We start from the raw sequence: 288,358 nt of genomic DNA, 5'->3' as shown, positions 1-288,358 counted from the left end.
ATGGCCCAGCACACAACCAATTCGCCGCCCAAAGGACATCCACCCATCCCCCTTACCCGGGGCCTTCACACACAACTCCATGCATTCATGCCACATGCATTGTGCCCACAGTGTACTCACCTGTTGGTCTGGAGGCCCATACAGCAGTCGGTACTGGGGTAGGACCCCACCACAAGTCTCTCCAACTCTACCAAAGTGAAGGCAGGGGCCCTTTCCCCAGTCACACTGGCCATGATAGGTTCCAGACGCAGATCACAGCAGCACATGCAGTGTAGTTCCTCTCTTGTGGATGATCAGGTAGCAAGTGAGGAATATGATAGAAATTGGCAGTCATGTCCGCGGCGGTGCATACTGTCACCGCCTGCATAGATCACCATTGGCCACTGTACCCCATAGGGCCCAAGGTTACCCAATGAGGAGTTGCACGGCGGTTCCCGACCGCCTCCCGCAACGACACACAACGTCAGTGGAATTACCACACTTCCACCTGTCCCCCCACACAGGACAGGCGGACGCCATTTCGGGGGGGTTGCAGGCCCTCGATATTTGCTGCGTCACTGGTGAAATTTGAACATACTTAACAAATCACATTTACCCATTACAAGTTAACAGCATGCAAAGTTCTGTTGTAGCCTAATTGTTCAGTTTGTGACCGGATCCTCACTCTTTTGTCCCATAGATTGCTACCGCTGCGGATGAATAGGAGATGGCAACATACCCCAGTGTACAGACCTCTGGTGGACTTGGCAACAATGGAGGACCAGCACATCATCTTCACCTATAGACTTGACAGGGCCACAATCACAGAGCTGTGTGCCCAATTGGAGCCTGACCTGATATCTGCTATCTGTCACTCCACTGGGATCCCCCCTCTGGTGCAAGCGCTATCAGTTCTCCATTTCCTGGCAAATGGTTCTTTCCAAGTGACAGTGGGCTTTGCAGCAGGATTGTCACAGCCAATGTTCTCAATAGTGCTGACCAGAGTGTTCTCTATCCTGATTAAACACATGTGCAGCTACATTGTTTTCCCCCAGGTTGAAGATTTGGCCACAGTGAAGGCCGAGTTCTATGCAATGGGACATATTCCCAACATATTTGGTACGATTGATGGAACACATTGCATTTGTCCTCCCTGTCAAAATGAACAGGTGTTCAGAAATCATAGGAGTTTCCACTCTATTAATGTACAGATGGTGTGCTTGGCAGACCAGTAAAACTCCCACGTCAATGCTAAGTATCCTGAGCCGGTGCATGATGCCTTTGTCCTTAGGAATAGCAGCATCCCAAATGTGATGGCCCAACTACAGAGGCACAGGGTGTGGCTAATAGGTGAGCCCTGGTCCCCACTCAGTATATGTTGGTGTATGAGTATGGTGTGGGCCATATAGGATAGTTTGTGGCTAAATGTTGTCCCTCAAATTGCAGGTGACTCTGGTTACCTAAACCTCTCATGGCTGCTGACCCCTGTGAGGAAGACCAAGACAAGGGCAGAAGAATGTTACAATGGTTCAGGTGCCTTTATCTAACAGGTGGATCGCTGTGCTACTCACCCAAGAAGGTCTGCCAGATAATAGTGACATGCTGCATATTGCACAACCTTGCCCTGAGATGCCATGTGCTTTTTCTGCAGGAGGAGGAGGCTGGAGCTGCCTGTGTGGTAGCAGTGGACCCTGTGGACAGTGAGGATGAGGAGGCAGAGGATGAGGACAACACAACATCCGTCATCAGACAATACTTCCAATGACACACAGGTAGGACAGTGTTACTTCACATTTCAATGACATTCGTTTGCATTTCTGTGGCACTGGCATGCTGATATGTCCCACTTCTATGCCCACTTAGTGTTTCCTCTGGCAAATCTTTTTGCAGATGTTGGTGACCTCACATACACTCCTGGTGTGATCACTGCAGCCAGCTGCAGGTCATTAATCTATGCTCATTTTTTATACAGTTGAATTGCAATGTTTTTACCTGTTTCAATGAATACATAATTGAAAAACATGACATTCTCCAAACTTTTTTTTCCAAGGGTGTTTATTGAAGTGCTAAAATATAGAGGGGCAAGTGCAATGGGCTGGGTGATGATGGAGAAAAGTCCAGGGTATTGTTCCAGCCTGTTAGTAGCACAGGTGCATTGTCCAAGGGGACATAAGAAGGGGAGCAATGGCAGTTGAAGGTGGACAGGATGACAGGGTGGGACACAAGGGTGACAATTAGGAGAGTCTCATTTCCTGACGGGATCTTGGAAAGTGTCTCTGGCTTCTGCCTGATTCGCAGGGAATGTTTGCGGGTGGTTCACCTTCTGCGGGGGGGGTGTTCTGGTGGCCTGTTGGTCCTGTGGTGGGGCCTCCTGGCCACTAGAGGCAGCGGAGGTGGAAGGCTGGTCATATGACTGGCTAGTGGCAGGGGCCCGCTGTTGTGTGATTGATTGCCTCCCTCATAATATTGGCCATATCTGCCAGCACCCCTGCTATGGAGATCAGGCTGTTGTCGATAGCCTGCAAGTCCTCCCGGATCCCCTGATCCCTCCTGCAGCCGCCTGTTCTCCTGCACATTGTCCAGAATCTGGCCCATCCTGTCCTGGGAATGCTGATATGCTCCCAGGATCTCTGCAAGTGCCTCCCGGAGAGTAGGTTCCATGGGCCTGTCGTCCCCCTGGCGCACAGCAGTCCTCCCAATGTCCCTGGGGGCCTGTGCCTCTGTCCCCTGAAACATGTGCCCACTGCCACTGACCCCAGGTCCCTGATTGTCTTGGGTATGAGGTGTGGGTATGCTGGATGGGTGCTACGGTGGTATTTCCTGATGGGGAGGCTCTGTGGTGGTGTGTGACTGTGCCTGGGTAACCGACTGTCCAGAGGTCCCTAATGGGCCAGGTTGGTCATCCAGATCCAGAAGACCAGAGTTGCTGTCATCACTGTGGGCCTCTTCTGTTGAGGGACTGGATAGTGCTGGCACCTCCTCTCCGGTGACATTGGCTGGGGTACCTGTGGGGATGTAAATGATGTGTTATTGTTTCTGTGTCTGACATATTGTGCATCCGTGGCATGCCCTCTTTGTATGTATTTGACCTGGCAGCTTTCACTTGTGTAAGTTGGTATATGGTGGGATAGCTGATTCTCTCTACTGTGCATGCTTTAGTGATATGTGTCCATGCAGGGCTGTGAGCGGTGTTCATGCACTGGTATGGCATGCAGGGCTTGGCATTGGGATAGGTGGGATGTGATGGTGGGGTGTGTTGGAGGTGGTGGAGTGATGGGAGTGAGGGTGTGGGTGGGGGTATGTGATGGTATGCAGGTAGGGCGGTGATAATAGTAGAGAGTTGACTTTCCAGAGTCCAGTCCTCCTCCTACTCTGGCCAGGCCCTCAGGATGCATGATTGCCAAGACTTGCTGCTCCCATGTTAGTTGTGGGGGACGAGGTAGGGTCCACTGCCAGTCCTCTGTACATGCGAGTTGGTGTCTTGCTGCAATGGAACGTACCTTCCCCGTAGGTCTTTCCACCTCTTCCTGATGTCAAACCTAGTTCTGGGGTGCTGTCCCACGGCATTTACCCTGTCCACGATTCTCTGCCATAGCTCCATCTTCCTTGCAATGGATACCTGCTGCACCATAGCTGTGGCTCTACCTTGATGATTTCCTCCACCATGACCCTTAGCTCCTCCTCTGTGAATCGGGGTGTCTTTGTGGAGCCATGGTTGTTGTGTGAGGTGTGTAGGTGAGGGTGTTTTGGGTAATGTGTTAGGGTGTGTGATGTGGGGTGCGTTGGTGGTGTATAGGTGTAAGTGGTGTGTGGCTCTGGTTTTGACTGTGGTCTTGGTGTCTGTCTCTTGGCTTTGTTTTGTGTTCGTAAAGGGTTGTGAGTACTGTGGGGGGGGTGTTTTATAGTGCTGTGGGTGTGTGGGTATGGTGTGTGTATGGCCGTCAGGTGTGTGTTTTTTAAATTGTGGTGTTGTTGTGTTTGTGTGTGTGTATTTTGAGCGCTTGGGTATGTACCGCCAATGGTTTTACCGCCGTTGAATGTCTGCCGTGGTGATTCATAATGTGGTGGGCTTTGTTCTGTTGGCATAATAGTGTGGGTTTTGATACCGCTATTTTATCACTGACCTATGGGCTGGTGGAATTGTGTTTGTTGCTTTATAGTGACGGATTGGTGTGTGTGTGTCATAATATGGTGAACGAATATCCGCCGCCGCCGCGGTAAGTTGGTGCAGTCAGTGTGGTGGTAAGTGGGATTTACCGCCAATGCCATAATGAGGGCCTTTGTCCCAATTTCTTTGGGGTGGGGGCATGTCAATGCCCATGGTGGGTGGCTTCCACTCTTCTTTTATTTAAAAAAATAATTCCCTGGTGTCTAGTGGGCTTTCTGCCCTGGGGGCAGATTGAGGGTGCTAGAGCAGGTGTCTAATAAAAATATGAATCAATATTCATGTATTATGAGTACTGGATTTGCGTAGAAAATGTATTAATATAGTGAAAAATAATCCACGCATTTCGAAATGTGTCCAAGTGAGTGGCTGCCAATGTTCACGAAGTGTACTTATTAATGGCTTATTAATATGAAATATGGAGCTTACGTTTGATTAATGTAGTAGTACATCATATTAAGGGTTATGCATTATGTAGTAGCTTTATTAGTGGTAGGTCTTAACTTAGCGGAGGTCTTGGCCTAGTTGCACAGCCTCATGTCAAGCTGTATTTCTAAACCGATTGATAAAATGTTTGCTTAAAGAATTACATTGTGATATTCCACTGTGCTGACCAAATATGCTTGGAGCTAAAAGTCTTTCTCATGAGAACCGCTTGCTAGAAGATGCTGTTCTTGTAAAATGTAACGTTGTAAAGTGTAATGTATGTATGACTGACTTTCTCATGAGGAGAACAATAACCACACTGACTGGAGTACAATCTGCAACAATATTGTTACCCGACTAACCGGATGATGAGAACGGAACAAAAGGAGCCAATCAGCGACAAGCAAACAGAGTACTAGTTAAAATTATAGATTTGATATTTTAGTTTTATTGGACAAAGTGCGAATATGTGATCCCTTGGCCAATAGGGACTTGGGAAGTAATTTTAGGAACTCTAACTTAGCCTGACTGCACTGATGGAAGACAACTCATTTGCCCACTTCCTTCTTGCCGAAAGGCCATTACTTTACTGAGGGTCTGGAGAGGTGCTTTACTTTAATGCTTAAAAAATTTGCGTTTTCCTGAACTTTGGTGCTGAATCCTGATGCCTTGTTGACCAAAGTGATGTCCTGATGACGAAGACTACCTTAGCTTGCTGATCCAATTGCGGAGAGGTATACTGTTACACATGTGTTTTTTATGCCTATTTGCTTTTTCTTTCTAGGTACCAACCGCACTATTTTGATAGAGCCATATTTAGATGTTTTCTAAATTTGTGTTGACTAAAATGTTTTGCATGAAGCCCAACATGCTAATGATAATTTGGTGTTAGATAAGGATCCTCACTAATGAAAGTCTGCTGTAGGGAGTAATAGTCAATGTCTTTCCTTTGCTGAGTATATTTGCTGAATATAAATGTATGTGATATTGTGTCGTGCAATTTTTCTTGTTATTAATTTGCACCGTAACCGTACAATGTGTAATTGTTCAAGCTTTGATTAGATTACGTTTCTTTCACAGATTTGGGCAGCCAGTGATGTTTCTGTATGTTTATCATTTGATTTTGAGATTATCTTATGTGACATTAGCATTGTCAATACAGGGAAATACATATTCTAACTTTTACTAAAAGATGTGGTTATTCATGACTGAAAGGTCATAATGTGTGATAATTACTGACTCCAATGGATTACTTATACTGTTGATTATTGATGTTATGGATTAATTATTGATTATTGATCTGCATGTACTGTATCTGTGGTGGGAACATCTTAAATGCGAGTCAAAAGGTCCATCGACCTTGTAAGTTTACTTATTAAGGTCTAATGCGCTAACAGACGTGGTAGCAGTCTGATGGTTTGTCTCCTTAAGAGCCCATCATAGATGCCCATTACAGGGCTTGGATTTATTTTTTCAATGGTACAAATTGAAGAGAAAATGTTCCCTTAAGTCCTGAAATGACTTTCCCAGAATCTCAGATCTTGCCAGTGGTTATTTGAGGATGTTCTCGGCGTTCTAGTGACAGTGTGAATGAAGTAGGTTTTGCGCTTGCACAGCCTATGCAAATCGCAGGTGAATTGTGAGGTTTGTGAGGGTTTAGGGAGTTTGTGTACTCCAAATGAAGTTGTAGAAGGAGTGTGCATACTCCACAGTGTAAGAGTGGGGAAGTCGTCAAACTTCACGTGTGTGGCACTTTGGTGGTCATTACAACCCTGGCGGTTGGTGTTAAAGCGGCGGTAAGACCGCCAACAGGTCGGCGGTAAAAAAATTGCAATTACGACCGTGGCACAAACCGCCAACAAAGACAGCCACTTTAACACTCCGACCGCCACGGCGGTACAAAAAAACAGCGCGGCGGTCACCGCCAACAGACAGGCGGGAGACAATGTACCGCCCACACTATTATGACAGGCCAATCCACCACCATTTCCGGGGCAGATTTACCGCGGATACAAAACACGGCAGAAACAGGAATCCCGAAGGAAAAACGCTCACCTCTACACACCCCACGAGGAACGAGGACACCATGGATCCGGAACTCCAAATTGTACCTGCAATGGTCTTCCTGCTCCTCTACCAGGAGCATGAACGCCGGCGGCGAAGACCACGGTGAGTACTGCACCTACGACACAGTGGAAGGGGAGGGAAAAAACAGGGACATACACACGCAACACTCCCACCCTCACCCATTACAAAACACACACTAATGCATATCAATACATCACAGTTACACCCCCCCAAACCCATCCGTAAGAATGCAAAGACAATAGAAAATGAGTGTAACCATTGTAATATATTAAAAGCAAGTAGGCAGAAATATATATATACACCATGTACTAAATATATACCAAGCATAGTAGTCCAGGTAGTGCTGTAAGAAAGTCCGTGGAACACTGGGCCCACACGGTATGGGCGAGGCCCACACAAGATCCCCGACCATGACGGAGAGAACACTGCAGGGGCATCAGAGAGCAACTAAACAGGCACCTCAGGGGGACGGAAAGGGGGTACCTCAGCCGCTTGAGTGCACGACGCCAAATCCACGAGGGGGCCACATGCCCACTGTTCCATCCTGGGGAGTGCAAAGCCACAGTCTCTCAAGTCTCTACAGTGGGTGGTTTGCCCACTGCCATATCCTGGGGAGTGCAAAGCCACAGTCTCTCAAGTCTCTACAGTGGGTGGTTTGTCCACTGTTCAATCCTGGGGAGTGCAAAGCCACAGTCTCACAAGTCTATACAGTGGGTGGTTTGCCCACTGTTCAATCCTGGGGAGTGCAAAGCCACAGTCTCTCAAGTCTCTACAGTGGGTGGTTTGCCCACTGTTCAATCCTGGGGAGTACAAAGCCACAGTCTCTCAAGTCTCTACAGTGGGTGGTTTGCCCACTGTTCAATCCTGGGGAGTGCAAAGCCACAGTCTCTCAAGTCTCTACAGTGGGTGGTTTGCCCACTGCCATATCCTGGGGAGTGCAAAGCCACAGTCTCTCAAGTCTCTACAGTGGGTGGTTTGCCCACTGCCATATCCTGGGGAGTGCAAAGCCACAGTCTCTCAAGTGGATAACAGTCTCCACTGGTTCTGGAGGGGGCATGGTGCCCAGAGTGCTTCATCCTGCTAAGGACAGAGGTAGTGGATGGATCTCTCCACTGGTTCTGGAGGGGGCATGGTGCCCAGAGTGCTTCATCCTGCTAAGAACAGAGGTAGTGGATGACAGTCTCTACTGGTTCTGGAGGAGGCATGGTGCCCAGAGTGCTTCAGCCTGCTAAGGACTGAGGTAGTGGATGACAGTCTCCACTGGTTCTGGAGGGGGCATGGTGCCCAGAGTGCTGTATCCTGCTAAGGACAGAGGTAGTGGATGACAGTCTCCACTGGTTCTGGAGGGGGCATGGTGCCCAGAGTGCTTCATGCTGCTAAGGACAGAGGTAGTGGATGGATCTCTGCACTGGTTCTGGAGGGGGCATGGTGCCCGGAGTGCTTCATCCTGCTAAGGACAGAGGTAGTGGATGACAGTCTCCACTGGTTCTGGAGGGGGCATGGTGCCCAGAGTGCTTCATCCTGCTAAGGACAGAGGTATGGATGACAGTCTCCACTGGTTCTGGAGGGGGCTTTGTGCCCAGAGTGCATTATTCACCCCGTGACGGACTCAGTTGCGTCAGTGCCCTTGCCGCTCATGGGCCAGCGGTGCTTGAGACAGCGGTGCCCTGTTTAGCGGTGCTTGAGATGGCTGTGCCCTGTTCAGCGGTGCTTGAGACGGCGGTGCCCTGTGCAGCGGTGCTTGAGATGGCGGTGCCCTGTTCAGCGGTGCTTGAGGGGGCTGTCTCCATTGCAGGGACTCAGCTGCTGGCGGTCCTTCGTGGCCTAGCGGGGCTTTTGCTGGCGGTCCTTCATGGCCCAGCGGGGCTTTTGCTGGCGGTCCTTCATGGCCTAGCGGGGCTTTTGCTGGCGGTCCTTCATGGCCCAGCTGGGCTTTTGCTGGCGGTCCTTCATGGCAAAGCAGGGCTTTTGCTGGTGGTCCTTCATGGCCCAGCGGGGCTTGTGCTGGCGGTTGCCTCCTGGGAAGGTGGGCTGGTGCTGGCGGGCCCCTCCTGGGCAGGTGGGCTTGTGCTGGCGGTCCTGTCCTGGGCAGCTGGGCTTGTGCTGGCGGTCCTGTCCTGGGCAGGTGGGCTGGTGCTGGCGGGCCCCTCCTGGGCAGGTGGGCTTGTGCTGGCGGTCCTGTCCTGGGCAGGTGGGCTTGTGCTGGCGGTCTTGTCCTGGGCAGGTGGGCTGGTGCTGGCGGTCCTGTCCTGGGCAGCTGGGCTTGTGCTGGCGGTCCTGTCCTGGGCAGCTGGGCTTGTGCTGGAGGTGGCCTCCTGGGCAGCGGGGAGACTTGCTGGGTTTCTTTTGGCCCTTCCCCATCTTGGAAGGTGTCACAGCTGACTTCACACTCCCACCGGGACCCCTGGGAGCGGCTTTGGTGGCTGGAGTCTTCCCCCTCTCCTGCCGGGCACTGGCCAACTTCTGATGTTTCACAGGTGGGGGACTGTCTGTGCTGTGGCTCCGTGCCACACTGGCTGCCCTGGTGGCGGGTGCACTCCAGATTCCAGTGACTACAGGAGATGTTGTGGCTGAGGTGCTAGTTCGGGACCTACGAGACGGACGGGGTGGGGGAGGTGTGGGAAAGAGGTCAAGGTTTGACAGGAAAAGTTTTTTAGACACACTGGGACGGGTAGCTGGAGGGGGTTTGGGAGTGGAGGAAGAGGTGGTGGTGGTAGGAGGTGTACATTTGCTGACTTTGGGTGAAGGTGCATACATTGAAGGCTGTCGTGAGGTGGATGGCTGTTGGGTGGGTGTGTGCCTGCGTTTGTGTATCTTGGGAGGGGGCGTCACAGACACACTGGGAGAGGACACAGGGGACGTGTGAATGGTAGTGGGGGTGGTGACTGCACGTGAGCGGGGTGTGATGGTGGGTGTGCTGGAGAGGGACGTAGTGGCTGTAGAGGTAGTGCATGCAGGTGTGAGTGTAGACGAGATTGGGAGGGAGGAGGGAGACGACGAGGAGGGGGACACAGTGGAGGCAGTGGATGTTGGTGTGTCTGCATGTGTGTGATGCTTGCATGAGTGCCTGTGGGATGTGTGGTGCTTATGTTTGCCTGAGCTTCCCTTGTGTGTTGAGGTGTGTGCATGCTTGGCTGTAGGTGTGCTTGGGATAGGCTGAGGTACAGGGGATTGGGTCGGGGTGGAGGAAGTTGGAGGGGGGAGGCTAGACACAGGGACAATGGCTGTCATCAGTGCTGAGGCCAGAGTCTGAAAAGGCTGCCTGACCAGAATGAATGCCCTCCAGGAATGCATTGGTTTGTTACAACTGCCTTTCCACACCCTGGATGGCATTCAAAATGGAAGACTGCCCAACAGTGAGGGACCTGAGGAGGTCAATGGCCTCCTCACTGAGGGCAGCAGGGGTGACTGGGGCAGGGCCTGAGGTGCCTGGGGCGAAGGTGATGCCCACCCTCCCGGGTGAGCGGGCACGGGGCGAAGGCTGAGGGGCTGCTGGGAGGGCGGTGCTGGAAGGGGGGGTGGTGGCTGTACCTGTAGATGGGGGTGGCACAGATGTTGCCGCCACCACAATGGAGCTCCCATCAGAGGATGAGTCCGTGTCAATGGTGTCAGCTCCTGTCCCTGCCGTGGAGCTCCCCTCGCCCTCCGTCCCACTGGTGAAGTCCGATTCCATAGTGTGGCCCTCCATGGCCATGTGGGATGCAGCCCCCTGGTGCTCCGGTGCCACTGCTCCTCCGCCTTATGATGCTAATGCACACAAGAACAGGGAGACCACAAAAATGGGGGGGACGACAGAAGAAAGACATGTTGAGTGCATGCATTACCACTACCGTTGGCGGACACGACAGACACAGAAGCCCCCTGCACTATGCCGCGCTCTTGGGCTCCACTGTTCAATTCCTGGGAAATGGCCTACAAGGCTATGGACGACATCTGCACACATAGATGACACAGGGGCATGACTAGGTGTAGTTGTCACTCTACAGAGGTGGGGTGGGGTGCCACATGGCCTGCCTTACGGAGGGGCCTTGCCTACGGAACTCGCCCTGGCCTAGGGAAACCCACAGCCCACCTCCCCCACCCAGACACCTCCACTACACGCAAAGTCAGCAGAATGAGAGTGTACTCACCCCATTGTGGCTGCTGTGATGCCCTCAAGCGCCCATCCAACTCCAGGTAGGCCACCGCCAAGATCCTGAACATCAGGGGGGTCATGGTGCGACGGGCACCCATCCCACGTTGGGAGGCCATCCCCAGCTGAGCCTCTGCCGTCTTCTTGCTCAGCGGCGGATGTCCTCCCATCTTTTCTGGCAGTGGGTGCTCCGTCTGTGGTAGACCCCCAGGGTGAAGTTATTACCAACTGCAAAGTCAAACTGATTGGCCCCCATCCCTACCCTTGCCATGTGGCACATGCATTCACCGTCTTTCATGCACGCAGCACTCTCCCCCCTTCCTTCTTACATCCAGCCCTCTCCACACAGGCATAGCCCATACAACATGCTCCCTGTGTACTTACCTGTTTGTCTGGAGGACCGTAGAGTAGCGTGTACTGGGGGAGGACCCCATCCACGAGTTTCTCCAACTCCTTCGATGTGAAGGCTGGAGCCCTTTCCCCAGACACTCGAGCCATTGTCTCTTCCAGACTAAGGTCACAGCAGCACTTGCAGTGTAGGTCCTCTCCTGTCGAAGATCAGGTATCGAGTGATTGAACAGATAGAAAATGGCGGTCACGTCCGCGGCGGTGCGTACCGTCACCGCCGGCGTACATCGTCATTGGTTCCTGGGACCCATAGGGTCCAATGCTAACCAATGCAGCATTGCGCCGCGGTCTTCGACCGCCTACCGCAGCGGTGTACAACGCCAGCGCAGTTACCTCACATCCCATTGTCCCACTTTAGAGGTCAGGCAGCTGCCATTTCAGGGGCCCACATGGCTTCATTTTCAACTGCGTCACACATACCTAGGCCTAGACTCAACACACATACAGGCCACCTTTTGTGTACGAATGGTGTTCTGTGTAAACTGTGGGTACGTACCTCTGAGTTGTTTGACTCTGTGCTTGCTGTTGTCCTTCATAGGCACCGTCCGCTGGGACATGTGAGGAGATGGCGGCATCCTCCGGTGTACCAACCATTGGTGGACCTGTCGACAATGGAGGAGCGACATGTGATTATCACATACAGGCTTGACCGTGCCACAATCCAGGAACTGTGTACCCAGTTGGAGCCAGACCTGATGTCAGCGATCCGCCATCCCACAGGAATCCCCCCTCAAGTGCAGGTGCTGTCAGTGCTCCATTTCCTTGCAAGTGTGTCTTTTCAAACAACAGTGGCCTTAGCATCAGGGATGTCCCAGCCTATGTTTTCCAACGTATTGTCCAGAGTGTTGTCTGCCCTTCTGATACACATGCGGAGCTACATCGTTTTTCCTCAGGTGGAGGATTTGCCTACAGTGAAATGTGATTTCTATGCCCTGGGACACATCCCCAACATCATAGGTGCCATTGATGGGATCCATGTGGCTTTGGTTCCCGCCCCACAGGAGTGAAAAGGTGTACAGAAACCGGAAGAGTTATCATTCGATGAATGTACAGATGGTATGTTTGGCAGACCAGTACATCTCCCATGTGAATGCCATGTTCCCTGGCTCAGTGCATGACTCCTACATCCTGCGGAATAGCAGCATCCCTTATGTGATGGGTCAACTCCAGAGGCACCGTGTGTGGCTATTAGGTGAGCACCTGGAAGCAAGACAGTGGGAATGGTTGTCTGGTCTGGGGATATCCCTCCAGGTTAGTGCGTGTCTAACAGTTGTCCCTCGACATTTGCAGGTGACTCTGGTTACCCCAACCTGTCATGGCTACTGACCCCAGTGAGGAATCCCAATACAAAGGCAGAGGAACGCTACAATGAGGCCCATGGGCGAACTAGGAGGGTGATCGAGCGGACCTTCGGCCTCCTGAAGGCCAGGTTCCGGTGCCTCCATATGACAGGTGGATCCCTATCTCACTCACCAAAGAAGGCGTTCCAGATCATCGTGGCCTGCTGTATGCTTCACAACTTGGCTTTGCGACGACAGGTGCCTTTTCTGCAAGAGGATGGTCCAGATGGCAGTGTTGTGGCAGCTGTGGAGCCTGTGGACAGTGAAGACGAGGAAGCAGAGGAAGAAGACATGAACAACAGGGACTCAGTGATCCAGCAATATTTCCAGTGAGACACAGGTAAAAGTACAGACCTGCCTACTACATGTACTTTAACACTGATACCTCTCTACTGTCTGTCGTTTTCACCCAGTGTATGGTCACTGAGTTGTCACTTTCCCTTACGATTTCACATATGTGGGTCCCACTGTGTGACAACTGCTTAGATTCCTCATGGACTAGAGCTGTGTGACATAGGTATGTTGACATTACAATTGAAAGAGCATTTTGTCACTGTAATTGCTAATACACTATTTCGAAATCACAGACAGACTCCAGATTGTTTTGTGCTTTAAGTGTGTTTATTTAAGTGCTCAATATTGGAGGGGGTAGTGAAATGGGTGTCCATGGCAGAGTCCAGTCTATTAGTCTCACAGGTGCATTGCCCATATGGGCATAGGAAGTGGAGCTGGGGCAGTTTAAGTATGAACAGGGTGACAAAGTGGGACAGTAGGATGACAATCAGGGTGGTCTCATTTCTTGGCGGGGGTCTTGGCGTCGTGCTCTGTCTTGTTCCTGGATCTCAGGGACCGTTTGTGGGGTGGTTCTCCCTCTGCAGGGGGTTGGGTGCTGGTGTGGTGGTCCTGTGGCAGGGCATCCTGTCTACTAGCGCCGGCGGAGGTGGTGGGCAGTTCATCGTCCATGCTAGTGTCAGGGGCCCCTTGTAGTGCCACAGTGTCCCTCCTGGTGTTCACAAGTTCCTTCAGCACCCTTACGATGGTGCCCAAGGTGGAGCTGATGGTTCTGAGTTCCTCCCTGAAGCCCATATACTGTTCCTTCGGCAGGCGCTGGGTCTCCTGAAACTTGGCCAGTACCGTTGCCATCGTCTCCTGGGATTGGTGGTAGGCTCCCATGATGGAGGAGAGGGCCTTGTGGAGAGTGGGTTCCCTTGGCCTGTCCGCCCCTTTGTCGCAGAGCAGCCCTCCCAGTTCCCCTGTGTTCCTGGGCCTCCGTCCCCTGGACCGTGTGCCCACTGCCACTGCCCCCACGTCCCTGTTGTTGTTGGGGTGGTGGGTTAGCCTGGGTTCCCTGTAGTGGTGGACACACAGCTGATTAACGTGTCCTGGGGACGGAGGTATGGGCCCGCTGGGTGGGTGCTGTGCTGGTGTTTCCAGAGGGGGGAAGGTCTGTGGTGGCCTGTGACTGGGTGAGGGGAACCGACTGTCCCGAGGTCCCCGATGGGCCGGGCTGGTCATCTAGATCCAGTTGGACAGAGCTGCTGTCATCACTGTGGGCCTCTTCTGTTGGTGGTGTGGACATGTGTGGACCCTCCTGTCCGGTGACGTTGGGTAGGGGTCCTGCAGGGGTATGAAAGGATGGTTATTACATCTGTGTGTGTCATGGTGTGCAATGGGTGGGTGACCGTGTACCCCAGTGCTTGCATTCCTGTGTGGGACCTTGTGTGATGATGGTTTAGGGTGTTGTATGGGTATGTGCAGTGGGCATGCTTTAGTGCTGGGTGTCCATGCTTTGTTGTTGCATGCAGGGCTTGGTGTTGGGATGGTTGGTTTGTGATGTTGGGACATATGTGCAGAGTTGGGGTGCTGGGGGTGAGGGTGATGGCATGCAGCTAGGGTGGAGGATGTAATAGTTAAGATTTGTCTTACCAGAGTCCATTCCTCCACCTACGCCTGCGAGGCCCTCAGGATGCAGAATCGCCAAGACCTGCTCCTCCCATGTTGTTAGTTGTGGGTAGAAGGTGGGGGTCCGCCGCCAGCCTGCTGAACCGCCAGGTGGTGTCTTGAGACCATGGAACGCACCTTCCCCCGTAGGTCGTTCCACCTCTTCCTGATATCCTCCCAATTTCTTGGGTGCTGTCCCACTGCGTTGACCTATTCTTCGCCATAGCTCCATCTTCCTTGTAATTGAGGTGTGCTGCACCTGTGATCCAAATAGCTGCGGCTCTACCCGCACGATTTCCCTTCACCATGACCCTGAGTTCCTCCTCCGAGAACCTGGGGTCTCTTTGCCGTGCCATGGGGTGGTGTAGGTGATGTGTGGGGTGGAGTGTGTGGTGATAAGTGTGCTGATATGTAGTGGTGTGTTGTGTGAGGTGCGTGGAAGTTCTGTGGGTGATGGTGTTGTGTGCCTGTGGATGCTGTTGTTCTTGCTGGTGCTGTCTCTCTCTGGCCTACTTTCTGAATTTTTGGTAGTAGGGGTTTGTGGGTGATGTGGGTGGGTGTTTTATATTGTAATGGGTGTGTGGGAGTGGTGTGTGTATTTGTATCAGGTGTGTGTATTTCGAATTGTCCAATGTGGCTGTGTTTTGTAAAAGTGTGTGTATTTTGAGCGCGGCGGTGTGTACCGCCAATGGAATACCGCGGTTGAAAGACCGCCGCGTGGATTCATGTGTTGTGATACTGTGGGCGTTTTTCAGTTGGCGTGACGGTGGAGGCTTTGTTTTCGCCAGTTTATCACTGACCTTTGGTGTGGTGGACTTGTGTGGGTGTCTGAATTTTGGCGGATTCCAAAATGTGGGTCATAATAGCTGTGGTGGAATTCCGCGGCCACGGCGGTGTGTTGGCGGTTTTCTGCACGGCGGTATGCGGCTTTTACCGCCAATGTTGTAATGAGGCTTTGTGCTAAAAAATTGTCCACGTGGTTGTTGATGTACGGACCCTGCGTGGACTAAAACTCCGGAGTATATTGAAAATTGAATGAGACACTTGGTTTTATGTTGTAATTTGTCTGGTTTAATAGGTTGATCAGGTGTGATCGACAAATCAGAGTGTGAGTCAAAGTGAGTAAAAGAGAATTTCAACTGAGATCTGGCGAGTCCTATGTGCACCAGGACAGACCCACTGATCAGTTGAGAGTAAAATCTTTGGGTCGAATTTTGCTGGGGAAGATGAGAAAGGAGTGGCTGTAAGAGCGGGAAAAGCCGTCAGTGAAAAATCTGTTAAGTTTCTGAAGCAAATGTGTTACCTTTCCTGTAGTAAACCAGCAGATTTGGTTTTTGATTTTGGGTTAGTGCTCGCAATCTTTGCATTAGTTTTATGTGAGTCAAAGTTTGGGAGGATAAGTTGCAATACGGGTGAGTGTGATGTCATTGGAGCCGCGCTGGGATAGGTTGGTTAGTAAGAAGGGTCACGCACGAATTGGCAGCCGTCCGTGAGGCTCAATTGGTTGAGAAGGTGGGTGAAGAGAATTCTGGGATTGAAGGTCACTTCCTGATTTGATTTTGAATAAAAAAAATGTTTAAAAGATTACATTTTTCAAAGCTTTAAAGAGTGCTTTAAGGGGAGATACATACATTACAACGAGTATAGGCAAGGCTACACCGCTAGAAGGTACAACAGCTGGCATTGTAATGAAAGACAAGGGTGTCACACCATGTTTTTGGCTAAAGCAATGGTGTAAAGTGACAGAGAAGGATGGCAACTTAGTATTTCCGACAAATGGAACATTCAACTTGAGGGTTTTAGAGCATTTAAGGATGGTGCTTTATGAATCGAAGCCCGTTCAGAGACCAGCACAGTTTAAGGCATTAGCGATCTGGGAGCTAGTAGCCAACCAACAACAGCAAAAGAAATTCGAGAGGAGAATGTGAAAGGCAGAAAAGACTTAAACAGAGGCTGGATGGGACAGTGTTCAGAGAATTTGGAGAAAAGAGACTTTGCATGGAATGAAGTTGTTTCCAGCGATTACGCAGGACAATGAGAAAGAAGGAAGGAAAGCTACTTGAAAGACTAATAGAAGCCTGTCCCAAAGTAGGGAAGCTAGAAAGTCTTCAACAGTGGAGGAAGAATCAGATGATGATTAATATATTTTACAGTTATTGAGAAATCGTCCACCACCATATGCAGCACATGTAAGTGGTCCGAGCACCGGTGCTGATCCTTCAGCTCCAACACCGGTTAATGGGACAGTGAGTCTGGTGCAGGTTAATACTAGCCTGACGCAGAGTACGATGCAGGGTAGTCTTAACGAGCCTACTACTCCAGTGGTACAAAATCAGGTGCAACCACCACAGGGCCAGAGAATTTACCCTGATGTGCCTATTGTGGAAATGGCTACAAACTTAACGGTGCCTACGGAACAGGTTTTTCTGAGACCGATGTTAGTTCAGACAGAACCAACTCCACTGTTAAAGCCCCAAGTGCAGCCACAAGTCATGCCGAGATTCATCCTGTAACCGGGACACAGTCAGATATGTCTTCAATGACGAATCAAAACGTGGGAGATACTCTCCCGCAGAACTTAAGTACCAGACCAAAACAGATGCTGTATCTCTACCTGTTACTGCTGGTCCAGCCGTACCCTTATTCGCACAAAAGAAACCTAGTATATGTGAACAGGGTGTCATGACACAGAATGCAACAGGGGGAAGACATAACGAGAACACTCGAGTAGTCTCTCCTGTGGGGCACACCTTTGACAGATCAAGATCACAGCTGTACCTTAGTCCATTCGGAGTACTTCCAGATTCTATGGTAGGGTCAGACATTAGTCAGAGCTTGAAATTACTGACACCGCAGACCTCAAATGCAGTTGCAGAGCAGGCATCATCTGTCCAAGCTAGCAACCTCTCGTTACAAGGTTTGACTGCTCAGCAATTGACTGAATGGTTAGACAAGCTGAATACCCTGCAGAGTGCTCCGAAGGGAGAGGAGTACTTGAATTATGCTAGGCTAAGCTCATTGAGGGAACTATGGATGTGAACAGGCTGGAATCCTACACAGAAGCAGAGTTGAGATATCTGTGCCTGAAGATTACAAGGGAAGTGAGCAATGTGCATCAGAAGCTAGCAGACCTGGCAGAAAAGTACGGCATAGAAATAGAGAAAACGAAGCATTTGAAAAGGAGTTACAGATTAGATTTTGAGACTAAAGATTTTGAACACATGAGATCTGCCGGAATGAAGGCACACCTTAGGGAATTATTTCAAAATGCCCAGGCTTGGGGAGCATTAGACAAATGGGAAGGCAGATGGGTAAACAAAAGAGACAAAAGGAAAAGTTGTTCTGTGGAGCTGACTGCCATTGTGCAGCAAGGCCAAAATCCAGTGAAGATTTTACCAATAAGAGAGATTCCAGAAGGGAATTTTGTTCATGTTCCTTGGAGCAGAAGTGATCTTCTGCCGTTTACAAATGATTATCCAAAATTGAGGGAGAAGCCAGTAGAATGGTACCAGCAGACAGATACTTGCAAAGTGCCTGTGGGAGGATTTGAACACCTTATCAGAGATAGTGGTCCCAACTGATCTGTGGATAGAGTGTAAGAGGAGTATAGATTGGCCAACAAGAGAACCAGAGAGAGATAAAATCACAGGTGCACCATCTCCCAAGGTAATGAAATATTACTATAAGGTGATTGAATTTTTTAAAACGAGAATTTCACCCCCAAGAACACTGATTAGCAGAGAATTGACAGGACAGCTGAGGAAGCAAAACATGCGTATTATGAGAGATTGTTACAGGCTTTCAAGTCTTACAGTGGTACAGGGACAATTGAGGCAAAGGACATGATTCATTTTGTGTTCAGATTTGTGGAAGGATTGAGACCTGAAATTAGCCACATAATTAAGAGTCATTTGATTTGCTGGCAAGCAAAACCGATTGATGCGGAATCGCAGTATGCAAAGTACTTTAGTGATGAAATTGAGTTGAAACAGACAAAGCTGAAAGAGAAGACCATGGTGATGCAGTGATACAGATTAAAGCTACTTAGACAGGCATACAAGGAAATTTCCACAACAGCAACCACAGCAGCAACAGGGAACCGTGGTGTTTCAGCCCCAGATGACGGGTAGAGGTCACAGAGGTAATGTGAATCGCATACATGACTTGGGTACTGTAGTGCTTCATAATGATGTGCAGGGAATGAAGAAATTGTTGCCTTGTCACGCTTGTCACGCTTGCCGAGCCGTCGGACATTGGAAATGGGAATGTCCAGTGTTGGTGCAGGAGGGTGTTGTTCAGCAAACTAATGACATACATTTGTTCCAGAACATGAGAGGACCGAAAATGAGAGGGTCTAATCCAAATTTTCAAAATAATGTGAATCAAATGCAGAATTTTCAACAAATGCAGCAAGTGCAAATGCCACATGTACAAATGACACAGTTGCACCCAATGCTGCAACAGGTTCCCATGGTACCTAGACATCAAATTCAAATACCTCAAGTCCCAATGGAACAGCAGAAAATTATGCTTTCTCAACAGGTCGCAGATCAGAAGTTTAACCAAAGTAATGACACAGTACACCAATTCCCGCTACACAGTAAGAATGGAATAACCAATGACTGGGTGAGCGAGAGTTCTGATGAGGAGCCATGTGTGCTTGCAACCTCCTTAGAAGTAGATCAGAGAGGTCCTTATGTGAAGGGATAATTCATGGGTCACAGAGTTTCATTCTTGGTTGACACGGGAGCTCCACGCTCCACAGTAAGAGCGGTTGAAGTTCCGAATTTGCCCCTTTCAGGTAAAACAGTTCAGATTGTAGGGGTAGCGGCTCAGTATTTGACCAACCCGATTACAGAACAGGTTCAGGTTAAAATTGGCAACTTCCAGGGATTGCACAAATTCTTAGTCTGTGATTCAAGTCCAGTAGCCCTATTGGGAAGAGACTTGCTGTGCAAAACGAGATGCTCGATTACTTGTTCAAATGATGGAATCGAGATTCAAACGAGTAGTGATGATGAAGATGACCAAGCCCCAGAGACAGATTGTGAGACAATAATTGAGGAATACTCTCTAATTGAATTGTTTCCAGTATTCACAGTAAAGTAGCTTCATCCTGATTTTCAGGGAATGGTTCAGGAGAAGGCGTGGGATCTGACAGGGAAACAGATAGGTCTGATAAAGGGAGTTGTGCCAGTTAAAGTTACTGTAAAGCCGAATTCTATTTTTCCTCAGATACCTCAGTACCACATGCCACAAAATGTGCTTATGAAGGTCGCCCAAATAATTGCAGACTTTGTGAAACAAAGGGTTATGAAAGAAGTATTGAGCAGCCCATGTAATTCACCGATAATAGATTTGAAAAAGCCCTGTGGGAAAGTTTGAATTGTCCAAGATTTGAGAAAAATAAATGACATTGTGGTCAAATGTTGTCCTGTGGTGCCCAATCCAGCTGTGATAATGTTTCAGATTCCATGTAATGCTGAGTGGTTCACTGTCATTGACTTGTCGCAAGCCTTTATTTCTGTACCTCTTCATGAGGACAGTTTACTGTTGGTGTCGAATTCCTCAAGGGTTTTCAGAGTCACCTTCCATATTTAATCAGATCTTGAAAAAGAGTTTGGAGTCGTTGGAATTGCCTTTCCAATCAACCCTATTACAGTACATTGATGACTTGCTGTTTGCGTCCAAAACAAGGGACAAGTGCAAGTATGACACGATTGCTTTGCTGAACCATTTGGGGAAGAATGGTCATAAAGTGTCCCCGCTTAAATTGCAATACTGTCGAAAAGAATTGAAATACTTAGGTCATCAGATTGAGAAGGGATCAATAAAGATATCCAGAGAAAGGGTTACAACCATATTGCAGATGAATCCCCCGACCACACAGAGAGATGTCAGGATGTCTCTTGGGATGGTAGGCTATTGTCGCAAATGGATTCCCAGTTTTTCAGTCATTTCAAGACCACTGCAGAAGCTGGCTCAGAAAGAAGTCACTGATCCCATAGTGTTAGACCAGGCTGGAATAAAAGCTTTTACTGAATTGAGAGAGAAGAGAGAGAATCTGTACAAGGCTCCAGCTTTGGGTATGCCTGACTACACGAAACCTTTCACATTGTTTTGTCATGAGCGTGATGCATGTTCTTTGTCTGTCTTGACACTGGTCCATGGAGGTGTAAACAACCCAGTAACAGATTTTTCAGCTACTCTGACTCAGTTGCAACAGCTTTACCAGGTTGTTTGCACGCAGTTGCAGTGGTTGGACAGAGCCTTACACAGTGTGAGGGCATTGTGATGGGATAGCTCTTGACTATAATCGTCCCTCACTCTATTGAGATCCTTCTTACATAGATGAAAACCCAATATTTGACAGTTGCAAGACTGACCAGATATGAAACGATTATTCTAGGGTCACCAAATGTGACATTGAAAAGATGTACTGTGCTGAACCCGGAAACCTTACTTCCAAATGAAAATGTTGAAATTGAAAATTTGGAAGATGTTGAGCGTGATTGTCTTGAAGTAACTGATTTGTGCACAAAACCAAGACCTGACATTAGAGGCACTCGACTGGAAGAGAATGACCAAATTATCTCTGTAGGTGGTTCTTGTATTAGAGACAATACGGGGACACTGAGAGCCTTGTGCACAATTACTGGTATCCTGGAAGCTTCTTTGCTTCAAGGTTATTCTTCCCAAGTAGTGGAACTGGGAGCCCTTACTAGAGAGTGCCCTGTTTCTGCTCAACTGAAGGTTACCATCTACATGGATAGCCAGTATGGATTTGGAATAGTCCATGATTTTGGCCAGTTGTGGTCACACAGAGGTTTCATGACCTCTTCTGGTTCACCAGTGAGAAAGAGAATTAGAGAACTGTTGCATGCTATTCAAATGCTCAAAAAGATTTCCGTGGTGAAATGCAGTGCACATCTGAAGTCTCACGACTTCGTGCCAATGGCAAATGGATGCGCGGATCAAGTCGCAAGGCTTTGTGCATTGAACTGTATATTGTTCAAAGGTAAGTGGAAACTGTTTCCTGAAGAAGATGAAACATGTCCAAATTTTGCGTTAAAAGTAACTGATACATTGGAGGAATTGAAAATGTTGCAGAATAATGTTGACAGGGAAGAGAAACGTTCATGGAGCAAAATCAATTGTGTGCAACGACAAGATGAATTTTGGGTTTCAGAAGAGGGTCAATTGGTTTTGCCTAATAGTTTGTTGTCTCAAATGACTAGGTATTATCTCGGCCAAGCACATGTTGAGAGGGTGCCATGATCTGGTTGGTCAAGCAAGATTGGTTTAACTCAAGGTTTTTACAGGTTGCTGAAGCAGTTTACCATTGTTGCGTCATTTGCCAACAAATGAACGCGGGGAAAGGGGCAGTAGTTAATTTGAGCCACATCGGAAGAGCAGTAGGTCCATTCAGGAGAATGCAGATGGATTTTATTGAGATGCCTGTGTGTGGAGGTTTGAGATATGTGTTGGTGATTGTTTGCATCTTTATTCACTGGATTGAAGCACGAAGAAATGACAGTCTCACAGTAGCGAAACTACTGCTTGGGGAACTGATACCACATTTCAGGTTTCCGATCTCTTTAGAATCAGGTAAGGGAAGTCACTTCAACAATGAAGTAATTAAATTTCTATGTGCAGCATTGAACATTAAGCAGAAGTTGCATTGCAGTTACCGCCCTGAAGCATCAGGACTAAGGGGGCAGATGAATGGTAGCTTAAGGTCAAGAGTTGCAAAGATGTGTGGCCCAATGCACTGCCTTTAGTTTTGATGACAATGAAAAACACACCCGACAGGAAGACAGGATTGTGGCCGCATGAGATCCTTAGGGGCTGAGCCATGAGGTTGCCAGCGGTGCCTGCGAATGCACTTGTCAACATTACAGATGATATGCTGCGATGGTCTGGCTGATGTGGTTCGCTCTTTCTCTCAGAAGGTGGAAGCCACGACACTGCCACTGATCCATGACCCAGGGCACAATCTGAGGGCCGGTGACAGGGTTGTGGTCCGGAAATACGTGAAGTAACATGTCTGGAAACTCGTTGGAAGGGTCCTTTTCAGGTAGTTCTGACAACTACTACAGCTGTGAAGTGCGCTGGAATTCCAAACTCGATCCATGCCAGTCACATGAAGAAAGCGATATGCCCAACTGATGACGAAGAAGAGTTCTTGAAAGTACCAACAACAGCAAAACAAGTCTCAGGGCTGGAAGGAGAACAAAGGGGACTGAGACCGGATCTGAGCCCGTTGAGGACGGTTCAGTCACTCCTGTGAGAGACGAAGGAGAAGACCTCCAGGAGGGTGACGGTGAGCCTATCTCAATTGAGACAGCAGGAAAGCCTAGTCAGAGGAGGGCTTTTCCAGAAGTAAATGATTTTGAGAGACAAACCGAGCAATTGCCAGACCCCGAGGGGGAAGGAGTTGAGGCAGATCAAAGTCACTGTGATCTGACTCCTCCTCAACCAGTTGCAGGTCCGTCAAGAGAAGACACCATAGAACAAGGAGATGTTTCAAGTTCAACACTGAAAAGAACATTGACCCAGGGTCCACTGAAAAGAGATAAGTGGCTGGAGTCACAAGCAAAGAGAAAGGAAGTAGTTGGTGAAACAACAATCAAAGAAGAGGTAGATACAACAAGGAGAGAAGATCTAAGTGAAGGAGAATCGAATGGTGAGCGAAAGATGAAAAGAAAGAGAAGAGCAAGTCGAAGATACGAAGGTCCTGAATGGGTGTATGCAACTACAAGTGAATGGCAGAAAGAATTTTTGTCTTTTTGTTTTGATCATGACATTCCAGGTCAATATTTTGGCACTTGAAGGAAGCTGATGGACTGAACTGCTGGAAAAACGTTTTAGAGAAAGAGACTGTTGAAAGTAACCAGAAAAGACTTTGATAATCTGATTTGACTTTTTGAAACCTGATTTGACAAGTTGCTTACCGATTTTTGACAAAGGATCCTGGAAGAAAGATTGAGAGCTGTACATAACTGCTGAAGGAGAGTTTTGTTTGTTTTGATTTTGCTGCAGTTTTTCTAAATTTCTCTTCTGCTCTCTGATTCTTTACGGATCATGAGTAACATTAGCCAGCAGGGTAGAAAAAATATATGCTGTAAATATATTAGTATTTGTTTGGCGCTTGTATGTGCGATTTTGTTTGTGGTATTGATTATGGGAATGACTGTTCTTGAAAAGAGCAAAGCCAACCATACTTCTGCTTTTGAAACACCTACTGCACTAACAGCAAAAGAGAAGTTTGGGTTGGATGAGAAGTATTTGCATGAGGGTACTAATGCCCAAGGGGAACTTTCTTCTGTTTTCTTTCGCTTTCTGAGTGAGTATGTTGATACAGTGGATGCGAGTAATTGTTATGTGTGTACGCAGATTCCTTCATCAGTTGAAGAAGGAATTACAGTTTGCCTCTCACTAATAGGATAAGTTGTAGCCTGTTACTAACAAGATTCTATAACCAAGAGTACATTCAGTACTTTTTCTCTAACCCTGATGTGGTGTTTTCGTTTGTCCCTATAATTATGTATTTGAGTAGAGTAGCTAAGGATAATGATATAGCATTAGTTAGAGGTTTCTTTGAACCTACATTAACATTTGGCAAACCTTATGCATACCACAACAACTTGACCTGCTTTACTTACACCTTTAGAGAAGGGCTTCTTAGATCATACAGATGACAAGAGAAAGACATTGAAGGAGAAGTTAGAAAAGGGTTCAGAAAAAAGGACTTACAAGAATGATTATGCTTATAGTGCAATTAAAGCACAAGGGAAATTAGCTCTCGATGCGCATATTGTGTATATATAGGCCTAAATCACGCTCTGATGCTTTATTTTTGGGAATGAGTGAATGCAGATATGTCTTATTGTTTTAGAGTAAATGGACATTTATGTTGAATGGACAGGATTCAGCGATTCCTGGTGTCCTAATGCTTATTACCGTCTTCCAAGAGGATGTTATGGGACATGTTATTTGGGAATAGAATTAGGTGCTGAAAGAGCTATGACTCTTCAAAATCACCTTGCTTTAGCCATTCTTTTAGCGATGGATGGCAGAGTTTGCAGAATGCTTAATTCTAGGCATTGTTGTTTGTTCATTCCTGATAACAGTAAATAAATTAGGCGCTTACTTACTAATCTGACTAATGAAAGTGCTGATTTGAAAGAATTGAAAGAACAAGGTGTTTTGGAGAAAGTTGGTAAAAGTGTTGCTACAGTGTGAAATTGGCTCAGCAACATTGGGAAAGGGATCTTAGTGAAAATTATACAGGGGGTGTTAATTATCATGGTTTGTCTAATTGGAATATGAGGAATATGAAAATTGTGTAAAAGAATACAATTGAAAAAGACAAATAATAATGCAGATATGTCTTTTTGTTTCAGAGTAAATGGACATTTATGTTGAATGGACAGGATTCAGCGATTCCTGGGGTCCTAATGCTTATTACCGTCTTCCAAGAGGATGTTATGGGACATGTTATTTGGGAATAGAATTAGGTGCTGAAAGAGCTATGACTCTTCAAAATCACCTTGCTTTAGACATTCTTTTAGCGATGGATGGCAGAGTTTGCAGAATGCTTAATTCTAGGCATTGTTGTTTGTTCATTCCTGATAACAGTAAATAAATTAGGAGCCTACTTACTAATCTGACTAATGAATGTGCTGATTTGAAAGAATTGAAAGAACAAGGTGTTTGGGAGAAAGTTGGTAAAAGTGTTGCTACAGTGTGAAATTGGCTCAGCGACATTGGGAAAGGGATCTTAGTGAAAATTATACAGGGGGTGTTAATTATCATGGTTTGTCTAATTGGAATATGAGGAATATGAAAATTGTGTAAAAAGAATACAATTGAAAAAGACAAAGAATAATCAGAGGAGGGAAGAAAAGAAAAGGGAAAATTGTTTAGGGAAAATTCAAAAAGGAAACAAAGATTTGAAGGGATTGAAATGACAGAATTTTAGCTGATGAAGAAAAAAAAATTTAGAGTGATAGTTTAGTGTGATGACACATTTAGTCATCAGAGGAGGAACTGCTAGAGCAGGTGTTCTAATAAAAATCTTAATGAACATTCATGTATTCTGAGTATTGGATTTGCGTAGAAAATGTATTAATATAGTGAAAAATAATGCACACGTTTGAAAATGTGTCCATGTGAGTGGCTGCCAATGTTCAGAAAGCGTACTTATTAATGGCTTATTAATATGAAATATGGAGCTTATGTTGGAATAATGTAGTAGTACATCATATTAAGGGTTATGCATTATGTAGCAGCTTTATGAATTGTAGGCCTGTACTTAGTGGAGGTCTTGGCCTAGTTGTACGGCCTCATGTCAAGCTGTATTTCTAAACCGATTGATAAAATGTTTGCTTAAAGAATTAAATTGTGATATTCCACTGTGCTGACCAAATGTCCTTGGAGCTAAAAGTCTTTCTCATGAGAACCGCTTGCTAGAAGATGCTGTTATTGTAAAATGTAACACTGTAAAGTGTAATGTGTGTAAGACTGACTTTCTCATGAGGAGAACAATAACCACAATGACTGGAGTACAAGCTGCAACAATATTGTTACTTGATGAGCCGGATGATGAGAACGGGACAAAAGAAGCCAATCAGCGACATGTGAACTGAGTACTAGTAGAAATTATAGATTTGATATTTTAGTTTTATTGGACAAAGTGCAAACATGCGATCCCTTGCCTAATAGGGACTTGGGAAGTAATTTTAGGAAATCTAACTTAGCCGGATTGCACTGATGGAAGACAGCTCATTTGCCCATTTCCTTCTTGCCGAAAGGCCATTACTTTACTGAGGGTTTGGAGACACCAGGGAGTTTTTTATTTTTAAAGTGACACGAGGGGAGCGGCTCCTTGGGCAAGGGTCGCGCACCAAGGACGGAATTTTTTATAAGGTCATTTCTGCCTCCCTTGGGTGCAGATTGGCCTATTTTAATTAGGCCGAAGCCACTAGGCACCAGGGATAACTTTTTTTTCTATTGTTTACAGAAGGGGAGTGCCCCCTTAGGCAAGGGTTGCTCCTCTGGAGGGCAATTTTAATTTAGCTAATTTCTGCTCACCTTGGAGGCAGATCGGTCTATTTTTATTAGGGCAATCTGTCCCCAAGGGGGGCAGAAACCACTAGACACCAGGGATTTTGTTTGCGCCAATTTCACGCAAGGGGAGCGACCCCCTAGGCAAGGGATACTCCCCATGGGAACAATTCTATTTGGGCCATTTCGGCCCCCCTTTGGAGCAGATTGGCCTACTTTTGTTAGGCCAATCTGCCCCCAAGGGAGGCAGAAACCACTAGACACCAGAGATTTGTTTTTCTTTACTATTTTACATAAGGGGAGCGGCCCCTTGGGCAAGGACCGTTCCCTATGGGGGCAAATTATTTTAGGTCATTTCTTCCCCCTTGGGGGGCAGATCAGCCTACTTCTATTAGGCTCATCTGCCTCCAAGGGTGGCAGGAAGCCCACTAGACAACAGGGAAGATTTTTTTTGTTTAAAGAGGGTGGGGGTATGGCTATACCCCCACCCCAAATAAATGGGGACAAAGTTGTTCTTCCCACTGGTGGGCAGATGGGGAAATTACCCTGATCCAGTCCCCGGGGGGGGGGGGCAGACAGCTTACTAGATGCCAGGGAACTAAAACAAAATAGTAGGATGGTGGACACTGAGGGGAACATTGGGTGGTACGAAATTGGTGCCGGTGTGGTGATCCCACACAGAAAAGTGGGGAAAATGTGAGTTTTTAGCTAAATATGAGGTTTGCTGAGAATTCTGGGTAAGAAAACACTGGGGGATCCATGCAAGTCACACCTTCTTGGACTCCCTAGGGTGTCTAGTTTTCAAAAATGCCTGGGTTTGGTAGGTTTTCCCCCCTGCAAATACAGGTAGTTTTGTAATTGATCATTTTGATGTGTCCACGTAGAGTTTTGGGGCATTTCCTGTCGGGGGCACTAGGCCTACCGACACAAATGAGGTACCATTTTTATCGGGAGATGGGGGGAATGCTGAGTAGAAGAAAGTTTGTGGTTTCACTCAGATTCCAGAACTTAGCAGCACCGAAATGTGAGGAAAAAGTATTTTTTTGCCAAATTTTGAGGTTTGAAAAGTATTTTGGGTAAAAGAACCTGGTGAGTTTGCTACAAGTTACTCCATCCTGGGTTCCCCTAAATATCTAGTTTTCAGAAATGCCAAGGCTTGCTAGGTTTCCCTAGGTCCCGGATGAGCTAGAGGCCAAAATCCACAGCTGTGCAATTTGCAAAAAACAGGTCATTCTTCATAAGAAAAATGTGATGTGTCCATGTTGTGTTTTGGACCCTTTCCTGTTGGGGGCACTAGGCCGGATGAGCTAGAGGGGAAAATCCACAGCTAGGCGCTTTCCAAAAAACACATCAGTTTTCAATGTAAAAATGTGATGTGCCCATGTTCCGTTTTGGGGCGTGTCCTGTCGTGGGCAATAAGGCCCACCCACACAAGTGAGGTAGCATTTTTTGGGGGAGACTTTGGGGAACACAGAATAGAAGAACAAGTGTTATTGCCCCTTGTCTTTCTCTACATTTGTTCCTTCCAAATGTAAGGCAATGTGTAAGAAAGAAGTGTATTTGAGAAATGCCCAGTAATTCACATGCTAGTATGGGGACTCCCGAATTCAGAGATGTGCAAATAACCACTGTTTCCCAACACCTTATCTTGTGCATATTTTGGATATACAAAGGTTTCCTTGATACCTATTTTTCACTCTTTATATTTTACAAAATGAATTGCTGGATATCCAGTATTCAATGAAAACCCATTGCAAGGTGCAGCTATTTATTAGCTCTGGGTACCTGGGGTTCTTGATGAACCTACAATCCCTAAATATCCCCACAACCAGAAGAGTCCAGCAGATGTAACGGTATATTGCTTTTAAAAATCTGCTGTAGCAGGAAAAGTTACAGAAGAAAACATGGACAGAAATGGCTGTTTTTTTCAGCTCAATTTCAATATTTGTTTATTTCAGCTGTTATTGTATGTAAGAAAACCTTGTAGGATCTACCTAAATAACCCGTTGCTGAATTCACAACTATGTCTAATTTTCAGAAATGTTTAGCTGTCTGGAATCCACCATTGGTTTCACACCCATTTCTGTCACTAACTGGAAGGAGGCTGAAAGCACAAAAAATAGTAAAAATGGGGTATGTCCCAGTAAAATGCCATAATTGTGTTGAAAAATATGGTTTTCTGATTAAAATCTGCCTGTTCCTGAAAGCTGGGAAGATGGTGATTGTAGCACTGCAAACCCTTTGTTGATGCCATTTATAGGGAAAAAAACACACACTTTATTCTGCAGCCCTTTTAACCAATTTTTCTGAAAAACAAAACAAATTTTAGCTGTATTTTGGCTGATTTCTTAGTCTCCTTCAGGGGAACCCGCAAACTCTGGATAACTTTAAATTCCCTAGGATGTTGGAATAAAGGATGCAAAAATAGCCAGAAAAGGCTCTGCACAGGAGGAGGAAAAGGCCTTGCAGTGAAGAGGTTAAAATAGTACCTCTCAGTGCAGGAGCAGCCATCCTGATGAAAACGGTGTGGCGTTGGTCTGTGCGAGTTTATCCTTGACAGACTTGCAGGTTCAGCCAGTTCACACTCCTCTGCAATGTGCAGTGCTTCCCCAACTGGCACGTTGACACAAGGAGACATGGTTGTTATGGCAATGCTGGGGTCGTGCTGGTAGGCTTCCCTCAGTCCGGCGGCATCGGCCCAGACCAAAGGCACTGATTTAAATCTCAATCAGCACGTGTCGCTCCTTGTCTGTAATGTAGAGTGAGTGCTGGTTTTGTTGGGAGTGCAGCACTCGATCCTTGCGGCCAAGTCCTTCCATGTGCAAGGTGATGTACTGGGGACAGGCTGGTGTTTGTAAAACGGCTCCTTCGGCAAAGTGACACAGTGGAGGGAACAAAGTCTCTGATGGCCCTGAGACTTTGAGATCATGGGGCAAGCCAACAGACACTTTGGGTTACTGGGGTTTTAAAGGTTGTAGAGTAGGTGCCAGTCCTTCTCACTAACAGAGGCAGTACAGAATGATTAGAGTAAGAAAATGCCAACTTTCTAAAAGTGGCATTTTCAGACCTACAATTTAAAATCCGACTTCACCTTAAATTGTGATTTTAAATTATGAGTCCAGAGACACCAAACTCCATATACTTAAAGGATGTTTCAAGATAATCTCACTGTTAACCTATGGGAGAGACAGGCTTTTCAGTATTGAAAAACTAATTTAACAGTTTTCACTACCAGGGCATGTTAATCCTAAAAGTGCATGTTCAACTTTTAAATTCACTGCACCCTGCACCTGGGGCTGACTAGGGCCTACTTTAGGGGTGACTTAAATTTAATAAAAAGAAAGGTTTGGTCCTGGCAAATGGGAGCACAGGTCAAAATGTCAGTTTAGAACTGCCCAAACAGGCTCTGAAATGGCAGGCTTGCGACATGTTTAAAAGGCTGCTGTACTGGGTGGCAGAATCAGTGCTGCGGGCCTACTAGTAGCATATAACTTACAGGCCCAAGGTAGCATATAGTGCTCTTGACTAGGGCTTAGACGTAACTCAAATAGGTCATTTGTGGATAAGCCAATGTCACCATGTTGTAGAGTACAGAGCATCTGCACTTCAGCAGTAGTCAGCAGCTGTAAAGTGCCCAGAATCCTAAAAGCTAGCAAAAATGATGTCAGAAACCAGGAGGTAGGAGGGCAAAAAGTTCCAGAATGCCAGGTCTAACACACTCCCTCTGGTGCCCAGCACCAGAAGGGCCTTTAAATCCCCACCTGTTGATGACCAATGGCCGTCAGAAGCACCAGGGACTGTGTGTGTGTGGGGCTCAGAGCAGGCGTTAAAAGATGGCACACCATGGTTTGCAATGGGCATTAATGGTCTTTGCTGGATTAGCGTCAACATTTTTGACACTATTCCTGCAAAGCTCTGAACGAACGTCAAAAATTCTGACGGCCATTCCCTAACTACCGCCATGGTGCGCCGTATCTTAGATATGGCACCCACATGGAGGCGTTAGGGGGGATGCTAAGGGGCGCAAGAAAAGTGGGGCTGCACCCGGTGCAGCACCACTTCTCATAAATCTAGCCCTAAGTGCCAGTGACTGAAAATAACCAGATGTCTGAAGAACAAAGAGTGCCAAACCAAAGGTATTGAGTTACTGAGTGGACTTACTTCACTAGAAGCAACCTTGGTTTGAGAATCTGAGATTCATCAAGGTGTTTTTAACACAAAAAAAAACATGAACGATGCTACTGCAGCTAAATAATTTAACAATACTTTTGATTAGTAAACTCAAGTGACACACATCATATTTTGCACCTTAGGTAGCCTCACAAAGAGATTAGGTTCATCAAGGTATCCAGTATTAGAGTAGACTTTCCTTTTACGTATCCAGTCAAAGACTGTAGGTTCTTTAATTTTAGACTGTAACACAAATTAACGTTTTTACAGTGAAAAAAATGAAAGTTTTGTTGATTTGCACAGTAGTGGTGAAAAGTAGATTTTTGATTTTTCTTATTGATCTGACTTGAGAGAAACCATGTCATTAACCTCACAGAAAGGTTGTAAAATGATATTAGTAGTTGTGGCATGAGTCATAGCCTTTAATTGTTGGCTTATTAGTGGGCCTTAACTCTTCTGTTGAGCATGCTTCAACTGAAACTAGATCTAATTAGACCTATTTAGATGAGAAGCATAGATTTAATATGTAAATGTTACACAATATTTGCTTTGAAGAAAGTTTTTCCCACAATGTTTTTGTAGATTGCCAAATGAGTGTTTAAAGTCATGGATCTCCATAACTTTTATAGTTCTATGTATTTGTCTGTGTTTATGGCAGCTGTTGTAACCATCACCAATTGCCCCTTACTTACTTCAGTATAATCATGAATTAGTTTCATCGTCAAAATAATTTTGAGTATTATTTTGCAACTTTTTATATACCTTTGGGTGATGTATTGAAGATTAAGGCGGTCATTCTGATCGCGGCGGGCGGCGGGCGCCGCCCGCCATGCAGTCACCGCCAAATGGCCGCTCCGCGGTCAGGAGACCGCGGATGCCATTCTGGCTTTCCCGCTGGGCCAGCGGGCGACCGCCAAAAGGGCGCCCGCCGGCCCAGCGGGAAAGGCCCTGCAACGAGGAAGCCGGCTCCGAATGGAGCCGGCGGAGTTGCAGGGGTGCGACGGGTGCAGTTGCACCCGTCGCGATTTTCACTGTCTGCAAAGCAGACAGTGAAAATCTTCATGGGGCCCTGTTAGGGGGCCCCTGCACTGCCCATGCCAGTGGCATGGGCAGTGCAGGGGCCCCCAGGGGCCCCACAACACCCGTTCCTGCCATCCTGTTCCTGGCAGTAAGAACCGCCAGAAACAGGGTGGCGGGAAGGGGGGCGGAATCCCCATGGCGGCATCTGAAAGCAGCGCCGCCATGGAGGATTCCCTGGGCCAGGGGAAAACCGGCGGGAAACCGCCGGTTCCCCTTTTCTGACCGTGGCGTCAGAATGGCCCTGGAAGCACCGCCAGCCTGTTGGCGGTGCTTCCGTGGTCCCCGGCCCTGGCGGTCATGGACTGCCAGGGTCGGAATGACCCCCTAAGTCTTTGAATCTGAACGCTGGGGGAAAGTCTGTAGGGAAACTTCTTCAGTATATGAAGCCTATCACACAAACTAATATGACTGACTTGTTTAATTTTAAGAAAGACTTTGTAGAAGAGTTGAACGAGAGAAAAAAAAAGACTGAGAAAAGAGCAAGGAAAGGATAAAGAAATGGTTGGGGGAAAGAAGAAGAAGCAGTTAGGGAATTAGGAATACATCCAAAACTTAGCCTGATTTTAAAGGAAGGAAATTCTGTGTGTGTGTGTAGTGAGAGCGAAAGATCAGGTTCAAAGAGCAGAAGTGGTGGAATAATTGTGTACAAGGGTTCAACTTATGTGTGATCATGTTCTGCCAGGGAAATAACCTGTTATTAGAAAAGTTTGTTATGTGTGCAATTAAATGCTTATTTTAAGTGACCATGAAATTGGGTAGAAAGCTATTTAGCATTAGTGGTTCCTAAGGTATATCATGTACATGACATAGATGTTAAGAGAGTAGTGGCTCCTGGAAAGGCTATGCATAGGCGTCACAAGTAGTAGGAGATATATTTCGAGCAATGGTACCTTCTGTGGGTATAGTTTTAAATGAGTTGAGGATCATAAAGTTGTCTACTTTAGTAGAATGTTTGGCTACTAACAAAGCTGGTGCTGTAACTTCAACAAACACATAGATCATGACCATAGGAGCTGTGATATAGCAGAATAGGCTTGATTAAGATATCTTATTAGCAAAACAGAGCAGAGTCTTCCACATGCTTCACATTCAGCAATGCTGTGTGTACATGCCTGATACAAGTGACCAGATTAACAAGTTCATAACTAACATGACAGATATCTCTCATAAGTTCAAGGAGTTAGAGGAGACTGGTGCCGGTGAAACAACAGAGAAAGGATGTGCATAGATTGTCAAGGGTTTCATGGAAATGGAGGAGAAATATGTAAGACTATATTAATTCGGATGCATTTTTGTTTACGCTAATTCAGTGCAAACGCAATGACATATTTATATTTTGACGCTAGACCTGTCTAACGTCAAAATATTGGTGTTAACGTCATTTTTGGGATGCGTGAAACCTCCTTGCATCAATGAGATGCAAGGTAGACATTCCCTTTAAAAAAATGACTCTAACCCTCTTGCGTCATATTTATCCACCTGGGCAAAAAAGATGCACGAGTGGGATGCGGTCCCAAAAAATGATGTTAATTCCGATTTGCATCAAATTTTAACGCCTGGGTCAGGGCAGGCATTAAAATGAGGCAAACTCATCACTACTTAAGGAAAACACACAGAAACAATGTTACCAACCAACAGGAGAAGATGGAGGTGCTACTGATCCAGCTTGCAAGACGACGCAGAGGACAGTAACAACTACAGTAATCACCACCATCACAACGCAGTCCACGAAGGGTCTTCAGAACCAGGATAACCCTCCTTGGCCTCAGGGACCAGGACATCATAATGATCTACCGACTAAACCGGCAAGCCATACTACACCTGCTGCATCACATTGAGCCACAAATCACAGCCAGCCTGCAGACCCCACACAACATACCATCTGTGACAAAGCTGCTATCTGGTGTCTCACAGCCGTCATTCTCTGTGTTCCTGCCAAAGGTGTTAGATGCTATAGTCTCCCTGACACCTCGCCACATCAGCTTCCCCAACACCCAGCTAAAGCAGCAGGAGACAAAACAGGGGATCTACCAAATCCATGGCTTCCCACATATGCTCGGTGCAACTGTTTGTACCCAAGTCCAGCTCGTACCACCTGCAGCAACAGAGCACTTATACCGGAATCACAAGCACACACATTCCATTAATGTGCAGGGCAAAGTGGACCACCAAGGACTATTCATAAACATTTTGGCCAAGTATCCTGGGAGTGTCCATGATGTCTTCATATTCCGGCACAGCAGGAGCAATGAACAATTCCAGGATGGACTATATGGAAATGGCCTACTTGTGGGTAAGTGAACAAACCTAGCAATATACACACAACACACCAACCCTGTAGGACACACTAGACATACACCACTACATTAACACATGGCCAGGATAACACACATGTGCAGGTAACAACACATATGCACCATGCTGTACTACAGCACAATCAGTGCACACCACAAACACATACACCCACATGTATGTAACACACCCACAACTTGACAGGCACATCACGTGAAGGACAGGTGCAGATATGTACCTTTTGCCAACAGAAGAACTACGCAGATCACTACAAGTGCCCACAGGTTGCCTACTGCGTACACTTCACACACAGTACACCAAACAAAGAATAGCACAGCCATGTCAATGGCATATACCATGCTCATGTTACGTAAGTCACATATAGGCACAGATCCCTCAAGTCATGCCGTGCAAGTCAATGCCAGAACAAACATCAAATGCCAGACAACTGCTGCCAATACCAACTACATCTCATCAACACATACCTGACTTACCTCTAGTGTGCATAGACATCTGCCTGATGCATTGGCTCATACACATAGGAATACAAAATCAATGTCCATCACATACCTTGTGCCTGATTTGTGAGAAGTGGCACCACACCTACTGTAGTGACGCCTCACATGCACCACTTACTGACCCACAACACGTCATGTCTGTGCCAAAAACAATAAATGGCCCACCATGATGCAGAGTCACTGTTAGACAGTGCAGATCATAGATGCCATAGTGGGACCCTGTAGAAGAAAACAGGACATCACTGACCTCACATGCACTGTGCCAAGGGACACATTTTCTAAGTAGCAGAGCTCCATTCCATAGCCTACACTCTGCATGTGTTGACAGTATAAATGCTGAATCATGTGTTGGAAGATAGGAGAGACACTGGTAGTTATGTTGATCATCCTGAAACAATGGGATACACACTCTTGGACACCTGATGGCTGCCACAAAACTTAGCTGCTACTCAGGGTCACCAAGGGGTCTATGTAAAAGACCACAGTGTCATTGTCATGGCCTGCACTGTATGTACAACTTGGCAGATTACCACTTTTTATGACTTGAAGCCATATTGTAAATCGGCCACCCTCCCACGCAGTATGTAGCATGGAAGGGGCATGAAATGTGTGTTGCTGCAGGTCAGTCACCACAAGATACATAGCATGATGATACTGACTCAGATGTAGGTGTCACCTAAAACCTGAGGAAGTGCCAACTTCAAACACCACCCCAGGGGTGACATTTGCAGGTTGCAATAAGGAAGTAGACTGTGCTTTGAACTCATATGAATGTGCCACCAATGCATGCTGCATACTGCTGCACACACAGAAAGAGCCAATTGTCCATCAAAACAGCTTATGTATAGGGTGGTGTCCCTTCCTGCACAGATACATCCACTTCCACAGGGCAGCTAGCCAAGTACCCTTGTGCAATGTTGGTAGTGTAGGTGCACGCCTGCATATGAGCTACTGGCGCAGAGGACAACAAAGGGTTGCCTAGTAACATGTCACACATGGGGCATTCTTGCATAGTCAAAATGTTTCAGGACAGTGCTGCCAATGTTGGAGACATGTTGTGCATTGTCACTTACTCATTTCAATGGGCCTAAGAGTTGCACATCGTCTGTAATTACACATGTCAACATGGATGGGATGTCCAGGCTCTGTAGTGCTACCATGTTGCCACCACATCCGACCCCATTGTGTTGTGAGGATGTGTCATGTACCCTCTAGTGATACAAAGGTGCACTACACAACACATAGTACATACATACTGACCATCAGTTGGGAATCCAAATCATATGTCCCAGGTCCTTGAGCCAAACTCAAGATTATCATGTCCAACAACCCAGTGCTGAGAAGACATTACACACGGCCAGGAACTTGCACCATACCACAAACACATATGAGTCACAACCAACTCAAAATATCAACTGCCATGCTACATGACAAACCTGTTGCAAGCCTTAACAACAACTTACTCCTTTGACCTTTTGGACCGAATCAGTGTTATGGCATACAGCCATGGTTTATGACCCCATTTGCCAATCTAAGCACAGCAGCAGTGCGTGCACATAATGAGGGACTTTGGAAGACATGAATATCGTGGAGAGGACATATGGCATCCTGAAGTCAAGATTCAGGTGTCTGGACATCACATGAGGCAGCCTTCTACATGCCCCACACATTGTCTGCAAGATCATAATGACATGTGCTATCCTGCACAACACATGTGGGCAGATGAACGTCCCCTTGTATGCGCAGTACATCTATGGTAATCAGTCCTGCCACTGCCATGGGGCCCAATACAGACACAGGGTACACATGACCTCACACTTTGCACGGACACGTCTGTGGAATGCATATCAGTATGGATGAGAACATATGCAGCTAGGGCTACAGGTCCACCACACAAAAACAACAACCATTGCCAAATGTAATGAGTTTAATCAAACATTTGTGGTCAAAACATAATCTGGGTGGAAAGTAGGCAGAGTGTGTCATACACAGTATGTACCAAATATGTACACATGTCAGACATATGTGTAGGCCACACACAAGTCACCATAAACTCCAAATGTACATACGGAGACAGTTGTCGGGTAACATTTCATAGGTAGCATTGTTCAGCCATCATCAACAATGCCTGAGCTGTGTATGTCATCTTAAATGTCATGCTCTGAAAGACAACTTCACACATCACATAAGTAAACACAATTCACAATCACAAACCAGAACTATTGCATTGTACTGACTGTCATACATATTTGGATACACTGTTGTCACACATGCATACATGTGCACGACGTGCAACTATTTGTATGTTATTGACTCTGTAACACACACATTGGTGTAACAGACCAATCACACCCTCATCACATTGTTGCATGGACTACCACATGTGACCATACACAATATGCCACACTGTGGCACAGCCCATGTCATTTGTAGTTGATACAGGGTGCAGCAAAAGACAATGGAACAAAATCACGCAATCAGGAATTGAGTCAAGAAAATTGACGCAAATGTGTCTAAAACATCTACAATCATAAAGTATATGACACATGGGCCCTTAGCATGAATTCCACCTTTGCACTCATCTCAATGCTGATTTCCAGTGAATTCGACGCATAAAGTTAATACATCAATAACAATGATGCACCTATGTCATGCACCTAAAATACCCACGCAAATATCACATGCGTCATATAAATACATGCATAACAGAAAACGTGACGCATGGGGACAGGAAGTGATGTGTTGGACCTGGCCCTTTTTGCAGGGTCATCCCAAACTTTTTGCCTCCTTCCTCCTATTTTTCCTGACCTGTTTTTGTTGACTTTTGAACTCTGAGCACTTAACCACTGCTAACCAGTGATAAAGTGCATATGCTCTCTGTGTAAATTGTACTGTTGATTGGTTTATCCATGATTGGCATATTTGATTTACTGGTAAGTCCCTAGTAAAGTGCACTAGAGGTGCCCAGGGCCTGTAAATCAAATGCTACTAGTGGGCCTGCAGCACTGATTGTGACACCTACATAAGTAGCACTGCAATCATGTCTCAGACCTGCCACTGCAGTGTCTGGGTGTGCAGTTCTAAACTGTAAATTCAACTTGGCAAATGTACCCACTTGCCAGGCCTAACCCTTCCCTTTTCCTACATATAAGACACCCCTAAGGTAGGCCCTAGGTAGCCCCTTGGGCAGGGTGCAGTGTGTGGTTAAGGTAGGGCATATACTAATGTGTTTTATATGTCCTGACAGTGAAATAGTGCCAAATTCGGTTTTCACTGTTTCAAGGCCTATCTCTCTCATAGGTTGACCTGGGGGCTGCCTTTAAACATGATTAAACAGTAGCTTCCCTTTGGGAGCAGATAGACATGTGGAGTATGTGACCTCTGAACTCACAATTTAAAAATACATCTTGTTTGAAAATGTCACTTTTAGAAAGTGGGCATTTTCTTGCTTGAACCATTTTTGTGACTCTGGCTGTTTGTGGATTCCCTGTCTGGGTTAGTTTGACAGTTGGGCTGTTTGCACCTCTCTCCAGACAGTGACACAAAGGGGGCTGGGGTGTAGCCTGCATATTCTGATGAGCCATCTGTGCTAGGAGGGAGGGGAGGAGTGGTCACTTGCAATCAATCAATCAATCAATCAATCATGAGATTTATAGAGCACACTACTCACCCGTTAGGGTCTCAGGGCGCTGGGGGGAAGCTACTGGTCGAAGAGCGAAGTCTTGAGGCGTTTCCTGAATGTCAGGAGGTCCTGGGTCTGCGTAGGTGGAGCAGTAGGAAGTTCCAGGTCATGGTGGCGAGGTGAGAAAAGGATCTTCCTCCGGCAGTGGTGCGGCGGATGCGGGGGACGGAGGCGAGGGCGAGGCTGGCGAAGCGAAGATGGCGAGTGGAGTGTGAAAGGTGAGTCTGTCGTTGAGGTAGGCTGGGCCTGTGTTGTGGAGGGCTTTGTGTGCATGGGTGAGGAGTTTGAAGGTGATCCTCTTCGATACTGGTAGCCAGTGTAGATCTCTGAGGTGGGGTGTGATGTGGTTGCGGCGTGGGACGTCCAGAATGAGGCGGGCGGATGCGTTCTGGATTAGTTGCAGCTTCGTCTGGAGTTTGGTCGTTGTTCCAGCATATAGTGCATTTCCGTAGTCCAAATGGCTGCTGACCAGGGTGTGGGTGACCATTTTCCTGGTTTCGACGGGAATCCACTTGAAGATCTTGCGGAGCATGCGAAGAGTGTTGTAGCAGGAGGAGGAGATTGCGTTGACCTGCTGAGTCATGCTGAGTGTAGAGTCCAGGATGAATCAAAGGTTGCGTGCGTGGGTGGTGGGCGAGGGTGCGGTTCCTAGGGAGGTGGGCCACCAGGAGTCGTTCCATGCTGAGGGGTTGGTGCCGAAGATGAGGATCTCTGTTTTATCTGTGTTTAACTTGAGGCGGCTTGATTCCATCCAGCTGGCGATGGCGTGAAGTCCATTATGGAGGTTGATTTTAGCAGTTGTAGGGTCTTTCGTGAGGGAGAGGATCAGCTGGGTGTCATCTGCGTAGGATACTATGTTGATGTGGTGGGTTCTTGCGATGTTGGCGAGTGGGGCAATGTAGACGTTGAACAGTGTTGGGCTGAGGGAGGATCCTTGGGGGACTCCACAGATGATCTTGAAGGCTTCGGACAAGAACGGTGGAAGGCGGATTCTCTGTGTTCTGCCGGTGAGAAATGACGAGATCCAGTTAAGAGCCTTGTCGCGGATTCCGGCGTTGTGGAGGCTGCAGAGAGGTCCAGGAGGATGAGTGACGGGGTTTCGCCTTCGTCGAGCGTGGTCCTGATGTCATCTGTGGCAGCGATGAGTGCGGTCTCTGTGCTGTGGTTTTGTGGAATCCAGATTGGGAAGTGTTGAGTGCCTTGCTGTCTTCCAGGAAGCGGGATAGTTGGCCGTTCACGGTTTTTTGATGACCTTGGCTGGGAAAGGGAGGAGGGAGATCAGCCGGTAGTTCTTGGGGTCATCTGGTTCCGCCTTGGGTTTCTTCAGCAGGGCGTTGACTTCTGCGTGTTTCCAGGTTTCCGGGAAGGTGGCAGACTCGAAGGAGCTGTTGATGATGTTGCAGAGGTGGGGAGCGAGGATGTTGCTTGCTTTATTGAAAATATGGTGTGGGCAAGTGTCTGATGGGGAGCCAGAGTGGATGGAGGCCATTGCGTTGGCGGTGTCTTCTTTGTTGACGAGGGTCCAGGTGTGAAGGAGGTTGGTGTTACTTGGGGCGTTGGGTTTGTGGGTGTCTGTAGTCTGTTGGTGGGTCTGGAGGTTGAAGCTGTTGTGGATTTCTTCTATCTTTCAACAGAAATGGGTGGCAAGGGAGTTGCAGAACTCCTGTGATGGAGGGGGTCCGTTGGAGCAGGGCCTTGGGTTGGAGAGCTCCTTGATAATGCTGAAGAGCTCTTTATTGTTGTGGGCGTTGGTGCCTATGTGGTTTTGAAGTGGGTCCTTTAGGTGGTGCGGATCAGCTGGTGATGCTTGTGGATGGTAGTCTTGAGTGCGATGTGGTTGGATTCGGTAGGTTCAAGGCGCCAGGTTTTCTCCATTCTGCGGCAGTTCCATTTGGAATCCTGTATGTCTGGGGTGAACCAGCTGGCCTTGGTGCTGTGGAGGGTGTTTGAGGGTTTTTTGAGTGGCGCGAGGGTGTTGGCGCAGTCTTATTGGCGGCTGTGTTGGGGTCCGGGGCCCCAAGGGGTTAGGCCTGGGCTAGGGTGGGGGATCAGATGCTCTGTTGAGATTTTGCTCCAGTTGCGTCGGGGGGTGTTGTGTGCGGTGGTGGTGAGTGACTGGTTTCTGGTAGGAGAAGTGGATGCAGCGATGGTCTGTCCATCTGAGTTCGGTGGTGTGGCTGAAGGAGACATAGCGGCTGGCTGAGAAGATGGGGTCGAGAGTGTGGCCTGCGGTGCGAGTGGGCAATGTGACGAGTTGTTGGAGGCCGAGGTTGGCGAGGTTGTCCAGCAGGTTGGTGGTGTTGATGTTGTTGTTGTTTTCTAGGTGGAAGTTCAGATCGCCAAGGAGGATGTAGTCAGTTGAGGCGAGGGCCTGGGTGCTGACGATGTCAGCGATGGCGTCGCAGAATTGAGGTCGGGGCCTGGGGGTCTGTAGATCAGAGTTCCTTTGAGGGTGGTGTTGGCGTTGACGTGAATGTTGAAGTGGAGGTGCTCGGCGAGGTTGAGGGTTTCGTGGGTGCTACTCGAGACTTTGATGGAGCTTTTGTGGACTATGACGATTCCTCCTCCTGGTTTGTTGGTGCGGTCTCTTCTGGTGATTTTGTAGCCTTCAGGGATGGGTATGGCTAAGTCGGGTTCCGAGGCTGAGTTTGGCCAGGTTTCAGTGAGGAAGGCGATGTCCGGTGATGTTGGGGTCAGTAGGTCCCAGAGTTCGGTTGCATGTTTGTGAACAGAGCGGGTGTTGAGTAGAATGCAGCTGAGGTGGTTGTCGGCAGGTCTGTCGTTGTGCGTTGGGGTGCAGGTGAAGTGGCAGGCTTGGCAGGAGAAGGGTCCCTTGGTGTTCTTCGGGGTGGACTGGAATCAGGCGGAGGAGCGTCCTTGATTGAGGCTGTGGGGGTCGCTGGCAGTGAAACGGCGTCGGTGGAGCAGGGTCCCCGCACGTCAGGGGGACTGGCTCTGGGTGCGGTACACGCGCGGTCGGGCGCAGGTGGGCTTGCCTCTGGCACGCCTCCGGTGCGACCGCCATTAAGAGGGGAGGAGGGAGGGAGGAGCAGCTGGGAGGTGGGAGGGGAAAGCAAATGGTGGCGCGAGGGGGGCGGGTCCGCAGGGTCGCAGCGGCAGGTAGTAGAACGGCTCGGGGGAGCCGAGAAAGGCAGCGAAGGGGCAGAGATCGCAATGGGGCAGAAAGCGGCACAAAAATGAAATTTAAGGCACAATAAAAGAAAATACAGCAAAATAAAAGAAAATAAAACTAAAATTACAGAACCAAGGCACAACACTAGGAATGCCTACCAATAGACACCAGACACTCGCATCTGAAAGGGCTGTGCCTGCCCTCACATAATGCAGACTCCAACCCCCTGGTGTGTGTCTGAGGCCTTGCCTGGCAAGCAGGATTTCACAATCAAGTGAGACTTTCCTTTGAAGTAAGCCTACTTCAAAGGCCAAAATGGGTATAAGAAGAGGACCCAAAACCACAGACTTTAGACACTTCTTGGGGTAGACACTCTACCTTACAGACACTTCTGGACAAGAAACCTGCTGGTGAAGAATCCCTGAACCAGACCTGCCAAGAGGAACTGCCTGGCTGCCCAAAGGACTCTCCTGGACTGCTTTTCTGAGACGGACTGCTGTCTTGCTGTTGCCCTGCTGCCTTGCTGCTCCCTGGCTGTGCTGAGCAGTACTCTCCAAGGGCTTGGATAGAGCTTGCCTCCTGTTCCCTGAAGTCTCAGGACCAAAAAGACTTCACCCCTACAACTGGACTCCTTGTGCAGTGAAAATTCGACACACAGCCTGCTAAAAACGACGCACAGCCTGCCCCGCGGTGAGAAATTCACATGCCGAACCAGAACGATGCAGCCCGACTTCGCAAGGAGAAGATCGACGCAGCACCTGCGTTGTGACCAGAACTTCGCCTCACGGCCCACCGGATCGACGCACAGCCGACCCGGGAAGATGCAGCCCGACTTCCAGAGAGGAATCTGCACAACGCCTGCCGGGTGAGAGAAACTTCCACACAACACCCACTAGATCGATGCAGCGCTTGTGACTTCGCTCCGCAAGACCAGGATTCCACGCACCGTCCCCGGGATGCCAGAAAACCCTGCACCCGAAAAGGAACCAAGTCCCTTGCAGAGATTTTGAATGCAAACCAGGTACTTTGTGCTTACAAGAGACCTTTATTGTTTTTAAGAGACATTTATTTGTTTTTCAAAGACTTAAGACACTTTATATCACTTTTACAGTAATATCTCAACATTTACTTATTGCATTTTAATTGTTTTGACCTGCATTTATCCAGATAAATATTATATATTTTTCTAAACACTGTGCGGTTTATTTTTGTGGTGCTATATGGTGGTATTGTATGATTTATTGCACAAATACTTTACACATTGCCTTCTAAGTTAATCCTGACTGCTCGGTGCCAAGTTAGCAGAGGGTGGGCACAGGATAATTTGGATTGTGTGTGACTTACCCTGACTAGAGTGAGGGTCCTTGCTTGGACAAGGGGTAACCTGAATGCCAACCAAAGACCCCATTTCTAACATGATGTGATAGGAAATCCCGTTTACAAGCATGGTACAGTGGGTGTACTTTCAAGTTCTCTTTACAGTCTGTGCCTTTTTTGACTGTATGGTTGTGTTCTGGAGTAGGTGGTGTGATTTTCCTGTGTTTTGCATGCAATGCTTGTGCACAGGTTGCATGCAACCAGAACAAAGTGTAACTGTGCCAGTCTAGACATGGAGTTCACATGTCCTACCATTATACCAATGCAGGTAAGATGTCTCGTGAGTCATGCACAACCATCACTAAGTAACACATTTCAGGGGCTATGGCGAAACCTGTGCCCCAGCATTGTGTCATGTATGATACGCCAAGACACTGCCAGCCTACTATATTTACCTGGATTGTGTCAACAAAGTAGGGCAATGCATGTATAGCGCTACATTGTCATCATTTCACATACATGATCCCTGCCATCATGTTAGCAAAGGGGGCTTACCCGCCTCAGGGGGCAATGTAAATGGGGCATTTGATGCCATCAGACAACTTTGCCACATCAGTCATGGATAACTCAACGCATGATCCTTGCAGACTAATAATTGAGCCGCATGTCTATCACAAAGTGCCACTGGGTGCCTTGCAGGACAAGCTTGAATACCTGAGTCAATTGTCTTGCAAAGCACCAGCGTAGTGTCATGTATTCGTCACACAACTCCCCCTCATACCATGGAGTTGAATCTTCTATAGATCGCCCACATATAGTTGTTGCAGGGTGTAGCACTACATGAGTCTCAGGCCCAGTGTAAGTGTGCAGATGTGTAGCTCTCACTCACCTTAGTCTCAGTGTCATCGTGAGTTTTTAGTGGTGTGTCTGTTTGTAGTGGTGTGTCTGTTGCACTGTTTTACACCAGGAAAACTCGCTCACTCCTCTAAAATAGTACACACTGTAATTTGTTGTCCACTAGTAATGACAGTGATTTGACACTAAGGCCCTCATTATGAACACGGCGGTCATTCAACTGACCAGCAGCCCCCCTGGGATTCTGCCGGGCATATAATGTACACTCTGCTGGAAACATTGTTTCTGCCCGCCGGCCCAGCAGGATGCATGCCTGGGACATTGCCGGCGGCTCCACATAGAGCCGCCGTCAATGCCTTAGTGCAGCGGGTGCAGCTGCACCCGTTGCGCAGATCACTGCCCGTAAATCGGGCAGTGACCTGCACGATGGGGCACTGCACAGGGGCCCCTGCACTGCCCATGCCAAGTGTATGGGCAGTGCTGGGGCCCTGGAGCACCCCTTCCGCCAGCCACCAGGGAAAGGCTGGTGGCAATAGGGATCATTATCCGAGGGGCAGCAGCGCTGCCCTATCAGGTAATGATTCCCTCCACTGTCAGGCTGCCTGTCGGAAGCAGCCTGGCGGGCCCTCCATGTTTCCTTTATATGGTGGTTCAGCCCGCCATGCTGGTGGCGGTCTTTTCACCCACCACCGGCATGGCGGGCTAAACCGCCGGGGTTCATAATGACCCCCTAAGCATGGTTTCCATTCATATCTTACAGGTGGACCTGCCCCCTACACCATCGGCGCAGTGGCAAGATTTGAGGATCCAGATGTATCCAGTAAGTGTGATAATGTGTGTCCTGTGAAGTAATCCAGGGTTTGGTGTGAGTGAGTCATGTGTGTTGCACACAATGCTAAATGTGATAAGCTGTCAGATTCTATATCAGATATCAAAGTAGGCTGGATGGTGACATTGTGTCCCATTTATATGTTCCCCATGCATGAGCAGAGGGCCATATCTTGTGAGGCTTGTGGTGCTCATTGGGCAGCATCATGTAAACAAGGTGATGACAAGCCACATCTAGGGCCACATGTGACTAAGAAGTGCAACACTGTGAGAATATTGACACTGGGGTACTCTGTCATTCTCACAACACTGTGATGCACCATTTTGAACCCAATTTGGTGCATCACTGTATTGTATATGGAGGACTGGGTGGGCAATTGTCCCCCAGCATGGGACTCCATATTTTGCACTCCATGTACGTAACACTTATGTGGAATGTAATAGGCGTGCATGCAGGTCAAGGCCAAACGTGTGCTGGCATGGATATGGGTGTGTAAGGAATTGGATTGGCAGATCAGGTATTGATGGGTGTCTACACCTAGACACATGAATGTAGATGTGATAGACCTATGGATACCGGCTTCCTAGATGGCAGCCCTCATAACATATCGTCCACTTTCTGACTCCATGTATGAGTGGGCATGCCTTGATGGATGACCAGGGCAGTTGAGATGATGGATTACATGGCCATCCCACTTAAGCACACGGGGAGAGGAATACAAAATTTGTAGCTAGATGTGATGCTCACAGTGTAGGTGACAGTCATATTGATCAGGGTTGCATGTGTACCTATCAGCACTGACCCCTTATGGTTACCAACTGCATCCCATACTCATGATAACATATTCAAGTTACTGGTGATGTATGGTTGAAAATTGACACAGATGATAAGGAAATCTGGGACTGATCTATGTGAAGTTTACGCTGCCTTTGCATTATTACATTTAGCACAAAATCAATGCACACATAGGGGGTCATTACAACCCTGGTGGTCAAAGACTATTGTGCAGGGAATGGAGCACTGAACTTCACATGCCCTCAGTGAGAGAGGGAATCTTGTTTTGCCGTTGTCATGCTTTATACTTTGTGGTGAGAACGGAAGGCTTGTTCCGCTTGGGGTTAAGTTTTAGCTTATGTGAGGGAAAGTAGCTTGCATTATGACAGCCCAACCTGCTATGCTTTTTCTGAGAAGGATGCTTTTACTGCTGTTGCATTGCTACTGCCATGATGCACCTGTTCTGTGAGGAGCAATGTCATAGCTTTGACAATAAAATTCAGTGGCATGAGTCTGAGGAGCCCCAACAAACCACAGATTGCACCCTGATACAAAAGTATGGGGTAGGCTGGACAGGCTGGCGGGAAAGGTAATGGACAAACTAATGAACGTTCTTGGTGCCATTTTTTGCATGTAGATCCATGGTCTGGTGAAAGTGAACCTTCTTAGGCCTCTTCCCAAGCACATGCCCTAAGGCCAAGTTGTATAAGAAATACATGTAATGAACCACGCATGTCTCACAGCACCACGTTTACTAAGTGCCACAATGCAATGACAAATTCACGCAATATACACTACTATCTATGCACACAATTATGGCACTGTGACAATTTGGCGCTGTGATGTGCGCTAGCCCAGGGCCACTGATCTGTGCATTTAAGTGCAGGTAATGACTAAAGAGCTCTGGAGGCACACTCTTTCTGGAGAATGTGCAACAGCAGGAGCTGATGGCCTTCAATGTGAGTACATTAGCAGAATAATCTGTGTATCGGGTGCTACAACGAGGGAGAAAGCTTGGAGTGCCACATTTAATGAGTGGTTGTACCTGCAGTATAGCATGTTTTATGTGGAGCACTGTTGGGCAGTACTCTGTTGTGGTGGGAGGGATATGTTACTGCAATGAACAGCAGGGTGTGCTGCGTGGCCGGGGTTGTGTTTGTGCAGCTGTGTGCCAGTCGGGAAATGGAGAGTGTCTGTGTGTGAGTGAGAGTGTGGTGTGTGAGTGAGAGTGTGTGTGAGAGAGTACGCCTCTGGATTCCATGACAGGAGTGTACAATTGTGTGACCTGTGACCTTCAAGAGGGGATTTCTTAAACTGGAAGCTACCTCAGGTGTCTGATACAACTCTGAACGTATTTGAGGGGTATTTTGTACACGCCCCAACCACGCGGACATAAGTCCCTGGTGAGGGATGGAAGGTTGTATTGTTGCTGCTCTGTTGTGTCTGTTTTATACCAGGGGAAGCTTTCGGTGGCGGCTGGTGAAGTTTGAGAGTGGTGGGGCTGGGCAAGGGTCACGTGAGCAATGTGCCACTGAAAAATGAAAAAGCAACCTTTGAGAAGTGCCCTCTGGTTACTTTTCACCTTTTGATCCGTTTGACCTTGAAACATTTTTTGTTAGCAGATAGGTGATTATGTAGCAGATATGGCAAATCAATTATGCAAAAAGACATCACAGCCATAAAGTCACATACTGCCAGTGGCCCTCCATAGTCATCTTAGCACCGCTCCTAAAATAAGACAGAGGTAAAAGAAGGTCCCTGTCTGCCCCAGACAGAGCAGCCCCCGTCTGCAGTATTGAGGCCTCTCCAATACCAAAGCCCATTTCGGAAAACAACTCTTTCTCATTTAATTGTTTTGAGCAATGTTGTTTCAACCATCAACAAGCCAGGTCACTGGTCCTTTGCAATCACTGGGCTTAGAAAAAATATATTTTAGCCGAGCCGATAGTGTAGTAACTGAGGCTAGCACAGTATGCATCAAGTGCATAGCGCTGCGACTTGAAAGAGACAACTTAAAGGCACTTAAACATTCATTTTTTACAGACCAGTAATTACCTACTTCTTAAAGATATCAGTGAGCACAGAAAGGGTGTTTTGCTGAGCCTCACACACAGTTTGGCCAACAGAACCCTGTGATATTTGAGGTTGTGGTGCATAGAAATGACAGATCCTTGAGGTGAAGATCTATATATTGATCTATCTCTCTCGCTCTCTCTCCACATACATATATATATATATATATATATATATATATTTACATACAAAACCATTAAAGTTCAGTGGATGTCTTGTGATTATTACCCTTGGTGCTTTGCCCGCTTGCCATCTAGATGGCAGAGAGTAGGAGGAAGCCCTGTATGGCCTCTCTGTTGCCAACCCCATGTGCATGTGATGTTGGCACCGCATACAAAGTGCCACCCTGAAGGGTGAGGCAGGGGCTGAAAAGCCTGGTATCTCACCTTGTACCAAGAAGGAAAGCAGGTGTAACGTGTACCTTCCCCCTCTAAATTCAGACTGTTATCTTTTCACAAGGACGAGGAAAGAGGCTGTGGTTCAAGCCTGTTGTAACCAGTTAACTACCCCTTTGTAAAGAGAAACCAGTCCCTGTCCCACACCCAAGCCCCTATAAACCCACTGTTCAGAGAACCATGTGGAAAGTGTTTGTGCACCCAAACTCAGCACAGTTCACTACAGCTGAGGTACACAAGGTGGTTGTGATTTGTGCACTCTCTCAAGAAGTGTTGGGTGTCACTAGGGTTAAAACTCAGGAATTTCTCAAGTGCTCATAACCTGCTGCACTCAGCATGGAGTTATGCTCTCACTCTACCAGCTCTACAGGAAAGCATCGACTATCAATGGAGTGTCCGGGTATAAATGTACCAAGGACCTTCACGATGGAGTGTTCAGTCATAATGTACTAAAGACTTTCATCACCAATCCCCTAAGGTATGGAAAATGAGTTGAAGAGCTTGACATATGTCAGACTCAATCATGCCATGCCACTAGTGACTGACTCGAACCCACCTCCACAAGCCTTTAGATTTCCTAGGTCTCTCATTGTGTGGATATCTCACATTTAAGCTGTAAGAGGTATATTAAAAAAAACTATAAACAAAACATCCACAAATACTGCCCGATCCAAAATACTACATGACAGGCGGCATACACCTGTCTCACTTCACCACATCCCCCAGTGACTGAAGACCATTGGAACACTGAGAAACTGGCTGCGGCTCACACAGACACATAGTAATCACATGCTTCAACAAACACACACAGAGGCGTTGAGGCACTCTGATATTATCACACCTTGATGACACGTAGGTATAGAGACATTCATATTCTTCTACAGACATATATGAATAACACATATGCATTCAGATATTAAAACATCTGTTTATAAATACGCATGTTTACTCAAGGTGATTTTCCCTTACTCTGTCTTCATTTTAGTTGTTGAGATAGCTCAGTGGGCTTGGTTCCTCTTGCTGCAAAACACTTTGTGTAATGTACGTTATAGTGTCCATTCATGTCCATGAGTCCAGAAGCAGAGTCTTCATTGGTTTCTTACCACAGGGTAAGGAAAGGACGAGGGACGCTGACTTTATTCAACACACCTCAGTTTGTGGATTCCGGTCCTCTAGCTTTCAAGCCTCCTTGCATGTCCATTTGGTGGCCGGTGAAATAGCTCAAATATAAAAAAAAAGAAAGGTCACCGTGCCCAGTAACCCTGGGGGTTTGAAGCCATTAGAGTTAAGTCTAGCCTTCTATTAATTAAGAGGCAGCTTCTATGCAAAGTTCGCTCCTTCAGACGAAAAAAGTACATTTTTTTCATTGACCGCTCCATTAAAAAAGTCACCTTCAGACACACTTCAGCAATGGCAAACATTCCACAACCAAAATTCAGCAGGTTAGCCTTAAATGGGCTGTGTGAGCACTCTCTTCCCCAGCTGATGGTGCTGTTTTTTCTCTTTGTGTAGTTACTTACTTTGTCCACACATATGTAATCTGGGCAGGGAGCTGCAGGGCACGATCTAGATGGAATGTAGGCCCCTTTCTGGAGTTGGACCCAAATGCAACCTGCAAAGCACACTTTGGCTCCACTAGAGCTGAAATGGTGCCCCTCGATCCTGTACTAAATGCCACACAGGAAGGAGACACCTCAAATCTGTGCAGAGTATCTTCAAAACTCCTGATGATGAACTGCGCAGACTCTGACCTGCAGCTTCTACCCCACCCTTTTCCAAATCGTCACAGCCTGGGGACACACCACACCCTGTGAAGAGTTGGGAAAGGGTGGGGACACTGCTCCCTTACTGACATGCAGCCTCAGTGATGAAGGGCTTCAACCTGAAACGCCCGGGGTTAAATGTATCTTCACGTTGCCAGAGGGTGGAGAGCACTCCTTCAAGCTATACCTTTGTCGAGATAATGCCGGCTCAAGCATCAGGGCTACGAGGTTGTTCAGCCCAGCAAATAGACACTTTAGACCAAGGGGAGGGGCAGGTGACAGGAATGCAGAGGCAGTCTGCAGTAGCCAGCAAGACTGACTGTGTGCACATTAATTTTTTTTTTCATTTATTAAGCACTGTTGTAGCTTCAAAAATGATTTTTATTTTGAGCTGCCCTAGTTGGGAGTAAGAAAGGGACATAAAGGGGGCAGAGCCCCAATGCCCTTAAACAGCAACTGCCCCGGGAAGCTTTCACAGAGAGTGTCAGTGAGGAAGAGAAGGTTGTTCTACTGATTGCTGTTCTGAGTGAATGAAGCTTAACTCTGTCTTTGTCTGTGTTGTTCCCATTATATGTGTAATGTGGAACTATACCCTGCTCCTGCAACTTCTGCCACCTGCCCTGTACCTTTTCTTGTGTAAGGGAAGCTTGCTCTACGGATTGCTGTCCTGATTGAGTGACGCTTACACTGTCTTTGTTGTTCCTATTCTTTGTCTGTGAGGTGGAACCATATACCATATAGCTTCTGCCATCTGCCCTGTACCCTTTCTTGTGTAAGGGAAGCTTGCGCCTCTGGTGCTGTACTGGATGATCAAAGCTTACGCTGTCTTTACCTGTGTTGTTCCTATTCTTTGTGTGAGGTGGGAACACACACTGCTCCTACAGCTTCTACCACCTCCCTGTACCTGCTCTTGTATCAGGGGGAAGCTTGCTCTACTGATGCTATTCTGGGGAGTGAAACTTACAATGTCTTTGCCTGTGTTGCTCCTACTCTTTGTGTAACTACCTGTTTTTGCGGAGGGGTCATCTGCAATTTTGGTCCTGGGCTCATGTGATGCTAGTAATTGTGTTTGACCAATGACTTTGTGTTTCACCACTGCGCATATTAGATGCTCAATGTTCACCAGTAGCACGTTATGGGGGTCATTCTGACCCTGGCGGTAAATACCGCCAGGGCGGAGGTTGGCGGTAGCACCGCCAACAGGCTGGCGGTGCTCCGCCGGGCATTCTGACCGCGGCGGTACAGCCGCGGCCAGAAGCGGAAAGCCGGCGGTGTACCGCCGACTTTCCGCTGCCCATGGGAATCCGCCATGGCGGCGCAGCTTGCTGCGCCGCCATGGGGATTCTGAAACCCCATACCGCCATCCTGTTCCTGGCGGTTCGCCCGCCAGGAACAGGATGGCGGTATGGGGTGTCGTGGGGCCCCTGGGGGCCCCTGCAGTGCCCATGCCAATGGCGTGGGCACTGCAGGGGCCCCCGTAAGAGGGCCCCACAAAGAATTTCAGTGTCTGCTTTGCAGACACTGAAATTCGCGACGGGTGCAACTGCACCCGTCGCACCTTCCCACTCCGCCGGCTCCATTCTGAGCCGGCTTCCTCGTGGGAAGAGTGTTTCCCGCTGGGCTGGCGGGCGGACTTTCGGCGGTCGCCCGCCAGCCCAGTGGGAAACCCAGAATGACCGCCACGGTCTTTTGACCGCGGTACGGTCTTCTGGCGGTTCCCGCTTGGCGGGCGGCTACCGCTGCCCGCCAAGCTTAGAATCAGGGCCTATATGTTTTATTCAGTTTAGCTGCCTATTGGCTTTAACATGGAGTTAGCCATTACTTTCTGTATTCAGTTTAGCCGCCTATTGGCTTTGACATGGCATTAGCCATTACATTTTGTATTCAGTTCAGCTGCCTATTGGCTTTGACATGACATTTGATATTTAGGTTAGCTGCCTATTGGCTTTGACATGACATTAGACATTACATTTGATATTCAGCTTAGCTGCCTATTGGCTTTGACATGACATTAGACATTACATTTGATATTTAGGTTAGCTGCCTATTGGCTTTAATGTGGGGCTAGACATTGCAGTTGAGACATTACAGATGTCTGTGTTTTTCCAAGCTGTGTTTTTCCACAAGATGGACCAAGCTGTTTTCTTCACACCAGACCTTATCTGATAAGAGCACGTAGATTTTGTGTTTACCTCGCAATCCAGTCTGAGCGCGAATTTGCTCAGGAGAACTGGCCCCTCTCCAAGGTTATTCGGCTCTCACACTGAGTTTGCTTTTAAGGATGACTCTGGGCTACATTGAGTTAGATTTGAATCTGCTTGACTTCAGGCTGGAGCTAGACGTCAGTTGCCAGTCTCCCATTTGGGTACAGAATCTCTTACTCGCAGTTGACCGGAGTCATCAAGTTGCAGACCCCAGAAAGATGAAGCTGAGTTTAGGCCCTACCGCTTTGCCCATACGGTGATGAATTTGACTTTTATGCTTTGCTTTGCAGTTATGTTATATATTTGCTGTGTACATTACAACTGAGAAGTACTGTGATATATTTTGCTTTCATTGCTGCGACTACTTTTGAATGTGTGCTTCCAATCTACTAATTTCGTCTCTCAGGAACTTGTGGGTGGGGAATTAATAACAATAAATGTCTTCTTTGAACTCAGAAGTGCATTCCAGAGAAGTTCTGTAAGCTCCGATAGGAGATAAGTGGGAAAGCAGAACAGCTCAGCAGCCATCTAGGGAAACCTACCAAACCCAAACATTTCGGAAAACCAGACACCCGAGGGAGTTCAGGGAGATGTGACTTGTGTGTATCCCCCAGTGTTTTCTTACCCAGAATCCTCAGAAAACCTCAAATTTAGCTAAAAAAATCTAATTTTCCCTACATTTCTGTGTGGGATCACCACACCGGCACTAAGGGGAACCAAAGTGGGTCCAAAAGGGTAGTTTGTAAAAAAACATTTAAGGCTGACAAGTGGGGCAGAATTGTTATCGTTATAGATGCAACAATGCTGGGTGGTAGGAACTTTGTGGGTTCCTGCAGATTCCAGAAGGTTCCATCACAAAAATGTGGGAAAAGTGTGTGATTTCCAGAAAGTTGGAGGTTTGCAGGGCATTGTGGGTAAGAAAATGGTGCGGGTGCATGTGAAGCACACCACCCTGGACTCACCCAGATGTTTAGTTTTCAGATGTGTCTAGGTCTCATAGAGTTTTCTAGATGGCAGTGTCCCAAAGTCCCAAAACTGCAGACCTCACCATTCCAAGAGGGATGATTTTGAGAGTTAGACAAGCTCTCATGGTCCAAATGTAAAACCAAAACCCAAAATAACTAACTGTCCTCTTGCTTGCTGTGGGATAAGATATTTTAGTGTGCAGGGGGAAAGTTGAAAGACTGTTACCCCCTTCAATTGCCCATACTGGTTGGTAGCCACCACCACACTGTTTTTTATTTTATTTTTATTCCCTGGCATCTAGTAGGCTTTCTGTCCCTCCCCGGGGAGTGGATCGGGGGTAATTGCCCAATCTGCCCACTGGTGGGCAGAACAACTTTGTCCCTATTTATTTGGGTGGGGGTATGGCCATACCCTCACCCTCTTATTTTGAAAACAAATCTTACCTGGTCTCTGGTGGGCTTTCTGCCCGCTTGAGGTCAGATGGGCCTTACAAAAATAGGCTCATCTGCCCCTGAGGGGGGCAGAAATGGCCAACAGTAATGTGCCCACATGGGGAGCAACCCTTGCCCAAGGGCCTGCCCCTGAAACAAAATGCACACACTCCAATGCCTGGTGCCTAGTAGTTTCTGCCCTCCTTCGGGGCAGATTGGCCTATTAAAATAGGCTGATCTGCCCCCAAGGAGAGCAGAAATGGCCTAAAATAAATTCCCCCCCCCAGGGGAGCGACCCTTGCCTAACGGGCGGGTTGCTCCCCATCTGTAAAAAACGAATTTAAAAAAAAGCCCTGGGGCCTACTGGTTTCTACCCCCCTTGGGGACAGATCGGCCCCCCAAGGGGGGCAGAAATGGCCTAAAAATAATTTGCCCCCCAGGGGGGCGACCCTCGCCTAAGGGGTCGATCCCCTCTGGGAAAAGAAAAGTAAGCAAGCCCTGGCGTCTAGAGGTTTCTGACCCCTCCCTACCCCCCACCCCCCCCCCGGGGGAAGATCGGCCTAAAAAAATTGCCCCCCTGGAAAAGTGGCCCTTGACAAAGGGGCCGCTTACTTTATATATAAATATAAGGAATAACAAACTCCCTGGTGTCTAGTGGGCATTTCTGTAGCCCGATCGTGAACGCTCTGAAATGCTCAGAGAGACATCACAGAAAAGGAAAGGCCTTTCCTTTCCTTTGATGCCTCTTCTGCCCCAGCCCATGATCGGAAGAGAAATGCTTTTGTATTTCTCTTCCGTTCCGCACTGGAGGCTCAACTTCCAGCACGGCGGGAGACGACCTCTCATGTGGTCAGCACGCCATTGCGCACTGACATCATCAGATGTCACGGGGAGTATCCGGGTGGAAGGGGAAGCAATTCCCCTGCCATCCCTGACAGGGAGTGTCAGTGGGAGGCCCACGGGGGAGCAGTAGCGTGCTGTGTTGTGAGGCTCATAAGTGGGCTGCAGTGCGCCTGTGGTGAGCTCCACTCCGCTGCCAGGGCTAGCGGAGTTTTTGGCCGAACTATGTGCTCCAAGCGGAACATGGAGTGCCAAAAACTCAGTTAACTCCGCAGTTGGAGCAGAGCTCACAGCCCACCGCTAGTTATTTTCCCACCACTGCCTGTAGTGTTTTTGTTACAAATGCATTTTTTTATTATTGATACAGCAAATTGTTATCACGCTTGTCTCTTATTGGAACGGTGAGGTGTTTGTCCACCACTGACCTCTGTTCGTGGCTATCTTCTGAGTTTGTTTCCGGCTGGATGGATACTCACAATTCCTCTCAAGAGTCTCTCCAGCACTTCACATGTGGGTTTCTGTTTCTGAAGGATGGCAGCGCAGCAGAACAAACCTGTGCCGGTGAACCGCTTTAACAGCCGTAAGATAGCCAGCGCCCACCCGGAGAGGTTCCTAAGGTAAGACCTAAATGCAGTACCTATAATTTATTTCTTGTTTACAGTTCCATCTATCAAAGTGCTAGTTAGGAGTCTGTGTAACCGAGCACCAAAAGATGAGGAGACATTTAATCAAGATCCAGCGACCAGTATCTACTCAACAGTGCCTTATCTGTAGGGCTGCCATATTGATCGGTATTAAGAGGATGTCACCCATGATTCCATGCTAAGACAGACCCATTCCAACCCAGGACTCAGTTCTCCAGTCCATTTGTTTCCGCTTAAAAACCTAATGCAGTTTTGGAAGTTTTAGTCTTGGGGCATGACATCTGATCCATCTGACCCACCCCAAATTAAACCAATGATCTGTAAAGGAAAAGTCCAGGACCTAAAGCTTTACGTCCTTAGATTGAAATCATCTGGTAACTTTAACTCATTATGTCATTGATTGCTTTCATTTAACAGGTTAGTGAATCTGGGACTTGTGGTATTTGAATGCTTGACTGAAATAACTGGCCATACCCAACACCAATGATTGTATTCTAATGCAAATTATTTGGTGGCATACGCATAGATCTCTGCTTTCTCGACAGCCTTTAATTAAAGGATTAGATTACAGGTATATGGCCTACCGCGATATTTGGGTAATCAATTCCATTAAATATCTTGTAATTACCTTTAACTGGGGAATTCGCTAAGGCCTGAATTACTTAGGTTTTAATGGAAGAGCACTCCAACCTCATCAGAGCAGCTTTACATTAAATAGGACAGTACCTCTTCTCAGTGATGCTGGGTGCATTTTAATGGCCCTATGCAGTAAGCCCAAAAAAAGCTATAATATTTATTGGGTGCAATAAAAAGCACCATATACTGCCCTTGAAAATGAGCTTAACATGCATATTATGTGCTTACTACACTACAATCCACATGCTCAATTGTCAGTTGGGCCTCTCCCACTCCCGCTTTTTTCCTGAAATGACTTCTGCCCATGTTTTTATTTCTTCTCCAGGCTTACTGCGAGGCTCCACAGTTGTATGGGACACCGGTGGGGCACTCAGTCGGTGTAGCTTGAATGTCATTTAAGAGATTTGCCTTGAAGTTTCCTTGCTTTCTTCCAGTAGCTACTTCTGCACACATGGGCCAATACTGATGTTCAAGTTCATAGGTTGTATAGGTTAATACACAGTCTTTTAGGGGCAGATTTAAGAGTCCCTAGCGCTACCTTAGCGCCATCATAGTGTCATTATTTTGACGCTAAGGCAGCGCTAAAGTGGCATTATCCCGTGTCATATTTACAAAGTGGTGTAAAGCATGCATTGCACCACTTTGTAAACCCTTGCGCCAAATTATGCCTGCACCAGGCATAACGTATGCAAGGGGGGGGGGGCATTCCCCAGTTAGGGGGGGCCAAGAAAATGGCGCAAGGAAATCTCAATCTCTTAGATTTCTTTGTGCCATTGTTTTGGCACATTTAACGGCTGCTCAGAGCAAGCACTAAAGGGGTCATCCATTATTGATAATGGGCCTCTATGTACTCTGCAGGAGTAGCACCAACATTTTGCACAGTGCATCAATAGCATAAACAAAAGTGATGCTATTGTCCCCTACCCTGTACCATGGTGCATAATATTTTAAATACAGCGCACACTTGGTGGCAGTAGGTGGGGCGCTAAGGGGCACAAGGAAAGTGGGGCTGCACTAGGTGCAGCGCCACTTTTCTTAAATCTGCCCCAAAGTTTATCATCCATTAACTTGAAAATGTTAACACCAGCTTGCTGAGAACTTTGGCTTTCAATGTGTCCAGTTTACTGAGTTCTCCAGCGCACATAAAAAGCAACTTAACTATCAGTCTCTGGGCTATCAGTAGCAGAATATTTCCTCCATGAACTCTCCACAGGGAGTTTTGCAGTTCGATGGGGATTGAGCAGTGCTCCTGCAAATATACAGAAACTTTGTGGCAAGGCTGAAATACTCTGACTGAACAGTACAAGACCTTCTCTGCAAGGCTGCTATACTTCAAATAGAACAGAAGCCACTGCCCACGGGAGACATTTTATTTTTTGCTTTTAATGGGAGAGCAGTGCATCTTCATCAGAGCAGCTTTGCATCAAGTAGATAGTACATCTCCTCAATGGTGCTGTTGGCGTTTTAATGGAACTTTGCAGTAAACCCGTTAAATGCTATGGTATTAATCAGGTGTGATAAAAAACACTATACACTGCCCTTGAAATGGAGCTTAAAATGCGGCCTTTGTTCTTACTACACTACAATCTGCATGTCCTGTTGAATGTCGGCACCTCCACCCCTGCCGTAAATTTCAGCAGGTTTTTCCTGAAAATGACTATTTTGCTCTGGTTTTTAGGTCAAGCGTAAGTGTACGAACTCTTGTATACTTTTAAGTACACTTCTTCTGTGGGCTTCCATCTATTTAATTTGTTAGTTTCAGTGTCATTTAAAAATCCTTTCTTGCTAGTGGTCATTCATGTCTCTTTGTCCCTCCTTCTTCTGTGTGGGAGCAGGGACCAACTACTGTATAATTACGCTTTGTCCTGCTTATCTGGTCTGTAGGGAACTTTTTTTTTACTTTGTTTCCTGCTCCGCTCCAGGGAAGCTTCCCTTTTGATTTACAGAACATTCTTCATCTGAGCTTAGCTGTAAACAAGGCTATAAATCAGGCTGTTATCTGGGTCACATTTGGTCTTTGTGGGTTCTCTGCACCCTCTCTCAGCTGCCTGGCTCCCACCCTTCCTTGGATTTTCTTTACCAAGTGTGCCTACCTGTGCTGAGAGCAAGGGCGGAGGATCGCATGTAATTGCTTACAGCCTAGGCACCCAGCTTTATCAGGGCTCTACAATCCTTAGAGACAGTGCACACTTCTGCTCCATACTGGGATCCCACTCGCAGCGCCATCACTGCACCTCAGTTCACACTTTCCAAGCCCTCAGCCGTGCCAGTACCAGGAACCCCACACACGCTGCCAGCACCTCAGTTCTTCTAGTCAGTACACTTTGCTGTTCCAGTACTGAGACCTCAGGTGCAGCTCCGACAGTGCACCGTAGTTCACACACTCCGAGCCCTCAGCTGTGCCATTGAGAGGAACCCCACAAACGCCGTCTGCCAGAGCACCTATGTTCTTGCAGTCAGTACATTCTGCTGCTCCAGAAGTGGGGGCTCTAGTGCAGCTCCATCAGTGCACCTCAGTTGACACACTCTGAGCCCTCAGACGTGCCAATGCCAGGAATCCCACACACACTGTCTGCCAGACCACCTCAGTGCTTGCACTCATATACTCTGCTGGACCAGTACTGGGAGCTCAGGCGCAGCTCCATCAGTGCCCCTCAGGTCACACACTCCAAGCCCACAGCCGTGCCAGTGCCAGGAACCCCACACATGCTGTCTACAAGAGCACCTCAGTTCTCCCAGTCAGTACAATCTGCTGCAGCTCCATCAGTGCACCTCAGTTCACACACTCCAAGCCCACAGCCGTGCCAGTGCCAGGAACCCCACACACGCTGTCTGCCAGAGCACCTCAGTTCTCGCAGTCAGTACAATCTGCTGCAGCTCCATCAGTGCACCTCAGTTCACACACTCCAAGCCCATAGCCGTGCTAGTGCCAGGAACCCCACACACGCTGTCTACAAGAGCACATCAATTCTTGCAGTCAGTACACTCTGCTGCTCCAGTACTGGGACTCTGGGCACAGCTCATCAGTGCACCGCAGTTCACACACTCCAATCCCTCAGCTGTGCCAATGCCAGGAACCCTACATGCGCTGTCTGCCAGAACACGTCAGTTCTCCCAGTCAGTACACTCTGCTGCTCCAGTAGTGGGGGCTCGAACGCAGCTCTTTCAGTGCACCTCAGTTCTACTCCAGCGAAGTCACTTCCCTTCCTATGCTGCGACCCCACTCACAAACAGTTCCATTACAGCAGCTCAATTCTAATATTCAGTCCCACTGCCAAGACAATACTGGACCTAAAGGAGGTAAAAAACAGATCAGCCAGTGCACCTCAGGTCTAAGATTCAACACCACTGTTGATGGGATCCACCACAGCTCCACCATAATCCATCAGTTCTAATATTTAGTGCACATTTCTTCTCAATACTAAGGCTCACACACACGCCCTTCAGTGCTCCTCGCTTCTGTGGTTCAGAGGCAATGCCACTCCCATACTGGGCCCCACTCACAGCTTCACCAGGTCACCACCATTCTAATACTCGGCAACACTGGCACACCAATACTAGGTTCCACACTAGTAACAGGCACACATAGCTCAACTAACACACCTCACTTCTGACCTTGTGTGCCTGTTACTATTCCAGTACTGTAGCCCACACACAACTCTGTCAGTGCACCTCAACCCTAGCATGCAGTGCACCATTAATCCAATGTCAGGAATTACACTGCACTCTGTTTCTTATTCCTCACCCGCTGCCTTTCTGTTATTCCAGCACTGGGCCGGGACACAGCTTTGTCTGTACCCCCAATCCTAATCTGAAACACCCCAGTATTGCTCTGGTAGGGTTCACATACAACTCTAATCCACCTCCTGCTGTACTGCAGTGCCCCTCCTGTTCCACACTCTGACTTCTGTTTGAGGACTTGAGGGAGCCAATTAAATCTATTCTTAGCTGCCATCTTTATTTGGGGGGGGTCTGTTTCACCTATCCTACTCCGTTCTTTCATTTACTGTGTTTACTCTCAATGTTTTCTTTCTATCCCACTTTTCACTTTTCACTTTCCAGCACTTACATTCCACACTTTAACAGTTTTGCTCTTTCTTTCACCTGCTCATTTCTACTCCTCTCCCTTTTTTTTATTTCCCTCTTCGTCTTGCTATCTCCTATTTCAAACTCACAAAAATGTAGTTGTCTTTCCTTGTTTTGTTCCTCCTTTTTCCTCATCAGGCGTTCTTTCTTTAACTCTTTCTTTTCTCTTCCCTTCATTCCTTCTTTGTCTTTTTAATTTTCTCATTCCTTTGAATCAGTATGTGTCCTTTCAGGTTTTTTTTAGATCTTTCTTCCTTCCTTTCTCTTGTGTTTTTCTTATCTTTTTATGGCAATTTACGTTTTAGTTTAAATCCCTCTTTTTCACATCTGTATATGGAAGCCACAAGTTACTTATGGGGACCTGAAGTGTCAAAGTGGTTTTCCCATTCTGTGTCTGTGGAAAATATGTCAGTACATACATGCCCTGGTTCTTTCGCTGCTTGTTTCTCTCACCCTCTCTCTTTTTTTCTCTAATGTTCATTTTTCTCTTTCTTTTTACACTTCATTCATTATTTTTTCCTCTTTTTCTTTCATTCACTAGCTCCCTCCCCTTTTTTTTTGCTCTATTTCTGCTCTTAGTTGTGTTGTAATGTTTCATTATTTCTTTCCCTTCTTTCTTTTATTTCTTTGCTACCCCATCTCTTTCTTCCTGTTTGTGTGTTATATTCCTTTCACTTTTCTTTTTGTGCTCCATCCACTTTCCCTCCTCAGGTATAGTTATCAGTGGAGCAACAGTTCTAGTGGCAGCAGAGGCCAGGGACCTATGGACCTCACTCAATTCTAATTTCTGCTGTATTTTCCTACCGAAATTGCAGTCAAACATTTTCCTTTCTTACTCCAGGGCCTGTGACACCGTTACTACTCCACTTGTCCTCTCTGTCTTCACTCCCTCTTTCCTTTCACCCTCCAAATAATATTTTTGTTATGGTGTTTTGTAGCCCTGGGCAGAGTGAATGGAGTCCGGATTTGATGAATTCCGTGGAGTTGAAAAACACTCAGTGGAATTTCGTGAAGCCAGAGTTCCTTGCCCTGAGGAGTCCTCCTGAATGCGCCCATCTCGGAATTGCTTAGCAAGGTCAGGCTGGTCAGCCAGGCCCAACCCTGCTTAGCGCTTCCAAGATGGGCGCATTCAGTAGGGCTGTAGGCAGTGAATGCTGTCGTTTCGTACTGCACACGGGACAGGCCGGTGCACAGGAGGCCTCAAACGGCAGCTTTCAGTGCCTTTGGCCCTGGCCTGAATTCAGTGTGCACAAATAATGACAAAACAAAGAAAGAGACGAGGACTTACCTGGGTCTTCCCGGAGGTCCTCCTCTCCTTGTCTGACGGAGATGCTGAGACCTCTCCAGCAGCTTCCTCCCTCCTCTGCTCTGATGCACGCTGCAGCCGAGTTATGGGATGCACAGGGCAAGCGCAGACTGTCTGCACCTGTGCTGTGCAGCCCATACTGGGCTGCAGCGTGCCCCGGGTGAGCTCCGCTCCGCTTGGCTTGGATAGTTCCCAAAACTTCATTAGCTTTGCCAGCCGAGTGGAGCTCCCCGCACAACCCTAGTGTATTTTGAGCGTTATACTATAATGCCAAAAGTTTAATTCTGATAAAGTTTTATATGATAATTATATATGTTTTAAGATAGAGGAAGAAGGTAAATGGAAGTGCTTTAGTTAAATGCTGGGCCACTGGGATAATATGGTTGGAAAATACGAAATTATGAGGCAGAGTTGACCAAATTCTGTGGCAAGAAAAGTCCAGTTATGAATTTACAATGCCATAGCTCAGGAAAATGCGAGACCTATTGCATTGCACATGCTTTTTCTTCTTGCCCAGGCTTTACTTTTGAACCCACGTGCTTCCTTCTTTAAAAGATTAGGGGTCAGATTTAAGAGCCCCAAGCGCTTCCTTGCACCACATTAGCATCATTTTGTTTTACGCTAATGCGGCCCAACAAGGCCAAAACTGCTGCGCCAAATTTACAAAGTGCCGCAATGCATGCATTGCACCACTTTGTAACCCTTCGCACTACATTACACCTGTGCCATGCATAATGTATGCGGAGGGGGCGTTCCCCTTTAGGGGGGCAAAAAAAATGACGCAAAGAAATCTAAGAGATTTCTTTGCGTAATTTTTTTCTGCACTTTTAACGCCTTCTCATAGCAGCGTTAAAATGTTCTGATGCTAGTCCCCTAACCACCACCATGGTGCACTGTATTTTAAATACAGCACAAACATGGTGGCATTAGGGGGGGCATTAAGGGGTGCAAGAAAAGTGGATCTGCACTGTGTGCAGCTCCACTTTTCTTAAATATTCCCCTTGGTATTCCAAAAAAAAGCATATCCAAACTCTACGAAATTATAGATTATAGTTTGCAAAGCCGGTCCTTGCTTTAAAATCTTAAGGTTCACTGTTTTATTCGAACCCTGCAGGGTACAGGCATATAGTATTCTTCCCTTTACATTATTCAGCCTTACTGATTGTGAGGAAGGACGATCCTTAGTCCTGAGATACAAAATGATTGAAATGGATTGAGCTGGCCATAAACATCAAACGCCTTTGTACTATGAATCTCGTTGCCATGGTTACAAAGTACACTCTACAGCAATATGTTAATATATCTTATTCTTTATACTTCATGATCGTGCGTGAAAGCTCTTTAAAATATCAATTCAAAATACAGCGCAGACTGGGTTATTACATGACTTTCACTCCTGTTGACCAGTGGTCGTGATGCTATTCAACATGGGTAAAAGACATTGACTGTGCCAATAGCTCTGGGATAGCCGAGACACATTGGCTTTGCCATTGCTTAGTTCTGTTGGCTTCTTTTATCCCAGCAAGGAAACTTTTCATACTGTCGTTGTACAGTGCCAATTATTACCACTAGATGGCAGGATTGCATTTACAATCCTATAATTGACTCTGTCACAAGGACTCAAGAACGTCGGGCTCCTTTGTTTGACTTAACTTCACACACAGTTCCTTCCTCGATAGCTGGAGCAACTCCATGAAAAGTTAATTCATACGCACATTTGCATTTATTTATGTATTTATTTAGTAGCTGCATAGACCGCATTGCTTTGCTTTGTCGTCACCCACTAAAGCTGTGGTTTCTGACAATTTCACCGTGGACGCAGGAAATCCTAGTGCAGAAGCACATGCTAGTTGGCCAAAGTATTTCTTAGCAGGCTGCCTAATCTCCTTCCTTCATGCCTCTCTCAGTAGCCTAGCAAGGATGCCATGGGAGCTGCTGCAAGCAAGGGAAAGTGTCACTTTGGCTGCTATTGGGATAGTAAAATACAGCAATTTACAGGGTGCAATCGGCCCTCTGGGCCTTGGTGCCACTGAACGTGCTAAATCACTGGTACGGTGCTTAACTTGAGCCGGTGGTTTCTGGTGCCGTGCACTGGCACTTATTTTTGAGGACTGGCACTTATTTTCTGCCTCAAGCATTTACTGCAAGCAAAACCCTCATATGGTAAATACGGAGGAAGAGGAAAACGAAAAAGCTTCACAAAGGGGGATAGCGGTAAGCTGCATGAGTGAACTGAAGGGGCAGGGACTGGCTGTAAATGGACTAAAGAGGCCTGAGATGGCTTCAGAATTATGCTGTCTCGGTATTCAGTGCTCGCACGTTTAATCGCAGCCGCTGCATGTTTCTGAAGAGAGCTTTGGGCACCAGCACGTTTTTAGTTACAAATTAAGCATTGCAATGGTAGCTATGCCCTGGCCTATGTCTTCTGCTAACTCCTCTCGCTTTATCTCAATCTTGCAGTTTTTGAACACTCTTTTCTATACATCCTTCAACGTTATAGTTAAGAAAATAAAAATGAAACCTTAAAAATTCACTGAAAAATTAGAAAAACAAAAGTTACAGGGACGTTATAGTTAGGTTCAGGTTTTACACACACACAGCCATAGAATCATAGTTAGATGAAAATGTCATGTAAAACATACCATTTAAAACTAAAAAAGCCACTGAAGTTCACCAGCTATAGTCATCTCAAGCAACTATAACTCTTACCCTAAAGTAACTATAACTTGCGCCATGTCCATGCTCTGCTGTTACCATCACATATTAAATCACTCATGACATATTCACTGAGTACTTTTAAATTATCCCTAATCACATCTGAAATACCATCATTGCTGATAATACTGTGCATGGAGGAGATGTGAGTTATAGTTACTTCAGGGAACAAGTTATATATACTTGAGACAAGTAAATTTGATGAGTTTCAGTAGTGTCGTTAGTTTCAAACGGTATGTTCTACGTGATAGTTTCATCAACAATAAGAGACATGAGCCCCTACACTGGGTTCCTAAATGTACTGTGATCTGGATCCCAAATGTTGATTTTTTTGTCGTAGGTCAACATGGATTATGTGTGTGCACCCTGACATAGGCCCGTCTCATGGATTACAGTCTTGTTGGACAAGGAGGGGTGCCCAAAGTGCTGGCCTCATAACGGTGGAAGGCCACTGCCTTTACCAGGATATAAGCTGCAGAAGCCAGGTTGTGGCAGCATACCGTGTAGTAATCAGTAATAATGAACGGGACCTTTTTACCATGTGTCACTGGAAATAGGACTATAGGCTCATTCCCCTTTTTAAAGGTGCAGCTGCTGTGTGCTAAACTCACACCTGGCCTACATCCGCTATTTGTAGAATGGCGTACATGATGGAAATATGCGCAACACGTACCCTAGAGTGGGGGTGAAGTGTGGTACAGTGCATAGATGGTACATGTGTGTATGTTGGCGGTGTGTATATTTAAAATACATCTGGTACAATACAAAAGGGCTGCAGTACAGAACATTGTGCGTAGAATGAATGCATTTGCTGCATGTGGTGGCAAGATACACGAGGATAATAGTGCTGTGCAGTAAGTGTGCTGTGTATGTACATTGAGCGCAAGCGTGCCAGCACTGGTACATTACATGGAGGACCTTGGGTTGCATTTTGGCAAAGCCCAGGCCTGCCTGATAGAAAATGTGGGGAATGGACAAATCCCCCAGACAGATTTCTGTATTGCTGCATTCCTTTAAGCTGGGAGGGACATACGCTGGAGGATGGGAGGGAAAGCCTTTGTCTGTGCATTACAATCGGCTATTTCATTCAATGTCAGATCTCAAGGAAGAGGCCTGGACACATCTCAGGAAGAGAAAGATGGGTCTGATGAAGGAATCAAAAGAGTTTGGATGGGAGCACATGGTTAACCTTTTGATGCACATATCACTGTGGCTGACATCCAGGTGTGAATTCTGGTTACTTCTATGAATTTCGTTGTGGGTTGGCTTTGGAGCCCTGCCTGCTGTGACAGACATCCTTCAGGAATTAAAAGAAAGGGGAAAGATGTCCATTTAAAAAAAGCAGAATGCCAACATAAAACTTCAAAGGCTCAGACACTAATGTATATTTTATGTCTGGAAAAGGACTATCAGTAGAGGAGTTTGAGACCCTAAACTTTGTCATCTGCTGAGCAGCCAGACGGGTTGTGTGAGGAGGAGAAGCTCAACAAGGTTTTTGACTGTGATCAGGACTCGGGCCCAGGTCTGCCCTAGCTGGAGCACCAGGGCCTGCCTGCTATCCAAGACCTGGGTGCCGTGTGAAGAAGAGAAGAGTATTGGAAGGAGCAAGGTCCAGGGGGGAAGCCCTATCATGAGGACTTCCTGTGCGAGGTGTGAGGAATCTGTAATTGCACGGATTGAGCCACAGCCTGGCTTCTACATTGATACAGTGACCCTCGTGTGCCAGGATTGGGTCCTGTGGACTGAGCCGAGGAGTGAGGGTTGTGTGGAGAGTGCTAGGCCTGCACGACCTTGTGGTGGGTGGCCTTGAGTGCCAGAGAGGGGTCCACCATGAACATCAACTCCAGGTCAGCATGACCAGACTTGTGAGTGCCAAGGCAGCGACCTTGTATGCCAGGAGGGGCCGCAGAGATGCTGAGGCCAAGAGTTCGGGATGTCACCCGGGACTGAGATACTGCTGCTGTGACCAAGACGGGTCGGGCCCTGTAGGAGGCTGGCCTGGCTTGTAGTGGGTACCAAGGGGTACTTACACTCTGTACCAGGTCCAGTTATCCCTTATTAGTGTAGAAGAGGTGTTTCTAGCAGCTTAGGCTGATAGAAGGTAGCTATAGCAGAGCAGCTTAGGCTGAACTAGGAGACATGCAAAGCTCCTACTATACCACTGGTGTCATATGCACAATATCATAAGAAAACACAATACACAGATATACTAAAAATAAAGGTACTTTATTTTTATGACAATATGCCAAAAGTATCTCAGTGAGTACCCTCAGTATGAGGATAGCAAATATACACAAGATATATGTACACAATACCAAAAATATGCAGTATAGTATTAGAAAACAGTGCAAACAATGTATAGTTACAATAGGATGCAATGGGGACACATAGGGATAGGGGCAACACAAACCATATACTCCAAAAGTGGAATGCGAACCACGAATGGACCCCAAACCTATGTGACCTTGTAGAGGGTCGCTGGGACTGTAAGAAAACAGTGAGGGTTAGAAAAATAGCCCACCCCAAGACCCTGAAAAGTAGGTGTAAAGTGCACCTATAATCCCCAGAGAACACAGAAGTCGTGATAGGGGAATTCTGCAAGGAAGACCAACACCAGCAAAGCAACCAAAGTGGATTTCCGGACGAGAGCACCTGTGGAACAAGGGGACCAAGTCCAAGAGTCGTGACAAAGTCGAGAGTGGGCAGATGCCCAGGAAATGCCAGCTGAGGGTGCAAAAGAGCTGCCACTGGATGGTAGAAGCTGTGGATTCTGCAAGAACGAAGAGGGCTAGAAACTTCCCCTTTGGAGGATGGATGTCCCACGTCGTGTAGAAGCTTGCAGAGGTGTTCGCACGCAGAAAGACCACAAACAAGCCTTGCTAGCTGCAAGGGTCGCGGTTAGGGTTTTTGGATGCTGCTGTGGCCCAGGAGGGACCAGGATGTCGCCACTTGGATGAGGAAACAGAGGGGGCGCCCAGCAAGTCAGGAAGCCCTCACAGAAGCAGGCAGCACCCGCAGAAGCACCGGAACAGGCACTTCGAAGAGGAGTGAACCGGAGCTCACCCGAAGACACAAAAGGGAGTCCCACGACGCCGGAGGACATCTCATGAGGTTGTGCACTGCAGGTTAGAGTGTCGGGGACCCAGGCTTGGCTGTGCATGAATGAAATCCTGGAAGAGTGCACAGGAGCCGGAGCAGCTGCAAATCACGCGGTAACCAGCAATGCAGTCTAGTGTGGGGAGGCAAGGACTTACCTCCACCAAACTTAGACTGAAGAGTCACTGTACTGTGGGAGTCACTTGGACAGAGTTGCTGAGTTCCAGGGACCACGCTTGTCGTGCTGAGAGGGGACCCAGAGGACCGGTGATGCAGTCTTTTGTTGCCTGCGGTTGCAGGGGGAGGATTCCGTTGTCCCACAGGAGATTTCTTCAGAGCTCCTAGTGCAGAGAGGAGGTAGGCTACCCCCAGAGCATGCACCATCAGGAAACAGTTGAGAAGGCGGCAGGATCAGCGATACAAGGTTGCAGAAGTCGTCTTTGCTACTTTGTTGCGGTTTTGCAGGTGTCCTGAGCAGTCAGCGGTCGATCCTTTGGCAGAAGGTGAAGAGAGAGATGCAGAGGAACTCTGATGAGCTCTTGCATTCGTTATCTACAGAATTCCCCAAAGCAGAGACCCTAAATAGCCAGAAAAGGAGGTTTGGCTACTTAGGAAGGAGGATAGGCTAGCAACACAGGTAAGAGCCTATCAGGAGGAGGCTCTGACGTCAACTGCTGGCACTGGCCACTCAGAGCAGTCCACCGTGCCAGCAGCACCTCTGTTTCCAAGATGGCAGAGGTCTGGAGCACACTGGAGGAGCTCTGGGCACCTCCCCTGGGAGGTGCAGGTCAGGGGAGTGGTCACTCCCCTTTCCTTTGTCCAGTTTCACGCCAGAGCAGGGCTGGGGGATCCCTGAACCAGTGTAGACTGGCTTATGCAGAGATGGGCACCATCTGTGCCCATCAAAGCATTTCCAGAGGCTGGGGGAGGCTACTCCTCCCCAGCCCTGACACCTTTTTCCAAAGGGAGAGGGTGTAAAACCCTCTCTCTGAGGAAGTCCTTTGTTCTGCCTTCCTGGGCCAGGCCTGGCTGGACCCCAGGAGGGCAGAAACCTGTCTGAAGGGTTGGCAGCAGCAGTAGCTGCAGTGAAACCCCGGGAAAGGTAGTTTGGCAGTACCCCGGTCTGTGCTAGAGACTCAGGGGATCATGGAATTGTCTCCCCAATGCCAGAATGGCATTGGGGTGACAATTCCATGATCTTAGACATGTTACATGGCCATGTTCGGAGTTACCATTGTGACGCTGTACATAGGTAGTGACCTATGTACAGTGCACGCGTGTAATGGTGTCCCCGCACTCACAAAGTCTGGGGTGCCCACACACTAAGTAACTTTGCACCCAACCTTCACCAGGTGAAGGTTAGACATATAGGTGACTTATAAGTTACTTAAGTGCAGTGGTAAATGGCTGTGAAATAACGTGGACGTTATTTCACTCAGGCTGCAGTGGCAGGCCTGTGTAAGAATTGTCAGAGCTCCCTATGGGTGGCAAAAGAAATGCTGCAGCCCATAGGGATCTCCTGGAACCCCAATACCCTGGGTACCTCAGTACCATATTCTAGGGAATTATAAGGGTGTCCAGTATGCCAATGTGAATTGGTGAAATTGGTCACTAGCCTGTTAGTGACAATTTAGAAAGCAGAGAGAGCATAACCACTGGGGTTCTGGTTAGCAGAGCCTCAGTGAGACAGTTAGTCATCACACAGGGAACACATACAGGGCACACTTATGAGCACTGGGGCCCTGGCTGGCAGGGTCCCAGTGACACATACACTAAAACAACATATATACAGTGAAATATGGGGGTAACATGCCAGGCAAGATGGTACTTTCCTACACAACCCCCCCCCCCCAAACGAAGGACAATAAGACTAGCCATGACCTGATGAGTCTTCATTGTCTAAGTGGAAATATCTGGAGAGCCCATCTGCATTGGAGTGGGTACTCCCAGGTCTATGTTCCACTGTATAGTCCATTCCCTGTAGAGATATGGACCACCTCAACAATTTAGGGTTTTCACCTTTCATTTGTTTTAGCCAAACTAGAGGTTTGTGGTCTGTCTGAACAATGAAGTGAGTGCCAAACAGGTATGGCCTCAACTTCTTCAGTGCCCAGACCACAGCAAAGGCCTCCCTCTCTATGGCAGACCAACGTTGTTCTCTAGGGGTCAACCTCCTGCTGATAAAAGCAACAGGTTGATCTGGCCCTCAGAATTGAGTTGTGATAAGACTGCCCCTACCCCTAATTCAGATGCATCAGTTTGAACAATGAATTTCTTGGAGTAACATGGGCTTTTTAGGACAGGTGCAGTGCACATGGCCTGTTTCAGCTCCTCAAAAGCTTTCTGACATCTAGCTGTCCACAATACCTTTTTAGGCATTTTCTTGGAGGTGAGGTCATTAAGTGGGGCTGCAATGGAGCCATAGTTCTTAATGAACCTCCTGTAATACCCAGTGAGGCCTAAGAAGACTCTCACCTGGGTCTGAGTTGTAGGGGGAACCCAATCTGTGATAGTTTGGATTTTCCCCTGAAGTGGTGCAATCTGTTCTCCACCTACCAGGTGTCCCAGATAAACCACTTTCCCCTGCCCTATCTGGCACTTTGAAGCCTTGATAGTGAGGCCTGCCTTTTGCAGGGCCGCCAAAACTGTCCACAGGTGGACCAGGTGATCATCCCAGGTTGAGCTAAAGACAGCTATATCGTCCAGATATGCTGCACTAAAAGACTCCAACCCCTGCAGGACTGTATTCATCAACCTCAGAAAAGTGGCAGGTGCATTTTTCAAACCAAAGGGCATTACTGTGAATTGGTAGTGCCCTCCAATAGTCGAAAATGCAGTTTTTGCTTTAGCATCCTCTGATAACTTGATCTGCCAATACCCTGCAGTCAAATCAAAGGTGCTTAGATACTTGGCAGATGCCAGTGTATCTATGAGCTCATCTGCCCTGGGTATAGGGTGAGCATCAGTTTTAGTTACCTGGTTGAGACCTCTGTAATCTACACAAAACCTCATCTCTCTTTTCCCATAGAGTGAGGCTTTGGTACAAGCACCACAGGAGAGGCCCATGGGCTTTCAGAGTGTTCAACCACTCCCAGTTCAAGCATTTTCTGAACCTCTTGTTTTATGCAGTCCCTGACATGGTCAGGCTGCCTATAGATCTTACTTTTGACAGGCATGCTGTCTCCAGTATCTATAGTGTGCTCACACCAAGAAGTGGTGCCTGGCACAGTAGAAAAGAGTTCAGAAAACTGACCTAGGAGATTTATGCAGTCGTGTTTCTGCTCAGCAGTAAGAGAGTCTGCCAAAACTACACCTTCCACTAGAGCATCTTGTTCTGTGGAAGAGAAGAGATCAGGGAGAGGGTCACTCTCTTCTTCCTGTCCTTCATCTGTTGCCATGAGCAGGGTGAGATCAGCCCTGTCATAGTAGGGTTTTAGGCGATTGACATGGAGCATCCTAAGGGGACTCCTGGCAGTGCCCAACTCAACCAAGTAGGTGACTTCTCCCTTCTTTTCAACAATGATGTGGGGTCCACTCCATTTGTCTTGGAGTGCTCTTGGGGCCACAGGCTCCAAGACCCACACCTTCAGGGTTGGTACTGAATCAGAACAGCCTTCTGGTCATGCCATTGCTTTTGGAGCTCTTGGCTGGACTGAAGGTTTTTACTGGCCTTTTTCATGTACTCAGCCATTCTGGATCTTAGGCCGAGTACATAGTCCACTATGTCTTGCTTAGGAGCTTTTAAAGGTTGTTCCCAACCCTCCTTTACAAGTGTTAGAGGACCTCTTACAGGGTGCCCAAATAGGAGTTCAAAGGGGCTGAAGCCCACTCCTTTCTGGGGTACCTCCCTGTAAGCAAAAAGGAGGCAAGGTAACAGGACATCCCATCTCCTCCTCAGTTTTTCAGGGAGTCCCATTATCATTCCTTTGAGAGTTTTATTAAACCTCTCTACCAGTCCATTTGTTTGTGGATGATAAGGTGTGGTGAATTTGTATGTTACACCACATTCCTTCCACATGGCCTTAAAGTATGCAGACATAAAGTTGCTACCCCTGTCTGATACAACCTCTTTTGGGAAACCCACCCTGGAAAAGATTCCCAGGAGGGCTTTTGCCACTGCAGGTGCTGTAGTGGTCCTTAGAGAAATTGCTTCAGGATATCTTGTGGCATGGTCCACTACCACCAAGATAAACCTATTGCCTGAAGCAGTAGGAGGGTCAAGGGGGCCAACTATGTCAACCCCTACCCTTTCAAAGGGGACCCCAACCACAGGCAGTGGAATAAGGGGAGCCTTTGGTGTGCCACCAGTCTTGCCACTGGCTTGGCAGGTCACACAGGACTTACAAAAGTATTTTGTGTCCTCTGACATCCTAGGCCAATGAAACAGGGGGACAAGCCTTTCCCATGTTTTAATTTGACCCAAATGTCCAGCCAAGGGAATGTCGTGTGCCAGAGTTAGGAGGAACTCTCTGTATTGCAGGGGAATGACCAATCTCCTGGCTGCTCCAGGTTTTGGGTCCCTTGCCTCTGTATACAAGAGGTTGTCCTCCCAGTAAACTCTATGTGAGTCACTGACATCCCCATTTTGCTGTTTGACAGCTTGCTGTCTTAGACCCTCTAATGTGGGACAGGATTGCTGTGCCACACTCAGCTCCTCCCTGGCAGGCCCCCCTCCACCCAAAAGTTCAGCAGTGTCTGCTTCCAGCTCCTCTGGTGAAGGTTCTGCACAGGGGGGACATTTTTCTTCCTCAGAAGTAGAATCATCTGTAGAGGGAGGGATAGTGGGTAGGGATTTACCCTTACTAACCCTAGCTTTAGGGAGCACTTGGTCCATTGTTCCAGGATCCAAGTCACCCTGTCCTTTTTGCTTTTTGGCCTGAGCCCTGGTTAAAACAAAAATATGCCCAGGAATGCCCAGCATTGCTGCATGAGCCTCCAACTCCACTTCTGCCCAAGCTGATGTCTCTAAATCATTCCCTAGTAGACAGTCTACAGGTAAATCTGAGGCAACCACAACTTTCTTTGGACCAGTAACCCCCCCCCCAGTTGAGATTCACAACATCCATGGGGTGGCTAAGAGTGTTGTTATGAGTGTCTGTCACTTGGTACTGGTGACCAAGTAGGTGTTGTTCAGGGTGTACCAGTTTCTCTATTACCATGGTAACACTGGCACCTGTGTCCCTGTAGGCCTGAACCTCAACACCATTTATTAGGGGAAGTTGCTTGTACTTATCCATATTAAGGGGACAAGCAACCAAGGTGGCCAAATCAATGGCACCTTCAGAGACTAGCACAGCCTCTGTGGTCTCCCTAACAAGACCAACCCCAACTAAATTACCAAAAGTGAGCCCAGCTACTCCCTTGGATTGGCTATTAGTACGTTTGCTCCCACCACCACTGGTATTACTAGGGGCACTAGGGGTTGCAGTAGGGGTTGTGGTAGTGAAAGGCTTGGTGCTTTTCTTTGGACAACTGGCATCAGTTGTCCAATGGCCTTTTACTTTACATAAATAGCACCATGGTTTCTTTACTTGATTAGAAGAGGATTTGGACCCACCACCCCCACCAGAGTGTTTTTGTGGGCCTGATGAAGACTCATTTTTAGATTTGTCCCCACCCTTGTCTGAAGACTTACCATCCTTCTTCTTGCCATCCTTGTCACCCCTGTATGAACTTTTCTGTTCACTCTTGTTCTGACCCATTTGTCTGCCTTCTTTCCCAATTCTTGGGGAGAGGTCAGATCTGAGTCCACTAGATATCGGTGTAACAAATCAGACACACAGTTATTCAGAATATACTCTCTCAGGATTAGATTATACAGGCTTTCATAGTCAGAAACTTTACTGCCATGTAACCACCCCTCCAAGGCCTTCACTGAATAGTCAACAAAGTCTACCCAGTCTTGTGAGGACTCTTTTCTGGTTTCTCTGAACTTAATCGTGTATTGTTCAGTGGTTAAGCCAAATCCATCCAAGAGTGCATTCTTCAAAACTGTAAAATTATTGGCATCACTTTCCTTAACAGTAAGGAGCCTATCCCTACCCTTTCCACTGAAAGATAGCCATAGGATAGCAGCCCACTGCCTTTGAGGGACCCCCTGTACCACACAGGCCCTCTCAAGTGCAGCAAACCACTTGTTAATGTCATTGCCCTCCTTGTAAGGGGGAACTATCTTATGCAGATTCCTAGAATCATGCTCTTTCACAGGATTACTATCTGGAATACTGCTGCTGCCACCATGGGGTCCTAACCCCAACCTCTGTCTTTCTTTTTCTAAGTCTAGAGATTCCCTGTCTAGAGCCAGCTGTTGCTGTTTAAGCTTCAGCCTGGACTCTTCCAATCTCAATCTATTGAGTTCCCTTTCTAACAGTCCCTCATCAGGGTGGGTGGGTTGGGAACGCTTTGACACAGAAGAATGATGTGAATGAACAGAGGGAGACCTTTCCCTAACAGTTGGCACTCTAGCAACCTGGCCTGCAGGAAAAAAACCATCCCTACTGTGATGTGAGCTTACATTACTACCAGCTATGCTAGGTGGTCTGCTAAGGGGCAGGTTAGGAAGTTCACCCTCTAACACTCTTACTGGGGGCTCCCCTGAGTCAGAGTGTGAGCTATCTCCTAACTTCTCAATTGAAGTGCCAGCTAAGGCCTTATCATTTTCAATAAGCATGTTAGACAATAAATCTCTAGAGGGGTTCTTTCCTACCACTAAACCTCTATCAATGCAGAGACTCCTCAAACTTTTCCAATTAAGATGGTCATAAGCTGAGCTGACCAGGTTAAGAGCAGTTCCTACATCAGACATGATAGAAAAGGTTTAGGGACAGATAAAAGAGAGAAAAAGTTTCTGGACTTTTTAAGGAAACAGAAAAAAAACTTTTCAAACTTTTTTGAAACTTTTAGAAAGTTTAGAAGTACTTTTCAGCACTTAGCAGATAGTGTAAGAGAAGAAAAGTAAAACTTTTTGGTTAGGTGTATATACACTGAACTTGTTTTGTATATTATTCTCTTATGAAAAGTACACAATGACAAAGTGGTAAGTAGTTGTAAGTACTTATCACACCTCTGCACAACCAATGTAGGAGGCTGGCCTGGCTTGTAGTGGGTACCAAGGGGTACTTACACTCTGTACCAGGTCCAGTTATCCCTTATTTGTGTAGACGAGGTGTTTCTAGCAGCTTAGGCTGATAGAAGGTAGCTATAGCAGAGCAGCTTAGGCTGAACTAGGAGACATGAAAAGCTCCTACTATACCACTGGTGTCATATGCACAATATCATAAGAAAACACAATACACAGATATACTAAAAATAAAGGTACTTTATTTTTATGACAATATGCCAAAAGTATCTCAGTGAGTACCCTCAGTATGAGGATGCCAAATATACACAAGATATATGTACACAATACCAATAATATGCAGTAATAGCAAAAGGAAGTAATGCAAGCAATGTAAAGTTACAGTAGATTGCAATAGGAGCACATAGGTATAGGGGCAACACAAACCATATGCTCCAAAAGTGGAATGCGAACCACGAATGGACCCCAAACCTATGTGAGCTTGTAGAGGGTCGCTGGGGCTGTAAGAAAACAGTGAGGGTTAGAAAAATAGCCCACCATAAGACCCTGCAAAGGAGGTGTAAAGTGCACCTATATTCCCCAGAGAACACAGAAGTCGTGATAGGGGAATTCTGCAAGGAAGACCAACACCAGCAAAGCAACCAAAGTGGATTTCCGGACGAGAGCACCTGTGGAACAAGGGGACCAAGTCCAAGAGTCGCGACAAAGTCGAGAGTGGGCAGATGCCCAGGAAATGCCAGCTGAGGGTGCAAAGGAGCTGCCACCGGATGGTAGAAGCTGTGGATTCTGCAAGAACGAAGAGGGCTAGAAACTTCCCCTTTGGAGGATGGATATCCGACATCGTGTAGAAGCTTGCAGAGGTGTTCCAATACAGAAAGACCGCAAACAAGCCTTGCTAGCTGCAAGGGTCACGGTTAGGGTTTTTGGATGCTGCTGTGGCCCAGGAGGGACCAGGATGTCGCCACTTGGATGACGAAACAGAGGGGGCGCCCAGCAAGTCAGAGAGCCCTCACAGAAGCAGGCAGCACCCGCAGAAGTACCGGAACAGGCACTTCAAAGAGGAGTGAACCGGAGCTCACCCGAAGACACAAAAGGGAGTCCCACGATGCCGGAGGACAACTCAGGAGGTTGTGCACTGCAGGTTAGAGTGTTGGGGACCCAGGCTTGGCTGTGCACGAAGGAAATCCTGGAAGAGTGCACAGGAGCCGGAGCAGCTGCAAATCACGCGCTACCCAGCAATGCAGTCTAGCGTGGGGAGGCATGGACTTACCTCCACCAAACTTGGACTGAAGAGTCACTGGACTGTGGGAGTCACTTGGACAGAGTTGCTGAGTTCCAGGGACCACACTCGTCATGCTGAGAGGGGACCCAGAGGACCAGTGATGCAGTCTTTTGTTGCCTGCGGTTGCAGGGGAAGGATTCCGTCGTCCCACTGGAGATTTCTTCAGAGCTCCTAGTGCAGAGAGGAGGCAGGCTACCCCCAGAGCATGCACCACCAGGAAACAGTTGAGAAGGCGGCAGGATCAGCGATACAAGGTTGCAGTAGTCGTCTTTGCTACTTTGTTGCGGTTTTGCAGGTGTCCTGAGCAGTCAGCGGTCGATCCTTTGGCAGAAGGTGAAGAGAGAGATGCAGAGGAACTCTGATGAGCTCTTGCATTCGTTATCTACAGAATTCACCAAAGCAGAGACCCTAAATAGCCAGAAAAGGAGGTTTGGCTACTTAGGAAGGAGGATAGGCTAGCAACACAGGTAAGAGCCTATCAGGAGGAGTCTCTGACGTCACCTGCTGGCACTGGCCACTCAGAGCAGTCCAGTGTGCCAGCAGCACCTCTGTTTCCAAGATGGCAGAGGTCTGGAGCACACTGGAGGAGCTCTGGGCACCTCCCCTGGGAGGGGCAGGTCAGGGGAGTGGTCACTCCCCTTTCCTTTGTCCAGTTTCGCGCCAGAGCAGGGCTGGGGGATCCCTGAACCGGTGTAGACTGGCTTATGCAGAGATGGGCACCATCTGTGCCCATCAAAGCATTTCCAGAGGCTGGGGGAGGCTACTCCTCCCCAGCCCTGACACCTTTTTCCAAAGGGAGAGGGTGTATCACCCTCTCTCTGAGGAAGTCCTTTGTTCTGCCTTCCTGGGCCAGCCCTGGCTGGAACCCAGGAGGGCAGAAACCTGTCTGAAGGGTTGGCAGCAGCTGCAGTGAAACCCCGGGAAAGGTAGTTTGGCAGTACCCGGGTCTGTGCTAGAGACTCGGGGGATCATGGAATTGTCCCCCAATACCAGAATGGTATTGGGGTGACAATTCCATGATCTTAGACATGTTACATGGCCAAGTTCGGAGTTACCATTGTGACGATGAACATAGGTAGTGACCTATGTACAGTGCACGCGTGTAATGGTGTCCCCGCACTCACAAAGTCCGGGGAATTTGCCCTGAACGATGTGGGGGCACCTTGGCTAGTGCCAGGGTGCCCACACACTAAGTAACTTCTCACCCAACCTTCACCAGGTGAAGGTTAGACATATAGGTGACTTATAAGTTACTTAAGTGCAGTGGTAAATGGCTGTGAAATAACGTGGATGTTATTTCACTCAGGCTGCAGTGGCAGGCCTGTGTAAGAATTGTCAGAGCTCCCTATGGGTGGCAAAAGAAATGCTGCAGCCCATAGGGATCTCCTGGAACCCCAATACCCTGGGTACCTCAGTACCATATACTAGGGAATCATAAGGGTGTTCCAGTATGCCAATGTGAATTGGTGAAATTGGTCAATAGCCTGTTAGTGACAATTTAGAAAGCAGAGAGAGCATAACCACTGAGGTTCTGGTTAGCAGAGCCTCAGTGAGACAGTCATCACAAAGGGAACACATACAGGGCACACTTATGAGCACTGGGGCCGTGGCTGGCAGGGTCCCAGTGACGCATACACTAAAACAACATATATACAGTGAAATATGGGGGTAACATGCCAGGCAAGATGGTACTTTCCTACAGGCCCGCATATTGCAAACTGCACCGAAGGAAGCCTGAGAATCAAAGGTCATCACTGGTGCCCCATCTGAGCAGGGATATCAACCTCCCTACCACCACCCGCCCCACACAGGGAAGTGTGATTTACCATGTGATCATCAGAGCATGAACAACCCCAGTCGCTAGAACCAGCAGGTACTGTGGCTCGGAGGAGAGAGGCTGTGCCATTGGGGTGCTGCCGCTTGTGACTGCACCTAGCCCAACTATGCTGATCTGAAGCAGGGCTTTACTAAGGGGCTCCATACCGCCAGAGTGGGTAAAGCATGAACTGGGCCTGTGGGACCCAGGGTACATACTACGATCGGTAATGTGACCCTATAGATTGTTGTGGCAGAACCTCTGAAAGGAGTCAGAGGGGAGAACTCTTGAGTGTGGCCTAACAGATTACATTTCCTGGATGTGGCCAGCAGTGAGTGAGCAATAACATTGAACCCGTTGCACTAAAGTGAATGGGGCAGGGAGTTGCCTGACAACTACTAGAGCCTCGACCACCAGGAAGATTTCAGGGGCTGGAGATGTGTAAATCTGTACTTTTGAGTAACTTTGCACTTGGAATTTGTGAATAGCTAAAATTAGTGAAGTTACTCAAAAGTGTTAGGGTAAAAACACATGTACATTGCACACAAGTGCAAGTTTCCTTTGTGAATAGTTCTGCTGGGGTGGCTTGTCACCGCCTGGCACAAGCAAGGAGAACAAAGCAGGCAGGCTTATTTTTCGGTGCAGGGCAGTGTCAAGAACAAGCTGTTGTTACACGCTCCTACTGCACACTTGGAGCAAGAGAGGGTGTAGGAGGCTGGACTGGCTTGTAGTGAGTACCAAGGGGTACTTGCACCTTGCACCAGGCCCAGTTATCCCTTATTAGTGTATAGGGTGTCTAGCAGCTTAGGCTGATAGATAATGGTAGCTTAGCAGAGCAGCTTAGGCTGAACTAGGAGACGTGTGAAGCTACTACAGTACCACTTAGTGTCATATGCACAATATCATAAGAAAACACAATACACAGTTATACTAAAAATAAAGGTACTTTATTTTTATGACAATATGCCAAAGTATCTTAGAGTGTACCCTCAGTGAGAGGATAGGAAATATACACAAGATATATATACACAATAGCAAAAATATGCAGTATAGTCTTAGAAAACAGTGCAAACAATGTATAGTTACAATAGGATGCAATGGGGACACATAGGGATAGGGGCAACACAAACCATATACTCCAAAAGTGGAATGCGAACCACGAATGGACCCCAAACCTATGTGACCTTGTAGAGGGTCGCTGGGACTATTAGAAAATAGTGAGGGTTAGAAAAATAGCCCACCCCAAGACCCTGAAAAGTGAGTGCAAAGTGCACTAAAGTTCCCCTAAAGACAAAGAAGTCGTGTTAGAGGAATAATGCAGGAAAGACACAAACCAACAATGCAACAACGCTGGATTTCCAATCTGGGGTACCTGTGGAACAAGGGGACCAAGTCCAAAAGTCACAAACAAGTCGGAGATGGGCAGATGCCCAGGAAATGCCAGCTGCGGGTGCAAAGAAGCTTCGACTGGACTGAAGAAGCTGCGGTTTCTGCAGGAACGCAAAGGGCTAGAGACTTCCCCTTTGGAGGACGGATCCCTCTTGCCTTGTAGAGTCGTGCAGAAGTGTTTTCCCGCCGAAAGAACGCCAACAAGCCTTGCTAGCTGCAAATCGTGCGGTTAGCATTTTTGGATGCTGCTGTGGCCCAGGAGGGACCAGGAGGTCGCAAATTGGACCAGGAGGTAGAGGGGACGTCGAGCAAGACAAGGAACCCTCTTAGCAGCAGGTAGCACCCGGAGAAGTGCCAGAAACAGGCACTACAAGGAGGCGTGAAACGGTGCTCACCCGAAGTCGCACAAAGGAGTCCCACGTCGCCGGAGACCAACTTAGAAAGTCGTGCAATGCAGGTTAGAGTGCCGTGGACCCAGGCTTGGCTGTGCATGAAGGATTTCCGCCGGAAGTGCACAGGGGCCGGAGTAGCTGCAAAAGTCGCGGTTCCCAGCAATGCAGTCTAGCGAGGTGAGGCAAGGACTTACCTCCACCAAACTTGGACTGAAGAGTCACTGGACTGTGGGGGCCACTTGGACAGAGTTGCTGGATTCGAGGGACCTCGCTCGTCGTGCTGAGAGGAGACCCAAGGGACCGGTAATGCAGCTTTTTGGTGCCTGCGGTTGCAGGGGGAAGATTCCGTCGACCCACGGGAGATTTCTTCGGAGCTTCTAGTGCAGAGAGGAGGCAGACTACCCACACAGCATGCACCACCAGGAAAACAGTCGAGAAGGCGGCAGGATCAGCGTTACAGAGTTGCAGTAGTCGTCTTTGCTACTATGTTGCAGGTTTGCAGGCTTCCAGCGCAGTCAGCAGTCGATTCCTTGGCAGAAGGTGAAGAGAGAGATGCAGAGGAACTCGGCTGAGCTCTTGCATTCGTTATCTAAAGAATCCCAAGAGACAGAGACCCTAAATAGCCAGAAAAGAGGGTTTGGCTACTTAGGAGAGAGGATAGGCTAGCAACACCTGAAGGAGCCTATCACAAGGAGTCTCTGACGTCACCTGGTGGCACTGGCCACTCAGAGCAGTCCAGTGTGCCAGCAGCACCTCTGTTTCTAAGATGGCAGAGGTCTGGAGCACACTGGAGGAGCTCTGGGCACCTCCCAGGGGAGGTACAGGTCAGGGGAGTGGTCACTCCCCTTTCCTTTGTCCAGTTTCGCGCCAGAGCAGGGCTAAGGGGTCCCTGAACCGGTGTAGACTGGCTTATGCAGAATTGGGCACATCTGTGCCCAAGAAAGCATTTCCAGAGGCTGGGGGAGGCTACTCCTCCCCTGCCTTCACACCATTTTCCAAAGGGAGAGGGTGTCACACCCTCTCTCAGAGGAAGTCCTTTGTTCTGCCATCCTGGGCCAGGCCTGGCTGGACCCCAGGAGGGCAGCTGCCTGTCTGAGGGGCTGGCAGCAGCTGCAGTGAAACCCCAGGAAGGGCAGTTTGGCAGTACCAGGGTCTGTGCTACAGACCACTGGGATCATGGGATTGTGCCAACTATGCCAGGATGGCATAGAGGGGGCAATTCCATGATCATAGACATGTTACATGGCCATATTCGGAGTTACCATTGTGAAGCTACATATAGGTAGTGACCTATATGTAGTGCACGCGTGTAATGGTGTCCCCGCACTCACAAAGTTCAGGGAATTGGCTCTGAACAATGTGGGGGCACCTTGGCTAGTGCCAGGGTACCCTCACACTAAGTAACTTAGCACCCAACCTTTACTAGGTAAAGGTTAGACATATAGGTGACTTATAAGTTACTTAAGTGCAGTGAAAAATGGCTGTGAAATAACGTGGACGTTATTTCACTCAGGCTGCAGTGGCAGGCCTGTGTAAGATTTGTCAGAGCTCCCTATGGGTGGCAAAAGAAATGCTGCAGCCCATAGGGATCTCCTGGAACCCCAATACCCTGGGTACCTCAGTACCATATACTAGGGAATTATAAGGGTGTTCCAGTAAGCCAATGTAAATTGGTAAAATTGGTCACTAGCCTGTTAGTGACAATTTGTAAAGAGAGAGCATAACCACTGAGGTTCTGGTTAGCAGAGCCTCAGTGAGACAGTTAGGCACCACACAGGGAACACATACATATAGGCCACAGACTTATGAGTACTGGGGTCCTGACTAGCAGGGTCCCAGTGACACATAACAAACATACTGAAAACATAGGGTTTTCACTATGAGCACTGGGCCCTGGCAAGCAGGATCCCAGTGAGACAGTGAAAACACCCTGACATACACTCACAAACAGGCCCAAAGTGGGGGTAACAAGGCTAGAAAGAGGCTACTTTCTCACAGAGGGCTATCGCAACTATGTAGCCCATGGGACCTAAGAAGCAGATGATACTGGAGGTCGAGTTGGCCAACCTGGACATGCCATAAATAATAGTCCCAGAGGGTACATGGGAAATTCCTGGGAGTTTTTGTCAGAGGTCGGGGTGTCGGTTGCATGATTAGTGAATGCTTGCTTCAAAGTTGCATGTGAGGCTGATGCTGCAACTTTGGGATCTAGTAGGCCCGAGGCAGTGGCCGACCCTGAGAGAGCTAGGGTCTGGAAGGAAGATGGATGGCAGCAGGGTCTATCATGACAAGCCACAGTGCTACAGCGAGGCCTGCAGGGATTCTGGGCCAGATCTATCATACAACCGATTTGCAATTCTCAAATAGCAATTTTTAGGAAATCGCTGTTTCAGAAATGCAAAAAGGTATGTATAATTTTTGCAATTCGGTAATAGCGATTTCTTAAAAATCGCAAATGCTATTACCGAATCGCAAATAGAGAATCTGACCCCATTCACACCTAAGGGCCTGTTGGCCCATAACTGCAAATTTTTTGCATTTCCAAAATTGTGATTTCTTAACCAGAAATCGCAATTTTGGAAATGCAAAACCCCAGGGTGCTGGGGGCCTAAGGCCCCCTCTACTGCACCCCAAAACATTTTTGGGGACATGTAAGGTGCACACATGCCAAAAGGGCATGTGTGCTTTACATATACATTTTAAAAATGCATTTTAAATGCATTTTTAAATTTAGCACATGGTTACCACCAGGTTCAACCTGGTGGTAAATAGCAATTCCTAAATGCCCAAATCGCATTTAGGAATGGGTTCATACATGCGCTAAGAAATCACAAATAAGGAATACTTATTTGCGATTTCTTATTTAGAGAGTCGCAATTTGCGACTCTCTAAACAGGGTTGCAATTTTAAGGAATCGCTATTTTTGCGATTCCTTAAAATTGCGTTCAGAATGTCTTTCATACATTCTGAACTGGCTTTTTGCATTCGCAAACGGGCATTCGCACCGTTTGCGAATGCAAAAAACTTTGATACATCTGGCCCTCTGTGCTTTGAGTAAGATGGAGAAATGGCCATTCCAGCATGGAGATTGAAAAGAATGGATCCAGAGACTGTTTCTCCAGCACAGGGTGGCCATCTAAGCCAGTCCATGTAGAAATCAGCACACGTGTTGTTTTCTGTGGTGGAGGAGGTCTGCATGAAGAGCAGCTGAGGGCCTTGGAGCAAATTTCCTGGTTTTATCCCAGGAAGCTGGAGATGCTTGGCAAAAGTAATTGGCCACATTATCACCGCCTCCTCCAGATCGGGTCCCCATTGTTGCAGTCAATCTTGCACTTTCATCTGAACTTCACTTTAGCGGACTACAGAGCGTGCAACTTTACTATTAGATTCTGCTTCATCTTTCCTAAATCCTGATTAATAATCTATGACTGAGACTTCAATCGAGGAGCCAGAACTGTTGACAGCCAACAGCCTTCAACCATCATTAGCCTCAGGCTCATACACTAGTTATCAGAACCTAGGAACCTTTATCCACAGCAAAAACTGGCGCCTGAACTGCAGAAAATGTTGTTATCACCCTCCCCTTCTTTCATCACCTGCACTTATTCCCTCAGTACCACTCCCAGATTTGAAATCACTGCCCTTGGATACTTCAGATCCTATATCTGGCCAAGCAGATTGCTCCATTGTACCTGTCCTCTAGTAGGGATTCAGACATTGAGACAGATCTGTCTGTCACTGGTCAGCATGGTTAATGCTGTGGTGCCCACATTGTTGCCATCATTTGGCCTTCATTGTACATTTCGCATGAAAACGCACTTGTTGGCTTATCTGGACATCTTTTCAAGCGCCCTCCCAACAGTTGGCACTTAATTATGAATCATTAACCTGGTCCTTCTTGGGTATATTGTCCATTCGTGGCAGGCTACGCAACGCCTGGCAATATAAAATCTATTATTTCATAAATGTTCACTGTTTTTCATTTTCAAATAACAAAATAAAGGTGTCTTTGGCATTGCTGCAGTTCCTAACAAAGTCCCCCAATTCACAATGAAGGTACAAGCCATGCTATTAATAATGTTCGTCTATAGATAACGGATTGGCTTAGTGAAGAATCCTGTGTCAATATGAGCTACTTCCAGTACAGGAATGTTCGAAACCGCAGGCCAAATAAAATGTTGCTGTTTGTTTACTCCCTTTCCCTAGCAACACGCCTTTTTAAGGCCATTTGTTCCGGTATAGTGCCCCCTACCAGCCCTGAAGGGGATTTAACTAAGCACTGGCTACAATATGAGCATAACAAAGGGCTAAATTACAGGGCCGAACAGACCCAGTTCAGGAAAGAATCACCGAGCAAACTGTTTAAAACTACCTTGTTTAGGAGTTTCTAAAAACTAACAAGCACTGGCAAAGCCAATAGGCCTTGCTTATACAAGAGCTACTGGCTTGTCAGTGTGTTTTGCCATGTTGTACACCAGTCTGGCTGCTCTTCAGTGTGGTTAAAAGTGTGCGGCGTGGAGTGTATTGGAGTGGAGTGGGGAAGTAGTGCTGTAGAGTGGATTTGTTGGAGTACAGTGTCTTATAGTGGTGTGGAGTGGGGTGGTATAGGGTGGAGTGGGTTGGAGTGGATTGAGATAGCCAGGTGGATTGGATAATAGTAGAGTGGAGTGGATTGGATTAGGGTAGAGTGGGTGGATTAGGTGGAGTTGGGTGGATTGGAGAGGGTGGACTGGATGGGGTGGATTAGAGTGGAGTAGGTTGAAATGGAGTGAGTTGCATTGGGGTGGATTGGATTCAGGTGGACTGGAATGGTGTAGATTAGATTGGATTGGAGTGGGTGTATTGAATTGTAGTGATAGGACTGGGTGGTGTGGATTGGATTGGGGTGGAATGGATTGGATTGGAGTGGGGTTGGCTGGATGGATTGGACTGGAGTGGAGTGGACTGACCTGGGGTAGGGTGGATTGGATTGGGGTAGAGTGTGGTGGATTGGAGTAGATTGGAATTCGTGGAGTGATTGGAGTGGAGTGAGATTAGGTGGATTGGAGTGAAGTGGGGTAGACTAGAGTGAAGTGGGTAGATTAGAGTGAAGTGGGGTCTCCTCCCACCCCATTTCAATCCACCCCACGCCAATCCACCGCACTCCAATCAATTAATCAAGGATTTGTAGAGCGCAGGTAATCACCCATAGGGTCTCAAGGCGCTGTGTATGGGTGTGAAGCTTAGTCAAAGAACCAGGTCTTGAGGTCCTTCCTGAACTGCTTCAATGATGCAGTCTGCTTGAGAGGTAGCGTGTACCATCTCTGTTCTGCCCAGCTCGCCCTTCCAGCCATCCCCAAGATACAGAAAAGCACAGCAGAAGGAAACTCCTTCTCCTACCTAGCAGCCCGGACACGCTGCCTCTCAAGCAGACTGCATCACTGAAGCAGTTCAGGAAGGACCTCAAGACCTGGCTCTTCGACTAAGCAGCACGCACATACACAACGCCTTGAGTCCCTATGGGTGATTAGCCATGCTCTACAAATCCTTGATTGATTGATTGGAGTGTGGTGTATTGGCATGGGGTGGGTTGAAATGTGGTGGGGTAGGGTGGATTGGATTGGGATGGGCGGATTGGATTGGAGTGGAGTCATTTGGAGTACCCCACCCCATTCAGTGGGGTGGATTGGATTGGGTTGGAGTGGGTGGATTGGATTGACGGGTGAATTGAATTGAGTGGGGGGAATTGGATTGAGTGTGGTGGATTAGATGGGGTGGGGTGGGCTGGAATGGGGTGGAGTGGAAACGAGTGTGGTGGTTGGCGTGGAGTGGATTGGAGTTGAGTGGATTTAATTGCAGTGGGGTGGATTGAATTGGAGTGAGGTGGATTGGATTGAGTGGGGTGGATTGAATTGGGATGGACTGTAGTGGATTGAGTGAGGCAGATGGGAGAGGGCAGATTGTTTTGTATTGGAGTGTAGCAGATTATTTTGGATTAGTGTGCAGCAGATTTTTTTTAGATTAGAATGATGCAGACTGGAGTGGGGCAGATTGTTTTAGATTGGAGTGGGCAGATTGTGTGAATTGGTGTGTTGAAGATTTGAGTGGGGCAGATTGTTTTGGATTGGAGTGTGGCAGATTGTTTGAGTTTGGAGTGGGGAGCAGATTGTTTAGGATTGAAGTGGGGCAGATTGTTTTAGATTGAAGTGGGAAAGATTTGAGTGGGGGCGTATTGTTTGGGATTGAAGTGAGGCATATTGTTTTAGACTGAAGTGGGCAGATTGTTTTGGATTGGGGTGGGGCAGACTGGAGTGGGGCAATTTGTTTTGGATTGGAGTAGGGCAGATTAGAGAATGGCAGATTGTTTGGGATTGGAGTGGGGAAGATTGGAGTGAGGCACATTGTTTTAGATAGGAGTAGGGCAGATTGGAGTGGGGAACACTGGAGTGGGGCAGATTGATTTGGGTTGGAGTGGGGGAGATTGGAGCATGGTAGATTGGAATGGTGCAGATTATTTAGGTTTGAAGTGGGGCATATTGTCTTGGGTTGGACTGAGCAGAGTTTTTTGGATTGGAGTGTGGAGGATTGGAATGGAGCAGATTGCTTTGGATTGGAGTGGTGCAAATTGTTTTGGATTGGACTGGGGCACATTGGAAGGGGCAAATTGTTTTGAATTGGAGTGGGGCAGATTGTTTTGGATTGGACTGGGGCAGATTGTTTTGGAATGGAGTGGGGTTGATGTGAGTGGGGCAGATTGTTTTGGATTGGAATGGGGCAAATGTGAGTGGGGCAGATTGTTTTGGATTGGTGTGAGGCGCATTGTTTTGGATTGGAGTGGGGCAGATTGTTTCAGATTGGAGTGGGGCAGATTGTTTTTTTATTGGAGTGGGTCAGATTTTTTTCGATTGGAGTGAGGCAGATTGGAGTGGGGCCAATAGGGCAAATTGGAGTGGGGTGGAGTGGGTTGGGAGAATTGGAGTCCGGTGATTGAAGTGGATTGGAATGAGCTGCTTGGTTTGGAGTGGGGTGCATTGGAGTGGTATGGGGTCAACTGAATTGAGTGGGTGGATTGGTGTTGGTTGAGATGGGATGGATTGGTGTGGATTGGAGTGGGGCAGATTGGATTGGAGTGGGGAGGATTGTGGGGTACTGCATGATTATGTGTTAAAGCATAATTTTGGAAATGCACATAGGAAAGAAACAGTATCGCTCTGCAACATTAAACAAAATACCCATCATTGTTTGAGAACAGCGCCCACAAAACAAAACATGAGTGCAAAGGGAGAAAATAAGACTTGGCACAATAAAAGAAAAGAGTTAACTATAGAAAATAAAACTGCAGGTTTTTTTGTGGACAATTTTTTTCCAGTCACACATTTTCTGTTGCAGGGCCCTGAAGTTAAAACGAAGTACCCCAATCACGTTGGGAGCAAGGGACAGGCACTGTTTAATTTGAATCAATCTGTGCTTGGTCCTTGCTCTACAGACAGGAATGGAAATTGTGTTGTGCTATGCTAGGCCTGCTGTGACCAATTACAAGGCAGTAAAGAAGAATGCTAGGCAAGCAAACAAATGGTAAGCAACAGGCCGGCTCCAAGCCCTTCTTAGTTAACAACAGCCTCGAAGTGAGATGCACAGATTCCAAGCTTGGATTTTACTAGTTCTGTTGCCGAATGAATTTCTAAGCTCTGACCAGAAGTAGGCAATCTTATTTCAAAACTGTGGTTAATAGATGTTCTTCACGTATTTCTGTCTTTGAAAATCCTTCAAATGGCAAACTAATACTGGAGAACAGTGGGTCCGAATATGAGTAGAACTGTGGAGGGGTAGAAAAGTACCAAGCAAGAATTACCGATTCTAGCAGGAAGTGTCTCCCCTGCGCGAGTCTACCTAGCTCGAAATAGGCATGACGGAGGACCCACCTCATGAGGCTCATTCATAATGTTTTGGCGAATATTATCGTGATTCCATGCACAGAGCCTACCTGCTTTCAGCACATTACTGAGAAACACCGAGGGAGACGCCGGGTGCAGAATCACATCCGGGGAACCCCAGAACTGGGAGGGGCGCTACCCACCGGGGATACAGCCCGGCCTGGCTCGAGGTTGCTGCTGTCGTATGTGTGCAAGGGATCTAACCCACTAATTTATTACCAAACTTTTCGCCTCATTAGTGTTAACAAAAAGTTGGCAGAAAGAAGGCCCTGGAAAGAATATTAGCATGTTTCTTAAACCCAGAATATTTATTTCAAAATGCCTATAAAACGGGCCTAGAAATGTGCTACTAAGCCACAAAATAGTAAATCTTAGATAAATACCATGATAGCCTCTGTCTCACCCAGAGCTGTGTCCTTTCCAAGAGAAAAACAAGCATTTGCGATGCAATGGGTCTCGCATTTGCTCGAGTTAGAGCTATTAGCGTTGTAAACTCCTAATCCGACTTTTCTTGCCAAATAAATTGAAAATGAAAAATAAAACAGTGTCACATCTGCGAGCCGATTCAAAGCGCCATGGCCTCAGCGTGAAGCAGCACACAAAAGGAAAAAGAAGTTTGCTTTCAGTCAAACAGATCTGCAAAAGTTCAATTAGCCTTGTAACAGGGGTGATGGCTAAGACGGTAACTAAACTGCCCCAAGGAGGGAGGGACATAAAGCATTTACCAACGAAAATTAAGGATTTTTGAAGGGCAAGCCCATGAACGAGTGATAGTGATGGGCGTGCAGTGGGCGTGGTTAAAAGCCCAGATGCATACCAACACGTCGGAAAAGCAGCGCTTGCACTTCTGTGCTCGGCCTAATAATGACCATTTGTTGCGTCATTAACAATCTACAAAGGCTCCGACGTGTTACTGAGTAGGACAAAATCAAAAATATTTATTTGTAACATGAATTATCTGCACTTGTTTAACTATTAGTTGGGGATAACTGACACAGCTCTAGAACATATTTAAAAGTGTTGCATTTATATTTGCTGTTTGAAGTATGAACAGATAACTGCTAAAAATACTGGTTTTAGGTGGCTTTGCTAATTTTTAACCAGCTTTAAAATACTGATGGTGCCTATAGAATACCGTCTGCGTGGCAACCCTATCCACAGCACACCTGCACCTTGTTGGAATTATGGCAAGATTTTTGTTTAATGAGTGATGTTGGATACTAGTGTGTGGTTTCTCACGCTAGGACATGCTGGGATGAGCACTACCAAAGCCACCTATATGGCATTATCGTTTAGGCGTCCATCAGTTACCTATAATGGCATTACTCCTAGTCCTACTCCCTCGCCTTCCTTTCCCAACCGATGAGAGGCTCCTTGCCTCCCCTAGACCCCTCTTTTCCCCTTTAAAAAGTTCCTCCCACCCCCAACACCTCCTGTATAGAAAAAAGCCCAAAGCAGCAACTCAGACGCCCTGTACCGGGAGGGCAGGAGGGAATGGAAAGGAAGGCGAGGGAGTAGGACTAGGAGTAATGCCATTACCGGTAAGTAATGGACGCATTACCTCCTGTCCCTCCCTAGCCTTCCTTTCCCAACCAATAAGATGTAGCAAGAGAAACACAGGAGATGGACACTGAGGCCCATATTTATACTTTTTTAGCGCCGCATGTGGGTCATTTTGTTGACGCAAAAGCGGTGCAAACTTACAAAATACAATTGTATTTTGTAAATTTGTGCAGTTTTTGCATCAAAAAGACCACAAATGCAACGCTAAAAAAGTATAAATATGGGCCTGAGTTGCAACAAATTTAATCACAACACATCAGGACATCAGAAAAGAACCCCCTAATTGCATCATAGAGGACAACACATGGTGTCCCAATACCGACTCCAAACACCCCAAGTCTGCAAGTCTGTAATGACGAACAAAAGTGGAAGGAGAGGTCCAAGTAGCCGCCCTGCAAATTTCCATCACAGAAGCACCCTTTAACTCAGCCACTGTAGCAGCCATACCCCAGGTAGAACTTCCCTGGCTCCCTGGAGGAGGCACAACCCCTTTCAAACAATAAGCCATCAAAATCATAGAGCGGACCCAACGACTCAAAGAAGCCGTGGACGGCTTCTCCCCCTTCCGACCCGGACCAAAATTGACAAATTATGAATCCCCTTTCTGGAAAGGCGCAACCACCCGCATGTATTCCAACAATGCCCTATGCACATCCAAAGAATGCAACTGAACCTCCTCAGCCGAGGAAGGGTCGAGACAAAAAGCAGGCAGAATAACCTCCTGCTGAGCATGGAAAGTGGAGTTCACCTTGGAAACAAAAGAGGGAACAGGCACAAGAACAACCCAATCCGGAAAAACCTTACAAAAGGGAAAAGTGCAGGCCAAAGCCCCCAACTCCGCCAAACGCCGGGCCAAAGTGATGGCCACCAGAAAAACGTTTTTCAATGTCAGATGATGCAAATCACAGGACTCCAAAGGCCTAAAAGGAGGACCAGCCAAGACCTCCAGCACCAATGAAAGATCCCATGACGGAAAGGAATGCACCGGATGAGGAAACAAGTTAAGTAGGCCTTGAAAAAATCTAGGCATTAAACGACCCTCATAAGAAAGATTATGCCATGGACACCGAAAAGCCTGAATAGCCGTCCACTGCACCCGCAGAGAAGCCACACACAAACCCAACTGAGACTCATCTTGCAAAAACTGCATCACCTCAAACAGAGAAGCCCCCATAGGATCCACCAGGTGACGCAAACACCAGACGGAAAACACTTTTCACTAACGATAATAGGACAGTAACGTGGAACGACGCCAGAGAGCCAGCAAAGTCGAAGTCAAAGGGACCGGAACCCCCAACCTCGTCAACCCCCGCAGTTCAAACTCCAAGCCGTCAAGTGCAACCGCTTCAACGACCCCAGAGGGAGGCAAGGACATGCCAGAGGAGAGGAACAGAGAGGGAGAGCCCACATCTGCCCGGAGGCCATCAACCGAAGCAACGGAAAACAACTCGCCCGCAACCAATGAGGCGCAATCAAGAGAACCCTCACCCTCAGTAGACACACCCTCACCAGAAAAGCCCAGAGCAACCCGAAGAGTGGGAACGAATACAGAAGACCCTGAGGCCAAGGACACAGCATCCCGTCCACCGCCCAAGCCTGAGGGCAACGAAACTGGGAGCAAAAGTGCCTCACCTTTTAATTTTCTGGGGCGGCAAAATGCGAACCAGACCATGGAACAGAGACAATCGGAGAGAAAAAATCTGAGAGGAGGGAATGACCCAGCTCAACTGGTCCGCTCAAACATTGACCACCCCCTGAATGTACGTGGCCCGAAGAGACAAAACCCACTCCTGAGCCAAATGAAAATGTCCCTCGCATGAAAAGGCCCTCTTCAGACCTGAATTCACCTTCCTGTCAGTGCCATCAGCAGGAACACAGTCCTCAAGATTGACTGCATTCTTGCCACTAAAAGTAGCCAAAATGGAATCCAGCTTAAGAAGGTAACACCCCCTCTCCCTCCAGCAAGTACAACTTCTTCAGAAAACGAGGAACCTGAGATTTGTCCACATCCTACCCCTCACGGAAAACCAAATCCTTAACCGAGCCCTGGAAAGGCATGGCAAACAGGGAAGGCGTAACATACTGTGGAAACAAGTGGGAATCTGCCCCAGAAGGCTTAAAAACAGGAAATCCCAAATTGTCCTGAAAATGTGCTAGAACATCCTACATCTCCTCCCTAGAGACATACTTCCCACCACAAGACGTAGAAGGAGCATCATCATCTGAGGAAAAGGACCCCTCTGCCACCCCCCAAGGGACGGGAAGCGGAAGAACGTGCAGAATAGGGTGCCCCAGCCTGATGGGTCTTAGACACAGCCACCTCAATCATGTCCTGAACCCCCTTCCTGGAAAATAGAGGAGCAGGACCCCCAGCGTAACCTGGCATCCAGCAGGCGTATGAATGGGAACCGCAACATCCTCCCCCTCAGAAGAAGAAGAAGACGCAATCTGGCGCCATTTAGAAGGACCCTGCATCGACATGCTTCAAGAAAAAATGCACACCAAAGAAGTCCCAACAGCAGCCAACTAAAATAGGGGAGCAACCTCCCCCCTACAAGCAGCAAATAAAAATGTCGACTAATTACACAAAATTAAGAAAAAAACACAGGCAGAATCGCCCGCCCTACTGTAGCTGCAGGAAGAGGACACTACCATAGAATCAGCCCCCCAAACGTGAGGCGAAGACCTGGAAGTGCATCCCTGGCCACCAGAGAGCCGCCCGACTCCGTCAGCTGACCTGGAAGCATTTCCCAAGTCAGCACAGCTGACCTCCAGGAAGACACCACCGCTGGGAACCCACCGCGGGGAGCACCGCACCCACCGAGAGTCAACATGAAGCTCCCCCAAGCCCTGCCGTGGAGGAGAAAGAGAAGGTAAGTCTAGCGGGCTAGACAAAAAAGAATAGGAGGTGTTGGGGGGGGTGCTTTTTAAAGGGGAAGGGAGGGGTTTAGGGGAGGCAAGGAACCTTTCATTGGTTGGGAAAGGAAGGCGAGGGGAGGACGGGAGGTAATGTTGGTTATATGCAACTGTATTGTCTTAGTATTTACTTTTGGAAACTTTGCGTGTCTGTTCTCAGCTGTGCCATTGCAATTATTACCATCTGGTAGCAGGCAAGGGGATTTCCTAGGCATGGAAGGTATGAAGCAATAACTTAGCCAGTGAGGCAGTGGAGTGATGTATGTGTTTACAACAAAATAGCTTAATCACAGTATGTCCAGAACTACAGATCGCGATGGCAGCAGAGGCCAGACAACGTTGAAAGCCAAGAATACTGACAAATAAAGAAAGTAACTATTGGAAGAACAGTCAAAATGTTTGGCAAGAGCAGACGCCGAGCAACCTTTCAAATGCCCAGACTTCACATGCTCCTGCAATTTTTAAGTTGAAATTCGCTCTCTAATCGCTGATCATGCTCCAAAAGACAATCTCCTTGTGGTCAACTCAAATGCTATTCAGACTGACACTGCACATTTCAGGGTGTAAGACCTGGCTTCTTTGGTCCCAGGGAAGTCAGGTTAAAGGACTGCAGTTTTGACAATTCAAGCGGGTGTGTTCCAGGGCCAAAGTACTGGATAACCAAGTATTTTCTTTTAGGAATGAGTATTTCAAGCTAGTGAGGCAGAAAGGATCAAATATTACTCAATTGGGCGGTGTAAGGCTGGGCAATCAGAACTCACAAAGCACTTAATCAGTGGTTCAAGTTTTAAAATGTACCCAGACATGCAGAAGTACCCTTCATGCATGTCCGACACATGATGAAGGTAAAGTACTCTGTTTAGTGGAGACCGAGTGGACTACTTACATGGAGGAGGCCGGTAGAGAGTCCTGAAAACTAGAGAGTAGCGGCAATGTTTAGTGCAGACTTTAGGAGCTATGAATGTGCTGTTTTATCAGTTTATGTATATTATGTATTCTTTCGTCGTATGGCCTCACCATGTGAGGCTTTGTTATCAGTATTGTGTAGTGGGCATACTTTAGGTATGTAGAGGATGTTGATATTGGCTAATGCCAAAAACTTGCAGATGCCTCCTACACCAAGTCTATGGTTGCCCAGCCTCATAGGGTTCCAACTGCAGTGGTTTAGCTGGCTTTACCTTCTAGAGCTGTAGCCATCCGCCACTCCAGCACAAGGGAGAGTGGCTTGAACACACTTAGGGCAGGTTTTCCAGCACAGATTTTTCTTGTTTACATCACTGGAACGCAAAGGTCAGCGGCGTTCCCACTCACAGGTCGTAAAACGGTCCGTGCTCCAGGGTCATGACCCCCCCCTCCACTTTGGAGCCTGGTTGTGGCACAGGGTGGTATTATCCGAAGGCTTCACGCTTACTCTGTGATATAGTTATTAAGGTGTTACTGTGTCTTGCAGGTTTTTGGTTTCTGCTGGAGGTTTCCTTTTAGATTGACCAGTTCGTAAACAAGATGGTCCATTTGTCACTGACTGGCGCCCTGGTCTCAAGGTGCATGAACAGGTATATTCTTCTTAGAGGTGTTTCTGCTCCTGGTTCATGGATACAGCACTGTCACTCTGGAGGTGAAATGGCTCTACGGCTGTCGGGGTGTTCCTATGCATGCTGGAGAGCTCTTGTGCTCCTAAAGTTGTCGGTTTGGACTTTCTTCCCTTCAGACCTTTGCGTTTTTTTAGTACAACAGCCCCCCTTAGGATGGATGGAATCATGACCTCATGGTTGGGTAACTGTGACAGACCCCGTTACCCGTTGCTTTATTAGCAAACGTTGCTCATTGGCTCCTTGAGCCAGTATCCCCTTTAGTGTGTTATTAATGGTCTTTCCCATCAAAACTAGCATCAGTACTACCATACAGTAGCAGTACCCTTCCTACTCAATTATGGATCAGCCATTGACATGATTCATTACCCTACAGCTTTAGAGACTTGAAGACAGGAGATAAATGGATTGACTCTAACCTCATAGGTAGACCTCTCATCATTGACTCCCTTCCCCTCAGACCCATTCAAATCCACAATTGGCATACCTCGAAGACTTGACTATTGTTCTGCTCTTATTCAATTTTTACCTTAGCCTGCTACCCACACCCATATCATTATTTAATCTGAAATGCTTCTATTTTGAAGATGATAATTAAATCATGTCAAAGCTTGAAAACCCATCCAATCTTTATTCCTAGATCATCAATGTCTACAAGCAATTGACTGCTGTATGTTAGTCAACTCCCTCAAGTTAAATACCACAAAAACTGGGATACTAGCATGTGACTAACGGCCCAACTATCACCAATAACCGTATGACATTAGGAACTAGAAACACTACCGTTTATTTCAGGCAAAGTGAGAAATCTATGAGTGTAAACCAAGTTTCCTAAAGAAGCTGGTGCATTATAAGATGCCCTTGGTGAAGTTTCCGAAACTGACTTCCCTCAAAATGTTCAGGGTATCGTTGCCTTAGTCTTTTCCCATCTTAATTACGCAAACAGAGTGTATCTTCAAGCACCTTCTAACATAACATAATATGTACATTTGTAAAGTGCACATTCACCTGTGGTTTTCCTGACATTGGAATTTGTTTACCAAATGTCATGGTGCTCACTTGGGCCTTATTGATACTTTTTGATGCAAACCTGCGTTAGCGCAGGTATGCGTCAAATAGTTTACCGCCGGCTAGCGCCAGCCACCCATCACAGTTAAGGAATGATGCTAGCCGGCATTAAGGCCCAGATAGCATCAAAAAAACCTCAGGTGGGAGAGGTGTAGGGGAAACAGGAGGTTCTGTGTCGAAGAATGGCGCTAGTCATTTCCCCTATGCCTTCCCCACCTGGTAGCATCATTTATTTTGGCGCTAACAAGGCCTTATCGCCTTCTAGCGTCATTTCTTAAATATGATGCCCGGCTGGCGTCCAGAAATGTCACTAGCTGGCAGTAAAGTATAAATCAGAGCCCATGTCCAAGAGCTTCCCATCCTACCATTGAGGACTAACAACACATTTAGATGCCCGTGAATTGAGAGTTCACATTCAAGGCAACATCTGTTGTTCATTAAGCAATCCACACAATTATGACACTCCCCTTCAAACAATAACGTTGCATCCTTAACTAAACAAGTAAATTTTTGTCCCAGGCTTGCATCTCTCCCAACTGTTACACCTTTCAAAATGGGCCAAAATTAGCTGATTTGGTGCTTTGGGGACAGCCTACAGGGTAGATTTGTCACCCCAGCATTTTTGGGCAATTGGTACGGGCCAGCCAAGTATTTATGATTTTGGGATATTTTCAGGGTAGCATGGGAGATTTACAAGATATTAGTTTAGGCTACCAGCCACCACTTTAAGATTTGGTGAGAAAGTGGCTGGTAGTGAGGTAGTGAAGGTTTTTTGTTTGGTGGAAGCATAGTACAAAGAATGCATAGGGGACAGTGTGGGAGTTTGCCAGAAAGGATTCACGTGTTATGGAAACCATCCACTTGTTGAAGGCTGCAGGTTGGTAGAGCCTGCTTATGGCCAAAGTGGGGATGTGCCACGCAAGTGGGGGCCAGATGAGGCCTCTAAGGAGGACCTCTGAAGGTGTAGAAGCAGCAGTAATAATCGCTGACCAGCGCGAAAAATCTGGAAGGATGGGGAGTCAACAGGCTCCCAGGCCCGAAAGGCAAGGGAGAACTAACAGTGTCAGGGGAGGGCAGGAAGGTGATTGCAGGACACAGGTCCCATCGACGCAGGTGGCAGCAAAGAAAATTAGTAGAGGGTAATGAGCGCTAAGACCTAAAATGCCATTATGCAATGGCAAAGCCCCGGTACAGAGTGAGTGTCAGGATGTGAGTGGAGTGATGGCCTCATTACATGAGTGTGGGGAAGGCTGGGAAAAAGTGGGCACTTTGGCTTGGTAGGATGTAGCTGGGAGAGAGGCTGGTAAGGCTGCTTTGTGGCTGGATAACAGCATGGATCACCCCCGTTATATGGGCAGCAAGAGGATTTGGCAGGTGCATTCGGCAGGATTAGTCAGGTACAGATCAGGGGAGCAGAAAGGGGGGACCAGGTGGATAGGAAGTGGGGTCAGCGAGAGGACCTCTGAGGTGGCCTGCAATTGCAATGCTGGATTGGAGTGATGAAGGAGGTTCATAAAAGGGGTAGGAGGAGAAAAGGGGGAAACATGGTTTTAATTACCTTTTTACACCACAAAAGGCATGGACTAAGCTTTTCAAAATATAAATGAGGAAAACCTGGGGCTCACATACATCAAGGGCATACATCAAGGGCAGTGGAGGCAAGGGATGGGAGGGAGATGAGGCAGGCAACCATGAGGTGAGCTGGAGGGAAGTCTGGGGTCGGGGAGGGTGGATTGGAAGGACATCAGAATGGATTAGAGAGGGGAGGGGTGAATCCTGTGATGAAGGAGGTAGATGGGTGTGGAGCGCCGAGGAGGTGTCAGAACAAGGTTTAGATAGGGCACTCTCCAGAAATGGATAGAGGTTGTGGAACATAGATGACTGTCAGGATGGCAAGCTTCAGTGTGGACACTGACCCTGAAGCAAAGTAAGCAGGTCACAGATATGGTGTGGCCTGTGATGGTGTCACAAAGTGTGGAAGCAGGCATGGGAGGGCTTAAGTGGGGGCAGACATCAGACTAAGGAAAGGAGCATACATAGACAAGGATTGACAAGGGTGTGGATATATACACAGTAAGGACACAAGAAGTGACAACTCAAGATGTAACAGCTGTAAAAGGTGTGGAGATAGGCGAAAAAGGGACAAAGTAGGACAAAAAAGTGACTGATACAGCAAGGGACAGTGCCAAGGATGGACAGAGGAGAACTACATGAATAAGAAGGAGAGTAAGGAGTCAAAGGTTTAATAAAACCACCTTACGTGGGCATCACCAAACTATTGGGGGCCCTTCTCATGCCTTCCATGAAGGAGAGCATTTGGAAGGTGATATATATGGAGTTGTTTAAGATGATGCACAGGGAGTTTAAGGCAAAAGAAGGAACCAAAGAAGAAGAGTATGAGTTGGCAAAACAGCCCAATGTGCTGATGGCCATCGAAGATTAAACAGCAGCTTTTCTAATAAATATGTTAGTGTACACTGAATGAAATTCCCAGAAAGGAGTGTGGCTTTGTTCAAGCATATGGATGTAATATGGAAAGCCCACATCACACTTGGAAGGTTACTTGGGTACGCTGTGATGAGGAGTTTAGGGCTTGCCTGGCAGGGGATGAGGATGGTAAGTGGGGGAAACTTGACAAAGACTTATGGCTCCATTCAATGGGACCTGCATGACTGGTAGAGACAGTCTTCACGGCGAGGGGGCTGCCATTGGTATATCAGTCCTTTCAAAGGTGTTCACTGAAGGGGCAGTGGGAGCAGCAGGCAGAGGGAAGTTATGGAGAGGGAGGATGCTGGGCCTTTAACAGGGGCTTTTGCAGCAGGTAATACTGTAAATGAAAGCATGAATACTCACAATGTGCATCGAGGCACCTACCTATACATTGCAGGGAGGGGATTACAAGTTTTTTTCAGGAGGACAATGGCAATAGCAGATTAGAGGGGGTTAGAGGGGCACAAGCACTTGCGGAGAAGAGCTCATACTCCAGTTAAATTGCACCACTTAGTCTCCTGGTTACAATGGCATGGGAAATTATAAGAGAGTTCCTTGATTTGGGAGGGGTTTCACTCCCCACTTAAAGTTTGTTTATAATACGTGAATTATTTTACTTTATACATAATTCACATTTTTTAATTAACAAAGATATTTTACCCATTGAAATATATGAACTTTAAATACTACAATGTATTATTACAAACATATAATATTTAAAACAATGTAAGCCAAATTATATGTTATTTTAAAAAATAACATTTAAAATTGGGAAAAAATTCAAGGACCTCAAGAACTTGCGACCTATCTCCCTGCTCCCCTTCCCAGGAAAAGTCATTGAGAAAGCTGTCAACAGACAACTAACCCGCCTCCTCGATGGAACAGCACCCTGGACCCTTCCCCATCCGGATTCTACAGCAACCACAGTACCGAAACTCATCGCCGCCACCTATGACATCAGAACCATACTGGACAACGGTGAAACCGCAGCCCTCATCCTCCTGGACCTCTCTGCTGCATTCAACACCATCTGCCACCACACCCTACGCACACGCCTCAGCAATGCAGGAATCCACAACAGAGCCCTGGACTGGGTCACCTCCTTTCTCACCGGCAGAATCCAGAGAGCCCGCCTCCCCCTATTCAGCTACGAAGCAACCAAAATCATCTGCGGCGTACACCAGGGCTCGTCCCTCAGCCCAACCCTCTTCAACGTCTACATGGCCCCGCTCGCTAACATCACCCGATCCCACAACCTCAACATCATCTCATATGCCGACGACACCCAGATGATCCTCTCCCTCACCAAGGACTCCGCCAAGACCAACCTCTACAAAGGAATGAAGGCCATCGCCAAATGGATGAAGAACAGCTGCCTCAAACTCAATTCCGACAAGACGGAAGTACTCATCTTTGGCTCCACACCCTCCGCATGGGATGACTCCTGGTGGCCTGCCACTCTCGGATTCGCTCCGACTCCCACGACCAAGCACGCAACCTAGGATTCATCTTGGACTCCTCGTTATCCATGACCCAGCAAGTCAACACCATCTCCTCCTCCTGCTTCATCACCCTACGCATGCTCCGAAAGATCTACAAATGGATCCCCACCAATCCCAGAACAGTCATGTAAGCCTTCGTAAGCAGCAAACTGGACTACGGCAATGCCCTCTATGCAGCAACCACAGCCAAACTCCAGACGAGGCTGCAAAACATCCAGAACGCCTCTGCACGCCTCATCCTGAACATCCCCCGCCACTGCAACATCACAGGCCATCTGAGAGACCTGCACTGGCTCCACGTAAACAAGAGAATCACCGTCAAACTCCTCACCCATGCTCAAAAAGCACTGCACTACAACGGACCAGAATACCTCAACAGACCGCTCTCCTTCTACACCCCGACCCGGCAACTCTGCTCCACCAACCTCGCACTTGCAACCGTCCCATGCATCCGCAGAACTGCAACCGACGTCAGATCATTCTCGCACCTTACCGCCAAGACGTGGAACACTCTTCCCACCCACCTGCGTCAGACCAAAGACCTCCTTACCTTCTCAAAACTTAGCTGTTCGAGCAGTAGCAGCACTTCCCCCCCATCTCCCCCCACCTCAGTGCCTTGAAACCATCAGGGGTGAGTATTGCACTTTACAAATTTCTTGATTGATTGATTGACCAGAGGGACATCAGAGGATGGGGTACCCCATCCCAGGTAAGTATAGGTAAATGTTTTGTCATTTTTTTAAAGTGCCATTGGGAGCCCTAAGATGGGCCCCCCTGCATAGCACTGGGTGCAACGGCTATGCCCAGGGGACACTGGTCCCCTGTGCTGACCATTGGGGTGGAGGGCATGACTCCTGGCTTTTCTAAGACAGGAGTCATGTTTTAGGATGGTTGTGTGCCTGGAAATGACTCAAGGCCGGTTAGCGGCATTATTTTTGCTGCTATTCAGCCTGTCATTTCTTGATGCACAACCTCCTATTCCCATACCGCCACCCCCACCCACACCAGGCTAGCGTAGTTTTTGTTAACGCTAGCCCAAGCATAGTGCCGGCTTGCACCATTCCATAAATATGGTGCCCGGCTGACACTCGGGAATGGCGGAAGCCAGCTGTAAGTTTTTGAGGCAAAACTGCATTAGGGCAGTTTTGCACCAAAAAGTTTAAATATGCTCTACAATTCGATTTTATATACCGATTTTTTTTTTACTTAAGCACTTGGCAGAGGGATTGAGAACCGGCATGATGGAATGTGAATAGTTAGTCTAATGTTTAGAACTTTTTGACTGGTTGTTGAAAGATATTTACGGCTAAGAATCTCTTACTTTCAGTAAAGTCAAACTGTTGCTTCATGTTATTCTTTCAGGACAAATGAGAGATCTGAGAAAGTGACGTCTAAGACATAAATCTATTGGTCTGTATATAATTGTACCCACCCTAAGAAGAGTTAGCCCATATCTCTCTGCTTGGTCTTTCATATATCCCTCTAAACACCATCTCAAGCTGTTTGATAGTCTCTTCATCTACGTATGTCACAGGGAGTATGGAGCACTACGGCCCATATTTATCCTTTTTTAGCGCCGCATTTGTGTCATTTCTTGACGCAAAAGCGGCGCAAAGTTTCAAAATACAACTGTATTTTGTAAGTTTGTGCCACTTTTGCGTCAAAAAGCGGCACAAATGCGTTGCTAGAGAAGTATAAATATGGGCCTAAATTTGGTGATTGTGCCGGATTATGCCTGGAAACAGAAATGCTCTGATTGACTTCCTTAATCTAGGTAAAACCATGGTGTGATAGCAGGCACAGGGAATGATGTCATCTCCATTCCAGCACCAAGACCATACCTGAATTGAAGGAAGGGAGTTCTGGGGTTGAGCAATCCATGTTCTACCAAAAACAAGCAAAAACGAATCTGGTTATATCCGCCAGCTCGTCCTTCATTGCTCTCTTGACCAGGGGGACACTGGAGCACATTAGCTTGCTGTGGTCACCTGCCTTCACATCTAGGATGCACTAAGGATGCATGCTGCACCGCATCCCCAGCCTGCCTACGGTGCTCGATAGGATTAGCCAGGACGGAGGGGGACATAATCTCTGCCAACCTGGGAGGAGGACCTCTAACCTAGGACCTACACCGGATCCTAGGGTCTCTGTGGAACTTTGACCTGCTAAGGGAACATTGCACCCTATTTGCCACTGCTATAGATCCCCCCTTTGGGCCTGTCTCCTTGCCACAATCTGTAGCCCTGAAAGCAGAATTTCAGCAGATAGCCTGTGTGATTGCCACTGCATCTACATTAATATTATTGGCCCTCCAGTCCTGCTTTCCTCAAGTTCTCCGAGGGATGGAATCTGGCTCTTGCAAGGCAACCACAGTGTGGACCCACCAGCCTAATGTGTTTCTTCACTACAGAGAGCCCATCCATAATATTACAATTCTACTTACTACATTCAGCATCCAACAGGATCTCACATCAACATCTCTGTACACTACCTCTGGGTGCCAATAGGTCTAATTTTGAGAGTAATTCTTACCTGTTGGGATAGAACTGAAAGGACCAATTTTGCTTGGTCTGTTTCTTCCACAGGACTAAACCCGTGTTCTTCAAGGTTTATTGTTCTTGGTAGTTGATCTTCACTGAGTATAGTATATTGTTATTGGCATTACGCTGAGTGTAGGTTGTGCTAACATTTGGCCCCAATGTGCGCCGGAGCACTTTAACCGAGGCTTGACAGCACAGGTAGGAGAGCTCAGCTCCCAAGCACCTGTGAAGCAAATGACTGTTGGTGCAGGGTGTGGTTTCACTTTCTGCAAAAATATAACTTTAAACATTCAAATAGAAAGATCAAACAAATGCAAGTGATTTTGTTTTGGGTTTTCTGACTGTAATTCCACTTCTTTTAATAAAAGACACTTTCACCAGGGAATGCTAAGGAAAAGGCTTTATGGAGAGGCAATACGCCGGACAATAATTCATTTCAGTTAACAAATTAAGTAAAATCCAGGTGTCAAAACATCAACTGCAGTGGTACTAAGTAAATTCCTTAATCCTTTCATATTTCATTGCTTGAGAAAGCTCACTGATCAAGGAAGCACTTACTAACCAGGTAAACAAAAACCCAAACACTGAGGTTCTTATAAGGGGTGGGTAGAACTCGCAGAATTTTGTTCTGCGGAATTGCACAGTTACTCAAAAACCCTGCACGATTCTGAGGAGTTTTGCCAACGAGTGGAAATAGGCTTGTTACGCTGCTCATGCTATGCTTTAGTGCCAGTAGCGCTTTCTGTGCTGAAAACCTAGCGCAAACTGCACCATGTGGTGCGGCAGAGGGCACAGCTCATTGAGTTGAGTTTGCTGCCTCTCACACAGATGTTCTACTCAAGCTGCAGCCTTCTGACCGCAAACAGTTGACTTCCTGCATCATCAAACTCTCACCAGATGTCCTTCTAGCGACTGTGTATCTCGTTAGAGGACGCTGAATCTCACTCACCCTGGCCAACTCACAGTTCTGGAACTGCTCATGAAACAAATCCTCCAAGCAGCAACTGGTGTAGTTTGACTGGAACTCTGCACTGCAAGAGTAACTCAAAGTCACCAAAACTCTGCCAATTCCGCCAGCGGAACAGAATATTTCACACACCCCTAGCTGTGAGGCAACCACTCTGCAAAACCCAATAAATACATAAAGGTTAGATTAACATTTCCTCTTTGGTGAAGTATTGAAAAAATCACCATTCTGGATTTGCCATTTGTCTTACAGAACCCGAATATAAATTGGGAATCACTTGCAAATAAAACATAATGGATTCTGAGGGATAACATTTGCATGACAGTCTAAGTAGGGAGGCTCTGTGTCCTATGATTAACATTATATACTTAAGAACTAGATGACCCTGGGCAGACGTTTCCTCAGTTGCTTACTTTCTAGGCCTCTCTTTTTGCAATCCTGGAAGAAGTGGCCTCTGTTTTTATTTTAGATATACAAATAATGAGGAAAGTGAGCACCCATAGTGGTGCTTCCTTAAACTAATTGGGGTCTGGCATTAGTAGTCAGCCTCTGAGCCCTGGTACCTCTACCACTGTTAGTCCTCCCTGGTTAGCTTTGACCTCTATCTCACTGCCCAGGATTCACAATCCCCCTGTGATCTCTAACACACTGTCATAATCCTTTGCATGTAACCAAGGGGGCCTTACCGCGACAGCACAAAACATTGAAGGGAAATGCTATATTTAACCTTAACCAGTGATAATTACTACAGGCACATTCCATTGCATCTCTCTAAGCTTTCCTATGCCATTATATTGTGGGCCCAAACATAAGCAAATATGGGTTGAACTCACCCACAAAATGACTGTGTAGCCTGTGATGCTAGGCTATAATTTTGTACTATGCCGTTTACACCAGGAGGACACCTTATCACCCTTTCCTGGCATTTACATTAACAACAGCCACTTATTTATATCCATTTTATTTCCAACAAGCTCCCTACAGACCCATTGCATTGTGTATTGTAATAAACAAGTTACTTGCTCAAAGCAATAGTTTTGCAGCTTGGGGCTATTCCAGAATCAAATGCTGTGTATTATTCCACCATCTAGAGGGAAGGTCCAGAAAATAATCTTGCCTGTTTAATATGTACCTATATTTTTTTAGTTTTACATTGACCTGAGAAGGGGTACAGCTCTTAAGGGTGGTGGGGTGGCCCACTACCGGATCAGGAGTGAAGTCTGAAGGTCACAGTTTTCAATCCCTGGGGGCTGACCCTTCTTTTCACATATGTTATCATGGTGTAACTAATGATTAAATTGGAAGAACACAGTCATTCTGTAAACCTATTAACTTATGAGGTCACTTTGATTAGTTCTTTAACTTGAACGAAGCCACCATGTAACAAAATTAAAATGTTTCATTTGAAAAGGCCCGAAGGCATGAAAACAATTGAACACTTTACCATTTATAAATGTCCACTCTTTAGAGTGGCATAATTCATATAATCCAACTTTATTCATTATAATGTCCAGAAAATATTAATTTAAAAAATACAACAATTAAAAAAGGGTGTGACCGAAATGATCACATGTACATATTAACTGCACTGATCTCCAACAAAATATAAGTTTGTATGTTAGAAAATACATATAAACATTACATACTCAGGCATAAAAGTGAAGACGGGACCCAAATGTGTCTGGTCTCAGGCCTCTAAGGCACTGATCTAATTTCCCCAAACTGATGATATTATGAAAATATGTTCTTCACCATTGGCTTTGTTAAGAGTAATTAATGAATTGCAGTTTCTTCCAAGGTGCTTGTCAGACCTTGTCCTATGAGGGAACCTGAGAGCTTGAGCGTTGTTGTAACACAACCAAATATGTGTACCATTTGACAAGATTACAAGGAAGGAAGTCTTTGTGTTGCTTATTTTACAAGATGATCAAAAGTCTGGATGGCTTACTTCCACCATAAAACAAGCAATGATGTTAGCCCCACCACAATTATTAGAGGAGAAGGTAGCATTGTTGGGTTCACGTGGTTGTGAGTTATTTCCAAACGATGGCTACTGATGTGCATGGCCTTCCCCCCAGTATCCATGGCACATTGCATGAGAGGGGACTGATAGGACGTTGCACGTTTCTCTGGTGTATCAGGACTTGTTCCATCTGTCGGCCTCTCACCGAGAAAGAGTAGGTTGCGTCCCTTGAAATCTTGCTCAATCTTTAAAAGTTCATATTCGGTGTGAGGCAGATGAATACCAAGAGAGGTGCATCCATTTGTGACAGTGATGTCCTGCTCCATGCCAAGTTTCCAGGATCCCAATTCCCCACATGTGCCGGGAGCTGAGGAGTTCAGCATCAAGACGGTTGCCGGCTCCATTGGAGTCACCCTAGCCATGGTAACTCTAAACACCAGCTCAGTACCACCTTTTACCTTGGAGGAAGGCCTGGCCTTGGTGTAGTAGCCAGAAGCGTAGATTTTGAAGGTGGGGTCTCTGCAGACAGGGTCAGAGAAGTGGTAATAGTAGCCTTCCCAGGTTTGGTTATTTTCATAAAATATTAAGTGGCGAGTGAGGAAGAGCACCGCGGGACGCAACTCACAGTGTGCACTGACCCACTTTCCACTCATGCGAAATGGCGTCTCAGGTGTGAAAGGCAAGATAGGCGGGTGGTGTTCATTCGATCGGTAGATTATGCCACAAGCTGGACAAGGGTGGATGTGATGCTGTAAAATAAGCAGACAAAAACAACAATGACCATCTGAAGTTAGATTGATTGCTAATAACACAGTATCCCCAGCCTTTAATGCTTAAGCCACCCATTTATACTCTGTAATGTTTCAGTTCCACAGAGTACCATGGAACCGGTCTCCAAACAAGCTTTGCCCTCATGAGGGGTATAAAAAGAAATTCTAATGCAATTATAATACAATAAAATACATCTATAACACAAACAACACAATTTGTCACATTAGGTAAATACCATAAGCAATTCAAATACTATTCCTGTCTACAATGACAATAACAACATTGCACATGGTGTATATCCAGTTCTTTCAGATACTTCTGAAACATTGTGGCAATACTGATACCTGTATGTTGGCAGTGAAATGAGTGAGTCATTACGTGCACAGCCACACTTCCTTCTTGAGGGTCTGTCTCCTTTATCTCCCTGGCACCCACCTCTCAGTCTTTTGTGCTGACTGTGCAAGACTAGATAGAAATTGTGCTGTGAGTCTCACTTAAAAACTACATCATAAGTGAGATGGTTTATCATATTGGTTTTGCAGTGCTAGTGTTTTTTCGGGTTGTGTTATCTAGCCACTCAATACCAGTAGTGTGGTTGTACTGCTCTATCGCGCAATAAGGCAGTGCCTAACGGTCTGGTCTGACATGTTGTGTACCTGTTTTTAGGTCTTCTGGGCCGGTTTATACAGTTGGTTTCCCTGATATTAAAACCATATCTGCCTGCAGCAGGCTCAAATCAATATAATCTTCTATAGTTTGCAAAACACTTATACACTGAGGCCCTCGTTACTTTTGCGGTCTTTTTCTAAGACCTCCAAAGCCGCCGCAGCCAGTAGACTGCCATATTCGGAGTCATTGGAGGACTTCCGTCCATTTATGGGCGTAAGTTCGACTCCTAAATAGACAACTGCATAGCTAGCACCGCCATGGCAGCAAGACCTGACCTGCCGTATTACGAGCCATAATACAGCTTGGCGGAGTCTTGCTTGCAAGACCGCCAGGACCCATGCCCTCCTGGACGACCTCCTCGACAGAGAAGGTAAGTGATCGTCCAAAAAGGGGGGAGGGTGTTGGGTGCATGTGTGTGGTGTGAGCATGTATGTGTGCAAATGTGGGTGCATGTGTGCAAGTCTGTGAGTGAGTGGGGGTGCATGTGTGCCTATGCGGAGGGGGGAGTGTGTGAATGTATGCGTGCATGGGTGGTGGAGGGGTGAATGATTGTGGATGGAGGGTGGTAGGGGTGTGTTTGTGGATGCATGTGTGCATGTGTTTGTGTGTGGGAACGCAGAGAGCGGGTGAGGGTATGAATGTTGTGCATGGCGGATGAAGGTGTGAATGTTAGCGTAGGGGGGTGCAAATGTGTGAGTGGGGGTGTGTGCATGTCAGTGTGTGTGCGGGTGTGAGTGTATGGATTGATGTGTACAGTTCGGGGGCGTTTGAACGTGTGTGGAGGGGTGGGGGGTTTGTAAGTGTGTGGATAGGTGGGGAGGGGTGCATGGATGTGTGGACATGTGTGCCGGCAACACGAATGGGGATTCCTGTCACCTGCTGCATTAATGCCAGGGTTTTAATGGTGGGATGACCGCCACGGAAAGCCTGGCGGTCTGCAGCCTCGTAATCCATCCGACAGGCTGAGGCCTGCCGCCGGGTTGGGGGTGCTCACCGACAGCCGAGTCGGTGCAACCGCACCGGCGAGCCAGACGGCATTGTGAAGGTTTGACTTCTGCCAAACCCCACAACTTGTGATGTGGCGGTCTTTACCGCCGGCTCCGGTGAGGCTGGTGGTCTGATGACCACCAGCATCGTAATGAGGGCCGGAGTCTTTACAAGTTCAGAACTGCCCCAATTCGCATACACTGGCCACTTTTTAAATTATCAAATGAAGGCTGCTTCCATTTTTGTGTTCGGCTCTATTTTCATTCCCAGTCCTACACAGCCAGTGACCTGGTAATTCTAATGGTAATGCTGCCTCCTTCAGAGTTATGGATAATGGGAATATCAGAGTTACTCCAGTGGGAGTTACTGGAGGATTACATGTGGCGCCCTTAGAGTCCCCTTAGAAACAAGAATATACAGTGGGAATCTGTAACTCTGGATTTGATTCCCTCGTAAACGTCCCTTTTCGCCCTGTAGAATTCAGCCTCTTTCACCAGATATCTCACTACTCCACATTCCGCAGGCATTTCAGAAGTTCTTCAGCAGTAGAGTCCTCAAATTGTGGCCTGGGCCTTAATAGGAGGGGGACCATATAAAAGTTTAAACAAGCATTTGCAATGCAATCGGTCTCACATTTGCTCGAGTTTGAGCTATTAGCATTGTAAATTCCTAACAGAACTTTTGACACATAAATTGATATGAAAAGTAAAACAGTTGATGTAAGCGAGCTGATTCAAAGTGTCAAAAGCATGAATGCGAAGGAGAGACACAAAAAGAAAAAGAAGTTCGCTCTCTGTCAAACCTATCGGCAATCGTGCATGTATCCATGTAACAGGGGCAATCTGCAAGGCGGTAGCAAAAACGCCTCAAGGTGGGACAAACGTAAAGCATTTTCCAATGATAACATAGGATTTTTAAAAAGCAAGCCCATGAGCAAGTGAACGTGATGGGTGTGGTTAAAAGCTCACAATACTTACAACAGGTCAAAATGCTTGTTGGCTTGACTTAAAAAATATGTCCTGTAGGGAAGAAAAAACACAGTAGAGCTGCATCTGGCACCCTCTAGTGGAATTTACAGCTTTGTTTCTATAGCCTTAAAGTAACAGTGCATGGCTCTCAGAAGGCACAGTGGCTGGGGAATAATGACCGCTTCACCCCATCCCTCTTATGAGGGGTCTGGCATTTCCTACAACTTGGGTGGCTAAGTCTTCCATTATTTTGTGCCTGACACTCTATCCAGTTCATAAAATTCTACCTGGATCTTAAAACACATTTCCACTGCCTTATTTTCTCTGTTTAATGGTTTGTAGCCCCATCGTGGCCCAGAGGTGGCCTTTGGACAGACAGCACCCAGGATGAAACTAATTTTATCACCCCTCCCACCTGTCATCGGTGTGTTGAACAAATGGTAGCATTAGGGGGAAAGGTGAGTGAGATAAGAGTAAGGAAGGCCATGAGAAAAACAAACAAAACAAGGACACTGGTGCCAGTGTGTAATTCACTTTTCATTTGCAGCCAGGGCAGAGGGAGACTGCTGTAGGCAGCTCCAATGTCCCTCTGAATGTTGGTGCCCTGCGCATGGGCCCAGCTTGCCCACACTAAAGGATGGCTCAGCCCTCACCCTCTTCTCCTCATTGGGCGTATAAAGATCTGTGAATCTCTTCTCACTTGAGATGTGCATGAGGGGTAGTCGAAGTGCATTAAAAAAGTATAGGAATTGAAATCCTGAGTCCGGGGGGGTGTCAATGAATGTGAGGGTGTTATGAAAGGCATGGCTAAAAAGAACAGAATATTCTGTACCTATTTTGTTCTTTTTCCTTCAAGTAACTGTATATAAAATACCACATCTTACATGAAACATAAATGCAAGTTAATCTAAATTGGGAGAGATGCACTAATTTACTATGTGAAACCTCAATTGGTTAATACGACTACTGCTCATATCTCTGTGTGTAAACAGAGAGCCACAGAATTGAACTCTGGTTGAGACAGTGGCAAAAAGTGACTTTTGTTTGTTTTACTGCCACGAGGTCCCAGCACTGTTAATATGCTTGTCAATACTTTAAACTTGCATCACACATAGTGTAACATAGGGTTCCAAAAAGTGCACAAAAAGATTTAGGTTTAAAAGTGCTTCCAGAATATAGATCTGAGTCATATGCAGATTGTACCTACTCTAAACATTTTTTATAACTGTTAAAAGCATGAGCTCCACAGCTCATTAGGTCACCTTACAATACACCTCCATCAATATAAGCCAACACCTGTTTCCAAGCAGCCTTAACATTTGCTGATTAACCAAAAGCACACATTTACATTTTTTTAGGGATCGGACACCCTGCCAAGCAGGGGCGGCTCCTCCGTTAGGGCGGAGGAGCGTCGCCCTCCGCCAGCAGCAGAAGGTGCAAAACTTTCACAACAAGGGGGTAATAAACTATGTTTATTATCCCCTCGTTGTGAAAGGGGTGGGCATCTGGGGTGAGGAGCTGTGAGGGGGAGTGCTCAACACTCCCCCTAACTGCGCATGCATGTTTGGCACATGCGCGGTAGGCTCTCTCCAGCCCATCAACACAGTTGCCGGGCTGGAGAGTACCTGCACAGGCTCCTAGGCTGCCTGGGAGCGCCGAGCGTGGGTGCTCTCAGCCAATCCTGATGCTGCTTTGAGCAGCGTCAGGATTGGCCACAGGGCAGGCTGGGAGCCTGTGCCTGTGTGCAGCAAGCAGGGAAGAGGAGCGCAGCGTGGGAGCGTGCCGAAAAGGTAAGTGTTTTTTTTATTTCATTTAATTACATTTTAAGCCACCCCCATGCGCCACACCCGTCCCGCTCCATTCTATCGAAGTGGGCCGTGACTGCTGCCAAGATGGCTTCTTTCTTGTTCAGCTGTCTGTCCCTCCCTCGGGTTCAAAGCACACAAGATCCTCTTGCCTTACAGTTCAACTGAGGCATCTCAAATGCCAGAATTAACCATCCCAGGACGGTTGTCTCTTAACATAAAGTTAGGCACCTGTTTTTGTCACATAAAAAAAGTATTAAAACATTGTGCACCTCAGATCCCTCCTACTTTGGCCACTATGCATGAGCTGTTCCTCCAGGTTGCTTAGATCTGGACAGTTATGATATATCTTTGACACTCTGTAGAGATTCGATCAATTCCATGCTACTTTTTTCCAAGAGTAAATGTGACCTACTCCTGGAAATGGTGTACAAATTCAGACATGATTCCCACCTATTCAAAGAACATTTTTTGGGCCTGATTTAAGAAAAGTGGTGCTGCAACTAGTGCAGCGCCACTTTTCTTGCACCCCTTAGGACCCCTTAATTCCACTATGTGTGTGACGTATCTAAGATATGGTGCACCATGATGGAAGTTAGGGAACTAAATTTTTGACACTAGTTCGAAGCTTTGCAGGACCAGCATAAAAAATGTTGAAGCTATTTCAGCAACCTGCTTCCAAGCCACCCCAAAGCTCACCCACACACCTTTCTCCTGCCAGTACTGCAGCTTCACCAGCCCCCGTGCTGCTGAGCAACCTGCCAGTACCAAACACAACCACCTCAGTTGCATCCTCCTCAACACCCACTCCGTCCACAAACACGCCATTGAACTTTGGGACCTAATCATCTCATCATCCCTGGATGTCGCCTTCCTAACCGAAACCTGGATGAACCCCTCCTTGGAACCAGACGTCGCCGTAGCCATCCCGGAAGGCTATAAGATCACCCGCACGGACCACACCAACCGACCGGGAGGAAGGATCGCCATAGTCCACAAGAACACCATCAGAATCTCGACCAGCCCTGAAGACTCCCTCTACGCTGCAGAACACTTACATTTCCAGATTCACATCAACGCCAACACCACTCTCAGAGGTACTCTCGTCTACAGACCTCCCAGCCGCAGTTCAGTGACTCCACTGCCGGGGTAATCAGCGCTCACGCCCTTGCTTCTACAGACTACATCCTCCTCAGCGACCTGAACTTTCACCTCGAGAATGCCAACGACAGCAACTCCACCGCCCTGCTCGCCAACCTCGGTCTCAAACAACTCGTCATGACACCCACCCACTCCACCGGCCACAAGCTCGACCGCATCTTCTCTGCCAGCAGCCACGTCACCTTCAGCCACACCACCGAACTCCACTGGACCGACCACCGTTAGGTCCACTTCACCTTCAAGAAACCCACCACTCACCACCACCCACAACAGATCCCCCACCGCAGCTGGAACAAGATCACTGAAGACCAACTGATCTCCACCCTCGCTCAAGCACCGCCACCCATCACCACCGACCCCAACACAGCCGCCCTCAACCTCAAACAATTGATAGACGACTGCGCTAACACCCTCACCCCATTCAAGAAACCCTCCAACAACTGCACCAGCACTAAGGCCATCTGGTTCACCACCGACCTTCACGTCTCCAAGCGGGAGTGCCGAAAACTCGAGAAGAAGTGGCGCCACGAACAAACAGAGAGTAACCACACTGCCCTCAAGAACGCCATCCGCAAGCACCACCAGCTCATCCGGACCATCAAGAGATCCTTCTACAAGGAACGCATTGACAACAACGCTCACGACAGCAAAGAGCTCTTCAAAATTGTTAAGGAACTCGCCAACCCCAGGTCCTGCTCTAACGACACCCCACCTTCGCAAGACCTCTGCGACTCCCTCTTCAACTTCTTTCACTGCAAGATCACGGACATCCATGACAGCTTCAACACCTCGACCCCCACGACAGCCGCTGTCACCCCGACACACCAGACCCCAGCCACACCCCCCTCCTGCTCATCTGGACCCACATCAACGACGAGGATACCATCAAAACCATGAGCACCATCCACTCCGGCTCACCCTCTGACCCCTGCCCTACCATGTCTTCAACAAAGCAAGCTCCATCATCGCCCCCAAACTCTGAATTATCGTCAACAGCTCCTTCGAGACTGCCCCCTTCCCGGAAAGCTGGAAGCAAGTCAACTCCCTGCCAAAGAAGCCCAAAGCAGACCCAAGAGAGCTCAAGAACTACCGGCCTATCTTCCTCCTCCCCTTCCCGGCGAAGGTCATCGAGAAGATCGTCAACTGCCAACAGACCCACTTCCTTGAAGACAACAAAACGCTGGACACTTCTCTGTTGGGCTTCCGTAGCAACCACAACACTGAGACCGCCCTCATCGCCGCGACCGACGACTTCAGGACCATGCTGGACAAAGGCAAAACTGCGGCCCTCATCCTCCTAGACCTTTCGGCTGCCTTCGACACAGTCTGCCAACACACCCTTCGCACACGCCTCCACAACGCAGGGATCTGCCACAAAGCCCTGAACTAGATCACCTCCTTCCTCTCCCGCAGAACCCAAAGAGTCCACCTCCCTCCCTTCCTTTCTGAAGCCACCGAGACCATCTGCGGCGTTCCCCAAAGATCCTCACTCAGCCCGACCTTTTTCAACATCTACATGAAACCGCTCACCAACATTGCCCGATCACACAACCTCAACATCATCTCCTACGCCGATGACACCCAGCTGATCCTCTCACTCACCAAGGACCCCGCCACCACCAAAATCAACCTCCACAACGGAATAAAGGCCATTGCCAACTGGATGGACAGCAGCCTCCTGAAACTGAACACAGACAAGACTCCCATCCTCATCCTCAGCTCCAGCCCCTCTGCCTAGGATGACTCCTGGTGGACAGCCACCCTAGGAACTGCACTGATGCCCACCGACCACGCACGCACCCTAGGTTTTATCCTGGACTCATCGCTCACCATGACCCAGCAAGTCAATGCTGTCTCATCTTCCTGCTTCAACTCCCTCCGCATGCTCTGCAAGATCTTCAGGTGGATCCCCACCAAAACCAGAAGGACGGTTACCCAGGCCATCGTTAGCAGCAGTCTGGACTACGGCAAAGCTCTCTACGTGGGAACCACGGCCAAGCTCCAGAAAAAACGGCAACGTATACAGAACGCCTCCGCAAGCATCATCCTCGACATCCCTTGCCGCAACCACATCTCAGCCCACCTGAGAGATCTATACTGGCTCCCCGTCAACAAGAGGATCACCTTCAACCTCCTCACTCACACTCACAAAGCACTCCACAACGCCGGCCCTGCTTACCGCAACGAGCGACTCACTTTCTATGCTCCCAACCGTCAACTCCGCTCCGCCAACATCACCCTCGTCACTGTTCCTCACATCCACCGAACTACAGCTGGCGGCAGATTGTTCTCCCACCTTGCCGCCAAGACCTGGAACTCCCTCCCCGTCTACCTACGACAGACCCAGGACTTGCTGACATTCAGGAAACGCCTAAAGACCTGGCTGTTCTAACAGTAGCGCCTCCCCCTTCCCCCTCCCCTCAGCCCCTTGAAACCCTAGCGGGTGAGTACCGCGCTCTACAAATGACTGATTGATTGATTAGTCCTGCAAAGCACACTGAGGTCCATTGTAAACAACTGTGTGCCTCCTTTTAACGCCTGCTCTGAGCAGCCGTTAAAAGTGCCAAAAGAAAATAAGGGGAACACCTTTGCATACATTATGCCTGGCACAGGCATAATGTAGCACAAAGCATTAGAAAGCGGCACAATGCATGAATTGCGCTACTTTTAGCGTAAAAAATGACCTAGTATGGAGCAAGGAGGTACTAGGGGTTCTTAAATCTGCCACTTTGTCTGTTGCGCCTTTTGACCTTAGTACTGGGCGCACTACTGCAGGTGAGGCTCTACAATGTTTCCTATAGTTGTCCCCGTCTATCGCGCTCTCTCCTACATCTGTCTCTCTTGCCACTACAGCTACTGTCTCTTCCACTTAAGCTCTAATTGTAGAGTGCACAAACCCCGAGGAGCTAGCCCTTACTGACAAAAAGCAGCCCTCTTTGAACTCTTGGGCCAGCCCTTCTAACATTTCCCGACTGCCCGACAGGCCAGTCCAAGTCTGGTTCAAGGTGTATTCAAGTATCGCAAAAGCAGACAATCAGCTTCGGTAACCACAGGCAGCGCAAAAAGACGAGGGGCTGTTTTTACGTCTTCCCTTTCTTCCGTCGCCAGCACGGGAGTGCGGTTCTAGGGGGCCTGTATAACACACTCTCGTGCTCTGCAGTCTGATGCTAAGCAGGGCCCATAGACCACCAGACTGTGACAAGACGGGCCTCGCAGGCCCGCCCCTTCTGCACGAGAAGGTGAAACACAATAGCCCTGTGATTACAGCATTGTACGTAATTTACACAAAAAGTCCGCGAGGCTATTCTGTAATTTTGTCATATTCCCTTTGCTTTATTGTTACTGTCGGGTTAATGAGTGCTGACAGCAAGCAGTTTTACGGCTAAATAATCCCTGAAGTTAGCAAAAATATTTTTCGTGGGCAGGAAATTCTTCGATGATGGAAGGTAATTCTGTGTTTTTTGGGTGGTTACGCGGTTCTGACCGAAAGTGTGGGTTTACTTGAGCACATATCAGGAGCTGCAGAGTTCGGGTAAATGTGGGCAGTGGGCCCCTGTTTGCTAATAGAAAAACATGATTTTTTGGGGGTTTTGGGAAGGAAAGTATCACGCAAAGTGATTTTTGTCTGCCCTGCTTCCTGGCTGTGGGGATTTAAGGGCAAAAGAATGATGTGGACTTTCCAGGAGCTTTACCTCGTACGAGTAGAGATCACAACCAGAATAACATTTTATTGAGAAATTTGGGGTAACAGAAAATCTCAAACGAATGGTATCCAATGTTATAAAGGAGAGTGCATTTCTGACAGCACCACAACAGCTTTGTAGCGCTTGCTGCAGCGCTGTGGAGGCAAGGCACGGAAACAGTGTGGCCGTAAACCCGTGGTCTAAGCCCGTGTGCTCAGGCTACCTTTATCCATAAGGAGGAATGCAGAAAAGTGGTGAGTGGAATGCTTGACTTAATCTCAGCCACTGGTAGTTTCTCAGGACACATTTTAATTTATCAGTTTTTTTGCCCACTATGCCACCTCAGACAGGAACCAGCCATATGCAAATCAGCCTTGGCTCTGCGCTCAAGTCGAAACAGTACAGCCTGAACTGCTGGCCAGGTTCCCACTGACCTAGAACACAAGCAATCCCTGACTGGGTTTGGTCTATTCGAGCCACGTCAGTAAGGTGCAGGTTGGATCCAGTGGCACTGTGAGCAGAGGGCTCACGTCTGGGAATACCCATCGCACTTAGGGTGTCACACTGCAGAACACAAAAACGGGGGCTGAGAACAATGGGCTGGAATGCTACTTTGAGCGACTGACATTAGTTAGACTAGTTACAACCATTTCCCCCTTCACCTTTTGTGTGCTGGTTGTAATGCCTTAAGTGGGAGAGGCCAAAACAGGTCTGGGTTTGCTCGTGGCCTCTTCTGGCGGGGTCTCACCTGGCAGTTATGGATTGACTGCTCCCATGAGAAGCAGTGTCAGTACTGATGTGCTTCAGGTGGGCCTCTGTCTATAATGGTGCAGTGGGAAAAAATGATGAGTTGGAATGCAACCTCAAGTGGCTGAAAGGGGTTAGACTATTTACAAGCAACCCTCTCATCGCCTAGTGTGTCTAATGTAAAACCTCTTTTTATAGCTTGATGCTGCACCTGACGTCGTGGTCACAAGAGAGTGGATAACAAACGACATCGCTCTACAATGTAATTTTAAAATAAGAATCAAGAGCATTCATAACTGTTATCATGTACAGTCTTTAGTGTGCTTGGGTCATTATGCAAAGTCCCTCAGTCATCTGGACAGGTTCAGGTTTCCTGAGATTGTACTTTCCCTCGTTGCAGCTTGATAGGGTCGCTCTGGTTTCTGGTGAAAGTATGATTTCCTTCAGAGCAGTCAACCCTTCACTGAACCGTCAGGAGGGTGACGATGGTGTGCCAGTTGGGTCAACTACTAATCCTTCTCGGCTGAGCGACTGAGCCTCATTACGTTTCCCTGGGAAGATTGTGCCTTGTCATTTTTTGATACGAGAAACGTTATAAGAAACTGCTTCTTATGTACTTTGTTGTAACCAATATGCCTTGTACTTCAACTCCTTCCCAGAATAGCCTCACAAATAGTAGTCTGAACTTGCGTCCTGGGTGTCAGTTTCATACGACAAAGGTATTGCCACTGGATTGCCTCAATTTAATTGATTGCATCATTACTTTTTTGTCTGCTATGTTGATTCAAACATTGGTTAGGTGCTTCAGGTGTCCATTTGGGTGACACAAGGACAGTGCCCTTGAGCGATCACCCAAATAGCAGTGGCACAGGAGCTCGCTGAGTCGTGCAGTGAGGACTGTCATGGTACATTAGGAGGAAATAGTGGACTGCCCACTCAAAGTTTTCATCTTGGCCAACTCACAATCTTCGTACATGTTGTAGTGTTCACATAAAACTTTCAACTTCATTGTTGGCTTGAGGGCGATACAGTGTAATCTTCCTATGGTTGATCCATAGTGAGCTAAAGAGCTCCTCAGACTCCATAGCAGTGGCTCCAGTGAAGGCAGAGATCTCCACAGGGCTGGCGTTGATCTCTAGGTATGGTGGACAGGGGTCGACTACGGAGACAGAGGAAAGGACATTGGCCACTCTAGTGGTTGATGGCCTGCTCTTCATGCCTTAATTCAGGCGCTTTGATTCCTGGTCCAATATTTTTTCTCTGTGCCTCTGTCCACTAATTGACAATATCTGCGCTGTAGACTGATGTAAAAAGTGAAACAATGGAGGTTCTGTAGAACAATGGGGCAGTGAAGAAATGCTAAGACTCTGGATAGATGGGGCTGTAGAGAGATCTGACAGCGAACAAATGCCACAGCGGCGGAGGAATTACAGAACTTGGAGCGACACATGAAGCTAGTTGCATAGTCCAGTTTTAGTCATTCATGGCAATTAGATTAAAACTAACATACAACCTTATGTTGTTAAATAAAAACCCAGGACTGCAGCATTTCGTGCTTGTCCACATGGAGTCAACTTGTCACTTTAAAAATGAGGGCCCGCCTGTGTTCCTCAGGTAATTCAAAATCATTTGCATGTTAGTTTACAACAGACACAACATTCAATATGTTTGTTCATATCTAGAAAATGATAAATCAATGGTTGCCAACAGAACCCATGGACGGAAGGGCACAAAAGCCAGGTCTGGTGTTTGTGTGCTGGGACTTCTGTTCCCCATTATTGTAATATTCCATTGAGTCTACATTTCCCAGGAGGCAGTCCCGACACACAGACCACTGTTTGTGTATGAGAGCACACGCATGCATAAACAGTTCACAATCTTGGATTGGAGGCATCACGACCAGTTGTATTTGTGGTCCTTTGTGTCCCTTGTCTAGAAATGCCACTGCTTAACACACATTGTCAATCGGAGCCCTCGCTGTTAGTATCTGGAGCGAAGGGTTCTCCAAAATCTTGTGGTTCAAAGCACTTCAGTGATTCTGCAATTTCAGTGAATAAGTCTCGCCTCACCAAACTTTAAACTGCCCCATCTCTGACGGGTTAGCCAGGTACCAGTTCCAAGGTTTTCCACCAACATGCTTGTCCTTTTAGAAGGGGGCACCGTGTCTTTCCCACCTCCCAGACTGGCTTTACCTCCTGTTTCTAGTAACTATCAGCCTCCAGAAACTAATTTATTCCACCAGCGGAAGGAAGGAGAGGAAATGACATCAGACCTGTTGGGCTGTTGCACAATGCAGTGCAGAACTCCCAGGTTTAGGAAACTATGCACTGCCACCTGGAGAGCGTGCAGAGCAGATCCGCAGGAAGCGATGGATTGTAAATCAAGAGAGGCAAGCTGTCGGCCAAGAGGAGACCCCAGTGTTGATATCAGCTTTACCTCATATACACTTCCATACTCCTTGATCCCCCTCCCCCTGAAAACAGCTGGTTTAAGAAACTTGGCATAGCAATTGCAAAAACAATGTATCAATGTCGAATACTGAAATGATATAGTCCGAGGACCACCAGCAAAACTGCATTTTGTCAGATTCTGTCAGCTGTCGCGGTGCAACAGCGCACCACAACTTCTGCACACGATTGACTTACAGTGTGGTCTATTTGTATCTCATCCCAGAAATTGACAAACATAATAGGTTCTGGTTAGGGCATCTCAACGCTCATCACAAGTGCCCCACACCCCATTCCATTGTGGTCAGAGACGCTGCCCGACTATGACAATGAATACAGCATGGGTTGCAATGATTAGTCAATAACACAAAGTTTGGGTCGACCCTAAAAAGACAGAACTGCAGTGAGAAACACTGTGCAACACGGTCTGACTTGAAGCAGCTTTGCCTCTTCTGCTAACATTTTGCAAGCAAATTTTAGTGAAGTTGGCGATTTGCAGTTATGAATGCTACTTTTACAAAATGTAGTCACCAGGAAACATTTGCCACCATTATTTCGCAAAACATTTTACAAAAACCTTGCTGCTAGACAATTTTTTTTGCAAAAAGTAGTTTTTTAGAGGTTTTCCTACAAAACCAATTTTTCTGGGATTTTGCACTATCTATCTTTTTTAAACTTCACCAACATGTTCTTGGTGAAATGTTGGATGGCAAACTTTGCACACAATTACAGTTATTGTGCAGTAACACCCCACTAGTAGCATGCAACTATGTGTTAACCCCCTAGAATGTGCATCAACTGTGCTGACACAGAAATACTGTGAGGTATTCTATTCTGTATTCACTTTTCCAAAGAGATTAACACACACAGTTGCTACTTGCTGTGAGCAGTATCTATGCAGGGGCTTCTGTGCGGAATGGAGATGGAGGGAGGGGGTAATGAAGGTAAAGGAGGGAAGGAGCAGATTAGTTCTTAGTGCTTCCCCCTTGCCAGAGAAACAAGCATTAGCAATGCCAATAGGTCTGGCTTTAAAGAAATATTGATACTAATGTGAAGCATTACAAGAAAATAGCATGGCAATAGATATGTATTTGTGTAGAAGCAAAGAACTGTTAAATATTTGTGGAGGTTAAAATGTCAGGTGAGCACTGTCAAGACAGACCTGAGCCCTCATAGGTTACTGCCTTTTTACCATCTGTGCTGCTGACGGAGAAAAACAATACACATTACCTAATTACCTGAAACACTCTAATACCAGTTTAATGTTATGCGTGTGTCCCTGAAAGTTCAAGCCTAGGCAGCTGGATAAATAAACACGTTTTCACAGCTGAATTTTTGTGAAAGCACACAACTTCTGCCTAATCAGAACATGTACTCCAGGCTTCCAACATGAGGGGTGTAGTCAAAGTTCCTCTCTAGTGGTCCTCACATAATTGTCTGCTGACAGCTGTACTCTCAAATCAGACCATAAAAAGTTTGGGTGGAGCTGGGGATAAGCCTGGCTTTTCTTGCAGCCAAAGCCTCATGCTACCTAACTGGCTGGAAACATTGGCTCCTAAAATCAGGTCAAGTGTTCTGCAGCTAGGAAAACTTGGTATGGGAACACGTTATTAGGTAAATTGGTACGCTTGGGTATCACCCTCATAATTAGGCCCTTAATATCAACAACCTAAAAAGCTTGTTTTTTTCATTTTTATTTAAATTACCACAATTTTTACTGCCTGAGTCCCATCGATCGTTCTTGCCTAATTCAGGTTTGGATGTTTTCTTAAACTCTTTCCGAAAGTGTGCCACCTGTCCTTGTGTAACCATCACAGTGGACAATATGGGAAAAAGAGACAGCTGTTTGGCCCCAATGGTATGTGATAGTCTTCCATCGTAATAGGACTGGAAGGCTCTTTTCCTTACATTTTATGATTTTATGCTGTAAAATAGACAAATAAATAATCCAGCTGTTTCAATGGTAATGCCAGAACTATTTATTTCTTTTAAAGTTTAATTCTTAGCCCAAGCCAAAAAATTTAAGAGAATCAAGGCAACCCGTTTTTTTCAAAATAGTAAGTCCCTTTGTGTGTGATTATCCCCATGAGATTGAATCTTTTTTGTTTGATCATAAAACTATGCTCGACAGCTTCGAGACTGTTAGACAATAACTCTTTGGTGGTCATGCTGGAATCCATGTTGACTATGGATCTACTCCAAACAGTGTGCAAACCCCCACCCACACGTGGTGGCAAGCTGCAGCATTGGGCTACTCTTGTCTAACCACATGCTCTTCTTTCTAAGGTTGGTTCCCCTTGAACGCTAGTAAGGGTGAATTAGTGGGAGAAGAATCATTGATGCAGGGTGCGCACTAGACTGTTAGACACTCTGTAGGGAATATAGATACTTTTATTGCTACTTCCATATTTTAGTGCAAAAAAAACCCAGTAGGGTTATTGAGAAAGCATCATGTCCTTGAGCTATCCAACACTTTCCGGGCCTCCTAAAAAGCCTAACTGATCTGGGTCAGTCTTCATGACGATGACCCCTAAGCCCCTTTCTTAGTGCCTACACTGTAGGTAATGTGTGTTTTCTGGAAAGAGAAGATTTCGAAATATAATGCACCTTACAACAACACAATTGGAAAGTGAAATGGATGTGTAATGTTTCCAACAATGTTATGCGACTACAATCAAAACACGCATGTTACAACCACAGCAGGAGCTATGCATCACTTACCTTAAATCTGGTTGCCTCTTTCACTATGCCACAGCCAAGGGTTATCAATGTAATCAGGATCCCCAGACCTCAATATCCACTGATGTTATGCCTTGAATGATGAATCCCCACTTCGTGGCAGGCTTCTCTGAAGCGCCTCGAAGCGACAGAGTTTTGCAGTGGATGGTATACAAACCAATAAACTTAAACAAGAAGTCATGACCAGGTTTGCTCTGGGCTTGAGACACTGAAGTGCTCCGAAAAGACTTTGGAATACAAGTAGGATCACTGCATGGGGGAGGAGAGGTACACACTGGAGGAAGACAAAGGATGCTAAATGCTGATTGGCTTGCCAACCCCTTCTAACAATAATACAGCTCCCTGATCTCACTGCTTCAGGGCCATCCAGAGACGTCAGATGACTCAAGAACAAGTAATGCAGAATTCCATGAGGAAATTCCAGGGGGCTGGAATTATCGATACAGAATGGATTTTCCTCATGGAGTTTGTGCAATTGTGAGTTATGCTCTATGGTGAATAACTGTGTGGATCAGGTTTTATTGGGCAGAATTCTATACAGGTATTCTCGGTTAAATGTGGATTCATGTTCAAGTTTACCAGATATGCTGAGCTGGTGGTAAATGTGAGATGGTTTTTTTTTGGGGGGAGTAATAAAAGGGGCTCTCAAAAGGATGAGGACGGGAAGGGGAGACTGTGCCACTGCGGAGAATTAGGGAATGGCTGGAAAAAGAGTTAGGCTGCAATGCAGACCTTTACTCACAGCAATTTTATTGGCTTGAGTTTTGAGACTGTAAAACTGGGTCTGGTGATCCCGCACCCAGTAAATCCAGGCGAGGGTACACCAGCCCACTTGTGATCAGAGGGAGTGGAATTTTACATGGGAATTCTGTTCAGTCCAACTAGTAATTGGAACACCAGCGATCAGTTGCTAGTGCATTGATTATCTTAGGTAGAGCCTCGACAGCGCTTGCACTGTCTCTCAATCTGTTGTAGACAGTTTGTGGGCTAACAGCCAGCCGGCCCACTGGCTTTTTATTAGTTATTATGCTTGTCCCTTAAAAAGCCTTGCCTGAAATTGGTTAATGTCCCTTCTTCATCCCTCCTTATCGTCCTTTGCTTTCTCCCACGGAGCAGCATTTAACTTCTCTATCATTCCGCTTTTGTTTTGATACGTTCGTTTTCAGAGACTTCCTTATTTTATTTTTCTGGATGCACAGGTTGTTTGCTGCTATTCCTTGTTTCTTTTAAGATCACATTATTTTTTGTTTTGATGCAACTTAGACCCCTGCTGCGCCCCTCTCCCAGAATGCCTGCTGAAGTACTTGGACCCATATTTATACTTTTTTAGCGCTGCATTTGCGTCATTTTTTGACGCAAAAGCGGCGCAAACTTGCAAAATACAATTGTATTTTGTAAGTTTGCACCGTTTTTGCGTCAAAACGCGCCGCAAATGCGGCGCTAAAAAAGTATAAATATGGGCCTTAATCTCCCAGTGTAGAGACCCTCCTTACCCGACCCTGTTTTTCACATTTTCTTAATAAATGTTTGTGTTTGCCGTGCCTTTAAATCGGAGCTGCACTGATCGGGGATGCTTTTTCGGTGAGTGCGGGAGTGTTTGTTGCGCCCCTCTCCCCCGCGTGCCTGCAGGGGTACATGGGCCCATATTTATACTTTTTTAGTGCTGCATTTGTGTCATTTTTTGACGCAAAATCGGCGCAAACTTACAAAATACAAATGTATTTTGTAAGTTTGCGCAGTTGGCGTCAAAAAATGACACAAATGCAGCACTAAAAAAGTATAAATATGAGCTATAATCTCCCTGGGGCAGTCCGTGAGAGCAATAGTTGGCCACCGCCCCAGCCGGTAGGGATTTACTTATGTTGTGTTTGTTTTAAACGCGCTCAGCTGACAGCATTTTCATTTTTGACCCCACGTGGTATTTACATTTGTGAGTTGTGTCCGGCATGTCACAGTGTTTGCACTCAGCTGGCAGCATGTTTTCCCCACTCACACACATTTTTTGGGGTCGTTGCTCTCTCCGACCCCTCCTCCAGGCCCTCTCCTCTTTTTCAACAGAGAGGATCTGTGCCACACAGCCTGCAGTTTTACCTTAAAGTGAGACCTTCAGCCTCCTCAGAATTATTTCAACACATTTTTAATCATATTTTTTTGGAATATTTTTATTCTCTATATCTAATCATAACGAGTTAAATGCTTCTTGTGCGTCTCTTGACATTAGTTTTGTTGATTTACAAGGGCTAAGCTCCCGTGAAAGTAAATCCCAGCAGCATTTGTCTCTGTTTTGCACAAACCAATATTTCTGCAGCAATGTGGCTGGTCTCACCTGACGCTACCTTTGGCTATCTAGGATGTAATTTAGCGAAGTTTCTAGTTACAGTTTTGGTGAATATTCACGTTAACGAGTCTGTTGTTAAGGCTGCTTACAGAGCTCCGTTGCTGTCTACTGGCTTACTCAAAATCACGTCTTAATTATTTCACGCCTTTAAAACTTCATGATATAATGAATTACTAAAATGCGCTTTTACACATTTAAAAAACAGTATTTTGAGCCACTTCTGGGATTATACCACTAAGAAATGTCGCAAATTACACAATGATTTTGCGCACGCTAGTTGTTACTTGACGTTCTGTAGCAAAAGCCTGTCCCTATCAATTCATTCTAATTTGAAACTGGCGTCCTTCATTTATGTGGGCATGCATTTGGCACTTTCCAAGCACTCACACGAGTGGAACGGATGAATGGATGTGGCTGACTTTGTACAATGCCTTCAGTCTTACGTAAGAGGTGGGTTTGGCGCTTGTTGTGGCGGCATGATTTGCTCCACAGGGGAGAGTGGATTCGCAACCCTGTTCTCTGTTGCCCTTGCTGTCTGTCGGAATCTTGGTTATGGGAGGTGACTGGTGAGAAAAGATTGTTTAGATGAGCTGTTTTCGCATCCTGCAAAGCAGATCACTCTGTTCCAAAGTGCTTGGGAAACAAGAGTGAATGATTGCTCTTCCTGGTAACTTATCATGAGTAGTCATTCTAGGAAACAACATTCAAAGGTATGTCACTGACATACCATATAGTTCCACTACACAACTTCACACCACACCACACAATTCCACAACAAACACCTGCAATGTAACACATCTCTCCCTTGAACCCCCAACAACCCTGTCAACTACTCCACACACCCATTGCCCCTCTCATCTCTCCCTCACACTGCCACTACCTCCTCATCTCTCCGTCCCACTGCCCCTCTCATCTTCCCTCACACTGCCACTACCCCCTCATCTCTCCGTCCCACTGCCCCTCTCATCTTCCCTCACACTGCCACTACCTCCTCATCTCTCCGTCCCACTGCCCCTCTCATCTTCCCTCACACTGCCACTACCTCCTCATCTCTCCGTCCCACTGCCCCTCTCATCTTCCCTCACACTGCCACTACCTCCTCATCTCTCCGTCCCACTGCCCCTCTCATCTCTCCCTCACACTGCCACTACCTCCTCATCTCTCCGTCCCACTGCCCCTCTCATCTTCCCTCACACTGCCACTACCTCCTCATCTCTCCGTCCCACTGCCCCTCTCATCTTCCCTCACACTGCCACTACCTCCTCATCTCTCCGTCCCACTGCCCCTCTCATCTTCCCTCACACTGCCACTACCTCCTCATCTCTCCGTCCCACTGCCCCTCTCATCTTCCCTCACACTGCCACTACCCCCTCATCTCTCCGTCCCACTGCCCCTCTCATCTTCCCTCACACTGCCACTACCCCCTCATCTCTCCGTCCCACTGCCCCTCTCATCTTCCATCACACTGCCACTACCTCCTCATCTCTCCGTCCCACTGCCCCTCTCATCTTCCCTCACACTGCCACTACCTCCTCATCTCTCCGTCCCACTGCCCCTCTCATCTCTCCCTCACACTGCCACTACCTCCTCATCTCTCCGTCCCATTGCCCCTCTCATCTCTCCCTCACACTGCCACTACCTCCTCATCTCTCCGTCCCACTGCCCCTCTCATCTTCCCTCACACTGCCACTACCCCCGCATCTCTCCATCCCACTGCCCCCCTCATCTCTCCCTCACACACCTATCTCCTCTCTAAACTGCTGCTCATACATACTAAGTACAATTTGTTTCCTGTACCTTTTCAAGGTTTTCATCCCTTAAACCCACACTCTCCTCTTCTTCCTAGTTTGCATCTGGGTACGCAGGTCCTCCCTCTTTATGCTTCTGTGGCCTGGTCTCTCCTTCTTTCTCTCTTTCTCACACTCTTTCTGCTCCTCTGTCTCAGGTTCATTCACCACTTCCTGCACAAAATACCTCTCCATCTCTATCTTCATTTCTGTCTATTTTGTGCAGCTCTCACCCCTATCTATTCACCATGCCACATAATTCCACTTAACAAATATTCTCCACACGGCACAATTCCACAATTACAAATTGCGATACAGCCAACATAATTCCACACCACATACATCCACTACACTCCAAACCAAAACACATTGGGGAAATAAATTTTTATTTACAACACCAACATATTTAACTCTCGCAAATACTAGACCTATTGCATTGGAAATCATTGCAAATGTTTGTTTTTAAATCCTGTGGCCCATTGTCATGGTGTCAAGGAGGTCACAGGAAAAGAACCCTGAACCCTTCACTGCGGAAAAATAATTTTCTTCAGCATTCTAATGCATGATTTTGGTGACAGAGAAAAAAGTAGCCGTTGCTGCTGCTGCATCACGCGCCTTAAAAGGGACAGTTGATCCATGAGCTTGAAATACTGAAGAAAGGGATGTCGCATGGGTGACAAGGACACAATTAAAATGTAGGTCCAGCTTTACAAAGGTTGCGCATTACGTTTGCATGACTTATTTAACTCAAACCCAACACAAAAACCTCTTTCTGATTTCCAAACCAATAAAATGGCAATTTGTGTTGGTTTATAACAAAAAGTAACAAAAAGCAGTTCAAAGCTCTGCCATGCACTACAATGAGTCAGGTAGGTGCTCCATCTATAGAATGTGATGAAAATCCATTTTTAACACAGACTTGTAGACATGGATTTCTGTCAAAGTCCTGGGCATTCCTACGGCTGGCATAACAAGGAAAAATATCTTTATTTCTCCTCGTTTTTTTCCTCTTTAGCCTTAAAGCATAGTTTTTTTTGCAGAAAAGAACCTGTTTCTGCACAAATCTATGCAGACACCTTTGCACCATGACCCAAGGGTGCCTGCATTGGATCATGGCTGCACAAACTGTGCCAGTGAGAGAGAGAGGCCAGATCTGTGCCATTTCTTTGCATATACAGCGCAGCTCTGCTCTTTCCTGCTCATGCCACACAGCATGGGGACTTGCTTGCTGTCCTACGCTGCATATACGCTTACTAAATCTGGTCTCTATTTCCCCAACAAACAAGTGCCTCTAATATCTGGCCAGGCTTAGACAGACTGTTAGGTGTCAGACAGTTTTGGCTGACTCTTCCCCAACCCAAAATAAAAGCTTTTCATAATGCAAAGGTCTGTCAGAAACATGACAAATTCCTTAACTCACTGACTACCTCAGGTGATGAGAAGCCATTGTGTTTTAACATCTAGCACAAGAGACATTTCTTCAAAGCATGGCCCGTAAGCCTGTGCTTAAATTTCTTACTGCTAGACATTAGAAGATTCTGAAAGCCAGGAGAATGGAGAAGCCTGACCTAAATGATACATTGCTACTAAAATTGCTGATGTATTACATTGCTTACCAAGGCGCTCTGCAGGGGACGTTGATAGCCTGTTGGACGGTAGTGGATCCTGTCACGCTTCTCCGTATGAATGTCCCCCAGAAACAGCTCTGCCACCATCATTCCCTGCTTCTGGTGGTATTGCTTCTCCAGTCGAACCAGGCTGAGCTCATGCATGGTGAAGCCTAAGGCGGCCGTGCAGTCCCGCTCTGCTTTGGCGCTGAGGAGTTCATAAACTGTTCCTGGGGTCCAGGGCCGGCCCCAGGGCACCGCCCCGGCACAAGTACCATTTAGCAAAGCCGCAGCCTCCTTCATTGCCTTCTGGCTGTGGAAGACAATGCCCACTTTCTGTAGGTGGTACTCTGCCTCTGTCGCTCCTCTTATAATCCAGGACGCTTGGCGCAGGCGGATCTTGCCCTTGATCACCAAGGAAAAGGAAGGGTCTCGACAGTGTCGGTCTGTGTAGTAGAACTGGTAGGCCTTAAAGAAGCGGTTGGGATAAAAAGTGTAAAATCTGGTGAGGAACTCCGGCCCAGGGCGGACTTCACACCTGCAACAGAGAAAAAAGCAGAGATCCATGAGTACCCCATTTGGTGTGGTTAGCTTAATAATAACTTTTTTGAGGGTTGAATTGCTTTAAAATTAAGTATGTTCCAGTCTGTCAATAATCAATCAATCAAAGATTCTTGGAGTAGAGCCACTTCGGATCAAGAGCGAGAATGAAATAAGGAATGATTGGTTGCTTTATTAGGGACACGCCCAGTTTTCTTTTAGCCAATTAGCTTTCCGAGAGGAGACAGCACCCTTTATCGGTCGGGCACAGGTCAGATCAGTGTGTCTCCGAAGGGGCTGGTACTGGCAATGGGCTAGTACTCTTGAAATCTCTCATGCAGAGCTTCAGTCAGACGTGCAAGGACAAAAGACAAAATACCACAAGTACTTGCCACAGTTTGGGAGGTGTGAAGTGGACTCAGGGCAGAAATCACAGGTTTCATCCCTCCTCGCAAGGGGTGGCTGCCAAATTCTAGATATTAGTTTAACCACATGTAATAGTGATGAAACTCAAAGAAAAGTAATGCAAATAGTTTATGCTGCACAAAGAGCTTTCAGATTTTTTACAGCGAGGCTTGGGTAGGACACAAACCTCCCCATTATAAGTGGCCTATTATGACCCCCACCAGTTTCCCCCTCAGAATTACCATTACAGTAGATCCCAGTAATTTCAAAAAGAGGGGAATAATTATATTTGTGTAAATATATTTTTGGGGAATAACATATGAGAATCGGGCTTAGTGTGCTAATTCCTACCTCCAGAGACTTGGCATGCTTGCAGGAGATGAACTCCTAACCTTTACATTGACCATCAGAATTAAAGGGACACTTGTGGTGAGGGCCTAAGAAGGGTCTCTGGTACTTAAAAAGATGCACATATTGTCAGACAACAAGGTCCTCACAGGCTTTCTCTGTTTCTGCGGTTCTGTGTGAGTCAGGGATGCCTTAGCGCACAGTTTGTTCTGGCACTATCACCTCATTGTCCTAAACTCACACCTCATTTACTAAAGATTTTTCCTGGTTGAAGACAGTCTTTTAATAGACTTTAGCCCAAGAAAGGCACCCAGATTAATAAAAGGATTTCCTTACTCTCTTGGGGAAATGTATTAACACTCTTACAAGAGTGGGGACACCCTTCTTACTGAGAACAGCGGGTCTTTCATGTGTTCTTCTGTTGCTTTTTGGTATCTCTTTTAGATTACAGTGTCTCAAAGGGCTTTGAAGCAGGTTAAAAGCAGCATGTTGGGGGTCACATGATGCACCTACACTAATAAAGACTTGGATGAATGGATAGATGGATGGATGGAGGGATGGGTGGATAGATAGATAGATAGATAGATAGATAGATAGATAGATAGATAGATAGATAGATAGATAGATAGATAGATAGATAGATTAGTATCTGAGTCCATGTCACCCTACAGACTAACTAATGTTTTGTAATGATGTAGCATAAAGTCATAACTACTATTACCGCAGGCATGACACCAGAGGGGTACTGTTGTCTATAACTGTACTGCTGTTTTATTACAACGCCCTTCCTGGTTAATCTTATTGAATCTGTTCAGAAATAGATAACACATTTGGGTAAAAAAACTAATAAAAAGAACTAGAGTATAACTAATGAAACACATGAACACAAAGGAAATGTAGAGAGTTAAAAATCATTAAGGAAGAAATAAAAGTCAATAAAATAAATAGCATGCTTTTCTAAATAGATCTGTGCTCATAAAATGTAACCCCTTTGTTGATTCCTTGCTCCAACACCCCAAATACCGGTTCTTTCTTACCCGTTCCCTCTCACTCTGGTCCCTTTAAATTTTAAGTATTTTTCCAAGGTGTGCAGGAAACTGTGCTATATCTGCCTGCCTACTCTCCTAACCTTCTACATCACTGCACCTCCACTCATGCTCCGCACAAAGAAAGTATTTAAATGTTTCATTACTTCCCAAAATGCAATGTGGACAATCATTTATTTACAATTTACTATGTTGACCCTTTTTCGTATTTTGTTTTGTTTTTCTTCTTACTTTTACTTTATGATATACTGCTCAATCTGGAGACTTCAGAGTAAAATTTTCATATTTTATGATGAATACAAAGTGTGGGAGGTTGTATTGATATTATCGTAGTTTTTTTTAATGTGAACATTAGAAGCATTTTTCAGACATTATATTTCTACTCATGCATGATGGAATATATAAAAGTAGACCCTTGCATTTTCTTATTTAACCATTTAGGGCCCAGCTGCCTGTCTCCAATACACTTCTGGGGTGGGGTGACAACTGGACTTGTGTATTCCCTCTAAACAGCCACACACAAAGGGAACTTAGGTGTGACTGATAGGCCATCAACTTCCTGATTGGCTATCCTGGACAGGGTGGGAGTGAGGGGCTGACACCTACAGCTGAATGGACAGTGTCATGCCACACTCAAAGGACTGCTTACGCCCCATATAGTGAGCCTGGAGCCACTTTTCTGTGCTACCTGCTGCCTACTACCCTCTTGCCTGGGAGAGAGAAGGACTGGACCTACATCTCTACAGCCCTGAACCAAAGTAACTCCAGTGGCTTGCTGGCTTGCCTCCTGTTTTTGGAAGTCTCAGGGACACAAAAGACTTCCAGCTCACCAGCTAGAGCTCTTGGACCTATCTTCAACCAGCTCCTGACCCAAAAGATGTGCCTCTCTCATCCTATACCCTTGTAAGTGGTGTTTGGCTCCTGAATTCAAGCTTTTGCGCTCTTCACGAACAGGCCTGCTCTTAATGGAGCTGTGCCACTAGCGAAGAATCAGCTCAAGACTGTGCAAGCTCGTCTCTTCGCACAGCAAGTATCGCCACTTGTGACCGCAAGACTGTAGCCTGCCCCATCCAGAACACCCGGCCAACTCTTCGCACTCAAGGACTACCGCCAGCAACACTCTCCTTGTACCCGGCAAACTTCTTCCCCGTGAACAGGACTCTTGGCTCAACTTCTATATACGCTTACATGCTTATTAGCTCAAGACATCTAAAATGGATTTAACATTTTGAATATTCAGATACAGTAGGTACAAATAGGCAGTGGACTGTTCCCACGTTCGTTAATAGCCTGGTTGTCATTTCAGGGGTATTTGACAAAAGGCCTGTCATTGGCGAAAATAAGTACTCCTGCAGTGCTGCCTCCTGCTGCCATCAATACTTTTGTTAATCAGTCCAATTATTTCTCTCTGCCTCATTCCTTTATATGAAGGATCAGGGTATGCAAATAAACAGGCAAACTCCACGTAGCACATGCATTTTCATCTACATTCACAGTGAGGGTTAAATTGTGGGCAATTCATACTCACCCAGTGGATATCCAGTGACCGTCCAGTCTGGGAGGGAGTGGTGCTGCAATCCGGGCCCCGTCCTGCAGATGGCGCAGTTGGTACTGACAACGAGGCTCCCAGTGAAGCTTTCCTGTGCTGTGATGCTTCCTCTGACGCACTGGGACTTCCCACAGTTTACTGCCAGATGCAAAGGCTTAAAAACAAAACAGATACGTTGGAACTCAAATATAATCTCTCTTGCATGTGCTGCCAAACGCATATACATACATTGATGTTTATTCCACGTTTAACACGTACACGCTCTGCATATAGTCAGTATAAGTGACAGAGATAGCAGTGACGCAGTGCAAAACGATGCCCCACGTGGGTTGTTTATTTACTCATACTGCATTATTTCTGTATGCTTCCTGTATTTTTTATTGCATCCCATCCGATTTCTGTATTCAAAATTTGATGACTATTTTGAAAAAGATTTTCCTTGTGCTCTTGCGTTCTCTCTTGTCAAGGAATGTCTCGCGCTTGACTAAATTGTACGTCACGCAGTTTCTCCTTTTAATTAATTCCTTCGCTTCGTATTTATCTCGTGTGATTTAGGAGAGTAATAATGGATCTCTGAGGCGCGCCAAAGATATCAAACAGTGAAATAAAAACCAGGGAACGCCACTTGGAACACAGTCTGAGATGCTGTGAAGGAGCCTCCAAGTCGTTTTCTGGTGGTGGGGAGGGTGGAGGGATCTGTGAGCGCTAACGATAGGCGCCAAGAAGCCCTTCAATTCAACACGTGTGATGGGTGTAGCACTGGTGTGTCTATCGCCGGAATATATTCTAATATAAATGTTGTGATCATTCCGTTGGGGTTCATAATAAAAAATCTAAGCCCAATGTAGCAATATTTTATTTAGAACATTGACCCAGATTTAAGCAAAGTGATGCTTCACATCGTAAAGCGCCACTTTTCCACCCCCCCCCCTAATGCCACCATGTATGTGCCATATTTAAGATATGGTGCACCATGGCGGTATTAGGAACAATAGCGTCAACATTTTTGACACTATTGTGGTGCTTTGATCCGCTAAAGTAAAAAATTCTAATGCTAGTAGAGCAAAGTGCAGGGAGGCCCATTGATTCCAATGGGTGCATCCTTTTAACGCCTGCTTTCAGATTTCATTGCGCCATTTTTGCAGGTCTCCTTGAGCCAGAATGCCCCCTTTGCATACATTATGCATGGCGCATGCATAATGTGGTGCAAAGGATTGCAACGTGGAGCAATGCATGCTTTGCGCCACTTTGTAGATAAAGCACAATGGTTTTGGCACTCTAACGCCACATTAGCATCAGACAAATGATGCTATTGTGGGGTTAGATGGCGCAAGGCCATCCTTAAATTTGAGCCATGGTATTTACGCCAGACACTATTTCTGTATGTGTTATTATTACATGCAACAGTGTGATGTGCAGTTCCATTGAATAAATGAAACAAAAAGACTAATAAAGAGGCTTTGTTCCAACTATTAGAAATGATAATGTTCCCATAACTGGTTCCAACATGAGGGCGTTTTTAATTGAACTAATATAAAACAGTGTGTCTGGACCGCAAACCATCCCACTCGGGCTCGATATCAAGTAACTTCTGAGTGATTTAAGTGTCATTCACTAAAGCCTTCTTGAACTCCAGCCTTGCTGTATTCACTCATCATCATATCAAATATATTTAAAAATTCCAGTTTTTAACTGTAAGAAGTTGGGCATGTATGTACTATCTCAAAGTGAGAGATAGTGTGCACAGAGTCCAAGGGATCCCCTTAGAGGTTGATAGTGGCAAAAGTAGATTATACGAATGCTCTATTTTGTGATAGTGTGGTTGAGCAGTAGGCTTATCAGAGGGTAGTGTTAAGCATTTGTTGTACACACACATGCAATAAATGAGGAACACACACTCAAAGACTTAACTCCAGGCCATTAGGTTTTATATAGAAAAATATATTTTCTTAATTTCTTTTAGAACCACAAGATTCAATATTTGAGGTAAGTACATAAAATGCAAGGTACTTCACACAGGTAAGTATAGAACATTGATTTTAAACAGTAGTACACACAGTTTTGGTTGAAATGGCAAAAAGCTATTTTAAAAGTGGACACAGTGCAACCATCAACAATTCCTGTGGGAGGTAAGTTTGGTTAGGTTTCTCAGTTAAGTAAAGCACTTACACAGTCAGTCTCCTGGGCATAGGCAGTCTACCGTTGGGGGTTCAAGGCAACCCCAAAGCCACAGCACCAGCAACACAGGGCTGGTCAGGTGCAGAGGTCAAAGGAGGGCCCAAAACACATAGGCGCCTATGAAGAACAGGGGTGCTCTGGTCCTAGTCTGCTTACAGGTAAAAGTACCTGCGTCCTCGAGGAGCAGACCAGGGGGTTTTGTAGAGCACTGGGGGGGACACACACACAAGCCCACAAAACACACCCTCAGTGGAACAAGGGCGACCGGGTGCAGTAGGCAAAGTAGGCTTCGGGTTTGCTATAGAAAGCAATGGAGGGACCCGGGGGTCACTTAGGCGGTGCTGGCAGGGCACAGGGGGGCTTCTCGGGCTAGCCACCGACTGGGCTAGGATGAGGGCCACCTGCTGGTCACTCCTGCACTGGTAGGTGGTTCCTTCTCGGTCCTGGGGGCTGCAGGTGCAGTGCTTGGTCTAGGCATCGGGTTCCTTTGTTACCAGGCAGTTGCGGTCGGGGGAGGCTGTGGATCCTCTCTGCAGGCGTCGCTGTGGGAGTGCAGGGGGTCGAATCAGGGTGTCCACGTCATTGGAATCGCCTGGGAGACCTCTCTGTGGTGTTTGCTGTCCTGAACTCGAGCCGGGGGCGTCGGGTGCAGAGTGTGAAGACTTACGCTTCTGGCAGGAAGTGAGAGTCTCTTTTAAAGTTGTTTCAAAGTTGCAAAGTTGTTGCTGTTTCTGAACACTGCTGCTGTTCTCGGGAGTATCTTGGTCCTTTAGGTGCAGGGCAGTCCTCTGAGTCCTTATAGGTCGCTGGTCCCGCTGGATGCGTCACTGTGCAGGTTCTTTGGGTCTGGAGACAGGCCGGTAGGGCTGGGGCCAAGTCAGTTGGTGTCTCCGTAGTCTCTGCGGGGCTTTCAGGTCAGCAGTCCTTTTTCTTTCTTCAGGTTGCAGGAATCTGATTTCCTGGGTTCAGAGTCTCCCCTAAATACTAAAGTTAGGGGTGTGTTTAGGTCTGGGGGGCAGTAGTCAATGGCTACTGTCCTTGAGGGTGGCTACACCCTCTTTGTGTCTCCTCCCTGAGGGGAGGGGGTCACATCCCTATTCATTTTGGGGATATCCTCCAAACTCAAAATGGAGTATTTCTAAAGGCAGGGGTCACCTCAGCTCAGGGCACCTTAGGGGCTGTCCTGACTGGTAGGTGACTCCTCCTTGTTTTTCTCATCATCTCCTCCGGACAAAAATGAGGGCTGTGTCTGGAGGGGTGGGCATCTCCACTAGCTGGGATGTCCTGGGGAGCTGTAACAACAGGCAGGAGCCTTTGAGGCTCACCGCCAGGTGTTACAGTTCCTGCAGGGGGAGGTGAGAAGCACCGCCACCCATTGCAAGCTTAGTTCCTGGCAACCGAGTGACAAAGGCACTCACCCCATGTGGCCAGAAACTCATCTGGTTGTGGCAGGCTGGCAGAAACTGGTCAGCCTGGCACTAGGAGTTGGACTGGTATTCAGAGGGCATTTTTAAGATGCCCTCTGGGTGTATTTTACAATAAATTCCACACTGGCATCAGAGTGCATTTATTTGTGCTGAGAAGTTTGATACCAAACTTCCCAGATTTTAGTGTAGCCATTATGGAACTGTGGAGTTCATAATTGACAGACTCCCAGACCATATACTCTTTATGGCTACCATGCACTTACAATGTCTAAGGTTTGGCTTAGACACTGTAGGGACATTGTGCTCATGCAACTAGGCCCTCACCTGTGGTATAGTGCACCCTGCCTTAGAGCTGTAAGGCCAGCTAGAGGGGAGTGCCATGTCGACTTAGTCTTTTTCTCCCCACCAGCACACACAAGCTGTGAGGCAGTGTGCATGTGCTGAGTGAGGGGTCCCCAGGGTGGCATAATACATGCTGCAGCCCTTAGAGACCTTCCCTGGCCACAGGGCCATTGGTACCAGAGGTACCATTTATAAGGGACTTATCTGTGTGCCAGGGCTGTGCCAATTGTGGGTAGAAAGGTACAGTTTAGAGAGCAACACTGGTGCTGGGGCCTGGTTAGATGGGTCCCAGCACACTTTCAATCATAACTGGCATCAACAAAAGGCAAAAAGTTTCGGGGTAATCATTCCAAGAAAGGCATTTCCTTACATTAACTCAGTAGCAAATTTGACTATGACATCACAAACACTTTAAGTGATCCGCCAATATTCTTCCATCCATTGAACACATGACTTAACTCCTAAAATTCTAACCAATTAAGCAACTCATATTTACATTAAAATACATACCGTTCTCTCAGATCACAGTTTATACATACGGTCAAACGAAAATACAAATATTTATTTATTTTCTCCATTGTCCGTTGAATTCAAAAAGCTCATATCATATGTCAAATAGGTTTGTTTCTCACTGCTGTCCTTATGTAAAGGTGACCGTGCACTTCGACAAAAGAAAACAATGCGGTGCATTCATCAGGACCAATTTCAAAAAGTACAAATGTTCTCTAGAAATCGTCAATCCAACTATTAGCAGGTTCTATTTCCGGTTTTATCCCTTGAACACTAGTGCAGAAATTGCACTCTGGATTGAGGCACACCATATATTCCTGGGCCTAGATTCAAAACACTTTGCTTCTGGCTTGTGTTACATTTTAAACATAACCTGACGTAAAGTGTTATGTTGGTAATTTACAATTTGTGTTGCATTGTAACTCAACGTAACTCAATATCCTTCTGTGCATTACTTTGAATAAAGGAGTTCCATGGTTGTGTATGGATGTTCCTGTGCACCCACTCAGAGATTCTGACACATATCCACATCTACAAAGACTTGTTAGTTGTTGATTTGCATAAAATCCTGCAACTACCTGTAGTTAGCGTATCAAGGACATTATAAGGGAGCCCTTCCTGAACAAAAAGCATGCTGACCACAACACAGAGACCTTTGCACTATTGCTCAAGGGTGTCTTCATTGACACATGGCAGTTTAAAGTGAACCAATGCAGGGAGAGAGCAAAACAGATTAGCTGTATTATGTTACAATCATTTTTATAGTACATTTCTACAAATTGTGTGACCAGCACAACTTTCGAATGTGGTTGCCCTTTACAGTTTTTGGATTACCACTGACTGATTTCAAATGTTTTGTTCTGCTGACATTGTATTTGATTGTTTGAGGGTACATGAGAGTGTTTATGGGTGTGCATCACATTGGATATCTCAGATCAGCATTTCTGTGTTCTAATGTAGAGTCCATCTGTTCCTTTTGTGTTGCCTTTTTTCTGTTTTTCTTTTATTGTTTGCATAGAATAGCCCAACATCTCATAACTTGCCTCATATCTTGCTTGTGGCATTAAGTATACACAAGTTCTTGTTACATTCTGTGATAGGGGTAAAGAATTTAGAGACAACTGGATTAACTGTCGTCAGGGCTTTAAGTGGGTCAGGTTGCTCCATGTCTCAGTCCCATTATTAATTAAAAACAGACATTGAAACAGGTCCCTTTCCAGTCATATTCATGCCCTTAACATTACCCGAAAATAACAGTGATCAATTTGTGAACTATTAATGTAAACAGCGTTAAAGTGTTCCACGTCACTGATTTAGTTCCTGGTTATATTTCATGTTTGACTTAATCCTGCACCAAATTACCAGTCTGGTGGCATAGAATATCACAAAAATGGAGTTTAAATGAAGGAGCGGTTTGCGGGTTGTGGAAGGGGAGGGGCAGCGTGAGGGGAAGGGGTGGAGGTGGGGGGGTAATAAACTTTTAAATAAATTACATTTTTTTAAAACACCACTTACCTTTCCCACACGGCCCCACGCTGCACTCCTCTTCCCTGCTGGCTGCACGCAGGCACAGGCTCCCAGCCTGCCCTGCTGCCATTCCTGATGCTGCTCAAAGCAGCGTCAGGATTGGCTGGGAGCGCCCAGCCAGGGCGCTCCCAGGCAGACTGGGAGCTTGTGCAGGCTCTCTGCAGCCCGGCAACTGTGTTGCTGGGCTGCAGAGAGCACACTGCGCATGTATGTTTGGCCAGCCTGTGACGGCTGGCCAAACATACATGCGCTCTGAGGGGGGAGTGCTGAGCACTCCCCTCAGTGCACGTCACAGCCTGTGACCCCGCCCCTTTAATAGAAAAGGATAATAAACTAAGTATATTATCCTTTTCTTTTAAAGGATTTGCAGCTGCTGGTGGGTGGGGGGGGGGAGAATGATGCTTCTCCGCCCTTAAGGAGGAGCCACCCTTGTTTAAATGTTTACACCATTCCTTCAGTTACATAGGCCATGCCCGTTTTATAGACCCTCAACTTTTTGCAAGCCCTGAGCGTACCCTTTTGTGAAAAAAGCTCTTTATCACTAGAAAGAAAAAATATTTAATTTAACACACAAAGGGGCAGGTACAGATGCCAAACCTATTTGTATCTCAAAAGGCAAAGACCAATGTTGTCTCAAACTTTTACCAGCATGCTTTTTAAATGGTGATGTCTTTTCAACAGGGTTTGGAATGTGAAATCTGTTAGAGGAACAAGGCTCTTCTCTTCACCTACCCCAGCTGAGTTAGCTTGATTCACAATTTATGGGTCATCTCTGATTATTATCTCTCTTTCAGAGATTACATTGATAAGCTGTCATAGGTCTGCTTTCATTTTCTTAGATTTCTTGGGAAAATAATGCCAGGTCTCATTGCTTCTTGCAGAAAAGTCCTGCCAGAGGGCACAATCATCTCTCCTCTGGACTAGTGAAACTCTCTGGTCCTTGTTCTCCTGTCTTATTTGCTGCCAGGAGACCAATGAATTCAGAATGCTTTAGCCTGGTTAATTCTGGGGTTTAAAACACAGGCTCATATCTCTACGCATCTTAGGTCTTTAGACAAATTTCCAATCTGGAACCGTTTATTTAAATCCGTTTTCATATATCATCGATCCATCTATCACTCAGTCCCACTCTTTCGTAAGGGACTATTTAGTTTCTATTCACCCAGCATAACTTTTGGCTCCTCTGCATCTCACCTGCAGAGGAGCTGACCATGATTGGCTTGAGTGTAAGGCCTCTTTGGTGGCTACAGCCAAGGAATGGAACAGACTCCCACTCCTCTGATGAACAACTAGGAAAATCACAACCTTTAGTATGCTAATGAAAGCACATCTTTTTTTCCTCAGCTGAGGATGTTTGCTTTGGTTCTTTCCCTTTTAGCGGCAGGAAACCTGGTCTCTGGGTCATAGGGCACTCTATAGCTCTCCAAATCAAAATCAATCAAATATTCCTCAATAGTTACAACATGGTGTGCAATTCCAATGGGTATGATCAGGGATTATCCTTAATAAAGACATACCAAAGGCTCTTAGTAATTCATTGAACATTTTTGGGATCTGGTGCCCTTTCTGAAATTAAGAGCCTATTAATTACCAAGTTATTGTAACACAGAATTGGAGATTTTTTTAGAACATGTCTGACTATTGCTTTGCATACTGATGGGATCATTGAGAGGCTTCTGCTTCATCATTTGCTTCATAGTAACTGATCCACTGATGAAGAACAAGTGCCGAGACACCATCTAAGTAGGTGCTTGGTAGCCGTGGTGCCAAAGCCTGTCTTGGTGTGCGCGAAGGATGACTACTGCTCAACTCAAGAGGTTAGTGGAAGAGACCTGTAGATGAGATCTAACAAACTCCGAGTCATTGCCTCTATGTGCTGTGTCTGAAATAAAGTGAGAGCTAGAAAATGGTGCCAATTACGTTATATTTGTACTTCAAGTTTTTGGCATTGTCCTATGCAAGATGATGCCCAAAAATATGCAAAGTACCTTGAATACAGTCTTTGCGCTCCATGAATAGCTCGGCTGCTGTAATAGCACTGCAAACACCACCCAAGAAAGGCTTCACATCAACCAATGTTTCTTACACCCTGAAATAGGATCTACAACACCTGCTCCGACTACGGGGATTTCCTTCATATTGAAAATTCTTAACCCTGATTGTCCACTATTACTATTATGATTGAGACATTTGGACTCTGAAGATAAATATCATGGCTTGGGTTTACTTGAGAGAACCAGGCAAAAGAAGTCTACTGCTTTCCTCCTGCCTCGGAGAACATCTTTTTCTGCATCAAGCTTTTTCATAATCCATAGGGGTGTAGCTTCAGGGGGGTGTATCAGGTGTTTCACCCCCCCCCCCCCACCAAAATGTATTCTGTAGTAAATGGTTGAGTACAAGTGGTTTCAGTGAGGTATAGTGAGACGTCTGTTTGATTTTACCTGCAATTTGTACATGCCACACTGACAAAACACACACACACATTCTCTCTCACTCTCATCTCTGTTTTGAAGGGCCTAAAAATGTTTGTTACTTTGAAATATATTGTTTTAGATTCCCCTAACAATCCCCCACTCCTCTCTCTCTCCATTGCCCCCCTCATGTCCTGCTTCTTATATAATATGCCAGCATAATAGTTGGAAAAACCTGAGGCTTACAAACCCCCACCCACGATTGCTTACCAAGTTAAGCCCCTGACACTGGTTCACTGAGATCTCCTGGTCTCAGCTGATCCCAGACCAGAAGACCCCCCCCCCCTTTTGATTCCATCAACTGTGACCAACTTCCCTTTAAGTAAAGATCCAAATGGGTAACGTATACAAGGTCAGTGCACTTCCTGCAGAGGCCGGAGTCAATTAAAGGACTTGTGATTATGGGAACATACTGGAAAGATTTGCATACAGGCCAGCAGACCCGATTCAAACGGTGACTCCCAATTTTCGAAACCAGTAATGGTTTTATTTTGGCTGACTCCCACAAGAAATTGCCTCTGCGTAAAAGACGTATGTGGGAAAATACATTCTCCCTCATATTTTTTTTTCCTTTTCATAAATGTTGGCATGGATTGATATAGTTAAAAAGTGCTGCAAAGGGATGCTGAGCCGAACCGAGTCGGAAATGCACGAACATCGAGCAGCCTTCTGCACGATGAGCGGAGCGTGCACTTGACGACAGCCGCGCCGCCGAAATAACAACTCCACAAGCGGTTGGATGCAGACGAATCTGCCGAGGAGGCCTCTCCACTTTTACAGCGCCTTCTTTATGAGCTACAAGCCCTGAAAGATGAGACGCTGGAGACGGATTGATTGAGTGTGTGTTTAATATGGCTCATTCGGGAGTACGTGGAACCGGCAAGAAGGGGATGAAAACATCGAGTTATTTAACCAAGCCATAATAAAAATAATATTAAAACAATATGAAATGTCATTTTTTTGCGTCTGCTACACTGTAGGTGGTCCTTCAGAAATCGGAGGTCTGCGGGTGGGGATTCCAGGAACTGTTCGTGTCGCCAAAAGACCCACAAAGGAGCGCCAAGGGAGGTTACAAACGTATCTATCATTAACTGATGTGCTATTAATTTGGAGGAGGAGTTGAGGGTAAACTGCAGTCAGTGAATGCTGCAAGGAGAATATAAGGGGGTTATTCTAACTTTGGAGGAGTGTTAATCCGTCCCAAAAGTGAAGGTAAAGTGACGGATATACCACCAGCCGTATTACGAGTTCCATAGGATATAATGGACTCGTAATACGGCTGGTGGTAAATCCGTCACTTTTCCGTCACTTTTGGGACGGATCACCACCTCCTCCAAAGTTAGAATAACCCCCATAGTTCCTAGTTGTAGCTGGTCACATATATGATCTAGTCTGCTGATCAGGGCTTTAATCAGCTCTCTCAGGCCCATATTTATACTTTTTTTGCGCCATATTTGCGTCATTTTTTATGCAAAAGCGGCGCACTCTTACAAAATTCAATGATATTTTGTATGTTTGCACCGCTTTTGCGTCACAAAATTATGCAAATGTGGCGCAAAAAAAGTATAAACCAGGACCTCAGTGATTAAGTGGTTTTGTGCCTCTCAGAGGCAATGTGGTACTTTTAAGCCTGCCCGGCACCATCAAAGTCCATGTGCAGTAGAATGCCAGATGCTCACATGACCCATAGAGCTTTAGGTGACTATTTACTAGGAGAGTGCAAAATCTGAGTCATTTCCTTAGGCATAATTACATTAAATTTTGGAAAAAATATGTGAAATTACATGTTACACAAAATGCAAAGCTGGCACGTAGCGCTATATTTTGGCATGAAATACATCCTTGCTTCCATGTTGCCACAAAAAAAGCCACTTGTGTCCTGTTTACTCATTCAGTTCACGTGGTTCTGTGACAGGATTTTTAGCTGAAAGGACTTAAAATTATACAATGTGGTTTCTTGAATGTTGTTTAAAAAGCGTCACATGAAACACAGGCTATTACACTAGATTGTGTTGCCTATTGAAAATTTCGTCTGAGGCCGTTATTTAAACATGTTAACTAGTCACAACCTGGAGTACATTTTCTTGGAGTTCCATTATTGATGAGGGGTGTGTCTTTAATGATCCTAACTCTTGAGTCCATTAACTCCAGGTAAGTAAATTCAAGTCTAAAATTCTTGAAAAATATCTGGCAAAATGATTGATGTTTGGGAGTCCTTCTGTGGCTTTCTATGTGGCACACTGAGCAGGTAAAAACAGCTTGCGTGGGAGCAGCTTAGAAGCAGTCACGCCACAGAGACGTACAAATGTAGAGGGGAGAGACACGTCAGGACAATCAGGGACAGATTCATCATACCTTCACGCAATGCAACGTAGCAGGACTGTGTGAAATGAAGCGGGCACAAATGTGCCACATTTACCTCACATAGTGCATTTCTGCTCTCTGCCTGTGCTGGTGTACAATGTGCTGCCTTGCACCAACACAGGCCCCCATGTGCCTTTGTTGTGGGCAGGATTGTTTGTCTTCATGCACAAAAAGAATTCTCAAAGGCATTTTCCTCTGTCTATGCGTGCTGCAGAATGCAGCACACACAGAAAGAGTAAACAACAAGGAGAGATTTAAATATTGTCCTTGTGGCACCTCTGGTGGGAAGGCATACCATTCTGATGCATTCCCAGGTCTACAATTCTTGGTAAATCCGGAAATTCATCAGAATTCATGGGTGGATGCATGGGAACACCCAAGCTCCTCCCATGTAACACCCTCACCATACAGCGTAACGCAAGGTAGCAACCTGCCCTGCCTTGGACTACACCAAATTTACCAAGGGCTGCCCAGGGTTGCTGTCTGTGGCTTGGTCTATCTCATTCTAGGTTTTGTGTCACCCTGGGATGCCTTGCGTGGCACAAGGGCGACGCAAACCCTTAATACATTCAGCTTTCAATACTAAATGCCAGAAAGTGAAAAAGCTCAAACACAAAATACTCAGACTACAATTCTGTGAGGTTAGTTCATCCCTACTTGTATGCTTTCGTCTTTCTTTTTGGGGTAGTGTTTTTCCAAGCATATTAAGGTTCCTGATGGATGATTCTAATTGTATTTAAATCTTTTTATTCCATCCCTTTTTGATTATGAAGCATCTCAGAATTGTTTCACCTCATTATATGCCTCCTGGCTAGTTCTACACCATGGATTCTGAAGCCAGTTGCTATTTAGAGCAAACACAGATGGCTTCAAGAGTGTACCAGATTGTAACGCATGGCTTTAGAAAAGTTTGCGTTGGTAAAGAAGAGGGGGTGCCCATGCAGTATAAGGTTACTATGCTTGAGTCTACTAAATTATTTACACTGAGCTGAATGCACCTCCTCACATCAAATCCAATGTAAGGACTGACTGATCTTCTGCGTACTTCTCTTCCACGTCACAAGCAGTATTCCCACCTTAAATATAAAAAAGCCCTGAAGATGAACCAAAGGTTTTTACAATTATCTCTTCCAGGAAGGCTTAAAAATTCTCTAGTACTGTTAAGATGTGCAACCTGGGGATTGTCGGGCCACAATACTCGCTTTGCCCTCCTCTTTGAAGGATTTCTAGCTCTGGAGACACACCAATCCTTCCCTGAGCAAGTTGATATTTTTGGTTGAGGCAGAGCTCAGGCCCTTGTTTGATTTGGACCCTGGACATTCTCTGGAAATAAACACTGGTTATTACATAGTACAAGAGAAAACAGAGAAATCCTGCTGGAAAGCCAGCGCACAGACCGCGCCATCACAAATACTAGGGAGTTGAGGTTTCACTTCGAATACCTCTCTTTATTGTTTAACCGCTTGAAAATCATCTGAAACAAATCAGTTTTGAGCGGATAATCCAGCTCTCAGCTAAATTTTCCAGTTGTTTAGCGGCTCACTTTCTCTGGTTCTTCCCCGCTCTTGAGGTGTGGCTGTGACCACGACAATGGCCAATTGAGCTGGAGTAATGCATGTGCGTCGGTTTGCAGACACAGATATGGTAAAAGGGATTGCTATTAGTTCTGTGACACGATCGTAAGAATGATAACACCTCCACATCTACTTACCTTGCGATACAGTGGTTGGGTTGAAGTAGTGCGTGCAGAATTATTGCTATGTGTACACATGCGATACGGTGGGGGTAAACCATACTATCCCACTAACATGGTCGAAAACAGAACAACTCGTGAGGTACATTGCAAGAGAGATGCTCTGCCACCTCACAAACCTGTGTCCTACACAAGGAATCTAACACAAGCCGTATTCTGAGTATGCTGTTAGACTTTACTTAGCATTACTAACAAATTATTTCTAATATAACCATTGATACCAAAGTTTGGTATTGTTATTTAGCTATTAAAAACAGCTGTTTTTGTAACTAAACACTAAGGTTTTATACACTAGGGTAGGAAGAAAACCTGGGGTGGGAATGTGAGAGCTTCCACAAAGGCCTGTGTACCAGCTGCACCAACTGTATGGTGTATCTTGTCCCAGAAGAGTACATAGCCTAGTGAATAAGGGCCTGGTTTAGAGTGTGGTGGGTAGGTTACTTCGTCACAGTGTGATGGATATGCTATCTGCCTTATTACAAGTACCATAGGATTTAGTCAGTGGCTGCCGGTAATTTTAGGAGGGAGGGGGGGAGGGTGGGTGGGAAGCATACTCACACTTATTCATTCGCACACGCACGCACATCCATTCACAACACTCATCAACATTCAAACATACACACATGCACCAAACATTCATTTTAAAAAAACACACACATACTTACCTTGAGCTCGGAGGTCCCAGGAGGGTTGGGACTGCTGCCTTCCCTCACTGGCTGACCTTAGGTCAGCCAATGAGAGAATGCAGCAGTCCCAACTTCATCACTGAGTGACGAGGTGTTACTGATTGACACTCGCCCTGGGCACTTCAGGGCTTAAACCTGAAGCGCCCAGGTCAGAGTCAATGGGTGACTCTTCCCTTTGTCACACAGGGGAGGGCCTCAAGGCACCTTTGCTGAGCCGAGGAGGTCACGCCCATAGGAGCTGTGACCTCTTCAGCCCAGCAAAGGTCAGCTCAGGGAGCCAGGAGTTTGCACAAATCGCGCACGTCTCACTCCTGGCTATCTGAGCTGAACACGAAGAGTGTATGTCAGGCTGACCTTTGCTCAGCCTGACAGACATTCTTCATGAGGGGGCAAAAGGTGGGGGGCGCGGCCCCTCCGCCCTAAAGGACGGCCCACGGCGGATTTAGTGCACTTGTATCAGGGCTCATGGCATATATGTCATGTTTATGATGTAGTAAACCCTCCGCCAAGCTCTAACTCAGGCCCAAAACTGGTAACTTTCATGTGGCCAGCTCACAGACGTCATCAAGGGCTAAACCTTTGCGACCCCTGGCCGCAGAGGTGGAAAATTCAGAGCCAGGTAAACAGTGGCAGCTCATTCTCATGGACGTCAGCTGGGCGCCACTCTCTTTGTTTTCTGTCATTTTCATCACATTAATAGTGAATAATAATACATTATTCACTATTAGTGTAATAGAAATTGAGTAAAGACAGCTGAAATATACCCTTGCACGGCAGTTGAGGTAAGTAAAAAATGCTTTTAAATAGATGTTGTGTGTGCTTTCTGGTGAAAGTTTGTTTATGTGAGAAAGAGTGTATTTCAATTTGTGCGTATGTGTAAGTAGGTGTGTGTGTGAGTGAAAGTGGAGGTCAAAGGGCGTGTGATGTCACTTCCGCTACGCCTAGCATTTCAGTGAATTGACCTCCATGGGCCAACTGACCAAATTCTGAATCTCAGTGTGGCTCATTTCCCTTATCCACCAACACCTTCAGCACTTACAACAGACTTCTTGCAGGATTACCTTCTGAAGTGGATGTTTATGCCTTACTGATTATAAAACCTCAGCACTAGAAGGCGCAGTATCTTACGTGTGTCAAACTGCAAAGAATCGTAAATGGTAACAAAATGTGTAAAGGCGGGGGGTGCTGTTTTCTCTTTTTCCCTGCATGAGTTAAATAAGGGATGTCCAATGATGGTCCCAGAGGTGTAGATGTATGTAGCATTTTCAGGCTAACCACTATGTGAATGGTTCCTATTTAATTAATTATACGTAAATGCATCTAATGTGAGTATTCTGCAAATCTCACATGGTCATCACAAATCAACGGGTGCAACTCTTATTTTAGTAAGTGCTAAAAAGTATAATAAAATAATAATAAAAAGTATGATAGGTGTAATAATTTTTCTGAGAACACATTTGCCCTAGCCGTTCGAGCAAGGACAAATAACTTCACAAGGTTTCTGACAGCAGTAATCAGCAAGTTGCAAATATATGAAAAAAACATATTGATCGAGATCTCAGATTCACTCTGTAAATCCAAGACAGCTGAAACAAAATGCTCCTTTTTGGAACACGCAGTACAACCTGGTGACGCCAGATCCAATCCAGTCGTTTGGTGTTCACTTCGAAATACATGCCAGGCATCCCTGGTCATTACTACAGAGGAGGGTGAAATCAACACAGTCCCTGATTGGTCGGCAATGCACAATGGTGAGTGACCCTGTCCTACCAGCCCCTAAAACGGTCAGGATTAGGGGACGGTGTCTACTACTCTGGAACTTTGACAGACCAAAAATCTGTTGAGAAGAAATCAAAAATCATAAAGTCCTTGGCGAGACAGATGCGATTAATGCGCCCTGGTATGTCCGTAAAAGGAATCTTTGATAATTTCATTTGAATAGTCTCCAATTGGAATTCTCCGCTGACAGCAAGAGCACGCATTCCACAGCAAGAGGGGTTTCCATTAAAAATAACTTTTTTACTCTTTGGAAGAACCAGAATGTTCTCTCCTATACATAGCAGATGTTTGAAAACTGCCCCCATGGCCTACATATTTCATATTGCAAACGTGCTTTATTTAAAATGTTTATAATTTAAGATCCGTGACCCATTCTATACTTTAAGAAATAGCATTCGCCTCAAGCCGATTTCTCTTTGTTCTTAAGTGATAAATGACGCCACGTCTGTGCTTATTTTATCGGACTCTCAAGGATAAAATGGTGATTAGGACTGGACATAAACTGAACCCGATGTAGAGAGCCACCCGGGCTCTCCTATACTTTGTTGCCCTCAATGTGACGATGTGTGGTTTCCGGATAGAAGGTTATAAAATAAAGTGGTGCCAGGCTCTCGTCGTTCTTCTGTATCGATAACCACTAACGACCTGTTTCAGTGTTTATTGTGCGCTAAGCGGGCCTGACTCGGGGCGCGACAATTACCCTGCCCGGGGCCCCTCTTCATTGGCGATGAGGTGTAGTGCCATCCGCACCAGCCTGTGCACAAAGGTACCACCTCTCTCCTGGGGGGCACATCGTTATGTCTCAGCTCCTCCGCAACACTGCTAGCTCCTTCTGACGGCCACCACGCGAGCATTGCTTCTATTGGCGGCTCGCAGGCACCGGGACTGCGTGATCTCACATTCGCGCAGAGAAGACGACCTGCACCGGCATGCAGACTCTGCGCCCTGCCCTGCGGCCGACATCAGTGCACAGGACCTGAGCCTCGCGCGCGCAGTGTTGCCAGATTGGGCTATTTCCCGCACAAATGGGTTACATTTTTCCCATTCGTGCGAAAAAACCCTCAATTGGCGGGTGAATATTTTTTGGGCGAATATAAGCTCGTTGTGCGCATTTTTCAAAGCTGGGGCGGCGCCTTACTGCTGCAGTTGATTTTACTTCAGCTTCCTGGCTCTTTATTTTTAAAGTGCCATTAGCAGCATTTATCATGTCAGCCTTACTCTGAGGCTGTGCACAAACATCACCTGATGCTGGGCAGGCAGCGTTCACAACCAGGAGGAGGACTCTAAACTGACAACTCGCCACATGCTTGCAGACAGCTAAGACCGCAGCTGGTGTTTTGGTCGAAGGGCCGTCAATTGGTAGCGTGAAAAAGCACTACCAATGACGGCCCCAACATAAATATATTGGCCAGTCCACCCGCCCCCTCCTCGGCCCGCGCTTTAGATCATCCTCTTCAAGCCTCCACTCCAGAGGCATGGGACACCTTCTCGTGGTACTGGCAGACAGAGTGCCATTGCCCTGCAGTGCCAGTAAGTGACTAATGACGATTAGTGAGTGCTGTGGCAGGCAGTGCCCAACAGCCACAGCCAGCCAAGCCTGGCCTTACCCTCATACACCCAGCCCAACCCCTGAGCCACTCTCTTGAGCCTGTCTCCCAAGCCCAGCAGCATTTCAACATCATTGTGCCGGATCCTGGGGCTCCAAAGGCTTCTCTTGAGATCGGAGTAGGGCTGGTAGCATCCAGAAGTGAAACCTTGAGGATCTGGGACACTTTCACTACAGGTAAGAGCGCACCCAGTCCCCGGTGAGTGTGTGCAGTAAGAATTACTCTGGTCCATGATTATAAAAACAAGGCCGTGACCCTGTGTAATGTAAGTGATGCACATATAAAGCACTGCACTATCTTTAGGTACAGTTTGCACTATATAAAAATTACAGAAAAATGCTCAGAGATAAAAAACAAAACCTTAGCATAAGGAAAGACAAATAGAAACACATTTACTGTCTGATTTGTACAAGGTGAAGCCAGAGATTCTGGATAAATCACGGCTTCCATGCTGAAACTGTGTGACCTTAGGCAAATATTTTATTTCACTGAAAAAAAAAATCTTGATAATCAGGAATGAAGGCACTTTCAAATGGGTGTGTTCAGAATACCAGCTGTACAAAAACCTGTTGTTTTTGACTTCCTAGACTACAATGTTGCTCTATAATAATTTGGGCCACATACAGGATTCACATGACAACTGCCTTGCCTCTTGGGTCACTAATGGCACTGTCACCAGTGTGGGGACAGGGGCAGGAATGGTTCTAGTTCATGTTTTAAAAACTATCACTTTCAGTATGTACTCCTATAATAAAATATATTAATGTCAAAGCATCTATATATTAAAGAAATGCACTTTAACATTTTTTAGAACACCTTATCATATTCTATCATGATTGTGGCATCACTTACCTGGCTTTTAATTTCAGGACTTAACTCATGACTGGGATCTTCAAGCGAGGGCCATCCTTGGCTTGAATCTCCCTGATAAATTGTCCACCTCTGTCGTACAATGCACATGCTTACGTATTTTAAGGCACTGTCATATGGGCTAGCCAGGTCATGAGAACATATGAGAGCCCCTTTGAAATGCATGTGATCAGTATATCTGCTATATAAAAAAGATTCACTTGCATTGTGCACAGATTGTATGCACACATTGTAAGGCATGCAAGGCATTAAAGGGAAATTTCACTTTTAAAACTGTATTACAGATTATCATGGATGAAGTGCATGGATTTACAAATTGCTTCAGGGGCAATGATTAATGGAGTAATTTTAAATGCATACTGTAACATAAAAAGGTTATTTGTAAAACAAGCATTCACACCTTTGGGCATCGTAGCTGTTAAATAAGATGTTTGATGCTTGTAAGCTATGTTGTTCCAAGCAAGACTCCCTTTTAGGCACACTAAGTTATACCACCTCCAACTCTGATCTGTTTTGAGGCACCATGTTTGATGAAGAGACTAAGCGTGATGGCACAGTGCACAGCAGGGTAGGACAGTGTCTTACAAAGGAGCAGGGCATAGAAAATGCACAGAGAAAGGTGTATATCATTTATTTTTAATAAAGGTATTAGTGTGTTACACACATGAAACCTAGAAGAGCGATGCTTAATGGAATAAGTGTGGACTAATATTTGGGGAGCTTGTAGCCAACTCCCTACATATTATAGCAACATGTTGTAGTCTCACTAAAAGGAATGTGTATCATGCAACAAAAGGGTGTAGAATTAGGCCCATATTTATACTTTTTTTGCACTGCATTTGCATAATTGTTTGACTCAAAAGCAGCGCAAACTTACAAAATATATCTGTATTTTATAAGTTTGCACCTCTTTTGCGTCAAAAAATGACGCAAATGTGGCACAAAAAAGTGTAAATATGGGCCTTAGTTTGAATAAAATTGTATTTCTTAGTGTTAATGGTTTAACAACTCTGAGTCCAAAAACCCTCCCACCTGTCTTATTTTGGTTGTAATGTCCATGCTTATTCCAGGCTTGATTTTGTGGTGTGGATTGAAACTAAAAAATGCCTTGATCAGGATCACTGCATCAGCAAAGGAGAAAAATGCAAAAAAGTATTTTCCTGTTAGATCCTGTTGACCCTCATAATCCAGGGCAGGCATAGCTCACTAATACATGAGTGGGGCAGTGCCTCAGTAGGTGTAGAGGAGGCAGCATGAGGTGACTGACAGACTGGCCTGATGCCCTTTTATCGTCAAGTCTTTAAAGTAGAAGAACATCAGAACAGGCTATAGATATGCACTGGACATGCTAGATGCTCGGTTGCGTTTCATACATGCCAACATTTTAGACAAAGAAAATAGCGGATTTGAAAAAAAATATTGTGAGAATGTATTTTCCCCATTGACTTCTACTGAAGCAGAGACATTTTCAGATGGGAGACAGCAACAATAAAGCAATTTCTGGCTTTAGAAATAGTCAGTCTCCTGCCGATGGGGTCCAATGATGTGTATGTGTTTCACCCGTATCTAGCATGCGCAGTGTGCATCTGAAAGGCAGTAAGAAAAGCAAGTTGTGCTTTGGATCCATTAGGTAGGGCTCTCGAAACTCACAGGTAAATGCTGTAGGTAACTAGCAAATGCTAGTCTGACATTTTGGCACTGACATTATATTGGGATTAACAGGACTACTAGTGTAAAACGTAAAAGGAAAAACACTGAATTCTACATATTTCTTTAAAAGAGAAATTAGACTTATGCTTTAAAATGTTAGATTTATGATCCAAAATGTTTCTTGCATCCTGTAATTGCATTTTTTGAGTGTTACAACTTTGGGCTTGTTTTGGGCTAGGGCTGGTTCATTTTGGGCTTGCTTTGGGCTGGTAGTTGAACAGCTTTGGGCTTTATAAGGCTTTGAAAATCTGGCAACACTGCGCGCACATCCTTGGCAGCTGACCTGCGGGCTGAGGTCAAGAGCGGAGGTGCGCTGCTCCCGTGAGATGGCGTTTGAACGCGAGGACCCCAGGGCTCCCCGGCCCACTGCCTGGGATAACATGCAGCTTCGATGGGGGAGCCCGGCCTTGGGCACAATGACCCGGTTGCAAGGCGGAAACCCCTCACAGGCCCGCACAAGTTTGGAGACACCTACTGGGCCCTGCATCGCGGGCACCCTCACGTGGCATCTGTACAGAATCAAGGTAACTGGGAATAATCACCCTCACTACAGAAAGTGGGCAAGGGAAATTCTGAGTGTGCAAGCTCGTCAGCGTGCCCACCTACACATGTGTGTAGGGGTCCGCCCTTCAAGACCCGTAGAGAAAAAAATAATAACTTAAAAGAGGAAAAGATAAAAGAATAAGAGGCGGCAAGTTGGCCCCAGCGTAGAACCATGAGCTCACCGCCCAACGCAGACCACCAGCACCCAGCAAACAACCCGGGGGCGCATTTGTCTGTTACTGTGCTACCCCCGTTAAGCCAGCTAGCAGATCCAGTGACAGCTGTGCCTCGGTGGCGCAACTGGCTCGGCAGGATGAGGCACTAATTCTGAGCTAAACGAGAGACTAATGGTGCTGTGCATAGGTCCCTCATGCTGCACTTTGGGGGCGATAAACTCTACGACTTATTTGAGACGTTGCCAGACACTGGTGGCGATGACAACTTCGACACAGCTGTTGACGCCCTAAACAGGTATTTCGACCCGCAGCTTAACCCGGACTATGAGAGGTAGGCCCAGCAAACTGACACAGAATTGGTGAACATCTTTTACGCGTGACTGCGCAAGCAGGTGAGCACCTGAACAGGCATCAACCAACATGAGGATGTAAGAGCACAGATAATACAGGGATGCCATTCCAAGGTACTACACAGCTGATCTTGTGCCAATACGGCATATGGCTCAATGAAATACTCATTCTTGCGCTGTCACACAAACTGTCCAATAGTTGTGCGGATGACATGGCAGCAGCCCTGGTGCTGTCCACTCTGGCACAGGGACCAATCAAACTGGGCCCAGTAAAAGAAGAACAAGTCGACGCCATACAAGGATGCCAAAACCCACTGTGACTGGCTCGACTCCCAAGAGTGGAGGAGAAAAGTTGTGGGAACTGCGGCCTCGATCACCGAACACCGGGAGTGTGCCTGGCGAAAGGAAAAAGCTGTTCCAAATGTGGTAAGCCGAACCATTTTGCCAAGGTCTGCTGGGGAGGGCGGCCCAGGCCAGGGACAACATCTGCAAGAATGCCGGCGATGTAGCAAGTAATTCCAGCCGAAGACACGGGGCAGTGGCAGTAAACACCTACCCAAGCGCTATCCCATACAAAGACTATGAGGACGAGGACATATTCATCGTCTCATTTGCTGACAAATCAGACCAGAGGCATTGACCGCCACCCATGTGTACCAAAAGTATTAACAGCACACTGGTGACCACGCTCATTGACACAGGGGCATCGGTAGACATCATGAACATAGAACAGTACAGCTAGATATCTCCCCCACCAGAACTCAGACCGTGCCGCACCAAAATATACACTTCTGGGGGCATAGACCCACTACCACTGCGAGGGGCAATCAAGGTTACCCTCGGCAGTGACCACCACTCGACATGCACCAAATTCCACGTGGCGGAAGGCAAGAAGGGAACCTTCCTAGGATGCCACACTGCAGAAGACCTGGAGCTAGTGTTCTTCGCTCACCAAGTCCACGGCTCCCACGCAAAATCAGTGTTGGCGGACTTCCCAGATCTCTTCCCAGGGCTAGGAAAGCTGAAGGGGAAACAATTGCACCTACACGTCGACCCAGCAGTAAGACCCACAGCTCTAGGGCATAGGCGTGTGCCTTTCCACCTGAGACCCCAGGTGGAGCAAGAGCTACAAACCCTTGAGGGGTGAGGGGTCATCGAGAAGGGTATCCCCTCTTGTCATCGCCCCCAAAGCCGAAGCAGCCTGACACCATCCGCCTGTGTGTGGACATGCGGCTGCCCAACGGCGCCATAAAGCGGGAACGCCACATCACACCCACCATGGATGACATTATTGCAGACCTCAACGGGCCCAATGGTTCTCCGAGTTGGAATTAAACTCTGGGTAACACCAGCTGGCGCTAACCCCCGAGAGCTGCAGTGTCACCACGTTCACGACCCATGTCGGACTGCAGCGCTACAAGCGACTCAGCTTCGGGGTCTCCTCAGCCGTGGAGATCTTCCAGAATGCCAAACGGGAGACACTTTTGGGGTTGATCGGTGTCATCAATCTGAGTGACGGCATACTAATATTCTCTGACATCTTAGAGGAGCACCACAAACTCCTGCGGGCCACATTTCAGCGACTATCAGAATCCGGACTGACTTTACACAAGAAAAAAATGTGCTTTTTATCACAACTCTATTGACTTCTTTGGCTGCATCTTTTCAAGGGAGGGGCTGAAGGTTGACCCCAAGAAAGTAGACGCCATCCAAGGGTCATCTGTACCTCGCAACGCCATCGAGGTCAGGAGTTTCCTTGGAATGGCGACGTACTGTGGGAGATTTATCCCCAATCTGGCCACCCTGGTCAAACCTCTTCGATACCTCACGAAAGTCAATACCCCATGGGAGTGGAGCCCAGAGACGGACAAGGCATTCCAAGCTGTTAAAAAGGCACTTCTGGACACAGTGACCTTGGCGTACTTCCACTCGCGTAAGATAACAGAGGTGGTGGTGGACACCAGCTCTGTCGGGTCGGGGGCCGTACCTCTACAGGAACAGGGTCACCCGCAGTGGATGCTGGTGGCCTACGCAAGCAGGGCTCACTCTGCAACAGAGGCCAGATATGCGCTGATTGAGCCGGAATGCTTGCCATCGGGTAGGCCTATCAGCATTTTCATTTATACTTATGTGGACACGAATTTAAGGTGGTCACCGACCACAAGCCACTGGTGTCCCTCTTGTCCAGCCAAGAATCGAACGGTGGGCAGTGCTCCTCCAGCCCTACCAATTCCAGGTCATCTACCGACCTGGAGTCAACAATCCTGCGGATTACTTGTCATGTCACCCTCCTCAGCCACGTTCGCAGAAAGAAGAAGAGAGAAGGATGGACGGATGGAGAGTTTCATGAGCATGATAGTAAACATTCCATGTCCCATGGCTCTGATTGTGCCGGAATCGCTGACGCTTTGTGCACGGATGCCATTGTCAACCGAGCCAAGGAGGCTTTGGCAAATCAGACATGGAAGTATTTTCTGGACAAGACAAAAACTTTTGACTTAGAAGAGTGCAGGGCTATGCAACATATCTGGAAGGTGAGGTCAGAGCTCCCAGTGAGTCCTGAAGGTCTCCTGCTCCGCGGACAGCTTTTGGTGATACCCCAGTATCTGCAGAGCCGAGTGGTGGAGTTGGAACACCAGGGACACCAAGGGACAGCGAAGACCAAAGCCCGCCTACGTGGCAAGGTATGGTTCCTTGGGATGGACGCTATGGTGGATGAACTAGTGAGAAGATGCCACCTGTGCACCATCACCGCCTGAGACTTTGCTCCTGCTCCTATGGTAACTGAGACTCCCAGCACTTAACCTTGGTCCCAGATAAGCCTGGATTTTGGTAGTTTTCCAGATGGCAGATTGACAGCCGTGATGATCCACTCATGGACCCAGTTCCCTGTGGTGGTGCTGGTGGTGTCCACGCATTTGAGAACATCCGTCCCGCACTGGAGAAGGTTTGCCTGATGAGATACGAACAGACAATGGTCCTCCATTCCACAGCCATGAGTTTCAGGACTATCTACGCTCCCTGGCAATATTGCATTGGCAAATCATTCCTCAATGGCCCCAGGCAAACGGGGAGGTCGAAAGATTCATGAGGACATTGAACTGCACCCTGTGAATTGGGGTAGATCAACAAGAGGACGCTGAGTGGTGCTTACACAAGTTCCTGAGGGCCTATCAGCAGATATCCCACAGCACCATGGGGTGCACCCCGGCAGCTTTATTGTTCAGGTTGCCTTCCCGGGACTGCATCCCGGCGGGTGCTCAGTGGCGACCCACTGCCCTGGACGTGTCCAAAATTCAGTAGAAGCGAGAACGGACGAATTCCAAAGCCAGTGAGAGGAGGAAGTCGAAACACCCCGACCTGCATGTGGGACAGTCGGTCATTCAGAAGGACCGTCATCAGGGGTGGAAATTCTGTACTCCGTATAAGCCTGAGGTCTGGAGGCTGGAGAAGATCGAAGGGACCATGGTTACTGCCAGCAGAGGGCGACAGCATGTGACCCAGAACATTTCGTAGTTCTGGAGGGTGGAGCCACGAGAGACGGACCCTGAAGTCAGACTTGAGGATGAGAGTGGTGAAGAACCGGGGCATCATTCGCAACCGAGGTCTCCCGACAAATGTCGACAGGGGGGCGAAGGTGTCTCTCCCGCGGAGACCCAGACAGGTCCTGTTCCCCGACCCTGAGACTGATAGGGGGCCAGGGCTGTCCAGGAGAAGCGAAAGATGCAACCTACGGCCCAATCCGAACCCCAGCCAAAAGCTGAAAGACATCATGTGTTGAAAGTGACAGGCGTTTTTGTGCGTCTGAGGGTTTCCTGTTTTCTCTCTCTGTCCCTCGCTCTCTCTCTCTCCCTCTCTTTTGTTCTTTTTCTCTTATTTCCTGTTTCTTTTCCCCTCCCTCCCCTCATATGTCATATTTACAATATGTTAAAGTAGTTTATTAAAGCAAGGGAGGGATGTAGAGAGCCACCCGGGCTCTCCTATACTTTGTTGCCCTCAATGTGACGATGTGTGGTTTCCGGATAGAAGGTTATAAAATAAAGTGGTGCCGGACATTCGTGGTTCTTCTGCACTGATAACCAATAACGACCTGTTGTAGTGTTTATTGTGCGCCAAGCAGGCCTGACTCGGGGGTGATAATGACCCCCTCCCCCCACACGCCCCTCTACACCTGTGACATCATGGCTACTGCAGCACATGCTCAGCTCACTGAGCAAACGTACTGACTTATAAAGAGACCATTGAGAGGATAGCGGTAATAGAACATCAGCCCAAAATTAGCAGAAGTCCATTCCACTAACCTCTGGGTTCCCCCGCTTCTCTCCACTGTTGGGAGACATTAGTTATGTTTTTATCCTGCAAAGAAACATCCCTCCCCCCTATTTTGGAAGGCTGTTTTTGGAGAATACATAAGTAGCGCAGGTCCGGCAAGCCACCTTGATGGATTGGTGAACCTGCTGTTACTGTATTTTTAGGGCTCGCATTGGCCAAGACATTACGGCTTTATTAAATTATGTGTATAGCATACAAACTTATAGGGGCTTTCAGTCAGCACTCCTCAAACGTGTGTTTGTTATTGTGTCATTTACATCTGCCTTCCACACACTACAGCTTACACCACGTGCCAATGGTTCAACACATTTCAGTCCTTAGCTTTTTTTCACTGGAAGTGATGTCATTCTGCCTCCCTTTTTCCCAATCTTCACAAAGAGCACATCTGCACCCAAATTAGTTCCACATAGCGGCATAGCAAAGGCCCCCGCAGCACCTGCCGTGTGGGGGGCCCTCAAGCTCCAGGGGGGCCCTCCGCACAGTACCTGGGCATGAGAGCTCCTGAGTCAGTCTGGAGGGTGGGGGCTTCCATGTACTTTGCAGGGGGGCACTCCAGTTTTGTTACGCAACTGGTTCCACGTCTGCACACTAAATAGTTGCCTTCCGTGCCATGGACTACTATACAATGTCTGTTTTTAAAGACCAAAATAATTTCTTTGCTTTTAGCCATTTTTTTAAATTGACCAGAGCCCGACTGCTTCACTATGACAAAAATAAACAAGCACCAACAACGTCAAAAGGCGGACATCCAATGTCAGCCTATTGGTTTTCCAAATGCTTGTTTTCCTCTGGTGCTGTAGCTGCCTTGATGGCTGGTGCTGTTTGGGGGAACGAAAGCCCCCAAGCTAGGGGTTAAAATCTAAATTTGGCCTGCCAAAATGTAAATATAAATAATCTTTTAGTCTGTACAGACAGTCTCTTGTTTCGTGTCCTGTTGCAAACAAATGCTGACTACGTCTATCATATCAGGTAGGTATGGTCGGAAAGGGGTATAGTAAAGGTGTGAGATTTACCACTGCCTGTTAAGATGTGGACTGATGTTTGTTGCTGCAGAGAAATGATGCTCTTAAATTCTGTAGCAGACCCTGAAGTTAAAAACAAAAAAATGCAACTTTTGGCCCCTCATTTTTTACAAAAATGTGCATTTAGGAGTAACTATTCATGTCTACACCCCAGAGGATTCCTTCACTTTGAACTTGCTTGATGCAAATCTACAAATACTGCATTTGCTGCTTCCAGTTTATGTCATGACATACTTAGTATGCTAATGTGATGCAAAAGTTCCCACTGTCTGCCTCTTTGGCTCCGTAAATTTACCACAGCAAACTCATACACCTTAGTTCTACCACTGACTCTCTCATACGAACAAATCAACTTACACTTGTTGTCCATGTCCCACTGGCCACATGATCACACAGACCTCTTCTCTTTCTCACACCTGACAGTGGCCCATTCGAGGCTTCACATCAGTGCTTAATTTGAGCTGGTTGTTTCCAGACACGCCACTGGCACTTAATTGGCAACACCGTCACTTGCTGCTGTCTGCCACATGGTGGCAATGTTTGTCTCATTTAGAGATGGGCACAACAACAGTTGTTTATTATTTCCGTATACATTAAAATGACCAATACCTTTTACCCAAGCCATTCTTATAGCTTAGGGTAGTGGTTCCCAAACTTTTGATGTCTATGGGCCCCCACTCAGTGCTTAATTTGTGCTTGTTGTTTCCGATGCTGAGCACTAGCACTTGTTTTTGAGGGCCGGCTCTTAGTCTTGTGCCTCAGGCATTTACTGCAAGCAAAAGACACATATGGGAAAGACGGAGGAAGACAAAAAGGAAGTCACTATGGGAGAAAGCAGAAAGCTGCAAGAGTGAACTGAAGGGGCAGGGAGTGGCTTCAAATGGATTGAAGAGGCCCGAGATGGCTTCAAGATTATGCTGCCTCAGTATTCCATGCTCGAACATTTAAATACAGCAGCCGCGTGCTTCAGAGGAGGGCTTTCGGCACCAGCATGTTGTTATTTACAAATTAAGCACTGCCCCCACTTTATCATTACTGGAACCCAAGGACCCCCACTGAATCATTATTGGAATCTAGGGACCCTCTACTGAGCCACTACTGGAAGTCTGTGACCCTGGCCTAAACATTGTTGATAATTTGAACTGCAAAATAATATACAGAAATACAGAAACCAGCATTTCATCAAACACATACACAAATGACAACACCGTTTATTTAATTTGCAAACAGATATAAATAAATATTTTTAAAATATTATAGGAAGATTGGAGCTTTTCTAAGTTCAATTGAAGCCACACATCGTCCATACTATATTCTGTTTGATGCACCAGCACTGCTCCCGTGAATCAATCTGAGGATCTTCATTTATTTTTTTGTCCTCAAATTTGAAATTACTTGACGTTTACAGTACGTTTTCACGTTTTCAATTGTACATTTAGCCACTTTATTTATATACACTTTATCAATCTGTTAATATTATTTAATTATCTAGTAGTCGCGGAGCCCCTGAGGAGACTTTGTGGATCGCCAGGGGTCCCTGGGCCACAGGTTGGGAACCACTGACTTAGGGGTCCTAGAGTGGTCTGAATTGTTTCGCATGATGGTTTGTAGGTGTGTTGTTAGTGTCATTGCCAGCACTGGCAGGGGCGATGCGTGGTGTAAGGTGTAGTGGGCTCCTGACTCAGGCCCTGGCACTCATTTTTTTTTTTTTACAGAGCAAGCACTGCCTCACATCCACCTTCTGGCATTTAACTTCACAGTCCCCGGCACAGAGCCACCCTATCTGTGCAAGGTCAGGACGGCCTCTTAGTTTCTCGATCTCACGTCAACCATCTTAAGCAATAAAATATATACATTGCCCTTACTGCATTTCACCCAACCCATCAGGCCCAAAGCTTCTGTAACAACCCGCAGTGAAGCTCTCTCGTGACTGCATGTTGTAGATTGCTTACCACCTGTAGTGCCGTGAACATACCCAGAGTTCATCACTTCCGAGCGAACTGACACCGCGAGCTACGCCCACCCCAAGTAAATGTATATAACTTTAGCACGTCTCTGTTTTTAAGGCAGGTCCACTAAACACAGTAAGCGTCAAATGGTCATGTTTATAAATGCAGGGTTAGTTAACTGACCTTATCAAATGTTAATCAACCGATCTTACTGTGCGCGAAAGCCGCTTATAACCTTCCCTTACTGCCTCGTTGTGTGACTTCTATTTGGGGGGGGGCTGTCAAGTAGCTTCGTACTACATCGTCGCTGAAAACGTGGAGCGCTGTTTCTATGTTTGTGGCACGTCCCAGTCATTGTTTTTTCAAAATGAGTCACCCTACCCCAAGAGAGTAATCACATCATACCTATTTCAAACAGGTGGGATAGACTGTGTGTGCTGTGTTAGCATAGGACTAGAGTCAGTGTCCAATGGCACACCAGGAGACATTTTCAGAACCTCGATGCAAGCTCTCCACCTGTTAGAACGGAGGGGCAGTCTCAGGGGTGCGATTGGTTTGCACGCAGTCTAACATACACCTGCTCCCTGACGGATTCTCACAACCGGAGAAGGTAGACACTACCCTGACTGGCTGGCTTAGAGGAACAGTTAAGTTCCTGTGGCCAAGAGATGCCAGTTAGAGGTATCTCTAGAAAATGCCAGGCGGCTGTCGCGCAGAAGAGTATGAGACCTTGAGGCATACTCTGACTAGTCCACAGAGCTTCAGATCACTTCAGTACAGTTCGAAGAACTGTGGAAAACTTTACTCCAGATGTAGGACTTGCCCTACGACTCATCACGAGGACTGAAACCGCAGACTTCAATTTGGAAGGACTACAAGCATGGACCTCATTTAGGGATTGCCAGGGATCGCACGTGCGACCCATGGCTTGCCCCTTGCGAACCCTGGCATCAGAAGGGGCAAAATGAGTGCCAGGAACGAGCAGCTCCTCCTTATGGACGTCGGTTGGGGCTCCATTTCCCTTGTTTTCTTTGAATGTTTTTATTACACTAATAGCGAATAATGTTATATTATTCCCTATTAGTGTAACTAGCTGTAGCTTAAATATTACTCTTGCGGCCCAGATAAGCAACAGGCTTTTAAATGTATGTTGTGCACGTGCTTCTGTGCTGTGCTTATCTGACAGAGAGCGTGTGTATGGGTGAATGCGTGTGTCTGTGTGTAAGCATGTGTGTGAGAGTCAAAGTATCTGTCAACTGGCCTGAGATGTCACTTCCGCTACCCTTCACCTTTAGGTGAACTAACGCCCATTAATATATGTACTGGCGGATTACAAAGATGTCTGCAGTACCATCCTCAATAACACCAGCGAAGTATCCTTGAAGCGAGTTAACTCTTAAGGTGCTGCCCCCTAACTGCCATTCTGAGTGTGCTGCTGCCCCCTAGTGGACACACTGGAAACAAAACGTTCCTTTTTACATGGATTAAAAGGAGAAAAATATATCTTGCTTCCATTTTCTTACGATAATGGCATTACTCCTAGTCCTACTTCCTCGCCTTCCTTTTAACCAATGAGGCCTCCCGCCTCCCCCCTAGACCCTCCCTTCCCCTTTCAAAAAACCCCCCCACCCTTATCCCCTCCTGTACAAAAACCAAGCCCAAGCTGCAACTCGGACAGTCCGTACCGGGAGGGTGGGAGGGAACGGAAAAGGAAGGCGAGGGAGTAGGACTAGGTGTAATGCCATTATCGTAAGAAAATGGAAGCATTACCTCCCGTCCCTCCCTCGCCTTCCTTTTAACCAATGAGACATAGCAAGAAAACACACAGGAGACGGACATCGAGTTGCAAGACCTTTATTTAATATCCTGCACCAAGAACATCCCCAAACATTATCTCATAGAGGATAAGACCCGGTGACCTAACACCGACTCCAAACTACCCAAGTCCGACAGCCTATAGGTTTCTCACCTTTGCGAGCCGGACCAAAATTAACAAACGATGAATCCCCTTTACGAAAAGGAGCCACCACCCGCAGATACTCCAACAAAACCCTACGTACATCCAACGAATGCAAACGGACCTCCTCCCTTGATGAGGGATTCGGACAAAATGAAGGAAGGATGACCTCCTGCCTGGAATGGAAGGAAGAATTGACTTTTGGAATAAAGGAAGGCACCGGAACCAGAACCACCCTATCAGGAAAAATCTTACAAAAAGGAAAGGAACACGCCAATGCCCCCAATTCCCCCAACTGACAAGCCGAAGTAATGGCTACCAAAAAGAACGTCTTCAAAGATAGATGTCGCAAATCACAGTCCCCCAATGGTTCAAAAGGGGTCTCCGTCAACACATCCAAAACCAAGGACAGATCCCATGAAGGAAAAGACCGTACCGGGCAAGGAAATAAATTAATAAGCCCTTGAAAAAATCTAGGCATCAATCGCCCTTCATCCTGAAGATTACGCCATGGTCCTCTGAATGCCTGAATAGCCGCCCACTGTACCCGAAGAGATGCCACTGACAACCCTAAATGAGCACCGTCCTGCAGGAACTGCATAACCTCAAAGATAGAAGCGCAGGTAGGATCCAACTCACGACTTAAGCACCAAGACGAAAACACCTTCCACTGTCTACCATAGGAAAGCAAAGTTGAACGTCTCCTTGAAGCCAGCAAGGTAGAACTCAAAGCCACCGGCACCCCTAGATCTGACAACCCCCTTCGTTCAACTTCCAAGCCGTCAAGTGTAACCTCCTCAACGACCCCAATGGGAGGCAGGGAAACTCCAGGGGAGACGGACAAAGAGGCAGAGGCCACATCCTCCCCTCCGCCATCAGCATCAACAATGGGAACCAATTCGCCCTCGGCCAAAGTGGCGCAATTAGGATAACCCTGGACCCCAGATCCCTCACTCGTAACAGAAACGCCCTGAGTAGTTGAAAAGGAGGGAACGCATACAAAAGGCCCTGCGGCCAAGGACATGACATCCCGTTCACCTCCCATGCTTGGGGACACCGAAACCGGGAGCAGAAGCGCTCCACTTTCGCATTCCCTACTGACGCAAACACATCCAGCACTGGAAGACCCCAAAGCCGAACCAGATGCTGAAACAGAGACTTCCGGAGAGAGAAAAGTTGAGAGGAAGGAATCACTCTGCTCAGTAGATCCGCCCGAACATTTACCACCCCCCGAATGTACGTAGCCCTGAGAGAGGGAACCCACTCCTGAGCCCACACAAAAATCTCCCTGACTAGATTGAACAGAGCCCTCGACCTGGTCCCCCCTTGTCGATTGACATAAGCCTTGGCCACTAAGTTGTCTGTGCGAACCAGAACCGCCGACCCCCTCAGGGAATCCTGGAAATGGACCAGAGCCAGGAATACTGCCCGCAATTCGCGCCAATTTGATGACCGACTCGCCTCCCGAGGGGACCAAAACCCCTGAATCTGAGCTGACCCCATCCATGCCCCCCAACCGGAGAGGCTGGCATCCGTCGTCACCACCACGGGTCTCAGAGGCGATAAAGAAACCCCTACCCTCAGGTGGTCTGCATCCAACCACCATTGCAACTCTCTGCGAATCAATCCGGACCCTGGAACCCTGTCCTTCAGAGAACCGGACCCTGGAGCCCACCTTCTCAAGAACCATGTCATCAAGCACAGGAGATGGAAACGTGCCCAAGGAACCAGAAATATCACCGACGCCAAAAGACCCTGCAGACGCAACCATAGAAGAGCTCGGGGAGCAGACAGTAACAATACCTTCTTTACCAAAGCCTGGAGTACACCCAACCTTTTTTCTGACACAGTCACCAACCCTAGAAGAGTCTGAAACCGAGCCCCTAGAAAAACCAGATCCTGGGACGGCACTAAGTCTGACTTCTCCCAATTGATTAAAAACCCGTGGTTTTGCAGGACCCCCAGAACTTGGGCCACCTGCCTCTGCAAAAGGTCTCGTGATTGGGCATGAATCAAAATGTCGTCTAGATAAGGATGCAGAAACACCCCTTCTGAATGAAGCAAAGCCACTAGAGGAGCCAGCACCTTTGTGAAAATTTGAGGAGAAGATTTTAGACCGAAAGGCAGAACGCAAAACTGAAAATGGTCCTGACCCACAGCAAACCTCAGGAACTTTTGAGAGGATCTTGCCACAGGCACGTGTAGGTAAGCATCCTGCAGATCCAGTGACACCAGAAAGTCCCCTTGCCTGACCAATGGAAAAATAGTCTGAATGGACAGCATGCGGAAATGCACTGTCCTGATCCAGGTATTCACCTCCTTTAGATTGAGCACAGGTCGAAATCCCCCTGAAACTTTCTGTACAAGAAACAAGACCGAATAAGTGCCCTGACCCCGTTCGTCTAGCGGAACGCGGGAAATGGCCCCTTTGACCAGTAAGTCTTGCACTCCGTCCAATAACGCTCTTCTCCGTGACCCCTCTGAAGGCAGAGGTGTGGGACGCACCCCTGAATCTGGAGGAACCACAACAAAATCTATGACATAACCATTGGTCACAATGTCTAGTACCCAATGATAATTTACACTGTCCTCCCAAGCTGAAAGAAAGTGACTCAGTCTTCCCCCAACCGGCCCTCTGCCAGGCCCACAGTGATTGTCAGGACCCCTTCTTGAAACCACCCCGGGTCGCAGGAGCAGACTTCTTAGGCGAAAAACGCGGCTGAAAACGCCGTTTCCTAAATGAAAAGGTTTTAGCATCCCTAGTAGGAGAAGATCTGGAATGCTTCTTCCACCCTTTACCCGAAGAAGAACCCCCTTTATAAGGTAAGGCATGCTTCCTCTCCTTAAATGCCTTGGAAAGCATGGACGGCAATTGTTCTCCAAACAGGTTACGGCCTTCAAACGGCAGTCTCAACAAGGCCGCCTTTTCCCCTGGATCAGCCTTCCAGGAACGCAACCAGAGGGACCTACGAGCCCCAATCAAAGACCCGGAAGCCAGAGCCGAAGTACGGACCACATCTGAAGACACATCAGCCAACAATCTGGCCTGCTGCTCCATACCAGCCAGGAGCTCTGAACATTCCGCCCCTTCCTGTACCGTTACCGCTAGTTTATCAAAGTCTTGAACCAATGACTGTGACGCATAAGCAGAATAAATCCCTGCCTTCAGCGCCAGATTCCCCGCAGCAAAAGCCCTCTTAAGACCCGAATCCACTTTACGGTCTGTGGCATCCGTAGGCACACAATCCTCCGGATTGACTGCCGTTTTGCCAATTAGAGTAGCCAAAATAGAGTCCAGGCGTATTGAAGGAGGCAAAACCTCCTCACCCTCAAGTAAGTAAAGTTTCTGAAGGAATCGTGGAACCTGAGCCTTCTCCACATCCTTCCACTCACGAAACACCATATCCTTCACAGGACCCTGGAAAGGCATGGCAAACTTCGAAGGTGTCTGATATTGAGGAAACAAATGAGAATCAGAGTTTGTAGGTTGAAACACTGGGAAACCCAAATTGTCCCGAACATGTGCCATCACTTCCCACATTTCTTCTCTGGAAACATATTTTCCCCCAGATGACGTTGATGGGGCCTTATCCTCACTCTCTGATGAGGATTTCCTTGCCGCTACCGATGAGTGCGCACGCTTAGACTGACCAGACCTGGCCACGCCTGCTTGCAGTGCCCTGGTAACAGCAACCTCAATCATATCCTGTACTTCCTCTCTAGACATGAGGGGAGTACCCCTGTCAGGTACCTGTGGGTTCTCAGGAAGAGCAATGCTATCCTCACCTCCCTCCTCCGAGGAGGAAGAGGAGACAATCCTACGTCTCTTTGCTGGAGCTTTAGGCATGGTAAAACACCAAATAACACTGACTTACATACCAAAAAACTACCCTATATATAGGTCCCTGGTCCTCCCCCAACAGGGCTCCACCAATCCCTAAAAAGGTCAACATCCTTGTAAAATTTCATAAAAACCACGGGCAGAACGCCCGTCCTACCTGAAAAGCATCACAAAATTGAAGTTCCTCGGTTCCTCGCGGCTCCGCGGCGCGGAAACCCGGAAACCAATGCCCCAGCCACAGAGGGCCGGCTGACCCCGTCAGCCGGCCCCCAGTACACGCCTCTCGAGCAGCCATGCTGCTCGTTCAAGACGCGACCCAGCCGTAGCACTCCTCGCGGAGCTCCGCGTCCCGAGGAGTGCCTCCTTCGACGACCTCCAGGCCCCGCCGTGCAGGTAAGAAAAGGGAAAGAGATTCGTCTAGCGTGGGCTAGACAAAAGAACAGGAGGGGATAAGGGTGGGGGGGGTTTTTGAAAGGGGAAGGGAGGGTCTAGGGGGGAGGCGGGAGGCCTCATTGGTTAAAAGGAAGGCGAGGGAGGGACGGGAGGTAATGACCTATCCGGTGGAATTTTCAACATCGCAAATTCCGGTCACCTGAATTAATCCTCGCATTTTAACTTTATATTAAGGATAACTTGTTTTGCTTTCAGATAACCATGGTGCACACATTCTAAGTTCTTAAGTTCAGGTTGTGTTATTGTTGTTTGTTGCCGTACACGCGCAATGCACGCTTTCCTACCTGCGAAAAGACTTCAACTCAAACTGTTATTGCCAAAGGAGAAGAACGTCTAAAAACTGTACATTCTAATAAAATGTTACATGTGGCAGCCACCCTTGCTGGAGGGACTTGGTTTCAACCTTGCCTCTGTTCGCCTAGAGTGGAAGTCCAGTTCGTAAAAGGGATTACCTGATGCAAGGAGCATTTGAACTTGCTCTGTCAGGTATAGGTCCAGGAAGGCCAAATCAGTGCCACCTGCTTCATAATGCACCGACATTACGGATTTACATATAATGATGTGTTTAAATGTTTTATTGAATGTCATTGTTACATAGCCTGTTGCATATCTCACATAGGGTCATAACATTGTCGCAATTATTAATCAGTGTGTATAATTCATCAGCAATAACAATAAACGAGAACTAATTGTCTTCAAATATACATATGGGGATTTAAATGGGCAGGAGGTGTCATGAGCGTGCTTCTCCCTCTAGCAACCTGTCGTAAGAGGGGGCGACCATGTTGTTTTAGTGCCCCGTGCTGTCACTGTATGTGGCGCCAGATCGAGCCGCAAAAGCTGACAGGTCTGCAGTCCTTTGGAAGCCTCCAGTTAAGTGACGCAGGGATGTGGCATAAACATGTGAAAATAACAGTTTGGTTCTACCTTGTAATTATTTTCCCAAACATCTGCCAGTGTCTCAGAACTTTCAGATGTGCCAAAACATACTTTGAAGACGCAACAGAGTTTTACGGCACGAGGCTGACACAATTAGCTGAGCGCTTGCCTAGTTCGCTTTATCGAATTGTCAACAAAACGTCGTCTCCAAGGTTAAGAGTTTTTTTTAACAGGCTTTTGTCGGTCGCACATTTCCTTTTAGATCAACCCTGCCAAGAAAAATTAGAAAGGCCCCGGAGTACATATTTTTCTTATACAATTGTTATCATTTGACGGTCATTTGAGGGTGGCTAACCACTTTATTCTGTTAAACGGAGGTTTACAATTATTTTATAACAGTAACTCCTTTATGTTTCGTGGTTTCTAAATGTGTACCTTTGTGTTTTATAGTTTCTCAACTTGTATGTGTTTGCTGATATGGGTTTTTACCTCACAGAATCCAAGACTGTTTAAATTGATACAACAGAGACAACCAAGAGAGAGGTTGTTGCGTTACGGCTGAGACGTAGGACCGGACTGGCCGTCGCGGTGTCGGGCGTTCCCCGGGAGGCTGGAGCGGTGGGGGCCGGTTTTGTTGCTGGGGGTCGGTTTTGCAATTGTGCAGCAATATAGGCCCAGTAACCAGTGCTTTAAATGGGCATGTATTGTCCGCTACTGAGTACCTGCACTTCTTTAATTTGAAGGGGGGGGCAGTACGTTAACTTCTCAGCACCGGTACAATGCATTTACTGGGAGAGTACCGGCACTTCTCAGAAGCAAGCGGGCACTCTACTCTAGCGAGTGAGTACCTGCACTTGTCAGCACTGGTACCATGCATTTAACTGGGAGAGTACCGGCACTTCTCAGAAGCAAGCGGGCACTCTACTCTAGCGAGTGAGTACCTGCACTTGTCAGCACTGGTACCATGCATTTAATTGGGAGAGTACCGGCACTTCTCAGAAGCAAGCGGGCACTCTACTCTAGCGAGTGAGTACCTGCACTTGTCAGCACTGGTACCATGCATTTAATTGGGAGAGTACCGGCACTTCTCAGAAGCAAGCGGGCACTCTACTCTAGCGAGTGAGTACCTGCACTTGTCAGCACTGGTACCATGCATTTAACTGGGAGAGTACCGGCACTTCTCAGAAGCAAGCGGGCACTCTACTCTAGCGAGTGAGTACCTGCACTTGTCAGCACTGGTACCATGCATTTAATTGGGAGAGTACCGGCACTTCTCAGAAGCAAGCGGGTACTCTAGCGAGTGAGTACCTGCACTTGTCAGCACTGGTACCATGCATTTAACTGGGAGAGTACCGGCACTTCTCAGAAGCAAGCGGGTACTCTAGCGAGTGAGTACCTGCACTTGTCAGCACTGGTACCATGCATTTAATTGGGAGAGTACCGGCACTTCTCAGAAGCAAGCGGGTACTCTACTCTAGCGAGTGAGTACCTGCACTTGTCAGCACTGGTACCATGCATTTAATTGGGAGAGTACCGGCACTTCTCAGAAGCAAGCGGGCACTCTACTCTAGCGAGTGAGTACCTGCACTTGTCAGCACTGGTACCATGCATTTAACTGGGAGAGTACCGGCACTTCTCAGAAGCAAGCGGGCACTCTACTCTAGCGAGTGAGTACCTGCACTTGTCAGCACTGGTACCATGCATTTAACTGGGAGAGTACCGGCACTTCTCAGAAGCAAGCGGGCACTCTACTCTAGCGAGTGAGTACCTGCACTTGTCAGCACTGGTACTATGCATTTAATTGGGAGAGTACCGGCACTTCTCAGAAGCAAGCGGGTACTCTAGCGAGTGAGTACCTGCACTTCTCTATTTAAAGCACTGCCAATAACAAAAGCAGCAATCCAGCATAGTCCACTCACTCTCGCTAGCAGCCTGCTTTGGATTCCCAGTCTGGTCCTGCTGAGATGCCGGCTTTGGACCTGGGTGCCAGGTTCTGTGACCTCGTGTAATGTGGTGCTTAAGTAAGGCCCGCCAACACCTTCAGGTCGAGTCCGCTCTGAACAAAACTGATAAAAATAAAAACTACAGCTCTATTTGATGCAAAGTTTTAATTCAGTCATCGGAAGTGGGTGGAATACATAACATTTACACCTCATGCGCTCTCAAAGTTTATCAAAAACGTTTCTGGAATAATAATTCTCCGCTAATGCCTTTTAAATTCCGCAAAATGCTTAAAGGTCACGATATGTACGAAAAAGTCTGTGAGGGTGAGTTACCACAACTTCACTAAAGCCGAACCATAGTTGCTAGCTACCACAAACTGGAGTTATTGGAGAGGTGATTGCAGTGAGCCACCTGGACTGTGCAAATGCCATGATGACCTGGACACCAATTGCATGCACCCTCTGACCAAGCGTGTCCAGAGGCTATAAATAAAGGGGTTGTAGACTGCATGTGGTTTTATGCCCGTACGTCACCTGGGTGTCTAGTGTCTTAATTATTGCCATGCATATTGCAACTTATAGGCCCGCTACATTTGGCGATGAGGTTGAGTACCCCATACATCCACCCCTCACTGAGTGCTTCGCAATGGCCTCAGGGCCGTGCCACTGCCACACACGCGCTCAGTCACAGCGGTATACCTCTCCGCCAGAGCTACCATTGAGCCAGGAGACCTGCACTGCCTGGCATCCACTCCGCCAGCTCTCCAGACTTCCTCTGTGCCTCCACCCGATCTGGCTGTCATCTCCGGTGAAGGCTGCCTGCTTCCAACGAGCCTTCCAGCAAGAGGCACGACCGGTCGCTGACACGCGGCCCCACCCAGCACCAACTGGATACCACTTCTGGCACAGGACACGGCCAGAGCACGGACGCAGGCCCCATACATACCAGCCACAAGCAAGTGAGGCAAGTGAGCAGGAGCGGTTCCTCTTTTAGGGCGCTGGGGCGTTGCCCCTCTTTTTTTGTACCCCATTCCCCAGCCCCCATTTGTGCCCCCCAACCCTTGTAAGAAATATAAACATTTAATAAACTGTAGTTCCTGACTGCAGCGGTGACCTTCTTTCAGCCACGGGCCAGTTGCTTTGTTTCTGAGGAGGGTGGATGGGGCTTAAAAATAACTGACAGAGTAGACGCACCCTAAACATGCTTAGGTTCACATAAGGCCACAGTAGTGACTCGCTCTTGAAAGTGCGCATGTCCGGTGGGACAGCTGCCTTTCAGCGGCCAGCCCCACATGAGCACTTGAGGCCTCTCGCAACCAGCTTAGTTAGTGAGCCGGGGGAATCACAGCTGCCGTCCCCCAGTTTCCTAATGAGCACTAACCTTGCCGGCCCAAGCCAATCCTGGTGCTGCTTTCATGCTGTGTTAGTAACATAACAGCAAGATAGCAGTGTCAGGACTGGCTCAAGAGACTCGGTTTCTAGGCCTCGCTCAGCATCACGGTCTAAAGTTCAGGACGCCAGAGCAAAATACCAATTATTTTGACAAACGGGCGACTCACTCCATTGGATTACTGAGCATTTTTTTGCTTAGGCGGGGGATCTAACGTTAAAAAACGACTCGTTTTAAACGCGTGGCTCCCACGACACGGAATTCCGGTGATTTGACCAGTGTGCTGAAGCCGAATTCAGGGAGGGAACTCGACTCTGCTGAATGCTCTGAACGTGCAGTAAATTAATACTTTCAGCCTATAATGTCGGTTGTAACTCCGAAATGATCCTTTGACTCAGATTAATTTTGTGCCCAGCTGCTTTGCAGACCATGGTCCTGTAATTATCAGAGTTTAAAATGAAACGATTTCATGAGATGGAAGTGTTCCTTGCAAACAACGTCCCCTAGCTGCGACGAGTTCTTAGAAGAACTAGCCCTGTTGGCACATGGGCAGCCTTTGAACTTCTCCCCTGTCTAGCGCCACAGTACCAGTGCTGTCAGCGGGTACATCGGATGTGTGCAAGAGAGACAGAGGGCCTGATTAGAAGTTTGGTGAATGGTTTGCACCGTCTGCCGAACTTCCAACGAGGAGGTTGCTGCCACACTGGTTACCTCCCTGCTGGACTCAGTAAGAGTTTCCCGCTAGGCTGACAGACGGAAACCTCAGTTTCTGCCCGCCGGCCTAGCACGAAACAGACTACAAGATTGTCTCCGGGTCATAATCGATCCGGCGTCAATGCTGTAGCCAGCAGAGTGCACCAGCACCCTCGCAATGTTCACTGTCTGCAGAGCGGACAGTGAACATTGCAATGTGCTAGGGGGCCCCCTGCACCTGTTTCCACCAGCCTTTTCATGGCAGTGTTACCGCCATGAAAAAGCTGCTGGAGAACGAGGTCGTAATCTGCAGGGCAGAGCTGCACGCAGTGCTGCCTTGACAGATTTGGATCTCCACCACCGCCGGGATTCAAGATCCTGGCAGAGCTGGCAGTTCCCTATGTGGCGGTCTGACCGCCACATAGGTGGTGGTCCAGACTGCCACCGCAAGTGTGGCGGTCATATGACCGCTACACTCGTAACGAGGCCTAGAGTTTGTTAATGCTGAAAGTTAGCTGCTGTGAAGAAGAGAGGTCCCACTCCCCTCCCCAGTATTTTATGTGTACATCCATACAAGGCAAGCACAAATTAACTCGACTTTATCAAACTGATTGTGGCATCCTGCATTAAATATGATTCATACCGTGATTGACACCCTGTATTTAGAGCTATATCTTTCTAACTCTACCTTTGAATCCTGCATCATTCACCCTTTGCTTTCCCTACTACTGAGGAGGACAGTTACAGCAGTCACGCTTTCTTGAAAAGTAACCACTATTAAACAATTCCAAACGCTGGTAATTAATTTCTTACAGATATGAGATAAGTATTAGTCAACTAAGGGGCATATTTATACTATGTTTGCGCTGAATTTGCATCATTTTTGTATGCAAATTTGGCACAAACTTAACTCCAAATTTATATTTGGATGCTAGACACGTCTAGCGTCAAAATATTGGAGTTAGCACCATTTTTTGGATGCGTGCACCTACCTTGCGTCAATAAGATGCAAGGTAGGCGTTCCCATCTACAAAATAGTGGTAGCCCGATATTTATCCCTAAGTGCTAAAATGATGTACCAGTGGGAGGAGGGGCTAGATCACTATTATTTAACGCCTGGGTCAGACCAGGCGTTGTGGGACCTGTGGACCCCATCCCAGGTAAATAGGATAAGTATAGGTAAGTATTAAAAAAAAAATTAAGAGCCATTTGGAGCCCTGAGATGGGCCCCCTGCATGGCACTGGGTGCAATGGCCACGCCCAGGGGATCCTTGTCCCCTGTGCTGGACAATGGGGTGGTGGGCATGACTCCTGTGTTTTATAAGACAGGACTTATGTAGTATGGATCGTTTTGCGTCAGGAAATGACACTAGGCTGGTCAATGGCATTTTTTATGCCTCTAACCAGCCTAGTGTCATTTTTTGAGGCAAAACCCCCTTCACCCGTTCCGCCACCCCCACCTGGCTAACGTAATTTTTTCTGACGCTAGCCCAACCTGAGCTCCAGCTTGTGGCATTCCATAAATTTGGGGCCTGGCTGGAGCTTTGGAATGACGTAAGCTGGCACTATACTTTTTGCCGCAAAACTGTGTTTGCACAGTTTTGTGGCAAAAAGTATAAATATGGCCTAATTCTGAAAAAAAATGAAATGTGAAAGTGAAAGAGTGATCCATGGGTCATGCATTTCGTTCATCGATACAATAGGAGTCCTTATTTTCAGAAAATACGACAGTTTTTAAAGCTCCCTTTAGTTAGGGCCACAAAGAAAAACCTCAGAACACAAGTGACTGTAGTCCACCTTCCACTCTTTTCCACTACAGTGTTAAAGCGCTTTTCGTATTTTAAGAGGCCTTCCTATTGAATGAAATCATTCCTGGGTCACTGCACAGAGGAGATGGGGAGGGAAGCCATTGCACTTATGAGTAAGTCCTCTGCAAACCATGTCCTACTGTTGTACTGAAATGCAGAAAATTGTGAGATTACATAGGCCTCTTCAGAGATTTGGCTTAAAGCAACGGCTTTGACAAAACCAATAAGTGCATGGGAGATTGATAAAGTGTGGTGCGTGAAAGGGTTCGAGGGAGTGTTTCCTATGCTTGTACTAGTTTTTTTAATATACCTTTGTAATTATAGGTTTCAATAGTGAACAGACAGCGATAAAGCACGAGAAAGGGTGAAAATACAACTTGTGAGCTTCTGATTTTTATGTTTTTGTGTTTACTAAACAACAGTGAAGTGTGCTAATGGTAGTGAAGGTCCAACCTGCCTGGTGCAAGTGCCCCACTTGCGACTGGCGAATGGGGAAAAAGCAATTTTCACACCATTTGATTTAAATTGAAAGTGGAGCAGCTGAGCCCGCATCGGAAGGAGTATTGTGCCCAGCGCTGCCCTAGGTGGAAATAGCTGGTTGGCCTGAACCCGGGCATGACCGTCCCTGTTTGACTTACTATGAGTCTCAGTCCCAATGTGACTGACTGGGCAGTCGGCTGGCCAGGGAGAGATAAAGGAAACAAAAACAGCCCAATCCACCCTCTTAATAATCATTGGTAATGTGAGCGATAAATTGATAACTGCCAAAGTAAAAAACGCCCACAAGCATCTATGTCCTTTTCACAAATATACCCACTTTAAAGTCTTAACTTTTTCACACACCTATGAAGTTTTTCATGCATGTGTATTGATTGAATTATTTATGCACTGATGTTGGTTGGATTTGTGTGGTCTGCTGCTTGCACATATGAATAGATAAAGGATACACGATTTACAATGGACTCACTCGCCTGTTGTCACTAACCACATGCAGTGCAGAGAAAACCAACCCGTGTGCAGGTAGGATAGTAGTAGCCTTACAATTTTCACACTACAGTAACTCTTGAATAATTTTAATTCAGTAAGATGTGGAAATTTTTTTCAAGTTCTTCAATATTTTAAGTCTACACTTTCACAATTGCTTTATAAACCTTCTTCCGTTCTCAGATTTGCTTTAAAAGGCACCATTTGCACACTCCTTTTTCAAAATGTTGATGGGAAGAGTCCCCCTCCCACCTCCGAACCTTGCTCATGACGGTCAGGCTTGCACGCTATGCGGGCTCGTCACAGAACTCTTAACCCAAACTTTTATGCCCCACCACTTTCAAATGCCACAGTTTGCCACTGCAAGTGAGCACGAAGTAGGGGGTGGAGAGTTAAAAGAAAATAAAGGAAATATACAATAATGAATAGAACAATACAGCACAAGGAGGAAGTGATAATAATTAAAGGAAAAAAAAAAAGAAAAAGAACAAACTATGATAATAAATAGACAAAAGCAAGTACATTGAGGGGCCAACACCATGCCACCCACAGAAGCCTACTATTAGGAACTAGTGAGATTGACACACTAAGAACTCCCCGTAAGGACACACGCACCGCAACCACTGATTCAGCTACAGTTCCCTAGTGCCAACACCATGGCCGATGACGCAAATGCACCACCACCACAAGCCCAACACGAAGGTCGAACCCTACACCAGCACATGCTTGTTGGAGTCATGCAACCGTTAAGTGAATTGGCAGACCCAGCCTATGTGCGTGATAGAAATAGATGTCTTTGAAATCAAAACTCTTGTCGATATGGGGGCGTGAGTCAATATGATGGGTATCCAGCAATGCCACGGCCTCAAACTAAGACCGATGTTATCACCTTTGCATACCAAGATATTCACATATGGCAGCCAGACGCCCCTGCAGCTAAAAGGTCGCATGAATGAATGCCTGAAATCCAATGACCAAGAGGTTCATACAACATTCCACGTATTTGAGAGGGAGGAAGAGAGCCTGGTAAGCAGCCATGCAGCTAAAGATCTTGGACTTGTCTCATTTGCAAATAATGTCAAATCCAGCCAAACAGACAAACTTTTACAGCATTTCCCTAGTCTCTTCGACTGCCTCGGGTGCCTCCAAGCTCCCCCAGTCAAGCTGCACGTAGATATGACCATCAAGCTGATAACCCTCCGACAACGGCGAGTACCATTCCATCTGCGGACGCTCTTTGAGGAAGAGTTCGAGTGACTGCAGGGCATGGTAGTGACAGAGAAGGTGTCGGGCCCACACCATGGGTATCCCCAATGGTTGTAGCGGACAAACCCAATCAGCCCGGCAAGGTGCACCTATGTATTGATATGCAGCTACCCAACAGAGCCTTCAGACGAGAGAGATACCCCACATTAACCTTAGAAGACATTATCACCGATCTAAACTGATGGCAGCGGTCCTCTAAATTAGACCTGAACTTAGGATACTATCAGCTGCTCCTGTCAGAAGAGAGCCGGTAAATAACAACATTATAAATTCATCAATGCTACACCGACACAAAAGACTAAGCTTCAGAATTTCCTTGGTTGCCGAAATATTTCAAAACACCATTAAACAAAACCTCTTGGGGCTCCATAGGGTTATGAACATCAGTGATAACATCCTGATCTCCTTGACGACAGCAGAAGAGCACCACAAGCATCTGTTAGCAGCTCTGAAATGCTTCTGGAAACATGACGTAACATTACTTAAGGACAAGTGCTTGTTCTTTCAAAACTCTTTCAAGTTCTTTGGTTATGTATTTAACCAGGATGGTGTGCGAGTGGACCTGGCTAAATCCCAAGCCATCAAACAAGCCCTGGTGCCTACTACCATATCGGAGGTCCACAGCTTTCAGGGAATAGCCACATACTGTGGCCGGTTCATCCCCAATCTAGCAACGATTGCTGAACCGCTGAGAGCCCTCACGAAAGCGGAGACTAGTTGGAAATGGGAAGAAGAAGAAGAACTCACCTTCCAAAGCAGCAAGGAGGCTCTTTTGAGCAAAGTGATTATGGCCTTCTTTTGATCACACCCGTCAAACTGAACTACTCATTGACGCCAGCCCTGTGAGGCCAGGTGCAGTACTGACACAAGAAGTAGAGCCTGCCAAATGGGCCCCACTGGCATTCACCATCCAAGCTCTCACACCAATGGCAATTAGATACTCTCAAATTGAGAGAGAGGCTCTGGCCATCAAGTGGGCATGTACCCATTTCCCCCTGCATCTCTGCGGGAGACCATTCATTGTCTTTACAGACGACCAGCCACTTGTATCACTGTTCAGAGGCACTTCTCCACAACCACCAATTCCCAAAGGAATACAGAGGGATTCCACACTGTACCACATACCAAACTCCAAGGCCCATGATGCTAAAAGGGAACGGGAGAGACATGTTCCCAACTCACCCTGGATGGAGGCCACTGAAGTATGATGAACAGCAGGCCCCAAAACAGGCACCCAAGGAACAACACACATGCAAGTGAGAAAAGACACATGGTCACCTGAAGAATTGTGTGTGGTGACATTGTAATAATTAAAGGCCGTAAACCGGGATGGAAATTCCAGACACCGTTTCAGCCTGGAGGGTGAAGAGTAGTCAAAACTGATGGGACTATGGTGACTACTTGCAAAGAGCAGCAAACGGTCATGAGGAATGTAACCTGGTTCCACAAGGTGATGACGCCCCACACCCTGGTGCCAGAGGAGTCAAAACAAGATGCAATGATGGGCAGTTTCTCTGAGGGAGGGGAGAACCACTGATCAATATCAGGAGAAAACATAACAGGGAAAGGTCAAGAGGATGAGCTCAGAGATAGAGACAGTCAGGAGGAGGTCTGCAGGGAGCGAGAAGTTGGCTGCTCAGTTCACCCTCGATACCATTTGAGGCCTAACCCTCCACCAAGCCAGCGACTCAGGGACTATGTTAGATTCAAGTTGAGAGTTAAATACCAGAGGAGAGGAGGGATGTACTGAGCCACCCAGACTTTGCGAATGCCCTGATGGCCTGGACACAACTTGCATGCGCCCTCTGGCCAGAAGTTATAAACAAGCATTTTCAATGCAACGGGTCTCGCATTTTTTCGAGTTAGAGCTACTAGCGTTGTAAAGCAAATAAAAACGCAGCGCGATCGAGCTATGTAAAATGCAGCGCGATCGCGCTGCGTGGAAAATAAACAGATAAAGTAGTCCAAACTCCAGGCTGAAAACATTGAGCCTCGTATGTTTTTGGTACTTTAGTGGTGCTGTGTAGGTGGGCTAAACACCGGAAAAGGCATGACATATGCATGCCTTTCACAAATGAAAGCAAGCGGATTTTAAAAGGCAAGCCCACCAACCAATGTAAGTGGCTGACGTGGCATGGGCGTGGTTTGAAGCCCGAAGAGAGATTACAGAATGGACGCAGCGCTTCGTGCTCGCCATTATAAAAGGGTCGTAGACTGCACGTGGTGTTAAGTCCTCTGCAGTCGTGTTCACCGTCTTAATTACTGTGCACATTGCAATTTACAAGCCCCACTACAGTGATGATGACAACTAAAAGCGTCCAACCAGAAATATAAGCTTTTCATATTAAATAACCAAAAAGTGACTCGCTCACAACTAAAGTTCATAATTAAATCCACAAAAGAGTACCTACTGTCTGCCAAATAAGTGCCACATAATTTGCGAGCAGCGTGCCACATAATTATATTCCCTCTGCGGCAGAAACCGACACCGCATGCCCCATAATTCCAGGCTCTGTCGGCAGTGAGTCATGCACGGAGCAGCACGCAGCAGCCCCATGTGTTTGGCCACTTCAGAAGATTTAGGGGCGATAGAAGGAGTCAGGAAAAGTTCTGTGCAAACAAGGAGACCCCTGGGAGCCCGGATTGATTTGCGCTGTCTATATTAACAGCTAGTTTACAACAGTTTGGCAACACCAGTGCCTACCCCAGCCAACATTCGAATTGAAACCCGAAAGAAACAGCCAGCTTTGGTCTTTAACGCTGGGATGAACGTTGCAATGTCTCCTACAACTTCGGTGTTACTGAGAGTTTAGATGGAAAAGGTTCAAGTGCAGAACATATGCTTCTGGGCATGGAAGCAGCAATTGCCTCTTAAGATTAGGAGGAAATATCACTTGCACTCAGAGAGCACAAATAACATGTCCATAAAGCAACACACTATATATTAAAGCTGACCAGCTTGGAATAAAACCAATGTCTTAAACATGCAATTTCTTCTTTGGGTTTTAACTTGAAAGGAAATCTGGATCCCAACCAGGATTTCAATTATGGATGCCAGAAGTCAGTGACCAGGATGACCAGTGGCATATTAGACGCATACTCACTCACACACACACATGCACACACACACAACTACAAACACCTGGACAGATCATATAGACATACAGGCACGTACACAAACACACAGGCGCACACCCATACATATACACACATACACTGTGACATAAACACACACCCGCACATATTAACACAAAGACATATACACATCTACTCAAACACACAGATACACACACACTCACATTAACACCCAGATGCTCACAAACTAGTACTGAGACATACCTATCTTCACTGAAACACGCGGCCACCCACACACAAAAAAACACGAAAGCACCAAGACAGAGACACACACACACACACAAACACCGAGACACACTCTCTCACACATGTGTATATATAGATAGAGAGAGAAAGAGAGAGAGAGAGAGAGAGAGGGTGGGGGAGAGAGGAACTCCAAGTTTTCATTGGAAATTAAGGTTATGGTGTGTTGTAGAAGACAAATACAGTGTACTATATGCGATAAGGTTTTTTTTAGTTAGAAATGTAAATAAAGTTGCAAATTTCGTAGAATACCCTCGTTAATGTCACAGATTAGCACTCTCACATGGCCACCAGGTTACAGATCTCAACAAACTCCAAAGCACAACAATAGAACCTCTCATTTTCTGTGTTACGCATTGATGTTGAATATTAATGGTGAGTAAAGGTGACATTTCTGTATTTTGTAGCTGGTACAAATATCTGCGAGCAAAAGTTAGGAGAGAAGAAAATAAATGATGGGTCACCATGCTTTACAAGCCTAGTGTATAACTGTCATCATGAGCTTCAAGCGAGATCAGAAATTCTTTAAGTGATTCTCACACTGTGTAAACCACATTCGTTGTTTGTGTTTGTGATGCATCGCGCAGTCAAATGAACACAACAGCATTGGGCCACAGCCATTGGCTCTCTTTATTGTAAGTGATGGTATTTGCTCCTTTACTTGTGCCCATCTGCCTAGAAAATAGTCCACGTCAGTGGTAGGAAAGCCTCTGCTTTGATATCTTTTTTTATTTATTTCTGTGATGGACCATTTTTTGCTTACTGTTTTTGGCAAACAGATTCACACCAGAGTGACATTTTTAACGTTCATTAATTTAAACTTTTAATATGTAGCAAAGGTTTGTGAAAAAATTGCAGTCTTGCCGAACCCAGACCTATATGATTTGCAAATGCTTGTTTTTTATGTGTGTCAAGTCTTGCTGTGGAGTGATGCACTGCCCTGAGAATGGTAAACTTGGATTGTGAGGCATCACTAGCAACCACATTACCTGCATCAACCCTTGAAATGACAAGAACTTGTTTAGCATGTTTTAGGTGTTTCACTTTTTGAAGTGAACAGAGGAAGAAGTTAGCGGATGTATCGATCTTATTAATAGGGGCGGCTCTTTCACTTGGGTGTCTGATGTTTGGGTCCGGACAAACACACATGCACACAGGGCTTTCTTAGTTGCTGGGCATAGTTGCTGGGCTGGAGAGAGCCTGCGCAGGCTCCCAGTCTGCCTGGGAGTGCCCTTACAGGGCGGCGCTCACACCCAGGATTGGCCGCAGGGCAGGCTGGGAGCTCGTGCCTGCCCGCAGCCTGCGACGGAGGAGCAGAGTGAATGGAGCGGCACAGAGCAGGAAAAAAGGTATGTTTAATTTTTATTAGTATTATTTCTTTTTGTGACCCTCCCCACCACGCACTGTGCCACCCTGCCCCTTTCCCCTCATGCGAGCTGCAACTGCTTATTAATATTTGAAACTAGAGTGAGCGTGGAATCCAGAGTAAAATTTCAAAAGGTACAAAACGATTACCTTTTTCAGAAGATAGGGAGTTCTGCAGCAGGCAAATTATTATTTGGATGGTGAGTGAAACACATCGGGAACCAGCAGCAGAATCTTCTAGTTACAGTTTAGCAAATCTTCATGCATTTAGTTTCCATATGAGCTTCTTAGATTTGCTTCAGTACAAAACCTTATCGATGCTTTAGTTCAGAGATGCCCCTGACATCAGTAAATTACAGAGGCTCGATCCCATACCTATTAATTAAAGATAGAAGGTAATCTAATTTGTACACCTTGTTGAGAGGCCTTGCACTCTCACACTGAAAAACCAAAGATGTTTGGGGACCTAATTTAAATGCAGGTCGGTGGCCCTTTTTTCCACCAGGGTATGGAGTAAATTACTTCATCAGCCTGCTGGAGGTGCTGCCGCCTAACTAAGAAATGACCGCGAAGTTGTAAATCATTAGCAGGATCTTCCATCACAGCTGTTCCTTTCAATGCTTTTCACAGTTTAGTGCAGGGATCCTCATAAACCCCATACACTGTTTGGACGTGCTATCGGCTTGCCAGTGATTCAAAGGACTTATTACGAGATAAACGGTATGGGTTTTATGAGGATCCCTGGGAGATGAGCGGTTTTGTGTAGAACTTTGTGTACTGGTATTTACATCAAGACCAACTTCTATAAACATATACTTTTGGGCACAGGATACAATCATGAATTTATGGAGAGATTTGTTGCTCAAGAGCCTTGGTAAAGTCCATTTTCTGGACAAAACACGTGTCGGCTGAAGGTTCGGTTGAAGGTTCAAATTAGACGGAATTTTATGATTATAAGTTGGCGGAAGGCTGAAGGATCAAATTAGGTTGAATTCCATGATTACAAGTAGGCTGAAGGTTTCAACTAGGCTGAATTCCTTGATTACAAGCAGCATTTTCCTTGGTGCAAATACATTATGGGATGGATCTTCCTATCTACAAGTAGGAGTATGATATTCACCTAATGGACTTACTATGGACTTTGGCTTTTGTCATTTTGGACTTATAGGTTTTTTCGTAGGTCTTTATATGTATGATGTATTTTGTATTAGAATTCTCAAACAATATGTTTGTTGTGTTGTTTCTATATATAGATGATTTATTTGTATATTTGATTGATTAAATATTTAGTTTGTATTTCTGCCACATATGATTCATTGCACACACTTTTCTCAACATTATGATGCTTTAAATTTATCTGGGTATATGTGTGAATCCATTATATTTTTAAACATATCATGTACAGTTCTTGAGTGATCCACAGGATGTTTCTTTTATGTTTTCCTGGTAGTGACAGGGAGAGAAAACTGACCTCTAGTTCCACCTTTAACAACACAGGGCCCTCGGAAAGATTTAATCATCGTAAAGTAGTCTTCATCGTGATTAAACTATGGTCTGCTTACATACACATTGGGTCGGGCGGACCACTGTGTTGCCTCTGATGGAACAATGCCACCATTGCGTTAGTGTTCCCTTTCTGGTAACATATAAATTAGGCTCTAACTTTTTTAAGAGTCATAAAGGAACTGTTACCGCATTGCAGAACCTGCCAGATATATAATTCAATGTTTGTTTGCTGCAAATTTAGGTAAAGTAGCAAAGCCAGGATTAATTGTTAAGTGTTGTGGTGGTGCCTATTCACTCCAGTTAATTGCCCAACTTGTCAAGCTTTCTGTCATGGTGTTTTCTATAACACCCAATTCCAGTATTTTGCCCGTCTCTAAGCTCCTCACCCCCAATAATTTCACATAATGAATAAAGGCAGAAGTAGATTGTCAGACCATTTATTTAGAACCTCTGGCAGTACGTGGTTACAAGACAGTGTCCATAGTGGATTCAGTTGTTTACCATTGGTGTTCCAGGTATTAAGACTATTTCATTCCTATAGGAAAATTTAGTTTTTCATTTCATAAAGTTGTCCCTCGAAAGATGCTAATAGCTATGAGTCAAGGCGTACTCAAGAAGGTGGTAAAGGGATTGAAACTCAAATATCGTATGATACAGCAATAAAATGCTGTCAGCTTAATATCCACATGAAGTACATCTTTTAAAAAGGACTAATTTGCAGGAGTGGGTTATGAATTGAATCTCCCAAAATGAACCTTCATCGCCCCTGCTTCCCACCAAATGTCTTCTGATGTTGGACAATGCAAAATGTCCGCACATTCAAGGAATCTCCTAACAGAGTACAGAGAGCTTACACTCGCGTAATGTGCCCTGCAAAGTAATAATGGAATATTGACCACCGTAGATGCATTTCATCTTGCATATCATTGGGGAGCAAACCTTCCATGGATCAGAGGCAGAAAGATGTAAAATGAAATTTACTGATGTAATTCACGACAATCTGGGAAAAAATGTTTGCTATCAAACTAAAGGATTATAGATAAAACAGATTAAAAACACAGTGATTGGAACGAAGGGGCATATTTATAGTTGTTTTGCGCCAAATTTGCGTCTTTCTTTACACAAATTCAGTGCAAAACTAACTTCATATTTATACTTTGGCTATGGAGTTTAAGTCTTTTTTGGACGTGGAAACCCGCTTTGCATCAATGAGATGCAAAGTAGGCGTTCCGTGCAAAAATTGACTCTATGGCCTTAGCACCATATTTATCCTCCCGTGCTAAAATCACGCACGGGAGGAAGGAGGGGTAAAAAAATGGTGCAAACCTTGCTTTGCACCTTTTTTTAACACCTGGGTCAGGGCAGGCGTTAGGGGACCTGTGGCCTATTTCCATGGTGGAACACCATGGAATAAGTCCACAGGTGCCCTCCCCAGGCCCCAGGGACACCCCCACCCACACCAGAGGGACAGCGGAGGATTGGGGACCCCATCCCAGGTAAGAATAGGTAAGTACAAGTAAGTATACATTTTTTTAAAAGTGCCACTGTGGGCCCAGAAATGGCCCCCCCAACATGGCACTTGGTGCAATGGCCATGCCCAGGAGACCCTGGTCCCCTGTGCTGGCCATTGGGGTGGTGGGCATGACTCCTGTCTTTTCTAAGACAGGAGTCATGTGGTATGGACGGTTTTGCCTCAGCAAATGACTCTAGGCAGGTTACAGTCATTTATTTTTTACTCTAACCTGCCTAACGTCATTTTTTGGTGCAAAAACCCCCTTCTTCCATACTGCCATACTGCCAGCCCCACCCGACTTATGTAATTTTTCTTTACACTAGCCTACCCTTTGCAGCGGCTTGCACCATTCCATAAATATGGTGCCCAGCTCGTGCACAGAATTGGTGCTAGACATTTTGGTGCAAAACTGCATTAGTGCAGTTTTGCACCAAAAAGTATAAATCAGGGCCTATGTGTTTTATGATTGCTCTTGCCACTTACTCACAACAATATAACTGTAACTTGTTTTTATTACTCCTTTGATTTTGAATTTAAGTTGTTCAAAGAAGGTAGCTGTTCGCAGAAGTGGCTCCCCAACTCCTACTTCCTGATTTTGGGATCTGCAAAGTTGAAAATGGGGATAGGTCACCACAACCATTGAGCCCTCTGATTTGGCTTGTAGAATCAGAGCTTTTGCAACTGGAGAGGCACGGCAACAACACAACATAACGTATGCGAAGTACACTTGCCCTTATACCATCAGGCCGAAGTAAAGGGAACAGAACCTCTTGTTGTTTTCGTGTACGTTTTTGAAGTAAGATCCTTACTGGTTACTTTGAATACATTTAGTTAGATGGCTAGTGTTAGGTGTTTTGGGCACCTTGCCCATCCATCACGGGATGGCGCCACGACTGCCCGCGCTCCTTCACTTTTGCACATCTGCCTAGAACGGAGTTTTATACATTTTATAACTTTATAACTTTAATAAGAAATCACAGAACTTTAATATTGAAGGGCCTCTAATCGTTAAGGCTGCATTGATTATAGAGCAATCCGTTTCACAGGGTGACCATGGTCTCGAGGAGATGTCCACATCACAAAACTTGATGTTGGGGCCTCACCCCCTGTTCTCAGTAAAACAAGTCCTTCAGAGATCCTTATTAGAAAATAAAGACATGTGGCCTACTATCAGTAAGAGCCTGGAGGTCACATTGGGTTTCAAGAATGTGAAGAGCCATGGTTTGCTCATAGCTAACAACATTTAATCAGTCCCTGGACTAAATTAACCTGAGATCAGCTATCAAGAGAAGTTGCTCCAAGTTAAGACCAGCCCATTGAATTTTCTAAACTATCAAAGTAGTTTACAGGAAAAGCAGCTCTCTTTAAGCATGACGATAACATCGCTGAAGGGTAGCTCCTAGGTGAAGATGTTCTCCACAGAAGTTAAAAGTGAAAAAATGGCCCCCTCAACAGAGGGCAGACTGGTGTGCTGTCATGCCTTCGGTTGCCTCATTGTGCAACTTGTAAAATATGAAAGTGAAGCAATTTAGTTGTGTATGAGGCAGATCAAAGATGACCTTTCACTGTCTAATAGTCAATGCAGTATTTTCTTCGAAAAGAAATAGAAAATGCGGATGATATTAAATGATTGTATTGTTGTGTTAATTATAATATTTATTTGCAAAGGACGCATTAAATTAATAATAAAAATAAAAATCTATATTAAAAACATTTATAGTAGCTAACTGAGCAGAAGATCCCAATAAGGCCCATTAAACCTAAAATACCTAATGGCAGGGCCAATGGAATTATGCAATTGTACTGCTGCAACATTTTTCGCATAGTTATGGATTTGCAACATTTTTCACACAATCCATCATCTGCTGCATAACATGCAGATTTTACAAAAAACAATTCTAGCTCAAACGGCTCAAACGTTGCTAAAAATGCAGCAACACATGCCGGGCAGTGGAACACCCTTTGCAAAGGTTGACTGGCCACCTTTCTGTTGCTTAATGATATTTGTGTGTTAATTGGTACTAATGAGGTGCAACCTATGTCCAGGCAGTATTAACCAGTGTAAAAATGAAAAAATAACAAAGTAATACTATAACAAAATGTGCCACATTATGCTACATAATTTGCCTTTTCTTGACAAACATTTAGCCATCGCCTGCTGTATAATTGCAGTGGCCCTGCCTAAAAGTTGGCATTGTGGCATAAGGTATTACTTTGTGGCACATATCTATTTCCCTGAACATGTAGGCACGAAGAAAAAATGCAATAACTAATTGTTACCATACAACGTCCATAAATAAATTATTTCAAAGTTTATATACAGATCTCAAAATATAAGGCAAACGTCATTTCAGGCATAGTAAAATAAGTCACAAAAGCTCGACACAACTGAATGGGCTATCTTGATCAACGCAGAACAACCAGTTTAAATCCACAATAATGACTCCCTTATAGGTCCACAAACAAACAAAAGTCCTCATTGTTCTTTCCGGGTAATGTAGTGTGTCCCACTAAAGCAATAAACGGCTGTAAGGTTCAGGGTATAAGTGGGTAATGAGTTCTCTGAAGCCTTTTAAGAATGTAACAAAGAATAGGAACATATTTAATGGTGTGTTGTCAAAGCCTTCTTTCCCTCTGTAACCAATAGCATAATTTGCTCCTCTTATTTTCACTACTTAGAAAAGTCAACGTCTTGAAGCAGAAAAACGGTTATGTATTGACAGTTGGGAAAATTGCACTTCTGAGTCTAGACTAGCCATCATGCCTCACCTCTCCAACACCAAATCATATACTCACATGGGCACGACATTGCCACCCAACCATCTAACATGACCCCAAACAATACTTTGTCATAAATCTCTAGTACCCAGCTTCCTACTATCAAAGATACAACCTATAGTCCTAAAGATCAACACAAAGCCTGAAGCATACGAGACTTTCGCCTCCCTTCATGAATAAGCACAGCTGTTAATCCGTGCAACCTGACCAGAGCCCCCCTTATCACCAGTACCATGACCCCCAATAACTTACCATACAGGTTACGTCATAAATAGACCCGGTTGAAATTTTGATATGTCGGCCTAATCTTTTGTAATTTCCATCATTTCACATTAATCTTGTTATGCAAAATGCTTGAAATTATGCCATTACATCCCCTAATTGAGCTCTAATGTGGGTAAAAACACTCATATTGTGAGCACAGGAACAACACAACGAACAGAACGCAAGCTTTGTTGGTTGCATTACGGGGACGTTGCACTCTTATTTAGCGCAAAATGTGTTTCAGGACAAAAATGTAATTCGGCAATGCCCCTAATAGGACCAGATAGGGCCAAAGTCTGGACTGGCATTTCATTTCATTTTGTGTTATTTTTGGGTGAATTCTCGCAAATGATAAAGCCCCACAATACCAACCAAGCCAATGAATGAAGTACCCTTTTACTCATACGCCCAAAGCATTCGGGACCTCTCCCGGAGAGTCGCTATACAAATGCTACAATGCAATGAGGCAGACTCCACTGTGCGGTAAGAATTGTATGGAAAGTCCCTTTCAAATAGTCAACAGCGCAATGGCACCACACTGACGTGAGAGTGTGGGCGGTATGTATACTTATAACCAAATATAAAGGTGTTGATTCCGAGTAGCCTGATTATGGGCCTGATTACAACTTTGGAGGAAGGTGTTAATCCGTCCCAAATGTGACGGATATACCACCAGCCATATTACGAGTCCATTATATCCTATGGAACTCGTAATACGGCTGGTGGTAAATCCGTCACATTTGGGACGGATTAACACCTCCTCCAAAGTTGTAATCAGGCCCAAAATTCCCAGTAACTCCATCCTCCAGAGTTACCGATCTCAGAAGGGGTACCACCGGTTCTGAGTGGGTATTGTTATGGGGGATTCTTTTTTGATAAACACATTTTTATTGATTAAGTAGGATGCAACAGGTCATAAGCACATCAAGCACAGTGTCACCACCACGGTTGTGGACATCTAACACTATATATACGGTATTGCACCCTGGGTGAGGCAACAGGACTCCTTACCAAACAACATACTAACAAAATGAATACGTCAAGTCCAGTCCGGAATCCCCCCAACATTTTTTTTCCTTAGGGGCTATTTAAACTGAGACCCTGAGGGTGACCTTAATCAATAGAATTGGTAATTTTGTGTCGAATTCTCTCTCCTCTGTGATTCCTTATTTTTTCCCCAGCGTCTCCAGGTGAAAATAATCATATTTATGGTTCATAAATCCAATGGACTGGTAACCATTGTTGTTTGTCACATGGAATTAAGAGGCCGATAGTAATGAGGGCCAGAGTCGGGTAGGTCTGGCAGACTGTGGCCTATGAGACGGGTCGATGTAAGTAAACCTTTATTGTAATGATTAACTAATTCCTTATACATATACAAAAGCAGTCAGTGCTTATGAAAGATGGATGTACATGAAGCAACAGGATTGGATGCATTCTGTGCATAGAGGCAATATGTACTATCTGAGCAGCACAAGACATTTGCAACTTGTCTTTCTCCTTTACATAAACTATAAATTATGGGCTGAATGCCCATATTAATCTCTGCCGCTGGTAATTGTTTGACCACTTTCCAGTCCACTGTGCTACTCCAGACTGAAATGCACCCCAAACTGGCATGTCAGATCCCTTTAACACAGGAGCACGTGACCCCGAGCAGGTTTCAGTCCACTTGGGCCTCATCATTGAAGTGCAGCTTTAAACCTGTAGCTCAGTGAGCAGAGGGCCAATGCCTAGGCTCATTTATTTCCACCACCCAGTATTTTATTGTCATATAACTTAAGCATTACTGCTGTCACATCTGAAAATCCATACCATGGAATACTTCAGACAGTTATTAATAACCATATATTAGGGTCCTTTTAGCAATGCTTTCACTGGTTAGGCAAGTTCAAAAGGATTATATATTGTTTCATTTTGCTTTTTTTTGTCCTGACTCCAAACCCATAATATTTCAGACTCCGTAATTGGCTCACTTGTAATCCTTTCTTAATTAAATTGGCTAGTACAGTTTTAGACTCACAAGGTTTTTAGATCAGGCTTGATAGCACCGCTCTGCATTCCTTTTGGTACAATATCTTTAAAATGTACATAGCGAGGGCATTGGTTTCAGCCAGCAGAGTATTTATCTCTCACACCTCGGGTTATTGGCTATTTCTGTTTCATTCTGCTTCCTATGGAGTGCTTACTTTGCAAAGTATGGCAGACTATTTTACATCTAAAAAGTACCCTGAATTTTCACACATAAAATCATTTAGTTCATAGAAGCATTCTATACAGAAATAAATAATTTTGGTGTGTTCTTTTTTTCCGTGCAGCATGTTTGTAAATTGTATTATTCGTGCTCGAAATGCAAGCCAGACCTATATGCTTTGTCAACGCTTGTTAGAGTAGATCTTATTCATTTAAATTAACTCTTGTTTTTGGAGGCTGTAAAGCCATGATTGTAATTCCTGCTTTACCTGCGGTACACTTTCTGTATGTTTAGCCCAGAATCGAGACCTGATCTGTAATTGCCCGTAAACTTTAACTAGGGTGTTAGTTTTGACGTGTTTTTGACAGTATTGGTGACATTACTTTTATAAGTAAACTCATACATTTCAGAGAGCATGAAAAGGAATTATGTAACTTTCACGCTTTTTAAATCAAAATATTAAACTGAGAAAAGGTAGAAGATGCAGGGAAATGTATGTTAGTGGGGGTGAGTTGTGTGAAGTCTGACAAACGCACAGGTCATTTCACTGATGCTGGGATGCTTGGCTGGCACCTCAGTAGGGCGAGGTGAGGACGCAAGACTGAATTAACACCCAGTGCCAGCATAAGACTAGGCAAAATCGTTAACCTGACACCTAGTGGCAGTGCTCACTCACTGCAAAAGTGCATTTGTTGGCCTGACTTGACAATGCAGCTTTCTGTTAGACCTCTTGGTACTGATTCTTTTAAACATGCACAGAATGAGCATTGGTTCACACTGCTGTTTGTTTCTCTCTCATGACACGCTATTGGCAGATTGGTAGCTCATTCCACCCTAACGGAATCTTGTATTGAAATGTACGAGGGACTGATTACTTTACTACTCCACATCTGTTAAATGATGTATCTCACAAATCCATTATATTCAGAAAGCATTTTTCTGTTATACTTTTTTCACTGCAATAACATTCTTTAAAATATTTTAGTCAGGATTCAAAATGGAAGCTAGGCCTCTAGGGTTTGCAGATGCATATTTAAGAGTATAGAAAGGGGCTTCAGTGGGTAAATTCCTATTGTGCCTGCAGTACTACAAATAGTCTAACCAGTTCTACTGGCATGTCAAAGGCTGTAGGTAATGAGGCGGTCTAGAGTTACCAACATTGCTGCAGCAGCACTAGGTCTCTCCTTCTCAAATGTCACACAATTCCAAACTAGATACTGTTTCACATCCACGATAGTTCAGATCTAACAAGATAATTTCAATAATTAATTTCCATGGCTTAAAATAATACACATAATGGCAAGCAGTTGCCTTATTTCCTCACGCCTCCCATAATCTGTATAATGTCGCTCAGCTTGTTTTACTTAATTTTACCTTTTTTACACAATGACAGTTTATGCCTCCTTTATTCCCCAACTCCACCTTTGTTACCCACTGATGACAATCAATCAATCAGAAGGTTTTTCTATAGCGTGAACTTGTCACCCGAAGGGTCTCCAGGTGCTGTAGTGGAGTTGCGTGTGTCGTCTTGCTGGCTGTGGTGGTCGAAGAGCCAGGGCTTGAGTTTTTTCAGACAGTGAGGGAGGGGGCGATGCGAAGGGGGAGGCTGTTCCAGGTCGTGGCAGCGAGGTTGGAGAAGGAGCATCCACCGGTAGGTTCGGGGCAGATGCGGGGGACATGTGCCTGAGTGAGGGTGGATGAGTGGAGCTCTCTCATTGGTTGGTGGAAGGATAGGCGACTATTGAGGTAGGCGGGTCTGGTGTTATGGAGTTCCATTTCCATATTTCCATCTGTGTGTCCACTAAAATGCCTTTAACTTCTCCCACCACTAGTTGCAATCTTCACTCGTGGAATTCAAGATCTTACTATATTTACAGTACCTAAATAATGTATTACTTCAATACTTATCTTTACCCTGAGCCCAACATGGTCTTTAACATATACAATCATTACACACCACGCCCCATTTTTATATCACTTAAGTGACTTAATTGCCAGAATTGTGTTACATTGTATTTAGCACTTATATGGTGTATTGCTGACAGCTCGTCTGGTTTGCAGCAAGCCTGCCTAATGTATAGACTTTGACCCAATGTAGGAGAGAGACAAGCAGAGAGGAGAGACAGAAGGAAGGAGAGAAAGGCAAGAAAACACTGAAAAAGGGAGAATGCAGGGATGAAAGCAATAACCTCCATGAATGAGATGAGAGACAGGAAGCGTAGGAAGGTGGCAGAGAGATGCATTAGTTGGAAGCAAGACTAGGCAGACTTCGGCATCTAGTGAGCCCCTAATGAGAACCTTGGACCGCTGTGCTTAATGCTTTTCTAATTAAGTTCTGGTTGCAGTGTGTCAATGCTTATTCTAGCACAGTCCTTCTGGCTCAGTGTACTTGAAGCTGACCCTGTCATGGTGTGGGCACGCAGATCTCAATTGTGCACAAGCTGTATGGAAGAAGGTGAACATTACAAGGTATGGCAGGTAAATAGGGAAAAGTGCTTAGTGTCAATGCCAGAGCAGGGATCCCTGGTTACCTCTTCTCAACACATGCAGCACACACCACAATGCTGGGCTTGGTAGGTGGACTTCATGGACCATCCCTGTGAACCTGTGCTAGTGAGACCTTAAACAGTCCCATGCATGTCCCTTTATGAATATCAGTGTAACCCCCCTGCTAAGGATCAGCCTTTAATTAAACAGCTCAACATACCTACAGCAAAGTGCCACAACAAGGCCTTAGAACTGGTGGGTGTGGAAGATTAACCTTAGTAAATCTTAGCATTTGTCTTTACGTCTTCCCAGCTCCCAGGTGTCCACCCAGGGTCCAACTATAAGTTTTACTACTCAATGTTATAGTGCTGGACTGGGAAACCAGAGTCACCCTGACCAGCCTGATTAAACCCCTAGCTCTAAATCATACTGAGCACCCTAGAGCCACAGTTATAGTGGCCACCTGGCACCTCCCTTCAGGAGGGAGACAATGAACTATTCCGTAGTGACACCTTCCTTTACACGCATCATAACTGTCACAGTTGACATACGTGCCAGATTTTGCATAAACATTGGCTCGGTAAATGTTCTGTATTTAAATGTTTTGCTTCTAAATGCATCTCATGAAGATATCCTAATCTGGCACGGTCCGTAGTGGACACTTATGGGATACCAATCCCATGCCCATGTCTTGGTACAAACTCCAACCTATCTTTACATATCGAAACACAAATGCATTTTTATTATATAACCATACAGTGGCATCTTGAGAAGTGAATTTTAAGGGAGGCACCGATTGGTCCACAGATAAAACCGCTGAGACCTCCTACAAAGGTTACACACACACATACACACACTCACACACACATATATATACAGCTGTGGTGGTCGGACCTAGAGGTGATGGGGGCCAGGATAAATAAATGGGGCACAGGTCGTGTCTGGTCCTCCTCTAGAGATGCCAGTGTTACCACATACACATAGGGTGTACAGTCAATATTTTAAAGACAGGGACCTTTTGGGGCTTATAGGGGTGTGCAACTGGGATCAGAGCTTTGCCCTTGTTTTAAGTTCAGGCACACATCAGATCACCACAAGTCAGGAAATCTTGGGGGCATATTTATACTCCGTTTGCGCCGAATTTGCGTCGTTTTTTTCGACGCAAATTCGACGCAAAACTAACTCCATATTTATACTTTGCCGTTAGACGCGTCTAGCGCCAAAGTTCATGGAGTTAGCGTCATTTTTTTCCGTGAACACCTTCCTTGCGTTAATGATATGCAAGGTAGGCGTTCCCGTCTTAAAAAACGACTCCGATGCTATTGCGTCGGATTTATACTCCCGGGCAAAAATGACGCCCGGGAGTGGGCAGGACTAAAAAACCCGCATTTGCGCTGGATTTTGCGCCTGGGTCAGGGCAGGCGTTAAGGGACCTGTGGGCTCAGAATGAGCCCAGAGGTGCCCTCCCAAGCCCCCAGGGACACCCCCTGCCACCCTTGCCCACCCCAGGAGGACACCCAAGGCTGGAGGGACCCATCCCAGGGAAGAAAAGGTAAGTTGTGGTAAGTTTAAAAAAAAAAAAATTGTGGCATAGGGGGGCCTGATTTGTGCCCCCCTACATGTCACTATGCCCAATGACCATGCCCAGGGGACAGAAGTCCCCTGGGCATGGCCATTGGGCAAGGGGGCATGACTCCTGTCTTTGCTAAGACAGGAGTCATGTTAATGGCGTCTGGGCCCCCCAAAAAAATGGCGCAAATCGGGTTAAGACGATTTTTTTGCCTCAGCCTGACTTGCCCCATTTTGGGACGCCCAAACGCCATTTTTCCCTACGCCGGCGCTGCCTGGTGTACGTGTTTTTTTTTCACGCACACCAGGCAGCGCCGGTCGACTAACGCTGGCTAACGTCATTCAATAAATACGGTGCCCGATTGGCGCTTCAGAATGGCGTTAGCCGGCGCTAATTTTTTTGGCGCAAAACTGCGTTAGCGCAGTTTTGCGTCACAAAGTATAAATATGGCCCTTGGTGTCTTGTACACAAACACAAAAAGTTGCTAATTTCTGGCAACAGAGAATCCGTCCAGGAATCCTGCCATTTCCATATCCCAGATACCCTCACAATTTTGCATTTCAGTTTTGTTTACATTAATCTTTCGGGGGCTGTCCATCAAGCACAGTTTGGGAAAGGTATCTTTTAACATAAACCATCAGTTTCAGGGTTGGAAAATGTCTAGGTTGAAGTTTCTCAGCGACCACCATCACTGCAAAGGAACTGACACCAAGAAACAGACAGTGACTAAGAGGAGAGATTGACTGCCCTTGATTGCAAATTTGCCTTCATGTGGAACTAAATGCATATGTGAGATTGAAACCTTGCTTTGGAAAGTGGCATGCGCAGTCTGAACAACCTCAAACCTGTCTCTTATGCTTGTGACGTCGCCTCCCTTTGGATCCAATAACTTGGCTGGAGGAGCCAGAGAACAAGCCAACATCTCACAGCTGTAGGACAGATCTAATCATACTTTGTGTCAACATTTCCAAAATTGAAGTGCAAGTCTAGGAGTTCTAATGTGCTCAGTGTCTAGTTTTTCAGTGCCTCAGGAGTTGCTAAGGTGAAAAGACGTCTAATTGTCATACAGCCTCTTCATCACTGTCTCCTCTTTATGCCAGAGGAGAAGGGATGCCACTGAGGTTGCAATGGCAAAATACCAGACGATACCAGGCACGGAGAAAATAGGACTCTCCTTTATTCCCTTACTCTTACACGTGCCGACTTCTGCTGAGATCTAGTCCCCAGGCATGCCCGGCCTCGTGAACTATATGGCTAGAGTCGCCTTGCTTCTCTTCCCTTCTTTGCATAGTTCTTTGACACAGAGGTTTGAGCTATGGGTCTTCCTTTTCCTAGTCTGTCAGTCCAGGCATCTGTAGGATTTGTGAATTCAGCTTTGACACATTCTGAACTGGTTTTTAGATCTTTGCAGCCAGCGTTGTAGCTTACAGAAGATGACAAAGTTCTTAAAAATTGTGATTTTAAAATCCATCGAAGAGAAGGTCTTGACAGAGAAAAACCCGCAAATCTAGAGTCATTCGCTAACATTTTGGGCATGAGTTGCATTTCTTTTTGGGCACAGCCCCAACTCTAAATGTAAGTTTAATGTACTAAGCTATGCAAAGCCTGGTTTGCATGGTTTTGCACGGCTTGTTTAAAAAAGTGGTAATGCATGGCAGCGAGTAGCCCAGCGGTGCCTTAGCTTTCGTCAGCGAGGCCGTCCATGAATGGAGAATTGGCAGTTCCATGCGTCTGCCTATGGATTTTAACACAAACTCAGCTTTACTAAAGTCTGTGAACCTGGGTGTGTGGTCGGCCGGCGCAATGATGAGAAATATTTTTATTTCCCCTTGTTACTTCCTCTTTCTCTGCATGAGGCGTTCCACATTACACACTAAAAAAGGAAATTTCTTCTTTGGAATATTATCCTGCAGGAAGGTGTTGCTTCCTGCACAACAATAATACTCCCCATAATACAGGCACCCAAGAAAAGTGGTGCAAGGGTGCCTGTGTTGGCGCTAGACTGCTCACAGTGCCCTAGTGTATGGAGGCAGCACCAGTGTGCCATATCTTAGAAGATGTGACACATCACTGCTCTCTCTCTTTTGCACAGCGAGTTCTGTTGCAGCATTGTGTTATGTGAAACTTTAGTAAATCCAGGCGCAGCCCCTCCATTAGGGTGGAGGGGCCACGCACCCCCACATTTTGCCCCTCATGAAGAGTGTCTGTCAGGATGAGCAAAGATCAGTCTGACAGACACTCCTCATGTTCAGATCAGGCAGCCAGGAGCAGACACGAGCGATTTGCGCAGACTCCTGGCTGCCTGAGCTGAACTTTGCTGGGCTGATGAGGTCACAGCTCCTATGGGCGTGATCTCCTCGGCTCAGCAAAGGTGCCTCAAGGCCCTCCCATGAGTGACGAGGAAAGCGTCACCCATCGACTCTGACCTGGGCACTTCAGGTTTAAGCCCTGAAGCGCCCAGAGCGAGTGTCAATCAGTGACACTTTGTCACAGAGTGGGGTGGGGTCAGCAGTCTCACTGACCCCATCTCACTCTGTGAGGAGGCTGGGACTGCTGCCTTCCCATTTTGGCTGACCTAAGGTCAGCCAGAGAGGGAAGGCAGCAGTCCCAATCTTCCTGGGACCTCCGAGCTGAAGGTAAGTGTGTGTGATCTTTTAAAATGAATGTTTGGTGCGTGCATGTTCGAATGTTGTGAGTGTCATTAATGGATGTGCATGTGTGTGTGTGTGAAAGAATGAGTGTGTGTGTGCTTCCCGCTCACCCCCCTCCCTCCTCAGGCTGCCGGCCACCACTGAGTAAATCTGGGCCTTACTTATTTGTGGGACAACTACTGCATGAAAGTTTTTTCGATTAAGACAGACTTCAGCTCACTGCTATTGTACTATTTGGCCAGCAGAATTACAATTACACGCACCCCTGATATTCATAAAGCACTTATTTTTAGGGCTCTTCCACAAAGTTATGACATCTGACACTGGAAAGGCAATATCCGGGAGATCGATGGATACTCTAACTCAGTGGTTTCTGTGTAAGGTATGGTGACACCGGAATTCGACCACTGAGGAGAACATTATTTCGAGGAGTTGTGCATCATTCTCAGTTCACATCTCGTGTCAGTGCATCGACTGACAGCCAAGAGGTGGACAGTAAATGGGAGGGAGTCTAGAGAGGAGACGATCAAGAGGCAGCCCAGTGACAGCCCTAGCCTTGATAAATGAAATTGCCAATACCAGGATCCGGTGCAGTGTTGTTGTTTATATTTGTGTAGTGATTTCGTACATCTGCAATTATTCTCCATACACAGTGCTTAATTTGTGCTCGTTGTTTCCGGTGCTGAGCACCGGCACTTATTTTTTAGGGCCGGGGCTTACTCTTCTGCCTCAAGCATTTGCTGTGAGCAAAAGACACATATGGAAAAGAGGGAGGAAGACAAAAACAAAAAAGCGTCACAAAGGGAGAAAGTAGAAAGCTGCCAGAGTGAGCTGAAGGTGCAGGGAGTGGCTGTAAATTGATTGATGGGGCCCGAGATGGCTTTAGGATTAAGCTACCTCAGTATTCCGTTTTCCCACATTTAATAATAGCAGCCGCGTGTTTAAGAGGAGCGCTTTGGGCACCGGCACCTTTTCATTTACAAATTAGGCACTGTCCATACATATTTTATCAGATAATAAATCACAAAATTGGCTGGAAGAATACTGTTTAGAGGGAATTTGAAAAGCCTTTCATTCATCATTATTCACCCGATGGTCCCTTTAATTTGGCCAATGGACGTGTGCAGCTGTAAAGCGACCCAACTCCTTTTTGTAGCCCAATCCGTACTAAACTTATTTTTGGCCATGCATGCTTTCCGTGCCCTGAATCTGGCCCTCTCAAAGGCCATGCTAAAATCTTGAAAATCCCTCTTAGGGAAGGGATTCAGGTTGTTTGTAGCAGACTTAGGAAGAGACACCCTAAGTGCAACCCAAAACTGCTAGATAAGCAATCTTAGCTGGAAAGCAAAGTGGACAAATGAAATAGCCAGGATTTTGAGGAATGTGCTAAGCAGCTTAGTTCAGTAAGTCTAATGAGCCTGGGGAATAATGTTTCAAAGTCTTACATCAGAGGCTGAAAATACCTGTCCCTTGTGTCTCACGGACCCCTGGCAATGGTTTCAGAGACGCTGCAGTGGATCAGTCTGGCGCAGGGCACCCCACTGGAAACAGATGGGCCTACGAGACTTTTAATAGAGCTTTAGAAAGTAACTCAAGACAGTCAAAGTCTGATTGGGCCCAAAGAGGAAATTCATGCCTGAGACCATTTGAAAGGTGTAAGAGATCACATGAAAACTCGAGGAAAGTGGTGAAGAGCAAAACTTCTAGATTTGATACGACAGACTCGAGAACAGAGCGCGCAAAGCTTTCACAGCAAGCATAAATCTAAGAGCATCCGAAAAGCTTTGTTCAAGAAACCTCATGGCTTGAACCAAGTGACACCTGAAAGAGGTTTTAATTATAATCAGAGTGGCCAGAAAATATAGACATGAGCCATGTAATTATAGACCTCTCATACCTCTATAGTGCCAACACAGCACTTCCAGGACATATGTGCGGGGTGGGGGGGGGGGGGGTGTGGGGGGGGTTGTATGTCACAATACCGAGTGACAAGCACTGTCCTGTCAGAATATTGGTGCCAAATCAGCTACCACAATATTATGTAGGTAGGTATTTATAGGTAAGTATAGTTATACTATTTTTTAACTCCAAATCTACACAGCTTGAAGATGTGTATATTGTTAATATACGTAGCTGTGGAGTTTAATATAGTAACTTCATGCTTGCATATAGGTGCTTAACTTTACAATACTGTGGTAGTTGATACTTACAGTAGTTCGCAATGTACTGGCAGGAAGGTATTTAAAAAAAACTTGTGGTACAGCGGGTACCTCCTTAGTTGTGCATAGCTGGTAAAGTGCAGGTTTATGTGAGGTAGTGTGGCCTTGATGGAGCAGTGGGTGTCATTCATAGGATTTTTACACATGTCAATCATTTCTTAGTGAACTCCTAGGATCACTTAGGCATGAGGTAGAGAAGAAAGGTGTGACACAACGATACGTTTTGAGATATATATATATATATATATATGACTGTGGCCAAAGTTTCTATGGACAAGCAGAATTAGCATTGTACAGTGTATAATTTACTCAATACTTGACTCAAACCAGGACGCTGTAAAGCAAAGTGTGGCTTAGTCATGTATAGAAAATACTGCTTTTTTCACAGTGAAATTAAAAACGAGGGTTCAGCATTCGATTGGTAATCCTTTAGTACAGATCACTGAAATGTATTTCTATCAAAATCAGCTTTGAGACGAGTTATCAAGTAAAGAAGGTGACTTCAATTGCTTTTTATCGAGATCAGGGATGTGGATTAGCAAATCAACACGTTAAAAGGACAAGTGGCATAACCCTCTTTCCGTGATGAATGACCAATCACATTTAACCCTCATGTAAGGTGATCTCAGCTGCGAGTAGTTTTGCATTTCCATTGAACATTTGTCATGTAATGGTTCATTATAAAATGTTTGTGTAAAATTCTAAGAAAAATCCTACATCCACCTGATATTGCTGTGAAGTTTGGAGATGCATTGCTAAATATTTTATACCAACAGCAAGTGTGTGCTTTGCTCACTTTCAAGAGGAAGCAGGAACGCAGCACAACAAATTAGCAGTAGAATTTTAGGGCACTCCTTTTTTGCTCAAACAATTGGAATTGCAAATCACACACAAGTGAGAGATTAAAAACACGTTCCTTGTAAACACCACTCCCTTTTGGGTGTTCTCTTTGAGGCACAGCCCAAGAAAATAAGAGGTGCAGAGCTAGGCCCTAGAAGAGCATGGATTACCCTCAAAAGGCACATTTGGCTGTTCTGGTGCTTCCACAATAGGAGTTTTACCCGACTGACCCTCAATTATTCTAAGTTGCATTATTTCAGAAATTTTCACTCATTTTGATAGAATTTCTCAGAATTTCACATAAAAGCGCAATGCAATATGTTAGAAATGACACAAATTACACTAGCATCATTCATATAGGAATCATTTGCATCATGATTACTGACTGTCAAGCTATCTGATAAACAACAGTTCTTATGCTAACTACAGAAGAAGGAGTTGAACTGAAGTGACCTAGCTCACATTTCTAAATGTTCCCTTTTATTGCCCCCTCCCAAAATGTCAACATTTCTTTTGAGAGCTCCGTTTCTTATAATAACAATGTTCATAACATACTTCAGCTTTGGTAACCATGCAAAAGTGGAGGAGGCCTAATTTGATCTTGTGGAACAATTAATTAGGAAATTAATTTGACAAAGAGCACTACATTTCTGGTGGAGAGGGTTATTTCCATTTACCACAGAATCCCAGGTTCATCATTCTAGCATAGGGCCTTACTTCTGAACCATTAAGTTAGCTTAACTTTCAGAACTAATAACTACTCATTCTAGTTTCGACTTACCCACAAAACTTAGTACCAACATCCCAGCGAGTGTTTACTGCTAACAAAGATTGGAGTAATTTTTAGAAAATTTACTAAGTCGCTTGCGTGTAGACACAGAGGCTTAGCACACACTGTAAATCAGGCAAATGGGGTTTTCCAATACAGATGCTTGAAGAAGAGTGGAAAGGCAACCAAGAGCGAGTAGTGACATCACTGGCAAAGTTTGCAAAGACTTGCGGAGCCGCCAGCCGTGAGCGGTCGCAGAGCCAGGGTACCAGAGCTCTTGAAAGTATACATTAAAAGTGGTTTCAAACATGTGTTTGGAGGGGGTCTGGGTGCGGTTTGAAACCTTAGTCTACTGTTTGAGACGGTTGACGTGAGCCAAGTTTGTGATCCTGTCCAGTTCTGTCAAATGCTGTTGAAAGATGCTGACACGAAGTTTGACATTCAGCCCCTTGCACGCATGCCCAGGGGGAAGATGGAGAGCAGTTAGCATGCATTAAATGAGTTTAAAGGGCCAGCCAGTGGAGAGACAGAGAGCAGTTCTCTTAGCCCAATCCTGCATCTTTAACATTCACCAACACTAGGCATTCTAGAAGGCTGCTCTGTTTGGTGACGTCTGCATGGGTTTAGAGATGCGCTGTGACCTCGTTCTCTAGATGGCCCCTTTAAGGTTCTGCAGGACTGTCCCATATGGGTTCTGATGTGCGCCTGCTGATCTCGTGTGATGGAGTAACTCACCAACCAGAATAGCATCTTTCCTCAGCCCTGCTAGTGACGTTTGATGCACTAAATTAAATTTAGATCTTTTCGAGGTTATATATGCCCAGCAAGTACACACAAAGAGATCATAAGGGCATGGGAACATGAGGTTTTTAAAGGATTTGATCAAGGAGCCATCTGGGGCAAAAGCTATCACCCCCAAACCTCCTACATCGCATCTCTCCTCCGTTCTCTCAAATGTATCGTTTGCCCCTGTGTCTAGATTGTACAGTTATTTTATATATTCGTCTTTTGCTTTCAAGGAGAATCACCTCGATATAAGCCACATTCATAGATAGCTAGGGATATACTTATTGGGTCACCGAAACAAATAAAAAACAGTTCAGATGACGCCAAAGCGGGTCTTTGAGTGGGGCAGGTCTTCCCAGGTCTCAAACCCGGCATCAGTTAAATCCAGACTTTTGAACCAGGTGCCTATCAAGCCCTGCATTCATGTCCTTAGCTATGCAGATAAAAACACTGATCGCTTTCCGAACACTGTCTGTAAAACCCGTTAAGGTAATCCATTTCAGCAATGTAGTTTCTGTTTATATTTAAAAAGTTTTTCTTAATGTCGCATTTGCTTTTTTCCAGGAATGTTGTGTTTCTGTCATTTCTTTTCCAGGCAGTGTATTTCTCTTACAAAGTGTGCACTGTGAACTGAACCGTGTAGAGGTGTCTGGGTAAGTTCGGCTTGTGGGTGTTTTTTTCTAATGGGCCACAACCTCTGGATCGAGGGTAAATGGAGTGCAAGTCTTCTCACTGGGCCTGTCAGCGGGTTATAAAGGCCCTCAGAACACATGCTCGTGCAGTCTTTTGGCCTCTGCGGCGGGCACAGAACAATAGACGTGTGCCAATTGTGATTGTGATTCTACGCAAAAGTGTGTAAAGGAGATACACAGTTACAAAAATATTGAATATGCTTATAGGCGAGCTGGTATGTTGGGTGGCTGTGAAGTGAAGGGGATGCAAGAAAGCACATATAAGAGGGAGTGAAAAAGAGAATGCGGAAGAGGAAAGAGATAAGGTAGGGGGTGAATGGCCATTATTGTGGCATGTCTGGATGCGCTAAAATACTGATCGTGTCACATGCTCTTTGAAAGTACAGGATTTATAGTTTACATACTTTAAAACATGTCCTTATTTAAATATACCTCTTGGAAAGGATTCCTAATTACAAGCTACAGCCCTTGCAGAGACCGCCCCCCACTTTTTTTAGCCCACCTTAACCCCTGCATCAAAGGTTTGTATGTTAACACAAACTGATTGTTTCTTGGGCCGGATTTAACACTCAAGTCGCAATGACCTTGGGTGTCCCTTCCAGCATGGACTGAGCTACACTGTACTTAGTTCATCCATTGCTGTTCTAACTCTCCCACGTCACCACTCCACCACAGACTATACATCCTGGCCAAGTGTCACTGCGTGCCCCCTCCCTGAGAACAAGCATCTGTGTAAAGCTAATAAACATGCATTTCAAAGATGTCTGAGCAAGAGGCGCTGCACGAGCCCCACACCCCTACTTTTTGAGCTCACACGTGACTGTGGAGCACCATCATGAATCAGTCACTGTTCCTGAGTGTGGGGCTGTGGTGAAAGAGCTGTGTGATGATAGGAATGAGTGATACAGCATTCCACATTTTTAATCGCTCCAATTGACCCAGAAATATAGGGGTGCATATGTGGTTTTTAGGGTGGTGCTCCCTCAGCATGATCAGACAGGAACATAAAATAGGACTGGCATAAAAATAATAGTAGCCCCCCTTTGCAATCCAGATAGCTAAAAAACTGGCACATGTTTCCAAATTGAAGCAGTGTTGAACTTGTAAAGACATGTTGCATAGGTGTTTTGCAAAATATCAGAGACCACATGCATTTTTGTTTTATTATCAGGGAAATCCAGTGCTTAATTTGTAAATAAAAATGTGCAGTGCTGGATTTGGGCTTGTTGGTTCCGGTGTGGAGCACCAGCACTTATTTTTCAGGGCCGACGCTTATTCTTCTGCCTCCAGCATTTGCTGCAAGCAAAAGACACATATGGGAAAGACAGAGGAAGAGAAAAACGAAAAAGCATAAAAATGGGAGAAAGCAGAAAGCTGCAGAAGTGACCTGAAGGGGCAAGGAGGGGCTTTAAATGGATTGAAGAGGCCTGAGATGGCTTCAGGATTACCTCAGTATTCTGTGTTCCCACATTTAATTCCAGCAGTCGCGTGTTTAAGAGGAGGGCTTTGACCACCAGCACATTTTAAATTAATTTCAATTGAACACTGCTGGTGCCCTAAGCTCTTCTCTGAAAGACGCGGCTGCTGCAATTAAATGTGCGAGCAAGGAATACTGAGGCAGCGTAATCCTGAAGCCACCCCGCACTGGAAACCACCGGCTCAAATCAGGCACTGGGAAAACCAGCAGTAAAAACGGTCCCACTAGGCCATACAACAGGACCTGGAATAGCTAAAACCCATCTCACACCCTGCTTCTTAGATCAGCCCTTCTGGCACAGACTGATTGCCCTATAGGCAGGAGCGGCTTGCAGGGCTTTGTTGGAATAGGGTGGCGCCGGGGTGAGGGAGGCATGGAGAGGGGTGCAGGAGTCGCAGGGGCAAATTCATAAAGCAAAACAAAAAATCACTTACCTGCTCTGCTCCCGTGCCGCTCCTCTCCCGTCGCTGCAGGCAGGCACAGGCTCCCAGCCTGCCCTGCAGCCAATCCTGACGCAGCTCAGAGCAGCATCAGGATTGGCTAGGAGTGCCCACCCAGAGCACCCTAGAGCTACCTGAGGGCTACACCCCCTTTGGAAAACTGATTTGGCCACTGTTCCCCCCTCTCTGTTGTCGACACAACCAGTCTACCAGAACAAAAGAATAATCTCTCTTGTGTGTGTCCACCAATTGCCCTTCAAAGGCAGCCTCCCCTTTGAATGTCACCTTTGGGCTCACACCTTGTTTGACCTTCCTGCAAGGAAGAGGTAATGCCTCTCCCAAAAGCAGGCTTTTTATTTTCCTTCCTTAGAGTCATAAAAAGGCTGACAGTGAACGAGGTCACTGCCCTGGCCGTCAACTCGTCGGGATCATCGATCCCAGTGGAGACGATAGTACCCTGGAGGTTTGACTGCCAGGATCCTTATCTGGCGGTCGAGTTGCCAAAGCAGAGGCAGTCCTGACTGCCTCCATGAGGCTGGCGGTCTTAAGAATTCCAGCCTCGTAATGAGGCCCTAAATTTGACTTGGGCATCAAGTCGAGTTTAATGTAACTACTCTTTTGATGCCATGAAGTACCAACTTTAGTCGTCCCATTCAGAAATTAGCACAGCTAAATTGTCAGTATGTAAACCTGTATCCGCCAATGGGGCTACTAGCCGTTCTACAGTAAAAATTACTTTGGGGGGTTTTACTGTAAGAACTTTATAACACATGGTACACTTTTTAATATATAGCACCATATTTTAGGGCTCAATAGGCCAGCCTTAGGGGGTGACATATATATTAAAAAGGAAGGTCTGGACTTTGTCATTATTATAAATATCAAATTCGAGTTAGCAGTTTGAGAACTGCCTTGCCAACCAACAATGGCAGTCTGGAAGTCTTGCTTTGCTTTGTCACACTTGTAGTGGCACAATAAGTGTGGCAGTCCATGAGGGACACTTTAAATTCTAAGCCTTGGGTATCCCTGATACTATATACTAGGGACTTATAAGTAAGTTGTCTTATGCCAATTGTGGGTAAGCCAATGGGATACAAGCCTTTTAAGGGTCACAGCACTGGAAATATAGTCTGTTTTGCATGCCTCAATGCATTGTCAGAGTTGAAACACCAGCAGCATAAGTCCAAAACCTTGGTGGTGATCATGCAAAAAAAATCATGTCCTTACAACCATAATTTACTGTCAGGAAAAAGTAGGACATTGCTTCTTTGCATTTGATCCTTAAATTACGAATATGAGTGTTAATACTTAAATAGAAACTCAAAACACAGGACATTTTATTTGCTATGCATGGCTCTTATAAAGAGCCATTAGCGTGAACGACTGGATGCTAATTCCAGTGAGTCATCGCTATGACCTAACAACAGTGGATAAAAGACCTGGTAACTCACTGTTTCTACATCACACAAGAATTCCAGACCAACCTGTCTGGGCTCTGTCAGAGCGCCACTGGAAAGATGGGAGCACACCTGATGCAGAAGAGAGAAGGGAAGACCAGAGAGTGGTGGGCTGTTTGGCAGGGACTCAAGTATTTTTGTTTTAGCTTTTACATTTGAGACAGAGAAAGGAGCTCATGTAGGGCCATATGTACCAACGAATTTTCCCATAGACACAGAATGGGTAAAACCCTTTGCTACATCTGGCCCGTAATGTCATGTAATGTATTGCTCGCCAATTAATTCTCTGCCCCTAAAAGGTAGTTGAAAGCAGGAACAGATGATTTTGGAAGCCTTATTTAATATAAAATTAAAGATGGGTAAAAAGGGATTTACAGGGATGTTTTCACTCGGGTTGTGAGTGACATCATCGATAGCTTAAACGTTGCCCTTGTCTATTTGATGTCACTCAGAATCCCTCTGTGAAAAACATCCCTGTAATGAACTGTTTCCTATCTATAATTCTCTATATTGTGTGTCATTGTAGCATTAACTTTAAGAGATAATTCTGACCAACCCACCCTTGGAGCGTAAGACTTGACTGTTGAGCTTTGTTACCTTCTGAGAACTCCTGAGTTTCACTAGCCCCTGGAAAAAATAATTCAGAGCCAATGGGTTTCACCTTTAGAATGTGATTTCTGGCTACTGTCATTGTTAATGGTTGTATGCAATGGCATTATGAAAACAATCTAGAATGGTCACTCGTGTAGTACAACGTACACTGACTAAGATGCGTGGATGGGCTGCCATCTTAGATTGTCAAGAGCAGCCATCTTGGAAGGTTTTTCTAATAAAGAAAAAGCATTAGAAGATTGCAGCATATACACACACTTGTGAGTGCTTACCTCGTGATGCCCAAAATGCAATTTTGGCAGGTTTTTGTAATCTTTTATTTACTGTTACCAGGTAGCTGATAGTTATATTTAAATGGTAAAAAAAAATGCATATTATACCAGGCATAGAAATGGGGCCTGATAGTAGTGTACAGTGTACTGTCATTGCCTATGCAACAGAGTTAAAAAAAAATACGCAGTGTGGGAGAATGGGGAAGCAATGAGCGAGTTTAGGGTTAAGACTGTAGAGATAGTACTGGGGGTAGGGATGTGGGCATGAATGAGTTGATGGAGAGAGCGAGGTAACCCATATGCTCCCATGGAACGCAACTTAAAAATGATAAAAGTAGTTCCCTCATGTCATCAGTGCGAAGATACAACTCGTCCAATCAAAAGGTTAGTAAACAAACATTTTGGCATCAGGGGTGATCAAAAACAAGAAGAATAGCCATCAAACTAAAAGCCAGGGGCTGACCCAAAGCCCATTCAGTGCATTGTATTTGTGATAGTAGCAGTCTATAGCCATAACATTATGAGGCCTATTTACAAACTGCATTTAGAGTACGTTTTGTAGTAGTACTACATTAGCACTATCAATGTACTAAAAGATACTATTCACAAACGTATATGTAGCGTTTCTGCCTACACCTCTTCCATCTTTGTCTGTGGGGAGATCGGCACCCTGACTGCCGAGTCTATGCACATGTTAGGCTACGTTTTAGTAATAAATGTGGGAAGGAAGGAAGAGAGTGCCGGGAAAATGGGGAACACTTATGACTAAAAGGGAGGGAATTATGGAGGGGTTAGTGAGGGCCAGGGAGAGGTTTATTGAGTGACGTACAATCACGCAATATGTACATGAGACCTAAAACAATATTAAATTACTTGAGCTCAGGTTTGAAGTTCGAACTTTTTACTATTTTTTTTAGCTAAATAATCTTTTTTACTTTTCCCGATAATCTACAATATGAAATTAGTACAAATACTTTTTGTGTTAAATAGTATTCTAAATTAATGGTATAAAAAGAATACATACCACAACACTATTAATAATTTTTAATTAAATCTTTAATTAATTTAAATTTATTAAAGTAATTTTTCTGAAATTTTAATTAAAAAAATAATTTGCCACCTAAAGTACATTTATTTCACTATGCAATGTTTTACATTATGCCCAGATAATAAATAAACGTGCTGAATGGAATTAATTAAAAATAATGAAATTATATTTTATTAACATTTAATGTTGCAGTTATTTGTAAATTTAAAATATTTTAGTATTAAACAATAAATATGTTTTAGTTTTATATATTTGTAGACATTAAATTATATATACAAATATGTATAAATAATGTAATTTAATTTAACATTATTTCCTATGGGTTTTTATTTTATGGCCAGGTCTCCTTTATTTTCTATGGGATGATGTTACAGGTTCAGTGGTTGGCTAGCTGTAGTGCTGCACTCAGTAACCTTTTGTTCTGGCAATAGTCACTTACGCTCAGTGCTTAATTTGTAAATAAAAACGTGCCGGTGCCCAGAGCCCTCCTCTTAAATATGCGGCTGCTGCAATTAAATGTGGGAACACGGAATATTGATGCAGATTAATCCTGAAGCCACCTCGGGCCTCTTCAATACATTTAAAGCCACTCCCTGCCCCTTCAGCTCACCCCTGCAGCTTTCTGCTTTCTCCCTTTGTGACATTTTTTCGTTTTTCTCGTCCTCCGTCTTTCCTAATTGTGTCTTTTGCTCGCAGCAAATGCTTGAGGAAGAAGAATAAGCACCGGCCCTCAAAAATAAGTGCTGGTGCTTAGCACCGGAAACAACAAGCACAAATTAAGCAATGCTTACACTAAAAAAATTGGTTCTGCCCTCTTTTTCAGAGGGTGGAGTGATGCAGGACTACACTTGTGATTAACTTTACACTCAGATTTTGTGAATAGTCAAAAGTAGTAAAGTTACTTGTAAGTGTAAACTGAACCGTGTAGGCATTCAGGGAGCTTGTAATAGTATCTGGTTACGGAAGTACAAGGGAGAACAGGTGAATACTTGTTACAAAAATGGCAACTTGTCCCCGAGTTACCTAGATTCTGAAAATTGTCCTACTAATGAGGTGAAATATATTCCCTGTGAAGATTTAGACTGCATTCCTAATGTTTTATGTACAGGAAACTTTAATCGTGCGTCAAGGACCCAGCCAAAACAGTGGGCGGCTACAGAAAATGAGGGTAAACAAACAGGAATCAGCCTCTTTTTTTCAAGAATCCTGTTCTAATCACTTAAGCATGCTCAGTAATCAGCTCTGAGAAAAACGAGAATAGCGAAAAATAAATAAATATTCAGATAAGATCTGGAATGTGTCACAATATTACAACTTGACAAGCTTTGCTCCAGGCATCTGGAAATCCATACCAACAGAGCGCCTATATGTGTCCAAAATACTTCCCCTTTATATTTTATTAAGTTGCTTTCATTATGAAATTTTGAGTTGGAAATAGACTTTTGCCACTTTTATTGTTCTTTTAACACCGTTTGCATTTGGTGGTGTTTTATAGCTGGTGTTTTGCTTGGCTGTTTATGGTGAGGAAAAGAAGAATGCAAAAACACACAGACCTCAGTAGTAATAGAGCTGGATGGTTTTTTTTTTGTCTCAGGCCCACATTTATTTATATACTCCTGCAGTGCATCTCAATAAAAAAAAAGCTTCCATTTATTTGCCATAATAGAAGCCTTTGTGTGCAGCGCTAAGATGTGTTGCATAATGCAAGCGTTCGCGCAAACTCAACACAAAAGATCACATCTATTTACCATTTACTCTAAAAGTGCTTCAACACCTCGACAGGCTAGTGAGCGCTACATAAAGGCAATCACAATTAAAATTACAATTTCCATTACAATTACCATTATAAAGGCCCGGGTGTGCAGCCTAAATTGTGTCGCGTCATGCAAGTGCTCGAACACACTTTAATAAATGGGGGTCACAGTGTGTAAACTACAAGTCGCAGGTTACCATTCGAGCACAGCCCCTTTAGCCTTCTCCACCGCCTTCCTCTATGAAAGGAGCAGTACTGATCAAGGAAAGCGGTATCTACAGGGGCTGGTGCTTCAATAAACAATACAAGGTAGCAGTCTCAGAACCACAGGAAAAGATGATGCCAAATTACAACAAAAGGACTGAAATGGCCTGAATATCACAGTACAGTGAGCACTCCAGAAGGCAAAATGCTATTTTCCCCAGGCACTGAAAATCCTTGCACCGATTTAGGCGGAAGCACTCGAGAAGGGCACACAATTACAAACAGCTATGGGTCCTTAGGTATACACTACGTAGAGGTGTATATAAGAGCTTGTGCCGTAGACATTGTGGAGAGGGGTAATTCACTCTCTTAGCTCCCTGAGAATCTTTGTGCACGGACCTGACTTCCAACAGTGTGCTCTGATTTCCCACTTTACTCATTCGCTGGTTCCTCTAATGCCACCCTTTCAGCCCCAGATCATTGTTGTTTACCGTCTGACCCCATCTTTCTTATCCTCCAAACCTTACTTACTCTCAGCTACCCACTGCGCGCAATGAGATGCAGGGATTTAGTAATCTATGGTGCAGCAGGTGCAGTGACACCTCGGCCCAGCGGCTTGAGGGGCTCCCTGAACCCTGATTATTGCTCTATTTGCTACCTAACCAGCTGTAAGGAGGCCTAGTTTACTTGCCTCGACTAGGACCCATGTTTTGCACCATTCCCCATCACTGCCTTGAAGCCAGGCTGTGTGCTTAGTTTTGATTGTGCGGGGGCACTTCACGTGTCAATACTCATTTTCTAGAAATTCGAAATAACAAAAGTGCCATCTCTTGTGCTATGCATCTCACCTTGGTATTTTGGGGGGAAATTTTAATTATGGTGGAGTAATCAGAGTAATTTCAGTATTTTTGCGTTACTCTTGTGACACCAAATTACCAAAAAGTACGTGCGTACACCTTTGTAATTTAAAGTAATTGAGGCAAACAAGAGCACAAGAATAGAGCGTGAGTGGCTGCTGCTGCCCGTGTTCTGTTGCATTTAGCTCTGTTTTATTAGCGCAAAATACATCCGTGGGTATATTTTGGATGCAAGAGTGCATGTTGCACTAAGAAAATAGCACGAAATACCAGGTTACGCTCCTCGTGCATTTCTGCATAATCTTGTGCACTTTTGCTGTAATTTCAGGTAATTATGCTATAGCAAATTATGCGAGTTACGCTCACTCCTAGTATTTTTTAGTCAAATGCACATTTTCAGTGCAGATTTGGAGAGCCAGTGGTGTATACAAAATTCTAGAATTGGTCAGAGGGGGCAAATGACATTAGGTTGTTGGCTGCAATGCAAGCTACGTCTCTGTAATTGTTTGCATAGACTCGCCTGTTGTCATCTTGCAAGGACCATTTTGTGATGCTGTGCACGAGTTGCTTTCAATAATCTTGTGTTTGCTAAAACTGCCTGTATAGAGTAGGCCAGGGCACAATTTCCTTTAAAGCAGCATATATATATATATATATACGTGTATGTTGGTCTGTGCTTGGCATGTTCGTGGGTCATTGCATGGCTCCTGGGTGGGTTGTTATACTAGATATCTATGAATCCCTGCTCTCATCTTATATCATACTTATCTACCCATCATCATATGTCATATCTATATCAAACTATCCTCCATTCCCACTCTGACTTATCCCAAATCCATTCTTCTACTTTTATCTCCTAAATAACTCTGCCTAAGCTCTTCCCTCCGCTTCCACATCTAACTCACCAAACCTCACTTTACTACCATGACCTCCCAAACAACCCTACTAAGTTCTCCCTCACTTATCTCACCCTGCTACTATGCTCTCCCTAACCCTTCCACATACTCTTCCCTCCTTCATCCCCCTTTACTCATCCCAAGCCTAAATCCTATTACCATATACTCCCAATTAACACTTCTGGATTCTTTCCTCCTCCACCCCTCCATTACTCCAGTCAATCTAACTAACAAACTCTCATATCCACAGCTCAAATTAACCTATAATAATACTAAAACTGTACTCATATTTCCCGTTACTAATCCATCACTAATTCTTGATGGGTTCCTGAGTAGCGTGCTATTCGCCGAAAAGCGCTTTGACGCCTCGTCAGGGGTAGTAAGCGCTATATAAATACTATTACAATTACAAGGATCTCAATTAATTTTGGTATCTGTGTTTTAAGCTTGTTACACAAAACGCCAGAAATTACTCTATTACACCCCAACGTGTGATTACGTTCATTGTGTGTAAAAAGTTAGCATGAGTGCATGGGAGCAAGGCTAATGGTCAGAACTGATAGCTACTGGTTATAACACTTGTGTTCTTATGCAGTATAATCGCTTGAAAATGCACCAACCCGTCCAAAATTTAACCGGAGGGCGCATTTGGTGTTAAAATATAGTCCCAAATGCCAATTTTGCATTTCACATAATAGTGTGCAATGTAACACAGTTTTTCCAAAATTTCACATTATTATGCAAAAGCAAATTACAAGAATTTCGCCTACCACTTAAACCAAGTTTCTGCCTTGTTTTTGCATTTGCATCTAATAGTCGATCATGAAAGTCTATTATTTACGCAAGAAGAAAAAAAGGGCAGCATGGAATGTAAAATTATAGGTTTTGTGATTTGTGCTTGGTGAGCTCAAACGAAAGGAATGGCATTTAGATGTTGAATCATTAGCAAAACAAGCTTTTTTCTGTACAGTCAACACAGCAAAAACAGCAAATGCTTGAATGATAAACCAAAGGAGGTCACTAGTATTTATTTTGCGGTAAAAACAAATTAGAAATAATTTTAATGTGATAGCAGACTAGAAACCAACAGTGTGAAAAATGTAATAATTGCAAAAAGCACCATTGATACAATCTCACGTTTAATTTTACTGTCAGTTTTTCCTAAAAAAACGTTAGTTTTTCAAACTAGCGGTTGTTTGTCTGCTCAAGGTTACAAGAAAAGCTGTGACAAAAATCAGCAAAGGAGATCCATTACATTCCTTAGAAGCAGCTAAACAAAAGGCAAGTCAATTTGCCAACTATATGAACATCATGTTGGTTGATGTTTTTATTTTTTATTTATCCTTCATCCTCCCATTCATTTTTGACATATATGAAGCTTCACTCATCTATCCACTCATTCACCCAACCTTTGTCTGTACATGTGCTACCTATCTCAATATGTGTGTTGCCTTTACAATTATGTGCACCTCTGTGTGTTGCTTTTCTAAATGAGATCAGGTATTTATCTTGCCTATATAACCGTGTTTATCCATTGGGCTGAATGAATCGGTGCCTGTGTGGTCCTGTCAGCACATTTTGGTCTGTGCGTGGATGAATGCCTTCAGGTATTCTGCTCTGTCTGTAGTGTGCACCCGGTATGTTTTGTGTCTATCCGTGCATGCTCTATAAAAAGGCGAACCTTTTGGCTTTGTCAGTGCTTGTTAGACATACTCCCTAGAATTTTCAGTATAAATATGTGTTCCTTCCGCACAAAGCTTTCTTTAAAGTTTTTACAGCTTTCCTAACACGCTTTTCATGTACCAGCCCTGGGTGTGTGGTAATCCGTCTGTTTTAAGGTAAACAGCCCCTGTTTGCCTTCCCATGTACCTTTTAAGCTCCAGATAGGATCAGCAGACGCATTCAGTGCAGGTCCTCGGGTGGGAGATTATGCTGGTCTGAGTCCTGCTAGATAGAGTTACCGACAGCTCGGGAAGGATCCAAACCTTATGGCAAACAGCTTTGCGTGGGTGCGGAGCTTGCTCTCATCCCAGCCCAGAATCGTTGAAAGCCAGTCTCAGCTTCCCTTCTCCAAGAAATCTGCCTATCTGTCCTCCAGCGGTGGATTGCAAGGAGCTGAGGTGGTAGCAAACCAAACTACTGTTCCACAATGCCAAACAATTCACTAAAACCAATCCTGAAACACCTGACACCTATCATGGGTCAATAAATCAGCATCAAGCGCTAGGTCCAACACTTAGGAGTGACCCACTACTCAAAAATACCTTCAAAGACCAGACTGGATGAGTCCACCCAACTATTATCTCTGCCTACTCTGGCAGATCCTCCTGTGAACGCCCCGGGTGACACTCTAGGACAGTAGGTCCCAACCTTTTGACTTCTGTGGGCCACACTTTATCATTACTGGAACCCAGGGACACCCACTGAATCATTACTGGAATCCGGGGATCCCCACTGAGTCATTACTGAAGCTGGGGACCTACTCTGTTACTATTATTTGATTTTCTCAGCAGTCGTGGACCAACTGAGGAGGCTTCACGGACCTCCAGGAGTCCCCACACCACAGGTTGGGAACCACTGCTCTAGGAGGTACTGGGGACTGCCATCAACCCCTGGCATGAACACACAAACTCACTTTTAATCAGCAACTAAAACACCAAACTTCCAGGCAACAAAACGCATCAGAGCAGGGTAGCAGGGGGATAGCAGGAAATAGCACCATTTCGAGGAGGCACCCCGGCCCACTCAACAAATACATTTCCCAAGTCCCTCCAGCTCAAAAGGGCAAAGGTCCCTCCCAGGTGAAGAACTCCTTGGAAACCTGCAATCAATCCAACCATCTCTCTTTCAGAAAAGAAACCTCAAAGCTCATTTTGACAAATCCTGTAAGTGCAAAAATATGCTAAACTATTTCATTCATTTCTTCATTTAATCAATCATTCATCTAGTCATTCATTTTGTTTTTTGGCACACTTTATGCATGCCGTCGATTTTAAGGCCATTTTGCTAAAATTCTTAAATCAATGATATCACACTCACAGCAATTGTCTTCTTTCTGATCTGGCTGCTAATAATCAGACCGCATTTCCCTTTTCTGGTGTCCAGGCAGTAGGATGTCTCGACATGTAAGCCGCTGCTCTAAAGGCATATGCCCTGCAAGGCACTGAAGCAGATCTCTGTAGGCCTGCAGGACATGGGGCCTACGCTGCAGAAGTGTTGAAAGAATGTGACTCTTAAACTCCACCATCGGTATGAGGCAATGAATTCTTACCTAGATATTCCCATCCAGTGGTGCTGACCCAGTGCCTTAAGTGAGATGTAGTGGGCGGTGGGGCTTAAGAACCCTTCGCACAAGGCCTCGCCGGTGTAATTAACCCATGTTAAATAGTATCCTGTGTTCGGCAAATTCAAAAACGTGGCTGACTTGATTTTATTAAACAATTTATATATCACCTTTATCCAGGGCCAAAAGCAATAAAAAACATGACAAGGTAAGCTTAAAAGTAAGTGGTGATACATTAGTTATTCAGTTAACATGAGCTAAGGCACCTGTCACTGAGTACCTGTATCACAAAAGGAACTTCTGATGACAATGTGTTGCTGCACTAGCACGTGACAGGAAGGGAGAAAGGGGTTTTTCTACTCCTGGAGGATCTCATAAATAGAGGAACCCCTAAGATCCTGGCTCAGTGTACACTGTGACTTTGCCAGTAGCTGGCCCTGTCCCACCTAAGCCATTAGGTTGGGTCATGGAAAGACCAGCTATGATGGTTTGACCAAGTCCTAATCGTTAGTTCTACAGAGGTGTCTGAAAGTGGGGATGAGGTCAGTTTTCTGCCTAAATAAATGGGACCTATGTTTTTACCCTTTCCGCTAATCATTCCGCCAGAGCTTTGACAATCCTTACTGTGAATATAGGTGAGGTACAGTGTGATACTCTACATTTTAATTCTGGTGTTTAACCAGGTACCGACTGAAAACCAAAACCAGCCCTGGTAAAAATGTTCAGTCACCCATCACTCTGCAGGAGCCAGCAACTGGAATGGAGCATTAAGTCATTGGGTCAATGCAAACCACCCTGCCCTGAAAGCTGCTCTTTTACCACCAACCCACCTGGAAAATACCAGAATGGCCAGCCCAACTCTGCATTCAGTTATCTACATGGGCTGGTTCTCTGATGTTTAGTAGCTAAAGTAAGTCTACTGTCTTTGTCAAAATCTAAAAACCCAATGTAATTTTTCTATTTCATACAATATTGTGCACCCACTAGGTGTACTTTAATGTATTTAAGGCATCTCAGACCTCAGACTGTATGCAGCATGCGGCTGAAATATTTTGTGATTTATCATACCATTGATTGCTCACATGGAGATATATATTAGCGGTGAGCGATAAACTCCGCTCCACCAGCGGAGTTTGCGGTGTTTTGGCCACTCTATGTTACGCTGTGTTCCAGCCAAATTTTGCAGAATGCCACGTGGCAGTTTTTTCTTAAGTGCACTTTGCCCACACTAAGGCGGTCATTCTGACCCTGGCGGTTGACTACCGCCAGGGCCGCGGACCGCGGATGCACCGCCAACAGGCTGGTGGTGCATCCATGGGCATGCTGACCGCGGCGGTACAGCCGCGGTCAGAAATGGGAAACCGGCGGTGTCCCGCCGGTTTCCCGCTGCCCTAGGGAATCCTCCATTGACCGCCAGAACCTGGCTGGTGGTAACGGGTGTCGTGGGGCCCCTGAGGGCCCCTGCAGTGCCCATGTGTAGGAGGCTGGACTGGCTTGTAGTGAGTACCAAGGGGTACTTACACCTTGCACCAGGCCCAGTTATCCCTTATTAGTGTATAGGGTGTCTAGCAGCTTAGGCTGATAGATAATGGTAGCTTAGCAGAGCAGCTTAGGCTGAGCTAGGAGACGTGTGAAGCTACTACAGTACCACTTAGTGTCATATGCACAATATCATAAGAAAACACAATACACAGTTATACTAAAAATAAAGGTACTTTATTTTTATGACAATATGCCAAAGTATCTTAGAGTGTACCCTCAGTGAGAGGATAGGAAATATACACAAGATATATATACACAATAGCAAAAATATGCAGTATAGTCTTAGAAAACAGTGCAAACAATGTATAGTTACAATAGGATGCAATGGGGAAACATAGGGATAGGGGCAACACAAACCATACAGTATACTCCAAAAGTGGAATGCGAACCACGAATGGACCCCAAACCTATGTGACCTTGTAGAGGGTCGCTGGGACTATTAGAAAATAGTGAGAGTTAGAAAAATAACCCTCCCCAAGACCCTGAAAAGTGAGTGCAAAGTGCACTAAAGTTCCCCTAAGGACAAACTAGTCGTGTTAGAGGAATAATGCAGGAAAGACACAAACCAGCAATGCAACAACTGTGGATTTCCAATCTAGGGTACCTGTGGAACAAGGGGACCAAGTTCAAAAGTCACAAGCAAGTCGGAGATGGGCAGATGCCCAGGAAATGCCAGCTGCGGGTGCAAAGAAGCTTCTACTGGACAGAAGAAGCTGAGGTTTCTGCAGGAACGAAAAGGGCTAGAGACTTCCCCTTTGGTGGACGGATCCCTCTCGCCGTGGAGAGTCGTGCAGAAGTGTTTTCCCGCCGAAAGAACGCCAACAAGCCTTGCTAGCTGCAAATCGTGCGTTTGGCGTTTTTGGACGCTGCTGGGGCCCAGGAGGGACCAGGAGGTCGCAAGTTGGACCTGAAGAGAGAGGGGACATCGAGCAAGACAAAGAGCCCTCACTGAAGCAGGTAGCACCCGGAGAAGTGCCATAAACAGGCACTAAGAGGATGCGTGAAACGGTGCTCGCCGAAGTTGCACAAAGGAGTCCCACGTCGCCGGAGACCAACTTAGAAAGTCGTGCAATGCAGGTTAGAGTGACGTGGACCCAGGCTTGGATGTGCACAAAGGATTTCCGCCGGAAGTGCACAGGGGCCGGAGTAGCTGCAAAGTCGCAGTTCCCAGCAATGCAGCCCAGCGAGGTGAGGCAAGGACTTACCTCCACCAAACTTGGGCTGAAGAGTCACTGGACTGTGGGGGTCACTTGGACAGAGTCGCTGGATTCGAGGGACCTCGCTCGTCGTGCTGAGAGGAGACCCAAGGGACCGGTAATGCAGCTTTTTAGTGCCTGCGGTTGCAGGGGGAAGATTCCGTCGACCCACGGGAGATTTCTTCGGAGCTTCTGGTGCAGAGAGGAGGCAGACTACCCCCACAGCATGCACAAGCAGGAAAACAGTCGAGAAGGCGGCAGGATCAGCGTTACAGAGTTGCAGTAGTCGTCTTTGCTACTATGTTGCAGGTTTGCAGGCTTCCAGCGCGGTCAGCAGTCGATTCCTTATCAGAAGGTGAAGAGAGAGATGCAGAGGAACTCGGATGAGCTCTTGCATTCGTTATCTGAAGTTTCCCCAGAGACAGAGACCCTAAATAGCCAGAAAAGAGGGTTTGGCTACCTAGAAGAGAGGATAGGCTACTAACACCTGAAGGAGCCTATCAGCAGGAGTCTCTGACGTCACCTGGTGGCACTGGCCACTCAGAGCAGTCCAGTGTGCCAGCAGCACCTCTGTTTCCAAGATGGCAGAGGTCTGGAGCACACTGGAGGAGCTCTGGACACCTCCCAGGGGAGGTGCAGGTCAGGGGAGTGGTCACTCCCCTTTCCTTTGTCCAGTTTCGCACCAGAGCAGGGGCTAAGAGGTCCCTGAACCGGTGTAGACTGGCTTATGCAGAATTGGGCACATCTGTGCCCAAGAAAGCATTTCCAGAGACTGGGGGAGGCTACTCCTCCCCTGCCTTCACACCATTTTCCAAAGGGAGAGGGTGTCACACCCTCTCTCAGAGGAAGTTCTTTGTTCTGCCATCCTGGGCCAGGCCTGGCTGGACCCCAGGAGGGCAGCTGCCTGTCTGAGGGGTTGGCAGCAGCAGCAGCTGCAGTGAAACCCCAGGAAGGGCAGTTTGGCAGTACCAGGGTCTGTGCTACAGACCACTGGGGTCATGGGATTGTGCCAACTATGCCAGGATGGCATAGAGGGGGCAATTCCATGATCATAGACATGTTACATGGCCATATTCGGAGTTACCATTGTGAAGCTACATATAGGTAGTGACCTATATGTAGTGCACGCGTGTAATGGTGTCCCCGCACTCACAAAGTTCAGGGAATTGGCTCTGAACAATGTGGGGGCACCTTGGCTAGTGCCAGGGTGCCCTCACACTAAGTAACTTTGCACCTAACCTTTACCAGGTAAAGGTTAGACATATAGGTGACTTATAAGTTACTTAAGTGCAGTGTAAAATGGCTGTGAAATAACGTGGACGTTATTTCACTCAGGCTGCAGTGGCAGGCCTGTGTAAGAATTGTCAGAGCTCCCTATGGGTGGCAAAAGAAATGCTGCAGCCCATAGGGATCTCCTGGAACCCCAATACCCTGGGTACCTCAGTACCATATACTAGGGAATTATAAGGGTGTTCCAGTAAGCCAATGTAAATTGGTAAAAATGGTCACTAGCCTGTCAGTGACAATTTGGAAAGAAATGAGAGAGCATAACCACTGAGGTTCTGGTTAGCAGAGCCTCAGTGAGACAGTTAGTCACTACACAGGTAACACATTCAGGCACACTTATGAGCACTGGGGCCCTGGGTTACCAGGGTCCCAGTGACACATACAACTAAAACAACATATATACAGTGAAAAATGGGGGTAACATGCCAGGCAAGATGGTACTTTCCTACACAACCCCCCCCCCAAATGAAGGACAATAAGACTAGCCATGACCTGATGAGTCTTCATTGTCTAAGTGGAAATATCTGGAGAGTCCATCTGCATTGGAGTGGCTACTCCCAGGTCTATGTTCTACTGTATAGTCCATTCCCTGTAGGGATATGGACCACCTCAACAATTTAGGATTTTCACCTTTCATTTGTTTTAGCCAAAGTAGAGGTTTGTGGTCTGTCTGAACAATGAAGTGAGTGCCAAACAGGTATGGCCTCAACTTCTTCAGAGCCCAGACCACAGCAAAGGCCTCCCTCTCAATGGCAGACCAACGCTTTTCTCTAGGGGTCAACCTTCTACTAATAAAAGCAACAGGTTGATCCTGGCCCTCAGAATTAAGTTGTGATAGGACTGCCCCTACTCCTAATTCAGATGCATCAGTTTGGACATATAATTTTTTAGAGTAACAAGGGCTTTTCAGGACAGGTGCAGAGCACATGGCCTGCTTCAGCTCCTCAAAAGCTTTCTGACAGTTTGCTGTCCATAATACCTTTTTAGGCATTTTCTTGGATGTGAGGTCATTAAGAGGGGCTGCAATGGAGCCATAGTTCTTAATGAACCTCCTGTAATACCCAGTGAGGCCTAGGAAGGCTCTTACCTGAGTCTGAGTGGTAGGGGGAACCCAATCAATAATTGTTTGGATTTTCCCCTGAAGTGGTGCAATCTGTTCCCCACCAACAAGGTGTCCCAGATAAACCACCTTACCCTGCCCTATCTGGCACTTTGAAGCCTTGATAGTGAGGCCTGCCTTTTGCAGGGCCTCCAAAACTTTCCATAGGTGGACCAGGTGATCATCCCAGTTGGAGCTAAAGACAGCTATATCGTCCAAATATGCTGCACTGAAAGCTTCCAGCCCTTGCAGGACTGTGTTCACCAACCTCTGAAAAGTGGCAGGTGCATTTTTCAAACCAAAAGGCATTACAGTAAACTGGTAATGTCCTCCAATGGTAGAAAATGCAGTCTTAGGTTTAGCATCTTCTGATAATTTGATCTGCCAATACCCTGCAGTCAAATCAAAAGTGCTTAGATACTTGGCAGATGCCAGTGTATCTATAAGCTCATCTGCCCTGGGTATAGGGTGAGCATCAGTTTTGGTTACCAAGTTGAGACCTCTGTAGTCTACACAAAACCGCATTTCCTTCTTTCCATCTTTAGAATTGGGTTTTGGTACCAGTACCACAGGAGAAGCCCATGGACTGTCAGAGTGCTCAACCACTCCTAGTTCCAACATTTTCTGAACTTCATGCTTTATGCAGTCCCTGACATGGTCAGGCTGCCTATAGATCTTACTTTTGACAGGTAAACTGTCTCCAGTATCTATAGTGTGCTCACACCAAGAAGTGGTGCCTGGCACAGTAGAGAAGAGTTCTGAAAATTGTCCTAGGAGATTTATGCAATGGTCTTTCTGCTCAGCAGTAAGACAATCTGCCAAAACTACACCTTCCACAAGAGCATCTTGTTCTGTGGAAGAGAAGAGATCAGGTAGAGGATCACTGTCTTCTTCCTGTCCCTCATCAGTTGCCATGAGCAGGGTGAGATCAGCCCTGTCATAGTAGGGTTTCAGGCGGTTGACATGGAGCACCCTAAGGGGACTCCTGGCAGTGCCTAAGTCAACTAAATAGGTGACTTCTCCCTTCTTTTCAACAATTGTGTGGGGACCACTCCATTTATCTTGGAGTGCTCTTGGGGCCACAGGCTCCAAGACCCACACTTTCTGCACTGGTTGGTACTGAACCAAAACAGCCTTCTGATCGTGCCATTGCTTCTGGAGCTCTTGGCTGGCCTGAAGGTTTTTACTGGCCTTTTTCATGTACTCAGCCATCCTTGATCTGAGGCCAAGTACATAATCCACAATATCCTGCTTAGGAGCTTTTAAAGGTTGTTCCCAACCCTCCTTTACAAGTGTGAGTGGACCCCTAACAGGGTGTCCAAAAAGAAGTTCAAAGGGGCTGAAGCCCACTCCTTTCTGGGGTACCTCCCTGTAGGCAAAAAGGAGGCATGGTAGAAGGATATCCCATCTCCTGCGGAGTTTTTCAGGGAGACCCATAATCATGCCTTTGAGAGTTTTATTAAATCTCTCCACCAGTCCATTTGTTTGTGGATGATAGGGTGTTGTGAACTTGTACGTTACACCACACTCCTTCCACATGGCCTTTAAGTATGCAGACATGAAATTGCTTCCCCTGTCTGATACTACTTCCTTTGGGAAGCCCACCCTGGAAAATATTCCCAGGAGGGCCTTTGCCACTGCAGGAGCTGTAGTGGTCCTTAAAGGAATAGCTTCAGGATATCTTGTGGCATGGTCCACTACCACCAAGATAAACCTATTGCCTGAAGCAGTAGGAGGGTCAAGGGGGCCAACTATGTCAACCCCTACCCTTTCAAAGGGAACCCCAACCACAGGCAGTGGGATAAGGGGTGCCTTTGGGGTGCCACCTGTCTTGCCACTGGCTTGACAGGTTTCACAGGACTTACAAAATTCCTTTGTGTCCTCAGACATCATAGGCCAATGAAACAGGGGAACAAGCCTGTCCCAAGTTTTCATTTGTCCTAGGTGCCCAGCTAAGGGAATGTCATGTGCCAGTGTTAGGAGGAACTTTCTGTACTCCTGAGGAATCACTAATCTCCTGGCAGCTCCAGGTTTAGGATCCCTATGCTCAGTGTACAAGAGGTTGTCCTCCACGTAAACTCTGTGAGAGTCACTGACATCCCCATTAGCCTGTTTGACAGCTTGCTGTCTGAGACCCTCTAATGTGGGACAGGTTTGCTGTGCCACACTCAGCTCCTCTCTGGCAGGCCCCCCTTCACCCAAAAGCTCAGCAGTGTCTGCTTCCAGCTCCTCTGGTGTAGGTTCTGCACAGGGAGGGAATTCTTCTTCCTCAGAAGTTGAATCCACTGTAGAGGGAGGGATAGTAGGAAGTGGTTTGCTTCTACTAGCCCTAGCTTTAGGGAGCACTTGGTCCATGGTTCCAGGATCCAAGCTTCCCTGTCCTTTTTGCTTTTTGGCCTGAGCCCTTGTCAAAGCAAAAATATGCCCTGGAATGCCCAGCATTGCTGCACGGGCCTCCAACTCCACATCTGACCAAGCTGATGTCTCCAAATAATTCCCTAATAGACAGTCTACAGGTAAATCTGAAGCTACCACAACTTTCTTTGGACCAGTTACCCCCCCCCCAGTTGAGATTTACAACAGCCATGGGGTGGCTTTGTGTTATGTTGTGAGCATCGGTTACTTGGTACTGGTGTCCAAGTATGTGTTGTTCAGGGTGCACCAGTTTCTCAATCACCATTGTGACACTGGCACCTGTGTCCCTGTAGGCCTGGACCTCAACACCATTTATTAGGGTTAGTTGCTTGTACTTCTCCAAGTTATGGGGGCAAGCAACCAAAGTGGCTCAATCAATAGCCCCTTCAGAGACTAAAGTAGCCTCTGTGGTCTCCCTAATCAGACCAACCCAAACTAAGTTACCAAAAGTGAGCCCAGCTACTCCCTTGGATTGGCTATTAGTAGGTTTGCTCCCACCACCACTGCTATTAGTAGGGACACTAGGTGTAGCAGTAGGGGTTGTAGTGGTAGGAGCAGTGGTGCCTTTCTTTGGACAACTGGGATCTGTTGTCCAATGGCCTTTTATTTTACATAAATAGCACCATGGTTTCTTTTCCTTGTTCTGATTAAAGGAGGATTTGGACCCACCGCCCCCACCAGAGTGTTTTTGTGGGCCTGATGAAGACTCATTTTTAGATTTGTCCCCACCCTTGTCAGAAGACTTACCATCCTTCTTTTTGTTGCCATCTTTGTCACCCCCTGTATGAACTTTTCTGTTCACTCTTGTTCTGACCCATTTGTCTGCCTTCTTTCCCAATTCTTGGGCAGAGGTCAGATCAGAGTCCACCAAGTACTGGTGCAACAAATCAGACACACAATTATTAAGAATATGCTCTCTCAGGATTAAGTTATACAGGCTGTCATAATCAGTAACTTTACTGCCATGTAACCACCCCTCCAAGGCCTTCACTGAATGGTCAATGAAATCAACCCAGTCTTGTGAAGACTCCTTTTTGGTCTCTCTGAACTTTATCCTGTACTGTTCAGTGGTTAAGCCATAACCATCCAGGAGTGCATTCTTAAGAACTTGGAAATTATTAGCATCATTTTCTTTCACAGTAAGGAGCCTATCCCTACCTTTTCCACTAAATGATAGCCATAGGATAGCAGCCCACTGCCTTTGAGGGACATCCTGTACAACACAGGCCCTCTCAAGTGCAGCAAACCACTTGTTAATGTCATCCCCCTCCTTATAAGGGGGAACTATCTTGTGCAGATTCCTGGAATCATGCTCTTTTGCAAGATGACTATGGGGAATACTGCTGCTGCCACCATGGGTATCTAAACCCAACTTCTGTCTTTCCTTCTCTAATTCAAAAGACTGTCTATCCAAATCCAGCTGTTGCTTTTTAAGCTTCAGTCTGGTTTGTTCCACCCTCAACTTATTGAGTTCCCTCTCTAACATTCTGTCATCAGGGTTGGTGGGAGGGACATTCCTAGAAACAGAGCTATGATGGGAATGAACAGAAGGAGACCTGTCCCTTACAGAAGCCACCCTAACAGCTTGGTTTACAGAAACATTACTACCAGTATGGTGAGAATAAATGCTTTTGCTATGATGTGAGACAACACTATTTATATGGTGTGGCTCATCATCATTACCATCTATGCTAGATTGTCTAGTAATGGGCAGGCTAGGAAGTTTCTTTCCTGAATCTTTTCCTGGGGGAGTCCCTGAATCAGATTGGGAAATATTAGGTACTTTTTCAACAGATGGGGCACCTATGGCCTTATCCTGTTCTCTAAGCATGTTAAGTAACAGTTCCAAGGAAGGATTTTTCCCTACACTCAAACCTCTCTCTATACAGAGACTCCTTGCTCTTTTCCAGCTAAGGCTGTCATATGCAAGTTTGGACAGATCAACACTTCGGCCTGTGCCAGACATTTTTTTAGAGAGAGTTAAAGTGATAGAAAAAGAGAAAAAAAGTTTTCAGACTTTTTGGAAAGACTGAAAACAACTTTTTAAACTTTTAAGAACTTTTTGAAAGTTTAGAAGTACTTTTCAGCACTTAGAAAAGAGTGAAAAGAGAAAATGCAAAACTTTTTGGCTATGTGTATATACACTGACCTTGTTTTGTATATTTTTCTCTTATGAAAAGTACAATGACAAGAGTGGTAAGTAGTCTCAAGCACTTATCCCACCACTGCACAACCAATGTAGGAGGCTGGACTGGCTTGTAGTGAGTACCAAGGGGTACTTACACCTTGCACCAGGCCCAGTTATCCCTTATTAGTGTATAGGGTGTCTAGCAGCTTAGGCTGATAGATAATGGTAGCTTAGCAGAGCAGCTTAGGCTGAGCTAGGAGACGTGTGAAGCTACTACAGTACCACTTAGTGTCATATGCACAATATCATAAGAAAACACAATACACAGTTATACTAAAAATAAAGGTACTTTATTTTTATGACAATATGCCAAAGTATCTTAGAGTGTACCCTCAGTGAGAGGATAGGAAATATACACAAGATATATATACACAATAGCAAAAATATGCAGTATAGTCTTAGAAAACAGTGCAAACAATGTATAGTTACAATAGGATGCAATGGGGAAACATAGGGATAGGGGCAACACAAACCATATACTCCAAAAGTGGAATGCGAACCACGAATGGACCCCAAACCTATGTGACCTTGTAGAGGGTCGCTGGGACTATTAGAAAATAGTGAGAGTTAGAAAAATAACCCTCCCCAAGACCCTGAAAAGTGAGTGCAAAGTGCACTAAAGTTCCCCTAAGGACAAAGTAGTCGTGTTAGAGGAATAATGCAGGAAAGACACAAACCAGCAATGCAACAACTGTGGATTTCCAATCTAGGGTACCTGTGGAACAAGGGGACCAAGTCCAAAAGTCACAAGCAAGTCGGAGATGGGCAGATGCCCAGGAAATGCCAGCTGCGGGTGCAAAGAAGCTTCTACTGGACAGAAGAAGCTGAGGTTTCTGCAGGAACGAAAAGGGCTAGAGACTTCCCCTTTGGTGGACGGATCCCTCTCGCCGTGGAGAGTCGTGCAGAAGTGTTTTCCCGCCGAAAGAACGCCAACAAGCCTTGCTAGCTGCAAATCGTGCATTTGGCGTTTTTGGACGCTGCTGGGGCCCAGGAGGGACCAGGAGGTCGCAAATTGGACCTGAAGAGAGAGGGGACGTCGAGCAAGACAAAGAGCCCTCACTGAAGCAGGTAGCACCCGGAGAAGTGCCAGAAACAGGCACTACGAGGATGCGTGAAACAGTGCTCGACGAAGTTGCACAAAGGAGTCCCACGTCGCCGGAGACCAACTTAGAAAGTCGTGCAATGCAGGTTAGAGTGCCGTGGACCCAGGCTTGGATGTGCACAAAGGATTTCCGCCGGAAGTGCACAGGGGCCGGAGTAGCTGCAAAGTCGCGGTTCCCAGCAATGCAGCCCAGCGAGGTGAGGCAAGGACTTACCTCCACCAAACTTGGGCTGAAGAGTCACTGGACTGTGGGGGTCATTTGGACAGAGTCGCTGGATTCGAGGGACCTCGCTCGTCGTGCTGAGAGGAGACCCAAGGGACCGGTAATGCAGCTTTTTGGTGCCTGCGGTTGCAGGGGGAAGATTCCGTCGACCCACGGGAGATTTCTTCGGAGCTTCTGGTGCAGAGAGGAGGCAGACTACCCCCACAGCATGCACAAGCAGGAAAACAGTCGAGAAGGCGGCAGGATCAGCGTTACAGAGTTGCAGTAGTTGTCTTTGCTACTATGTTGCAGGTTTGCAGGCTTCCAGCGCGGTCAGCAGTCGATTCCTTATCAGAAGGTGAAGAGAGAGATGCAGAGGAACTCGGATGAGCTCTTGCATTCGTTATCTGAAGTTTCCCCAGAGACAGAGACCCTAAATAGCCAGAAAAGAGGGTTTGGCTACCTAGGAGAGAGGATAGGCTACTAACACCTGAAGGAGCCTATCAGCAGGAGTCTCTGACGTCACCTGGTGGCACTGGCCACTCAGAGCAGTCCAGTGTGCCAGCAGCACCTCTGTTTCCAAGATGGCAGAGGTCTGGAGCACACTGGAGGAGCTCTGGACACCTCCCAGGGGAGGTGCAGGTCAGGGGAGTGGTCACTCCCCTTTCCTTTGTCCAGTTTCGCGCCAGAGCAGGGGCTAAGGGGTCCCTGAACCGGTGTAGACTGGCTTATGCAGAATTGGGCACATCTGTGCCCAAGAAAGCATTTCCAGAGACTGGGGGAGGCTACTCCTCCCCTGCCTTCACACCATTTTCCAAAGGGAGAGGGTGTCACACCCTCTCTCAGAGGAAGTTCTTTGTTCTGCCATCCTGGGCCAGGCCTGGCTGGACCCCAGGAGGGCAGCTGCCTGTCTGAGGGGTTGGCAGCAGCTGCAGTGAAACCCCAGGAAGGGCAGTTTGGCAGTACCAGGGTCTGTGCTACAGACCACTGGGGTCATGGGATTGTGCCAATTATGCCAGGATGGCATAGAGGGGGCAATTCCATGATCATAGACATGTTACATGGCCATATTCGGAGTTACCATTGTGAAGCTACATATAGGTAGTGACCTATATGTAGTGCACGCGTGTAATGGTGTCCCCGCACTCACAAAGTTCAGGGAATTGGCTCTGAACAATGTGGGGGCACCTTGGCTAGTGCCAGGGTGCCCTCACACTAAGTAACTTTGCACCTAACCTTTACCAGGTAAAGGTTAGACATATAGGTGACTTATAAGTTACTTAAGTGCAGTGTAAAATGGCTGTGAAATAACTTGGACATTATTTCACTCAGGCTGCAGTGGCAGGCCTGTGTAAGAATTGTCAGAGCTCCCTATGGGTGGCAAAAGAAATGCTGCAGCCCATAGGGATCTCCTGGAACCCCAATACCCTGGGTACCTCAGTACCATATACTAGGGAATTATAAGGGTGTTCCAGTAAGCCAATGTAAATTGGTAAAAATGGTCACTAGCCTGTCAGTGACAATTTGGAAAGAAATGAGAGAGCATAACCACTGAGGTTCTGGTTAGCAGAGCCTCAGTGAGACAGTTAGTCACTACACAGGTAACACATTCAGGCACACTTATGAGCACTGGGGCCCTGGGTTACCAGGGTCCCAGTGACACATACAACTAAAACAACATATATACAGTGAAAAATGGGGGTAACATGCCAGGCAAGATGGTACTTTCCTACACCATGCCAATGGCATGGGCACTGCAGGGGCCCCCTAACAGGGCCCCACCAAGATTTTCAGTGTCTGCCAAGCAGACACTGAAAATCGCGACGGGTGCAACTGCACCCGTCGCACCCCTTCCACTCCGCCGGCTCCATTCGGAGCCGGCATCCTCATGGAAGGGGGTTTCCCGCTGGGCTGGCGGGCGGCCTTCTGGCGGTCGCCCGCCAGCCCAGCGGGAAACTCAGAATTACCGCGGCGGTCCTTTGACCGCGCAGCGGTATTCTGACGGCAGGACTTTGGCGGGCTGCCCGCCAAAGTCAGAATGACCCCCTAAGTTGGCGAGCAAGGATATGCATCCCCTAGGTCCATTTTTCGATGCTAAGAGGGCACCAGGGCGGTCACTCCCATTCGCGTTGGGAAATCTGCCGTAGAGTAGAAACTCTACTCAGGAGGCAGCAAACCAAATGAAGCAGGTGCACCCTCGGACATGCCACGTGATGCTGTTTGTGCTAAGTTCTCAGTGTGGAACAAGCTCCTTGTGCTAAAAATCATCTTGGGTCGCACGATATACCCATTTTCTCCTGCTTGCGGACTCTTGCCGAGTTTTTATGTAACTGTGGAATTCTGCTGAGTGAAACTCCGTGAGTTTTTGCCCACCTCTAATATATATACATTATTCTACATATTACTTCTTAACGTTGTTACTGCAAGAAACCACTTCACAGGGAATACTTGGGCAACAAATGATTTTAGAAGTTATTCCAATGGGCACTGACTACAGCTGCATTTTTTGTTCACATTTAGTTTTCGAGGTTTTTGGTTGGCTTATTCATTATGAACAATCAGGGCTTCTTCATTCTTGACTAACTGACTCCAAAATAAGACAACATCCTTTTTAATGCAAATTGTGGAAATTGCTTTGATGTATAGGCTTTAGAGTTCACAGACACTGACACACAGTTGATGGGGGGAGGCAAAGTTTATGTCTTCGACCTTGAAGTTCAGCAAAGGTGGCAACATCTCAGTTTTGTAGAAAGTTTGTCATGTTTCCCAACTTTATTGTGATAGGACTTGTCCAGAAAAAAAACATAGTCAGACAATTTTATTATTTTCCTATTAAAACCAACTTTTTTAAAAATAGCTATAATGTCTATTATTTTTTTTTCAAACTTCAAAATCGGTAAAGTGTGGAAAGATTGACAAGTTCGAAGCTGCACTAAACAAATCTTTTTTTCAATACCTTTATTATATTTTCATGAAGCCAATGTATATTACATTGATTGAATATTAACATATGAGCATTACAGAATTCTCTGGTTCGAATAAAAAATGCCGCCTAAGTTGAGTGTCCTATACAATACACAAAAGCGAGCATGAGAAACAACAACTAAAAAACACAAAAGATAAAAACAGTGCTCTGGGTCTCACCCTGCAGGTGAGCATCAGCCAATGTTACAACTGAAAGATAAGTCTGAACAGGGCATAATTCACGCTAGCATGTTTAGTTTTAATTAATGTGAAATTACTCGTAATTATGTGTAATTGTGTGTGATGCGTAATCCAGCATTTAGGGCTGTTTTCCTAGTGCTAAATGGACCCTCGAGTCTAAAATGGACCTGAGGATGTAATTTGCACTAATAAAATAGCACTAAATGCTACAGGACATGAATGGCAGTAGCCAGCAGCCACTCACTTTCCCCTTAGTTCATTGTTCCTGTGCTCCTGCATTAGGATTTTTGCCCCAAATTACTCTTAATTACTCAAGCTTCTCTAATCACATAATTTCACATCATAGGAGTAATGTGTAATGACTGACATTACTCCAATTACTCTGACGTAATAAAAATTTCTCCCAACCTAATTGTTACTCTGCAAGTACCTGAAAATCCTATGATTAGGTTTGGAATGAAAGGGGGGAGAGAGGCAACGTAGGAATTAAATGAAGGTGAGTGGGGAAAAGGCACAGCAAAAGGATGCAGGCTGGGAAGAGATGTCTGAATAGTAGTGAGCTCACTATCAGAGGCAAGGCAGCTAGACGCAATTGGGCACTGCTGTACTCCTAGACGGCAGCAGATTCTCTACTTTTTGGCAGCAACTACTCCTAGGTCGCACACAAAATCCAACCAGACGTAATCATGTGTTCCTAGGGGTGAGTGTCCTTTTTCAGCATTTGGGTCAAGAACAAATGATAATGGAGGACGCCTTTCTTACTCGTCTTACCAGATCTGTTAGCACTTGGTCTTGTGCTTCAGACCATTTTACTAGTTCTCTTCTCTACCTGTCTAATGCTTGGATATCCTTGCCCTTCCACTGCTCTGCTATTAGCCTATTAGCTAGTAATAGTGCCAGGTCCAGGAACCTTTACACTTTTCCATCTTTTCTGAGTTGTGACAGCTCTCCAAGCAAAAAGGTCTTGGGGGTATTTAGGATACACAGTTCCGCAATGGGACCCCATAGTTGTAGAACATTACACCAACAGCAGGCTAAGTTTTGGGAATTCTCAAAACATATGTAAAAAATCAGCATAGTTTATGTTAAATCTGCAACAGGCTTCTGACACTGTGCTATATATTGTATGAATTCTACTTGGTGTCACGTAGGAGCAGTGTAGTATGTGATATTGAATTAACTTCAAAAGGATATTCCTCAAAACTGCCTTGGGTTAAGGGGCTATCCTTTTTTATTCCCTACCCTCATTTTTACCTCCCACATTCTGCTCCCAGATAATGTTGTTTTCATTTGTACAATCTGTTTTTAATATAATTGTGTCACCAGGAATTTGCACCCGCCTATCAAGAGGATAGCCTGAACTGTGGTATGTGTATAAGGATGGATCTGAGTATCTCGCCAGTCACCTTCACAGCACCAGAAAATGAGCAATCGGAAGGGGGAATCTTTTTGAAAAATGCAAAAGTGCTCATCTACCACTTAATCACCAATGTGTTCTACCCCTCCTGAATCCACTTCTTCACCTCAACACCGTGGGTCAATATACTAAATCTCTGCAGCAACCACAATGGCAAATGAGGGGCATACGGTCAAGATGGCCGACTGTGAGGGAGATCCATCCAGAGGCTCCAGGGATCGCAATCAGTGTAAATCCGTCCTAGAGCCCTGTATCACCGACATGCCTAAGCACACCACCAAGTCCACAGGACATGACTGAAGCACCACTCTAATCCCTGTGCACAACACCAAGAACTTCCCAAATAGGTCACTCTCAAACCATGCACTCTTCCATCATATACAGCAAGCTCAGCAGCATATTACCTCAGCAGTACAAGACAGCACTTCAGGCCACACTGGTTACCACACTAGTTACCTGAAGTGCCATCCAGAAGTCACACTGCGGTATAATACAATAGCGTCAGCTCTTTCTCCTGAGCCATAGATATTGATGGGCATATTTATACTTGTTTTGCGCCAAATTTGTGTCATTTTTTTTACACAAATTCAGTGCAAAACTAACTCCATATTTATACTTAAGCATTAGACCCGTCTAGCACCAAATTTATAGAGATAAAGTAATTTTTTGGACGTGGAAACCTACTTTGCGTCAATGAAATGCAAAGTAGGCGTTCCTGTGCAAAAAATGACTCTATGGCCTTAGCACCTTATTTATCCTGCTGGGGTAAAATCATGCACAGGAGGGAGTAGGGGTCAAAAAATGGTTGAACACCTGGGTCAGGGCAGGCGTTAGGGGACCTGTGGACATATTTCCATGGTAGAACACCATGGAATAAGCCCACAGGTGCCCACCCCAGGCCATCAGAGGGTAATGCAAAGCATTTGTTGTATACACACAGACAATAGAAGCACACACTTAGGGGGTCATTCCAACCCTGGTGGTCGGTGTTAAAGCGGCGGCTAACCCGCCAACAGGCTGGCGGTTTAAAAAATGGAATTCTGACCCTGGCGGAAACCACCAACAGAGACCGCCACATTAACACTCCGACCGCCACGGCGGGACAAACAAACAGCGCGGCGGTCACCGCCAACAGACAGGCGGGAGTCAATGTACCGCCCACCCTATCACAACCCACCAATCCGCCACCTTTTCCGGGGCGGTAGCCCCGCCGATAAAAACACAGCGGAAACAGACATTTCAAATGGAAAACGCTCACCTCCATACACCCCACGAGGAATCTGGACAGCATGGAACCCGAACTACACATCCTACCAGCTATTGTATTCCTGCTCCTCTACCAGGAGCACGAACGCCGGCGCAGAAGACTACGGTGAGTACTGCACCTACGACACAGGGGAGGGGGGAGGAGAAAATATTACAGGCACACATACGCTACACACCCACCACCACCCTCACCCACTACAACACACACATCAATGCATAGCAATACATCACTGTTACAACCCCCAAACCCCCCGGAAGAATGCAAAGACAAAATGAAATGATCTTAAACAGTTGAATATATTCTATTATCGGCATATAAAAATATCACACATTTAAAACTAATATATATATAAATATTAAAAGTCAGATCATTTTAGCAGTCATTGTCCGTGGACCACTGGGCCCACATCACATGGGCAAGGCCCACACAGGATACCTGACACCAACGGAGAGAACACTGCAGGGGCATCAGATAGAAAAACTACAGGCACCTCAGGGGGAAGGGAAGGGGGTGCACCTCAGCCACATGAGTACACAACGCCAGATCCACGAGGGGCCTCCATGGCCACTGTCCCATCCTGGGGAGTGCAAAGCCACAGTCTCTCAAGTCCATACAGTGGGTGGTTTGCCCACTGTACCATCCTGGGGAGTGCAAAGCCACAGTCTCTCAAGTCCATACAGTGGGTGGTTTGCCCACTGTTACATCCTGGGGAGTGCAAAGCCACAGTCTCTCAAGTGGATGACAGGGTCCACTGGTTCTGGAGGGGGACTGGTGCCCAGAGTGCTTCGTGCAGCCCTGCCCGACACAGATGCGGCACTGCCCCTTCCGCCAATGGGCCAGCGGTGCTTGAGATGAAGGGCCCAGTTCAGCGGTGCTTGAGACGGCGGTGCCCTGTTCAGCGGTGCTTGAGATGAAGGGCCCAGTTCAGCGGTGCTTGAGACGGCGGTGCCCTGTTCAGCGGTGCTTGAGACGGCGGTGCCCAGCGGAGCGGTGCTTGAGATGAAGGGCACAGTGCAGCGGTGCTTGAGATGAAGGGCCCAGTGCAGCGGTGCTTGAGATGAAGGGCCCTGTTCAGCGGTGCATGAGACGGCGGTGCCCAGCGGAGCGGTGCTTGAGATGAAGGGCCCAGTTCACCTGTGCTTGAGACGGCGGTGCCCTGTTCAGCGGTGCATGAGACGGCGGTGCCCAGCGGAGCGGTGCTTGAGATGAAGGGCCCTGTTCAGCGGTGCTTGAGACGGCGGTGCCCTGTTCAGCGGTGCATGAGACGGTGGTGCCCAGCGGAGCGGTGCTTGAGATGAAGGGCCCAGTGCAGCGGTGCTTGAGATGAAGGGCCCAGTTCAGCGGTGCTTGAGACGGCGGTGCCCAGCGGAGCAGTGCTTGAGATGAAGGGCCTTGTTCAGCGGTGCTTGAGATGAAAGGCCCAGTTCAGCGGTGCTTGAGACGGCAGTGCCCTGTTTAGCGATGCATGAGACGGCGGTGCCCAGCGGAGCGGTGCTTGAGATGAAGGGCCCAGTTCAGCGGTGCTTGCCCTGTTCAGCGGTGCTTGCCTTGGCGGTCCTTGCCATGTTCAGCGGTGCTTGCCTTGGCGGTCCTTGCCCTGTTTAGCGGTGCTTGCCTTGGCGGTCCTTGCCCTGTTCAGCGGTCCTTGCCCTGTTCAGCGGTGCTTGCCCTGTTCAGCGGTGCTTGCCTTGGCGGTCCTTGCCCTGTTCAGCGGTGCTTGCCTTGGCGGTCCTTGCCCTGTTCAGCGGTCCTTGCCCTGTTCAGCGGTGCTTGCCCTGTTCAGCGGTGCTTGCCTTGGCGGTCCTTGCCCTGTTCAGCGGTGCTTGCCTTGGCAGTCCTTGCCATGTTCAGCGGTGCTTGCCCTGTTCAGCGGTGCTTGCCCTGTTCAGCGCTGCTTGCCTTGGCGGTCCTTGCCCTGTTCAGCGGTGCTTGCCTTGGCGGTCCTTGCCCTGTTCAGCGGTGCTTGCCTTGGCAGTCCTTGCCATGTTCAGCGGTGCTTGCCCTGTTCAGCGGTGCTCGCCCTGTTCAGCGGTGCTTGCCTTGGCGGTCCTTGCCCTGTTCAGCGGTGCTTGCCTTGGCAGTCCTTGCCATGTTCAGCAGTGCTTGAGTTGGTGCTCCTTCATTGCCCAGCTGGGCTGTGGCTGGCGCTCCTTCATTGCCCAGCTGGGCTGTGGCTGGCGGGGCCCTCGTGGGCAGCTGGGCTGTGGCTGGCGGGGCCCTCCTGGGCAGCTGGGCTGTGGCTGGCGGGGCCCTCCTGGGCTGCTGTACCGGGCCTCTGGGTGTCCTCCTGCACACCTGGGATGGGGCTGGTGGGGCCCTCCTGGGCAGCTGGCCTGCTGCCGGACTTGTCGGGCGTGCTGCCCTTCCCACCCTTCCCTGGTCGTCTGTGGCCCTTTCCCACCTTTGGCGGTGTGCCAGGTGGCACCCCACTTCCAGCCGGAGCCAGGGTAGGGATTTTGGTCCCTGGTGTCCTTGGCCTCTCGCACCGGGCACTGGTAATCTTTGGGTGTTTTTCGGGGGTGGGCTGGCCGTGCCTTGGCTCCTAGCAGAACTAGTTGCCCTTGAGGGTGGGGGACTCCACAGTCCTTGGACAACTGTCTTGATAGGTCCTGGTTTGGTGGTGGCTGAGGTGCTGATTGCAGTCTTATGAGATGGACGGGTGGGGGAGTTGTTGGAAAGAGGTCAAGTTTGGAAAGGAAAATCAATTTGGAAAGAGAGGGACGGCTAGGTGTAGTGGGTATGGGAGTGGAGGAAGAGGATGTGGTTGTAGGAGTGTGAAGTCTGGTGTCTTTGGGTGCAGGTGCTTGGGCTGGAGGCTGTCGTGAGGTGGATGGCTGCTGGGTGGGTGGCTGCCTGCGTTTGTGTGGTTTGGAAGAGGGAGTGACAGACACACTGGGAGAGGACACAGGGGACTTGTAAAGGGTAGTGGGGGTGGTGACTGCACGTGTGCGGAGTGTTCTGGTGGGTGTGCTGGTGATGGAGGTAGTGGCTGAAGATGTTGTGCATGCAAGTGTGAGTGGAGACGTCACAGGGAGGGAGGAGGGAGATGAGGAGGAGGGGGACACAGTGGAGGCAGTGGGTGTTGGTGTGTCTGCATATGGATGTTGCTTGTGTGAATGCTTGTGTGATGTGTGGTGCTTATGTCTGGATGAGCTTCCCTTGGGTGTTGAGGTGTGTGCAGGCTGGTCTGTAGGTGTGTCTGGGATAGGCAGAGGTACAGGGGATTGGGTCTGGGTGGAGGAAGTTGGAGGGGGGAGGCTAGAGACAGGGACAATTGCTGCCGTCAGTGCTGAGGCCAGAGCGTTGAACGATCGCTGATGGGCAGCCTGATTCGAATGAATGCCCTCCAGGTATGCATTACTCCGGTGCACCTCCCTTTCTACACCCTGGATGGCATTCAAAAGGGTAGACTGCCCAACAATGATGGTCCTCAGGAGGTCAATGACCTCCTCACTGAGGGCAGCAGGGGTGACAGGGGCAGGGCCTGAGGTGCCTGGGGCGAAGGAGATGGCCCCCTTCCTGGGTGAGCGGGCACGGGGCAAACGCTGAGGGGCTGCTGGGAGGGCAGTGCTGGTGCGCTGGGTGGCGGCTGTACCTGTTGTTGCAGGGGGCACGGATGTTGCCGCCACCACAAGGGATCTCCCTTCAGAGGATGAGTCGCTGCCACTGACATCAGCACGAGTCCCCGCTGTGGAGCTCCCCTCGCCCTCCGTCCCACTGGTGTACTCAGAGTCCGTTGCATGGCCCTCCAGGGCCATGTGGGATGCAGCTCCCTTGTGCTCCGGTGCCACTTCTCCTCCGCCTGATGATGCTAATGCACACATGAACAGGAAGACCACAAAAAAGGGGGGGGGGAGAAAGAAAGACATGTTGAGTGCATGGATTACCGCTACCGTTGGCGGAGAGGACAGACACAGAAGCCCCCTGCACTACGCTGCGCACTTGGGGTCCACTACTCAATCAGTGGGACATGGCCTACAAGCCTATGGACGACAACTGCACACATAGATGACACAGGGCCATGAATAGCTGTACTTGGCACCCTACAGAGGTGGGGGGCGGGGGCACAGGGCCATGCCTTACGGAGGGGCCTAGCCTACAGAAATCGCCCTGGCCTAGAGATACCCACAGCCCACCTCCCCCACCCAGACACCTCCACTGCGCGCAAAGTCACCAGAATGAGAGTGTACTCACCCCCTTCTGTCTGCTGTGATGTCCTCACGCGCCCATCCAAATCGGGGTAGGCCACCGCCAGGATCTGGGACATCAGGGGGGTCAATTGACGACTGGCACCCCTCCTACGTTGGGAGGCCATCCCCAGCAGAGCCTCCGCCATCTTCCTGCTCCCACGTCGGATGTCCTCCCACCTCTTCCGGCAGTGGGTGCCCCGTCTGTTGTGGACCCCCAGGGTCCGGACGTCCTTGGCGATGGCACGCCAAATAGCGATTTTCTGGTGGGCGCTGACCTATGTGACATGTACAGGGGGAGAAAAAAAATCATCACCTTCTGCATGCTTGATGTGAGTGGCCCCCCATCCCCACCCTTGCCATGTGGCCAAAGTTCTCATCTGTCGTCTGATGCATGCCTCAATCGCTCCCCTCCCCACCATCTTTCATCCACCCGACTCAACCCAGGCATTGCCCACAAAGCATGGTCCCAGTGTACTTACCTGTTGGTCTGGAGGACCGTAGAGTAGCGCATACTGGGGGAGGACCCCATCCACGAGTTTCTCCAATTCTTCAGAAGTGAAGGCAGGGGCCCTTTCCCCAGTCGCAGCAGCCATTGTCTCTTCCAGACCGAGGTCACAGCAGCACTTGCAGTGTAGGTCCTCTCCTGTGGAAGATCAGGTATCGAGTGATTAAGTAGATAGAAAATGGCTGTCACGCCCGTGGCGGTGCGTACCGTGGCGGTGCGTACCGCGACCGCCAGCGCACATCGTCATTGGCTCGTGAAACCCATAGGGTTCTATGTTAACCAATGCGGCTTTGCGGCGCGGTCTTCGACCGCCTACCGCCACGGTGTGCCACGCCAGCGCATTGACCTCACATCCCATTGTCACACTTCACAGGTCAGGCAGCCGCCATTTCAAGGGCCCACATGGCTTAATTTCTACTGCGTCACACATACCTAGTCCTTTCCTCAACACTCATACAAACCATTCAATGCATAGTGAATCGTGTTGTGGGCAAGCTGTGGGAACGTACCTGTGGGTTGATTGACTCTGTGCTCGCTGTTGTCCTTCCTAGGCACCGTCCGCTGGGCAATGCGAGGAGATGGAGGAATCTTCCTGTGTACAGACCACTGGTGGACCTGTCGACAATGGAGGAAAGACATGTCATACTGACATACAGGCTTGACCGAGCCACTATTCATGAACTGTGTGCCCAGCTGGAGGCAGACCTGATGTCACCCATCCGCCAACCCACAGGGATCCCCCCTCTAGTGCAGGTGCTGTCAGTACTCCATTTCTTAGCAAGTGGGTCATTTCAAACAACAGTGGCCATATCATCAGGGATGTCTCAACCTATGTTTTCCAAGGTGTTGTCCAGAGTGTTGTCTGCCCTGCTGAAACACATGCGGAGCTACATCGTTTTCCCTGAGGTGGGGGATTTGCCTACAGTGAAGGTTGATTTCTATGCCCTTGGACATATCCCCAACATCATAGGTGCCATTGATGGGACACATGTGGCTTTGGTACCCCCCAGCAGGAGTGAAAAGGTGTACAGGAACAGGAGAAGTTATCATTCGATGAATGTACAGCTGGTCTGTTTGGCAGACCAGTACATCTCCCATGTTAATGCCAAGTTCCCTGGCTCAGTGCATGACGCCTACATCCTGCGGAATAGCAGCATCCCGTATGTGATGGTCAACTCCAGAGGCACCGGGTGTGGCTATTAGGAGACTCTGGTTACCCCAACCTGTCCTGGCTACTGACCCCAGTGAGGAATCCCAGGACCAGGGCAGAGGAACGCTACAATGAGGCCCATGGGCGGACTAGGAGGGTGATCGAACGCACCTTTGGCCTCCTGAAGGCCAGGTTCAGGTGCCTCCATATGATAGGTGGATCCCTAATGTACTCACCAAAGAAGGTGTGCCAGATCATTGTGGCCTGCTGTATGCTTCACAACCTGGCTTTGCACCACAAGGTGCCTTTTCTGCAGGAGGATGGTCCAGATGGTGGTGTTGTAGCAGCTGTGGAGCCTGTGGAGAGTGAAGAAGAGGAAGCCGAAGAGGACGACATAGACAACAGGAACACAGTAATAGAGCAATATTTTCAGTGACACACAGGTAATAGTACACACCGGCATATTACATTTACTTAAAGACTCCTACCTCTCTACTGTCTGACTTTTTCCCCCAGTGTATGGTAACTGTGTTGTGACTTTCCCTTCCGTTTTCAGAGCTGTGGGCCCCACTGCGTGACATCTGCTTTGTTTCCCCATGGACTACAGCTGTGTGACAGCAGTTTGTTGGCATCACAATGTGAATAACAATTTTGGCACTGTCATGTCTAATACATTTGTTAAAATCACAGACAGACTCCAGATTGTTTATGTGCAATAAGTGTGTTTATTCAAGTGCTCTAATTTGGATGGGTGGTTGCAAATCGGTGAGGGGTGATGGTGGAGGATTGTCCATGGCAGAGTCCAGACTATCAGGTTCACAGGTGCATTGTCCAAATGCCTATGGGAAGTGGAGAAGGGGCAGTTTAAGGTTGGACAGGGTGACAATGTGGGACAGTGGGATGACAATCAGGGCGGTATCCTTTGCTGGCGGGGGTCTTGACATGTTACTCTGTCTTCTTCCTGGATCTCAGGGCCCGCTTGCGGGGTGGTTCTCCTTCTGCAGGGGGGGGGGTTCTGGTGGCCTGTTGGTCTTGTGTCGGGGCCTCCTGTCCACTAGCGCCGGCGGAGAGGTGGTAGCCAGTTCTTGGTCCATGCTAGTGTCAGGGGCCCTTTGAGGTGCCACAGTGGTCCGCAATGTGGTTATTAACTCATTCAGGGCCACTACAATGGTACCCATGGCAGAACTGATGTTTCTTAGTTCCTCCCTAAACCCCATATACTGTTGCTCCTGCAGAGGCTGGATTTCCTGAAACCTGGCCAGGACCGTCGCCATCGTCTCCTGGGAGCGGTGGTGTGCTCCCATGATGGAGGAGAGGGCCTCGTGGAGAGTGGGTTCCCTTGGCCTGTCCCCCCCCTGTCGCACAGCAGCCCTCCCAGTTCCCCTGTTTCCCTGGGCCTCCGTCCCCTGGACCGTGTGCCCACTACCACTGCCCCCAGGTCCCTGTTGTTGTTGGGGTGGTGGGTTAGCCTGGGTTCCCTGTAGTGGTGGACACACCGCTGATTGACGTGTCCTGGGGACAGAGGTATGGGCCCGCTGGGTGGGTGCTGTGCTGGTGTTCCCAGAGGGGGGAAGGTCTGGTGTGGCCTGTGCCTGTCTGAGGGGAACCGACTGTCCCGAGGTCCCCGATGGACCAGGCTGGTCATCTAGATCCAGGGAGACAGAGCTGCTGTCATCACTGTGGGCCTCTTCTTGGGCTGGAGTGGACATTTATGGACCCTCCTGCGCGGTGACCTGGCGTTCGGGTCCTGCAGGGGTATAAAAGTATGGTTATTGCTTCTGTGTGTGCCAATGGCGTGCAATGGGTGGGTGCCCGTGTACCCCAGTGCTGGCATTCCTTTGTGGGGGCTGTTGTGACGGTGTTTTGGGGGGGGGGTGATGGGTATGTGCATTGGGCATGCTTTGGTGATGGGTGTCCATGCTTTGGGGCCGCATGCAGGGCTAAGTTTTGGGATGGGTGGGTTGTGATGGTGAGACATTTGCAAGGGGTAGTTGTGATGGGGGTGAGGGTGAGGGTGGGGGTATGAGTTGGCATGCAGGTGGGGTGGGGGGGATGAAGTAGTGAAGATGAGACTTACCAGAGTCCATTCCTCCACCGACTCCTGCGAGGCCCTCAGGATGCAGGATGTTCAAGACTTGCTCCTCCCATGTTGTAAATTCTGGTTGAGGAGGTGGGGGTCCGCCGCCAGTCCGCTGTACCGCGATGTTGTGCCTTGATACCATGGAACGCACCTTCCCCCGTAGGTCGTTCCACCGCTTCCTGATGTCGTCCCTATTTCTTGGGTGCTGTCCCACAGCGTTGACCCTGTCGACTATTCTGCTCCATAGCTCCATCTTCTTGGCAATGGTGGTGTGCTGCACCTGAGTCCCGAACAGCTGGGGCTCTACTCGTACGATTTCCTCCACCATGACCCTGAGTTCATCATCTGAGAACCTGGGGTGTCTTTGAGGTGCCATGGGGTGGTGTGGATGATGTGTGGGGTGGAGTGTGTAGTGATAGGTGGGGTGCTATTTAGTGGTGTGTTGTGTGAGGTGCGTGGAAGTTCTGTGGGTATTGGTATTGTGTTCCTGTGGATGCTTGGTAGTTGACTGTGGTGTCTCTATCTCGCCTTCTCTCTGAATTTCTGGTCGTAGGGGTTTGTGGGTGATGTGGGTGTGTGTTTTATATTGTATTGGGTGTGTGGGAGTGGTGTGTGTATGTGTATGTGTATCAGGTGTGTGTATTTCGAATTGTCCAATGTGGTAGTGTTTTGTACGAGTATGTGTATTTCGACCGCGGCGGTGTGTACCGCCAATAGAATACCGCGGTTGAAAGACCGCCGCGTGGATTCGTGGGTCGTAATGGCATGGGTGTATTTCTGTTGGCGTGACGGTGGAGGTTTGGTCATCACCAGTTTATCGCTGACCTTTGGTGGGGCGGACTTTTGTGGATGTCGGTATTTTAGCGGTTTGCCTGTTGTGGGTCAGAATGACCGTGGCGGTTTACCGCGACCGCGGCGGTGTTATGGCAGTCTTCTGTCTGGCGGTAAGCGCCTTTTACCGCCGAGGTCGTAATGACCACCTTAGTGACTTAACTTCAAACCAATGGTTTTTATATAGCAAAAATATATTTTGTTAATTTGTTTCTAGAACCAAAATATTCAAGTTGCAGGTAAGTACATAAATTAATAAGTATTTCACATAGGCATCAATACCACTTTGATTGGAATTGGTAAGTTGTACAGTTTTTGAATAAATGCCAATAATCTGTTTTAGAAGTTGACACTGCACTGTTCAGAACAGTCCTGGGGGGAAGAAAAGTTAGTACGTTTTGCAGGTAAGTACCACACTTACAGTTCCAGTCTCTGGGGGTTAGGATGTCCACAGGTTGGGGTTCAAGTTAACCCTAAACACCCACCACCAGCAGCACAGGGCCGACTGGGTGCAGAGGACAAAGTTGAGGCAATTTTGACATGGGCCCCTATGGAGATTGGGGGCACTCAGTTTAAGATCTGCTAGCAGGTAGGTACCCGCGTCTTTGGAGGGAAGACCTGGGGGGTTTAGAGGAGCACAAGGACGGCAGGTGCAGGGTGCAAACAGAGCATCAGGCTCCCAATGCTTTCCTATAAGGGAACACTGGGGGTTACTTAGATGTGCAGGCTGGGTCCAGGGGGTCGGATCTGGAAAACAACAGGCTGGATAAATAGGAGGGCTGCCTGCTGAATGTTGCTGCACCAGTGGTTGGGTTTTCCAAGGTCTGGGAGCTGCGGGTGCTGTGTACCTTTGGGCGTCAGATAGCTTTGTCCGGACCTTTTGCGGTCAGGGGGGTCCCAGGATTCACACTGCAGACATCATTGTGGGGGCAGGAGAGGGCAACCCAGGGTGGGCACTTGCTCAGAATCACCTGGAGATCCTCTCTAGCTGGTTGGGCCACCTGGACATGGGCCGTGGGCATCAGGTGCAGTGTGACCAGGACTCGCAGATCCGGGGAGGCTCTGGGGTCCTTTGGTGTAGTTTCTTCTTGGACAGGGCCGCTGACTTCTGGAGTTCTTAGTCTTTTGTGATGCAGGGCAGTTCTCTGGAGCTTGTCAGAGGTCACTGGACCCACAGGATGCGTTGCTTTCTTGTTGCAGGTTCTCTGAAGCAGGAGACAGGCCGGTAGGGCTGGGGTAAAGTCAGTTTGCGTCTTCCTTCTTCTCTGCTGGGGGTTCAGCTTAATAGTCCTTCTTCTTTCTTGTGAGGTTGCAAGGAATCTGACGACTTGGGTTCAGGGAAGCCCTTAAATCCTGGATTTAGGGACATTACAGGGGTCAGAGGGCAGTTTCCAATGACTACTGACCCTTAGGATGGCTACACCCTTCTTGTGTCCACTCCCTTTGGGGCGGGGACATAAATCTAACCCTATTGGTCCCTATGCTCCAACCCAAGATGGAGGATTCTGCAGGGAGGAGGTCACCTCAATTGCGGACACCTTGGGAGTGGTCCTAGCTGGGGTTGTCACTCCTTCATGCTTCCCCTAATTGTCCTGCCGGACTTGCCACCAAAGTGGGGCTTTGTTCAGGGGGCTGGCAACTCCACTAGCTGGGGTGCCCTGGGACACTGTAACAAGAGGCCTGACCATTTGAGGGTCACCGCCAGGTGTTACAGTTCTGCAGGGTGGAGGTGTGAAGCACCTCCACCCAGTGCAGGCTTTGTTTCTGACCACAGAGAGCACAAAGGCTCTCAGCCCATGGGGCCAGAAACCTGTATCTTAGTGGCAGGCTGGCGCAGACCGGTCAGTCCTACACTAAAGGATTGGGTAAAATGCAAGGGGCATCTCTAAGGTGCCCTCTGGGTGCATTGTTCAATAAATCCAACACTGACATCCTTCTGGGTTTATTGTGCTGAGAAGTTTTATACCAAACTTCCCAGTTTTCAGTGAAGCCATTATGGAGCTGTGGAGTTCATAATGACAAACTCCGAGACCATATACTCAATATGGCTACACTGCACTTACAATGTCTAAAATGGACTAAGACACTGTAGGGGCATATTGCTCATGCAGCTATGCCTTTACCTGTGGTATAGTGCACCCTGCCTTAGGGCTGTAAGCCCTGCTAGAGGGGTGAATTACCTATGCCACAGGCAGTGGTTTGTGGGCATGACACCCTGAGAGGGGTGCCATTTCGACTTTGCCTTTTTCTACCCACCAGCACACACAAGCTGCAAAGGCAGAGTGTATGGGCTTGTTGAGGGGTCCCCCAGGGTGGCATAATACATGCTGCAGCCCTTGGGGACCTTCCCTGGCCACAGGGCCCTTGGTACCATAAGTACCTTCTACAGGGGACTTATCTGGGTGCCAGGGGTGTGCCAATTAGGTAACCAACGGTACAGGTTTTGGGAAAGAACACTGGTGCTGGGGCCTAGTTATCAGGATCCCAGAACACTCTCAATCAAAGTTGGCATCAATATAAGGCTAAACGTCGGGGGTAACTATGCCAACAAGGGCACTTTCCTACGGTTGGCTTTTAGCTTTGGCTGCTTTCAATTGCATTACTATGCTTTGTTAAGGTTTTGCAAAGACCCTTTTTAGTTGCATTATTCTGCTTTGTTAACTTTTTGTAGTGGCCCTTTTTATTTACACTACTCTGATAAGTTGGCTGTTAGCTTTGCCACAGCTTGGATTAATCCACAGAAATAGTTTAGTGCCACCTTCTTTATGTTGGATGTATGGAGGTATCCTTCTTCCTCTACAGTAATGCATGAGGTTCTCTTATACATCATAAAAATACACTGTCATGACACATTTTGTCTTAACTTATCCATTCCCTGTACACACAAAGCAGTTCTTAACTGGCCTTCACTTCAGCCATATATTTTATAGCTTATGTTAGCCCTACTATCCTTGCCAGTGCTTGTTAATTGTATTACTCGACATCAGGCTGACAAAAAGTTGTCAGTTTGTCAAGCAGAATGCCATGGTTTTGTTTACATGGCTGTTCCCTAAATGAAGACATATACCTTTACTGCGGCAGACACCCACACCAAGCAGCAGCAGTCGGAATAAATACTCCGTGTTATTTCTTCTCTTACTGCCAGCACAATTTGTCAAGTAAGGGGAATTTCCGAACCTACGAATAATTCCACGGGAATCTAATATGTTGTAATCTTGAACAGGGATCTGGGGCATCTGGCCTGGCCGCTCCCTTTCAAGTGGCTTTTGTGAATGTCCCTCACAATGTTGCTCCTGCTATTTATAAACCATGCACGCTTCATGGGTGATAGAGATCCAGTGAATAAACAAACCTCAGAGCTAATATGTACCCGTGCTCGGACGCCGGCGTGCGCACTGTGCGGTTTCATTTGCATTTTTCCGCATTGAATGACGCAAAGCCGGCCTGTTGCTTGGAAATGGTGACCTGGGTAGAGGCAGAACGGCGTGGCACGCATGCGGAGTGATACCAGGGAAAGAGCGGGAACAAGGAATGCGTGCGGAATGCGTGAGCTAACACTTCTCAACCTCCAGGAATGCTTTGGGCCGGGGGCCTCTTTTCCCTACCGACTGCACTAAAGCGAGGGTGGGGCCCGGCTTTTTTCCTGCTCCACTGTAACTATAAATTCCACTTCTATGCCAAAAGACTGTCATGTCTCATCAATATCCGCGAAAACTTGCGCACAACATTATGTCCTATGGAATTAATCTTCTTGTATTCCGGACCCATGCTCAGTTGTTGGTGGACACGTGCAAGTGTGAGGATCAGGCCGTGTGGAAGATCCTTGTCCCAGGACAACATGGCTGACTAGGCCTGCCCTGGGACAGCCAGCTAGTGCTTTATGTGTGGAAAAAGTGTAGGGGCCCAAAGTTTGCTAAGTCAGCAACCTGTAAACCATGGCCGTGGGGTGGTCGTTCCTGTCCCTGGGACTTAGGTGATTGTCGTACAACCTATTCAAGGTGTGCCTTCCAGAGCGGGGTTCTACACTTAATATCAATTCGCTTTCAGGTTTCACAGCCACACGAATGATGATGTCACATGTGCTGAAGGTCATATTTAAAAGCTTGCCTTTCTACCTTCATTCAGCAGCCATGGGTCTTATTAGTACCCTGCATTTGTGCTACTTATGCGAGCACGCATTCTGCCTCCTCCCCCAAGTAAGTCCAATATTGTGTGTGCTTTGCCTAATAAACTGTATACCAAGGTGTCCAATGCTTTGTACTAAAGTCTGGCCCAAATTTACTACGTTTTCACTCAGAGCAGTGCTGAGTCCAAATTAGGTGTATTGTGTTTTGTGAAGAAGAAAACAGTGCGGACGGGCCTGGCTCCACTTTGTGGAGTCATCTACTGCGTTGGGGCACAAAAGATCTGCCTTGCATGGTGCACAGCCCCGTGCTGTGGAGCAGAGAGAGTGCACCCTGTATTGTGCAACAGTTGTACTGGATGCATACACTTCCAGTGAAAAATCCTATGTAGACAACTGCAGAACGGTCGGGTGCATTGAATATGTGCCATGCACAATGCATTCCCACATGCTTGTACTTCTTCCAATAGGCACTAGTTATTGATGTAACGTTTGCTCAGGCTATCTTAGCTGATCAGGCTTTGGGTCGAAATTTAAGGGTGCTTGTGCTGATTCGCACCAGAAATGCCACATTCATTCAAAGTTGAGTACAGTAGCCTTGGCAGTGCCAAAAAGGACACCTTTCCAAAGCAAAACAACTTTGTGCATCAAAGTAGCACCAGCGCAAAGCTTTGGAAAATCTGGGCCTCTGTGTGGGGAGGTTGCAGGCTTTTCCAAAAACCTGAGGTTGAAGGGCTCACTTAGAATGATAAAGGTGAGACTGGATGTGTTGGCCACTGATCAGTGTGTGGCAGAAGGCTCTTTTATTCCTTTGTTTCTCTTAATGAGGCAGATCAGACTAATTACCCCTATCTATGGAGCCCATAGTTACTCTGCCAGTTACTCTGCCACTTCGTTAGTGTTGAAGTTGTCCCTAGCACAATGGGAATTAATGCCACTTTGTCGTTAGTTGAAGATGCAGAATGTCACCTCATTACAGCTAACTTGGGTCAATCCTTAAATACCTAGATTAAATAGGAATGTCTCAAGTCTTATATCCTTTCCAATGAACCCTAGTCATGATTGGGAGCCCTTAGTTTGAGTTCTAAATGTGTTTTATTTAGAGGATTCCCTTTGCTCAGCTTAAAGAACAGTTCTAATAAATCCATGTACATGAATATTTGGAACTTGTTAACTTTCTTTTGAACTTTTTTGTTCCCAAATCCCTTTCTTTCCTAATTTCAAATAACAGTGATGCAGCATAATGACAGTTGCATTTGCATGTTTATACATTTATCTTTCATAATCAATGAAAACCCTTTGTGTGGGAGTAGAAATTGAATTTTGTATTCACAATTATTTGTGCTTTTCCCCTAATTTTTTCGTGTAGTTTTAGATTCCGCTAGGAGGGTGTAAACAAGAAAATGGAGACGAATACGCAGCTACACTCATGGCACAAAATGATTGCATGCAACATTAACTCAGGAGCAATGACACACAAAACAGTAACGAGAGCAGTTATAAATATTCTACAGAGAATCCTCGAAAATAGAGAAAATATATTTTCAATTAATATTATTATTACACTAGCCCTTTTTGTCACCTGAAGAAGCGAGGTCTCACAAAGGTACATTATAAATAGGATCCTTTTTGACAGCGTATCGCAGCCATTGTTCGTCATACCATGTAGCTCTTCTTTGTTCCTGAATTTATTTGATATCTGATTAAGACCACTGGTTGATAGCATCTTGGAAGAAAGCGTGCCTGGACTCCCAATTTCTGATTGCCAATGTATATTGACACAAAATCATTCTTATTTTACCTACAAATTTTAATAAAAAAATGGAAATCTATACATCATCTTCATATGGTCTTTAGGAATTCACTAGAATAACCATAAGCACTCAGACAAATGTACACAAATGAGTTCCACCCATTCTCCTCCATACTTAGGCCTGAGATTACTCATACGGATGAGCGCTCCACAGGAGTTTGCACCGCGGCGATGAGCATTAGCATCTGTAACTTTTATTTTCTATTTGGAAAATATTTTCTGGATGGAAAAGGTGCCATCCCTTTTCACCTGTGAAAAATGGGAGAAATGCATCCCCTTTCTTGTCCTAGACATACAGTTACTCTCACCCTATTACAATATAGCAATAAATTGCTAATTATTCTCCCACGGGTGATGCAAAATGTTTGTGAATACTGATGGACTTCTTTGTGGGCATTGTAGGAATATTGCATGGCCACCTTCAAGACTCCCATTCCCTCCGCTTTTCCACCATCACCAATAAACTTGGCTGTCGAAAATCATCCAGGGTTTCAGGTTTTGCCCTTTCATAAGTGGAATATATGTCTGGGAAAGTCTGCGAATCCTGGTTCTGTGAATAAACGTTTGAATTTCCAACATCAAATTCAGGTTCAGTTTTTTGCATAGTTGTATTAAACTTAAGACACAAAATGATTTGTGAATTGGCCTTGGCTATTTAATTCACATCCAATAATTTATGACGAAGAACACACTGTCCTTGGCAAGTGCACAGTCATACCGTGTATAATTGTCATGAAAAGGCAAGTACCCAAACCTTCCTTTAGCCAATGCCTAAAGAGACCAAGATAAATCCAGTTCAGATGGCTTGACATATCAGGTTCACTTAATACTACTACTAATCCTTAAACAAATAATTTAGTAAAAGTTAAATTATGTGAGCTTAGTCTTGACTGAAATAACTCTTCCGTGGATCTTGGCAATGCTTGTATATTGGGCATATCGTGTACCAAATGTGCAAGAAAAACCACAAAACTACAGAAGACAGAAAATGGTACATCTTTGTGGCTGTTTCTGAATCTACAACATTGAATACCTGTTGTTATATCGGGCGCAACTCAAGGCCATGTGCTATTGTTCCCGAATTCTACTGTCTCCCAAACTCTTCCAATTTCTGCCATTTCTATTTGAACACCAAAGACTTTGGAAAAGTCTAATAATTTTAAATTCATTTCCCACAAAATGAAGGAGCTGACTAGTGCTTTGTGAGAACATGAGGTTGTATTGATCACCTTTGAAAATTTGTCGCATTAATTGGTTAAAGACCTATAGAAGATAAATAACCCCTATCTGTTTACTGCGGTGGTTATATAAATCGCCTTTGGACATTAGACTCATTATTTGGTTTAAGGATTGCACAAGAAGGTCACACCCCCATCAGTTTACTGATGCATTAAGACCCCTATGGCGGTGTGGCAGATAGTTCCTGTCCTTTTGCTAGCAGAACCTCACACCTCTCTGACACTCCCCTAGAGGTACCAGTAGTCACTTTGAAAATAAAAATAAATAGTTAAATATGGGAGAGGTCCAGTTTGGGGTTTGCTCTTTCCCTCTGTTTGCATTCCGAGAACACAGTTTTCTCTCGTGTGGGACAGCACCGGCATTTAGTGATGTTCAAGTGAGAGATAGTGTTCAAATGCGCCCATTTTTGTTCTACCTTTTTTTAGCAGTCTTGTAAGTATAGGGTTTGTTCCTGTTACCTTTGTGGGCTTCCTCAGCATACATGGATTCTGTTTCAAGGGGACATTTATCCACTTATGTCCCTCATTTGGGCTTCAAGCATATCTCTCCCTCTTGCTCCTTTGTGTCTTTCTTTATCTTTCTGCACATCTATCCAGTGGCGGTCACTTGTCAACGGGGGTGGCGGAGCAGGTGGTATAAAAATAAAATAAAATAAAAAACTTGCCCCTAATGTTCCAACTTCCACCTCGGACTCCCGGAAGCACACAGGCTTCCAGACTCCTGCCCAGTCACAACGCTGCTGTCAACAGCATGACAGCAGCGTCGTGATTGGTCTGAGTGACCTGCTTCGCAAGTTTTTTTTAAATTAAATTGTACCCACCCCCGTGCGTCGCACCCGCCCTGTCCCACGTGAGCGCAGTGAGCCATGACTGTGTATGATAGAGTCACATCTGTCTGTCACCTGAATGTTATTACACAGGATGCTGGTGGGTACGGCAAGAGGGCTTTAAGGAAGAGTTGTGATTCACTTTATGACACAAAAGAAACCACGCTCCCCAATAATACCAAATTTAAAATCACAAACAGAAAAACCCTTGGAGGTAAACGAGTTGAAAAAAAATAACTTAAGGGCTCTAGTTGTGAAAAAAGGAGCTGCATGGGAAGACATGTAATCTCTGCCTAAGTGTACCTATAACGTATTCACAAACATTCCCAGAATTACACCTAAAAGACTGGGCTGAGCGCAGGTTTCCAGCCATAGTTCTAGGAATGTCATGTGACATCTCAAACAGCATTCCCTGTGCATTAATTGACATAATATACAATTCCAGACATTGTGAATGGAGCAAATGAACACATTTTGTTCTTTTTTTCCACGTTGAAAACATTTTCCCTCTCGAGGAAACCTTTTCCATACACACCCACCAGCTGTGGGAGTGATCCATTCATGAGTGAAATTTACTTCAGCAATTGTCTGAGATAGCTTTATCATATCCAGGGGTGTAACAGAGTCAGGTCAGAGTTTGAGCATGCCCACAATCCTTTGTTTGTGGGTGTTCCTAGACTTCTAAAACCACGCTCTTGAATATCCCCCTCCCACAACTTGAGTGGGATTTATGACTATCGATTTTCTGCGCTTGTGGCAAACCGGCAGGAGCAAATCCATTTACACATAACTAGAATTTTTTTGTTAATTCCTGGTAGGTGGAAATTGAAATAGTTTTTCTGTAAAAGACGTTTACAGTCGAAAATAACATAAGATAAACATAATGGTGCCAATTCACAAACTGCATTTTCTACTACATGTTTAGGTACTACAAAGGTACCACAAACCTACAGGTGGAGTTTCTGCCTCCACCTCTCCTATTTTTTTCTTGCAGAGATTTCAGTCCAACAATACAACGTATACATTTTAGTAGTAAATGTGGGCGGGACAAAGGAGAGTGACTGCGAAATGGGAAAAACCTATAATTAAAGGAGAGGGAATTAGTGAAACTTAAGTTTATTTTTATTTTTTTTAGGGTCAGGCGGCCAGGGAGGGGCTTAGGGAGATACGTCCACCCATCCACAAAAGAGTAAGATTATTGATATTCACAAACTGCTGTTCTAAAGTTACTACAGCCAAAAGGGACCCAAAACAGTAGTAACTTACTCATGCTCAAAGCTGAAGTAAGTTTAGGGCCACACTTAGCCAACCACTGGTACTGCAATAACCTCCCATAGAACATACCGGACTTGGGTCTTAAAATGAACCACCATAGTAGATAGTGTTGAATTACCTTATTTAAAATAGTTACAAATATAAATATATATATATTTTAGATATGTATAAATATAAAATTAGTAAATATTTTTTAATTATAAAATATTTAGCAATTTTTGTTGCATTCGAAAGCTAATCTAAAATTATATTTTATTAAAATGCATTTAATTATATATAAATATATTTTAATTATTAATGCATACATTTTTCTTTAAGCAGTAATTTAATTTTACACTTAAGCTTCAGAAATATATTTTTATTTAATAAACTACATTTATATCAATACAATATTTAATTCAAATTAAATTTAATAGTACTTCTGCATTTTCTTTTTAGTGTTAACATTCTTGTAAAGTACAGGGAAAACCTCTCTATACTTTACCATAGGGAGATCTCAATCCCCCCGTCTTCCCTCCACCCCATGTGCCCCCTCCCTCCTCCCCCCAACCTGGCAGCAATCTCTATAAGGTAAAGTATTCAAGCTACGACCAACAAATACTTTGCAGTGAGCACCCAAGTGTTACCTTTTGAACCAGTAGCTTGTGATGTACCTCAGAGCCAGTTCTTCAAGCTGGGGCATAGCCGGGAATCTTGCTGAGACCATCACAGCACTGCTGACCTTTGGATAATTGTTACTAAGGGTATTTGAGATTCCGAGTTGATTTCCTCCACCATAGAGTGACAATTTTAACAACTCACAATGTGCATGATCTTCATGAGGTTTGGGACATTTTTGCACCATGAAGCCTGCCTAGTGCATGCACACTCATTATATATCAAATAAAGAGATTTTTTTTTTAAGCGCATATTGAGTGAAAATGTCAGCTAAAATTAGTTTGAAGGAGCAAATCTCTTGCAAATCTCTTGCAGTAAACCTGGCAGCAAGTGAGTTTGGAAACGTAGGCAAAACAGGAACATCTTGTATGAAGTGCTGTAAATAAATCAGATAATTATTCATTGTGCCCATCATTTTATGGCACAGAAGTACCTAAATTCCTGCACGCCTAGAGCATACCTGCAGTGTGAAGGGAAATCTGTTCTAATAACAAATAGTGCATCTTGTTTATCAGCTGCAACCCCTTTGCACTTAAGGAGTAATACGTGACTGACATTTTTATGTATTTATGTCTATGGTATTTCTAAAGCGCAAACCTGGCCAAAAGGCAGCAGAGCACTGTACAGGGTCAAAGATAAACATGAAGTCAATCAAAGAGTAAAAGGAGAGATTGCTGGGCTATGGGCGGTTAAAAGAGGTGAGTCTTCAACTCTTTCCTAAATTGCAGCAGCATTGGGTCAGTTCTGATCGCTACAGGAATGTTGGGTCAATATCCTGTGTGCACAGGTGGAAAAGACCTGCTGCTTTTTTTTTTCTCCTTTTCATTTCTTGGTCTGCAGTCCGATGGTGTCCTGGCTGCAGGTGTGCTGACAAACAGCTTTAGATTCTGAGTCTGTCTGCAAGATAAGGAGGCATGCTGGTCTTGACGATGCAGCAGTTTATAAGGATGGTGAGGGCTAGCACGGGGAGCCAATGGAGTTCCATATCATGGGAGTGATGTGATCATATTTCTTCAGGCCCTGGATGAGAAGTGCTGTATGTCAGATGCCCTTAAGAGGTGCCTGTGTGGAGCCTGAAAGGATGTGGAGCAGCACCTTACCACCATCAAGGTGCAAGAATACAAAGGCTTCACTCTGAAGTCATTTTATGGAAGATGTTGTATCTTAGCAACAGAAAGGTTCTGTTTGGAGCTTGGAGTGTCCAGTGTTCTGGGCTGTCAGTCCACTTACTTTCTTGGAAGGCTGCAGTGTGGTCTGGCAGGGGTTGCACTGTTGTACTCAATAAAAGAGGTTAAACCATTTGTTTGGACCTATTCTTCACAAAATTGGCGACGAGGATGGGATTTGTGTCTACGTAACCCCAGCATAAGGTGCAGGTAGAAGGTTGGTCGTGAAACCCCGGTCGGAGGAAGATTAAAAAAAAAAAGGAGAGGAGCCCAACGTGAACTTGGAAGAGCGTGCTGCTAGACGTTGGGAATAACAAAGCGACGTGAATATGGTATTGTGAACTGCTAAGTCTTGAGGAATCACTAAGAAACCACAATGTGGAGGATACCGGATGTTCCTCTTTGTGTGTGATTAAATAAAATTAAAAAACAGCACCTGTGCCGGATCTAGTGCGAGCGGACTAACGAATACACTTGATCTTTGGGTGAGTGTCATTGTATACTTTAATAGCGCGAACGGGTACTGACGGTGTGCGGCATGTACTTTCAAATGAAAAAAAAACCGCTTGTGAGTCTTACCGTTGGGGTGGAACACGGGCGAGAGGGCTCGCAACATTGAGGTTGTGTGCGCCGCGGCTGTGCAGATGTCGCGCACGTTGCGCGGTGATCGCAACGTGGTTGCCATGGAGTTTGGGATGCTGCGTGAAGAGTGAGGCAACATAGAGGTCGGTTGGTTGCCTAGCATCTGGGACGCTGAGCGAGTCGGGACACTCATTTCCTTCCACGCAACTAAGACGCAAAGCTAGTCGGGACGGTCATTTCCTACCAGGCAACCAGGACGCAGAGCACATCAGGACTATTTTTTTTTTTTTTCCTGTTCCACGATGAAACAGAATTGAGATCGACAACAACAAGACATTAAGTAACATGTTTAACATTCACGCACTAGGAGACTGGTTTGTGTGGCTGTGAAGGCTGAAGAGACAACAGTGACTACTTTATTTATTTGAGTCCATTGTTTTACACGCATTTCACTGATGTTTGAAGTATTGTAATTAGGTTGTGTTATTCAGTGTAATATCGTGTTGTACAGGCGGGGGTTAGCCATCACTATGGATATGTTCCATTTTAGCACCGGCAAAATTTCTACAAAGTCCTGGCACACCATGCATGGTTTGGGAGGATTGGTGTGAAGCCTTCGAAACTTATCTTGAAAACGTTACCTAGAACTATTCGTAGTGCCTCTTCTAATGTTGAGGGTGATGGTGATGATGATTCTGTATCAGAGAATACTAATGGTGATGAGTATAGTGAGGCTATGATGGCTTTAGAGGATAACTACCGTAGGAAAGTTAGCGTGGTTGTGGAAAGATATACGTTTTTTTCCAGGTGTCAGGCTCCAGGGGAAACTGTGGAGTAATATGTTTCTGAATTGAGAACTTTGGCTGTTTCTTGCAAGTTCAAGGATTTGCAAGAAGAATTAATAAGGCATTAGTTTATTAATAGAACCAACAATAACAAAATTCAGGAACGTTTATTAGAATTGAAGGATCCTTCTTTACAAAAAACTATTAGCATAGCAAGACGCATAGAAAATACAACTAAGTATTTGACGGAGCTCAATCTGAATCAGAGCCATGGAAGCAATGAGCTCAAAGATGTGTATGTTGTATCTAAGATGAAGAAGGGTAGACCTGTGAGGAGAGACAAAAGAGAGTGTTATAGATGCGGCAGCAACAGTCACACAGCTGAGGCTGGCAAATGTCCTGCGGTCTTAGCAAAATGTTTCAATTGTAAGAAGGTAGGACATTTTTTGCGTGAGTGCAAAGCGGGACGATGACAAGGTTTTGGGAAAAAACAATCAGTGAATGTTATAAAAGGAAGTAGTTGTGAGCACTCAGAGGATGAGGAAGAATAGGAAAGAATTGAAGTGATAACAATAGATGATGCTGTTGGTGTAGTTAGAGAAGGGTATGTTCCACCAAAGTGTATAGTAAAGATTAATGACAAGGATGTGGAGATTTGGACTGATTCATGCTCTCCGTATACCATAATAAATGAACATATGTGAAAGGAACTGGGGATGGGTGAGATGGTTTTGCCAGATATTGAACCTGAGGGTTATTGCAGTGGCAAATTGCCATTAATAGCGTACTTTAAATGTAGACTTACATTTAAAGGGAGGTGCACTGATGCTTGCATGTATGTGGTTAAGCAAGGGGAGGCCCTTCTGGGTTGGAGAGAACAAAAAGCTTTGAACATCGTTTTAAATCCTAACCATCCTGATCAGGTGCGTTTGACTAATGACGTTGAGAAAAATAAGTGGTGTGTAAAGTTTCCAGATTTGTTTTCTGACATTTTGGGCTGTTTACGAAAAATGTTGCATCGTATTGTTTTGAAGTCAGGATGTACACCCAAGGTACATAAAGTGAGAAATGTACTATTTGCATTAAGATCACAGTTGAAGGAGGAGTTAGACAGGTTGTGTGATGCCAAGTTGATTGAACCAATTGAATAATAGGAATGGCTTAGTCCCATCATTTTAGCACGTAAACCGATGGAAAGTTGCGAATGTGCATTGATTTGCAAGATCTCAACAAATGTATTTGGGTGGATCGGCACCCATTGTGGCATATCAATGAGTTGTTGTCCTCGGTTAAGGATGCTAATTATTTCTCTTCAATAGACTTGTCGAATACATACCATCAAATTTGCTTGCATCCAGATTCTAAACATCTTACATCATTCATAACTCCAGAAGGGGCATTTCAGTGTGTGCGCATGCCGTTTGGTTTGGCTTTGACGTCTTCTGTTTTTCAGAGAATTATGAACAATATCTTTAAGAGTATAGAGAAGGCTGTGGTGTTTCAAGATTATATTTTAGTTTGGGGTACAGATATATTGGACCATGATACTGTGTTGAGTGATGTGTTACAACAATTGAAAAATGCTGGTCTCACCATCAGTGTTGAAAAGTGCAAATTTGGAATGAGACAGATAGATTACATAGGACACACTTTATCTGGAGAAGGTGTAAAGCCCAAGAGGAGATTGTTGGAGGCTATTGAGAAGGCACCGCCTCCTACCGACAAAGAACAGTTACATTCTTTTCTTGGACTGGCTGAGTACTATTCAAAATTTGTTCGACAATTTGCTGAAAAAGTTCTTGTTTTAAGAGAACTCATGAAATCTGTGGTTAAGTTTGTTTGGTCGGAAGAGTGTCAGGAAGCATTTGAGTTTATAAAACGTGAAATTGTAAACTCTGTGGCACTGAAACCATTTGATCCCTGCGATCAGACGATTGTCGCTGTAGATGCTAGTGCACATGGTTTAGGGGTAGTTCTCATGCAAAAAAAGATGGGCCGGAAAAGAGTGGTGGCGTTTGCATCACGGACCCTCAAGGGGGCAGAAGCAATGTACTCTGTAATTGAGAAGGAGGACCTGGCATGTTGGTGGGGCTTTAATTATTTCAAGATATATGTATGGGGCAACCGATTTGAATTGAGAACTGACCATAAACCATTGATAGATATATTTACTACCATGGGAGCTAGTAAGGCTCTTCCTACATTAGTGGCTTCACCGTTTGCAGGAGTATGACTTTGATCTTGTGTATATACCAGGGATTGTCAACAGGCATGCGGACTATTTGTCACGGATGTCGTTGCAAAACAACATGAATGATGTCGACATTCAGGATGGTGAAGAGTGGTTGGTGGCCAATGTAAATGAATCAAGTGGGGGTAGCATTGATATGGAGGAATGGAAACAAGCTTGAAAGGACGATGAGATTTTGAGTATGATTTGTGATCGGTTGTCTAGTGTGTCAAAGGTGTGTAAGAAAGGAGGAGTGTATGGGGAGTACAATAAGATTTGGCCTGAGTTATCTGTAATAGATGGTATTTTTAAAAGAGGGGAGAGGTTAGTGGTGCCTATCGGTTTGAGAAATAAACTAGTGAGTTTATTGCATGAAGGTCATGGTGGAATGTCTGGAATGAAGAGGAGAGCGCGTTTAGATTTTTGGTGGGCAAGTATGGATAGAGAGATGTGTCCGCAATTGTGTTGCATGCATGTGTAGCGGCAAATCTCATGTTTCTGAAGAATTGCCCATATTGTGTACCAAATAGACGGAGAAACCTTGGCAAAGAGTGGCAATGGATATTTGCAGTCCATTCGTTGTTAAAGGGATGGAGATGTATGCAGTTGTTTTGGTGGACTGTTTTTCCAAATGGCCAAAGGTAGCTTTTATGAAGGAAGTAAGGGCTAACAACATGATAGATTTTTGTGAGGAGGTGTTTCACAGGGAAGGCTGACCGGAGTGTGTGGTTACGGATAATGGACCACAATTTGTAGCAGAACAGTTTAGGAAGTATCTGGAAGGTTGTGGGGTGAGGCATTACACTACTGAAGTGTACAATCCCAGAGAAAATGGTCTTGTAGAAAGATTTATTACGGTGTTAAAGGAAAGTGTGCAGTTGGCTGATGAACAAGGGTTTGATTGTAGAAGGGCCGTCAAGCAGATGATTTGGAGTTATCGCAATACTCCTCATTCTGTCACTGGGGAGACTCCCTTTTGTCTATTGAAGGGAAGGGTGGCAGGCACGAAGTTGTCTCCTGCACGGATGAATAAGTCAGGTGTCAAAAAAGTGAAAAGTGAAAAGTGAAAGGAGAGGACTTTGTGGAGAAGGTGGCGAAATATCAAAGCAGGTATGTGACTGTGTGCGGGACGCAGATCATAAGTTGAAACGCGGGGACTGGGTAAGATTGTTTTTGTTGAACAGTCAAAGGAACGGGTTGTCAAAGTGGTCCAAGCCGAAGTAAGTTAAGGATGTGATGGGTAATAGCGTATGGTTGAGTGATGGGAAAAAATTGAATGCACGGAGATTAACACGTTGCAATGATCTTGAATGTATGTTAAGGAGTGAGGAGAGATTGAGGTGTGTGGAATACCAGAAGGGACGAGGATAATAGGGTTGAGGATAATACGAGAAGGAGAGATCGTTTTTCGACTAGAACGTTTTGGATGAGAGATTATGTTCGTAATTAGTTGTTAGGTATTTTGTGCAAGAAGAAAATGGATCTGTTATTGGGGTACCTGTGATTCAATAACTCAGGTGTTTCCATGAATATAATGCAACGTGAAGTTTTCTATGAATGCAATCTATTTTGAAGTTATTTTCCTTATGTGTTGAGTTAACAGAAATCTATTTTGAAGTTGTTTTCCTTATTTGTTGAGTTAACAATTCATTTGTGAATTAAGTTTTGTGTCAAATTAAGAAGGGGAGATGTGTTGTATCTTAGCAACAGAAAGGTTCTGTTTGGAGCTTGGAGTGTCCAGTGTTCTGGGCTGTCAGTCCACTTACTGTCTTGGAAGTCTGCGGTGTGGTCTGGCAGGGGTTGCACCGGTATACTCAATAAAAGAGGTTAAACCATTTGTTTGGACCCTTTGTTCACAAAAGAAGAAACTGTTTCACTTTCTATAAAAGAGAGATTTGGTACCAGACCGCCTTTACGTTATTTGCCAATGTGTTCCTGGAGGGTGATGCTGGTGTCTAGGGTGATTCAAAGTGACTATTTAACAACATATTGTGGATTTTTAGAGTCAAAGCGACATTGTTTCTTTGTGTACTGCTAAGTAGTGGCTATTGTATAATACACCTCACAAGTGTGTATGTCTTTGGAATGTTGTGAAGTGTGGAGCATTCGCATAGCCAATTCCCCCGGAATGATGCAATTCTGCAGCTATAGAGTTTTCCGCATAATTATGGATTTTCCCTATAATCTATCGTCTGCTGAATAAATTGCAGATTTCATTAAAAAAATATTTCTAGCTCAAAAGGATCAAAAGTTACAAGAAGAAACACAGTAACACTTGTTGCCACTCTGTGGAAAGCCCTTCGTTAAGGTTGACTGTTCACCTTTAAGTAACTTATTCGTGTATTTGAGTTTTAAAGTGGTACTGAGATTAAACAAATAAGACAATTTCAAAATGGGTAAAAATGACAAAATAATTAAGTAACAGCAGTAAGCAGTGAAACAACGTGCTGCATTACGCCACGCAATTTGCCTTTTCTTGCTACATAATTCAGTCAATTTTACCACATAATTTGGTCCTCTCCTGCTACATAATTCCAGTGGCTCTGCTCATAGTTGATCTTTTCTGTAGAGTGCTGCAGCGAGGGTCTGTGCCTTCTGTAACCAGAAGAGGGCAGTATGAGAGGGGAAATGACCACGTTTGTCGTAAGGCAACTACTGAACTTGCAGGTGCTTTGGATCACTCGACTGCAGCCCAAGAATATGAGATTCCCATCTAGCTTTAATGGGCGATCTAGTGAATGATGTCACAATGGGTCTCATAATCCATTCAAGAATAGCTCCTACTGGTGGTTTAGAGGCGACTGAAGAAAGCTGGATTTTGTTTTCTTTTGGCTGAATGACCGTGTACAGTTCGGAGCGCTGGGTTCATATGTGACCCGCCCCCGCATCACTTCTGAAGATATTTTATTACTTTCTTGAGGCAGACAGAGCCACATTTCCTGGGGCCTGGAACAAAAGATGTGGTGGCCCACAGCTAGTGACTTCTCTGATCTTTTCTGCTTCTCCTCATCTTCATCAATGCCTGTCCCTTACCCTCAACTCCACCTGCCCCATCACAGCCTCTATGTCACGTGCATAGGTGTAAAGTCAGCATCTAGTGAACATCCATGAAGAGCCTTCACCCTCCCTTCCTCAGAAGCCTCTATGTACAGTCACCTCTAGGATGCAGGCTCACCCTCTGATGCACATGTTAGTCTCCATCCCAGCCTCTCTATCCCATCATTGAGCTAGAAGGCCAAACCCTGGTGCACATGCGCAAAGAGCCCTCAGTGTCCAGCCCACCCCACAAGCCACAATGAGTGGGTCCTCTTCAAAACCAGCACAAGTGTGACGTTCACCACCTCAGGGAAGTGGGCAAATGACCGCGGCGGTGATTCCAACTTTCCCGCTGGGCCGGCGGGCGATCTCAAGAAGATCGCCCGCCGGCCCAGCGGGAAAGCCCCTGCAAAGAGGAAGCCGGCTCCGAATGGAGCCGCCGGATTTGCAGGGGTGCGACGGGTGCAGTGGCACCCGTCGCGATTTTCAGTGTCTGCAAAGCAGACACTGAAAATCATTATGGGGCCCTGTTAGGGGGCCCCTGCACTGCCCATGCCACTGGCATGGGCAGTGCAGGGGCCCCCAGGGGCCCCACGACACCCGTTCCCACCATCCTGTTCCTGGTGGTAAAAACCGCCAGGAACAGGATGGCGGGAAGGGGGTCGAAATCCCCATGGCGGCGCTGCAAGCAGCGCTGCCATGGAGGATTCCCTGGGCCAGGGGTAAACCGGCGGGAACCCGCCGGTTCCCCTTTTCTGACCGCGGCTTTACCGCCGCGGTCAGAATGGCCCAGGAAGCACCGCCAGCCTGTTGGCGGTGCTTCCGTGGTCGTTGACCCTGGCGGTCACCAGAATGACCCCCTGTGTATGCTGTTACCGCTGCTGTGCATTCTTTTTGGTGCATGTGTGACCTTGTTTCTCCTCTGTTTACAATGTCGCAAGCTGCCTGTGGTCTTTGGAACATTCAGTGTCAGAATGTCAGCCCAGACAGCGCTCACATCAACATGTCTGTGACTTTACAAAGGTCCTCTTTGGAACATGGGCTGGTCCTGGCGAAAGACACGCTATATGATATAGTGCTGAATTTTTGCATGCACCTGGTGATGGGAAGGGGCTTTATTCCGAGCCAGGGCACGGCAGGTAATGTTCTGCACCACATCCACTGAACACGAGCTCCCTTTAACCTTCATCTGGCCAAAGTCACTCTTTCCGGCCCCGTGGGCTTGATGTTTATTGTGACTTCAGCCTCCCTCGCTGACTGCTGGAGTGAGACCCTCCGCATCGTTTGCAGTGGACGAATGCCCAGCTGGCTAGACAGCTCAGAGGGCTGAGAAGTAGCCGCAGAGAACTCTGGGTAAACTGCAGTGCTGGTAAAATCGTGATAAAAATGAGGCTGGCCATGATGATACCTATTTATGAGGTAGGCAGAGAGAGGTTGGTTTGTGGTGTGTGCCTTATAACTGGTCATATTTCGAACACATATTTATTGTTTTTTCGGTACAGAATAGGAATTATCATATAAACAGTGAGCACACCTTTTAGTTGTACAGTAACAAACACAATAGCTGAGACTTTTCTGATCTCAGTAAATTCTGTGCTTTTGCAACTGCGATATATAGTCTTCTTAAGGTTTTGGAGGGTCCCGGGCAACAAATATTTTAGTGGCCCTATTCGGATCAGCTTCGAAATGGGTTACCCTTTGCCTGCTAATCCAAGCCGTGTTGCGAAATAATATCAACTTATATATGTTACAGGTTGTGAGATAGAGAAATAGACACGCGTCATAGCGTTCACTTTCCCAGGGACCACTTGGAAGGAGGGGACCCAGGGCAATTGCCCATTTTGCCCAGGCCTTAAAACGCCTCTGGCCTCATTTCAACGGCAGGGCCATAGGTGGTGAGTGCCATGTTTCTATACCAGACGTGGTGTGATAATATCCTTACCTAGCTGGAATCTGGTTATAGTTGCATTCAGCGCATCCCAACGCTGGACAGCACCCATGTCACACTCGATTGTGGGCACCCTGCTCCTCCCTGGCTCTCCATCAGGTTTTGACGTGTCGCGGAGTAGCGATGGACAGCTATGGTTAGGCAGCCAGGGGAAAGTGCATCAAACATGCACACTGCTATGGCTCCAGCAGACCACAGTAGCTGGTCACACCAACTGGAATCTATGTACAGACTGTTACCTTGGAGCACCAGAAATACATTGGGATCGTGACTTCCAGAATTAAAGAACCAAAGAGGTTATATTAACACAAACCAATAAAATATTAAGAGAAAAACAGACATATCCTCTGCAGGAGACATTTATCAGTACAGTTATAATTATGGTTGTTCTGCACGCATACTGGCACATATTGGTGAAATCTCCACTCTGTGGCATCTCTCGAAGTGATTTTGGGAGGAAGGGAGTGAAGGCACAGATTGGACCACAAATAAAACTGGTGTGGCCATCTATAAACTGTGTGTGTACCATTATAGATGTATATGTTTGTTCAAACTGTTTACATCTGCCTTTGTATGTATATATCCATATGTGCATATTTATTTAGATACAAATATATACATGCATGCATTAAACATTTAAAAATGTTAAGTAAACAACGCTGCTTTGCAAAGAAAGGTGGTTGGACAAATTCACTTGGCTGGGAAGGCGCAGTGTCTTTTTGTTTTTTCTGTGTTGACTCCTGGCACATTCAGCAGCAAATAGTACCAGGCAAGGTCCCATCTGCCCCCTCCAAAGACTCCAATGTGCATACAGGTGACAATAATAAAGTACTTAAAAACAACATATTTACTCCAACTTGTTGAGGGGAAAAGGATTCATGATAAATACTACAAGGCCTTGTAGTGCCTGTCCATAGAGCTGACAACATACAGACTCCAGAAATAACTTATCATTGGCACAAAGCAAAGAGTATGAAGAGCCTTTGCAAGAAATTTAGGAGCAGGAAGCTGAATAGGTTCCAAAGATATCATGACTCTTGACTGATGTCCATTTTGCCACTGCATGTTTGCAAAACAATTTCTAAGTTGCAGACACTATCCCTGGGAAACCATTTCAAATATGATACAGATATCAAAATGATATTAGTATTGGAGGCGTAACGCAAAATGATGGGGGAGGCAGTGCAATGTGATGAGGGACCTCTAAGACACCCTTATCTCATGGATAGTCATTGATCTTGGTCTGATTGGGCCCCCTCATAATGGGTTCAAGCCCCCGAAGGGGCATTGGCCATCCTGCACCACAGGGGCTGGAGGAGCTGGAGTGCGCCCCTGAATAGTATTCACTAAAGACACTTCATGCATGTGAATCATAGCTGATGTACTGTAAGTGTAGTGTTCTTGGGCATGTTCAAAATCACACAATAGACCTCATTACGAGGTCCTCAAATGCAGGCGTGTAATTCAGCATCTCAGTAGTTAACGATACCAGGGGTCCAATTAACGCTAATTGCATGGAATTAATGAGATTTCTAGATGTAACCATTAAAATCTTTCTGAGAAATTAGCCATTGCCCTGGGAATCTGTAATGCTCGGTCCATTCCCTCTGGCAATGACTTATTCTCCTCTGCAGTGTCCTCTGGAGGTTGCGCTGCTTTAAGCAGCCAAATTCTCCAAGGGAATAGTGAGGTGTCTGCAGGAAATCAGTGGACCACACTGTGGTACCATCAGGAATCACGGGTCGCTCATTCTGTAGACCTGTGTTTCAGTAAGGTCATACATGCTGAAATGTATGATTGCGCATGTCACCCAGGGACATGCCTCTGTATACCAAGTCCAAATTCTGTTTGGAAACTAAGCCCTGCCCCATAGGGGAAGTGTCACTGAGCAAGTTAGATTTTGAAAGCTTGTCACAACAGTGGGGCATTTAAGGTCTCTGCATGGACAAATGCTTTCGTTGAGCTGTGAATGAGAGATCCAGTGCACTCAAGAGATCATACCCCATAAGGTGGCATATTGACCACCCTCTTTGTTCCATCTGACTTCGGCAGGTAGAGAAGCAATTGTTGACCCTTTTATTTCTGGATGGAGTTCAGTAATATTTTAAGAGTTGCCAAGGGGTCCAACACTTATCCAGGGGTCTAATGCATGGTACACAATATCTTGAAACTGCACCTTCTATTCATCCATGAATCAATGGACAAAATGGAGGATAAGTGGAAAATGTCTCAAGGCGAAGCACACATTCTAGAGGCCTGATCCTATATCTGTGTGATGTGTGAACCTGTGCTTGGGTATGTAGTGCACACAATGTGGTAGTTATTCGAATCTCAGATCTCCAGCTTTTGGTCTCCGCTTGATGGTCCGAGTACACTTTTTTGGGTGAGTGACAAAGATGTTCAAAACTGTTCAAATTGAGCCCACTTGCAAAAAACTAACTTTGTCAGCCCCCCGTTCCCCAATTCAACAAAGTGACAATGTTACATTTTGAGAACAATGTAAAACTTTGTTGTGGTATTTGAAGATATTTCGTAAAAGAAACAGGCAACAGACAAGGCCTGATAGTCAGCAGCAGTCTTGGCTTTATCACAATAAACATACATAGTACAAAACTAGCAAGTATGACCATTTTTTTAAAAGAGATTAAAAGAGTGAGTGAACTTGAAATGTAACTCCAAAAACTGCTTCCGGGTTGCTTTATTTCTTACAGTCAACCCAGTATATGAAATTAAATTGTGTTATACGCAATGGAGCCAAAGTGCCCAGAGGACTTTTGGGACTGAGAGTACATACCATTCAATATGTTTTACAAACATTCATGTTCATTGTTCCCTTTTTCTCAAATTAATCTTCTTAAGATTTCATATACGGCAATGATGTTCAATTTTTTCTTGTAAAAGCACATTTTTGCAAGCACCTGGGCAAAACGTTTATAGTTTTCAGAATCACTTGTGAAGTGGCTGACAAAGGTTTATTTGATCGTTTATTGTGCTTGTATCGTTCACGCTACAAAACACAATAGCTTCTAGGCGCTGAAGCAAAAAATCAGTATACATAGCTTGTGATCGGACTGCGACACCGGTCTGATTAGATTATACTGGACGTGTGCAGTTGGGATTGGCATGGCGAAGAAGCTGGCATACATTTGGAAAGCACTGGCCGTGGTTACAAAGGTCTATCAGGTGCCACGCCTGGGTGATTGCGGTTACATTGACTTTGCCCAGTAGGTGTTATTGCGGATGGTCACGCAGCATAAACATACACTGAGGATGGATCTAATTGTGCACACATCAGGTTCATGCACTGTTACTGCAGAGCTAGTCCAGTCTTGGTCACACTGCCTGTATCTGGGTGGATTGGCGGGGCACGGGTACACGCAGAGAGTGGTGGTGAGACGAGAATGCAGTGCTCAAGAGAGTAGAACATTTCCAATTTTCATTTTTACCTAACTCCCACATCAAACTGGACACTCCTTTTGTCCCCCAGGTGGAGCTGGTCCCTGGGTGGAAAAACTCTACTTAACAGCATTGGTGGACAGTGTGATTGGTACACCCATGTTCACAGAGCACTTTGGAAGCCCCACCTGGGTTCGAGACTCCCCACTCCCAGGTAATTCAAATAACCCTCAAAGGATATTTAGCCCTTTCTACAATCTTAGGGGGCAGAAGACCAAATTATCTGTCACGGCTGTACCCTTTGTGTGGTCTCTCACACAACCAAAAATATAGGTATCGTGTTAACTTAGCTTGAGGGAGTGAGTAGAAAGAGAGAGAGTGTGTGAGAGAGAGTGCGTACATGATCATGTATGTGTGTGTATTTTTTACCACTAACGCGCTCATTAAGAGTTTGCTGTAATTTAATGCAGGGATACAAAGGAGCTTGAATTTCCAATTATAAGGGCCATGGCATCCAGGGCCCTTTTACCTTGGGTTTTCCCAGATTCCCGGGATACAGCTGTTGACATTTCACACCTGCTCAGAGCAGGTAGGTGTGAACCAGAGGGCTGGTGGAAGTTAGGGGTGGGCAGCAGTGTGGCAGGGGGGTCTTGGCATACCAGGGCAATGCTGGTGGGACCTGTGTCTTCTCTGTCTCTAAGTTGTGGTCTTGGGGGTTCACAAATAGGCTTGGTACTGTTCTTCCGCTGGAGTACAGGGGATTTCGGTATGGAAATGGAGTCAGGGGAAGCAGCCTCCTCAGCTCTAAGCCACAGCTTATTTCAAGGAGGTCTCCTCACAACTTGTCTTGCTGCTAATGGAGGGGGTGTGTGATTAGCAAAGGCCTTGGATTGACTTAGAGGAACATTGTATGCTGCCCTTCTGCCCTCAGCGCCTACCCACCTACCTTAGTGAGGGGGTTGTAGCCCACACTGTGTGAGGAGGTTCCCTATGATGAACCATACCACCTATGGTAGGTGAGGGAAACCATCTTTTTAAAGGAATGCTTTTTCTCCAGTCGGGTAATTCTGCATACACATATCCATTATCTTTGACTCAGACCTAGGAGTTTTGTTGTGTTTAGTAGTATGATGTTGGGGAGCTAACTCCTGTAGCTCTTTAAATCTCCTGTGGCCCTCCTTTTGTGTTTTAAGTACTGGTACTGACCCATAAATTAATGCAGCCTTAAAGGAAATTGCTGGTCCTGACTCATAAACTATGACAGTCTCAATGGAAAGTGCTGGTACTGACCCATAAATGAATGCTGCCTTGAAGGAAAGTGCTGGCACTGACTCATAAACTATGATAGTCGCAATGGGAAGTGCTGCTACTGACCCATAAACTTTGACTGTTTTGATGGAAAGTGCTGGTAATGACCCATAAGCTATGACTGTCTTGATGGGAAGTGCCGAGACTGACCTATAAAGTGTGGCAGCCTTGTTGGGATGTGTTGGTATTGACCATACCGTGTTAGGGCCCTGCTCAGGAGTGCTGGCCCATAAACTACGACAGTCGCGATGAGAAGTGCTGAGACTGACCCACGAAGTTAAGCAGCTCTGCTGGGAGTGCGGGTACTAAGGGACAGATGTAGGAAGCCGTTCGCATGGCGCAAACTGCGAAAATCGCAGTTTGCGCCATGCAAACAGCCTAACGCGATGCTTATTCACAAATTGCGAGTCGGTACCGACTCGCAATTTGTGAATGCGACTCGCAAATAGGAAGGGGTGTTCCCTTCCTATTTGCGACTCACATCGCAATTCAGAGTTGCTTTGTGACCGCGAATGCGGTCGCAAAGCAACTCGCAGTTACCACCAGTGTCACACTGGTGGTAACTCATTCGCAAAAAGGAAGGGGTCCCATGGGATCCCTTCCCTTTGGGAATGTGGGCATAAAGGTTTTTTCAGAACAGGCAGTGGTCCAGTGGACCACTGCCTACACCGAAAAAACGAAACCAAATGGTTTCGTAATTTTTTTCATTTTGCAACTCGTTTTCCTTTAAGGAAAACGGGCTGCAAAATGAAAAAAAATCTGCTTTATTGAAAAAGCAGTCACAGACATGGAGGTCTGCTGACTTCAGCAGGCCACCATCCCTGTGAGTGCAGGGACTCGCTATGGGGTCGCAAAATGCGACCCACCTCATTAATATTGATGAGGTGGGTCTTTGCGTCCCCATAGCGAGTCGCAGACGGTGTCTGAGACACCGTTCTGCATCCGATATTGCGACTCGGAAATTGTGAGTCGCACCGACTCGCAATTTCCGAATCGCAAATTCGGACCTTCCTACATCTGGCCCTAACCTCTTACAATGTAGCAGCCCTACGGGGAAGTGTCGGTATTGACCATACACTATTAGGTCCCTGCTGGGAAGTGCTGGGTCTGACACAAAGTACTGCAGCCTGCTAGGAACTGTGGGTGCCCACTTGTAAACTATAGCAGCCTGCTGAAAAGGGCTGGTAGGGATCAATAAGGTCAGCAGTCCTCTGGAAAGTGTTGATACTAACCCAGTAGTGTATAGCTGCACCGCTGGGGACTTCTGATATTGATTGACAAAGACACTATAGCAATCCTAACAGGATATGCTGGTATTAATTCCTAAAAGTACAAAAGCCTTGCATGGATATTGTGGTACTGCCCCAATGTCAGTGCATGCAGGTATTGGTACTATCTAACTAGCGTTGCTTAAAGATTTGTTTTAAAGGTGTAAGTCCTGTTCCATTTAAAATATAGTAGTGCTGCTGAAAATACTCCTATTGTGCCATTAAAAGGTATATCCTTCCCGCTTAGAAATGCTGATTCTGTCCATTACGTATATATCAGCAGTGCTGAGAAGTGCTGGTCTGCTTCATCAACGCCAGTTTTAAGTGCCAGTGCTGCCCATTAAAATTCTCTCTGCCCTTTTTTACTCTATAAAACATGTACTTGAATTACCCCCGACTCTGGTTCACACTTATGAGAGAGTTACACCACCTCTCTAATTCAGGTGCACAATGTTACATCGTGATAGGACTGGGACTCTTATGTCCACCAATTAGAAGTGATTTGCATTTTTGGGGATTTTTTATTATATTCTTGTTTTTATATTTGTTTTATCCCGCAGGGGAGATGCCTCATATGGACCACACCATACTCCTTTGTCATTTCATCTGATTGCAATTATGCTGTTGACTATACGTGCAATTGATTATAATGATCCATTGTGTACATCTCCTCATTTATGAGAATTTAATAAAAACAGTAAAAAATAAATTAAAATAATAATTGCATTTTTTGCCATATTGAAAATTATTGAGACTGCCAGCCATGATCCATTAAAATGATACCGGTCTTGATATAAATTGCCGTATATCAACTCTGCTGAAAAAGCCTGATTTGTCTCAGTTGAAGTAAATCAGCTCTGCAGAGAAAACCAGGTACTGTCCCATTAGAAGTGCATCAGCCCTGCTAAAAAGCGCCCCTGTGTGTTCTATTAAAAGCCTTTGGTCCTGCTGAGAAGTGCCAGTTGGATTTCATTAAAAGCATATCTGTTCTGCTAAGAAGCGTCGTCCTGCTGACATTCGTAAGTACTTTTCCATCATATGTACATCAACCTTCCTACAAAGTATCTGTCTGGCCCACTAAAATGACATCAGTCCTCCTGAGAAGTGCCAGCACAGGGTGATCAGTGATGGCTCTAGGGCAAGGTGTTTAATTAAAAATATATCAGTGCTGCTGAGAAGTGCCTGATCTGTGATATTAAAAGTTTACCAGTGCTGCCTAGATGGGCTGGTGCTGTTCCTTTAAAAGTGTTTCAGTCCTGCTGAGTAATGCCTATTTTGTACTATTAAAAGCATAAACATTTTCAGGAGAACTTTCTGTTCTAAACCGCTAAAGGTATATCTGCTCTACTGTCCCATTAAAAGCACAGCAGTTCTGCTGAGGAATAATGATTTGCAGCACTGAGGACATATTTGCCCTTCTGAGGAGTGTAAATTATGACTAGGGGTGGGTGTAACTTGCAAAATTCTGTCTAACATATCTTGTGGAATCACCAAAGAATTCCGCATAATTATACAGAATGGACATGAGGATGCATTTTGTGCTAAGATACAGTGCTAAATGCAACAGAACGTGTATAACACGCTCAAGTAGCTGCCCTCGCTCCCTAAATGTGTTCTTGTAGTAGGATTAACACAGATTAACAAATTGACTCCAATTACTCTGGCGTAATTGAAATTCCGCCCAGGGCTAGTGAGGACCCACTAAAAGTGTATGAACACTTTTGAAAATTGTGTGTTCTGTACCATTAAAGCTGTTCCAACTCCTGAATAGTGTTAGTAGAATCCTATTAAAAACATATCAGTCCTGCGGATAAATAACTTTTTCTGCTGCATTAAATTTCTATTTACACTGCTGAGCAGTGCAGATTATGTCCAGGGCCACTAGAATTATGTGGTACTGTGGCCACTCCCTATTCTTTTTATTATGGAGTTGCTACATTTGCCATATAAGCAAGGCATCTGGTGGACTGCAAAATGTGCAGATTTTTTTTAGTTACTTGCTCAAACAGATCAAAAGTTACTAAAAACAGAGCAAGTCATGGTCCTTTGCAGTGGAAAGCCCCTTGCAAATATAAACTGGTCACCATTCAAATGCTTATTGCTGTAGCTGGGTGTTTAACGGGTACTAATGAGGTGACACTTTTGCCAAGGCACCGTTACCACGGGTACAAAATAACAAAATATTGAAGCAGTACTATCCCAAAATGTGCCACATATTTGCCTTTTCTTGCCACACAATTGATCTACCCATATAGTGCTGCATATTTGCCTATTCTTGCCATATAGTTCATCATCCCTGCTAAGTTATTTAGTTCCTCTCTGTTGCATAATCCCAGTTGACCTGGTTATATACCACTAAAAGTCTGAAACTCTGTTGGGAACTGCCTGTTCTGTACCATTTAAGCTGAGTGTTAAATCTTTCTCATTAAAAACATTCCAGTTCATCTAAAAATATTTCTTCTGCAGCATTGGGGATATGCCATCGCTGCTTGGGGATGTAAGGTATGCCCCATTAAAAGTGTGAGAACTCTGTTGAGAATTGTCTGTACTATTAAAGGTGCCCCGTTCTGCTGAGGAGTGTTGACGCTGTCTCATTAAAACATACAAGTTCACCTAAAAGTACGTCTGCAGTATTAAGGACGTCATCTCGGATTCCAGTGTGAGTTAAGTCCCATTAATTGTGTGTTAACTCGCTGGGAATTGTCTGTTCTCTACCATTGAATGGGTCCAGCTTTGCTGAAGACTGTTAAACCTGTCTCATTAAAGCATATCAGTTCACCTAAAAGCACTAAGTCCCATTAAAAAGTGTGTGGACTCTGCTGAGAATTGTCTGTTCCGTGCCATTAGAGTATATCGTCTCTACCGAAGAGAGACAGTCTGTCCCATTAAAAACGGATCATTACTAAAGGTTAAATGCGGTGTCTAACCGAGGCATGTCTCTGATCAGATAATTATATGTTGAAGTTATGTGTGTTACACTCGACTTTGGTTTGCTCTCCAGAGCATGTGCAGTCAGTGAGTTTTGGAGTAAACAGTAAACGCCTTCGGCTCTTTAGACCAGCACTCGTAAAATGAATCAGGCCTACAAAAAGGAACTTCAAGGGATAGCCCGTCGCTTCGAAAGCCGTAAGAGATGTGTAGCACATCTTTAGTGCGGCGCGTCATTTGAGTTTAAATCCCAGCATCCACACTTGGGAATACTATGGGATACTCTCTGAGTCAACTCATCCCTCCGTTCCCCAGTTCATTTCCACAGATCGTAGCGCCTAGAAACCTGATGATCGCTATATAAGGCGCTACATTTATTTATTTATTAACTTGTCATTTGCCCTCCTTAATCTGCGGAACCGTAAATAGGAGCGTCGCCCACGCACTGCGCGTACACAGAGGCACTCGCCGAGCCAGGGGTCACCTACCTATGAGCGAGCCGAATATCCACGCGCGCAGCAGCATCGTCTCTCGCAGGCTGGGACAGACACCTCGAGCAAACCCTCTCCAATCAATCCGGGCTCGCGCACAGTCTAATCCAGGTCCCTACTTAGTGGAAGGCAGGAACAATTCCAGGAGTATTCACTCTGGGCATCCTCAGAAACACAGCCCCCTCCGGCACCGAGAGCGACCCGCAGCATCCGTGCCACGGCCCATAAAGGAGGCCGGAGGGCGGCAGGTAGGAGAGACTAGGAGGCAGGGCAGTGGGGGCGGGGAGGCAGGTGAGGTACAGAGGTTAGAGCAGGTGAGGGGCGGATGGTGTTTAGAGGTGCAGACAGGTGAGGTACGGAGGTGACAGCAGGGGAGGTATAGAGGTATAGAGAGGTGACTAGTCAGATGATGTAAAGAGGCCGAGGCAGGGGAGGCGCGCAGGTGGACGCAGGTGTTACGAAGCGGAGTGAGCAGTTAGGGTACAGAGGCGTTGCGGAGGTGATAGGGCAGGGATAGAAGCGGGGCAGGTGATCTTTAGGTGTGAACGCCCGTGAGGTGTAAGGGTTAGCGGCAGGTCCTCTCTGGCACCGAGGAAGGGAAAGTAGGCGAAATATAGGGAAGAGGTTTAGATGGGCAAGAGAGGTACGCACACGAGAAGACTGGCGAGGGTAGGAACAGGTGTGTAACAGGTGGGAGCGGAGGGAGGGGTATGGAGCTCTGGCGGTCAGAGGTGCAGGTGAGGCACAGAGGCGAAGAGACAGGGGTGCACAAGGTGTGGATTAAGAAATCAGATGAAGTACACGGGTGGTGGGGGGGGTAAGAAGCCAGGTGAGGTACGCAAGTGAGGTAGGTATAAAGTCAGGTGAGGTACGCAGGTGGGGGGGAGGTATGAAGTCAGGTGAGGGTCGCAGGTGGGAGGGTATGAAGTCAGGTGAGGGTCGCAGGTGGGGGGGAGGTATGAAGTCAGGTGAGGGTCGCAGGTGGGAGGGTATGAAGTCAGGTGAGGGTCGCAGGTGGGAGGGTATGAAGTCAGGTGAGGGTCGCAGGTGGGGGGGAGGTATGAAGTCAGGTGAGGGTCGCAGGTGGGAGGGTATGAAGTCAGGTGAGGGTCGCAGGTGGGAGGGAGGTATGAAGTCAGGTGAGGTACGCAGGTGAAAATGCTGGACGCTAGAAGAGGCTGCGAGGGGGCCTGCCTCTCAGAGCTCCGTCTCTCTCCAGTGAGGTTCGGGGCTGCGGGGCCAGACCCGGCTTGGAGTCTCCTGCAGTCTCAGAGACGTGCCGAGCTGTGGAGCTGTCCCTCAGACTGAGGCAGCTCGGAGGCTGGGAGGGAGGTGGAGTCTCGGCGCTGCCTCCCAGCCCAGAGAAGCGCCGGTAGGGGCCGGGCCCGTCTCATTCACAGCACCGTCCGGGCTGCTGAGACAAACAGGGGGCGCCGGAAGCACCCCCGACGGGGTTCACTCGGGGGCCGTGGCGCTGGCTTTGTGCACGCTCGCGATGTTTTATTGGGGTTCTTGAGCAAAATAAATCACGCCAATGAATGGAAGCTAACGAAACACGGTCATTGGACTAAACTCTGTAGGCTCACATTGTCACATGAAGGGAACTATCTGACAGGAGTGGGGGCCCAGCCCCCCGACAGCCCCCGCTCTGGAGCCTGTTTTGTTTCAGCACAGACACAGGCGGCGGCGCAGAGCCTGCCAGCGGGGCTGGAGCCAAGGGAGGGGGCACACACACATTTGTGAATAGAAGGCTACCCGAGCTCTCCCCGGGCCAGCCGAAGAGAGAGTGACAAGGGACGACCCATCGGACTGCCAGGCAGAGAAGGAGCGCGCACAGCCCGGGCACCGGTGTCAAACAGAGACACCTATTTACCTAGAGTTGAAGGAGCTGACAGTTCTGTGACTGACCCCTGCAATATTAGTGTTTTTTTTTCCCCTTTGCTTTCATATCCTTTTTTACTTTTCTTAAAATTCTTCTCTTTTAAGTTCTTCTTTTTATGTCCTTCCTTCCTTCCTTTGGCACTTTTATTCTTTGTTTCACTTCTTGCTTTTTCCTTTCATCTTCCTTAGTCACTCCATTGTTTCTTCTTAATTCTCTCTTCAGGCTTTCTTTCATTCCTTCCTTCTTCACATCACCTTCCTTTTGAGCTTTCTTTTTTACTGTCCTTCTTTAGCTTCTTTTTTCTTTCCTATCTCCCACCAGACCTTCCGTTAGCTTTTATTCCTTCCGCCCCTCCCTGCCTTACTCCCTTCTTCTTTCTTTCCTCCCTCCCTTGCTTTGTGCTTATTTTTATTCTTCTTCCACTTCTTTCTTTGTACCCTTTTTTCTTCCTTAACCACTCGGTTGCTTTTTCCTTATGTCTTTCTTTAGTCCTTCCTTCCTTCTTCCAGTCACTTTCCTTCGTGCCTTCCTTTTTACTGTCCTTGATTAGGTTCCTTCCTTCATACCTTCCTTCCTTCCTTCTCCCCTCCCTTTCTTCCTTCTCTCCTAGTCCTTCCTTCCTTGCTTCCTTTCTTCATCATTTGGTACTTATTTCTATCTTTATTTCATTTTGTTCTTCCTTCCATTTTCTCTTCCTTAACCACTGCATTGCTTTCTGCTTATGTCTTCCTTTAGTCCTTTCTTCATCACTTCCTTCTCGTCATCCTCTACGCCTTCCCTGTTACTGTCCTTCATCAGCTTCTTCTTTCATCCCCATCTCCTTCCATCTCTTACTTCTCTTATTCACTCAGCCACCCTCCCGTCATTCTTTACTTCTTTTTGTCATTCCACCTTCGTTGCTGCTCTTCTTCCTTCTCGTTCCTCATCGTTTTATCTCCTTCCTTCTCTCTTTTCTTCCTTTCTGCACGCACTCTCCCTGCCATTCTCATTCTATACACTATTTACTGTTATTTCTTCATTCTTTGACACTATCTTCTCCCATTCTTTTCCTTTTGCCCTGTCTTTTCATCTTTCCATCTTTTATTCATGCTTTCTCCTCAATCCTCCTTCCCATTTTACTTCATTAATTCCTTCCTCCGTCCTTCCTTTACCTCCTTCCACTTTTCCTCACTTCTTTCCTTCATTTGTTTGCTAGTCTGTTTTCTTTTTCTCATTCTTTCGATCCTTTCGCCCTGTCTCTATTCTTTCCTTTCCTCTTCCTTCCTCCTGTCTTCTCTTCACCTTTGGTTCCTCCCTTCTTTCCTCCCTCCACACTCCGCCCTTCCCCTCGTTTGTCCTTCTCCTCATTTCTTCCTCTCGACCCTTTCCCCCCCTGTTTTTTTTACTTCCTTTCTTCGTTCTTTTCTCTTGCCAGCTTTACTTCATCCTTTCGTTGCAAATTCCTTTTTGCCTTTGTTACCCTAGCCACCCCTTTCTTGTTACCTACGTTCCTTCCATCTCCATTCCTCGAGCCCTTATTTTTATCCTTAATTGCTGTGTTGCTAAACTTTCATCTTCAGTTTTAGTTCCTACCTTCACTTCTTTCTTCCATTCTTTTTTCCTGTATTTTTTTTCGTTGTCTTTTTAAATGTATTTTTAATTTCATTTTTCCTCCCTTTTCCATTCTTCTCTCTTTGATTTCGTTCTTCCCCCCTTTCTCCTTCCTACTTCCTTCATTTCTCATTTTTTTCATCCATCTTCCTCTCTTCAAACATCATCCTGCTTCAATCACTGCTGCTCTTTTCATTCTCACGTTATATTTTTACACGTATGCACATTTTTTCTACTTCCAAATTCGACCTAATATTTGATTTTTTTCTTTCTTCCATTTCTCTCCTCTCTTCCCCTTCTTCCTCGTTCTGCATTATCTTTCTTTGTTTCTGTTTTCAGCTCCCTTCATCTTTCTTTCACCTCCTCGTAGCTCCCTCACTCATCCCTGTAATCCCTGATTTTGCAGCAGAGCTAGGCTTTGGCATCCGGCCTTGCTGGCACAATGCATTGGCATGAGGTTGCTAAAGAGACAAAGCTCTTTGGCAAGTTCAGTAAGAAAAGCAGGAGCACAAACCGCCTCGACACTCCCCGGCAGCCTTTTTGATCCACATGGGAGACAGGGCCCATTTAGCTGTCAAAAATGCCTCGCTGATCTGATGTTTGGGGAACAGCGCAGTCTCTTTGCCCAAAGCGTCGACTTCACTGCTCTAGTTAAAAACACAAGTCTGGTCTGATGGGCAGAGAGCCGGTCTGTGTCCCGTCCCACAGATGAAGTGCTTAATTAAAAAAAAAAAAGTGCAAGGGCCCACATTTTTAGGTCTCATCTACGAGACAGTGCACGCCTTCTGTTGGTAAAAAGACCTATTGTCAACTTACAGTGAGCTGGCTTTATTGTCACTCTCATTTGATTTAGTCTTACTTGTTAACTGCTTTGGGCTTCCCATGCTCTCCTTTTGTTTTTCCCTCCCCCGGTGCACACACGAGTTATTGATGCCCTTCCACTGCTCACTTTTCAAGCACTACTTTTTTGTTTTTTGGCTAAGCACTCCACAAGGGTGCATGTATTTTTCAGCTGTCTCTTCATGTTGCTTTCTCTCACCCGTGTGCTTCTCCCATTCTTCCTTCCATGATGTGCTTGCCTGAGTGTTACCCTCTCCTTTTTTCTCATCTGTTCTTACCTCAGCTCCACGTTGCTCTTTCCTCACCTGTGTGCTTCTCTTCACTCAACATGCTCCATGTTGCTCTTTCTCCCTGTCATGTTGTTTCTCTCCGTCAACTCACTCAATGTTGCTTCCGCACCCTTTCCACACCCACACAAGGATTCTGTCTTGCTTCTGCCCCACCCTATGTGTTTCTTCTCCCTCCGGTCTTCTATTTATTTCACCTATCCCTCACCTGCTTTAGAAAAAAGCTTAGGAGCTACTATTTGCTTTTTAGGTCGAAGCTTACCAGACAGTACAGCTGTCTATCTTTCCAAAGACACCCTGGGGACATTCAGAAAGCTTCCCTAAGAATGCAATCTGCCTGTTGCTTACTATTGGCTTTGTGGGTTGTAACCCATTTTATGGCCTACTATTTGCTGGGTTTACTTGTTTTAGGGTGTCCATCTTCAGTTTGTCCCTCCCAAGGAGCAAAGCCTTTTCACACTCCTTGTGTTCTTCCAGGAGTGCTGCTTTCTGTAAACAGTCCTGAAAATCTTATTCTTATCTTGTTTAATTTGCTGTGCATTCAAAGACAGAGGTCAAATGTCAGGCTCTGTCTTCCAGACTGGCTTCAAAGCACTAGGATTTATGTGACAATCATTCTGGATATTGGGGGTAGGAAAGAGTTTTTCTTAGCACACAACAACATTTAAGTGTACTGTGCAAGTATTTTAGAATATATCAGAGTTAGGGAAGCACAGCTGAAATCATTTTTTGTTAATTCTGAAATGTATTAAAAACAGATACTTTAATATGATCAGAACAAATCCATACATAAGGTGGTGCCATTTCCACACATTATTGTTTGTGCTCTGCATAGTTTTATTAGTAAAATTGTGTGTCTGTGCAATTGTAATGGTTATTTGAATTGAAAATGTGTTGTCAGTAATGGCAGTGTGCTACCACACTATGAATACTCCACTGTATGCCACTCCACTCTACTCTGCACCACTCCACACCATTGCACTCTACTGTGCACCACTCCACTTTACACCGCTCTACACTACTGCACTCTACTCCAGTGTGCACCACTCCACCCTATGCCACTGCACTCTGTCACTTCACTCCACACCTCTGTTCCCTACTCCTTTGTACTCTACATCACTGCACTCTTTGCCACTGCACTCTACTCCACTCTAGACTAGGCCACTCCACTCTTCTCTGCACAACTCCACTCTACGCCACTCCACTGTACTCTGCTCTGCAACACTGCACACTACATCCCTGCACTCTATACCAATATATGCTACACCAGTGCACTCACTCTTAACTGTACCACTCCACTCTATGGCCCTGCACTCTATGCCAATCCACTGTACACCACTCTAATCTACTCTGCATCACTGCACTCTATGCCACTGCACTCTACACTACTTTACTCTATGCCATAACACTCTATGCCACTCTACTCTACGCCTCTGCATTCTATGCTGCACCACTCCATTATGTGCTACTTCAGTCTACTCTGAAACAGTCTATTCTACTCCACTGCACTCTATGCCATTCTACTTGACTCCACTCTACGCCATTGCACTCTATGCCACTGTACTCTAAACTACTGCACTCTATGGCAATGCACGCTACACTAGTGCACTGTAGGGCAATGAACTCTATGTCACTGCACTCTATGCCATTGCACTTTGCTCTGCACTATCATAGTCCATGCCACTGATCCTACACCACTCTACTTTACGCCACTGCACTCTACTCCAATGCACTCTATACCACTGCACTCTATGGCACTCTACTCCGCAGCACTGCACTCGCTGCCATTGAACTCTGCACTACTTCACTCTATGCCAATGCTGTCTATGCAACTGTATCCTGCATTACTGCACTCTAATCAACTGCACTCTTCAGCACTCCACACTATACCACTGCATTCTATGCCACTGTGCTCTAGTCTTCACCGCTCTACACCACTACACTCTATGCCACTCTATTCTGCACCACTTTATGCCACTGCACTCTGTGCCACTCTACTCTATGCCACTTCACTGTACACCACTGCAGGCTATGCAACTGTACTCTATGCCACTGCACTCTACATCACTGCACTCTACTGTGCACATCTTTAATCTACACCACTGATTTCTACAACACTGTATTGTATACAACTGAATTCTATGCTACGCACTCTACACTACTGCACTCTACTCTATGCCACTCCACTGCACTACATTGCACTCTACGCCACTGCACTCTCCTCTCCTCTGCACCACTCTGTGCCACTGGACTCAACACCACTGCACTCTATGCCACTCTGCTCTATACCACTGCACTCTATAGCACTGCACTCTATGCCAGTACACTGTACGCTGAGACACTATGTCACTGCACCCTACACTGCACTTTCATATTCTATGTCTATGCCACTGCTCCCTACCCCACTCTGCTCTATGCCACTGCACTCTATGTCACTCTACACCATAGCACTCTATGGCACTCTACTCTGCAACACTGCACCCTCTGCCACTGAACTCTGCACTACTCCACGCTATGCCAATGCACTCTATGCAACTTTAGTTTACTTAGCATCACTGTACATCAGTGCACTCTACACCACTCTATTCTGCACCACTCTATGCCACTGCACTCTATGCCACTCTACTCACTCCACTCTACTCCACTGCACTCTATGCCACTGTACTCTAAACCACTGCACTCTATGGCAATGCACTCTACACTAGTGTACTGTAGGGCAATGCACTCTATGTCACTGCACTTTATGCCACTGCACTTTACCCTGCACTATCATAGTCTATGCCACTGATCCTACACCACTCTACTTTACGCCACTGCACTCTACTCCAATGCACTCTACACCACTGCACTCTATACCACTCTATTCTGCACTACTCTATTCCACTGCACTCTCTGACACTCTACTCTAAACCACTCTACTGTACACCACTGCACTTTGTGCCACTGTACTGTATGCCATTGAATTCTATGCTCCTGCAGTCTACTGTGCACCTCTTTAATTCACGCCACTGCTTTCCACACTGTTACATTGTATACCACTGAAGTCTATGCCACACACTCTACGCTACTGCACTCTACACCACTATACTCTCCAACACGATACACCAATGCACTGTACACCAGTTCACTCTACTCTATGGTACTCCACTGCACTGTATGTCACTCTACACCACTGCACTCTACTCTGCACCACGCTACATTACTGCAATTGATGCCACTGCACTCTACTCCAATGCACTCTACATCACTGCACTCTACGTTACTGTACTCTGTGTCACTGCACTCCATGCCACTGCACTCTACTCTGCCCCTCTGTACTCAATGCCACTTCACTCTACACCGCTCTACTCTACATGATTGCACTCTACATCAATGCACTCTACGACACTGTACTGTACACCACTGCACTCTATGCAACTGTACTCCATGTCCTTGCACTCTACATCACTGCACTCTATGCCACTGCACTCTGTTATGCACTTTTTAATCTATGCCACAGCTTTCCACAATGCTCCATTGTATAGCACTGAATTCTATGCCACTGCATTCTACGCTACCACACTCTACGCTACTATACTCTCCAACACTATACACCAATGCACTCTACACCAGTCCACTCTACTCTTTGCCACTCCATTGCACTGTATGCACCTCTACACCACTGAACTCTACTCTACTCTGCACCACTCTATGCCACTACACTCAACACCACTGCACTCTACTCCAATTCTATCTGTCACTGCATTCTATTGTACTCCATGTCACTACACTCTATGCCACTGCACTGTACTCTGCACCGCTGTCCTCAGTGCCACTGAACTCTATGCCACTCTACTCTACATGACAGCATTCTACACCAATGCACTCTATACCACTCTACACCACTGCACTTTACGACACTCTTCTCTGCAACATTGCATTCTAGGGCACTCTACTTTGTACTTCTGCTTTCGATTCCAGTGCACTGTACGTCACTGCACTTTATGCCATTCTACGCTGCATCACTCCATTCTCCACCACTGTACTCTGCAGTACTACACTCTATGCCACTGCAGTTTATGCCACTGCACTATACTCTTCTCTGCACTACTCTACACCTCTCTACTCTGTAGCACTCTATGCCACTCTACTCTGCATCTCATTAAGCCACCGCACTCTATGCCAATCTACTCATTACCACTACTCTCTAGGTCACTGACCTCTAAGCCATTTTACTCTGCACCACTGCACTCTACACCACTGGACCCTACTATGCAGCTCTCTAATCTGCACTACTGCATTCTACAATGCGGCATTGTACGCTGCTGAATTCAATGCTGCTGCACTCTACACCATTATACTTTTCAACACTCTATGCCAACACATTCTACACTAGTCCACTCTACTCTCCGCCACTCCACTATACACCACTCTACGCAACTCCACTCTCTCACTCCAATACAAAACACACTATGCCATTCCACTTTATGTCACTCTACTCCACTATTTGACATTCCACTCTATGACACTCAAAGCCACTCTCCTCTATGCCTCTAACCTTTAGCCATGCTGAACAGCTGCTGTGCTCGTATAAAACATGGCTAAAACACATTGGCAAAGCAAATAGCTCTAGCATAAGCAAGACCTGTTGGCTTTGCCAATGCTTGTTTTATTTAGAAGCTCGGATTAGTAAATAATAAATAAAAATTAGCCAATGTCATTTTGTAAGCATGCAAATGCGTGGCGAAGCTGGCCCTACAAAATTTCATGGCCAGTAGCATCTCTGGCTTTTATTCCCCTTCTTTTAGCCATGCTGCACAATATCAGGGATGTTGTACAGCATGGCTAAAATTATTGGCAAAGCCAATAGGTCCCAAAGACGTGACCTATTGGCTTTGCCAATGCATGTTATTTTAGGAGCTCGCCAGTGATGCTCTTAAATCCCCTAGATCCCAAATGCTAAGGCTGCCGCATCAAGATTCCACCTCGTGCCTCTTTTTTCAACACTTACACTTTCTTACTCTTTATTTCAATCTTGTAGTTTGTTTTTTATCCCTGCTTTCTCCCTTTGTCATAGTTTCCCATCAGTCTAATCTTCCCTCTTCATCACTCTTCTGCCTCTCTCGCTCTTGCTCTGTCAAGGGTCACTTATCCATAACAATGAGTGCTGGTGCAAATTACGCACTGTACATATGCATACGTTGATATTTATATAGTATTATATGACTTTATTATGAATTTTATAGCGCGTCTCCTACTGTTAGTATGGCATCAAATCTCTTCTCATTTTTCATTAAAGTGTTTCAATTTATACTGATAAACGCATGGTTGCTGTTTCTGTGTTTACTGAGGAAAGCTTTGTTATTTTTCGAGTTTACTAATGGTTTGTTTTGGTTACTTTAAAAATGAGTTCCTTCCTGCTAAATATCGTTCTAGTGTGTCCTCTGCTCTGGAGGGTGTGCTGGACGTCTTTGCACATTCTTTGCTGAGCAGTGTGGTTAGTACAATGCGAGGCTGTGCACATGAGGGCGAGGTGTGTTTCAGATGCCTTTATGAGAATGATTCTTAGATGTACGTAGGTGTGGTGCAGGAGGTGGTCTGGTGAGTCAGTAGAAGTTTACGAACTATGCAGCTTGAGTTCAGTGTCGCGCACTGGGGGCTGTATTTATAGGCCCCTAGCGCCACAGGAGCGGCGCTAAGCACAGCGTTATATTTACAAGGAGGCGTTAAGCCACTTTTTGTGGCTTAACGCCACCTTGTAAATACAGCCCCTTCCCACTCAGCACTGTGCGTGGAAGGGGCATGCAATGGGTGTTGCTGTGGGCGTGCCACAGCAACACCCATTGCATTATGAAGCTGTCTCAGATTTATGAAATTTCGTAAAACTGAGGCAGCGCCAAAATCTAACGCCACCCCCACAGGTGGCGTTAGCAGGGCGCAACGAGGAGGAATACTTTTATTCCTCCTTGTTTTTTGCTTTTTCTATGCGTGCTGCATTCTGCAGCAGGTATGGAAAGAGCAAAATGACAGAAATGATTGTTTATGTACGGGGAGGTGTCCCTTCCTGCACATAAACAATCATTTGAAAATGACGCTTTGGCTCAGAAGTGCCAAAGCGCCATTAGTGATTGTTTATGTGCAGGAAGGGACATCTTCCCGTACATAAACAATCACACACTTCAACGCAGACATCCTTGCACGACGGTGCAAGGATGCCTGCGTTGGCAGCTAAATTTAGCATCAGTGCAGGGGAAACACAGGGGTGTATTCCCTTAAATACGGCGCAACCCTGCATTTCTGAAGTGACGCAGCGCGGTGCTGCCAAATTTGGAGCAGCACTGCACTGCTCCACTTTTCTTTAAATCTGGCCCTGGGTGTGCCAGTGGTCCTGACTAGCATGTTCTGCTTGATAAAGACAAAATGTAAGTGTGGTATATGTAGCCACGCACTGGAACATAAAGCCTGTGACCTGTTTCTGTCCATTCCAGAGACGTCTGTAAGAAAACTAGACTTCTGCTTCACTGGCAGCGCTTGTGACAGTAAGATAGTTTGGGCTGACTCAACCTTTCATCCTTCTGAGCTTAATAAAATGAGACCCAGTTTGTGCATTAGGCAATAAGCCTCGATTTTGTTAATAAAAAAAGATAATCTGGATTTTTGATTTGCAAACAACAAAGATCCAGAAACAAAGTATGCAGGCTCCTGCCCTTAATCTAAGAAAATTAGGACTTTTGAAAGCAGCTTTTTTGCAGCTTTGGGAGAATGTGGTAAAACAGCAGTTGCCTGCCCCCTCGAACTTAGGTCATCTGTGGACACACCTGTGTATCTCTTTACTTTTACACAGTGATTTTCATGTCTGGACACAGCTCAATACGCGGTATGTGAAAGTACAAGAGAAAATGAGGAGTCATAAAAGGAATTGAACCCAGAATTACAAATTCCCCCTAGTGGTTCCTGGGGGCAGATTTATGGAAGGTGGCGCTGCACCAAGTACAGCGCCACTTTCCCTGCACCTCTTAGCGCCCCCCTACTGCCACCATGTGTGCGCCATATTTAAAATACGGCGCACCATGGCACAGGGTATGGGGCAATAGCATCATTTTTCATGATTCTATTGATGTACTCTGCAGGAGTAGCGCCAAATTTTGGTGCTACTCCTGCAGCGTACATAGGGGCCCATTATAAATAATGGAAGCCCCCTTTTAATATCTGCTCGGAGCAGGCGTTAGAAGTGGCGTACAAAATGGAGCAAGGAAATCTCTTAAATTTTCCTTGCGCCATTTTTTAAGCCCCCCTAACAGGTGAACGCCCCCTTGGCATACATTATGCCTTACGCAGGCATAATGTAGCGCAAAGGGTTACAAACTAGCGCAAAACAAATGATGCTAATGTGATGCAAGGTGGCGCTGGGGGCTTATAAATATGCCCCCTGGTTCTTAGTGGACCTTCATGTATTGGGCTGGATTTTCCCAACCACTGGTGTTACGGGTTCCAATGATAACAGTAACAGCGGGGTGAGGAAAATCCTGCCTACTTACCATGCCACATATAATGGAAGCCATGGTTGGGTATCACCATGCTCAGCAGAGCACTCTCATCCAAGACATAGCACTAGGACTGGGCAAAGTGCTAATTGTGCTGGCATAATTGATGTAATTTTGGTAATTTCACGTAACAAAATGTAGGCAAATTTATCGAGATTATGCCACTTTGCGTGATTTTGGGGAGTAATTTTACCACAAGATGTACCGTTCAGGTAAATTTTGAAAATGAGCGGGCATTACAGGTACATTTTTCACCTGATCTAACTGGGTAATTTTTGAGTGCAAAGCTACAAATCTGAACACATGCAGCAGTTGTTTTATAGCAAGCAGCAATTCCTTCAATGTGGACAGTCAACAAACATTTTAGGCAGCCTTTTTGAGTAATTTTTGAGTACAAAATGGCTGAATGTGACCAGCGGTATTTTGAATGTGAGCTGTGTTTTGAATGTGAGCGACTGGAAATCAAATCAAAATTACTTTTTTCTAGTTGAATTTGACCCTGAACTGAGCGTTCGAGGATTTTTTTTCATACAAGATGCATTTCAAGGAATGGTATGTAATTTCAAATAATTTTGCTGTAATTTTGTTTAATTATGTCAATTATGCATTCTGCAGCACACATAAGAAAAAGGAAAATGCCTCTCATCACTGTTTTTGTGCAGGAAGGTTTCCCTTCCTGCACAAAAACAGTAATCTCCGCAAAGCAGGCATCCTTGCAGTGCCTGCGGTGGCGCATGGCAGCCCATTGTGAGCCAGTGGAGGGATAAGGGATGTGCCAGTGCTTTAAATGGGCCGGTACTCACCGGTACGGAGTACCAGCACTTTTTTATTTTCTCCCCTTGAGTACCGGAACTTTTCCTCTCAGACGGAGAGTACCGGTACTCACAGGGGTCCTGGCATTGACAAGTGGTGCTGCTCATTAATTCCTGCCTCGGCAGCAGTTTCAGTTTCAAATGCCTCTCGGAGAGTGGAAGCCGGGGCTGAGCTGCTGTAAGAGCGCCGAAGCAGCGGCTCTTGTTTGTAGGCTTGCTGAGCTATCTGAGCTACATTGGAAGTTACCAAGGGAGGGGAAGGGTGTGGCTGCAGGGCGCTATCTTCAGCTTAAAAGGTGATTGTGAAACCTAATGGGCAGGGGTGTGGGAAGCATTGTTCAGGGCAGGGAAGCTTGTTTAGTAAGCCCGTTGTTTAAAATGCCTGTACATTTTCAGCCATCAGCGTTTTTAAAGTGAAGGTGTTTGCGTGAAAGAAAATCTCTGCCCTCTCCACCATCTTTCCCGATTAACCTCAAAGAAAGACGACATTAGAGGCACAATAAATGATTTTTTTTTTAGTGTTCTACAAGTGGCAATCTCTTGCTTTAGATGGAAAACCGGATCCAAACCAATTGTTACATGGAAGATGGTCCATGGAAGATGTGACATTTTCATACATTTTTTAATTTTAGAGGCCAAACCTGTGCATTCTGGGATTTGTAGTTTTCTTTCATTGTACGCAAGAGATTAAAAAAATCTCAGCAATAAAGCATGTACTGTAAAAATCGGGGATGGATTTAAAATGTTACATAGGAGGCCACTTGGGACTACCAGCCCCTGCTCACATATTTTGTGGGAGTCCACACACATTATGCATAGAACAAAGATCAACAATGACCATTTTTTGATATTTTTGTATGGTGAATACTGAATCCTTCAGGGCACTGCTTCTGGTGCGCGATCTACAACATTTTTTAGAGCTGCCACTGTCCGGCAGTGTATGTGTAAAAAGACAACATGTGAGCAGTGCTTAATTTGAGCCGGTGGTTTCTTGTCCGGTGCGGGGCATCAGCACATATTTTTGAAAGCCGCCACTTAGTTTTCTGCCTCAAGAATTTACTGCGAGGAGAAGAGACATATGGGAAAGGCAGAGGAAGAAAAAAACGAAAATGCTTCACAATGGGAGAAAGCAGAAAGCATGTGAGAGATCGAAATTAAAAGCCAAAAGTGTGCAAGTTTGCAAGCACCGTTATGCCTGTGAGAATGACATGTGGAACTTGTGTTTGTGTGAAACTGAAGGTGATTCAGAGTATGAAATGGATGTGTAAGTCAGGGACATCTTAAGGTTTTGTGGCCCTTGGCCAAATGTATTTAGGGTGCCCCTGTTTGGAACAGCTTTGAATTTATGATCCAGTTTCAGCTCTTTTGTGCCCTCTTTGGCCAGGACACTGTCAGTGCACAGACACTCTTGGCGAAATTCTAAATGTGTTTATATCTAGTATTCTGGGAAAGTGACCTGATTTTAAGTTTGTAACACAGCATCAGCTCACTCTTACTATAAATAATCTCAGTGACACCCTCCCTTTTCTCATTTGTGAGGTACTGTTTTGAAATACAATAAACTTTTTTATGGAGGTTGCATTAAACATAAACACAACATTTGCCTGTAAAATGCAAACACCACCTACATTAAAAATATATTAAAGGAAAAGACTATTTAAAACAGTCTGTTTAAGAATTAGTCAAGGTCATCAGGGCGAGACTCTCTCCAGAACAGAGATGGCTCTATCAGAGGCCCCCCTGGAAGGCTGGATCAACGTGTCTGCCATAATGCTGTCTGCCATAATGCACAGAATGAAACATGCAGATCACAGATTTGTTTATGTAGGTAGCTCAGTTGGTTATTGTTTTTGCTGCAGGGATCCTTGTGTTACCTGTCGTTAAAATCCTTGGGATATAGCTTAATGATTCATGAACCTGCATCAAGGAAATACATGAAAACAGCAAGGCATACATTGGGAATGTTGCTGTTTTTTACTCAATACATTGTTATTCTAAGATTGCTAAAGAAGGATTACTTTGGTTAATAATCACCACTTCTTTAATAAGTACTATATAAATGGCCATTAGTGTAATAACTCATGGACAGATACATCGTTCATTCTCACAGTGCACGCAGGTTTCTGGCATACAAAGCTTAGAATGTCCAAAAACCTAGCCCCGCCCCTTGCCCCGCCCTTAGCACCACCCTTATGCCCACCCCAAACTCCACCCCAGTCCACCACTCTTTTTGGTGAGTACCTGCACTTATTTTTTTCCATTTAAAGCACTGGGATGTGCCATATCTTGTAGCTATGGAGCATTCCTGCCCTTTTCTTTTGACGCAGGCCAGCGCAGCAAGAAATCTTGCAGCACTGTCCTGCATCAAAATATGGCCCTAGGTCTGTGTTCTAGAACTAACCCACTTTCCGACTCCTCCACGCACAGCGACCAAGTTTCCCAGGGCCAATTGTGATGTCCTGCTCCAGTCCACATTTTGTCATTTGAATTTTGGGACTTGTAGTCCTGTTTTACAGTGGACTATGCAAGACTACAATACCCAGAATTGAAAGAAAAAACCTGGACTGGAGCAGCACATCACGCATGGACGGGAGAAACTTGGCACAGTTGTGGACCAAGGCCTATTGGCTCTCCCATACTAACACTACTTTCCTGCTACGTCTCTGGGGACATCCTTTGTGACAAGCGGAGACGTGGTGGGGCGGAGACGTCCTGGGGCCTTGTGGTAAAGCTGTCAAATGTGGAAATGAGGTGATTCTGGTCAAATGAATAATAAACATGTCGCATTTCTCTCTCGGACAGGACTGGCGCGCTTAATGAGGGAAACATCAATGTTAGGTGCTTTGTATAAAAACAAAACTGATACATACACTTACAAATGGTGTAAAACAGAAAAGGCAAGATCCGTGCCTGCTGGGCTCCAGTCTTTGATATCTTACAAGGCGCTACTTCCCACCGTAGCCGCTCTCACCACTGTTCAGGCCAGTGGCGCTTTTAATCAATTCGCCATGGGGACAAAAGCGGTGCGGCGCCCCCAGTGCCACGCATAAAGGGAGATATTCTTCAGAAAACGGGGCCTTGTGCGGTCAGACGTCTCTTTCACTTACGCTCGATGCCCCAGCAGATCAAAGGAGGCGGGTGCCCCCCGATAATTGGCTCTGCCCCCCACCCTTTCCCAGCCTGACGTGAAGGCCACGAATCTCCAACTTTGAAGTTACTTGGGAGAAAGATCGGCCACGCTGTCGTGCTTTGGATGAGGGTGCGGGATAAGGGCTGGGCGTGAGCATGGCACGGCCTATGGCCCAAACTATTGGAATTATGCGATCATTATTCAGCCCTGGTTTTTTAGCATAAATATCGATTTGCTGCATTTGCCACATACTCCTTCATCTGCTGCAAAATCTGCAGATTTTAAGAAAAAACGTTTCTAGTTTAAACAGACCAAAAGTGCCTTAAACGTGGCGACCTGTGCACTTGCAGTGGAAGACCTTCACACAGTAACCTGTCATCTTTCAGGCGCTTATTTCTGTATTTGGTTGTTAAACTTGTGCTAATGAGGTGAAATCTTTACACCCAGTAAGTATTACATTTAATGTGTAAAAATATAAACTAATGAATACTATCCACAAAAGTGACATATTATGCCACATAATTTGCCTGTTCGTGCTGCATAATTTAGACAACTCCGCCCCAAAATGTCATGCTCCCTTGCCGCATACTTCCAGTAGCCCTTCCAATGGAGTTCTGGGTTCCATTGTGTAATGGATGGAGCCCAGAGCACCATTATCAGGACTTCTGCTTGGGAAACTCAGCTTTTGTTTTTCAGTCAAGAACTTCTGGGGCCTAATGAACTTGAGGCGATAACGTCGGTGGCATGTGACTTGGTCCTGCTAGTACATCATGTATCTTTTTCAATAAAACGATAAATCCCACTTACATGCTATTTTTTTAACGATTATCTTTTCTTGGGGCAGGTTGAAGAGCAACCTGTTGCATTTGGCTCGACGTGGTGTTTATGAAACCTTGCATTGTCTACAAAATGTCAAAGCATAAAAAGACCAACTGCATCCACCAATGTAAATGCTTCACCTGTATTATTACAGTCAGTCACTAGATGATTTTAGGGATGGCCCAAAGCAGTCTTGACAGTCTAATATTTTCCAAAAAAAACATACTAAAATGCATATATTCTTTCAGGGGAGTTTGGTCAACCCACTTCAACCACTGGCTCTCTGGCACTGTGAGTGACAGCAGTTTATCCTGATTACATGTGCCCAGCAGCATGAAATCGAGTGCACGCTAGTGTCCGGTGAGGTGGGCGTGGAGCACTTGGGCACGCTTTATTTTTATTATTTTTGCATATCACAATTCTAGCTTATGTTCTAAAATAGTGACGCATAAGACCAAACCAAATATCCATTAAAATTCAAAGATGTCCTCATAGTTTCGGAGTGAATCTATCACTACCAAGTTCATGTCATTGTAGGTGTTGTTCAGGTCCATGGAAAACCATCCCCACTCCCGCCTACTTGGGAAGGCAGATGTTTCATAAGCCCTACTGTGATGTCCATCAGGTCTAAGCAGTATTCTACTAATCACTGATTGGCTGGGCTTCCAGGGATACGTAGCTTCCATTGGTGCAGCAGGTGGAGTGGTCCAGAGGGCTGAAGGCCCCACTGAACCCTGATTATTGCTGTATTTTTCAGTTCTAGCAGTGGCCAGGTTGCCCAGTTTTTTCCTTGCACTAGGGCCTATGACGCACTGGCTACACACCTGTAGGTCTTCCCTTTCTTGGCAGATGTGACACAAGATATGGGGTATTGCCAGGCAGCCAATCAATCTCATTTGATTAAGGGTCTCATCTCTTAGACCACAGGCTGATCTGGTCTATCTGTACAGAAAGAAATCTGCCTTCTCCTTTCAAGATTTGAATCCAGAGCAAATGCATACACCTGGCAGACGATGGTTACGATAAAGCACTCTCACTCTACAACATTAGGGCTACACACACATACATATATATATATACATACACACACACACACACACACACAGTGACACCAACCTGCCATGTGTTTAAGCAATTCTTTACTTCGTACACTAAGGATAATTGAGGCGGCAGTCTTGACTAAAACAATTTGAACAAGTAGAGCCAACAGGTGGCTTCCTACTTTGGGATGCAATAAAAAAAAAGAGTACTGTACGCCAAATCTAGAGAGCTGCTGCCACCATGAGTCCTCTCATGGTCTAGTCCTAGGGAGGGTAGTCACCTATTATAAAAGGTGTGTTATTCTGGCCAGCCCAGTGAAGTCTAGCCTGTGCTGGGGGAGAAGCCGGACAGGTAGTGGTACATGGAGCACCTGCAAGTGATTACACTACAGCAGGAAAACAAATTGAGGGGATCAAAATGGTGGAATATTGAGCAGTATGGTACACGATTCCATCATGAAGGTCTAATTATATAGAGCATAACTCATAAGTGGGATTGTAGGAAGTTCAGCCTGGACAGTATGAGCCCCAAAGGAGATGGACCAGAAGTCTTGATGGTGATAGGAGGCGAATCTGGATGTCAGGAATACGGGAAGGGAAACTGCAGGTCCCAGGCAAGATTACGATTATGGAAGGACCCCTGCTAAGACCTGGACTAGAGTAATTAAAAGGTATTGTTGGTCTCTGCAGTGTCAAAGTATACCACTATGCTCTAGAAATAACTTTAAAGGTACATAGAGCAAATTTCTTAACATGCATCTCTTATGCAGGAAAACATATTGAATCTGCCTGAATGGTGAAATGAGAAGCAAGTTGGCCCGTGGTGATCACACCTGAGAGTCCAATCCTATACAGCAAACCTAGAAAATAGGATTGTAAGAAGTCCAGACTGAAAATCATGGGCCCTACACGAGCATGGATGGCCAAAGGAAGTGGAACTCTGAAATACCATGGGCATGGAATGTGGAAAATAAACAGGACCAGGAGTATACAGATCAAGGGATACTAAAATACAGGACAGGACTTCTGCATAAAACGAGAAAAGGACAGGACGTATACTAGGAGAACAAGAAACACAGAAATGCAGGGCAAGGAATATACATAAAACAAGAACAGGGAAAGAATTATATAGGGAGAACAAGGAGCAGTGTAGTAGAGGACAAGCAATCTGCAGAAATACCAGAACAGGACAGAGAGATCAAGGAACATGGGAAGTGGAAGATCCTCTGAACCACCTAGGAACAGGTCTTCTAGAAGAGCAGCAAGTCACGCTGGAATTGCAACAGAGTTTCTGATTCAAAATCTCTGAGCACTGGGCTTAAGGAGAAGAAAGGGGCAGGAGCACAGGTTCAGGGAAAAAGCCTAGTGTATGGAATTAGTCAACTGCTAGGAATGAGAGCTTCACAAATGAAGAGAAAGTTACACTGGTAATTGGAGAGCACAAGACTAGCAAACCCAGAAAGAGCAGAAATTGAAACGGGAAAACCAGAATGGAATGTGGATTGCATCTGAGATAGACAAACGTCGAGAAAGCTTATATGAACTAGTCGGTAAATCCATACAGACAAGGAAACAGGATAACACATAGGCTCTACCTCTCAGAGCTGATCTTGGGAAGGGTTGGCAAAGGAAGGCACTACGTAAACAGTAATGCAATAGGATGATTGTGTGGATGCCAGGACTGGAGTAAGATGTAGTGGAAGATCTGAAATTCAATACATTTATTCTGTGGTAAACTAGAGAAAAAGCTAGGACCGACAGGGTCTTCCAAAGCACCACCTGGTTGGAAGATGGCAGTCTCTTGACAGATTAAACAGAAGGATTGCAGTAGAAAAACATGACGAAAAATAAGTAGACAAGGGCAAATTCTGGACTGGCAGGACTAAGTGAAAGTTCACATACAGTGGTAGCAAAATGCGCAATACCTGTGTCCAGTCTGTCACTTTATGATGAGACCTATGTAGGTCACATCGCAAAAGCTCCTATTACTTGTAGGTTGCCGAATGACCATGCTAATTGATATTAAGTTTAGTGGTTACTATTTGGAACACCCTATTAGTGGCTAAGAAAACAGGGATGGTGGCCTGCAAGGAGCAGCAGACCATAATGCAATTGTTTGTCTTCCAGCCTTAAAGGAACCTGTGCTGTTTAAAAATGTTTCCAGTTTGGAAATACATTGGGAAGAGCAGGCAGTCTGCCTCTGCACAACTACCAACTTCTACGTGGTTGCCCGACAATATTCACATAGAGGACGGTGTTCCACAGGGAAACCTTCCCCTTTGTTAATCAGGTACCATTTCCTTTGATGTGTTGGTAACTGATCAATGGTTGCACAATTATGGTTGTAAACCAGAATGGTTTTGTTCATCTGGGTCCTAATGAAGCAGCCAGGTGGTTTCCTCAGGCCATGGCTTCTTGGAGGAAGGGCAGGTGCAGAAATCGAGATGAACTGAAAATTATGAATGCTGGCAAAAGTGGGAACATAATTTGATATTGTAGCACCAGAAACAAAGGATTTGGATCTAAGTGTGCGGTTTAGATGGATGGATGGATGTTTTTATCTGTGGAAACATCCCACAGAATATTATCAGGCACCCAACCGGCCTATCAGCAGGCACGATTGGAAATACTAACGTTTTCACACAGACTTTGGCCACACTGAGATGGTTGTAAGAAGTCCACAGCATATTGTTCTTTTCATTTTTTATAAAGGACCCTTGTCTACAATACCACAGTGACTTAAAAAAACACGACACTTAGAGTCGTAAGGAACATGATATCACAACAAAAAAGGTTTAATGGGAAGAAACCTCATGAATATATTATTATAATTATTATTACTATTATTATTATTATTATTAAGCATCATAATAATCATAACATTAATAATAATAATAGACAATAGTGATGATGATAATAGTCTATAAAGCATCTATTGCCCCAAGCTTTTGGTTTGATAGCATCATATTATACGGTCCTGAAGTTGATAGTTGTGTTTGTGCCGGATGGATCCACTTCAAGATTAAAGTTCTCTGGATTATACACAAGGCCTGCATGGCCTAATGGAAAGGATACCTGCAAGATTTGGCTTCCCACTTTGCGCAGGCCAGCACGCCCGAGGGGCGTACCAACGATCCAGTAACTAAAACACATGGCAGCTTTGTAGGAGTTGGGGTGATGGAGTACCCTAAATCGAAACAGAAGGAATTAATTAAACATATATGCTTTGAGAAATGTTTTGAAAACTGAACTGTTTTGGTGAGAAGGAAAGGGGCTTCAACAGGACAATATTAGGTGGGCGTACCACCTTGCACCTGAACATACCTACACTGCTTCTGTTTTCCAGTTTGTCAAAAGTTTCAGAGTTGCTGAAAGACGATGATTTACAAAAAAACAGTTAAATAAAGATCAACCTTAGAAGGCTGAAAGGCAGCACTGACCATCTGGTATTTTAAAGTGACCTGTTGGTTGCACATAGATCGATGTAGCTGGTGCCGAAACCCACCTGTCAACCTTACAAACAGTATTGACTTGGCATGTGACAAGAAGGGCTTAAACACTATACAGTTCTGCCCAGAGATGAGTATGTTCAGCCTCGCTGACTTTCTGGAATTACTTCATCAGCTTGTCTGACGTCAGAGGGCAGCCTAGTCTGACATCAGCAGACATCACAGCCCTGTTCCATGAGGTGATCCAGATCCCAATGGTCACAGAGACACTTAACAGGAAGTCCTTGTCATTCAACATGGCGTCAACGCTGCCCGAGGGTGTCCGGCCCTTACCTAAATCATGGAAAGGCCACCCTGCTATTTCATTCGCAAAAAACATCTTCGAGGGCGGAGGAAGAGTCATTCAACTCATTTATCAGACACACTCAATGAACCAACCTTCCATAGGCAATTGCATGTCTTGAAACATTGGGAAGGGTGGTTCTGTGCATTAAAGCATCCACTGCAGGGGCGCATGCTTCACATCAGTCTCAGGCTCAAATCATAGGCCCATATTTATACTTTTTTTTGCGCCGCATCTGCGTCATTTTTGACGCAAAAGCGGCGCAAACTCACAAAATAAAATTGTATTTTGTAAGTTTGCGCTACTTTTGCGTCACAAATGACGCTAATGCGGCGCAAAAAAGTACAGATATGGGCCACAGTCTGTCCACATAGCCTCTAGGTCGATAAAACGAGCATCATTGAGCTGTATGACAATACACCTGTGATTTGGCGCCAATGTGTCCTTCGGAATGAATGTGTGCTTTACAAATACTGCCACCTGGGTGGGGGAAATACCTCTCCAGGAGGTCGCTAGGGTGAGAAGTTGCCATTTCTCTTCCTAAAACAAAACGAAATTGACTGTTTCACGCTGATTATTTCACGCTGATTACCTGTACATGAACTCAGGGACTCCCAGGCAGTTCAGAACCCAAGATAACTGGAGTCCCTCCTCTGCAGAGACCCGATTGATATCAGCTCATTTTCAATGACACAAAGAGTTCAAGGCCTCACGCGGCTTTTATTGGCTGGAAAGGGGCCAGCGATAGGGTGCGTGAAGCCTTCCATCATGAATTAGAAATTTTAAAAGAGGCTTTTAACTGGACTCCATAAAATACAAGTACAAACGAGCGCAAGTCTCCTGCATCAAACAGTCTTTGAAGAGGTGGGTCCGCCTGAACTCTGACCTCTGTAGCTTTTTAAAAAGTTCTAGCATTGTTTGCCTTTTGGGACAAGCTTTTCATGAGATTGCACTATTGCTTTGTAAATAAAATCCCTTTCAGAGTTTTCTGAGAAATTTTCGAACAAGCCTTCATAGTCGAGAGTTATGGAGTAGTCATTAACCAAGTTAAAAATATGACAAAATACGATTACAATATTTTCAACTTGTACTAATAATAAAATAAATCTAACTTGTTGCTAGACCTCTGAGTGGGTTCCAGTGAAAGAACGTATCGTTTAGGATAAATCTCAGATTTATGCCAGGGAGTGTCCTATCCAGTGCTTAATTTGTGCTTGTTTTTTCCGGTGCTGAGCACTAGCACATATTTTTGAGGGCCGGCGCTTATTCTTCTGCCCCAAGCATTGATTGCACATATGGGAAAGAAGGAAGAGAAACATGAAAAAGCGTCACAATGGGAGAGGGTGGAAAGCTGCAAAAGTGAGCTGAGGGGGCAGTGAGTGGCTTTGAATTGATTCAAGAGGGCCAAGGTGGCTTCAGGATTACGCGGCCTCAGTATTCCGTGTTCCCACATTTATTTGCAGCAGCCGCGTGTTTAAGAGAAGGGCTTTGAGCACCGGCACATTTTTATTTACAAATTAAGCACTGGTCCTATCTCTCCTATTGGCTGATAGCCGTGAGTGATCAGATCCACACTAACAGAGAAGTGGAGCAAGGTATCAGGACTTTACTGCTGAACGGCTGGAAAGACTAAGGCAGAGCAAGGTGCATTAGTTCTATGTCCCTAGTCCGCATTCCAGTCAAGGACTTAAGTTAGGGGTCGCAGCTTCAACCTGTCTTGCCATCTGCGACCCCTGTCTTCACAGGTGGCAAATTCAGTGCCAGGAACACAGTGGCAGCTCATCCTTATGGGTGTCAGTTGGAGTTTCACTCTCAGTTTTCTGTCATTATTTATTACACTAATGGTGAAAAATAACATACTCTTCTCAGTTAGTGTAATTAACATGTGACTATGCCCTTGCATGAAACCTGAGGTAAGTAAAAATGCTTTTAAATGTATGTTGTGTGCATGCTTGTGGGTGAGAGTTGGTTTACGTGAGAGGGTGGTGTGTAAGTCCGAATTTGTATGTACGTGTATATGTATGGGTCTGGAAACGAAAGTGGAGGTCAAAGGGCTTGTGGGGTCACATCAGCTACTCTTGGCATTTTGCAGAATTGACGCCCATGATCCCAGTCATTACTTCATGAGGTGAATTCCATCACCAGAGGCAGGAAACAGTCAGGAAGTGCAGCCCCAAACAGCCTTTCACTTGAGTTCATGGAGTCAGCTGGCATTCCCATCATCCCCTCTGTTTTCTGTCTCCATTGAAACAAGGACTTTTGGAATCGAGGTCCCTGGTGGGCTAGGGGAGGTGACAGAGGTACGTCGTGGTAGCTGCTGGCAAGGAAGACAGAGAAAGAGATCCTGCCTTTTGAAGCCACCACTGTTGTTGAAGGTGCATGAAGCAGGCGGTCATGAATTGGAGCACTGATCCCTGTGTCAGGCCGGGAATTATTGTTGTATGTGTGACATATAGGCAATATGTATTGCTTCGGCTAACTCCCTCCCTCCCGGCTGGATTTAGGGGGAGACCAGGGGCATAACACAGAGGCCCCCCACAAAACCTGTGGTGTGAGGGGTCCTCATCTCTCCTGTTCTGGTGGGGGCCTCAAAGCCATTACTTGGCAAACGTGTATTTGTGAAATAAACTCTTGCATCCTGTGAGTGAGTCCTGAAGTCTTGAAGAAGAATCTGATTGACGATACTGTTTCTGTATTTTTTTCATATTTGCTTTCTGTTCAGAATGGTGAGCCCCCATAAAGCCTCCCTTCCATCTGCAAAGGGTTTTCTGTCACAAAGGTGGACCTCTGCGCATGCCTGCCAACCCGATCAGCTGGTGCTGTCCACTTTGGCTTACCACCTGCCCAATTTTTAATGGCTTGATTGGTACAAAAAGTAGGAAAATCACATAAAGCAATTGTTTTTGTCTCATATCACTACATACTTACAATGGCAATTTAAAATGTGTTATAGAACTGCCTTAATGATTGAAGATTGATATGATGTGTGCACTTTGCAAAACCTTAAAACATGCATGAAGTTCTAGTCTACTGAGCTGCAGCTGTTTTGGAAAGTATTCGTGCCTCTCTTCATGTACGAAGCATCCATTATGGTAGTCGTGCCCACGCGCCTCCTGGTTTTCAGGGTTTGGAGGTAGTGGTGTGAGAGCGGCGCGTGTGGGGTATCGCAGCTGAATTTTCCCTTCAGTCCTCTTACAGGCCAATCAGTGGCGATTCGAGGGGTGTTTTTTAAAGAATTGTATTCAGTAGCGCCATCGTAACGTTCTCCTAGGTCACATGCTTATTTATAACATCCACATAAAAATTAGGAATACATCTATATTCAATAAGAGAGTAACTGACATGAAACATTGTGAGCAGACCTGTCAATATTCTCGTATAAGGCAAGCAGGAGAAG

The 288,358-nt window shown here is 46.2% G+C and overlaps 1 protein-coding gene across 1 annotated transcript; it reads right to left on the bottom strand.

The window, feature by feature from the left end:
- Positions 1–102,304: 102,304 nt before the first annotated feature.
- Positions 102,305–264,552, bottom strand: APCDD1L (APC down-regulated 1 like). The gene is made up of 4 exons (XM_069243439.1): positions 263,244–264,552; positions 128,398–128,572; positions 124,540–125,068; positions 102,305–103,570 (listed from the first exon to the last, which is right to left on the bottom strand). Exons 1-4 carry the CDS (start codon positions 263,278–263,280, stop codon positions 102,803–102,805), a joined length of 1,509 nt encoding a protein of 502 aa, XP_069099540.1. The 5' UTR covers positions 263,281–264,552; the 3' UTR covers positions 102,305–102,802.
- Between the last annotated feature and the right edge of the window lie 23,806 nt (positions 264,553–288,358).

Source organism: Pleurodeles waltl, chromosome 7 (genome assembly GCF_031143425.1).
Source record: "Pleurodeles waltl isolate 20211129_DDA chromosome 7, aPleWal1.hap1.20221129, whole genome shotgun sequence".
Classification (NCBI taxonomy): domain Eukaryota; kingdom Metazoa; phylum Chordata; class Amphibia; order Caudata; family Salamandridae; genus Pleurodeles; species Pleurodeles waltl.
This window is presented reverse-complemented; position numbering and strand designations above follow the sequence as displayed.

Excerpts from the sequence above, each read along its gene's own strand:
- APCDD1L (XM_069243439.1), bottom strand. The coding sequence starts at position 263,280 with ATGCTGCTGCGCGCGTGGATATTCGGCTCGCTCATAG. Across the intron at positions 128,573-263,243 it reads GATATTCGGCTCGCTCATAG|CCTTTGCATCTGGCAGTAAA; the intron begins GTAGGTGACCCC and ends TTTGTTTTTAAG. Across the intron at positions 103,571-124,539 it reads GTCCCCTGCAGAGCGCCTTG|CATCACATCCACCCTTGTCC; the intron begins GTAAGCAATGTA and ends CTTATTTTACAG.